Source organism: Phyllopteryx taeniolatus, chromosome 6 (assembly GCF_024500385.1).
Source record: "Phyllopteryx taeniolatus isolate TA_2022b chromosome 6, UOR_Ptae_1.2, whole genome shotgun sequence".
NCBI lineage: Eukaryota > Metazoa > Chordata > Actinopteri > Syngnathiformes > Syngnathidae > Phyllopteryx > Phyllopteryx taeniolatus.
Genome location: NC_084507.1, coordinates 16,368,343 through 16,656,700, shown reverse-complemented (window position 1 = coordinate 16,656,700; position 288,358 = coordinate 16,368,343). Strand labels below are relative to the sequence as shown.

Here is a 288,358-nt window from a genome sequence, read left to right as displayed (position 1 = left end):
AACACATGCAGGATTTGAACCCTGGTCCTCAGAACTGCGAGGCAGATGTGCTTGCCAGTCTTTCACCACGCTTCCTCAATAGTTTATCATTATTATTATTATATTATTATTATTTAAATATGTAATTATTTAATTGCGCATTCATTTCACAATGCATTCATTTTGTTTTTATAATTTAAGAAATAAAAATTTCATGATATAATACTGGCGTGAAACAAATCAGATACATACGTAGGTTCAACACAATTATGTCATAAATAAATATGTCAATTTATCCATCCATTCATTTTCCATACCGCTTTTCCTCACTAGGGTTATTTCAATTAAACAATGCACAATTTAATTTAAAAAACGTACATTTTTATGCATTTTAATTTTATGGATTAATTTTATTGAGCATATTTTTCCTTATTTAAATTTGGCCCCTTAATTGAGTATGTTAACGTGTGTCATAGTGGTTGTAATTTAGTACACGAATGACTACAAAAATAAACAGTATTGTTAAAGTAATACTCATCTACCATTGTAATAAATGGACTTTTATTGGAGTGTGTTTGTGTACGTAATGCTGTGTCGTTATGGGAGGAAGAAAATAAGAGCTGAAGTGCTGCAGACGCGTTTTTTTTTTTTTTTTTGTTCAAACAAACTTTATTAGAGCTGCCTTGAGCTACGCAAATATGACGCAAGGTGACGTCACGACGCTACGAGCGTAAACAAAACATGTCGCTAAGACCGACCCAAGGAAGAGGTACGGATAGCAACAGTCTTACGAATATCTTAAGATGTTTCTTGAATGTACGCTTGCGTATCTAAAAAAAAACAAAACGCTGGGTATGGTGCAGTTTTTTTTATATTACTTACCTGGGTGTATTTTACGTCGTCTGCTAACGTGTTTGCTAGCTTCAGTTTAGTTTACCCTGCACTGTGTGTCTTAGATGCTAACGTAGCACTACTCAATTGATGCTCGTTGTTTATGTGATATTGAATGCATGTAAAGCGCATACGCAGTGGTTACGTGGATTCAGGTTTCGTTGTTAATGTAAATGGTGTATTTCAGAAATGAACGGCCAAGCGGACGCCGAAGTCGACTACAAGCGAAAGTACAAGAATCTCAAACGAAAACTGAAATTTCTGGTTTATGTAAGTATTAAACAGAGATGGCAAAAGTACTCACACTCTATGCTTAAGTATAATTGCACAAACTCTGAAAAAATACCGGTAAAAATAAAAAAATGGATTGAGCTCTTCAAGTAAAAGTTAAAAAGTACACACGCTGAAATTGAGCCACACAAAACTAAAGTAGGCTACCTCATTTTTTTTCATTATTAAGTCCTCTGCAGAAAATGCAACTCTTTTAAAAACAAATATCCAGAAAAAGTAATCGTCATATATATCACCACCATATAAATTGCCCAATTTTATTGTAGCCATAAAACTTTAAATCCCTCTCCAGGAAATTGACAAAAATTTAGTTATCCCACACTAGATCTTAGAGTTAGCCCACACTGGATCTTTGTCACCCAAATGTGTTTAGATACAGTACAAAAGTAAAAATGATTTTTTAAATTGTATATATATATATATATTTTTTTTTACCGTGTTCATAATAACTCCCCGTTACATATGCCTATATGTATGCTAGCAGCTGAGACGCTAAAGCGCACGGAGATGGAGTAGTTGGCGTCAAATTGGCTGAGGCGACAGAGACAAGCATGAAAATGTGGTTAACGAAGAAGAACCCAGAAAAAAAAACCAGTACGTCTCATATTTGGAAATACTTTGGTGAGAGGTGACAGGTTACAAACACAGGTGCAAGTCATGCCGAAAGCACCAGAGGAAACACAGCCACCTTCAATACAACCACAAAGAGTTATATGAAGAATTCCAAAAATCTAGCATTTGCAAAAGCAGCGCGCGCACACACACCCACACACCCCTAAATCTGGGTCGACACTCGCTGTTTGTTCACCAACACTTTACTTAAATTTAAGTATATTGCTGTAGATTGTTCCTCATGCAAGTCCATTCATCCATCCATTTTCCGTACCTCTTATCCTCACTAGGGTCGCGGGCGTGCTGGAGCCAAGCCCAGTTGATTCTGGGTGAGAGGCGGAGTACACTCTGAACTGGTTTCCAGCCAATCGCAGGGCACATATAAACAAACAACCATTCGCACTCACATTCACACCTAGGCAGGTGTACTAACCATTTGGTGCCGTGCCGCCCACTTACATTTTTATTATTTATTGAATTGTTTTATGTTTTGTACATTTCACATTAAATATATTTATTATACATTGGACCCCCACTATTCTTGGGGTAAGGGACCGAGCCGACCGCAAATAGGGAAATTTCTGTGAATAATTGACCGCCATTACAATTGCCATGTTTTTTATTTTATTTTATTTTTGACAAACCTCGAATAAGTGAGGGATTTGTCTAAAAAAAAAAAAACATGAGCGGGCGAAGTTTCTGTGAAAAATTGGGGATAGGTTAAAATATGCAGGGGTCCTATATTTGAAATTTTTACAAACCCCATTAGAGACAACCTGAATTCTTTTAATTTATTGCTTTTCCAAACCCCATCTTTGATAACATTTTGTTTCCATTTTATTCATCTACTTTTGCACATTTCACCACTTCATCATTTTTCAAACCCTATCTCAGATCACATGATTTTGTGCAGCCTTAGTTACTTCCCACCACTTGTTAGGTGTTTTTGACACTAATACTCTTTTTGTTTTTCTTTTCTAGGAACACGAATGCTTCCAAGAGGAGCTGAGGAGGGCACAGAGAAAACTGCTCAAAGTGTCCCGGGACAAAAGGTGTGTCAAAGTCGCTTTCACCCAGCATTCACCCCAGTTTGTTGTGTGGGCCGGTTGGCTGACGACATGGCTCCTGTGGGGTGTTTTGTGTGTGTGTGTGTGTGGGGGGGGGGTGTGCAAGAAATGTATGTTTACAGGACGTGTTGGATAAAGGGAGGAGTGGATGACCAAATTAAAAAGAAACCTACCAATATCTACTCTTTAACAGATTTGTATTAACTTTATAATGAACGTGTTAAATTGTAAAGAGACTTTATGGGCACCCATAATACCCATTTCTTTGACATATTCATTGGCGTATTTCAGCTTCCTTCTGGACCGACTGCTGCCGTATGAGAGGGTGGATGAAGACTCCTCAGGTAGTTAATGCCTTGATAAGACTACAGGAATTTAGCCCGATTAGGTATCGAAGGTGATTTCCCAGATCGGGCCCGACATATTTTGTCAGGAACGACAAAACTTCTAGTAGTGTGACATAATTCACGACCAACGATTTGACCCTATGATAGCACTACCACGCCAAAATGAAAAGTGTAGCATGTTTTTTTTGGGGGGGATATCGTATGTGTAGGGTGACATATGAACGACAACTCGCCGACAGCGCACCTCAACGTTGACCAATAGGATTGCGTATTGTGACCAGCGCTTCGTCTCCCGTACTTGCCGTTGTCATCATACTTGGTCCCTGTTGTCAACATTTATTCACACGCATGAACCAATGTTTACCGAAGCTTTAGAGCATTATTCGACAGAACGTCTGCTTGTTTACATAAAAACGTTAGTGCTAGCACTAGCTTGCTAGGCTACAGAACATTATGTTGTCTGCTTGCGAGCCATATTGTACTAAAAGTACGTGAACATACCTGAAGCGCTTCTTGAATGGACAGCCCACTCCACAGCACCGGTGACGACACCACGCTTTTCTGCTTTTTGTACTTTTTTTTCCCCCAATACAACACAATACAATAAATTGCAGTGCTCCATTGTTGTTATCGGCGCCATAGTAATAGCTGTATCGGGTCGCGTTGACAGGTGACACGTTTTCTGGTTCCGCCTCTCGACAGTGTTTGATTTGATAAGACAGGATATGGTGCTCTCGGAATAAATGTCGTGTAGTGTTGCCACTGTCTCCCCGAGATACGGCAAGATTTTATGGCAATAGTCTGACATAGTGCAATTGGGAAAGACGAAATCTGTCTTGTGGTCTGATCCAGGCTTAACTTGAAACACATTGTTAATGCGGAAATCTAGGTGGTTTTTTTTGCTAACATTTTCGTGTTGTGGGTTTTAGATTCCGACGCGACTGTGTCCTCGGACAACAGCGAGGGAGAAGTACTTCGGGAGAGGGAACGAGAACGGGAAGGAGCAAAGAAGTATGTTACATAATTTAGCGGTGTCATGCTATTGTTCACACACTAAAGATTTAACTAGACTCATTTGATACCTTTTGCTAACCAAAACAGCAGCATCTGCCAAAGCACAAACACTGTGTTTCAGATGAATTAAAGTGTGGGGACGTACTGCATGATGTAAACGAGTTCCCAACATAGTATTAAAGCCGATCTTACGTTATGTGGAGATGTTCCAGGAGACTTGACACGTTCTTGCTCCACAACGTTGTGTGACAAGATGGGCAACTGCAAATAATCGTGTTGTTTTGTGTGTTTTCCAGGCGAAGGAGTAACCCCGGCACGTGTCTACCGCCATCACCCTCACCTCACCTCTCCCTGCTGTCCCGTCCAGGCGTACACCCGCTGCAGTCCTCCGCCTCCGGAACTTACCTCAACACTGTGAGTCTACACCCCCCCAAAATCTTTTCTCGTATCCCACCGCTGCCACCGCCTCATCATCATCATCATCATCATCATCAAGCCTTATTACTATAAGTTAATTTAACATCCTTTGTTGCATTTTTCATTTTAGTGTTCATTTGTTTTTTGTTTTCTGTCTCGTGGGCCCCTTCCATTTATGTGTGTATAACCCATACTGCGGGCAGATGCCCTTCCCACCTGAGTATTTGGCTCCCCCTGCTGAACGAGTGAAGAAAGGGACGAAAACAAGGGCGCCCAAAAACAAGAGAGACGCAACTGGGAAGGTGAGAGAGGGGAAAAAAAGGGGAAACACGATGCACTACTGTGCAAAAGTCTTGGGCCACTATTAGATTTGTTGTTTTAGCATTTAGCTAAGACCCAGCATTTATCTGCTATTGCCTTTTTACACAGAAGTCTATAAAGGAGGGATATTTAAATGTTACATATACAGCGATGCCAAATGTTCCAATTTCTCTGTATTTTGTTACGAGCGGTTGCAATGTGTTCCACTGTTAAGGAGATGTTATTAGCTGACAAGAACTGGACTCTACCAACCAATCGTGATAATGTTTGTTGATGATGTCATCACATCTTCCTCAGTGTAAAACTGTCTTTAAGCACGTTTGACTACCGTGCGGGCACTCCAGGCAGCTCGGGCAGCAACTTCAGCCCCATAGTTGCGGCTGGATAGCTAGTGTGGCTCAACACGATGCGCAGCCACTCTTCTAAAAGTCACTAATCATCGCCTCCATGGCGGCGATTAAGTTACAATTGTAACTTAACTTTTAACAACAGTGCCTAATTCTGGAACTAACAGACTTTGTCAGTGACGGTGGAAGTGACACCTGGAAACCATTTTTGGACACATGTACTGTCCAGACGGTCTGTTATTTTGATAGCCATTAAATCGGGGTCCGTTCAGTTGAAGTTCCACTGTGTATCCTTTTAATCATAATCAACTCATTCACTGCCATGGACGGTTCTATTTGTCAACTGGAATTGTAGAAAGTTTGTGTCACGATCTTAAAAGGTGACGCAGTTCATGAAGTGAATGAAGAATGGCATGTAAAAAAAAAAAAGGCATTGAAGTTCAACTCGAGCCATGCGGTGAGTAAGAGTCGGTAACGCATTCCTTAGTTGTTAATCTGTAAAGAAATTCTTACTTGGCCATCAAAAGGTCTAGTGTCAAAGTCATTCTTGACGTTTCTTTGCTTTTTGTTCAGAAAGCATGTTTTTGGTGAAAGTAACCCATGTTCTACTGCTGATTTACTAAAGAATGGAAGAAGCTAGAAATGTTTTTTTTCTGATGAAAGAAGGGGAAAAAAACTTTCATTTGGTAGGTCTGGTGCTTAAATTGTCACAGAACACAACAGTCTGTGGGTCTTGAAAGATCAGTGAGGATAATCCAAAACTGCTGGCAATATTGGAAAATGGCTATAAGGAAATCAACAATATATATTTATTTTGAGATCGACTGTAAATGCTAGAGCTACTGTTGTGGTTTTCATGCAGCAGTTTTTCAGAACCGCTGCTTGTGAGAGGCAAGATGTGTTTACAACTCAGCCACTGTTTTCATTTCAGTTTGATTGACTGTTCTGATTCATTCTGTATTGCATTCATTCATCCCCTCCTTCAAGCTCCATGTGTCAATCCGCTTTTCCTGTCTTCACATTTTTTTTCGTCTGTCTACCCCCCTGCCAGGTGGTCTCGCCCCTGACGGCCAGTTACCCATCAGGCCCGGCGGCGGCTTCGGGTGCTGGCGGGCCCTTCAGCTGGGTCCCTCGACAGATGCTCAGCGGAGACGCCGCTGAGGAGGACGGCGAGAGCGACGTGGACAGCGACAGAGGAGACGAAGACAGAGGCGAGGGGGATGAGGCCGAGCTTGTCATTGACATACCTAACGAGTGAGCCTAACAAGTGGGTGTGTGCCTGAATATACAGTATGTGTGTAAATATACAGTAATCCCCAGCGATTCGACCGATGAGGACCGAGCCAAAATGTTTAGAATTTGTGCATCTAACTCATCTTATAACGTTAATCTTAAAAATGAATGTCTCTCAGAAGATTTGATTTTGGGGAAAAAACACCATAAGTATGTGTAAATGCAGGTGTTATTGACACTATAACAACACAGGCTTTGACTTCCTGGGCAAAAATTTGAGATAACAGCCCTGTTTGGTGGCAGAGAATAACTACTCACTTCACAACAAGCAGCAGTTGAGTGAACAAAGATAGTGAACTATTCGTCATAAAAGAGCCTACAAGCCCTTTATTGCCGCTCCCAGTTGAAATTTTTCTTTCAAACCAAACTTAAAACAAATAATTACAAGTGTATTTAACAACCAGACAGCTTTTTTACTGCGGCTAACTGAGTGACTGCATAGACGTGTATCCATATGTGTGTATTATGCTGCCCCCTGTGGCCAAGGCATGCACACCAGTAGGAGCAGCGCAATGTCCATTGAACTGAAGCAAAAACTGTTCAATTCTTTACATTGTTTCTCATTCACTGCCATTGATGGCTGTTGAATTCAAATATCTATGTTAACATGGAGGACAAGCAGTGAATGAGTTATTTAATGTCATTGCAGTATGTTTTTATCAACTACAATAATATAAAATGCACTCTTAAAAAAAAATTTTAGTGGGAGGCTGGAATTGATTTAAAAGCATTTCCATTCATTTCAATGGGAAAAGATGATTTGAGACAAATTTGAGGCACGAGCGTGGTCATGGAAGGAATTGAACTTGTATCCCAAGGCATCGCTGCACTTTGACCATTTTCTGTACAGTAATGTACTACTGTCCAATTTAGATCAATTAATTAATTTAGAATGCTAACAGTTCACCACGAATGTGTGGGGGATTACTGTATGTCAGTATGTGAGATGTGCCCCACTAATTTAGTCCATAAACTGTATCAAACAGCCATTTTCAAAGTTCAGTTACAAGGGCTCCCCCTTGTGGACTTCTGTCAATTTGCAGCATTACTTTTTAAACAACCTCTTACAGAAAGAAACAAGGCTGTGAACTTTTTATTTTGATATTTTATGTGCACCGAAAGCTGTTAAGACAGCGACAAGTTGACATTGATCGAATTGTTTACAACACTTCAGACATGGTTTAATAAATAGCCTTTGGGCCTCTATTAAAATAAGTGTGTCAGCTTCAAATGTCTTTGTTCTTGTTAACAGAGCAAACTATATGTGGGAATCTATTTTTGCAGCTCTCAAAGCAGGTGTGTCACTTTTGATTCAAAGTGTATCATTGATTTTTTTTTTTTTGCACCGCACCCTGCGACTCATTCTCTACTCACACACTGCAAACATTAACTGTGATTTAGATGTGAACTTCATGTTTTACTGTGGAGTATAAAAAAAGGAAACTTGATGTTGAAGCCCAGGGGTGTATTTGCTGTAGCTCTTAACCAACACGAAAGCAGTCTGGCTGGATTCCACTTGGAAGAGAACAGTGAGCAGGCTGTTAATCTGACACCAGTAGACTGTGTCATGCAGCATTTGCAAAAATGTCTAAACATTGTCTCACTGTGATTTTTTAAAATACAGTATTCATAAAGATTAGTTTTGTCTTATGAGTCAGATTTGAACATCAGGTGCAGTCTGGATGAGACAGCAACAGCAATACAAGTTTTAAGGAGGGCCATTTTTTGTTAGACATGGAAGCACCTGTTTTACTTGACTTTCAAGAATGTGACTCAAAGACATGGGAGACAAGTGACAGTGTGGGACGTTGTGATCGTCCATGTATTTCTAGTTGCATACTGTAAGTGGACCTTTGGACGTTTTCTCATAGATATAATGCCATTTATTTAGATTTTTCAATTTAAAATTTGAATCACTAATGAACAGCGTCGCATCGTTAGTTGTAATAGCCAATCAAAAATGTGCAAGCTTTCAAGAAAGATGCACCAATACAGTAAATATATTGTCTTTTACAATAATACTCAACTATTTCTATAATTTCATATGTACCTGTGGCTCGAAAGCAGTCTGTTGCGAAAATGCATGGGTGGAATCAGTAGGGCGGGGGTGGTGGGGGGTGGGGATCAATCATTGATAACAGCTTCTCAAAATATCTACACTTTGTCCCCTAGTATCACGCACTTCATCTCTTTTTGGCTCTCCGCTTCTTTGACAATGTGACATTTTTATGGTTCAATTAAAAAAATAAAAAAAAAAAAGTATATTGTATGAGAAGACCTGATAATGGGTTTTTCCATTGCAGTATGCCAGTAGATATGCAGTGAAGAGTGGCCAACTGTAATTTTTTTTGCAATGGTACACTTCAGTTGAATTCAGCTGCTTCGCTTGGTATGGGATCATTGGGGGGTCTTAAATAGTTTTAAGAAAAAAAAAAAAAAAAACTTCCAGAAGTGTTACCCAAAGATATGGGGTGTGCTCACGCTAGGCCACTACCACCTTGATTTTTTTTTTTAAATAAACACTAGAAATATTACACGCAAATTTCCCTGTAAGCTCAGTCCCACACATAATGTACGTGTTATATATTGAATGCCATCTCTCCTCTTGCCATATTATTCATGATAGCCACCGCTGTGCGCAATAGAAAAACAGAACTACTGTGAATAATACACAGCACGGGCAGACCACGCTGGGCCACGTGTGATGTCACTTGATTACTGTCAGCATGTGTTTGGGAATGTTGACTTCCAGGTAACCGGCAGGTTGTGTTGGGTGTGAGCTGGGCTCGTGTGGTAGAGTAAAAGGTGTCACCACGGAGACCATAAAAAGGGGAGGGGCCTAGGGTGGAGCCGACAGTCGAGTGGGGGGAATGCAAGCAAGATTGAGCCTGCAGTAGTGGTTCATTTGCTGACTTGCAACATGGTTTTAGGAGCAAGTAGCCAGTGAGGAATACAAGAAGACACTAGATATTTGTAACCCTCTCACACACTGTATGGCTTTGTGAGAGAGATTTGCTGAGCTCATCAACCACCCACCCCCCCACCACCGCCACCGACATGCTGACTGCTGGTGTGTGGCTGATGGCCCTGCTAGGCCCAGTGCAAGGCTGGGGCCTGTCACCGGCAGCTGACGACAATGCTGCGCCAGACCTCCAGTGCAGCCGCTGCTTCCACGGGCAGACATTTCCTCAGTGGGAAGGCTTGGCGCCAAGCCCTATGTGTCACAGGACGCCCGGCGGCCACGACTTCGCCACCCTGCGCAGGCTCGACTGTGAAACGGCTGTCGCCTCGGCCCTCCGTCTAGGCCCTGGATGGATGCAGGGACAAGAGGGAGAGGAGCTTGTGGTAAGGGCACGTCTGTCACATTGGTGCAATTTACATTTCAAATTAGAGTTGCAACTGATTATTTTAATAATCAATTCTGTTGATTTTTTTTTTCAATTAATCGGTGAATCATGTTAAAAAAATAATAATTTCCATCCTTTATACAAAAACAGGACATTATTTCAAATTTAATATAAACATAAACTGATTATGATTCAGTTACTAATTTAGTCCGTAAATGTTGATTTTTATTTTTTCCCCAAAGTAAAACAATCGTTTATAACAAATTATTAATTTGGTAATCAGTTGTTCGTTGCACCTCTATTTCAAGTACTGCATATGCTGTTTGGAAATGCTGTGGTCCTGTGATTTTCAAACTTATAACACCAATTGGTACCTTTTTTTTTTTTTTTTAACTATCATGACCGACAGTAAACTACAGCAGCACAGTAGTAGCAAGTGTTCGGCAGGTTTTATTTATAACAAGTATATTTAATATTGTAGGCCACTGGGGTGGCACGGTGGCGACCAGGTTAGCACATCTGCCTCACAGTTCTGAGGACCGGGGTTCAAATTACGGCCTCGCCTGTGTGGAGTTTGCATGTTCTCCCCATGCCTGCATGGGTTTTCTCCGGGTACACCGGTTTCCTCCCACATCCCAAAAACATGCATGTTAGATTAATTGAAAACTCTTAAATTGTCTGTAGGTGTGGATGTGACTACGAATGGTTGTTTGTTTATATGTGCCCTGCGATTGGCTGGCAACCAGTTCAGGGTGTACCCTGTCTCTTGCTCAGAGTCAGCTAGTGAAGATAAGCGGTACGGAAAATGGATGTAAGCCACTGTAACATTATTCACTGTGTTGGAATATAGGGGGGGAAAAACTAGTTAAGTTGTTATTCAATTGAAATGCATTGCACAAAAATAAAATTGTACCTAAATAAATGCTACCAAATAAACAGTTTTTAAAAACTTCATGCAAATGTTAAAAGTTAAATACAACTGAACTGTAGGTAGTGATGATTTAGTGTACCACTAGAGGGAGCCCTCGTACCATAGCAAATCGATATCACTGCAGTGTAGTGTATTCTTTCATTGAAAGTCCTACTCATTAATGAAATCCGATACAAGAGTGAATCCCTTACAAAGGTAATCCCAGTTATTTACAATGACAGATTATTAACAATGTCCTTATCTGCAAATCTGACCGATATCTGTGGGGTCTTTTCCAGAATAAGTCAGACCCCTATGGAGATCAGGCATTTTTGATCCGTGTAATTACAAGGGACAGAAAGTTGGTCAAAGAAATATGGCACAAAAAAAGTAGAACGACAAACTTAGTGAGGATAACGTGAATCTATCAAACCATTGTCTCTAGTTATCTCTGCGAGATGAGCGCTTTTCAATATCCGGTCACTGGGTAATAAATCAATGTTGATTAATGACATCGTTACAACCTATGCTCTCGACTTTTTGTTACTAAATGAAACGTGTTTAACAGAAAGTAGCTGTAATACCATTTTAAATGAGGCGACACCAGCAAATTGGAATTTTATGAACAAGTGTCGAATAGGGATAAAAGGCGGTGGTATTGCTGTTATTTTGAAGTCATTATTTCAGTGTAAAGAAATTATACTGGGTGATGGATGGATTTGAGCTCTTTTGAATATCTCTGTTTTTTTAGTTAAAGGTGACCCAAAGGTTATTGTTTTAATAATTTATAGGCCTCCAAGATACAATAGAAAATTTATGGAGGACTTTTCAGAACTGCTGTCAGTTATTTGTACTGACTACAACTATTTTGTCGTAACAGGAAAGTTTTAACATTCATGTTGACAATAACATGGAAAAAAAATCGAAAGAACTCTCTGCTATACTCGACACATTTGACCTCTCGCAACATATTAAGAGTCCAACCCACACTCAAGGTCACATCTTCGACCTGGTCATCATTTCTGACCATTTTTGTGTATTCTTTGAATTACAGATTCTTCCAAACGTTCAGACAACCTCTTTCTATTCAGAAAAGGTACATAAATGAGAGTGCCGCCACTAAGTTTATGGAGACCATTGCTGTGCCACAAACTGAATGCTGAGACAGTTGATGAACTTTTGGATAATTTCACCTGTAAAATCTCAAATGTCATGAATGCTGTCGCTCCTATTAAAACTAAGACAATCTTGAGGCGACCAAGAACACCGTGGAGGAGCACAATGATGGTAAAGGCCTCTAAATCAAAGTGTAGGAAAGCAGAACGTAAGTGGAGAAATACTAAGCTCCAAATTAGAGTTAGTCAGGGCTAGACAGCAACACTTTTCTGAAATCATCAGTAAGAACTTCAACAATACTCGCACTCTGTTTGCCCCAATAAAGGTTTTTTCACAGTAAAAAAATTTTTTGATCTGCAACCCAATCCCCGACACCATCAACAATTGGTTTTGGCCACCACACAAAAGGAATTGACCAGCCCTCGGCCACCCCACCCAAAAATTTCTGGCTGCGCCATTGCACAATAGTAATGTATTACTGTGTGCAAATCGCTAGTCGACGTTGGCTGTAACAACTTTTGCTCCTACCAACCAACCAGAGGATGGAAAATTGCTGACGTAATGAATCTGATTGGTTAAAGAATCAGTCCTATTGTTAATCTAGTCATAGTTATAGGTACATGACATGGCACCAAATGGAAGGAAAAAAATATCCAAAATTCCACAATACTGGAAGCATTGCAACCAAGAGAAACACTATGAAATGAAGAGAAATATACTTAATTAAAGAAAATATATATAATACAACAAATATTAGAATTTGATAGTGTTAAAAGTTTAAATTCACTTTTTGGTTGTGTCACACAGGAAATAGAAGCGGATGGAGTCAAAGTGTCCATTCCAGCTCTTCTCAGAGGAGGCGAGCATGCGTCTCCAGCTACAGACTCCCCCCTCCAACGGTGGGACTGGGCCGTCTCCACTCTGGTTCGATCCAGCGTTGCCCCCGAGTGCAGCGCTCTGGGTGGGGAGCTCTACGTCCTAACAGGGGCGGGAGCACCCGGGGACGAGGGGTGTCAGGCGGGGCCGCTGCTGTGGTCCGCGGCGTGCTGCTCGGTCCCGGAGGCCGAGGGCGACTTCAGTGTGGGCTTGATCAGCGAGACGGGAAATGACGATGTCAACGAGAAACGAGTGAGCGTCAAGGAGCTGCAGGAGAGGCTGGGAGTGGAGGAGCTGTTCTCTGGAGGCTGCGCGGGGGCGGACGGGGAGTCGACCGGTGTCGCGCTGAGTCTTCACACCGGGGACCGCACACGAGAGTTGGCTGCAGATGAAATCGCTTTGGACAGCAAAATCGATGATGAAAGCGACTCTGATTCGAGCGAAGCGGATGCAAGTGATGCAGATGAAAGCGACCCAGATGAAAGCGAAGCGTTTGCAAGGGATGCGGAAGCGGATGTGACAGAGGAGTCTGCAGTGAAGACTGAGAGCAGCAGTGCAGAGGAGGCTGATGAGACGCGTTCTGTTGAAACTGTGCCTGAACAGGAGGACGAGGCAGACGCCAATTCCAGCAGCATTGTGGTCTCTATCTTCTCCACCACGTTGTCCATCCTCAAAGCTCCACTCAGGCCTATCTTCTCCAGAATCACTCAGTTCCCCGGACAGGTGAAAGATTTTCTTGTCTTCACTGTGTCCCAAAAGGGCCACTTTAATTTCCATCCTTCCATTTTCCATTCACACCTATGGGCAATTTAGAGTCTTTAATTAACCTACCATGCATGTTTTTGGGATGTGGGGGGGAAACTGGAGTACCCGGAGAAAACCCACGCAGGCACGGGGAGAACATGCAAACTCCACACAGGGGAGGCTGGACTTGAACCCAGATCCTCAGAACTGTGAGGCAGATGGGCTAAGCAGTTGGTCCCCGTGCCGCCCACTTAAATTTTTATTATTTATTGAATTGTTTTATGTTTTGTACATTTCACATCTGTTAAATATATTTATTAAACAGTGGACCCCCACAATTCTTGGGGGTAAGGGACCAAGCCTGACCGCGAATAGGCACATTTCTGTGAATAATTGACCGCCATTACAATTGGCATGTTTTTTTTTTTTTTTGTTTTGTTTTTTGACAAAGTGAGGGATTTGGTTAAAAAAAAAAAAAAAACATGAGCGGGTGAAGTTTCTGTAAAGAATGGGGGATAGGTTAAAATATGCGGGGGTCCTATATTTGACATTTTTACCAACCCCATTAGAGACAACCTGAATTATTTTAATTTATTGCTTTTCCAAACCCCATCTTTGATAACCTTTTGTTTCAATTTGATTTATGTACTTTTGCACATTTCACCACTTCATCAATTTTCCAAACCCTATCTCAGATAATAGGATTTTTTTCTTTTCATTTTAACACCCATACTTTTTCTGAATCTCAACTGAGGTAACTTTTTTTGTTTCGTCTTTTTTGCCTATGTATTTCAACATAATTCACAATTTTTCCAAACATCATCTTGGATATGATGGTTTTCTAAAATACATTTACATTTTTTTGTTTTCTATTATTAATCATTCCATGTTTTATGTTTATTAGTCTCTGACCTTTTAACTGAATTTATCCATTGAACCTTTTCTGAACCCCATCTGAGAACTTTTTTGAATTGTATTTTATTTAGGAAATTTCCTCTCAATTTAACATTTGTCATGTTTCTGAAGCCTATCTGACATAACCTTTTAATTTTTAATGTTGTTTTGTTTTGAAATCTTTTTTTTAATTCTTGGACATTTTTGTTCAATTTAACATCCGTACGTTCGATGTCTGAAATAACCTTTTTTTCCCCCCCCACATTTCGGCCGAATTGGTTTATGCTTGCACATTTTCAGATGACTTCAACATTACCACTTCTGTCTCCATAGCCCACCTGAATGTAAGCTATACAAGTCTCAGAGTTGTTTTGTGAGGCTTTTAAAAGATACATACAGTTTCTGAAGACATTGTCTGATTAGATATCAGTCCTTCATTCCTGTGACTCCTCCCAGAGTCAGGAATGAGGTTTGGCCGAGTTTCTGGCATCAGCGCAAACCACCCTCAGGTCTTCCGCTCTCAAATTGTGGCGTGTCCCTTTAACCAACGCCTTACTCCAATTAGTCGACAGGCGCGTCATCATCCTCAAAGAGACACCACACTTTCATCGTTAGATTATTATTATTTTTTTTACAAAATTGGTTAATTGAAATGTATTAATTCATTACATTTTTAATTTATCTAATTAAATAACTAGCAATTAACAGGTGCTATACATAAAGGGAGGCTGGAAACAGCCGCTGGTGCGGTTTCAATCGCTTTATTAGAAAAAAAAAAACTAACAAAATACAGTAATCAAAAGCACATTTTCAGCACATCTGCTGGGAGCGTCACTGTACATCACAGTGGCTAGTGCTAATCTAGCCAACAGTCCATTCTCATACATCCACTTACACGTAACTCAACAGAGTCGACCCATCTTTAAAGGCCACACACACAGATTCTCAGTCATTGTTACTATGGTAAAGAACCCACGTGGACAAAAATAATACCTGAACCTCATATGCCTATACTGTATTGTTCATGGGTGATGAAGAGTATGCATGAAACTTAAAAACATCTACATTATGGATTTCGTTTATTGCGGGGATAGTCTGGAACGTAGCCTTGGCGATAAATGAAGGATTACTGTACGTCGCAGGCATACAGTTGATATAAAGTCTACACATCCTGGTTTGAATGCCAGGTTTTTGTGATGTAAAAAAAAAAAAAATGAGACCTAGGTGAATCATTTTAAAACTTTTTCTGCCATTAATGTGACTGATTACCTGGACCATAACACATTTTTCCCACGTGTTTTGGAGATTTTTGTCACTGTCCGATGAAACCAAGGTTGAACGTTTTGGCCGTTATTCTGAAATGTATTTTGGCGCAAACACAACACTGCTCATCACCAAAAGAAAACCGTAACAATAGTAGCATGATGCTTTGGGCCTGTTTTTCTTCAGCCGGAACTGGGGCCTTAGACAAAGTGGAGGGAATTATGAACAGTTCCAAATAGCTGTCAGTGGCAGCACCAAACCTCAGGCCTCTGCTAGAAAGAAAAAAAATGTCAGGAAAAACCTTCAGGAGCCTAGCAGAATAGATGAACTTTGTTTTTGATATATTTTTTTTAACTACATCTAAAAATGACAGGCCCACCCCTGGTAGAAGGTAATGTGAATAATGCTTAAAAGTTTTTTTTCTCTTTTAAGTGATGATGTGTCTCTTGATGCAGGTGACATATGTTCTCCGGGAAGAACTCGCCGTCCTCGCTGCTCTTCCAGGAGACTCCTTTTCCCTCTTCTACCTCTTGACGTCGGACCTGTTATCGTGGATGCGCTGGGCAGCCGAAACGCTGCTGGACATCCTGATGAACTGTGTCTATAGCCTTTACTACTGCGTCTCCTCCATGCTGGCAGAACTGCTAAACAGTTGCTTCACAGGTGTCACTGGCGTGGGGACGCTAGCCGGCGACACGGTCTGGATATTCGGGGACGCCCTGGGCAACACCTGGTGGGTAAGCAAGTTCTTCGGAGGGCGTCTTCTGAAGCAGAGCGGGGACTACGCCGGGACGGTGGCGATGGAGATGGGGGATCAGGCGCTAGCCCTGGGCGGAGGGACGGGCTGGCTGGCGTGGAGAAGCGTAGCCGGGGTGTTCAATATGTTCATCATTGGGGGGAATATCCTCATCGGGGTGGTGGATGTGGTGTTTGGGGCTTTCAAGGAAGGTTTTGGACAGGAGAAGGAAATGAAACCGGTCCACACTGTTTTGTCTGAGACTGAGTAGGAACATTTTGGAGTGGTTGTGTTTTTTCTTGCACTGGAATCTTATTTTCCCAACGTTTTTAAAGGCTTAACAATGAACATAAATTATTGTTTTGTTCTATTTAAAGAGGACATATTGTGGAAAATTTACTTCTAAATGGCTTCTATCTAAATAGTCGGGTCTTCGAGGACCAATTATGAAATTAAACTAAGTAAATATTTTACCTGCCTATTTCTGAAAATGTGTGTGAGCAAGCCGTTCTCTGCTTCCGGTACTTTTACATAACTGTGTGAATAATTTACATAATAGCCTCGGGACCTTGAGTTTGACACTTGTGGATGTAGAGGCACTATTATACAGACACACCCACATCTCCTGCTTGTGTGACGCCCCTGTCATCATGTTAAAGCCGAAAGGTAAGCTGAGCTGCATGGAGTTTTGTTTGATACACAGATTAGCATTAGCTTCTGATGAGTGGCATATACTCGATTGTGCGGTGAAGTTGGTGGCAGTGGGGGTGTATTTGTGTTTGGTGATGTGTCAATGTGCCATATACATACTGCAGTGTATGAAGTACTGCCTCCTTCAGTGAAAATGCTTTCATTGTCTTTTCAAGGATTCAAGAACTTTAATCTTCATACCAACACACATTTACACACGAAATTTGTTACCCAATGTCCCAGATTAGCCCAATAAGTCTCAAGGCTTGTGAAATATACATAGAGTAAGAAATAAGATAAAATAAGACAGGATAAAAAAAGATAAAAACACTTATTTGAACATTTGTTTACTTTTATGGGCACTTGTGTTATTAAAACATCTGGGAACTGTTTAAATTGTGGGGGAAAACATGTTTCCTTTAAATCAATGTTAACCAGTTCAACATTTTTTTTGGTGAAAATTACCTCTTAAGTGTGATAAAGGGAAGAACTGCTTGATGACACTGAATGTTCCTTTGTTTTATAATAATTGTAATAATGATGATTGGATGTGTTTGGGTTGTATGTTTGAATAAAAGAGAATTGCGGCTTATGTCTTCTTGTTCCAGCTATGAATCAACAAGGCCAGCCATTCGTTTTCTACAGCGCTTGTCCTCATTTGGGTCGCAGGTAACTGTCGTCCCTGCTGACCTAGGGCAAGAAGCGGGGTACACCCTGGACTGTCAACCACAGGGCACATATAGACCTGGACATCATGGACAATTTAGAGTCGTCAATGACCCTAACATGCATGTTTTTGGAATGTGCGACAGAGCCCTCGCAAGCGTGGGAAGCGCATGCAAATTCCACACAGAAGCTGCGATTCGACCCTCAACTGAAGCTCAAGCAGACGTTATGTGTCATACACAGTATATGTTTTGGCTACTCTTTCGTTCTCATCCTCTGCATGCACCCATTCCCATAAGGATCCTTATGGGTTTGAGTGCAGCTGGACGCAACTAATTGTGGGAGAATGTTGTGGGAATGAGAGGGGTGGTTATCTTTTTTTCCCCCCCTGTCTCTCTCCTGTATAATGTAGGTGATTTTTTTTTTTTAGCTTCAGTAAGGGGTAACAACTCGTGGCGACTTGTACTTTTTCCTCTCTTTGCAAAGATTTCTTTCTTTCTTGTAATAAAAAGCCACAAAGACAAAATTGCTTCCTTACTTATTCTGTCAGAAAAGATTTCCCAAAACAAAGGTTTAAACTGTAAAAATACCACAGACTATGATCCCAAAACAAAATAACATTTTAAACTCATCATACATTAGCCTTTGAAATAAAGAGTGATTTAATTTAAAATAAAAGCGCGGGAAGCGTGCATGTATGTGCGGCGACACTCCATAACTTCCACTAACAACCCAGGCTAAACTTAGCTCCTCCCCGACATAGAAAGATGTACGTCTCTCCGTTGAGATGTATTACTTTAGCTACTTCCTTGACACCGATCAATACTTTGAGGTGTAGGGTGCCATCTTATACTGTGAAAGAAAGCACAAAAACTCACTTCTTAAATAGATGAAACTACTACCAGTTTGATACACACTCATAAAATAACAAATTTGCTCAAATTACATTGTTTTTATTAAGAATCATTTACATTCATCTACACTACCAGGCAAAGGTTTGGACACAGTTTCTCATTCAATAGCCCTAGAAAGTGTCCAAATTGATAGTGTATGTGAAGACACTGATCATTTTGATGATTTCTCACAATAATTATCAAAATGATTTAACAAGGTTACGTTTTCAAATGATTACTTCTAAAACATTCCGGGGAAATCACAATGTTCGTTGTTCATTATTTTTAGAACAGGGTTAATCATGTGGTCCTTGGGGGCTATTTTATTTGTTTTGTAATGCCCTCGTATGTGGTGAAGGATGACACGGTCACTGATGCACTACAGTCACTTTATTACCACAAGCGGTAACAGAACAGCACATACAAGAGCTGCTATCGGTTATAACTAACACCCAAGCACTCCACATCCACACAGACTCCCTGACTTGGGGCACCTTTCAAGTTTAAACGTCCCTTTGATATTTCATCTTTGCTGATGTCACAACTGACCAACACGCCCACCCTAAACGGGCCACACTCAAAGTTGCAGATATTACATTACGGTGGAGCCTTGTTAATGACAGAAGAGAAAAAGAGAAAATTCACGCATAATTTATGGCCATTATAATTGGATTGAAAAAAAACTTTTTTTTTTCTTTTTTTTTTACCCCCAAAAAATTATTCAATAAGCAGGAATAAACCACCAACAATAATAATCTTCAAAGCAATCTAAAGTAAACTTCAAACAAGAAAAAAATGAAAAAAATAACTGATTGCAGTGTTATAATTGAATAACAACGATTCATTTTCTACAAAATCATGGTGAATATAAGTTATTTATTGTTATTATTATTATTTTTATTTTTACCAACAATAACTGCACTGTTCAAAAACTTTTTTTTTTTATAAGACTTATTTGGAAACTTCCGTTCTGGGACGGAAGCGGTGGCTGAAACCCGGAAGTGTTGTCCCATTGCGTCAGACTGTGCGAGTGCGGCGTGCCGTGAGTGAGTTCATGCGGCGAGCAGTTTTTGGACCAGCTGACGTTATTAATTGTTTCTTTCAAAGGTAGGAGCAACACACACGTCGACACATGCAAACTAACCACGGAAGCGCTTTTAGCCAACGTCCTACCTCGCGAGTAAAGCACGTAATTGTGGCTCAAACTTGAGGTTGACTTAGCATTGAGGTTGGTCCGCTTTTGACAGGTGGTGACAATCAAGCGTTACCGGCTAACTAACTAGATGATGCTCCCCCCCCCTTTCTTTCTCTCCTCGCTTAGAAAAGCAGCTCATCTAATTTTGTGTATAAAGTATTATGACTATTATTCTTGTACTGTATTTGGACATAAGAAGAAGAATCACCTTTATTGTCATGAACATGCATTCATGCACACGAAATTTGTTCTTTGCATTTTACCCATCACAGTGAACACATACACATGTTAGTAGAACACACTGTAGCAAGGGGGCAACTAACTTTTATGTCTCAAAAATGGGTGTCTCACTTGTGGATGAGCCACTCACGCGGGCACACCACAGCCCCTCCCCTCTCTCATGCACACTCCCTTTTCAAACGCTTAGAACTTTCTTTATAAATAATACTTTTTTAACATGGTTACATTTTATTGATGAAAACCCCCAGACAGATTTGCACACACTCACGTGCACACATAAAACAAAGGGGCGCCTTAAGGGCGAAAGGATGTGTTCTAAGAATTGCCACAACAAAACTAACACTAGACTTTGATGCACTGGGAAAAAAAGGTGATCAACAAAACAACACTGTTCCCATTAAAAGTAAATCTAAGTATTAACACTACAGTGCCTTTTTTTTGTTTTGTTTATTTTTTATATGTAAGCGTCTGGTTCTGGCTTGGCCCGCCTGTCAAATTTTAAGTCAATGTGGCACCTAAGCCAAAAAGGTTGCCCACCCCTGAGCTAAGAGAGTGAGAACAGGTGTCAAGGAATAAATGTATTTTAAGTTTAAATGTGTTTAAAGTGTATGTGAGAGGTAAAATTCTTCTTAAATTGTTTTATTTTTTTTAAATGGCCTCTCTATATCGCAGATTTTTTCACCTATCGTGGGTGGGTCTGGAGTGTACCCCCCCACCAGAAATGGGGGTTTACTGTATATGTTGTAATGCATCATGTTCCATCTAATACTTAAGGTCACAAGATCATGTTAGATAATAATAATGAGTATTCTCACCAGTTTTGGTTTTTAGTAGTCGAAATACTACATGGCATTATTACCACCCCATTTACTTAAATATGTGTCTCCAGCAGGGATGGCCACTCTTTATGTGTCCCCCCACCCTGACGACTTCCGAAGCCTCCTGGCTCTCTTGGCTGCCGAGGCGTCGCCGTCCTCTGGCGTCAAGACAGTCAGCGAGGACCCACCCGCTGGCCTCTGTGCCCGCTCCACACCCAGTTTGGTGCTTGGTGCTGGGGAAGGCACAGACGTGCTGAGCGGGGCCAACGCTGTGGCCTGGTACCTGGCCATGCAGGGAAAGAGAGCCGGCGCGGACGTCAAGCAGCAGAGCGAGGTGTGGCAGTGGCTCAGCTTCGCCGACAACGAGCTCATCCCGTTGTCCTGCGCCGTTGTCTTCCCCCTCATGGGGGCGATGCTGGATAAGAAGGTGAGTGTTTTTCATTTAGTTAACAGGGTGTCAAACTTTTTCATTGCGGGCCACATTGTAGTTACAGCTACCCGGGGGGAACAACAGTGAAACACCATAAATGTATAATTGCTAGGGGTGTCACAACAGCATGGCAAAATTGACGGTTTGGTACGTACGTTATTTTCATTTTTATTAGTTTATGGTTCAGTTCATATTTGGTACGATAAGGGAACAAAATGCAAAACAAACTGAATGTTGAATGACAGCTAAAATGAAACCAACAGCTTAAATATTTTTTTTTTCATTTTTTAAGGAAAGTGCAGCATCAATACTTTTTAAGGAATTGAACAATGCAGACAAGTACACAATTGTTATAAAAACATTAATGGAAATAATATAGTATTTGTATGCTTTATTGTCAATCCTCAGTATGTGTAGAATATGCAGAGGGCTGAAATTTCTTTCTCAACGTCCAGTCACAAAAAAAAACAAAAAAACAATAATAATGCAATGCTTTCTTCTCAATGCCAACATAGTCTTTTGTTGTTAGAAGCGGTTATAGATAAAAGGAAATCTGAAGCTTCCCTTCACAGCATGCCCCCAGTCGCCACAAGTTCAAAGTAAAAAAGCAACTGTAGTGTCCATTGTCGAGTAACACACGTACACATACAGAAAAAATGTCTCCATTCTCCAGTCCCATCTAGAGCCAACTCACTCTCAAGCTCCGTTTCGCTCTCCTCTCCCCATATCCACGTTGCCGATGCAGCGCTCCTCAATCAGCTGCCCCCCCCGCCATACATCCAGTTGTCGGGCATCATCGCAGGCAGTCCACAAAACGGACTGTTGCAAAACAATGCTGTCCCATCCTGGCGCAAAAACATGTACCCCGCAGCTGTTAAGCAGCGAGAGACGTTTGTTTGGGTCTGATAACCGCCTCGTAAGTGTTCACTTGCAGATTTGCTGTTTGTGAATTAGTTTGTTTGTGCTCAGACCAAAGCCCTGTCTAGTATAAAAGTATTGCTGTGATGTCATCTTGTGGCATCTTGGAGGCAAGGAACTATGTTGAAGTGAGGGGAGGAGCTTCATGTCAACAGGCCATCGCCCTGTCTAATATACAAGTGGTGCTTTGCAGCCTTTTTAGGGGGCATCAACTACTTGATCCCTCGCTCCCTAACCCCTGCGATTAGCAAGGTAATACTAAAACATTTAATCTGTTTATGTCCAATTTTGCATGGAGCTCAAAACGAAAGGGCCACATAAAATGATGTGGAGGGCCTGATCTTGCCCGCGGGCCGCGTTTTGTCATCTGTGACCCATTGTGTTTATTGAGTGTTATTGACGTGGTGTTATGCACCAGCTCCAGCAGACTTCCCGTGTTGAGCTGTTGCGCGTGCTGAAGGTTTTGGATAAGATGTTGGAGCCAAGAACGTACCTCGTGGGGGAGAGCCTCACACTTGCTGACATGGCCGTGGCCTCGGCTCTTCTTCTACCCTTCAGATATGTGAGTATTCATATGTCTTTCACTTTTCTCTGTTTGTTGGAGCCCTTCTAAAAAGAGATGATTCATCTCAAGGGGTAATTCCTTAATAAAGGTATATTTCTGCTGAATCACTGTTCTACGTATACTCGTATAGGCTTTGGAACCATCCGACAGGACTGCATTGACCAACGTGACCAGATGGTTCACAACCTGCATCAACCAGCCACACTTCATCAAGGTGCTGGGGAAGGTGACGTTGTGTGAGAAGATGGTGTCAGTGAAGACAGACACTGAGGCCAAAACTTGTCCTCCTGCTGCTGCTAATGATGCTGCTAGTGACATGGCAGGAGCTACACTTAACGGTCTGCAAATAACTTGTGTACATTGGTTATTGTTGTTTTTGGCCAAAATGTAGACATTTAGACTCTTTCAGGGCCACCAAAGACAGAGGCCCAGCTGAAGAAGGAGGCAAAGAAGAGGGAAAAGCTGGAGAAATTCCAACAGAAGAAGGAGATGGAGGCAAAGAAGAAGACACAGCCAGCCGCAGAGGTAAAACTTCTCGAAAGTCACTTTTAGTTATTTTTGTGCTCAAGGGCCACATTTGAATTTTAAAACAGACAGATAGGCCTGGTCATTCATAGATGACGGGGAAAATATTTAAATGTGTAATGCAAAATATGTAATCATCTTATTTTAATAGTTTATTGGAATAAAATAATTGTCATTCTCATTTCTTTTAAATATTTGTAATTATGTAATTATTTCATAAAGCTGTGATGTAAATTTTTTTACCAATGTTTTTTAGTTATTAACAATAAACCAGTTAACTAATTATTTACTGATATAAATGTGAAAAAACTAAAAAGTACATTTAAATTAAACAATTTTAGAAAAAATTTCTAAATTAATGCAACCAAATATTACAATATTACTTGATAATGAAAATGCTTGATGGGCTGGATTAAAGAACAATGTGGGCAGCTTGTGTTGTGGTGATTGTTAAAAAAATATGATTTATTCTGGTCTTTTTAATTTTTATTTCTTTTTTTTTTTTTTTTTTTAAAGAAAAAGACCAAACCTGAGAAGAAAGAGTTGGGGGTCATCTCATACAACATTCCTACTCCCTCTGGGGAGAAAAAAGGTGAGTTTAAAAATTTGTTTTTGTTCTTGGTGTCATTAAATTTTATGGGCAGGGGTTGAAGATAATGCATAATAGTCTACAATAACAGGGTAGTTCAGTCATAATTACGTAAATATTTGTATGAAAACTACTTTTAGGCAATGAATATAAATCAATCAAATGAAAAGCAATAAGTACGACGGTAACCTTGTCGTGCTCACCATTATTGGCTCCCATGAAGTTTAACTACGAAATGTGTACTATCTCCTGAAGAAAATGAATCAAGTGAAACCACATTTTTCTATGGAGAACTTGTTTGACACAAAAGAGCAAATGATAAACAATATTTAATGGACAGGTGAAACAAAAAATAGATCTTTGATGAAACAAAAATAGAGCTTTTTGGCAATGCACACAAACTGTATTTGACCAGACGGCGCAATGAAGCCTTCAAGGAAAAGCCCACCCTGCCAGCAGTCAAGCATGGTGGAGGATCCATAATGCTGTGGGGCTGCTTTGCGCTCCATCTGGTACTGGAGGCCTTGACTGTATCACAGTTATCATGAAATAAGAAAATTATCCAAAGATCTTAGTACTCAGTGTAAGAAAACTTGGTTTGAGGTGAAGCTCATGGGTCCTCCAATAAGACAAAGACCCAAAGCACACATCCAACAGCGCACAGGAATGGTTGAAAAGGAAACAATGGACTGTTTTAAAATGGCCAGCAATGAGTCTTGATCTCAATCTAATTCTAACTGCCACTGAGGAAAAGAACCCTTCAAATGGTCAAGCGCTTGAACAACTCGGAAAGGAAGAGTGGGAGAAAAGCTTCTAGATGGATAAAATATCAACGAATATTGAGGGGTGCCAATATTGCTGCACATGCTGTTTTATTATGATTTTTTTTTAAATTTGAAATTACAATATCGGTGGTGAAGACTGGTTAGCACAGCTGCCTCACAGTTCTGAGGACCCCGGTTCCAATCCGACCTCGCCTGTGTGGAGTTTGGATGTTCTCCCCGTGCCTGCGGAAAATGAATGAATTACAATATCTAAGTTCATTTATTCATTTTCCGTACAGCTTATCCTTACTACGGTCGGGAGCGTGCTGGAGCCTATGCCCGCTAACTGTGGGTGAGAGGCGGGGTACACCCTGGACTGGTCGCCAGCCAATCACAGGGCACGTATAGACAAACAACCATTCACATTCACACTTACGGGCAATTTAGAGTCTTCAATTAACCTACCATGCATGTTTTTGGGATGCAGGGTAGGTTGTGGTAATTATTAGTAAAGGTGCAACAATTGATCGATTAATCGACAATCAATTGGTTATTTACTTTAATTAATTGTTAATTGATTTTGATAATTAATCGTTTAGACCTTGTTCAACTTCAAATTGTCGAAATCCTGGGAATTTCAGCCTCAGTACAGTACTTACAGTAAATACACTCATGAAAGCAGACTGATTATCTTTGTGTTTAATCAAAATAAGACATTTGCAAACATCTGCTTTTAACTCGGAAAATAATGATCAACATTTTTGTCCATTTTCTGACGTGTTAAGGACCAAACGAGTCACTGGCACAACCATGGGGTTGTCTTTAACCTCTTTGAAGTGCCCTCTCTTTGTGTTTGTGGGGCTGGAACGGATTAGTGGCATTTACATTCATTTCAATCGGGAAAGATGATTTTAGATAACAGTGTATAAGCCTCCATTATCCTGCTGGTAAAGAGGCTGTGTGACATAAATAATAATAATAATAATAATAATAACAACTACATTTAGCCTCAACTGAATATTTCAATCTTTTTTTTTCTGCTGTTAGATGTCATCAGTCCGCTCCCTGACTCGTACAGTCCTCAGTATGTGGAGGCTGCTTGGTACCCGTGGTGGGAGAAGCAGGGATTTTTCAAGCCAGAATACGGGGTAAGGACGTTGCATGTTCTCAAATAGTGGCTTTCACGCTAATAAATGCAGTGTCTCAATTTATCGCTGGGTGCGTCTTTCTCAGTTACGGGCAGTAACTGTAATTTAATCGTTCATAGACATCAAAGAGTTAACTGATGAACCCACTTAAACTCGGTTGCTAACCGAAGAATAAAAGCAATGCAATAATGTAAAAAAAAAAAAAAAAGTCACTGAGACATTTTCCAATACATTATGACGTGATTGTTCCACAATGTTCGGTGTGTCCATGTTTATGTTCCAGGGAGCTACACAACAGTCAGCCTTTTTCATTTTACTTCATATCATTTTTTTACTTCCAATTTTTTATTTTCATTTTTTAAACTCCATTTTCAGTTGTCATGAATTGTCAAATATTATTTTAACTCTTTTGTTGTGACCTGCTCTACATTTATTATTCCCCACAAAACTAACAGTGCAAATTCTGGTTTTTAAACTATTTTTTAAATAACATTTTTAGATTTTGAAATAGGTCTACAAGGGTTAACAATGTTTTTTTTTTTTAAATAAAATATTCTTTAATGTTAAGAAATATTTGTACCATATTATATAATGTAATAATAATTATAATGCATTCAGAGCTGCCAACCTATAAAAATTCACTTCCCGGACAATTTGTCCAAATTAGTTTAAATTTCTATATTTTCAATATTTTTTTCAAGAACATTACCTCGCGACAGTCATAATCGTGAATAAATTATGGCTTCAGTGTTTTCAATTTGAATGTTTTATGACATCAACCTTGTAATGGTGGACGCAGTTGCAGCCTGAATCAAAGTGCGAGTATATGAGATTTCGACTTGCCATCATCAAATATATCGGTGTCTATGGATTAATTCACCTTTGCCAATTCTGTTTTCAACCCTGGTAACAAAAAAAGAAAAAGAAAAATGCAAGTCTATTAAATCACATTAATCAGATCTCAAACATCAAAATTAAAACTCACCACTCTATTTTGCAAACAAACAAATAACATTGCTGATAGATTGAATTGGATAGTTTATGCATGGACAATAATATTGGATTCTATTTTGTGCAGTGTGCTTCTTGTATACGTCTTCTCTTGCATGCTATTTATATTACCTATATCCACAATTGCTGTTGAAATGATGCAAATTTTCCCATGGTGGGACGGATAAAGGTTATCTTGTATTAACAAATATTTAGTAATCACTGCCATTGACGGCTGTTGAATTTGAGTATCCATGCTAACATGGAGGACTGGCAGTGAAAGAGTTAATAATAATAATATACTTTTAATCTGCCCACATTCTGAAGTAATGTGTACAAAAATGAAAAAACACATTAATTCGCCTGTTATTTTTTTGTGCAAAGTTGGTTACTCCCCGCGAAAACACGGTTAAAGCCAAACCTACGGTATGTGATGAGTGTATTGTTTCACCAAATCACTTATTTCGATGTTTTGCTACTGCTTGTAATGATAGCTTAGCATTTAGCGTGGCTATGACATTGTCTTCGCCGATCCACTCCTCGTCCTCCCTTCGTGACACTTTTGTAAGCAGCATGGTAAGTAGTGTAGCTTATTCGCTACATTAAAGGTCTCCCACCTAATTATTAGGGGAGATAAATTTCCTTGGCCATAATATGATAATATATGTTATATAATCACATCACTGACTGTCATATTTTCAACAGAGGCAAAGTATAAGTTGTCCAAACCCCAAAGGCATCTTCATGATGTGCATCCCTCCGCCCAATGTGACCGGATCACTCCACCTGGGTCACGCCCTCACCAACGCCATCCAGGATTGCTTGACCAGATGGTAACAATGCTTACAGTTCAAACTACATTGAAGCTCAGAATTGTCGGATGTTGATCCACTTCCCGTCTGCGTCTAGGCACAGAATGCGCGGCGAGACCACGCTGTGGAACCCGGGCTGCGACCACGCCGGCATCGCCACCCAGGTGGTGGTGGAGAAGAAGCTGATGAGGGACAGGGGCATGAGCCGCCACGACCTGGGCAGGGAAAAGTTCATTGAGGAAGTGTGGAAGTGGAAGAACGAGTGAGCGGACAACACGCCGGATGAGATCTTTTATGTGAAGAAACGTTTGTTATACTGCCACTGTGTGTGCCACAGGAAAGGAGACCGTATCTACCACCAGCTGAAGAAGCTGGGCTCCTCTCTGGACTGGGACAGAGCGTGCTTCACAATGGACCCCGTGAGGATTTCCCAACTCATTTCAACATAAGCTTGCAAAACACCCTACTCAAACTCCCTTTTTTTATTTTTTATTTTTTTTTATTTTTTATTTTTTTGGTTCACAGAAACTTTCCTACGCAGTGCAGGAGGCTTTCATCCGCATGCATGACGAGGGGGTGATCTATAGGAGCAAGAGGCTGGTCAACTGGTCTTGCTCGCTCAACTCCGCCATCTCAGACATCGAGGCAAGTCGCAAAGGATGCTGGGATCGTATTCAGGGGTCAAACACTTGTATTGTTAAAGGACTTGGGTATTTTCCGGCCAAATATTAATGTTACACAAAACCGCAATTAATGGTGAGGCCTGCACTAACTCAATTAAACCATAACTAAAATACAAGCACTTTAAAGAGGTCCAGTCTAGGACTAGTTTTATATATATATATATATATATATATATATATACACACACACAGTATATATACATAATCATAATTTAACACTCAATGTATTTAATATTTTGAATATATTGTCACTGTCCAAAACAAGAATGTGCAGCATTTATTTTTAAAATAAATAAAATATATTTTATTGCATGCATCAATTAGTTGTTGGTAAAATAAATACTCTTAAAATAAATGAATATTGCAAAAATACTTGTGTAAAGTAAATAAAGAATTAAAGGCCTCCGCTAATAAATATCTGGCCAGTAATGGGTATATGGTCACCTCTGCAGTTGAATCAGTAAATATTGAATTAAATTAATAAATTGCTAATACATGAGGTAGACTTGAGTAAAGTCGATTTTGCATCATAAATACTACAAACCCTGCACAAGTTAAAAATTAGACAACAGTAAATTGTTGGAAAAGCATATTAAATTACTATTAATTAGTTATACATGTCAAGTCTAGGTTTCTATAGGAAGGCGTGGTGGTGTTGAAATTCCAAAGTTTACAATGACCGGCACAAATATCGGTGGCGTTTGCATTCCAAGTGCTGCTTGCTTTCCAGGTGGACAAGAAGGAGCTAACGGGCAGAACGCTGCTGCCTGTTCCAGGCTACAAAGACAAAGTGGAGTTTGGAGTCTTGGTGTCGTTTGCCTACAAGGTGGACGGTTCAGGTACTTGAGCAGAACAATTCCCATCAAGCCGAACTCATTTGCATGTTCACGCGGTAACTATTGCCACCATTGTCAGACGAGGAGGTGATCGTGGCGACCACTCGTATCGAGACCATGCTGGGCGACACAGCTGTGGCCGTGCACCCCGATGACCCCAGATACCAACACCTGAAAGGGAAGATGGTGTTGCACCCCTTTTGCGACCGCAAGATGCCTGTTGTTTTTGACGACTTTGTGGACATGAGCTTTGGAACAGGTAAGAGCAGGGTTCTCCAGCTTACGCACATATTTATATTTGATTTGTCACATTTTAACCAGCTTTATAAATGTGAGAGACACCTCCATATGACGAGGGAAAAAATTGGCAAGTGAGATGCTGACTGTTCTTATATTTTGTAGTGTACAAATGGGATTTTATATCATTTATTTTGCAGATTTTCACCTATTTCGGATGGATCTAGAATGTATTCTTCCCTGTATTCTTATGTTCCTCTGCACCGTTTGCCCTTCAGGTGCTGTGAAAATCACGCCGGCTCACGACCATAACGACCACGATGTCGGCATGCGACACAGCCTGCCCTTCATCAACATCCTGGACGAGAACGGCCTGCTCATTAACGTGCCCCCTCCCTTCCTGGTACAGTAGCGCGCCTCTCACATAACAATGTTCCCTGCGTTCCCTGCTGTGACACCACTGTGGTTGCTCAGGCACTTTTTCATGCCTTAATTTTTCTTCTCAAGGGCATGAAGCGTTTCGAGGCCAGGAAAGCAGTGTTGGAGGCGCTCAAGGAGAGAGGGCACTTCAAAGAGGTTAAAGACAACCCCATGGTTGTGCCAGTCTGCAGGTGACACTGACCACATACAAACTTTGTGCTCTCATTCAATTCGACATTCTCTTTTCATGAATACCTGTGTAATTTTGACTGGGTCTTTTTTGTTGTATTTGTTTTTTTGTGTTTTTGTGTGTGAATTTTTTTGTTTCATGCGTGTTATTTATTATTATTGTTTGTTTGTGTGTGTGTGTGTGTGTGTGCGCGCGTGTAGTCGTTCCAAGGACATTGTGGAGCCCCTGCTGAAGCCCCAGTGGTACGTCAACTGCACAGACATGGGCAAACAGGCAGCTGACGCCGTCCGAGAGGGACGCCTCAAAATCATCCCTGACCACCACCTCAAGACCTGGTTCAACTGGATGGACAACATAAGGTCAGAAGTGTTACTAAAGACTACCTGGCATTTTTGCGGCAACAGCAAGTGAGCCCAGAGTATGGGAGGAAAAAAGCGAGCGCCTGTACAAACAATAACATATTTTTTACTTGTGGAGGCAGCACTTCAGAAAGGCTTGCTCACACACATTTTCAGAAATGGGTAGAACACAAAATATTTACGAAGGTGATTCATTTCACATTAGAAGGGTGGGCAAGCCATTAAAGTTAGTTTTCTATAATTTTCGATATCTCAGGGATTGGTGCATTTCCCGGCAACTGTGGTGGGGTCATCGCATTCCCGCTTACTTCATCACTGTCAACAATCCCGCCGTGAAACCAGGAGAGGTAAGATGACCGATAGTCATTAATTTGCAGCGTTATTATTAGGATTTATTAGGCCTTTCTTATGTCTGTCCTTCTAGGATATAGATGGTCATTACTGGGTGAGCGGGAGAACAGTTGAGGAGGCCAGAGAGAAGGCGGCAAAGCGCTTCAATGTGACTCCTGACAAAGTTACACTCAGACAAGGTCACTTTTTAATGACTAGCAAAAATACAGTGGAACCTCTTTTTTTGGATGATCCAATGAGAGACGCTGGGTTTGAATCTCGGCTCAGGCCTTCCTCTTTGTCCATAGGTGGGAGAGTGAATGGTTGTTTGTGTGTATGTGCTGTGTGATTGGCTGGCAACCAGTCCAGAGTGTATCCCGCCTGTTTCCCAAACTCAGCTGAAATGGGCTCCAGCTCACCCACGATCCTAATGAGGACATGTGCTACAGAAAACTATGGATAGATGTGCTGCTTAAATCCTCTTTAATATTTAATAAACTGCTGCTGCTGTTGTATTTCAGACGAGGATGTTCTGGACACTTGGTTCTCATCTGGCATTTTCCCCTTCTCCATCTTCGGGTGGCCTAATGAGGTGCAAACAAAAACACAGCACTGCGGGAAAAAGCTTAAAGACTCATTTTAGCTACAAAACTAAGTAGAAATGTCATTTTAATGTGCATTGAAACAAATTTTCTTGTTAATGACTCAGGACCTGAGCAGTGTTCTTCCCCGACACCTTTCTGGTCAGAGATCCTCGCATATCCAAAATCACTCCTTTTCAGGGGGGGAAAAAAGCTATTATTTTGCTTGCATTATCAAACATCACATCGTTGAAGTTAGTATTATACCTTTTAATTAGACTTTACACCGATCTGATCGGTTTGATCGGTATCGGCCGATAATTAGCATTTTATACTGATCAGCCGATCTGCTTTCATGTCATAATTCGCCGATCTGATCAATGACGTCATCTATGGGCTCTGCAAAAGACATTTACTCCGCGTCGCCGTTACGTATGAACCCAAAAGCTAGTTTCTTTTTAGCCTTGTCACGTGTCTTGTGGCGTAGTACTGTTAACTATTTGTCGGCCAATAAAGGTGAACTTGGTGATCGGTCCCAAAAATCATATACTGTTGCACACCAACAGCAATACAACACAACCGACGACTGTGGCAACGTCATCTTCCCAAACTCCTCCTAAGAGACATGAGTGATGCAATAAATAAAATGATGAGTTGACTAAGCAGTTTAATGGGCAGAAATGAATGTGCTCACACTTACCTTTGTGGCTGACCAGTTCCTTCTGGACTGAAACATTAGAGCGATCCATTTTTAACATTACAAGTGTATTCAAATGTATTTAACTTAACTATTTTTACACGTTATTGTCTAAAAACATGAAGACTTTATTTTGTCGTGACACATTGCCAGAAGACGAAGAGTTTCACAACCCTTTTCTGACAGTTGAGTGTTTAAGAGTGTTAATAGATTTTGTTCTCAAGCTATTTTCAACACTGTAAATTGGTTAATCATGTGTAAAAATAACAGATGACGCGGGGACAATTTATATTAACGATTTATGTAAAAAAGGTGAAATTAACCATAATGTATTTGTACATATGAGGTTTCTGCCCAACAGCGGTTTTGACGCAACATATCTAGGCTTCGACTAGATGCAGAAAATAACTTTCCTTCGACCAACATCGTACCTTTCCTTTGACAAACCGTATTAAGTTACACTATCCCATTTCGAATTAAAACAGGAAAATATATTAATATATTGGTCAATTCATGACTCAAACTACAATTTTACCGTTGAGCTTCTTGTTAGAGAAGAGCAAGTTGTACAAAAGGTACTGAAACACTGAACAGTTGGACATGTGTGTTCAAAAGTTTAGAGAAGGTCAAATTAAGTTCACCTTCAAAGGTTATAATTCATTTCTTGTTCGTTCTGAAATTTTGTCCCAAAAGCTGAATATACCAAACTTTATGTAAGCAGTGTATACTGTACTCTGTCATAAAGCCCTTGGTGGCTGCTTTCCAAATCTGTAGTTATTAAGTCATACTAACCACTAACTCAACTTATAAATCAGCACAAAAAACACCTGATACACATCGAAGATTTTAGAAATATCTTCTTAAATCCCAGTATCCTTTCCTATTTGTAAAGACTCAGGACCTGAGTGTGTTCTACCCCGGCACCTTGCTGGAGACTGGTCACGACATCCTGTTCTTCTGGGTGGCTCGCATGGTGATGATGGGCATCAAACTGACCGGCAAGCTCCCCTTTAAAGAGGTGAGATCCATCACGGCGACGAAACACTACAGGGGGGTTGTGAGGGTGACTCTTGTTAGTGTAATGTAATTAGGACAACAACAACAACGAGTAGTGATGTATTTGTTCACAGGTTTATCTACACGCCGTCGTGAGGGACGCCCACGGAAGGAAAATGAGCAAATCTCTGGGCAACGTCATCGACCCTCTTGATGTTATTACTGGGATCTCCCTGGAGGTGAAGCCTAATCGCTCCTTGATGCATGCAACACACACACACACACACGGTCTTTTGTTCTTTACATTGCCCCCTCCCCCGAGAACCATCCTCTTCTGCAAGCTTTATTAAGCAGCCAAAGAGCTTTTATTGAAGCCATCCGTCATGAATTTACTAGCCGTGAGGACTGGTGTTGATGGAGAAAGCCACCAGAGGGCACTGGAGCACTTCTTGCAATTGCTGTGTGCCTGCTTGTTGTATTGATGAGCCCACTTTACTCCTCCCAACCTCCCCCCAGGGTCTGCATGCACAGCTTACGTACAGCAACTTGGATCCAGTGGAGGTGGAGCGTGCCAAGCAGGGCCAGATGTCAGACTACCCCAACGGCATTCCAGAATGTGGCACAGACGCCCTCCGATTCGCCCTGTGTGCATATACTAGCCAAGGTGAACGAGTGACACACATATTTTGCCTCTGACCAGACGTGGCAATGAATCTTGTCTTTTGGCAAGACACCGCAACATATCTTGCCTTCTGAGAAATGCACCAAGATAATTTGCTTTTAACCCATGCACTGCCACGAAACTATATATTCGTCAATTGGAATCCAACCATTTCCTACCATCGACCGAAGTACGTTTTTCAACGGGCAGGCGTGAAAGAGTGGAGCCCGTGTGTATTTGTTTGTTTGTTTATTTGAGTGGGACAATGCACATTAAGCTACACATCTGCAAAAAAGCATTCATCTAAATGCACTGTGGCTTAACTTCATCAATTGTCCTAAAGTGGAGATCATAAAACGCATACAGTAAAAAGACAATACACTATGACAAATGGAGGGAACATAAAAAATATTACATAAAAATAGGTCACGGTTCACATAAAAGGTTAAAATTCATACATAAAACAGAGGAGGAGGAGAGTTTAGCCATGAGAGCACATCTGCTTTGTTTTTAACCACTGTTGTTTGAAGGTGGTGTAATTGTCACATTCGTTTGTGAAATTCAGGTTTGTGAACCACTGTAATGACAAAGACATCCCTGTAGATGGCGGCATTGCTTCGCTTTGGATTTGAGATCAGCACAGCTTTTGAGTAGATGATGAAGATTAGGCAGTGAATCTCTGCTTGTCACCACAATTAGGTTTTGGAAGTCGGACAAGTTTAGGGCCCTCACAATCGTACATATATTTATATGTATTAGTGGTGTAACCTTTCATTCATTATATCAATGTATTGATTTATAGTCCTACGATCTAACTGGATCGATCTGTGCTCGGCAAGTTACCCTTCTGGACATAAATCATACATGCAAATCAGTCGTTTTGAACTCAAAATCGGCCATTTCCGTGAATCGTACAGATTCCGTTTTTCTGAGGGCGGGGTGGGTCACTGTCATCGCCTGTGCGCTCGGAACCGGCTTTGGATAAATCACAGGATTTGACGAGCCCAGAAAAAAACACTTCCGGCGCTTCTGCTATTAAGAAGTAACGGTACTTTTACTCCATTACAATGATCTAAATGTCGGTCGCTACTTTTATTCATTAATTATTTCTTATCAACTTTTTTCTTGAGCGAGACTACGATTTAGACTTCCGCATTGGCGCTGTTTGCTCCAATCCGGTTTAAGCACTAGTGACATTTAAGTCTAAAGGACTCTTTATACTCCCACAGTCGTGCGGCCGACAACGCCCGCATTACATCACGTGACTGACGAATTGGCCCACGCGGCCCCTCTGCGTTGCTTGACGCGCACACGGCAAAAATTGTTGCTGCGCGTAGAATGCCGCGGAGATATCTCTCGTGATTGGTCCGTTTTAGTCACATGCTGTGATGATGTAATCAGCGTTCCTCCTAGTTCCACATAGCACCTACACCGCCGCCCTCTGTACGATTTTGCAGCATAATTGAACGTATCATCTGGTCATCTCGGTCCATTTGTTCTAGCAGACACTGTTACACGGTCGCCATTGTTGTTGCCTTGTTCGTTGTTACTGAAAGGAAAGTAAAAACGGCTACCGGAAATGGGTACAAAATGCAGAGGAAACTTTCCTTTGAGAATCGGCACAAGCATATCTTGTCTTTGACCAAACATGGCAACATATTTTGCCTTTCAGAGATGCAGCAGCAAGTCTTGCGATTGCCCAAACGTGGTAAAATATCTAACCTTTGACCAGAAGCGGCAACATACAGTATCTTACCTATGACATCCGCAGTATGTTCCACATACATACATACATTGACAATAAAATGCTAGCATACCGGACCATGTCTTCCCTTCGACAAATATTTTGCCTTTGAAAGACACATCAACAAGTCTTGCAGTTGGCCAGATGAGGTGACATTATCTTGCCTTCAACCAGACGCAGCAACATATCTTATTTTTGAGGCGACATAGCAGCATATTTCGCCTTCAACAAAACCGCATTATATTAAAGTCCCCAACGTGTGCTTTCCCGATATGTAGTCGTTCTGTCATATTTACCACTAGTCAGTGCAAAAACACCTGATATACTCAAGGTTTTTTTAGTGTAGCTTTTTTTACAGCTCCAAATTGTCACACTGTGTGTGTATTTTTCAGGCAGGGACATCAACCTGGACGTCAATCGCATCCTGGGCTACCGGCACTTCTGCAACAAGCTGTGGAATGCCGTCAAGTTTGCCATGAAGACACTGGGGAACAACTTTGTCCCATTGGAGAAAGCCCAAGTGAGAGTCCAGCTGACATGTAGTGTCTTCCAATGAATTTGTCCATATAGACCTTTTTTCCATGATGTCACATGTATTTCTGGGGGCAGTAGCTCAGTTGGCGTCACTTGTAGGCAAACCCTTCTGTGGCATTTGACCAAGGCAGAACAATTGGGAAAACGACACGGTAAATGGCCTAAATGATGATTTTTAGCCTTCTTCTCTACTGCCGTAGTTTGAATGTGAAGTGTCAGTCGAAAAGATGACGTCATTTGCATGTCAACAGGTAAGTTGATTCAAAATTTGAAGTTGGGACGTTGTGTTAAACATAAATAAAAACAGAATACAATGATTTGCAAATCATGTTCAACCTAGATTTCATTGAATTGGCGGTGTTGTTGATAAATGGCTTTTGCTTTGCATAGTAGAGTTTCAATTTGCACTTACGGATGTAGCGCCGAACTGTATTTACTGACATTGGTTTTCTGAAGTTTTCTTGAGCCCAGGTGGTGATATCCTTAACACATTGATGTCGGTCTTTGATGCAGTGGCGCCTGAGGGATCGAAGGTCACGGGCATTCAATGTTGGTTTTGGGCCTTGCCGCTTACATGCAGTGATTTCTCCAGATTCTCTGAACCTTTGAATGATATTATGGACCGTAAATGATGAAATCCCTAAATTCCTTGCAATTGTACTTTGAGGAACATTGTCCTTAAACTGTTCGATTATTTTCTCGCGCACTTGTTCACAAAGAGGTGAACCTCGCCCCATCTTTGCCTGTGAATGACTGAGCAATTCAGGGAAGCTCCTTTTATACCCAATCATGGCACCCGCCTGTTCCCAATTAGCCTGTAGGGTGTTCCAAACAGGTGTTTGATGAGCATTCCTCAACTTTCTCAGTCTTTTTTGCCACCTGTCGCATCTTTTCTGGAACGTGTTGCAGCCATAAAATTCCAAGTTAATGATTATTTGCTAAAAACAAAGTTTATCAGTTTGAACATTAAATATCTTGTCTTTGTAGTGTGTTCAATTAAATATTGAACATGATTTGAAAATCAATGTATTCGGTTTTTATTTGTTTAACACGACGTCCTAACTTCATTGGAATTGGGGTTGAATACCGTGGTCCTTCGAGATATGAATGACCAAACTTAGGAGGTTTTTGAGATGCAAGGTATTGTTTGGAGGATTTTTTTGCATTGACTTGCGGGCAAAAAATTGTGACACGAGTGCTGTATTGTGCTTGTGAACTCAACTCCCTTCACAACAAGCAGTAATATTGATAGTGAACAGTTCTTCAAAAAAGAGGCTCCAAGTTGTTTTTCGCCAATCCCAGTTGAAGTTCACTGTCAAACTAAACAGAAAACAATGAGAATTGTATATTTAAAAAAACAACAACAAAAAAACTCATAACTTTGAAGTCCGCTACCTTAATAATGTTAACACATATGTAACACCATTAGACTAACGAATAGCATCAGTGTCATGGCGTTATAAAAGCCATGACAGCCAAACATAAAGCAATTGACATTTGAACACTAATGGTGGAGCAACACATGTAGATAGCTAATATAACAATAGTCACAGGTGTATTTTCTTTATTCCCTGCGAAGAACAACTCCTATTACTGCGGCTTACTGAGGAGCCGAGACCATGTAGAGTATATCCGTATGTCTGTAATATATTGCCCCAGGTGGCCAAGGTGTGCGCACAAAAGGAGCAGCACAAATGTCTGTTGAATTGAAATATAAACTGTGGCAAAAACAGTTTAATTTTCGTATTCTATCTATCTATCATAGGACTGCAACTAACGATTATTTTCATAATCGATGAATCTTTCATTATTTTTTCGATGACTTGGATACATTTAAAAAAATAATAAAAATAAAAATCCATTCCTTTATTCAAAACCAAGATATTATTTCAAATGGTCAATGCAGAAAATGCACAAACATAAATTTATTATAATTCAGTTTTTGGTTTGGTCCGTAACATGTCAGAAAATTGTTTTCCAAAGTAAAAGAGAATATTGGCAAATGTCTTTTGATGAAACACAAAGATAATCAGTCATCTTTATTAATATAATAAATATATTTATAATATTATTTTTTATTTATATAATAATATTTACTGCTTCATTATTGTATTAAATATAATTATCAATATTTACTGTTGAGAGGCTGAAAGGATTTGGACATTTATTCATCTTCCGTTGCGCTTCTCCTCACTCGGGTCGCGAGCGTGCTGGAGCCTCTTCGGGCAAGAGGCGGGGTACACCCTGAACTGGCCGCCAGCCAATCGCAGGGCACATAGAAACAAACAACCATTCGCACTCACATTCACACCTACAGGCAATTTAGAGTCTTCAATCAACCTACCATGCATGTTTTTGGGATGTGGGAGGAACCCGGCGTGCCCGGAAAAAACCCACGCAGGCACGGGGACGGGATTTGAACCCCGGTCCTCAGAACTGTGAGGCGGGCGTGCTAACCAGTCGCTTCACCGTGCTGCCGGATTTGGGCAATTTTAAGTTCAACAAGATCTCTCTCAACTACTAATTTATAATAAAAAATGATTGATTCATTTGATAATTGATTAAAAGTTGTCGATTAATTGTTGCACCTGTAGTCAACAGAGTACAACTATACAGCAATAGAATGAAATGAAAATCTGGATATATCTTTTTTTTCTGGTAGCTGTGTGGCGAGGAGAGCGTTACCGACCGCTGGATTCTGTCCCGGCTGAGCGCGGCGGTCTCTCTGTGCGACGCCGGCTTCAAGGCGTACGACTTCCCCGCCATCACCACCGCCATCTACAACTTCTGGCTGTACGAGCTATGCGACGTCTACCTGGTACGAGCGTTTAACCTTTTCGTCGCCTTAACGACCACGTTGACGTCACTTTTCTGCCGCCGCAGGAGAGCGTGAAGCCCGTGTTCAGCAATGCGGGAGAAGAGAAACAAGCCGGCGTGTGCAGACAGACCCTGTACACGTGCTTGGACGTGGGCCTGCGCCTGCTCTCTCCCATCATGCCCTTTGTCACCGAGGAGCTCTACCAGAGGTTGCCGCGTCGACGGCCTCAGCTCGACGCCCCCAGCGTATCGGTCACGGCGTACCCCGACGCGGAAGAGGTGAGCCAGACTGCCCTGCTGCTTCCATCCCAATAATATGAATACAGTAAGCCTTTACAGTAGTAGTGTGGTACCCTGACTTATGAGTTTCATTTTTTCTGTGACCAACCTTGGAACTCAATTTACTCATGTAGTATATCAAACCGAAATGCCATTAATCCGTTCCAGCACCCTCACAACATGTTTTTAACTCCTTCACTGCTACGGACGTTTATATTCTGGAATCTAACCGATACTGCCATAGATGTGTATTTTCATCAGGTACGGTTTTCAACGTGTAGACTTGCAAGAGGTTCTCGCTTAGCTTGTCTGTGAAATTCAGCAAATTGTAAACCACTGTAATGGCTGACTGGTGATGCATTACTTTGGATTTGATATCAGCATAGCTTTTTAGTTGAAGAAAAACATTAGGTGGTTAATCTCGGCTTATGTATGCAGGAAGCGTAGAGACACCATCGATTAATGCCCACCCAAGCCCATTTGGGTGCACCCCCCCAAGTTGAGCTGTATCACTTCAATTTACTTCCTTGACACCATTTAATAATTACAGATTCGTCATGGCTTTGGTAGCTGTTGTTGCAGTTAAACAGAAGACAACATAAATTGGTGAATAGGCAAGGGTTCACTTCTTAATGTTTTCTGTTTGCAGTTCTGCTGGAACAGCGACGAGGTGGACCGCAACATGGAGCTCGTCATGAACGTGGTCAAAACCATCCGCTCGCTCAGGTCTGACTATAACCTGACCAAGACCAGGGCGGACTGTGAGTGGGAACGCACGCGCACATATTTATACATGAGCACATCTGAGTGGTGATTTATGCAAAGGGAAAGTATATATGACACACGGTGACCGACTGGTTAGAGCGTCTGCCTCACAGTTCTGAGGACCGGGGTTCAATATCTGGCCCCGTCTGTGTGGAGTTTGCATGTTTTCCCCGGGCACTCCGGTTTCCTCCCACATCCCAGAAACATGCATGGTAGGTGAATTGAAGACTCTAAATTGCCTGTAGGTGTGAATGGTTGTTTGTTTGTATGTGCCCTGCGATTGGCTGGCAACCGGTTCAGGGTGTACTCCGCCTCCTGCCCGATGATAGCTGGGATAGGCTCTGGCACTCCCGCGACCCTTGTAAGGAGAAGCGGCTCAGAAAATGGATTGGATATGTGACACCCATAGAACAGGAAGTGCAACTTGGCGCAGAAAGCAGATATTGAGATCTCGAGCCCATCTAAAGGATCAACTCAAAGTGATGTTTGGCTTTTTCTTTTTTTACCACCACAGAAAGGTAGCAGTGATATCAAGGGGCAGAAATGTGACGTTAACATACAACAGGGAATTAAAGTTTTGTGTGTCAGTGAGTTTTCAGTCTGCAAATGTAGTAGTTGTGCTGTAGGTGGTGTATTGTGCCCACTAACAAGCAGTGATAAGTGTCTATTCAATCTTTTCTCTGTGTGTGTGTGTGTGGTAGGTTACCTCCAGTGTGCGGACTCTGCCACAGTGTCGCTGGTGCAGACTTCCAACGTTCAGATCCAGACTCTATCGTACTGTCAGGCCGTGATCCCCCTGAGCGCCGAGCAGGTCGTACCGGCGGGCTGCGCTGTGGCCATTGCGTCCGACCGCTGTACCGTCAACCTCATGATCAAGGTGACACACTGCACAGGCATCGCTACCAACGCTGTGTTTGTGTGTGTCTTTACATGCATGCCTGGGTGGGTATGTTTGTGGGACACAGAGCAGGAACTGGATTTTATTTTATTTTTTTTGTATCAATGTGCAGACCAGTCCAAATCTTGTGAGAGGAGCTAATGAACAGGTGTGTTTTGCTTTTTCTCTGTCATAATGTCAGGGTCTAATTGACGTGGACAAAGAGTTGTCCAAGTTGCAGGCGAAGAAAGGCGAGCTGGACAAGCTGATGGAGAAGCTGCACGACAAAATGGCCAACAGCGACTACAGAGACAAGGTGCCGCTCAAGGTGCAGCAGCAGGACGCCGACAAGGTGATGACAGAATGACCAACTGCCCCCACTCTTTCACGTGTGAGCTGCTAACAAGCTCTTGTTACATGTCTTTGTTTCAGCTGCGACAGAGTCAGACGGAGCTGGAGAAAGTCGAAGAAGCTATGGACAACTTTAGCAAGATGATCTAACTCGTCGTCATTATCATCGTCAGATGGATTTTTATTCATGTTGCAAGTGGATTATCATGTCAAAATAATTGGATAAAAAAATTGAAAGGCCAATGTCAAGCCTCATTTTTTTTTTACTTACCCCCCTTACAAAGGAGTACTAGGCTCCCACTGAAAAGAAAAAAAAGACAGTTCCATTAGTCGTAAATTGTGTGTATATATATATATATATATGTTTTTTTTATCAAGGATTTTTCAGATTTAGAGAGGGTTTTAATTTTGTAGACACACTTTTGCATTTTAGCAAGTTGTATATTTTTCAGGTTAAAATAATTTTAGCCATTTTTTTTAGATAAATCATGCATATTTTAGAAAAAAACATTTCAAGATAAAGTCACAGCTTTTCGGTGACTGCGAAGGAAATATATTACAGCAATCGGGCTAGGAGTTAAACCGAGCTAATTTCCATTTTGTCTTCTGGTTATCATTTTTATTTACCATATTTGTGGTAGAATTACACAAAGTCCCAAAAGTCAAAGAAAAAGAAAACAGCTGAGTCCCTCATTGAAGCACTTTATTCAGCATATTTAATCGGACATACAGGATATAAGACTGGAGGAAATAATGGGCTTTTTTTTTTGTGAGATTATAAAAATGTGCATTTCTTAAAAATGCCTCCCTGTTTTTGGTATTAATGTAGTTGTTTGTGGGCTGCCAGGATAGCACTAGACTTAAAAGAACATGAACAAAAAAAACATACATCAAGACATGCCGAGGGTGCAGCCATTTTGATTGACCCTGGTCTAGAGCTTCCACGGGGAGTGAAATTCAGAGGCGGGCAGCGGCGTGCAGTGCGTCGTCTCGAAGTTCCTCATGTGCTTGCGAGCCTTCCGGCACGGGGAAAAAGAGAACACATTATTTTTCATTTCTTGTTCTATTCTTTGCTTTCCTTCCCCCACAGGAGGTGAACGGAAGGAAGGGAAGCGTAGCATGAAGCGTAATTGATGGCACGCCTCGCCTTTCATGTTAAATGACTTCAATAAGATGGGGCGGCTGCGGAGGAAATATATTACAGCAGTCGGGCTTGGAGCACAGGTAAGGTGGTTGCCATGGCGACTGAGCGCGAGAGGCGCGGGGGAAAAAAATGGAAGAAGTGTCCTTCAGTTGTAACCATGTGGAACTGTCAACTCGAGATGCAACACTAGACAGACACTTTACTAGGTACACCTGCTCCATTGCAACCACACTGACACCATGACTTACGAGCTTTTTGCTTCGTGCCGTGAGGCAAAATTTGAGGTATGAGCGGACTTCAGAAATGAGTGAAGTAGAAAAAAAAAATGGAGCAATTAAGCAACTAAAAAGTACATTTTTGCAAATAAAGATGTATATTTGGAGAAAAAGTATATATATATTTTTTAAAAAGGGATAGTTTGCATAATATTTTTTCGATTTATATCAAAAAAGGTCAAATCTTGGGTATTTTTAATTTTTAAAATCATATTTGCAGGAAGAATTACATAGTTTTTCAAGATAAAAACTTATAGTTTCGTGAGGAAAAAAAAAAGTATATTTTCAAGATGTCTTAACTTTAAAGATTATTATTTTTTTTTTTAAGATACAAAGCTCCAAAAAGTTTGTTTTTGGGGAACGGGGTATATTTAAGTGGTACAACAACTAATTGATCATTAATCAACAATTATTTTGATAATTGACACATTAACTAAAAATTGTCCAAATCCTCCGATTTCAGCCTCTCGCCGTTTTCTGTAGTCCTCCATGAAAGCAGACTGATTATCTTTGTGTTTACTCAAAATAAAACATTTGTGCTTTTATTTTGGAAAACAATGATAATCATTTTTGCCCAACAAACATTCAAACACAAAATGAGAACGTGCGCAAGGAGCAGAGGCTCACATTGAATTAAAACCCAACCAGACTCCACCTCCTGATGCCACTCGCTCGGGCACGCCCCTTAATGGCACACCGACACACAGATACTACAGCGTGTGCATGATTTCCTTACCAGGAAAAGAGCCAAGTGTTGTTTCTCTTTGATAATCATGCCCTCACCTAGGAAGACAGATAAAGAGAGTGTCACTGACTGTGGTGATGACGACGACGACGACATTCTTACCAACATTCCAGGGAAACTTCGTGTCCGTGTCCATCTCGTACGACTCCAGCACAGATGCGCACCAGTCCTCGTCCACCTGGTAGCTGCTGTACACGGATGCTGCACACACGCATCGGCCAATACAGTAATCACTCGCTATATCACGGTTCACTTATTGCGGATTCAGTGCGTCGCAGGCTTTTTTATTTTTTTATTTGATCAATGTCATGCAGTTACTGTACTCACATGCACTCTCTGGTTCAGTTAGAAAGATTGGCTATTTGACTATAATGTGGCAGTAATGACTCACATAAGAACAAATGAGCTCTTTTACTTGGCAGCAAAAAAAACCCCAAAAAAACTTACTCGGCAATTACAGCTCAACATTTAGTAAGTCACCAATTTGCTTAGCGATTCAGTGACCATTACCGGAATGCCACTGTTTAACATTCAAGCCACAGTCAGAGCTTCAAGAGAAACCTTTAGATTGATTTTCTTCAACTACGGTGCTGTAGTTACAAAATAGCACCGCAAAGAATGACTGGAAGCAGCAGGGTTTGCTGGCCCTACTTCCCGTAAAACTTTGCACTGCCTACGTACTGGGACTGTCTCTGTGGAGCACAGTGCCTAATCCTTTAGGCAGGAAATTACCCGTTTACACCATGTCCATGGGTTGTTGTTTTCAGAGGCTATTTTTAAACAAAAACAATTCTTTGTTGTTCTTAACTTCAATGAAAGTGGGTTGCAACTCTGCAACAATAGGAAAATGCAGGTTCCAGGAAGACAATTGAGAACCACTTTGTTAGAACCGCTTGCATCTCTCTAAAGTATCACTTATTAACATTGCAATATGGAACTTCAAATTTATATAAATAGCACAAGAAATAATTGGCCGCTACTTCGCAGATTTCTTCTATTGTGGAGGGGTTTCTGGAACGTAACCCCGCGATACATGAAAACAAACCATTCTTAAAGGTCACATACAAACATATTGAACTTCAAAGTTAAATACAACTGAATTGAACCACTAGTGAGAATCACCGAACTAGTTTCATTACCTTCTGCTACTTGAGTCGAGGCACCCAGCCAGTGTTGGACCGCATTGACCCCGTCCGTCGTCATTATTTTGGGATACCTGAGCAGCTCACACACATTAGTCACAAATCTAATAAATACATTACTACATTGGCACCTTGATTTACGAGTTTAATTTGTTGTCAAGCCCGTAACTCAATTTATGTGTACAGCTATTTGCGACCGAGCCATGTCTCGAATAACGAAAATACGTGAGTCATTGATGCCCCGCCAAAAGGCTTTTAATTGCCTATAAAAGCCATAAGATGAAAGCACTACTAATGTCAAAATGAAACTCCTCAACTCACTTCAACAAACTTCCTTGAGATGGCGTCAAAGCAATACTGTTATCTGTATAGGCCCCCGCAAAACATTTGTGAATGCTGAAATGCAAATATGTGGGGTTCCCAAAAAGGAATTTTTTGGGCACGTTTTTAATAAAACAGTATTGTATAAAAACAATAAAATAAAAGACAATTGAAAGAAATAAACTGGTTTTATAAAGTATAATCAAGACAAAGGTCACACGCACACTTACTGTAGTATTTGTAGGTTGACGTGTGCCTGTACGTTGGAACAAGCCGAAAGTCGCAACACGGAACAACTGTGCGTTACACTATTGTTTCTTATGGACTATGTCTACTCTCCTGTATTGCTGGTAATTTACTGGCTACTTTCCACCTGTAAAATTCAATTTAAAAATGTTTGCTGGGAAGTAAAAAAATAAACAAATGAGATAATGTGGTTGCACAAGCACCTTTTTACAACTTGGCATGTGGCTGAGTTCACATTGAACACATTGAAGACAGCAGGGTCCAGCTGCCCATTCGCCACCTTGCCAATGACTAATTAAAACGGGAAAAAACAAACAAACCAAAAAACACAACAACAAAGCCAATATTGCTCACGTTAGCCACGCTGGCAAATCCAAATCACCTGCGTCAAAATCCCTTCCTGATAAAAGTTAAAGTGAGCGTCCTCATTCTGCCCTGTGTGAATGGTTTCGTTTTCCCCCCTTGCTTCGTGAAATGCTTCCAGCCACCATCCAGCCACTGCTGGCTAAGGAGTCAGGTTCATCTTCAACTAAAAAGCTTAAGTTTGAGAAAATTCTCCTATTTCCGGAGTAAGATAAAGTCCTTAAGATCATTTTTGAGGGTTATCAAATAAGTGAATCATCTCAACACTTTTACTGTAATTAATAAGAACATTCATTAACATTTAATATAGTTTACCATTTCGCAGATCCTGGTGATAAAAAGTGTCACTCCTCGCTTTATCTCTACACTTGGCTGACACTGACAGCAGTACTACTGGTACTGGCAAGGTCTGATGGGAAGGTTTTTCTTTTTTACAATTCAATAGTAAAATAAGGATTTGTTATTCATATCAATTCATCATAACATTTAGGCCTGGCTAACAGGAAATAGTTATTTGTTGGCTGTATTCAATGTTGTGTTGGTCATACTATAGAATAATATATTTCTTGTGTTTAGTGAATAATGCTGACGATAAACTTCCCTCCCCCAAAAAAATCGCATGCTACATTGCAATCATACTATTTGTAAAAATAAATAAATAAATACAAAACTATTCCTATTTTCTCAAATCACTCAGCCCTAGTCCTGATTGATGACAAGGTTTAATTGGGCCGTATCGTTAAAAGCTTATCGGCTTCCCAGTGACGAGGACTGGCCAAGTGTGGCAAAAAGTTTAGCCACATAAACACACGTGATGTTGTGGCTAACTACACACAAGTGTGCCGAGGAGATTTTTATACTGTTTAGCCACACTGGCTAAGAGGTTTCATGACCCATTGGCAACCCTGAAACAGTCAAGAAAACTGGTCACGTAGGCTGCCAAGAGGCCGACAGCAACATTTAAGAAGCTGCAAGGAATTTCTGGCAAGTACTGGCTGCTTAAATGTGACAACAATCTCCCATCGCCTTCATATGTCTGCTTCAAATAGCGGTTAGCGTCAGCAAAAAAATGTCAGGAAAAGCCTATTAGAACATCAGAACTTTATTTGAGGGGACGCTTGACTCGAGTGCCAGCGTATTTGAAGCAAAATATGGACCAAGCGATGGGTCGCAACTTGAAAAACTCTCAAGTTGGGGCACTCGTAAGTCCAGGTACCGCTGTGTATATATCAGTACTGACCTGAACTGAAGCAGCTTGAGCAGGAGGTCATTCCCTCGGTTGGACATGACGTGCACTGGACTCCTGCACGGCACCAATCCACAAGTTAGTAACCAACCCCAAGTGCACTGGCATTTTTGCATTGCCAACAACAGCCAAAAATAGGGTAATTAATCAATATATTCCATTTTATGTATTATTTTACAAAATAATATTGCAATATTATAGTTTGTTTTTTTATTTATTTAAACTAACGCTGACCTTAATGAGGAAAAGTATGACAGAAAATGGATGTCTGGATATTGTGAAGGTTGCAATATTTAAAAAAAGGATGTGAATAACATAAAATTTTATCTTAATACATTATTATAATTACAATTGTTTGAAATTACATTAATATTATACGTTAGTATATTAAAATGGCCTATTTAATTTGAATATTTATAATGATTGAGCAAACAACGAAAATACTGCTATTATTTTAACAGCAATTCATTATTTTTGTAAAAAAATATTTAATATTATTAATAAAACAAATATATAGTCTATGACTATTTAAGTGAATTTAAAATTATTATTTAACAAACAAGGATTGTAAATATAGAAATATATTCGTTTTCTATTATTTACTTGTCTACTACTTTTCAACTGTATTCAAATTAATTAATGTAATATTGTAAACATTGCAATACATTATATTGTAAATATATTTTACTATCTGTTATATTTATTTCATTTGATTATTTTATTTAAGTTTACGCAAATTCAATAAATAATCAAATAAATATTGCTAACTAAAATTTAAAGACACTATAAATTAGTATTAAAAATGTAACAAAAACGAAAAAATTTGCAAGCAGGCAGTATTCCCTGATATCAAAACCCTGAAGAAAGTCACTTCTTGAAAGAGGCGCAACGACGACAACCGGACATTATAGAAGGCAACGTGAAACTCACGCTGTGGTGATGATTTCGTCCCTGGTTCTCCTCACCAGCAGGACGGGTCCCTGGTATCTGACCAGATGCAAAGACACAATGTCACACCAGATGAACAGATAACGTTCCCCATCTCCATCAGAGTGAAAACTCACTTGAGCAGCTGCTCGGAAACGTTGAGGTTTAGGTACTGTCGCACTGTGTACTGAACCAGCGGCCCTGAGAGAGAAAACACCAATGTGTTAGCAGATGCTCATGCTAAAAGAGAACAGCAAAAGCCTGCAAGCACTCACTCCAGCTATCAGGCATAACCTTGAGGGCCAACGGGAGTAGGTCATCGAAGGAGGCGTCCAACACCACTGATTGGATCTCTGGGTATGACATCACCGCCCAACTGGCTACAGAGGGAGGGAGGAGGAATGCATTTGTAGACCGTAAAGTGTTCCCCTGGTATATTGCGGTTCATTGTTTGAAGCCCCACAAGTCGCAAAATTTGTAAGCGATCTTTTTTGGGGGTTTTACAGTATATCATGTTCGTTGACGTCCAAGTGCCTGTATTTTTACCGGTCACGACGTTGCTTGGTTGATTGCTTTTTTTAAGTCTACTGTTTTTGGAATGTGAATTGTAAAATTGTAGCCCGGGTGTTCTGAATAAGCCGACGTCGGAAGTGTTGAATCTGTTGAAAAATGTAAATGGAAGTTTTTGAAAGTCCAAAAAGTGAACGGTTTAATAAAAACTCAGCATTCACTGAGTGACCCTAACTCATAATGATAAGTCCATGAACTGTATTGCGGTACCTGTGAATCCGCCTATGGACCACGCGTATATGACAATGTTGTTGAGGGTGAAGTGGAGCTTGTGCACGGCAAACTGGATGACCACGTCCATGGCGTTGGCCTCATTCTGTGGAAAGGGCACCCCCTGGAAGAAAAGACAAAAAATACATCTATTATTTGTATTTTAACAGCAGATAACATCTCTCTTGGTTCATTTCATTCCCTTTGTTGATCCTAGCTACTGAAATCCCAACACCTCGGTGGTGTTTGTTTGGATAAAACAACAGAAGTTTACCGTACTGCCTCCGAAACCCGGATGGTTCCAGCCCAGGACAGAGTAGCCGCCTGCAGAGCGCATCAAACGCAACACGGCTCAATAGGGCTCAAAATAGGGATCGTGAATCATTGACGCTTGGGAAGACGAGCGCTCACCCTCCAGTGGGGTGTTCATGCACCCCACCTCATAGAAGCCGGCGTTGCCCTCGCAGCAGATGACCTGTGGGAGGAAGACACACAAACGTGACTCACTTGGCGCACGCACACGCACCCGCACCCGCGCTCACCCACACAGATTTACCAGAGTGCGGCCCTTTCCTCCGCCTCCTCCCCTGCGGTCCACAAACATGGTGTCAATCTCGTTGCCGTCGCAGGCCACCAGCTTGTTCCTCTGGCCGTCAAACTGTGAAGAGTATAGATATATATGCACCGGTGTATATATATAGTTTTCACTTTATTTTAGTTTTATCATTAAGCGGATAGCATCCCTTTATACAATACAAGAGGTGAGGGATTTTGTAAAGATTTTATTTCTTTTATTAGACAGTGGTTTGCTTCTCTTCATACTCGTTAAAAGTATTTTTGTTTTGTTTTATTATACAGTAGTTTATCCTCTATATAACTGTATGAGTTAATTTTACATTTATACTATATTTTACATATTTTACTATATTTTACATTTATACTATATTTTAGTTTTATTATTTTAGTATTTTTATTAGTTTAGTATTTTGCATCATATTTTTACTTTATTAGTTTTATTATACAGTGGTTAAATATTTTACATTTTACTTTATTTTAGTTTTATTATATAGTGGTTAAGTATTGGTTAATTTATCTTGCATCATATTTTTTTTTTACTTAATTTAGCTTTATTATACAGTGATAAGTATATGGCAACATTTAATTTTATTACAGAGTGGTAAATTATTTTGCAGCATATTTTAGTTGCACTATACTGTGGTTAGAAAATTGCTTTAAGTATTTTGCATCACATTTTTAACTTCTAGTTTTATATTAAGACTTTTTATTTTATTTCCCATCATGCTTTGAGGACAGGAGTTAGTTATGTTTAAAAGTCACTTTAAAATATTACTAATATTATTAGTAATATTACTGATAATGTATTACTATGGTGACAGTTTAAGTCTGGAATCGATCAATTCACTTTTATTCATTATTTCCTGAAACGAGAACAACTCGGAAGTCAACCAGCGTGACCGTGTTCAACTTGTGTGTGCGCGTTACCTCCTCGATGAGCTTGGCATTGCCTTGCTGCAGCACGGGCCTCATGGCTTTCTGCAGCAGTCCCACCGAGCCCGGATACAGCATCCTCCTCCCGAACGAGTGCACGATGAGGAAACTGGAATAAAACCAATGATGACTCGGCGTGTGAAGCGCCGCCACGGTGAAACACGAGCGGCAGCCCGGCCTGCGAAAAGCGAGGGAGTGAAGCTGGAGGAGCAAAACCACCTGATGACGTGGCACGGCAGAGTGCGGACGGAGCGCAACGCGGCGTCTGCTCCTCCCCTCGATTTGGCCTCGTGCTTCAGCAGGGAGACGCCGGCCTTAGTCGACTTCCTGTCAAACACAGTTCACGTCGTGAAAATCAAAAATACAGTTTTTGATTACAATTGATGACATAAGCACGTTGTGCACGTGCGTCTGCTCCGTTGAGCTTCACAAATATCTCATTCCTGCCAGTGGTATCAAACTAGTAGGACTGGCAGTGAATGAGTTAAATAAGCGGATCCCCGAGGCAGAGAAAATTCATTAATCGTTTATTTGTAGGACTCAAAAGACTCGAAAAACCTCGAATACTGTTTTTTAATAAGGAAAATAGCACTATATAATATCGTACATTATATACCCATATGGTAATAACATAAGCAATAGTGATGTCACGATACAACTTCTTCACTTCCAATACGATGCCAATATTGCAGCCTTGAGTATTGGCCGATACCGATATTGATCCGATATCAGCTTTATATGTACTTTTCCTTATTTTACTATGCAATGTTAGAAACGGCCCCAATCAAGTGATATTACTCAAACAGAGAACAATAGTCGGCAACAGTAGGGATGAGGAAAAACCCATGAGGAAAGACACATTTACTGTTTGGGTTACATAAAGTTTTATCTTAAACGTAACAATATGCTACAATTGAATCAAATTACGAATTAAATTGGAAAATTCAGAAAAATCAAAATAAAAAACAAAAAATATATAAACACATTCTACAATTGAATAGATTAAATAAAATAAATTAGAAGACCATGAAAAATAACCAATGAATACAATAAACCTAACCTAACAAATTATACTTTTAAAGTGCAAAATAACAATTCCATTTCACTTCTCTTATTTTTTCTGTTATTGTAAGTATACGGTGGGAACAGCATTCACTTTCTCCATGTGCAGCAATACGTGTGGCGAGTTTGATGCTAATTTTCGTTAGCTCCTCAAAGGTGTTTTTCATTGTGCGTTACCTTTGCGCTGGCAATTTTTGTGAACAAAAAAAAAACAAGTCTGTGATGTATTTGAACATACAATCAGTGTAATTATTTTGTCATGTCTGCTTGTTAGCACCTTAGCAAGCTGCTGTTGTGATCACGTGGGCTCTGCATGCTGTCAGGGCGCTGCTGGATAGAAGTGCTGGATCGGAGCCTGGAATCGACTATTTGCATAAGAGTGGTTATATTGGAGATTTTAGATCCAGTCCAATATAACTCCATAATCGTTTTTTTTGCTGATATCGGCCCAATATCTGATATCAAATACTGGATCGAGACACCAATAATAATTAAATAGAATGCAAGAATTAAAACAGTTTGTGCATCATGAAGTCATTGTGGAGCTCCTCTCTGGAATGCGCACACGCTGGCCACCAGGGGGAGGTGATGTACATATGGATATAAAGACGGTGACAATTGCTCAGTGAGCTACAATAAAATTGGTCATTTTTTTGCGGAGGATAATGAATATGTGACTGAGTATTGTTATATTCTCTATCAACATGTGTTGCTGCACCATTTATGTTGAAGGGTTAGAACACTCTGACACTGACTTCGGATACGCCGTGGGGGAAAAAATAGAGCAATTAAGGTTCTGTAATGCTCTCCCATGTTCAGCTGTCTGCTCAGCGGGACAAACAAGTCTACCGTTGTGCCCACCTTAACATCCATTAAAAAACAAACAAATGAACAACAACAAAAAAAACATTCTGAAATTGTTTCGACTCATGATCACACAAAGTAACGAATCAGCCACCGGTGGTAGTAAAATACCCCATTAATTTAATATAAATATGATGACGGTGAAATAACAATAAAATCTTACGGATTGCTGACTTCGGTCCAGCTGAAATCTGCAGGCCAGTGAGAGAAGTCAAAGTTGAAGCATCTCAATTTCTTCTACAAGAAACGCAAACAAGAACGTGAGTCACTTTTCTTCTCAATCCCTTCACCAAACCGCAGCTGAAAATGACACGAGCTCACCTTGTTGTCTGGCGAGGGATTCTTCTTCGCCTCCTCCAAAATGGAAATAAACTCAAGATACTGTGTGTTCTTCCATCTTCCCCAGCCTTGTGGGAAGAAACGAAAAACAGAGTAAGTTTCAAAGTGTGTGTGCTTGCAGAAGATTCACTGTTAGTTCAGTATATTCTATTCTGTTTTATAAAGTACAATACTATAGAGTTCTATTTTACGGATTTAAAAAAGGGGTTTGCTTTTGTGGGGGGAAGGGGGGGGGCTGGAATTGATTAATAGCTTTTACATTCATTACAATAGGGAAAGATGATTTGGCATACGACTGTCAGGGCTTGAGACCTCGACCAAATTGGTTCCATATGCAACCTTATTTATTTATTTTTTTTTTTTTACAGCTAATGCGATTAAAAATGTAATCTTGTCACATTTGCACGAATGCATGTTTTAATGGTTGAAAGTCGCCTTTTTCCCACTGCAATCTCCTCCTGCACGAAAGAGAGGCAGAGAGCGAGAGACCGCTGTGACGCTGTGTCAATCATTGTTATGAATTCCATTTGAGGGCAAACCAGTCCGCTGCAATATGACTGGCTGTCTGCTGCAAGATAATTGACTGCTTCTTCCAGATAGAACACGCTATTACCCACAGCATCTTTGCATACACGCACCCCATATATGCGCGTCACAGACGGGCCAGTACGCCGTCTTGGCTGGCTAGTGGCCACCACTTACCTATATTGATGCTGGCCCACTACTTATTCATTTTAAATGACAAGTGTGAGCTGTCAACTTATCTGGACTACTAATGAGCAAGATCGCTAACTCGCACCTACCTTCTAAGTCCGGTAAGCCAGTAAACGCCTCCCAATTCAAGTCACCTACAGCTTTTCTTTTTACACATAACATTTTCAATCAATTATCATTATAAAACCAAAAGTTGTTTCCTCAAGTAACGTCATGTATGAATGTCTAAAAATTGTGAGGGTGTGTGTGTATTGGGGGGGGGGGGGGGGGGTATGAAGCTAGCAAAGCTAACAAATCTGTATCTATCTGTCTGTCTGTCTGTCTAAACCCTGTTTACAGCATTGCCATATGAAGATACTGTATGTGCATAGTTAAAAAGCCCAGACTCCTTTAAAGAGGATTGTATAGGAAAAAATACCATCATTAAAATAAAGTGCAATAATTGCAGTAGTAATGTTTTATCCAAGTTCTGCTCGGGCTTATGATTTTAAATAAATAAATTGGTTTGTTTTGCTAGTAAATAATTTGCAAAATAGTGTAAATAATCATAAACAATACTTTTATATAGTGGTGGTACACTTATGCAATCATTTTTAAATGTACTTAATCATATGTTGTGGTAATGCTCAAAATTAAGTGGTTTCCCCAGGCGAAGGGTTAGGAGCTCTCATTATAAGAAATGTCCCCTCTGAGTTGTACAAATGATCATCCATCCATTTTCTTTACCGCTTATCCTCACTAGGGTCGCGGGCTGCTGGAGCCTATCCCAGCTATCTTCAGGCGGGAGGCGGGGTACACCCTGAACCAGTCGCCAGCCAATCGCAGGGCACATAGAAACAAACAACCATTCGCGCACACATTCACTCATTTGTTGCGGTCAAACTTCTTGTTCACAGTAACATACTTTCCAAATATCATATCTCAAGTCACTGTCAGTCGAAACTATGGTATGCCATGGTCATGCTGTATGTCCTCAAAAAATCGTGACACCAAATCATTCTTGCCAGTGAGGTATCGCTGTACTTATGGAGCATTTCTATATCGTGCAACTCTACCCCAGTGTCTACTGTTTGCAAACATGAGGAAAAGTTCTATTGGCATCGGCGTTATACATTTGTGTGGCCTCACCTCGGAGACAGGCCAATCCGAAAAGACACAGCAGCGTCGTCGCCACGTACTGACTCATTGCCGCCAACTTACTGCTGCATAAGTAGCCTAAAACACACACACGACAAGCATCAATCGATATCACCAGCAATTCATTCAGTGAATCTGTCAGTGAGTTTATGTATCTGCTTCTCTTGCGGTGCAGCTACTAACAGCCCGTGTAGTCTACTTTGTCGTTACAATTTGTCTGTATTCCTTAACATCATTGTGAGTGAGGTGAGTTTAATGACATAGCGTTTGCGTAAAGTGCTAGTGGGCATATTTGTTTGCCGCCATTTGGTGGCATCTGTACACAATTATAAACCCGTTTTAGGGGTTACGTCAATTATTCACAGATTTTTGCTATTCGCGGCAGGGCTTGGTCCCGATCAGCTGCAATTAGTGGGGGTTCACTTGTGTTTAGGGACTCACCTCGAAGGCATCTTGACTACATGTTATTGTATATTAGGCCTACCATTAACAATGGACAACTTATTTTTACACTTTTTAGTGACAGTTTAGAATATTAAAATGTTACTTTAAAACATTGCCTATACACTTAATAAAGGGTTAAGGGTGGCCACAGTTTGACCCTGAAACTGAACTTTGCTTTTTCCATTATTTAATTTGGGAAATTCAAATACCGTACATACAAGATAAATTTATGTAACTTCTAGAACACGTGTTTTTTTTCCTTACCTTTTCCATACAAATAGCTTAGCAGGAGAGGAGAGCTGCAGTAGGACAGATACCACAGAGCTGAAGCCTTGAGAAACGACATATAAATGCATGAAGCATCATAATCTTTTACCACCATCACCTTCATCACATTACCACAGAGTATTAGGGCCGTGCCGGAAAAATGTATCAATTACGCTATGAGATTAAAGTAATAATTTTACGAGAATAAATTAATAACAACAATAAAACTTTAACTGTGTATTTGAGGTAAAAAGAGTTAAAATATAAAATTTTAAACTCGGAACTTTATGAATTACATTTTTTTTTTTAATAAACCACTAACTTCTTTCTCAAAAACAGACAACTTTATTCTTGCAATATTAAGACCAGTGGTTCTTAACCTTGTTGGAGGTACGGAACCCCGGCAGTTTCAGATGGAGTTCACTGAACCCTTCCAAATTTGAAAAATAATAAATATAAATAAATAATAATAATAATATATAACTAAATAATAATATAATATATTATACTAATCATATTATATAAAAAAATAATAATAAATTGTTTATTTCAAACTCAAAACAGGTAAATATTTTATTGTCTGTGTAGATTCTCAGTCATCCAGATCATGCACATAATGAACCACACACCAGTTGCACACAAAATCTTTGTGTTAAAAGAACAAAACCAACCAAACTTGATTTTCACACACACACACAAAAAAAAAAATTAAATTCAATGAAAATGTATTGTAAGTGAATGTGAATTTTGCTGTTGTCATTCCCCTTGGTAAGTGCCACTCTCATGTCAGAGGAACGCACTTCGTTGTGAAAATTCACAACAAAATCTGTTCCTTTTCTTTATTTCTACAATCCTCGAAAAGGGTTCATAGGTAAGAGTAAATTTTTTGGGCTGTTTTTTATTATTGATGCGCTCTCTGCGCCACAGCAATGCTACTCAACTCAGGTGTGTTGTTGAAATGTTATAGAAAGATAGTTTATAAAAAAAATTAAATAATTTTATTTATTTTTTTTAAACATTTCAGCTCAAGTCGCAGCGCCGCAATGGTAAACGCCCACCTTGACGCAGCGTTGCATTGTGAACGGCATGAACACGGCATTCAAAATGAAGTGTAAAAAGACTTTTATGGATACATGCAAGCATGCACACACGGCGTGTCGAGTCCTCCGTTGAACCCCAGCGACTGCCTCACCGAACCGCTGGGTTCCATCGAACCCAGGTTAAGAACCACTGATTAAGACTGATCTAAAAAATAATTTATAACCCAAAAAATGACTTTTTCTCAAATATACACCTTTTTCAAAAATATATTTTTTTTAAAGTTTGATTTCTTGAAAATATGTTTTTTTTAAACCCCCCCCCCCAAAAAAAAGAAAAAAAAGTAAACTCCAAAATATACAACTTTATTCTGGGCTCGGTCTCTTCCCTCTGAATTCCGATTCACTATTCATACTGACAGTAACAAATGGCTTCCGAATCAGAATCAAATCGTTACTCCTTGAACTATTCCGAAATAATAGTCAAACAAATGAAAAATCCAATTTGATGATTGGAAAACTACCTATTGAACCGGAAAAAAGAGTATGTTTTGGCTCTCGCTTCCTCCCTCCAAATTTTTTTCTTATTAGTTTAAAATGACTAACATTAACCAGGATCACTTGGCTAAAGGTAGACCCAAGGTTGGTTTTGCGCCTGTTGGTGCTGTGAATCCTCGCTGCTTGGAAGTAGCTGCCTCCTTTCTAGCTAGCCGGCAGGCTACCTAGCTTGTTGGCTACCTAGCCAGGGCTGGTATGCTGTGCTGGATCAACTTTATCCCATTCATTTTAATCGAGAGAATCTAAAACATTAATCTTGAAAGTATTCAACTTTATTTTCATTAAGTTATGACTTTCAGCTTGTTGTGTCATTTTTTTCAGGGTGGCCTGTATACTCCATTACAAATCATTGCCTCTGACAAAACACTGAATACTAACCCAACTGAGAATGCTGTCCGTGTATTTCTCCAAACTCCCTGGCTGGTAGTTCCATCCCTGTCCAAATGTAAGAAATAGGTTACAATGTTGTATGATGGAGATGAAAAACTAAAGGTGATAGAGCCTTGCAGTCTGTTGCCCCCAAACTGTGGAATTCACTTCATTTTAAGATAAGAGCTGCCTCTTTAACTGACATTTTTAAAAACTAGTTAAAAACACATTTGCATAAGCGGGGATTGTTTCTTACTTGGAAAATGTTATTCTGTATTTAATAAATGTATGACTGTGTATTTTAACTATATGAAACATTATTTTAAATCCTCTCGCTAAATACTGTTACATAAAAAGTGCACTTACTGTACCGTGGTACTTAACATAACACCAGTCATGATCAATTCAAATGAATAAATGAATGATTCAGTACTGCACTGTACATTATGCTAACGTTAGCATTAATGGTGGTTGTCATTGAGAACTCTGAGCGAATCTAAGGTTGATTAAGCGTTGAAGAACAGTAAAACATCACAATGAATGTACGGATATTCCTTTAGGTCTTTCATTTCATTAACTATTTTAATGTTAAGCCACAAGCGCTCATAAACACTTGACACTTCCGGATGAAGCCCCCCGAAGCTACATGTACAGCTAACAGCCACCAAAACGACTCTTTATGGATCCAGCCGCGTCGAAATGAACGATAAAAGATGTACATGCGCCTACCACCAGTCGTCCATCGGGCCAAAACGGGAGCGGGTGGCGGTGAATTCTTTGCAGATGAGGACCGAAAACACAACGAAGCCACATCCAGCCGGCCATACTTCCTGGACAAGGACGGAAGCCTAAAGGGATGAAGGCGGCTTGCGATGGACGAAACTACCCAAACGCGAATTCGTTCAATAGTTTTCTTTAATTAGAGATGAAACATAAAACATGCAGCTTTTCAATACCATAACATTGTCACGCAGTACAAAACACACACCGTTTCCAAACCTATATGCACACATTGTAGAAAATAGACTTTTAATTGGTTTGGTGTCACGCTAGCCAATGTCTTCGTTAGGCCTAAAAACTTCTCAATTGAATTCTTATTTATTGGCGCTCAACGCAACATGAGACTTGATCCCTTATTTTAGTTCCTTATTATTTATTTATTTTTAAATTTTGCTACTGTTTTTTTTTTTTTTTTTTTTTTTTTAATTATGCTGACTTCATTTATCTTGTGTTTTATGTTTAATTTTTATTCATGATCCACTTTTTCTTTTCCAGTTGTTTTAAAAGTGCTCAATAATAATAAGACACTGATTTTGCATAACAACCGCCCCGACACTGAGTTTCTCCGTGCATGAAATGATCAGATAAGCTTGGGGAAAATCCACAGCTACTTTCAAGTAATGGCAGCCAGAATACACTGTTTTAAAAACGATCCTGCAGAGGCACAATCAATGTAGAAAAATCACTTCGCCCACGTGTGCGACGCCGCTGCTATCATCAAAAGGTAAGCAGAGCTGCATTGAGTTTTGCTGGATGCACAGATTAGCGTTAGCTTCTAATAAAGTATCATTACTATACGTACTGTACTATCTGTGTGTGGGATGTGTGCCTTTAAGGGGCATGGTGAGTGAAATCAGGAACTGGAGTCAGGTCGGCGTGAGCATCTGGGCATGAGTTGTGGCCTACAGCAGCAGCTCCTTGTGAGTGTTCTCATTTTGTATTTGTATGTTTGACTTTTAGTTCAATAAACGGCTGAAATTTCTCCTTGCCACATGCGAGGGCATTACAGTGCCTAAATTGCTCCATTTTTTTCACTTCACTCGAGTGGTGTCATATCTAAAGCTCACTCATAACTCAAAATTTGTCTCTCAACACAAAGAAAACATCAACCAAGCGACGTCTTGTCACTCTAAAATCTTTAGTTGGGGTTGTACCACAATTAGAGTGGGCCAGCCCCTAAAAAAAAGTGTAAGGTCTTGTGAAATTCTTGATCCTTAGGGTATTTTGACAAAAAAAAAAAAAAAAACGTGTCACATACATACAAACATATGTTCAGACATGGGAACTATTTCAAATAGTGGAAAAACATCCAGTTAACATCCAATATATAATATATCCTGCTTAAATGAACCACTTTTTTGACACTGCATTTGTAATTCCGTAATGACATACAAACAAATAAGCATTCTTCTTGAGACCATTTTCACACTTGAGTGCCATTTCCAAGTCTATTCAAGAGCCTATTATACATCCAATTGCTGTGCTCCTCATAAAAGCCCCCCGCTGCAGCACACAGGCGAGCTGTGACAGCAACATGAGGTCGATACGTGCATGTAAGTGATCACTTCTGGCATTAAAAAGACCCACTCAACACACATACACACACAAAGGGTGTTATTCATCTTTCAACACACACAAACACACACGTTGAGACAGCCCACGCAACTCAAACAACAACACAAGGCGGCGGAGCGTTGCCTGTCAGCGCGTGACGCGATGTCGTGCCACGGTGTCGCAGTGATGTGCAGGCTGTGTAAAGAAAATGCCAGGAAGCCGCCACACACACTCATTCAACATACAGAGACACCCAGACACACACACACACACACACACACACACAGGTGATGTAATGCTTCTCTGTGCTTAGCACTCCAGCTCCTTGTAGACATCATCTTGTCTTGGCTTTAAATCCTGGAAGACAAAAAACGTGGGGAAGGGATGCCATTATAAAAACTTTGATTAACTGTACCGACAATGTTTTAGGTAGAAGTGGCAAAGTACTCACACGCTACTTACGTAGAAGTACAGATACTTGTGTACAAAAGGTACTTCATTCGATTGTAAGTCAAAGCATAAAAGTACAAACTGAAATGCACTTAAAGCTGAATCCACAACTGTTTATTTATTTATTTTATTTTTTTTAAATATATATTTTCACTGCGATTGGCTGGCAACAAGTTCAGGGTGTACCCCGCCTTCTGCCCGATGATAGCTGGGATAGGCTCCAGGACGCCCACGACCCTTGTGGGGATAAGCGGCTCTAATAATGGATGGATGGATATATATTTTCACCCAAGCCAATAATAGAGGAGATGACAAAATGCTGATTAAGCCTGTCAGCTCCTCTAACATCTTGCTGTATTCTTCAATAGTTTCTTTTTTTATATATTTAGTGAATGCTCAATTCATTTGCCGCGCTGGCCCAGTTGGTGCTGCACCGAAAATGATGGCAGGGAAATAAAGCATTTTGCACATTTTGCTTTGAGCGTCGTAAAACTGCTGCCGCTCCATCACCTGTCATGACCTGGAGAGGTTCTCCCAGCCGCCTGCCACGTCTTCCTAAATCTCCCTACGGACATCAATTGCTGGTGACATACAGCTGAGCTCCAGAGTTGTGATACAAAAAGCATGATTGCGATGGGAAAAGAGGAAGAAGAGCAGGACGACAGGCGTCTTCCACGTCCGCATGTGTTTTAATAAGTTTAAGTGTGTGTTAAGAAATTTAGGGATGTCCGATACCACTTCTTTTTACTGATACCACTAGTACTTTTGGTACATAACATTTCAATTAACACAATAACAGATAATTGTGAACAAAGACTTTTCTTTTTCTTTATGATGCACATGATGATTAGCCGATGTGTCAAACCAAGAGACTTGACTTTGACTTGAACTACATGACTTGACAAGTCATCCCATTTAAAAAAAGAACATTTTATTTTTTTGGGGGGGGCGCGGGGGGGTCATTCACGCCAAACTGGCCACACAGTCTGCATTGTTTCGCACTCGCCAGTGTGACGTAGACACATGCATGAACAATGATGGAAGGAGCTCCAAAGATAATAAAATTTGGATTCAATGATTATGTTGTCGATGAAGCAAAAAGATGATGGCAACCTGCATGGTTTGCAACTTGCACATTAAAGACAAAACAACAACCACGTCAAACTTCGTCCGTCACTGCAAAACTCACAAAGACAGGTAAGCTAACAGTTTCGCTAGCTGGTCAACCATTACGTTTCATTGGCTGTTTTGGGACAATTAAAAGTAAAAAGGTTGTTGTGGACATTTTAGTAAAGCTAAGTAACGTGACTAGGGCTGGGATGGTTTATGATAATTGTCGGAACCTTTCGTTTCGGTTCATAGGCATGCAAAACCTTTTTTTTTTTTTTCCCATTCTTATTATTTCTCTCTCTCATTTACTAATCGGGTAAGGCGGTGTTGCACTCTAGAGCAGAAAGTAACGCCTAAAATATAATGCCAAGCACTGAAGGCAGAAGAAGTGAAGCGGTGTTGCTTGCGGTCAGTTGTGGAGATTTAAAAAAAAAAAAAAAAAAAAAAAAAAAAGAAGAAGCTAGATGCTAGGTGTGTTATAGGTCTGCTGCATCGGATCATTGGTGATAAAAAAAAAAAAAAAAAAGAGTCATTGACAAAAATGTGTTCCACCATTAGTAAGTATTTTACAAATGGTGAGTAGCTAGATGTGACAAAATTTTCATATTACTAAATGGGTTTCTCAAAATGTCACCATTAAAATGTCATCTGTTGTGTCGGCTCTGTCCTAAAGCTTTCTGCACTATGTTTTAAAATTGAGAGCACATTATATGAAACAAAACCTTTAATCATAACAATTGTCAATTGCCCAGAGTCTTCTAAATGAGATTCATTCTGAACATAGCCACATCCCTAGTTGTGAGAGTATGTCCACACATAAGCAACCACATTATCTCTGTTTGTTTTTACTTATCTTGAAAAGATTTCCATTTTTTCCCCTAAATGAGTTGTACAGGTTATATGTCACATTAAAGGTGAAAAAAGTTATGAAAATGGTTTTTATATATAGCTTTCGTTTAATGGTGTTCTCTTAAGAACCGTAGGAGTTACAAGGCTATCACAAGTAAACAGCATAGTTTGTTCAGAAATAAAGTTGAGTTAAATTGAGTTTGAAATACAACTTTAAAAAAATTCAGTGCAATAAATTCAATCAATTATAATCTCAGTTGCTGTTCATTTAATCTTTATAAGGTTTGAATATTTGTTTTAGTGTTATGATTTGTGAAAACATTTTCTTACCACTCCAGTATATGTTTCGACTGGAGCAAGATTTTATGACTTTGACTTGCAACTTGCTTAAACCAAGTAATGACTTGACTCGACGTGCTTGAAATTTAGTGGCGACTCGACTTTTGAATTGCTTGATTTTTTTGAAGGTTATGACTTTGACACTTGCGTGTGACTTGGACATATGTGACTTGCTCCCACCTCTGGAGGAGGACTTACTTGATGTTAGATTTTTTTTTTTTTTGCCTTAAGTCGGTGGCTGGTATCGGCTGCCTTCATGAGTACCCGATACCTTGAAATAAGGCTGGTATCTCTATATTGCAGATTTTCACCTATTACGGGTGGGTCTTGAATGTATTCACCACCATATATATGTGTGTGTGTGTGTGTGTCATAACTTACCATATAGACCGAACCTGGCGGAAGAGCCTGTCGGAGAGGAGAGCAAAACAACTTTAATGAGCAACAAGCGAGGGAGGCTGGGAAGTATCTAGTATAGGAAAAAAGGAGTAAATAAAAAAAAAATGGAGGCGAGGCAATAAGAAAAAAAAAGAGACGAGAGGACAATTCATCAGGTGGGAAAATGCCTAACTTTTATCACCTGTCTGACATCTTCGGGATTCTCGTAGATGTTCTCCGTCTCGCCTGAATGGAAGGACAAAGACTGCTCAATACCTGTACACATACACACGCACGCACACGCACGCACGCACACACACACACGCACACAAACACACGCACATAGGAGAAGATAGGGTCAGATTCATTACAACCCCAGAGGATGTTCCGGGCCGCATCCGTCACAGGAAAAAAAAAATTAAAATGGCAATAGCTTCACCTCGCAGGGAGATGCGCTTCTGTCGCCATAACAACACAGCCATGCTGGCGGCAACCAGGGGCACCAGAAGTAATAAAACCAGAAGGAGGAGGTGGTGGAAAGAAGAGTGCGGCGAGGGTGTAGGGACGCTCTCTGCCAGTGAGAGAAAAATGAGAGAAAAACTTCAATTTCTTGGAGTTGACAAGTTCCTCTGCAAAGGGGCGGGAATGTAGTGTGAGACAAGCATTTTTGAACTCTATATAAAAGACCCTGAGTCCCCACCCGCCCTCCAGGCACGTTACATGTATTTTCATCATGCAGCTGTCAGTCACGCGCACAGTGGGCGCACTGGAGGAAAAAAGCGCTGTCAGACATGGATCTGACACACACGCACACACACACACACACACACACACACACACAGAAAAACACCCACATGCACTCTTGGAGATGTCAACATAAATAATCAACACTATCAAAGAGTTAGCATCACGGCAAACTTTAGCCAGGCCTCCCTTTACTCCAGTTAAACCTGGAGTATGTAACTGCCGCCCCACTAAACATAGTATTTTGCATTTCTGTAGCAGAAAACAATCATACTAATATAATAATAATAATAATAATTACTGTGTAAACAAAACCAATAGTAATAATAGGCATGAACGAACAAAACCTCTTTTTGAGGACCCTTAGCCGCCCAACAAAGTGTCTGATGTTAAATATATGCATCGAACAATGCATGCACGAAAGCAGCAATAATAGAGATTGACTCAATCTGTTTGCATTGTACTGCCTGGGATATTTCTGTCTGATATCTTCATCACAAATGCAGACATGCGTTGATGATCAATAAAACAATAAATGTTATCTGCCGCGACTTCTGAGGAATCCATCTTTTTTTCCCACTGGCTGTCCTTCAAAACAGAATAAAAATGTTGTTGAATGTTGTAGAATCATCACATACAAACAAGGATCCTCTTTTGTCATATCAAGCGACAGTTACTGTTGTTGTAAGACTGAATTCCAGGCTAGGGGGCGACAGAACTTACAGGTACATATTACAGCTTTAATGGGAAGTTATGAACTACAGTAATGTGTTGAGATACTGTATGAGTGACCTGACTTATAAGCTTCTTGAGATATGAGCTGTCGTTTGGCCAATTTTTTGCTTTGACTAGTGAGCACAAACTGGAGATAAAAGAGCTATACGATGTCAAGAGAACTTGACATAACTCACTTCACACCCAGCAATAGTTTGGCAGATAGCAAACACCTATTTAAAAAATAGGTTTCAAGTTGTTTAATGCCACTCCCAGTAGAGGTTTACTATCAAATGAAACATAAAACAAAGAGAATTATACATTTGTGTATTTAAAAAATAATAATTTTGCCTTAAGAATATCCCGGCTAAATTAATGCTAACATATAATGAAAAACACAGCTGACAGGCTGAAACGGAATGAATTAAACTGAAGTTAAACTTCAACTTTTACATGAGAAATATTTTATTACTATTTCTACCTCTGGATTTTTATATATATGTATGTATATTGCCACAGTGTACGACTGGTTAGAGCGTCTGCCTCACAGTTCTGAGGACCGGGGTTCGATCCCCGGCCCCGCCTGTGTGGAGTTTGCATGTTCTCCCCGTGCCTGCGTGGTTTTTCTCCGGGCACTCCGGTTTCCTCCCACATCCCAAAAACATGCATGTAGTTTGTTTGAAGACTCTAAATTGCCTCTAGGTGTGAATGTGAGCGCGAATGGTTGTTTGTTTATATGTGCCCTGCGATTGGCTGGCAACCAATTCAGGGTGTACCCCGCCTCTCGCCCGAAGATAGCTGGGATAGGCTCCAGCACGTCCTAGTGAGGAGAAGCGGAACAGAAAATTGATGGATGGATGGATATATATATATATATACTATATATACTTCAATACAATTTATACATAATTAAGGTCATGAATACGTAATTCATGCTGCAGGTCAGTTACCTGGCACAAGTGTGGCCCACTCAAGAGCTTCTGACAGATTTTGTTTGTAGAAGAAGTGACCCGCCTGCGCCACCTTCGCCTTCGGTGTCACGGCCATTAGCCGCCCCTCAAAGCCATCAATCGTCACGTGTGCCGCGTGAGCTCTAATTGATGGGCGAGTATGTGCCGAGGCGTTGCTAATGGAATGTGGTGGTGACCCGCACTGTTCCCCATGCCAGATTTTACACATGAATTATGGTTAGTAAGTGCAGAGTGAAGTCAGGCATAAAGGCTTTAACCCCTCATCTTCTCACCTTTTCTTTACCTCCATCGACACTTCATCTCACTGTTTCCATCTCAAATGAGGAGGCGGCGGGATGGGGGTTAGGGGTGGGAATGGGGTGGGGGGGGAGTTATATCGTGCAAATGAGGTGGGTGGCACACCAAAAGAAGTTCTACTTCACACAAACTTAAACCATATGGTTTCCAAGGGAAATTATGCACATGGATAAAAAAACAACAGTTGCGGGAAAAATCTAATCTATAATGCTGTTGGAAAAAAGTGTTGTTTTCTGCAACGAGAATACCATTATTTGATTTAGAGGATTAACTGCAACATTGAAAGCCCTTGTACTGCAGTTGTACAATTTTGATTCCAACCGACATCCAGTTTCCACAGCTGATTTAGGGCGAGAGGCAACGTAAACCCTGGCCTGGTCGGCAGGACACAGAAAGACAAATAACCGTTCATACTCACATTCACACTTCTAATTTCTATGCTGGTCGAAACACTCAAAAGCACTGGCCTACAGTCAGAACCTAAATTCTATTGTTCCCATAAATTTGCTCAATTTATTTCTAACAGTCAATTCTCTTGGCTCTGGTACATGTTTTTTTGACCAATTACATTTCGCTCTCTGTTTGTTGCCAGGTCAATGTAATCCGCCCAGGCCTTTCAGAATCAGTAGTACAGGCCCATGTAACTCAAACTATATTAGCAATGGGACTGTTCTGCTTCCAATCAGATTTCAAATTCATCCTCACAGGCCCACCTCACTTGTAGTTGATGATGTCAGCATTTTTCCATTATCTGATTGGTTGGTCAGAGCAAAATTTGTTACAGCTAATATGGACTAGCAAATCACATTTGTATTGATCTGCATATATTATTATTATTAATTTAATAATTAACATCTATAGTGACCCCTCCTTCAGCTGTCACCTTATCGTGGTGGACGGGTTTTGTGTGTCCCAATGATCCTAGGCGCGAAGTTGTCTGGGGTTTATGCCCATGGCAGGGTCACCCATGGCACCCTATGGACCATTTTCCACGCCTCCATTGCCGAGGCGGCCGACCGGAGCTGTGGCCGTAAGGTAGTTAGTGCCTGTCGTGGCGGCAATCCCCGAACCCGTTGGTGGACACCAATAGTGACGGATGCCGTCAAGCTGAAGAAGGAGTTCTATCGGGCCTTTTTGGACTGTGGGACTCCTGAGGCAGCTGATGGGTACTGGCTGGCCAAGCGGAAGAGCTGGATGAAGTGGCTAGGGAGAGAGAAATCTGGGCTTTCCTGCGAAAGCTACTGCCCCCCGCGACCCGACCTCGGATAAACGGAAGAAAATGGATGGAAGGATCTTTATTTTTACTTCCCCTCTTGAAAAGAATGTTTTCAACTGAGTTGTACAGGTTATATGTCACATTACATTAATATCACAAAAATGTGACCTTTAAACACAGGTGTGAAGGTTTTTAACATACACTGTATCTACAAGAAGTTTTTGCCTTATCCTCCTAACAAACAAACAAAATCCTTTTGGCGGATGTAATCAAAAAATGTTGTTTTCCCATAAAAGCCACAAAAATCTCACCGTTAGCCCGCCCTCCATCTCTGGATGTCTCCCCTCCGAAAAGACTAAGCATCGCGCTTCCTCGTCTTCATCGCACTCTGTGAGTGTCCATTACTCCCATAGCTGCAGTAGTGGCGCCGTGCATTATGATGAGCCCTGGGCCCTGTGGTCCAAGTGATGCATTGGACTTATCTCCACCAGGCGGGATCCATTTACCTGTCACATCCTTCTGCTCTCCACCACCAACACAATAAGCCTGAATTATTTAGTTATTGTTGGAGGATCTGTCCTCCTGTTTTGTCTCCTAATATTCGTGTGTCAGCTAAGGCAAGCGTGATAAGAAAAAACGCTGACCTTTATGTCTCATGAAAGAGGACGTTAAGCGTTTTGAATATTTGAGATTTTTATGGGAAAAAGGGCGCGTTAGCGGGGTTAGAAAGTGAGAATCCTGAGGGGCTCTGTTTTGATCACCGTTAGTTATTTAGTTTTCCTTAAAGCTTTGTAGAGGTGTGGCGCATGTGCCAAGGGAGATCCTGCTTCATTCTATTCCAGGATACTTGTCTTACTTGTTCATCCATCCATCCATCCATCCATCCATTCATCTTCTGTACCACTTTATCCTCACAAGGGTCGCGGGCGTGCTGGAGCCTATCCCAGCCATCTTCGGGCAAGAGGCGGGGTACACAGTGAACCGGTCGCCAGCCAATCGCAGGGCACATATAAACAAACAACAATTCACACTCACATTCACACCTAAGGGCAATTTATTTGTTCATATTTAGAAGAAATTGTTGCACAGTATTCCGCTGCTATAACGCAGTTCATCCTTCATGCCCCTACTAATGTATATCGCTGTTTTTAACGTGAATTTACTGTAACGCCCTCGCATGTCGGAAAGGAGGACCCCGGTTCTCAATGCACTTTTCCGCCATTTTTAGAATGCTGAGTGAACAGTAGAATACATAATAAACAAAGAACAATCACAAAAAGCCACAGAAAGTACAATGGTCAACACCACATTTTTCCTCTAAGCCACCAGTGATACGCTTGGGCGGTTGGTGGCATCACCGAAAAGCCGATCAACCGATCAACGAAAGAATACAAAAAGTAGAAGTAAAAAAAAGCCAAAGAAAAATCACAAAAAGTCACAGAAAGTACGATAGTCGACATCAAAGTTTATGGTTGACACTACAATTGTCCTTTTAACTTAATAAGAAAGCTTAAAAAGAACTGAAAAATGATACCTTGTTGCTTGACGGCGTACGTGGCACTGATAGTCTGGCCGTTTTTTAGCTGTAAGGTGCACGTGTAGTTGCCGGCCCTATCTGAGGTGACGGGCAACGTCAGAGCGGTTGTGACGCTGCCGGGCCCGCTGCTCGACATCCAGAGTCGCTGACTCTTATTCTGGAATTCCCACGTGGCATCTTGGACCTGGGAAACCTCGCTGTACAGGCACTCCAGCTGCAGCTTGGAATCCGCACGCCGACTCATCACTGCATGGCCGCAAAGGAGAGAAAAAGGCAAAGGAGGAATTGAACAAGAGGCGGGCAGTACAATAAACTAGTGGTTGGCACGTCTGCCTCACAGTCAAAAGGTTCTGGGTTTGGACCTCGAGTGTGTAAGTTTTCCCCGTGCTTGCGTGGATTATCTCCAAGTACTCCGAGCTTTCAAAAACATGTATATTGTGTCTGTGTACATGCATGTGCCTTTATGAGGTGGAGCCTGGTACATTATGGGCACAGTTATTACATTTGGAAGGAATTTATTTATTTATTTTTATCAGGCTAGAAATGTAATAATCAGCCAATAACATAATAAGTTATTATGGTATTGGCTAAAACTTATTACAGTATAGGTTCAGGACTTTTAATGTTATTGGCTAGTTATTACGTTATGGGTCTCTTACATTTTAAAAAGGGTAAACCATGCATGTTTTTGGGATGTGGGAGGAAACCGGAGTGACAGACAGAACGGGCGAATCAGCCCTTCGTTGCGTGGCTGCACGGGTTATACTTGTCTGATATTTACATTTGTTTGATGATCTTAAACATTAAAGTGGGGAAACTATGCAAAAATATAATCATTTGAGTAGTGGGCCAATACTTTTACTGTTTAAATGTGTTGCTCCACTATTTCTATTTTCAAATTTCCGTTGCATAAAGTTATAACACTGCAACACGGTATTTTCATTAAACTAGGAGACGTTAAGAAAGGTTATGTGGTTGTTTTTAATACACAACTTGTAATTCTATTTATTTTATGTTTAGTTCAAACCCAGTTGAAGTTTACTGTCAAGTTGAAGAATTGTTCACTGTCTGCCAAACTGCTGCTTGTTGTGAAGTGAGTTGAGTTCAGTGCCACCATCTAGCGCTCCTATCGCAAATTTTTGCTCTTAAATCATAGCAAAAAAATCAGCTTGTATCTCGAAAGTTGGGTTACTCATATCTCAGGGCAGCACATTATCGCTTTCTGTGAAACCTGTCCACAGTCCGAAAAAGGGTTGGGGAACGCTGGTGTATAAAATGGACGGATAAACGGATGAATAAATGAATGGAAATCGGTAGACGAGATGAGTCGCTGAGAATGTCAGATGCGGAGGAGGGACTAAAGAGGCTGGAGGAGAAAGTGACTTAATGGCTGGCATGATTGCAGAAAAGGCCAAGGACAGATAAGGAGTAATGGAATAAAGGGAACGGCTATGTGAGAGGGGAACAACCCCCCCCCCCCCCCCCCCAAAAAAAAAAAAAACTACGCCATGGAGAGGTCACAATAATATATATTCATTAAAGTGATTTGCTGCAAATGCATCACTTGACTGTGACTGATGCTTAGTGTCTCATCAAAGTGAGATGAGAATCCATCTGGGTGTAATCAAGCTCCGCAGACCCCCCTGCTGCACCACATAAAAACACATACATTTCAGCCTTGATTAGTGTGATCAGCGTGGGACACCTAAAGCTTCCGTGGGAGGCCGACAGGTATAATCATACACAATGATACTCATAATGAGGTGGGGTAAAAATATATGCGTCACATGATTGCTGTGTGGGTGTGTGTGTCTGTGTGTGTCTGTGTGTGTGTGTGTGTGTGTGTGTGTGTGTGTGTGTGTATGGAGGGGCTGCAAGTTTGTGACAGTGACTGATCGGCTCGTCATGTCTGGGCAGCTGTGATGAATGCCACAAGGGACTGTGATTAGTAAACTCTTCCATGGTCGCCATTACAGGGATTTATGCCTTTGGTTTTTCTGTTTACGCTTGTGAAGAGATCCTATTGTGTGGGTGTTGTAAAGCGAGAAATAAGGCCAATTCATGGAAATCAAGCGATTTGGGGCCACATTAAATAGAGCAAAAAGAATTGTACTAGTCTTAATTTTTCAAGAAACGAAGTACTGTCGTATTTAAAAAAAAAAAAAAAAAAAAGCCTTTTTTTCTTTTAATAAGTGCACATTTTTTAAAAGTAGGAATCTTCCAACAATAAAGTTGCATCATTTTTTTCTTTTACCGAAAAGTTACATAATTTAAGGAACAAAGTCAGAATGTTTACAGAAAAAAAACTAAATTTAGAGCCAAAATGTAGTAATTCTACAAAAATAGTCTGCTTGTTGATGCTGTTGTAAAGTTTTTTAATCTTACAAGAATAAAGTTGGATATTTTTCAAAGTAAAAAAATAGTAGTAGTCTTATAAGAATAATGTCAACTAAAAAAATTTCCTCAGAAAAAAAGAAGCAATGTTCCAAGAATAAAATATTTTTTTCAACAAAAACATGGTATTTAACAAAGCAATAATCTAAGAATAAAGATATTTTTCAATAAATTGTTATAGTTTTAAAAGAAAAAAAAAATCCAAGAATAAAATCAAATTTATTTCAGAAAAGAAGTTTACATTTCTACAGCAACAAAAGTAATCTTACAAGATACATTCTGATTCTTTCATATTTAAATTTTTATAATCAAGTCATATTTTAAGATTTGTTGTTGTAATCTTGGTGTAATCTTTGTTGTAATCACGGTGCCGACTGGTTAGAGCGTCTGCCTCACAGTTCTGAGGACCGGGGTTCAATCCCGGCGGCCCCGCCTGTGTGGAGTTTGCATGTTCTCCCCGTGCCTGCGTGGGTTTTCTCCGGGCACTCCGGTTTCCTCCCACATCCCAAAAACATGCATGAATTGGAGACTCTAAGTTGCCCGTAGGTGTGACCGTGAGTGCGAATGGTTGTTTGTTTGTATGTGCCCTGCGATTGGCTGGCAACCAGTTCAGGGTGTACCCCGCCTCCTGCCCGATGACAGCTGGGATAGGCTCCAGCACGCCCGCGACCCTTGTGAGGAGAAGCGGCTCAGAAAATGGATGGATGGATGGATGTTGTAATCTTTCAAGAATTAAATCTGACTGTTTCAAAGAAAAAAGGTAGAAATCTTACAAGAATAATGTCAATAAAGTCCTATCCTCCATGTGCTTAAGGCCTGCGCAGTTAAGCTGGCAGATCAAATCAAATCAAATTACACATTATTTGTAGAGCACTTTTCATACAATGACATGCATTGCAAAGTGCTTTACATAGTTAAAATCAATCCCCTCCCGCCACTCATCCACTTAGATACATACATGCGTGCATACACATGCGCAGTTAAAAAGAAAAGAAATAATAATGTAATAATGTAATGACCTATTGCTGGGCACAGCGAAACCAAGTGGGAAACATCAAGTCAGGGAGCCGTCTGCACCAAGAGCACAGCACAGACCACAAGACACCAGCATGGAGCCGACAATCTTAAATAATGAATGTGTTCAATATTTACGACCAAAACTCTTCATGTGTGTGAATAAGGCCGACATCACCCGAGTCATGATGTTGAGAATTGTGACGTGGAATAGAATGTAGCCCATCAAACAAGCACCCAATACTGACGAACACGGAAGAAACCGTAAACGAAAACAAAAATGTCTTTGTTTTACGTATAAAAGTGGTTTGTTCAAACAGCAAGTCGTTTTTTTGAGAACATCGGCATTTTTACAAGACTCTCGGTTCCGGCAACCTTCCGGAACATTCGGGAAACATTGGCACAAAAGTGTTTCCTCTTCTTCAGTTTCATTCATTCATTTTAATGGGACAAAAAGTTTTGAGTTACTAGCATGGTGAAGGAATAGATTAGGCTCGTATCTCAAGGCGCCAGTGTATTTTCTTTCGAAAAAAATAGTAATTTTTGAGAATGAACTCAAAATTTGTTTCAGTAAAAGAAGGCATATTTTCTCAAGTAAACAAGGTGTCGTCTTTTGAGAAAAAGCTAAGTAAACCTAGTCAGTGTAGAATCGAGAATAAAGTCCCATTTTACAGGAAAAGGTTATGTGAATATGAATAATATCTTGGAATAAAACAACTTTTTATTCTTGAAAAAAAAAACCTCACCTCTCTCTTATAACGTTACTTAGAAACATAACTTTGACCTAAAAAAGGACCATATTGTCATCAGATGAATACTTTATTTTCTTGAAAAAAAAATAAAAAATAACTCAGTATAGGACAAGTCATACTGATATTGAACATCATATGAGAGTACAGTTAGTTACAGTTAGTAACTCTAGTCTTGTTTTTTTTTTTTTTTTTTTTTGGGTGGATGTAAAATGCACCAGTGGAGCTTGTAGTTGTCGCCATGTCCCGGAAACACAAAATCTGATATTATCCCGATCGATTTAGCCGTCCCTTGGAAGTGATGTGTCACAATTGTTTCTCGGGTTTAATGTGCTTTTCAATATGAGAGTGTCTAAGCATACCTGTTGTTTTTCTCACCCTTACAGTTCATGCTACTAACAAGGTGTATGAATATAGCAAATATCGCTGAAACACGCTTCGACACTTCCTGCAGTCCTTATTTTTTCTACCTGCTTCCTCTTAATGAAATTCTTCAGCACTTGCGATTATATTCCTATTCAATTTCCTTCCAGGAGTTACGAGTGGGGGAGGAAAAAAAATCTTTTCAACGTCATTTTTGTGCGATAATGAGCAAGCCGGTTGTCTCGGGCCCAGCGTAAAACCCGAAATTGGAGGGAAACACAGCTCGACAGGAACACTGCCAAAAACAACTTGAAGAGCTCGTCATGTAAAACTTTTTTATTTCACGTGAGAGTGTTCAAACAGAATGAGAAAGCAACATGTTCTGCTTTTACTTCATTTTATTTTTGGTACCCACTCACTCCGACCAGGTGCTGTGCTGATGTTGCCGAGCAACCGCTCCATTTGCAGCAGAGCGGAGAGGTGCAGTGCTTAAAGCGGCAATAATAATTTGGCCTTTGAAATACAAAAAGCTTCAAATTCATTTTGATGGCACACTGAGTTCTGCTCTTGTCAGAGCTGTTGAAATTTGTTGTTGTTCGCGATGGCAAGGTAACAAAGGACAAATACTTTGTTACTTTACTAAAGTAGTTTTTTTTCAGGTACCTGTACTTTACTTGAGTATTTCTTTTTTTCACAGCTTTCTAGTTTTACTCCCTACTAGGGCTGCACTATATTTTGTTTGAGCATCGTCATCGCTATGTATTGTATGTGCGCAATAGTCATATCGCAGGGTCTGCTGTGTGCTGTAATATACAGTACAGTTAATCAACTGTAATATTAAAAGTGACCAGTTTAAAAAAACTGTTTAATTCTTTATATTCGCCATAATTATGTTATTACTCTGTTCTCAAGCGGGTACCCAGAATGCTCGCATATGTCACGTCTGTCTCCATTTTTTGGTCGAGGGTGGTCACTGCTTTTGTAGTTAAGTTATTGTCACTTGGCACTTTCTGGGTTGTTTATTACTTCTGGTTTTATTTTGATGAGTCACGTTCAGTTTGTATTATCTCTAGTTTTGTTTCCTTTGCCACGTGTCACTTCAGGTGTTTCTAATTTGGTATCGTTAGTAATCATATTTAAGCACTGGGTTTTCACTCTTTTAGTTGCCAGAACGTCGCACCTAGTTAGTCTTCGTATTCAGCATTGCTATCTGTTGTTTTGACCTTGCTTGTTTTTGCACCTTGTCCCTGCCTCACGTCTTTTTGGATAATCTTGCCTTACTGGATTGACTACCTGTGTGCCGAACCCTGCTCGTAATTAACTGCCTGATTTTGCCTCCTACTGACTGTGTCTTGGCCTTTGTGTCAGGAATCGTTTTAGCATACTTGCTGACCTAAATCATCTTGGAGGGTCCAAAAGTGTTTCTTCCTCTTCTCTGGTCCATTCTCCTCACATAACAATAATTGAACAGAACTAGCATTACCCGGTGAGGACAGGCAACAACTAACCAACAGGACAAGATAAAAGAGGACAGAAAAGGGCAGGGCAGGGCTGGGTGTGGGAAATGAGCAAGGCAGTGCTGCTCATGAGTGGCGCGGTGGGATGCATTTATAGTGTCTAAAACCTACGTGTTGATATCTTAATATAACCTTATTGTTTTTGTTATTGTGAGTTATCCCAGCATTAGCAATTCAAGCCTATAGCTTGTCTATGGAACTTATTAGTGAATGATTACCATATCACATGCATGTTAGTCAACTGGTGCCCCCCCCCCACCTCATCCGCAAGGGGGGGGGGGGGCCGAGCCAGCGAGCCCTTGCTTTTTATTGGGGAAAAAAGTATCAGAGGTTTGGGAGGATAACAACTACTTGGCGTATAGAATATGAAGTTAGATGTCTCCCTCTAAAGGTGACTAAATCCTCTCATCTAACTCTCAGCGAGAACGTAATGAGGTCCAAAATGTCAGACCATTCTACTGAACAAGCTTTAGACAAGCAACAAACAACAGGGGGAAAACAATTGGATGAAACGGGATTGCTTGAAACATAATGAACACACGCAAGCTTTCATTCTGGCCCTGCTTCCCAGCGGAGCACGGAAATGAGTCATGAAATGTGACCTTCACACTCATTGGCTCTCAACCCAGCTCAACACCTAAGCGGGGGACTTGGAGATTTGTGCCACCACCCCCACTTGCATCAATCATCTTTCACTCTTGAAAGAATGATGCTGATCAGACCAGTGGAGCCAACTGTGGTAGCCTGACATCATTAGGGCCCGAGCAGTAGCACCAGGAGATGCAAAGGCCATCTTGGAATCGCTGCATTTTTTTCCCTCCAAATTCTTCTGGTTTATGAACCACCTTTTTTTTTAAATCTCATCATGCCCGTCAACTCACCAATTTCTGCAAGCATGTGTATCGTTGTACGTTCTGATCAATACCCGCCCAATAGACACTCAGAAGCTTACCCCGGAAAGTTAGAAAAATTAGCCCCTGACACCAGTATCATCTAGCAACAAGATATTGGTTGGAGATGTCTATCATACCACAAAGCACAAAAAAGTCTCAAGGACCCACACCTGAAATTGAACAGGAAGTAGACCATTTTGGGTTGAAGGAGAAATTTGGGGAAAAGGACCCTAATAGCGACAGTTAAATCCAAATTTGTATCTAGTTCTGTTCCTGTGCCTTTGTTTTTGTTGTTGTAGTTATTATTGTTGTTTTTGCAGTGAGCATTGGTGGGTGGAGCCTCCTGCGTCGGACCTCCCGGATTTGCAATCTATGCGTTTAACACATAAATTCGGTAATGGAGATGTTGGATTACCACGCCCACTGTCATTGTCACTTTGTGTAGTAATTGCCGCTGTATACTGTATTCCTATAATTTCTTGTTATCTCGGCGGTACTTGTTGAGGTTTCTGGCTATCTGTTACCATAAGTACCTCAGTGTTTCCCATGTGTTTATTCGTTCTTTGTGAAGAATTGATTCTGTTGTTCGATAGTCTTGTTATTCTTTCTTTCTTTTCATCATAACCTACCTAGGTTATAGTTTAGATTTTTTTTTTTAAATCTTTTCAATTCCGTCTTTTTGTCGACGTTTTTTTTTGTTTTTTTGTTTCCTCAATATCTTACTACGCACATATTTCATGCTCTTTGTGTTTTGAATAACAAATTACATTTTTGTTCTATTAGGATCCTTTATTCGGCTATCACCGCGCCTTGACAAAAATTGTCGGTCGACTCATAATTGACATGAATACCAAAATACAACATAGACGGGGTTCAAATTTGGTAGTAGTCTTACAAAACCTCTAGGACAAGTCCGTTATTGAAGGAGAACTGGAAAATGACCTCAATTTAAACCAGAATTGCAGACTTTCTGTGAGTTGTCGGGCACGGGTTCTTGACTTTTTGGTGGGCCTACTCATGATAGACATGAATACCAAATTTAATGTTGGCGTGCTTAAACTTTGGTAGCAATCGTACAAAATCTCTAGGACAGGTCCGTCATTGAAGGTCTCCGAGAAAATGACCTTAATTGCAGACTTCCTGTGTGTTGTCGGGCATGGATTCTAAGACGTTTTTTTTCCGTCGAATCAAGATATACATGAATACCAAAATGAATGTCCTGTGTATATCCATTACACACTGGTTTGGTGCTGCCACCAAAAAGGGCAAACTCCGACTGCAACGGTCAATTGTTTTTGAAATACTATTCTGATTCTGATTCTGATGAAGGACCCCTAGAAAATGACCACAATATACAGTCGATGGTTTAAATCAAAGTTGCAGACTTCCTGTGTGTTGTCAGGCATGGGTTCTTGAGACCTTTTTGAAGCTCGAATCATGATATACATGCCATCCAAATTACATGTTCCTAAGCGAAACTGGCTTGAAGGGTTGAATTTTCTAAAGCCTACTATTGACCAATAGAGCACAAACAAAAGAGCCCCATGAATTATGTCATTGTCTTCTCTCAGCCAACCTAGTTACAATATTAATTATATTTCCATCCATCCATCCATCCATTTTCTGTACCGCTTATCCTCACGAGGGTCGCGGGCACGCTGCAGCCCACCCCAACTATCTTCGGGCGAGAGGCGGGGTACACCCTGAACTGGTTGCCAGCCAAACGCAGTATTAACTATATTTGTATTTAAGAATTGAAATAGAAAAGTCTTTTTTCTGTCTATAAAAAGCACCACTGTAAAAAGTTGTCATTAAAGTGACAGCACTTGCTCCATGGAAACCAACCCCTGACATTTTTACGTTTTTCTTAATTTACACCTGGTCCATGTCTCCCATTCCCGTTCCTGACTGTGATGCGTACCTTTCAAGACACTCAGCAGGGTTCTCTGGCTGAAAACATGGTCGTTGACAATCACGTCACAGATGTAGAGGCCGCCGTCTTTGAGGCCCGGTATGTGGATGAAGGAAAAGCTGCCGGTGTCGGCATTGTAGGGTGTGCCAGCCAGCTGGAGCTTGAAGTTTTCGTCGGTGTTCAACGTCTTGCCCCTCCAACGATCGTGTCCGTACACCAGCTTGCTCTGGTTCAATTTGGGGCCTTGCCAATAGAGGAAGACGCAGTCCCCTCGGACACTGGGACAGGTCAGGGGGAAGGCCGTCCTGGCCTGAGTGGCCGTGAAGATGGGTGGACCTGCGGGGTTTACAATTGTTGATGCATTTGATCAGATAACAATGTCCTTGCATTACCCTTTAATTAAGATGATGTCTTTTACATAAATGTTTGGAATCATACATGTGCTTAAATTAAAATAATCTTACCGTTTAATCTATTTTCACACTGTGAATGCCAGTTAAAAGGTATGTTACTAAATCCTAGAAAAACGGCCACCATTTTCTTTCCAATTTTCGGTGACAGACTTTGGGCACGTAAATTTAGCAGAGGTCCGTTAAAATCGTGTCTTTTTTCATTGTTTCGCGCAGGGTAATCTTTGTTCATTTCAGATTACATTGTTGGGAAATCCCTTCACCACTTCGTCTTTGAAATTCTTAATTCAGATGAGATTTTCTGCACATTGTCATAGGATTTGACCTAAATTGAGGTTTGAATTAATTCTGACGGTGCGCTTGCTCTCAGTTTGACCTGGAAAATGAAATGGCTTGAGCGGAGGCCGTCATTGAAAATTCGGAAAATGGCCTTTTTAAACATCCTATTTCTACTAATAAGACTAACATATGGGCATTTTTCTACAAGAGAGTCAAGGTTTTGGTCACAAATGATTTAGTCTAATTTGTCTATTTTGTTATCCAGGTATTTTAAACATTTTAATAACATACCTACAGTTCACAAAGTTAAAATGCTCTTCAAACATGTCTTTACAGGGGGTCCATAACTGTAATTAGGATTTTATCAATACATTAGCGTAGGTTAGTGATGGACTACGTACAAATTCAGGTTATGTTGCCGCTGTAAAACGGGAACTCCATCTTAAACTGAGGACACCTTGTATTATTTCCATAATTTCCCATGGGAAAGTTTGATTCAAAATCTAAAGAAGTGGCCTTCGAACAACGTTCCGTAACAGATTGTGTTCAAACTTAGAGGTTCCAGTGTACACGGAGGACAGATGAAGCACAAATGGGGGTTCAGATGGGGTAAAACATCCCCACAACAATAGGGATTATGTCCTATTGCGTTCTGCTCGGTCTGATTAGCCAAATGCTGACACAAGACTTCCTGCAGGCGTCACTCACTGTGCTGCACCCTGGTGAATTTGGCCTGGCTGACAGCTGCGGAGAGGGAGGAAAAAGGCAGGAGGGTGTTAGCCAAATAATAAATAATACATACAGCGAGAGTAATACCCACAGGAGTGGCAGACTTTTCTGTGTAGATCTACAGTGAAGTTTGGAATCTTAAAATTTGCTCCATAAAATAAATACACTGAAGAGCAATATAGCCAGAGGAGTCTTTAATAAAGAATGCCGATGATGGGCTTTCAGGCTCACTTATCATCTTCACCGCCGTCATGTTTGGTTTCTCTCCTCACCATCAACGATGATGTTCACGGCAAATGTGAACACGGTGTCGTTCTTGCTTCCCGGTGGATGAACCATGCACTCGTAGGAGCCGGCATCGCTGTACGTGACCTGAGGAAGTTTGGTCACGATTCCCGCGATGGGCTTCAACACGGTCTTTAAGGAGGTGCCGTCCGGAGAGTGCCAGGAGATCCAGTCACAGGCAAACTCTGGAGTGACCTTGGCAATCAGACGCAGGGTGCTGTTCTGAGGGATAGGTGATGCTGGGATGCTGGTGACTAAAGAGAGGGAACCAGAAAGTTTCTTTAGAATTCCATCCATCCATTTTCTGAGCCGCTTCTCCTCACTAGGGTCGCGGGAGTGCTGGAGCCTATCGCAGCTATCATCGGGCAGGAGGCGGGGTACACCCTGAACTGGTTGCCAGCCAATCACAGGGCAGTTTCTTTAGACTTGAGTTTGTAAACTTGTAACTTTCTCCCGTTGCAGCAAATAAGGAGGAATTATTGCAAATGAATATTGCTGTACAGTTCCAGACCTACCCGCGATAGTGATGTGATGTGATCAATACTGAAATATCGATACCTCTGATACCCGATCTTTATGCTCTAAAATCTCTTTTGAAACTTGAGTCATTCCAGCAGTAATGTAAAGTATATCATTAACAGGAATACAGTGGAAAGAATCTTGTCTATAGAATCCGCGGTCTGTGGAAATGATTTTTTTTTATTTGGCTTGAGTGGATAATGCATAAGCACAGTGGCATGACACGCTGCTCAGTCAGACAGTCAGTCACTCAGTCTGATTCTGTACAATGGCATTATGCCAGCGCATAAGGAGGAGTCGTGTGGAGCTATTTCAGCTCCAAATACCTAAGATGCCGTTTCAATCAATCAATTAATCAAACTTATTTTATAGAGCGCTTTTCATCCAATGACATGCAACTCAAAGTGCTTTAAAATCAATCCCCACCCACCACTCATCCACGCTGACACACACCTGCGCTCACACAAATAAAAAATAAAAAATCTTAATAATAATGTAATGACCTATGGCTGGGCACAGAGAATCCAAGTGAGGAAACACCATTATGTGATGTTTGTGGAAAAAACAATAAGGAGTTGTGGCAACACAACAAAGTTGTGAAAGCCCTCAGGTTAAACCACAACACAGATTACGAAGCATTTAAGATGAGGCGGCGTCACGGACAGAAGAGGAGAGAGCACAGTGTCAAAAAGTACAATTTCTATAATATATCTATAAAATATATCAGTTATTATTTAAAATCAATATCATTTGCTTTCACTTTTAAATGAATATTTTAAAATACAGCTATTGACAATTATTGTGACATTTATTTAATTAAATAATTACTGGCAATTTCAATTTGAGTCACCCAGAATTATAAAATAAGAGGGTATGACTGCGACTTTAATATACTTCCATCCATTTGTCCATCCATTCATTTTCTATACCTTCATCGTCTTCAGGTGAGCTGGAGCCTATCCAATATACAGTACTTCTGAGTTTAAAATAAACAAATACATTACTCTGCTGTCTTGTATTTATGAAGCTATGATTTGGTATACATTGTTTATTTTTTAGAAATGTAAACCTAGTACGAGACAGACTTATTAAAAAACACTTTTTAAACACACTGTCATGTATATGAACACACACAAATGCAAGCATAAAATGTAAAGAACAAATTTTACGTATTATAGGGACTGTGTACTTGCGTGTGCCTTTAAGAGTTCGAGCCTAGTAGATGGCATGTGACACTGGAGAGAATGTCAATATTATTATTCAACAATTTTGAATAATGTCATTACTTTTTCTATTGGCTAAAGGGAAAAAAATACAGGTGAAATTGGAAAGCTGATTTTCATTAAAAAAATAAAATAAATCTTATGATCAAGTCCTTGCATTGCTCCCCTCTAGACCTCATTACAGTACGTTACTTTGTAAAGATTGCATAGTATTGTCCTACCAGTGATGATGGCTAAAAGGATGATCTTCTCCTTGATTTTGTTCTGTAGCTGCTCTATCAAGCACACGTAGAGGCCTGCATCCTGAATGGCAGGTTGAAGAAGCAGTGAGAAATTGCCCGTGTGTCGGTAGTTGTTGTCAGCCAGGCGCATAGAAGGCTTAGAGACACTGCCAGAGAATTCCTGGAGCTCACTGGCCGATAGCACAAGTTTCCAGTCGCGCGCACCGAGGGGCTTGGCCTTCCAGTTGACGTTCACGCCGGCCCTCATTTCTGTATGGATGCACTCCAAGGTGATGGCTCGGTGCTCTCTTTCCACCACAATTTCATGCCAGTTGCCTGCGAACAGCCAGTGTCAGGTAACACCCCACAATTTCTCCAACTGAGATATGCGGTCCGACAGTTAACATCACAACATTCACAGAATTTCTCGGGAAACCTTGACTACCTGTGGCGTCGACACAATAGGAACGCAGAAACATGGAGGGAATGAGAAGAAAGGTGATGAAAACACACTCCATTGCACATTTGAGGCAAAGAAAAACTTAAGCATTTTTTTTGGCTTCCCACCCAACAGGATACGAGCAGCACGTGGTCCTACAGGAAACAGAGTGTGGGCAAGCCTGATAGCCTTAACGCAAAACAAGGCGTCTCAGCTTCTTCATGGACATTTAGACAGCAACGAGGAACCATGCAACTTATTGCCCACGTAGGGAAAGTGGTACACTTGTCTTTGTTCTGATTCCTCAGTACAATAGAGCTAAAATGACATCACATTAGGCCAAGGCTGTCAAAGTTGTTTCCATTGCAAGCCACATCAAAGTTATGGTGCCCTCAGCGAGGCATTTATAACGATGAAACCACATAAATGTATAATTGCTAGGGGGGTAACGTCACGCACAAAATCCTGACTGTGTTATGTTCCTGTGTTTGTGACTTTGTTTACTGCTGTGGTTTGTGTTTTTCCATCTCCATGGTGTGCATGGTGGGCGGAAACTCCGGTGCCGCACCTGCTCTTCATTACTGTAGAAGAAGAAGAAGAAGAGTCACCTTTTATTGTCATGAACATGCATGCATGCACACGAAATTTGTTCTCTGCATTTAACCCATCACAGTGAACACATACATATGTTAGTGGAACACACTGGAGCAAGGGGCAGCTGAAGCGCCCGGGGAACATTTCGGGGTATCAGTGTCTTGCTCAAGGACACCACAGCCGTGAGTCCGGGGGATGTTGGCGGATGGTCCAGTCGGGGTCTTGAACCTAGGTCCCCCACGGTGGCAGGCTGTAGCTGTGTATGTAAGAACAGCCGGAGTCGCAGGACAGGGCCGGATTAATTTCTCTCGACTTGCTCATTGTTTATGAGACATCTTTTTTGCCATTAGTTCCCTAGTTTGTAGTGTATCTTCCACTAGTGTATTTGCCATTTGTTCAACTTTTGTTGCCATTTGTTTGTGTTTTCGTGGTTATCCTGGTTTTAATAGTTTTGTTTGACTTCGCCAATCATTACAGATTTGGTGTGTATCTTGGTTGTAAGTTCACAATTCAGTTCATATTCTGTAAAGTAAGTGAAGACAATGGAAAGCAAACATTTTGTTTCAACAAAAACAGATTTAATGACTTAATTTTGAAGGAAACAGCCTATTTTTTTTACTTTTGAGAAAAGTGCAACATCAATCATTTATCTTATTTTTAGGATATGAGGATGCAGACAACTGCAACAGTATCGGTCAAATTAATATGCTATAAAAACAACAACTATTGTATTGTATTGAATGCTGCCAGAAGTTGCGTTTGTATTTAAGAACAAAACAAAAAACACATTTTTAGCCATGACATCCGAAAACCAGAAGCTGATCTGCACTTTATTTGTTTATGAACTTAGCATGTGGCTAGAGCACGAGGCTGTTTGATTTCTTGTCCCTTATCTAATATGTTTTGCATGGCAATCCCAATAATCACCCCACCTTAATACATAATTGCCCCTGCATTCGGTTATCATTTTTGGGTTGCTTTTGAAAAATTCTGTTAATCTCTCACTGGCCACCAAAGGCGGCATGGAGGGCCAGATCTGATCCTCGAGCCTTGGGTTTAACACCTGTGCACTAGGCCATTCGAACCATGCCGGACTTGGATGAGATCCCCCCCCTCTCCCTCCTGTACCCCTGTTGGGCCCGTTTAGGTGTGCCTTTTCTGACTCAGTGGGTTCTGTAAGGAGTTATTATCCCTCGATCCATTTTCTGTGCCGCTTATCTTCACTAGGGTCGCGGGCGTGCTGGAGCCTATCCCAGCAGAGGCGAGGTACACCCTGAACTGGTTGCCAGGCAATCGCAGGGCACATATAAACAAACAACCATTCGCACTCACATTCACACTTACTGGCAATTTAGGGTCTTCATTTAACCTACCACGCATGTTTTGGGGAGGTGGGGGGGGAAACCAGTGGGTCAAGATGGGCATAGACCCTACCCTCCCCTGCCCCGTTTACAATTGTTTTTTAAGGCCGAAAAACCCAGCCCCATACCCCTATGACAATTGTTTTTTTTGAGGGCAAAAAACCATTGATCTCTTCACCTCGGGCAGCACCAGAGCTTTGCACACTGGTGCTTTTCGACTTTCTCTTTTTTTTTCATTTAGTTACATTGCTACAACCTTGAGGACCATTGCCCCAAAATGGAGCCGGCCAGTGTTCCGTCACCAAGGAATGCAAGCCGGAGGAGATATGGAGGAACAGAGAGAAAAAGAAACGCCGCTCTTTTGAGGACACAAATGTTCATATTCTGGACAGGGAAGACAGATGGTTTGAAAGAGGGGTGAGAGAGGCCTTCTACGTGAAGGTGGAAAGACCATCCCTTCACAGAGGAGGTGGCTTACAAAACCACCTATCTCCCACTTACAATGGCGTCCTTTCGTCCATTCCAAAGAAACTCAATTATTCTGCTTCCAACAAATAACACAAAAACACGGCTTGCTTGGCCGTTAGGCAGCTCAACTAAAACTTTACAATTGAATGGAATATTAATGAGGGATTTTCCACCTAATGACTCTTATGGATGGACAGTGGCCTCTTGCCAGGCATCCTAAGGACTGTCCTTTTTTGCATTCTAAAAGAATGATACCATCCTTGGTCTTGGGGTGGGCCTCCAACTTGGAGCATAAATAGTTGAGTTTCTCCACACTCCGGCTCGTACTCTACTCTGTCCTAACTAAGCCTTGTGCATTAACTGATGAAGCCTGCTTGGATGAGAGGTCTTCAAAGACAACCAGAACAGTCCAGTTGCGATCAATTCAATGCCCTAAGAATGAAATGACCTGGATGAATGAGAATATTCCCTGATAGATATGGAGGTGGACGACAGACAGTGTTAAGATTTGGTTCGGTTGGTCCTCCCATTGATCATTATGGGGAACGTGGGGTTGCTCACCAATTAACAAACTAACGGCTGTTAGAAAACGGCAGTTGTTTGTTTATGTTCACATATCAGCTCCTGCATTGCAAGTGACATTATGCACGCTGTGATCGCACAATTGCAATTTCAGCATCCCGGCGCCCTCATACTGGTCAGTGGAGACTTCTTTCATGATCAACGTACAACTAAACACAACAGCTTGTGGACTCCACATCATTTGCACAATTGCCATTAAATCAGTGTCACCACACTACCCATCCATTCATTTTGTGTACCGCTTATCCTCACTAGGGTCGCGGGCATGCTGGAGCCTACCCCAGCTATCTTCGGGCCAGAGGCGGGGTACACCCTGAACTGGTTGACAACCAATCGCAGGTCACCACACTAGTGGTACACTTTCATTGTTCAATGACTCTCCACACTTGTGTTTTTTTATGTGCTAATTGTATATTTTGTCATAATGGCTGTTTGTTGTCATACAAGAGTGACTCCAACTACTGGAGATAAATTCCTTGTGTGTCTTGTAACATACTTGGGCAATAAAGCTGATTCTGATTCTGAACTTGTAGACTTCGAAACGAGATGTTGCTGTGTTATGTTTTATGTTCCATCTTATGTAGAATACTTTGTTACAGCTGTGGTTGTTTTAGTGCGCTCTATAAATAATTTAGAGTTGAGTTCAGTTTTTCTATTGTGCGACGTGGTGTTTATTATATGAATAACTGGTGAAAGGAACTATGGCATTAATTGTGTCATGTACATCGCACGTGTGCATGACGGCAGTGAATTCTTTGGGGGGTACAAAGGATTATTTCTAGTTGTTCTGTTTATTTCTCTAGTGCAAAGTGGTGGTTATTATGAATAACTGGCAAGATGAGGGATCGCACTAATTAAATGACATACACATTGCACATGCCCCCACGATTGAGAGCGCGTGACATTGACTTTCTTTTCACTTTTTGGATTATTTCTGGTAATTTTGTTTATTTCTGTTTTGCAGGATGACATTTATCATGAATGACTGGCAAGCAAGCAAACAGGGATGTCTATTGTTCTTTGGGTGTCAAGTGGGCTCAAAAGTAGTTTGAACGACCGAATCTGAGTATGCCCTAGTTTTGACATAAAGCAGATTTCTTTTTACACTTGTACTTAGGCTATTTATGTTAAATCTCCTGACCCCAGCAAAGGGAATATGTGGGAAACTTGGAACATGAAAGACGGGGATTGAGAAAGATGAAATGAAAGAGTTTTGGGTGAGTGTGGGTGCACATCAACTACCCCCCCCCACACACACACACACACACCCACCGGGCAACATGTCTTTTACATCCCATAAATGTCTTTAATTAACTTAAAGGCATTATCACCTCCCCTGATCAATTATTTTTCCATAATTACCATTAGGCGGTAGAGGGAGGCTCGTAGGCGAGAAGGAAGGAAGGAGCGGGAGAATGTTATTGTGGGAGTCTGATGACAGGGAAAGAGAAAGGAGATGGGCCCGGATGGAATGATGAGAGGAGAAATGTGAGAAGAAGACGTGTGAGGGTAAATAATCACCATAAGCCTCTAATGAATCCACCGCCAGTGAGTTGTATCTGCTAACTATGGCTCTCATTATCAGCGACACGGGGGCACCCAGAGAGCCCGGGGACGGCCTGAATGGCAGAGAGGCGCGAAGGATGAGTGGACAAAGTGATCCGAGGAAGAAAGAAAGGGAAAGTACTAGAGGGATGAACGGGGGGACGGAAATTGCGGCGTAAAGTGCAAACGATCAGAGGGAGTGAAGGGTGTGAGATGGCCAGAAAAGAAATAGATAGGCTTTGACTGAAGTGGGTGCCTGCAGGAAAAAAAGAGTGTGAAAGGTGGAAGACGTAAACAGTTTTTGTCACACTTTGCATCAATTCTATGGCCATTGTGCTGCTCCTTCTGGTGTGCCCGCCGTGGCCACTTGGGGGTAATATAAAACAGACAGATGGATATGCTGTACATGGAGACGTTCTCTCACCGTCAGTACGGCACTAATATTAGTTGTTCTTCGCAGCACATAAAGAATATATGACTGTGCCTAGTGTTATGTCTGTCTACATGTGTTGCTCAATTGGTTGTGTTCAAATACCAGTTGTCTAAAGGGTTACAACAGAGATACTATCCATTAGCCCGTCAACAGAGTTTACCATTATGCATTAATCTAGCAGTCTTTAAGGCCAAGTAAGTTATGTTGGTATTTTAGCACAGCGTGTAATTCTCTTAGTTTTATAAAATGAAGAGAATGAATAAACATGGTTAGTTTGACAGTAAACTTCAAGTGGGAGTGGGAATAAACAGCTTGAAGCCTCTTTTTTGAAGAAATGTTCACTATCTGCCAAAAGCGCTGCTTATTGTGAAGTGAGTTGAGTCACTGCCACCATAAAGCGCTCGTATCTTAAGTCTGCACTACAAATCAAATATTAGCCAAACAATGGCTCGTATCTCAAAACACTCGTAAGTCGATTCACTCATATCTCAAGCGTCACAGTAATAAAAGGATGTCCCGTTTGTCAAACCATCTAAACACAATCCTTAATAAATGAGCATTTGAAACGTTCAACAATTTAACATACAGTAATATCATGAACTGTCAAACTGCATGGCTCAGCTGGTCCGTATGTCTATTGCCAGCTCTCTCATGCTATTATCTCATATCACGTTGTACCAATGAGGCAAGGTGACCTTGGCAAAATATTTATGGCTTGGAAGCAGTTTCCAACAAGATGATAAATCACTGCTTTTTGCAATGTATAAATGGGCACAACATCTTTGGCAATGTGCGGTGTGATTGACTCAGTGATTGCCTTTCTTGTCACACTGAAAACAATGTGAAAATGATTCTGCTGATGTTGTCTGTTTCTTAGCAGCTGGTCGCTCTCTGGTCGCTTTCCATTTTTATTTTGTATTTATTTATTTAACCATCGCTCAGAATCTCTAAGTTGGCATCACCGACTACCTTTTTGTAAACTTGCTCATCTCAGTTTGTAGCCAAATAAATTCAAATTCATTGATAAAATCAATTCATCACCTTGCCCTACCTTCAGTGTGTTTTGCATGTCCTTTTCCTTTTTGTGATTTTTTTTGGGGGGGTGTGACACCACCACAGAAGTGATGACGAAAAACAAAAAATGTGGTGACCACCATAAAATAGGAAATGGAGCGTACAGCGACTTTGGAAAGCCGTACACACACCGCTGTCCTGGCTGCACAGTACAGTATGGCTAAAACGACATAATAACTCTATTACCCTATAATAACAACAAAAGAACAGAATGAACACTGGAAAGTCCGTTTTTTAAATCTTTATGTGAAGAGACTCACCTCCCAGGCCCTTTCGTAACCACTGTCATCACAAGCCAGCATAGCTTGGTACCTTGGTGGCAAAGCAGCAAAAAAAGTGAAGCACACAACCATGACCCTAGTGAGGACAAGCGCAATAAAAAAAATGGATGAATGGATGATGGTGACAGTTTGACGATGGAACAGAGTCCCGGATTATTTTTTTACTCTGGAGTATTAGAGTGGCTCTTATCCATCCATTTTCTGTACCGCTTATCCTCACAAGGGTCGCGGGCACGCTGGAGCCTATCCCAGCTATCTTCAGGCGAGAGGCAGGGTAAAACCCTGGCCTGGTCGCCAGCCAATCGCAGGGCACATAGAAACAAACCACCATTTGCACTCACATTCACACCTACGGGCAATTTAGAGTCTTCAGTCAACCTGTCACTCATGTTTTTAGGATGTGAAAGGAAACCGGAGTGCCCGGAGAAAACCCACGAAGGCACGGGGAGAAAATGCAAAGCCCGCACACGGCGGGGCTGGGATTTGAACCCTGGTCCTCCGAACTGTGAGGCAGACTTGCTAACCAGTTGTCCACAGTGCCGCCAGAATGGCTCTTATCCAAGGGAGTATAGTATACATATGCATATTAATAGCAGTGTTTTGTGTTTGTGTGTGTGTGTGGGTGGGGGGTCTTTGCCATGTGGGGAAACCTTCACCGAGCAGGATGGCGCTCCACACATAAAGGGGATTGCGCAAATGATAATAATAAAGCCAAAGAAAACTCTGTTGACATTTAAAATCCGCAGCGGCTCTCTTTGCTTGGTCAAGCAACTGAGGGAAAATGAAATCTCTCTGTAAAAGAAAAAGAAAGGGCATGATATGGTATAATTTGTTTTTGTGGCGCGCACGCCATTGCCTGACCTATGACAGTTATCACAGGCTTCACAATTCGCACCCCGCCAAATTCACTAAATAAGATGGTGACACTTGTGAAAATGTAGACGAGAGGAAGAAAGCTCGCTTTGAACCGCGTGACTTCCGAAGATGTAATTACGCTGGCTGCCAGACACTTGGGTTTAGGGATTAGACCTAAACTAGATAATGCCTTGGCTGTTCTAATGTGATCTTGCATTCAGAACAAAATAGAACAAAATCTAAGGTTGTTCTGGAAGAGAGAGAAAGAGCAGGGGAGACTCATGACCTGCAAAAAATGGATTGTTTATTGGTTTTATCATCAGGTTTACAAACTACTGTACACACTGTACAGTATGTGGACTCAGTTCTATAATTAGATTGTTTTAAAGAATGCATGTAATTTAAGCAGTGAAACGTTTGTGGGATTTACAGTTATTTCAACTTGCGTAGCTGTTCCAAAAACCACAGCGTGTGGAGTGAGTCGATGTGCACGAGGCTGGCAAGGAAGAAAGTTCAGGGTAAACCGAAAATAAATAAAAATGTGTTTATTCTGATCAGCCTTTACGAGTTGAGAGTCGGTGTCTGAAAGCTAGGATGGCAAATGGTGAGGAAGCCGAAACGGGAAATGTCATATTTTAAAACAAAGAAACAGTAAACATTTTTTTAAATTCAGATCAGCTTTATAAGTGGAACAAGTGGGTGTGTGCAGGGAAGTGGTGAAGAGAGATGTCTAACGAAGAAAGTTTAGTGTAAACAGAAAATGTTGTGCTTTGATAAAACATTGAAGAAGTATCGTTTGTGAATTCAGGGCAGCGTTGAGAGAGGAGCACGTCAGTGTGTGTGAGGCTGGCAAGCGGTCACGAGGGAAGTCCAAGGAAGGAATTTCAGGCCAAACAAATAAAGCTATGTGCTTGAAACCAAGAAAACAGTAAATATCTTTTTATTTTTTTAAATCAGACGTGCACAATGATCAGGAAGAATTATGGACCTCTGAAAGTATTGATGTTCATCAGGCCACAGTTAGACAAATTGTCTTTAAGTGGAAAGTTCAGCACTGTTGCTTTTCTTCCAAGAAGTGGCCGTCCTGTAAAGATGACTGCAAGAGCACAGCGCAGAATGCTCAATGAGGTCAAAAGAAGCTTAGACATGGGAAAACACCAAAGAGGAAGCTGTTGCTGTCAAAAATCTATATATATATATATATATATATATAAAAAAAACTAACAAACATAACTGCACGTTTGAAATTTGCATGGTGGACGACCATCATGGTACGGGCATGCTTTGCTGCTTGTGCAGAAAATGGACAAAGATAAATTGATAATGATGTAGTTACTGGTTTGGTCTTTAACATGTCAGAAAATAGGCAAAACCTTTTGATCATTTTTTCCAAAGTAAAAGCAGATGTTTGTAAATGTCTTATTTTGATTAAACATAATCAGTCTGCTTTCATGGAGGACTACAGAAACCAGAAAATATTTACTGAGAGGCTGACATTCCAAAGATTTGGATAATTTTTAGTTCAACAAGGTCTCTAAAAAATGCACTGATTATCAAAATAGTTGTGGGTTAAGTTGATAATCGATTCGTTTTTGATTAATCGATTACTTCTTGCACCGGTACATTAATTACTCATGACAACATAATTCAAGGTAATTTGATGAAATGTTATTGTAGAAGTGTGTATCAAACTGGTAGCCCTTCACATTGAGTACCCAAGAAGTGGGTGGGAAGAACTCTTTTTGTCCTATAAAGACGAGATCATTATTTCAATACACTGTATATATTTTTTTGTGACATTTTGGTTTGGTGGTGTGGTGTGAGATGTTTCGTATTTAAAATATGTGGCACTGTTAAAGTTTGGAAAAACTACTACTGTCTGATTTCATCCTGATGCAAACGCACCAGAGGGCGCTAGAAGCCTCTACACTGACTCACAGCCATTGTGCAATCACTGATACTTTCTGGATTGTCTCTTGGATTATTGCATACATTCAATACGAATCTGCTAAGTATTTTTTTTTAATCTTATATCTGGATACATTGAGTGACTCATCCGTGCAAGTGTAGCAAATATACTCTGTAAAGTGCGTGTGTGTGTGCGTGTATTCCCCCCCCCCCAACCCCAGAGGATTAAACTGCTTTGGGCTATTGCAACAAGTTGCACACAAAACACTCCCACCTAACTCAAGTGAAGCTCAACCCGGTGCAGCCGAGCCCGCTCTCCCTGGGAGGTGAGGTTGGGGGGGGGGGGGGGGTACAGGACTGTTACGCCTTTTCCGCCGGATGACGTCACCCCGCTTGCTCGGACAGACGCCTCGCGCTCGGGAGTGAAGGAAGGGGGACTATTTGTCGGAGCGCAAGCAGCGCGGCAACACGCACACTCACACACATAGTCAAGAGTGAATCGGCCCGCCGGGAGTAAAGCAGGGGAATCATTACCTGTGTCTGCGGTCACGGAATTAAACAGAACACACTCCAGCCCGGAGGCGACTTTTCAAAGCGAGAATATACCTCACGTCGGACTTTTTTTTTTCTCTCTCTCTCTCCGTCTCGCTTGCCAGCGAAGTGAACCTGCTGCCCCCCACCCCTTCCCTCCATCTATTCCCCGGCACATTTCGGAGCGACCATGGCCGGACAAGATCCTCTCCCAAGTCGACAAGACTGCTTTAAAGTGGTACTTTTGCTCCTCGGCTCGACACTTTTACCACACGGTAAGATCATTTCCAAATTAGTTTTTGTGTAATACCAGTTTCGATACCACCTTGACCACCTGACGCGGAAGCCCGACCAGGTGCTTCTCAAACAGCCGTTTTGGGATATAAACCTCCCCTTGGGGTTGAATGTACCCCACTTTGCTAAGCCCGGTACGTGAATTGTATCATGTAGTCGCGTTTTCAGCCTCGTTTCGGTCCTTTGACCCCAGTTTCGGTGAGTGACGTAGCGCCTGTTTTAAGGTGTGGCTCCGCGGGGCTCTCAGGTGATTGACAGCTGCGGCCTCCCCAACAAACACAAACGCACACTACACACACCACGCAGACGTCTTTTGTGTCCTTAGTGCTTTGTCCCAAAACCACCCAGTTTCCCTTGCCACGCTCGCTTTCTTCCACACATCAACCTCCATTAGTTACACTTGACTTGCAGGGCCTGCAAACTTGCTCTTAATGTACTGTAGAGACCAGCGAAGTGGGAACCAGAACAATTTGTTGTTTGTTTACTTAAGTACAACTTTTTATTATGATTATTATTTTATTTTTTTTGTCAGCCATAACCCTGCACTGAGCCTCAACCACTGAGCAATCGATTTGACAGCATTTTCCACTGCGTCTATGGTAAACCCTCACCTACTCCTGAATATTGTAGTAGACCGTAACTATAGCTATTCGCTGATTAAAATGCACCTATTCGCGTCGGTCCGCATTTTAAATTTAATTAATGTATTTATTTTGCTGTGTAACTGACCAAGTTACGGCCCAGACAGCGAACATCAGTGTGATAGACGGGTGAACTTGGACGCTGCAGAAAGCATGTTGTTAAACTTCTCAAGGTGATGTAAAGAAACGTTGCAGTGGTGATCAATTTGTAACGGCGACCTGCTCAACATAATGAACAGTGAACCCGTTTATCGTAGAGGATACGTTCCAGATCCACCGACGCGAGGGGAAATACCACGATAGAGAGACCATAATTTATATATATATATATATATATATATATATATATATATATATGTTTAAATTGATTTACCCTTCTGAAAACACTTTATAAATAAATGCAAATATATTTGAACACAAAAACTAATTTCAAGCATAAAATGTATACTGCAAGTATTATAGTGTCTGTAGGCCTATTAGTTAGGGTGGCATGTGACGTTGCTGATGTGTGCGTGTCTGGGCGTAAGCTGTGGCTGACAGCAGCTCCTACGTGAGTATGCTCACTGTGTCTTCCTGTGCTGGAGCCTGCTTTGGCATCTGGCTTTCCTTTCCCACATACAAGGGCATTACAGTAAATGTACTGTAAAAATCCGTAAAACGTAGCGTGTGCGGGCGATAGGGACTGAGCCCTCCTGTGAATACCGAAAATCAGCAGATAATTGACGCCCCTCCTAAAAGGGGTTTGTAATTGCCTAAAGATGCCACAGGATGTCAACAAAGCAGTAAAGCACGAACGCCATACATTTAGCATGTACACGATCACGACCTCATGTTACATAAACGCATGTATTCAGTCGGTACATTTATTCAACACAAACAAGTCACCTTCGCATGAAGCCCAGCAGTAGTATAACAGGACAAACTGCCTTGACATCACACATGGGCAAACAAATAAATGTTGGCACTAGACTTTACGCAAATGGTATCAAGTCGTTAAACTTAACTTTTGGCTTTTACACAAAATAAATGTTAGGGAACAGGCAGATTAGCAAAATTGACGGATTATAGAGACGCAGAAACCTTTTTTTTTTCACTTTTGACGGTGCACAAGGTGCATTAAAAGAACGCTAACAATACAGGACATCTCAAACGCAGTTGAAAAAACACGATCAATGAGTTAAACCTAACAACAACACCAAGATTTCACTAGATGGCGCCAAAGTAATACTTTTATTCCATTGGCCTATCACAAAAACGGCAAATAGACAAGAATTTCAGCGAATTTCCTCAAAAAAACCCTGCAAATTTGCAAATGCTGAATCGTGACTTTGCTGGGGATCACTTGGAAAAGGTTTCGACAGACAGGCCATGCTCCTTTGTGGGGTTTGACGTCTGAGAAAGCAGGGTGGTAAACCTCTCAAGTTGATGCAGAGAAATCGGCTGTGGTGATCAGATAGTTGTAACCAATATGTATGACTGAGTCAAATGTAATAATGAGTAGCAACTGATATTTTTACAGGTCCTGAATTGTTGACAGTTTTTAAAAAATATATTTTTTTTACATTTTTTAAAAAATATTTCCAATTTTCACAAAAAAATCATCTGTAAGCCATGCATTCTTAAGGGTATTGTTGTAAGATAAGTTTGAAATTGAAATTAGTGTTTTGGGTTACATTTAGGTTTTAAACCATCAATTTAGACAATTATGTTTTTTTAGAAGGGGTGTCAGTTATTAACAAATGTTTACCATTTTTACTTCAGAGCTTGGTCCCTCATCTCCCTGCAAGGTTTCACTGTATACGAATACTTCCTCCACGCAAATCTGATATGCTTGTTTCTCTGCATGATTATGCAAAAACACCCCTGCCAGATTTTCATGCCACTCACTTGAAAGGGTGGAGCACAAGCGTAAACCTTCTGCATTCTTCCCACAGACGGCGTTTAACACGACGTTAAAATCAGAATATGCATATTTTTCCTATGGAGTCTGGTGAGAGCAGAATACAGGTGATAGACCACTGGGAGTGATGCAGTCAGAGCAAGCATCCATGGCATGCAGCTAATTTATTAACATATGAATGCAAGTGCCGTGAAAACCAGTTGAACATTTTCTCAGCTTCCTCTGCGCCTCGGTTGTTTGTTTTGTGCAGTAATTAGGGCAAGTATGTAGGGCTGCTGCATCCAGCATTCTTGGAGCTGACGGTCTATTCTAAATGTTCACGATTGACCGTGCATGCTTGCTGGTGACTTATTCTTGCAGCGGACCTTTTTATGTTCACTTTGATTGTGCGGAATTTGGAGTACTCTGGTTGTGGTGGTGGAGTAGGGGAGGCACAAAACAAAAGCTTTTCCATATTTATGAGTCTAGAGCAATGCAAAGCTTAACCAGTACCGGCAGAAACAGTCCTTTTTGAGTTTTCTTGCATTTAAATCATTTTATTTGTGCAATTTAGGACTATGCAACGGCTGCGTGTTTGTGCGCTTCTCATACCTGTTGTGCTTTGACGGCAACCACTTAGTCCATGAGCCTCCCTTTCCACTTGTCTGAGTAAAGGGAATGATTGAATTTTTACCCACTTTTAAAAAGTTTTGTGGTGAATTCAATGTGAGCGGATGCATTTTTAATGAAGGTTGGCCTCCGTGGTTAAACAGACTGCATACAGTATAATGAAATAAAATACAGTGGTTTCTTAACTTGCATGTTCAAACTTACGAGTTTTTCAATCTATGAGTGATTGCTTGGTTGTTTTTTGTTGTTTTTTTTTTTGTGAACCACTGTGATTTGAAATGTAGCATGCTTTGGATACACAACTGCTTGAGTGAATAAAAAAAAAAAAAAAAAGGATTAATTAAGGGACTGTAGTGGCCTTGCATATGGGCAAGGAGCACCACAGTCGCCGATGCGCTTATTGAACGCGGCACACAGTTAACCACACAAATATAAAATGAGGACATTTTTCAAGGAGCGACTCATACTACAGCTCCTGTCACTCACTAGGCCACACTCCTTAAAGGCACACATCCCAAACATTAATGCTACAGTACATTCAATAATTACGCTTTATAAAACAAGTTTATTTATTTACATTCATTTTCCCATCCATTTTCTAGACCCCTTATATTCTTTAGAATAGCGGTAATATGTTTGACGATACAAATAGTCAGAAATGAAAAATAATTTTACAACATAAACATACGCTACACTTTGTGTAGCATTTGAAGTTTATATTTGTTGTAGAGATGAAGTCCAAACACTGGTGTCGGATGCTAACTTAAGCTGCTAATATTATCCATAGCCTGGCTAACTCCTCTTTACATGTCACCTTCATCAAAGGTATCAATTTTACAGTGGCCTCACACTTGTGCAACATTAAAGAATGTTAAAAGGAAGTCCAGGAAGTGGGCTCGAGTAATTTTAGCTGGTTGTGCTGGCCAATATCAGAATCAGAATCATCTTTATTTTGCCAAGTACCATATTTTCACGACCATAAGGCGCACTTAAAAGTCGTATAGTTTCTCCAAAATGGACGGAGCGCCTTATAATGTGGCGTGCCTTATGTGTGCACAGAGTTCCAAAATCTATAAATGTTGTTGTATGATGAGCGCTCCGCTTAACTGACTGGGAGCATTTCCTGCCGACACGGTGCTTATACAGAGGAAAAGCGGACGTGGCTGAGGACAGCATGCGGACGTAAAGGGGGAAGGGTGCGCGTGAATGAGGACGCTAAATGCACGCTCCCAGTAGGTATGTTGCGCCGGTCAAGCCTTATGTTGGGGTGGCTTTGGCTCAGTAGGTAGAACAGGTTCGAATCCCTGCTACGTCTGTCCGCATGTCGAAGTGCTCTTGGGAAAGACACTGAACCCTAATTGTGGAGCCTCGCATGGCAGCAGTCGCCCATTGGTTTATGAATGTGTGTGTGAATGTGAGGCTTTTTAAAGCACTTTGGGCACTGTGATGATGTTGATAAAGTATTATATAAGTGCAGTCAATTTACCATTTATTTTTCCTAAGATACCAAATAGACTACATTTTTTAATGTATCTCATGATTCAAATTAACTTTGCTGGTTGCATTCCTTAACCGAAGAGCACTGACGTCCGTATTATTGGAAAGCTTTTATTTTGAAGGTGGCTTTCGCCACGAGTTGGCGACCTATTACAGTTATGCCTAGTATGAACAAAATTAGGGGTGGCTGGCTTGACTGCTACTTTACGAGTGGAGGCTGGCTTGACCGCAGTCGAAAACTGCACCTACGAAGAGACACGGCGTGCATGCATGCTACCGTATGTTCTAAGATAGCGTGTGTTTTACCATGCCTGCACCCAATAATACGGTGCGCCTTATGTATGTGTTAAATACAGAAATAGACCCCGTAACTGAGACTGCGCCTTTTAATACGGTGCGACCTATGGTTGTGAAAATACGGTATGTCCAAAAAACACACAAGGAATTTGTCTGCGGTAGTTGGAGCCGCTCTAATATGACAACAGACAGTCAATTGACAGAGAACACTTTTGAGACATAAAGACATTGAGGAAAACAGTCACTGAGCAATAAAGGGTTGCTAGGTTTCTGGTAATGCCTGTACTATTTTATTTTTTTTTTACATTTTTTTTTTGTGACAATTGTGCAAAAAGTTGCAGTCCTCTAGCACTTAGAGCAGTTTGAATGACTAATATAGGAATAGTCCGGTGCAATGACCATTGTGCAAAGGGCGCCGAGACTTCAAGGAATGTATGCAGTTTAAAGTGACTAGTAGTGTGATAATATGGGACAATGTCGATTGTGCCAATGTTGCAGATAGTCCTCAGTCAGTGTGCAAGTGGTGCAGATGCTACTCTGGCATGAGTGGCCAGTATTGGTCAACAACATATATGCAAATAGAGCAGCGTGGCGAGACTACTACAGTGAGTGCACGAGTAATGTAGAATTGGCCCGACAGAAATGTGACAACAAACTAAAAAATTTGGCAGCATGTTGCAAGGGTGTTTTTTATTTATTAAAAATTTTTATTTTTTTTTACAGTTGTATGACATTAAAGCTTCAGAATAGCTGGAGCTTGGTTTATGCTTGATGGATCTGCAAGGTCCATCTGGGGAAATTACGTAATTTCAGCAACCACGCTGCTCCGCGCGGCGTCCGTATGGCCCAAATTTTCCGTATTGCGCACCGACATAAATTTCTAACTACATAGATGGTCCCGCATGGAAAAACATGGTGGATGAGCAACAGCTCCTACTGGTGGCGGAAACAACGCTTTATTAGGATTCCCACATAGTTTCCAGGCAGGACACGCCCTACTACAACATTACTGGCTCCAGGATGCACTCTGTTGCTCAATGACTGCTATGACTGATTGGGTGCTGTATCCCGATAAAACACATCCTACTGCTTCCAGATGTGAAAAAAGTATGTGACTTAAGTGTGGCGGCGTTGTTTCCCACCCTAATCCTAACCTTAACCCGTCCTGTACCACCTTAAGCCCCAACCCTTGCCCTAAACCTAACCACAACAAACTTTTGTTTTTATTTCGTACAAATCTGATACAGCCAGCTCGTTACATCTGCGTAGCCTGCCCCTTCTGCGACGCAAGAGCCAGTCATCTTGTAGCGGGGCGCGTCCTGCCTGTAAACTATGTGGGAATCCTAATAACGCGGAAACGAGTTTTTTCTACTTCTATTGTGGTGTAGTGTTGTTCATATGCTGTCGACGCGCTACACTGCCACCTACAGTCTGGGAGAATATTGTCTAACAGAAGCGACAAGCCGAACAGAAAAGGCTGCAAAGCTTGTCCGCCTGATTCCGCGCCGAACATACGTGTATCAAGCATGAACAAAACTTAAGTTCAAGTAGTGGCATTGACTGCCAACTTTAGCTGCTAGTGCTATCCGCTAGCTAGCACCGATTGGCTAGCTGATAAATTTGTCGTCACTTGCTATCAAAGGTACTGTTTTATCACTTAAAGGAAGGAAGGTATGTTTTATGGTGGTCGTTTTACACTTGTGATATTTGAGACAGTAAAAATATACATTGTTAATGAACAATTTAAAGATAACGATGGTGACTGCTAACTTAGGCTCCTCATGCTAGGTGCAAGGCTCATCACTTATCAAAGGTTGAATGTATGATCAATTGTACATTTTACGATGGTCTTTTTACACTTGTGACATTTAAGACTAAAAAAGATGAAGTCTGAGTAGTGATGGCCAAATATAGCTGCTCATGCTAGCTTCCAGCTTGGGCTTGCTTGCTAGAAACCTTGTGTTTTGTCACTCGTTATTAAAGGTCAACTGTTTTATTCATGTTGTGTTTTACATTGGCCGTTTTATACTTGTGTGACATACAAGAATGTAAAAAAACCAAAAAAACAATAGTATGGTCCCCTGCTAATTTTAGCTGCTCTTGCTAGCCGTTAGCAAGCGAATATATGGGTTGTAACTCTTTATCGTAACTCTAGTTTTTTTTTTTTTTTTTTTCCCCCCTGTGACACGACTAGGGATGGGCATTTGACTAAATTTCCCTGATGGACTATGAGGAAAATTTACATTAATGAACAATTTAAGCAATTATGCCAGTCCTACTGTTTTACTGTAGTAATATTAAAGTGGTTATTTTCATTTCAAGTCAGAAAAAAAACTTGAACCCACCCCACACACACAAACACCCTTCCCATTGCAAAGTTTTGTGGCATGTGGGTCAGAAAGGTTTGGCCTTTTACCATGGTGATGTTTTTATTGAAGAGCGCTTGGCTTATGTGGAGGGGAGTTTTGGGGTGGGGTGGGGTATTGTCTTTATGGCCGAGTAAGCTGCATGCGTGCAGGGGGTGGCTGGCTGGCTGGCTGAGAAACTGGTGGACAAGCAGGGTCATGCGCGGGGGAGGAGGCCGCCTCACTGCCTGCTCTTAAATGAATCACAGCTAGTTTGTTTCACCTTAGAGGAGACTGCTAAAAAACAATGGGGATGCAAAGTTATGCTGAATGGGTTTCGGTGATCTTCGTTTCAGTGATTGAATTTTATTATTATTATTTTTTAAGCAAGCTGGCAGCAAACGATTAAGATGGACGAAGCCCCATCCACCTCCCCTCTTTCCCACCCGGCCACTCCAAACCTTCCGCCAATCTACATCCCACCCTGCACCTCCCCTATACTCTGCTGTCTAGTACACACAGACAGGGGCCTTGTTCTCATCTTTTTATTCCCTCCTATCTTTGACCCCCCCACCCCCGTCCAGTGCTTTTGTTCGAGTGACAGTATTGGTGTATTCAAATCCTTGCCCTGCCCCCGCTGGACTCCAGGCCTTGCTGTTTATGGCAGGAACAACATGGTGGCTAGCGAGAAAAAAATAGCCTGACGTGGTCTGTCAACATGGCTGCAGCTGAGCTCATGCACTGCTGAAATGCCTGGATTTCATCTGAATGTTGTACACTAAGGAAGACCCAAAATACCCACTTTAGGAACGCAATGCCTCACTGGGACTCGAGCTTAGTGTCGAAATCTGGTACAAATCATTTGATGGGTTTGTAAAGTTGGTCTGTTTCTCACCTGGTTTGGTTTCAGTTAATCTAATATAACCAGAATATGTTGTAACAAATCGCTTGAGACCGCTCTTCTTTTTATTTGTTGTAACGATGTCAATGGGACTAAGGTTCAGCTTTGGGAGTAGTGAGTGAAACAGCGCTGAGGAGGACAAAATGTACCGAAGTTGGCCTTTTTTTGTAATTTAATTATATGGGCACTCTACCAGGCTACAATACCCCACTGCTGATTTCTTCAGCAAATCATCCTCTGCCATAAATTTGAGAAGACAAAACGCTAACGCTACATGCTAAAGCTGGCCGTATATGCCATGTCAATCGAGCTTTGATTGATTCGGCCGAATAATTTTTTTAATTTCAAATCATTTTGGACTTTGTTACTGGTGCTGATGTCCCTGCTGATACGATCTCTGGTCCAATACCTCTGGAATGCATAAAAAAAGAACATCCAAATTGTCTCAACGGTCATAATTTTTATTTATATAAAGGTATCCCATCATGATACCTTTTGATGTGGCTATAATCTAGTGCAGCAATAGTTTAAACCGAATGGATAAAATCTTTGTAGAGCATGCCAGTGGTGCAGCACAAACAAATTCCACTTAAATATCCCATCTTAAAAGTCCCATATTTTGATTATTTAGACTTCCATAGAGGGGCTCTCATAGTCTTAGTATAAAATTGCCAATTTCATTTTAAAAAACACCTTGGTTCTGTCATAGGAGTGTTCAGAAAAGGCTCCTCTCACAGCTACTTCTGTTTGACCCAGTTTTGTATCCGCTTTGTCCATATTTGGCTAAGACTGCCCCCTTTCCTCTTATTGGTTGCCTGCGTGTATATATTCTGTCATAGGATATATATATATATATATATATATATATATATATATATATATATATATATATATATATATATATATAGGTGGCACGGTGGGCGACTGGTTAGAGCATCAGCCTCACAGTTCTGAGGACCCGGGTTCAATCCCCGGCCCCGCCTGTGTGGAGTTTGCATGTTCTCTCCGGGCACTCCGCATATACATGTATATATACGTGTGTATATATACGTATATATATACATGTGTATATATACGTGTATATATATATACATGTGTATATATACGTGTATATATATATACATGTGTATATATACGTGTATATATATACATGTGTATATATACGTGTATATATATACGTATGTGTATATATATACGTATGTGTATATATATACGTATGTGTATATATATACACGTGTGTATATATACACGTGTGTATATATATATACGTATATATACACGTGTGTGCGCGCGTGTGTGCGCGCGCGCGTGTATATATACGCGTGTGTATATACGCGTGTGTGTATATACGCGTGTATATATACGCGTGTGTGTATATACGCGTGTGTGTATATACGCGTGTATATATACGCGTGTGTGTATATACGTGTGTATATATACGCGTGTGTGTATACGTGTGTATATATACGCGTGTGTGTATACGTGTGTATATATACGCGTGTGTGTATACGTATGTATATCTACGCGTGTGTGTATACGTATGTATATCTACGCGTGTGTGTATACGTATATATACGCGTGTGTGTATACACGTATATATACGCGTGTGTGTATACACGTATATATACGCGTGTGTGTATACACGTATATATACGCGTGTGTATACACGTATATATACGCGTGTGTGTATACACGTATATATACGCGTGTGTGTATACACGTATGTATATATACGCGTGTGTGTATACACGTATATATACGCGTGTGTGTATACACGTGTATATACGCGTGTGTGTATACACGTGTATATACGCGTGTGTGTGTATACACGTGTATATACGCGTGTGTGTATACACGTGTATATACGCGTGTGTGTATACACGTGTATATACGCGTGTGTGTATACACGTGTATATACGCGTGTGTGTATACACGTGTATATACGCGTGTGTGTATACACGTATATATACGCGTGTGTGTATACACGTATATATACGCGTGTGTGTATACACGTATATATACGCGTGTGTGTATACACGTATATATACGCGTGTGTGTATACACGTATATATACGCGTGTGTGTATACACGTATATATACGCGTGTGTGTATACACGTATATATACGCGTGTGTGTATACACGTATGTATATATACGCGTGTGTATACACGTATGTATATATACGCGTGTGTATACACGTATGTATATATACGCGTGTGTATACGCGTATGTATATATACACGCGTGTGTATACGCGTATGTATATATACGCGCGTGTACACGCGCGTGTACGCGCGCGTGTATATACGCGCGTGTACGCGCGCGTGTATATACGCGCGTGTACGCGCGCGTGTATATACGCGCGTGTATACACGCGCGTGTATATACGCGCGTGTATACGCGCGTGTGTGTACGCGCGTGTGTGTACGCGCGTGTGTGTACGCGCGTGTGTGTACGCGCGTGTGTGTACGCGCGTGTGTGTACGCGCGTGTGTGTACGCGCGTGTGTGTGTACGCGCGTGTGTGTACGCGCGTGTGTGTACGCGCGTGTGTATATACGCGCGTGTATATACGCGCGTGTGTATATACGCGCGTGTATATACGCGCGTGTGTGTATACGCGCGTGTGTGTATACGCGCGTGTGTATACGCGCGTGTGTATACGCGCGTGTATACGCGCGTGTGCATACGCGCGTGTGCATACGCGCGTGTGCATACGCGCGTGTACACGCGTGTGTATACGCGTATGTATATGTACGCGCGTGTATATACGCGTATGTATATGTACGCGTGTGTATATACGCGTATGTATATGTACGCGTGTGTATATGTACGCGTGTGTATATACGCGTATGTATATGTACGCGTGTGTATATACGCGTATGTGTATGTACGCGTGTGTATGTACGCGTGTGTATACGCGCGTGTATACGCGTGTGTGTGTATACGCGCGTGTGTATACGCGTGTGTGTGTATACGCGTGTGTGTATACATGCGTGTGTATATACGCACGCGTGTGTGTATACATGCGTGTGTATATACGCACGCGTGTGTATACATGCGTGTGTATATACGCACGGGTGTGTGTATACGCACACGTGTGTGTATATACGCACGCGTGTGTGTATACATGCGTGTGTATATACGCACGGGTGTGTGTATACGCACGGGTGTGTGTATACGCACGCGTGTGTGTATACGCACGCGTGTGTGTATACACGCGTGTGTGTATACACGCGCGTGTGTATACACGCGCGTGTGTATACACGCGCGTGTGTATACACGCGCGTGTGTATACGCGCGCGTGTGTATACGCGCGTGTGTGTATACGCGCGTGTGTATACGCGTGTGTGTGTATACGCGCGTGTGTGTATATACGCGTGTGTGTGTATATACGCGTGTGTGTATATACGTGTGTATATATACGTATGTATATATACGTGTGTATATATACGTGTGTTTATATATTTTTATTGGAATGCTGGAATGGATGATTGGCATTTCCATTCATTTCAGTGGGGAAAGATGATTTGAGATCCAAGTCTGGCCTTGCCAGTGGTCTTCAATCTCTCTTGTTTTTATTGTGGCCATTATTTCTTAGAATTCTCCAACCTTTTTCTGAAATTGCATGAATAGCTTTTGTAGTTCTGTTGTTTGTATCCTTGATGCTGTTGTGCTTGCATTATGAACTGTAACCATCTCCTTGCACGCTGAGCAATTCTGTGCGAATACTGTCACCCTGCCAAGCCTGCCGCCATTTATCATCACCGCAGCCCAGAATGAGCATTACGCTGGCTCTATTAAGAGGAATGTAATTGATGGATCACGATGAGTTTATCCTTTTTCCTGCCTAATAAAAGAAGGAACAGGCAAGCGCTTAGTATCTCATTAGCACACAGCTCGGCGAAGGATTTTAAATTTGTTTTAGTGCTAATGATTACGGTGGTTAGGCCTTATCATTTGGCCAGTCTAAATAAGCTGTCCTCCCCCATTCAGCTCTGGCCTGATAAATGTCAGTATTTTTGAAAAGGTCATGTGTGTGTTTGTGTATTTGCTGTTCTGGGTTAGGTTTTACTTGCAAATACCTTCAAAGAAATTAGCAGTTTTCTTTATTTTTTTTTAACCATACAATGGCTCAACTCTGGATGAAAAGCTGTTTTAATTACATGCATTGAAAGCATTTCAACAGCAGACACTTTTCGTTTTTTTATCCCCCCTTCTCTAATATGGATGGTTCACTGGCTGCAATGATGTACATGCTGGACGTCGTTCAGGCTTTTTGTACTCTTATATCTTGATAAACGAGCTGTCGTGAAAAGACTGCTTTGAGAACTTTTCATTACCAGTAACCTGAAACACAGAGAAAACATCAGACTTATTGTTGACTTGGGGAATATTATGAGACAGGAGATACAAAGCTGAAGAACAGGAGGGAAGGGCGTGAGGCGGACGGGGGTATCAATGAGCTTGTTGCGTTTTAGGTTGTGATGATGAAGCATGTTAGCGTGTTCTTCACTAAGTGGTGTGTGTGTGTGTGTGTGTGTGTTTGTGTGTGTGTGTGGGTTGGGGGTACTGTGTATCATAACCATCAGCAACCGTTATCTTGAACAGACATCACATCTGAGGAAGTCCTGTTTTAATCGCTTCCTCATAATGGAGTCCCTTTTAAGGATGCCATTCCCGTCACTTTCCTGTGACAAAGGGTTAACGTTTACATAAGAATGACTCGAAACCCTTGTCCTTGCTTGAAATTTGGTAGGCCAACTTCAAGGCCTAAAAACCCTACTTTGAAACCGGAACCCTAGTTTGAAACTATAGTTTGAAATCCTTATCCTAGTTTGAAACTCAGAAACTTAGTGTTGAAACCTTACTTTGAAACTAGGGATGCCTGATACCTGTGATACTTGTAACAATTATCCGACACCACCAGTCTGACAGTCCTTCCGGGTAGCAAGTGTGTGTGTGTGTGTGTGTGTGTGTGTGTGTGTGTGTCTGTGTCTGTGTCTGTGTCTGTGGTGTGCGTGTGGAGATCCTTTAAGGACACAGATGACAACACTTTTAGGCCATTGCACATTATGCTCTGCAAAATGCATGATGCACTCCTCGGACGGAGGCAGCTGCCGACCGCTGAGCATAGTTGATAATTCGGTGTTCATATTGGGATTTGTAATTTAACGTGTAATATGCTCATAATGGCTTTTGTTAATTGTTATGAGCCATAACTGTGATCTCTGTCACTTTTAAAATGACATTTTTCTTATTCCCCATTGTACTAATTTGCAGGTGCTTCATGTGTGGAGCTCATGAAACTGTTGTCTGTAACTCCAGGTGTCTCTGTGTCAGGTTCATTGTATTTTTGTTTACAATAGCAGTCACATAATAGCTGCATGAGGTGTGTTCAGGTACACTTTTTAAATGAAAGAGAATGCGTTTCCTTTTTTCTGTACAGTATTATAAAATGAATCACTAGGGGAATTAGCATTTGTAATGGAATGATTTAGTTAACACACAGGATACGATCACAGTCGTAATGATTAATTTAGTTTTGATTATAAAATACATTTTCATTATTGCTGGACATAACGGCGTTATCAAGTATCAGTACTCTGTATCAGCGAGTAATCAAAAGAAAAAAGTGATAATGTTGCAAGCCTAGCTAAGCCAGGCTTGAAACACTAATTTGTTCCCTAAAATTGAAACCCTCACCCTGGAATCAAATCCTTATTTGAAAACTCAACTGAGGCTTACAACCCTAACTTGAAACCTCAACCCTGTCCGTTTTTAGTAGGAATAGGCCTTTGACTAAATTTCCTTGATTTATGGTGAAAAGCCTCTGGAATTTTTTGAAAATTCAGCCCCCAAAGCCAGTTTGAATTAGCAGCATGAAATTTGGTGGGCATATCTATCATGAATAGACACACAACAAAATCTCAAGAACTCTCTGAAAAGACGCAAGAAGTCTGAAATTTTGTTTTGAAACAGCCGGTTTAAGGTCATTTGACCAGTTCTTTTGGTCCTTCAAACGTGAACTTATCCTAGAGATTTTGTACTATTGCTACCAAATTTGACCACATGTATTAGATGGGTAACGCAAAATTGTCGTCATTGCATGTGGGGTCGAAGCCTGGCAGCGAAGCTTGATGAATTGCCATAAAACACAAACTCCAATATCTCTGCTCCACAAGCCTGACAAAAAGTCTGAGATTCATTGGTGGATGAAAGTCTGTTTTTTCCCTTCATTGCTGCAAGACTTGATTAATTAGCAAACCATTCCACATAATTGACAACTGTGAGCGATCAGTTAATTGATTATGGTGCCTATCGTTAATTTTTAGTTAAAACGATCTCGTGTAAATAGTGAAACTGAACGGATAACGCAGCTCCATGTCGGAACACCCACCCTACTGCTTTGCTGCTGACTCGCTGAGGTCATACTGAGAGCCCACGACCGGGATGGTTGTGTCTGGGTCAAAGGGGGTATCCAGACTGCTGGAGTTGTTCCCGTCTGATCCAAAATAAAATAAGCCAAAAGCCGGCCCTAACAAGTAGTGCCAAAAGTCTTTGAGAATTGGCCGGTTGAGGTATTTCCAATAACACAACTCTGCAATGTTTTTGGAAGAGCTTCATTATATCAGTATGCATGAGAGTCTTTCTTAATGTACCCGAACCAGCCTCGATTCGTCATAATCAATGGTTTTAAGACTGTACTATTAGCTTGAGTAGTATGTCAGCAGCTTATCTTGCACGAAAATGTTAAGGCTTTTTTTTTTTTTTTTTTTTTTTGTCCCACACACATTTCCACACCATTAGCTGAGACACCCTCTGCCAAATGTGCAATTCCTTATGTCGAACCGACCTCACAGTCCCGAATAAAGTGAAGAACAAGCTTTAATTTCCATTGGAAAAACAGCCAACCCCCCTTTTAATGAATTAGACCTCAGGGACGCGTTTCCCTGTGACCCTGCAGGAGTAAAAGCGTCAGAGAAGTGGGGGTTGAGGATGTCGACATTTTAAAATCCCCCACTGCAGCATCTTGGCAGAGGGGATGAAGTAGGATTTGGAACACCGGTGCGAGTGAGCCAAGCGAGGAGGCTGCGAATGATCAGCTCATTTGTAATTTAGTCGCACCTCCCCTCTGCACGTCTCACCCTTAAAGCATGAGACTCATATTTAATAGTTCAAGAACCATCCATTGTCAACTGTGTGAAGGACTGCGAGCGTTAACCTTTCTCCCTTTTATTACTGCCTGCAGCCTGGTCAGTTCTCTCATGCTCTGTTCCCTCCCTCCATCCCAACGTCTGTCTTTGTCACATTCTTTCATTTCACAAATCTCCTCCATGGAGCTCGCTGCACAACTGTATGGAATTAAGCACCAAGGCCGTTGACATTGTCCTCAATATACCCCCCTGCTTTTTATTTTTTATGCACCCATATGCCCATATGTCCTGCTTCTCATTAGCAGTCACCTTTAATGTGTCTAAATGTAGTCGGCGTGGTGGAAGATGGTTTGCGTTATTGATCTGGTATTGAATGGTGGATGATGCAGTGCCCTTATGTGATATTGAAAACATTTAAAGGCAGCGCCATGGAACATCTTTCCATCACCTTCCCTAGGACCTCTTTGCACAAAACATGTTTTTGATACTGTATGCATTCTCTTGGCATGGGAATAACAATCACTTCATTTGACTGCTAAGAATCCTGTCGAGTTTGTGGAATTGCCCCAATACCTGATTCATCAACATCAGGTATTGAGGTAAAATAGAGTCCACTGCTGAATCATACATCCATTTTCTATCGTGCTTGTCCTCATTAGTATTGCGGCTGTCTTAAGGTGAAAGACTGGGTACACCCTGGACAGGTTGCCAGTCAATTGCAGGGCTCATACAGACAAACAACCATTCACACACCCTATCACACACTATCACACCAATGGACATAATCTTCAATTAACCCCACTTAGAAATTCTGGATAGGGAAGACTGCTGGTTTGAAAGAGGTGTAAGAGAAGCCATCTATGTCCAATGAAAAAAGCCATCTCTAAACAGAGCAGGAGGTTTGAGACATCACCTATCATCTGCATATAACTGTCCTGACATTGCTCCCTCCAAAGGTCGTCCCATTCAACGCGAAGAATGGCCCGAGAACGAACTGATTTGCAACGAGAGACGTATGGATGGCCAACCACACGGGCAACAAAAATAACCTATTGTTGACAGCCCCTAAGGAACACACCCTCAAGGCATAAATGTGGAGACTCCATGCCTAAAATTGAACTGAAGTAGCCCTTTCAGGGCTATACACTAACTTTTGCACCAGCTCATGATTTCGTCACAGCCGTTTATGGTCATACATGATGAAACTTGTCTGGAATGCTTAGCACGCAGCAAAACATCGTGCCAATTGCAAAATGTTTTATTTGAACATTTGTATAACATTTGTGTATGAACCGTAGTTCAAACAACAACACCTTTACATTAATAATAATAATAATCTAAACTGTACATGAAATTCACTTTTTAAATGGGGATATCCTAATAATACCACTTATCGCGCATCCACCATAACGTTTTTTATATATAAAAAAAACAAAAACAAAAACGCTGCAATTGTTTTTTGTTTCTCATTTTTTTCTGAACAATACATACATACTGTTTTTAAAGACCTTAGCCACTGGCCACATGCTGTTAAAAAAGTAGTTGTTAGCTCAAAGTTAAAAAAAGAAAATATTTTTTTGAAGGTATTTCAATTCAGCTAGTGTTGAGTACATGGCACAAGATTGTTACTTTGTTTTAAGTTAATCAAACGCATCTTTTACAGTGTGGGTAGTGAGACTCGGGACGCGACGCGATGGGGTGACTGTGTGTCCAATTTCCACTGAGAGTAGGAATTTATAAAGCTTGTGACATGTAAGGCCAGAGTTGCATGCTCCCAGCGCTTCTCAGCCTTACAAATGTACAACAAAACGTGTAATTATACAGGTAGTGTTTATATAGTTCCGTGTCAGCCTTGTAATATTTGTCTGCCTTGCCGAGTTGGAGATCTGACTTCAGGAAGAGCGGCTGATTTAAAAACAAATAAATAAATAAATAAATAAATAAAAAATAAATAAAGAAAAAAAAAGAAAAAAAAATAATAAAAAATAATATTAAAAAAAATGGGGTGGACGGATCGATGTCATGAACTGTGAGTACCAGTACTATCTGCGCCCTTTTAAGCGGCACAGGAGACTGCGAGGCTCGTTCTCGCCGTGGTGAGGGGGGCTGAACACAGATCCCTGATTTTGGATTAAAGGTGAAACATCTTCAACACACAAGCACAGTCCAGTTGCCCTGATTCAACCTTTGCAGTTTACCAGGACCTGGATGACAGAGAATCTACACAGACAAAGCACTTGGATCTTTATGAAATGTGGTAGCAAGCCAGATTAGTAGGGATGAAATGATTAGTCGAATAACTTATATATATATATATATTATAATAATTCAACTACAAAAAAAGTAAATGCGAAATCTCTGCCTTGAAGCTTTGCAGGGATATTTTTTTACGTGGCCTAATGTTACTGCAGACCACTTCGTGTAGAAAAAAGTTGGGGCGATGGGGCTGAGCCAGAAGGAAACAGTCTGTAAAAGGTAGAGAATTTCTGAACTTTAGGATTACATGGTACAAGGTGCTTTTATTGTCAATTCTTCAATATGCGTAACATATTGGAGGGTTGAAATTACGGTACTCAAGGGCCCGCGGTGCTACAAAGACGTTAGAAAAATAAACATCAATATGAAAAGTTAAATAAAACTATGGTATATACAGAATAAAAAGTATTAATTGAATGGGCAAATATCAAAGATCAGTTGACGTGTGCAACATAGGGTCAGAGAACCAAGGCAAATAAGACGTATATAAATTAGATGACAAAACCCCAATGCTGCTAAAGTGTCTGGTGCGACCCTGAGTCGTGTGTGTGTGCGTGTGTGTGTGTGCCTTTTTCACATAAAAAGTGTCTATACAATAGCTACGGCAAAGCACAATTTGCTTATACAACAGCATGTCTACGCTCTCCGACATAAGCTAACGTAATCATCGTTGGATAATTTAATGTACTGTAGCCTAACACCCCTAATTAGGGCATATTGTAATGTCTCCGCAGATGTTTGTGTGTTGAGTGCTCCCAGTGCTTCCCAGCCTTACAAACGTACAACAAACCGTAACTATACAAGTTGTTTTACGTAAGAAGCAGATAGCATGAATTCCATGTAGGCCTTGTGAGATTCATCTTCCTTGGGAAGTTGCAGGTCAGACTTCAGGAAGAGGGGGTGATTAAAAAGTGAAGGGGATGGATCGGTGTCATGAATCTGAGGGGGTACCAGTACCATCTACACCAGAGGTGCTCAATGCGTCAATCGCGATCGACCAGTCGACCGCGAAGGTAGTATTGGTAGATCGCATGACATCGCGTGACATTAAAAAAAAAAAAGACATCAGCCTATCATCCATCCCGTTGCTTGATTGATATACATATATAATCGATGATATCTGAATTTTTCTGACACTGAGGTCACGCCGCTAAAAGGGAACTGCAGATGCACAAACAATGGCGCCAAGTGTGTCAAAACTAACAAGCTAGTCAGTGAGTTACCTCCAATTTTTATCTCTCTGTGTTTTCTCTTAAACTTAAGAAAGGGTATAAAAATGAGTGGGGGAGCTGGACCAAGTAAGGAGACAAAAACTTACCACGGAATGGGACGAGGAGCATTATTTCACAATGACATTTTCGAAATGCGTATGCCTCATCTGCCAGTCTGCCATCGCATTACCAAAGAACGGAAATGTGGCATTTTAGGACTGTGCATGGAAAATACGACACTGACTACGCATCCCTGGCTGATTCACTTCAGTGCAAGTCATCGGAGTCCATCCATCCATTTCAACACCGCTTATCCTGGTTAGGGGACGCTGGAGCCTATCCTGAACTGGTCGCCAGTCAGTCGGAGGGCATATATAGACACGGACAACCATTCACACTCATATTCACATTCACACCGTCACTGAGTGGGAACTGAACCCACGCTGCCCGCACCAAAGTCAGGCGAGTGTACCACTACACCATCAGTGACTCAGTCATCGGAGTAAACTCAGGTAATGACAAAAAAATTTACATTGTTAATTATGTTGTGCAAGTTTGGCTCGTGCGGTGATGCAAGGTACATCAATATACATTGGTGCTGATCTGTGTCGGCGGCCCAGAATTTTAGCTCAGAATCAGAATCATCTTTTTTTTCCAAGTATGTCCAAAACACACATGGAATTTGTCTCCGGTAGTTGGAGCCGCTCTAGTACAACAGACAGTCAATTTACAGAACACTTTGGAGACATAAAGACATTGACAAAAAACAACAACAAACAATAATTGTGCAAAAAGATGCAGAGTCCTCTAGCACTTAGAGCAGTTCCAATGGCTAATATCGCAATAGTCCGGTGCAATGACCATTGTGCAAAGGGTACTGAGACTTCAAGGAGTGTATGCGGTTTAAAGTGACGAGTAGTGCGATAATCTGGGACAATGGTTGTGCAAATGTGACAGATACTCCTCAATCAGTGTGCAAATGGAGCAGATGCTACTCTGGCATGAGTGGCCACTATATGCAAATAGTGCAGCACGGCGAGACAACTACAGTGAGTGCACGAGTAATACATAAATGGCCCCACAGAAATGTGACAACGAACTCGAGTCAAAAAATTGCCAGCTTGTTGTAATGGAATTATAAATGAGCTGTTTAAGAAGTTGATTGCAAGAGGGAAGAAGCTGTTGGAATGTCTACTAGTTCTAGTTTGCATTGATCGGTAGCGCCTACCTGAGGGAAGGAGCTGGAAGAGCCGGTGACCGGGGTGGGGAGGGTCCGAGAGGATTTTACACGCACTTGTCTTAGTTCTGGCAGCGTGCAAGTCCTCAAGGGTGGGTAGGGGGGTACCGACAATCCTTTCAGCAGTCCGTTGCAGTCGGAGTTTGTCCTTTTTTGTAGCAGCACCAAACCAGACTGTGATGGAAGAACGCAGGACTGATTCGATGACCGCTGTGTAGAACTGTCTCAGCAGCTCCGGTGGCAGGCCGTGCTTTCTCAGAAGCCGCAGGAAGTACATCCTCTGCTGGGCCTTTTTGAGGACGGAGTTGATGTTGGTCGCCCACTTCAGGTCCTGGGAGCGCTCTGCACTCTCAAACTGGCGACTTGGTCGCGGCCCCCACCCTCCAAAAAAAAAGGTAGGTCGCGGGAGGTTGGCTGCTTGAAAAGTAGATCTTGGGGCAAAAAAGTTTGGGCATTCCTGACCTACACCCTTGTCAGCGACGCCTCCTCTCCCGACGACTGAGTGGGCCGCTCCGTGAGCACAGTTTCTCCAGCCCACGCAAGGCTCGCTCTCAGCGGTTGTGAATGCGCACGCCTGTTTGCCGTTCATTTAATGAGACGGCACCCTCTCTACAAAAGAGGAGAGCATGCAGGTGGAGGAGATTGACTAATACAGTAAAAAAAGACCACGTCTTTTAACCACGTCTTATATAGTGAGCCCGTGTTATAGGGAGCATTAATACATGCACTTGTGCAAGTGCGACCAGATGAAATTTTTAATCGCGCACACTGAAAAAAGGGTCACATATACGACCATTTTGGTCGCAGTCTCGAGCCCTGACACCAAGCCAGGCCCTGCCTTTTAAAGCCACAGACACTCAGTCACAAATAATAGTGTAGGATGTGAGGATGGTTACCCTAAGTGGACAAAAATAAACTTCACTTCTCACATGCACGTTATTGTTTTGTATGTTGGTATTGTTGTTTGATAATGCAAAATATTTTTTGCATCCCATTAATCAATGGAATAATCGGTAGAATTTAGTTTTTCTAAAAAGAATCAATAGCTTGGAGCCCTTTCTACTTCTCTGCTTAATATGTAGCATGGAAACAGGACTTCAGAACATTCACAGAAACCCTCCCACGAAGAATTAATCTGTTAATTGATAGTTTCCCCCAATAATCAATGGAGGAAATTCTGTCAAATACCTATCCCTTGTTCTAGCACAACACTAATATATTGTTGCTTCCCACTGTGGACATATATTTTCATTTTTCTTCTTCAGGGTAAACTCTTCTAGCAAAATATTACATTTCAAACACCCCATGCACGTTTTATTTTTTTAATTTTTATTTTTTGTGTGTCAGCTTCAGCACTGGAGACGTAAATCTTTTTTTTGTCCCATCCTTTTGGTGTGCATTGATGATTATTAAATGTTTTTAAAACGTTGAAGTGGACAGAACTCTGTCTAAACAAGGACTTGTAATTGTTCGTTTCAGCTTGTAACAATTTCTATCATGGTAAAATGACACAAAGCTGACTATATCCTCAAAGCATCACGGAGTCTGCATAATTCATGGTCTATTGGCGACATGGTTTTCTTGCATTAAGCTGACTTGGTTCAGCAAAAATCTACCTTTCATGTTACCCGTACTTTTAAACTTTACATTGATTATCTTTTGGCTGTCAGCACTTGGTTTGCAAAAAGAAAAGAAAAACTGTGATCATCTTTCATTGTTCAGCATTGTTCTTCAAAAGAAAGAAGTACAAGTTTTGATGGAGATACTCTATAAGATGCTTTGATAAAACAAAGTTGCATTTATTGAGAACACAGAGAGTCATTGTTCAGTCACAAAGTGGACTTGCAAGGTTTTCTTCACACAGTGACAGTTGCAAACTTTGAAACTTAAAGAACCAGTTTGACCAGTTGGTTTGCTCTCCTGATATTTTATCAGCATTGGTACTTTTCAGCCACAACCTAACCTGGTTTAGCAACCACGAGAAACACTTGACTTGTGACTGGTCTATTCATGTTATACCATTTGGGGCCAATCAAGCCATCAACTAGAAGTAAAGTGAAGAAGTGAGTATACAGAGCTGGCTTGATCAGCAGTCTGGTTGCTGAAAGCCATTTGAGAGGTGATTTAAAACATCCTCACAGTACAGAAAAAGACGTGTGCTTCTTTTTATGAAGGAGCAAGACTGATCTCTTCAGGGGCCGCTGTTTTCGATGTCTTATCTGGTGAAAGGATGCAGACACTGTCCAGCCTTTCACAGTCTTATCACTCTGAAGCCTGGCAAGATCTCATACCTGCATTCTTCCCAATCGAGCCGCCTCGCAAGGTTACAGCAAATAATTTATGGAACACATAAAACGATCTGACTTTGGCACTGAGCTCTATTTTAGTTGGCATATTTTGTCCCTTTTTTCTCCCCTCTTGTGAACATGTCAACAGCATCACAGCAGCCAGACTAAGCTCAACTAATAATACACACATGTGCAGCATCTTCATCACATCAGTCGTTGACAAGGTCATGTCAGAATTCACGCTCACCGGGGGCTGGAGGGCATGCTGGCTGTGGAGCAGGAAATGGATTTTGGTGTGAGTGGGGGCTCGTCCAGGTCTCTGGATGTTGTCATGCACGCTAAAAAAAACTTCCCTACGCGACCTACTGCTTCCAATACACGCTTGCCCCGGCAGTGATCCCTGGAGATGGCGAATGTAAAACTACACCCAGTCTTAAAAAAGAAAACATGGTTTCCTTCAACAATGTGAAACCTCAACAATCACACACAATCTGTTCTGAAGTTGGTCTAATTTCCCAAAATGTTTTCCCATTGGCAATGATGTACAGTAACATGAATTCACAACACATTTATCAATGTTTAGGCAATGTAACCACTGTAACATTAAAATAGTGAAACTATTCACCCTTTATTCACTGCAATACAGTGATTGCTGTTTATCGCGGGATATACGTTCCAGACCCTTGGCATTTAATAATGTTAAAAATGTTAGTGCCGAGGGACCGGTGTTAGCTCCGTCCAATACTCCACAGCCTTGCTCCATGCGCAGCACGGAGCGGACAACAGAGACACTTAAGGGAAAGTAAAATTTATGTTCGCGAACTGAGGATCTCAACGGCTCGCTCCACAACAGTGACGTCATTTAAGACATCAGTGCCTTGCTCAGAGTTGTTCTGTGTGTGTGTGTGTGTTAGTCCCCACATAAAACACCCATGTGAAAGTTAACTGTTTAAGCGTAACCTCAGCGGCACACGTTATTCACCCAGTAGTTGATTACAGCGAACGTATTTGATTGACAAGTGAAGGGCACGTCTCCAGCGCCTTCAGTGGACCAACTGCACAGGCCTGCAGCTCGAGGGTGGGCCTTATTTTTCATGATTTCTGAGGCATAAATAAGCCAATGATTTTATCGTTTATTATGATAGTTTTTGGGAAAATATATCCATCCAGCCATCCATTTTCTTTCGCTTATCCAAGGTCGGGGCAGTAGCTTTAGGAGGGAAGCCCAGACTTCCCTCTCCCCAGCCACTTCATGCAGCTCTTCCGGGGGTATCCCGAGGCCTTCGCAGGCAGGCCGTGAGACATAGTCTCTCCAGCGTGTCCTGGATCGTCCCCGGTGGTGTCTCCTCCTGGTGGGACACGCCCCGGAACACCTCACCAGGGAGGCGTCCAGGAGGCATCCTAATCAGATGCCCCAGCCACGTCATCTGGCTCCTCTCAATGCGAAGGAGCAGTGGCTTGACTCTGAGCCCTCGCTAACAAGACCCCGAGATACTTGAACTCCTCCACTTGGATCTCATTCCCGACCTGGAGAGGGCACTCCACCCTTTTCTGACTTTCCTTTACTGTATATACTTGTGTCCTGTATACTGAGTGTCTTCAAAAGTATTCTCTATTCAGGTCATGTATTCTAATCAGTCAAGTCAAACCAACATTACAGAAATAATGGGCGCTAACTTACGACATAACGCTGGCATGTTTCCGTACAACTGTTAGTGCTCGCACTAGCTTGCTAGGCTACATAACATTTTGTTCCACCCCCAAGGCCCGCAGTTACCGAGTCGTGTGCCTGAACCAAGAAAGGGGAGGGGTAGGGGTGGCTGTAGCTCGGGAGCCAACGGCAAGCTCAAAGAACCAAGAGGAGTGGAACCAAGAGAGCAGGCTGGCAGCGGGATTCAGGGGTTAAATACCCCGGGGGCGTGTCGAAGAGGATCGAGGACCAGACAAGACCACACCCATCAGCTTGAATCTAGTTTACAATTTGGACCCATAAAATGGTTTTGAAGTCATAGTGTTCCCTCGTTTTTCACTGTTAATGGGGACCAGAACCCCCCGCAAAAGGTGAAAAACCGCAAAGTAGGATTTGCTTAACTAATCAAAAAAATTATCGCTTAAACAAAAAAGGTTATTGCGAACACAACAGCGTGGATGAGACTGGCGAGACACAACAATGGAAGATGCTGGGTGAGGCTGCAATGATGCGCAGCCAATCAGCTTACGGGATAAATCCACTCGTGCTCTCATTGGTCGATGTCACGCCGGGAACCAATCACGCGCCTTGTATGAGTGCCCTTACAGTACAGTTCAGTTCAGTTTATTTTTGAAAGGGGACAATGCAATTTCATAAAACACATGAAGTACACATGGTTAAAAAAGCCAGAATTAGCCAGAAGGCTAGTTTTCATCTGTAGTCCCCTGGCCATGATGTAAAAAAGCAGTAAAATACATCTACAAGACAATATAATACAGGATACATAATCAAACTATACTATTAAGAGAGAATAAAACCATAATTTTTTTGATCATAACAAAAAGACAACATAACAAACTTGTCTTTTAGTGTTGGGAGCTATAGGTGTTAACTAGCCACATTTTCAGTTTTTTTGTGTAAAGGCATGTAAAGGCATGTACAAAACCTCTCAGTCAACTTATCTCTTTGTTTGGCATGCAGGGAAACCTTCTCTCGCGTGCATCAACATGAAAGAACGCGTCTTTCCGCAATATGGCTGCATATATGACTGTATTTTTAATTTTTTAAAATTTTCAAATTTTTTTTATGAATATTTTGGAAAAACCAGCAAAGCACTGAAGCCGCAAAACGTGACGTGCGAAGTGGTGAGGGAACATTGTATAGTAATATAAAATACTCCCAACTTTCTACTCTTTACTCACAGGTCAAGCATATAGAATGATGGTTTAAACTTTAGTCTTTGCAAATCAACTGGTTATGGTTCAAAACACTTTTCATAGTGCTTGGAGTTTCAAATCAGGACAAAGAGTTCTCAAAATCTGTTGTCAGTTCAAACGAAGCAAAGGACTCTTTTATGACTGTAAACCAAGATTTCGAGGGGACCTGATAATTAATTTAGGGTCCAGCAGGCGTCTTCTAGTGACTGTCGCAAACAGCAGGGCCGCAGGGAAGAATGCAGTTTATCAAGCTGTGGGGGAGTCACTATGACACACCAGGTTGTGGGAAGCATGTCTGCTTCACCACCAGCAAACGTTTCCCCCATTTTGTTCTTATAATACACACGACTCGATCCATTGTTGTTGTCGTCGCCATGGTGGTAACGAGTGTAGCCGCTCGCGTTTGAGTTGACAAGCTAAAGTCTAGTGATCGTAAAGATCAGATATTTACAGTACTATGTCGAAAACACATAACAAGGCTAAAAATAAACTAGCTTTTGGATTCAAATATACTGTACACGATGGTGACGCGGAGTAAATGTCTTTTGCCCACGCAGGCACAGGGAGAACAGGCAAACTCCACACAGGCGGGGCCGGGATTTGAACCCTGCTCCTCAGAACTGTGAGGCAGATGTGCTAAGCAGTCCACTACCGTGCCGCCGGACAATATATCGTCCTAAAAAATGTATTGTGACAGGCCTACTTGTGATGTTTTTATAGGCATAGATCATTTTCCACTTCAAACTATGTGAGTGCCAGAATGCATGTCATGGAAACAATGAGTCCCAACCCGGCAACAATGACCCCCTGCAACTTATCACGGAATATAGATACATCCTACGCGATATCATGGTCCTTTCTTCGCAGTCCTGCCTTTTTATTACAGGTGTTACTTTTTTTTTTCCCATTTTCTTTTTTTTCTTTTTTTTTTATACTGTTTGTAGAATATTTTTTGTTATTGATTGCTCTTGTTCTCTCTCAGTATATTATGTGTTTAAGCCTGTCATGATAGCAAATGTTTTTAGGACAATATATTTTCCCAAAATTATCACAACAAATGATGGTATCGTTGTTTATTATGCCACTGATGTTAGCGCATAATAATTCAAGTACATGCTTTTAAGAACAATTCACTTTTAATTCTAATTGTAAGAATAATGAACATTGACATTGTTATGTAGAACAATAAAATATCTTGGATTAAAAAAAATGTAAATAAAACAGTTCACAAAAATTGCACCTCAACAAATATTAAAATTTGGCACAGAGGTGTGAACGGTCATTATTGCCTTAACAGGCAATATACTACCAATCAGGTTTCCAGTTGGTTAAGAAAAAGTGCCAAGTAGCAACATTAATGTCAACACAAGTAGATCAAGGCAACCTGTTTTTATTCAAGATTTGTACTACTTTTTATGTCTGCAGCCTTACTTTAAACGCTGCTTTGTCAACATGTTCAATGGCTACAGCTCTTATAATAGTAACACTACACTGTATATAATGTGAGCATACGTGCGCCATATTCATGTTTGTATTTGCATTGTCGGGCAGAGGGTTCCATAATTGCAAGCTGATGGGAAATGGGAGATGTCCCACTGTGTTTTTCGTTCCCAGCTGAAGAAATTGGGTGGGATGGTTGTGTTTAAAATTGATTTTGTCACGTTGAGGTTTTAAGTTGTTTTCTTTGTTGCGACGTCATACAAATTCGACATACCAGCTCGTTGGTATTAGCGGGATGGCCACGTTCATCTGGCTTGAATCCAAAATGTTCCCACATCGTTGCGGTGGCGTTAGGCTTTGGAACTAATATCATTTATGCCGCTCAATTTTCTGTAACTGCAGCTGCCGGCTCCACGTCAGAAAACTTAGCTTCGTGCCCACATAATAAACGTGTGCCTGCGCGCACACACTCATGCAGACACGGTACACGGCCAATCAGACGGAGTGTCCCCGCTCTTCAAAATCTCTAATTGGTTTAGAGACAACAATGAAACCCATCGTGTGTCTTCTTTCAAATGACTGGGCACCTCTACACACCAGACTTTACACCCATCTGATTGGGCTGATCGGTATCTGCCAATAATTTTCATTTTATGGTGATTGGCTTTGTCATAAATCGCCGATCCGATCAATGAGGTCATTGATCTGCGCCGCAACATTCCGCGTCGCCATCGTTCACAGTATAGTTGAACCCAAAAGCTAGTTTATTTTTAGCCTTGTCGCGTGTCTTTTGACGTAGTACTATAAATATCTGACCGCCAATAAAGGTTTTTTTTTAAATTATTTTTATTTTTTGTATTTTTTTTTTTTTTTATGTCGGCGGTGTGGGACAGACAACACGTCTGAGACAGACAACATGTAATGCCCGGATCAGACTACAAGACACATTTGCTCTTTCACGATTGCACGATGTCAGACTACTGCAATAAAATCTTGTATTCCGATACCACCGCATTCCGTTTTTTTACGATCACTGGGCTTTAGCTTGTCAACTCAACTCAGTGGAAGAGCATTTAATGTCTGCCTATCACTGTACGTCGCTTGCATAGATATAGCGGCTGCAATAAGTATTTAACACGTCACAATTTTTCTCATTAAATATATTTCAAAATTTGCTATTGACATGAAAATTTCACCAGCTGTTGGGAATAGCCCAAATAATCCATACATGGAAAGAAAGTAGAAGAAATAAGCTCAGTAATTAAGTTGTGTGTAATAATGTGAAATGACACAGGGAAAAAGTCTTAAACGCCAACTGGTATTTATTTTATACATTGTACAAAATCCTTTGTTTGCAATGACAGCTTCAAGACGCCTCCTGTATGGAGAAACTAGTCTCATGCATTGCTCTGGTGTGATTTTGGCCCATTCCTCCACACAAGCAGTCTTCAAATCTTAAAGGTTGCAGTTCTTTCCATAGATTTTTGATTGGATTCAAGTCAGGTGATTGACTGGGCCATTCTCGCAGCTTTATTTTTTTTCTTTGAAACCAATTGAGACTTTCCTTGGCAGCATGTTTTGGATGATTATCCTGCTGAAATGTCCATATGTTTTCATTATCCTCGTAGATGGCAGCAGATTTTTGTCAAGAATGTCTCAGTACATTTGCCTGTTCATCCTTCCTTCAATAATGTGAAGTTTACCAGTACCATTTGTTGAAAATCAGCCCCACACCATCATGTTCCCATGACACACATCACTGTTATGGTGTTTTTTGGGTGATTTGCAGTGCCATTTCTCCTCCAAACGTGGTGTGCATTATGGCATCCAAACAGTTAAATTTTTCTCCCCAGTATTTAACTGGCTAGTCCAAATGTTGTTCAGCAAACTTTAAACAACACTTTTTGAAGCTCTCCACAGGTGGTCCTTGGCACTTGGACAACTCTTCTGATTATTATTTGCACTCCTCTGTCAGAAATCTTGCGAGGAGCACCTGATCGAGGCAAATTTATGGTGGTATGATTGGCTTTCCACTTGCGTATTATGGCCCCAACCGTGCTCACTGGAATGTTCAGAAGCCTGTAACCAATGCCATTGTTATGTCTTGCAACAATTAGTTTGTGATGGTCTTGAGACAGCTCTCTGCTCTCCCCCATCATGAGATGTGTCTTGACTCACACCTTGACACCTTGAGATGTGTCTTGACTCACACCTTGACAATGAGACATCGTTGTAGGCCATCAACTAGGACAGAACCAACTGATATTCATTTGCACTGACAAAGGGCTGGTTTGCTGTTTGATTATTGATAGTTTAGGTGTTGTCTTGGCTTTCCATGCCTATTTGGACCTCTCCATGTGTTCAATACTTTTTCCCTGTCATTTCACACAACTTAATTTCTGATCTTATTTGTTCTACTTTCTTTCTATGTATTGATTACTTGGGTTGTTCCCAACATCTGGCGAAATTTTCAGGTCTATAGCACCTTTGGAAGTGTATTTAGTGAGGAAAAAAGGTCACGTGTTAAATACTTACTTCAGCCGATGTATATAAACAAATATATTTTGAAGTAAATAAACCAGTGACATTTCCTGCGGCACACCTGACTGATCCTCCTCATTTTTGTTTGATTATTGAGTCATAATTTTCCACTTTGGAGTATAGGAAAGGTTTTTAGTAGCATTTAAACATGTCATACAAGTGTAAAATCCAAGTTAACCGCTGTAGGTAAAAGCAATGAGGAGCAGGGTGCTCCGCTGTACATCATCCGCTCCGAAACGTGAGATAATGAAGCAGAATGTTCCGTGGCTGAGATGCGGCGCCTTAATTTTTCATGACTGCACATAGAGTGCGACACTTGTTGGTTTTAACGACGTGGGCGCCGCGTGACGCTGACAAGCGAGCAGCATCGCAGTCATTGGCCCCCCGAGCCAGTAAATGGCATTTAAATCCTCCCCTGAAGTTGCTGCATTAAGGTCAAATGGATGCAGCAGGTTTATGCCTTTATCTGCTCTGTTTTCTTACCGAGGGGGCCCGTGTCGGACGTGTTCTCAGAGGAGACAGCTGGCCTGGCTTTGTTTGGAGCGATTTGTCTCCTATCTGCTCTGTTGATTGGCTGTCCTGCAATTAGGCCCCACTGTTTACCTCCAATTCCTCCCCCTCCTGATTCATTCTTTCTGCGTCCTCCTGCCGTCTTTGCCTGTTTACGTCTATTTCCCTAATGCTCCAAACTTCCTCTGGCTGTAATTTGGGCCTGCATAATTGATCCATCTGCTTGCTAAAGCGCTGTGTCTTGTGCTGTATTGCCTCGTGCTGGTTCGCCTCGTTTCTTGCTCCCTCTCTCCTTGTGAGTCATCAATCCCTCATCGAGGCTCCGGCTAATTGGAATGTCTGTTGCTTCCCTGCATCCTCTTGTCGCATTTTAGACCCCCTCAAGCGCTCTTTCTCTCCACCGCGGTGTCACACACAGCTTTCCTCTCCTCCCGCTACCTGTGCCAGCCCTGAAGTTTGTCTTTAAGATGATCCAGATTGCAACCTGCCCCTGCCCTCCCTGTGGACATTTGTTTTTCTCCTCCAGAACTTAACAAGGTCCTCTGTTTCCTATTTCTCCTCCTCCTCTTCCTCATTCTCTCTCTTCTGGCAACAACGCATCCTCCCCACTCTATCACAGATAGGCATTTTATTTTATTTTTTTATGGTTAAGCTGCTGAGACACTCTGCTTCTTTGCTTGGTGTTTTTCCTGTTTATCTCACTCTCTCTCTGAAGAATGACATTCGACGCCATGTGGCGGGTGAAACTGCACCTGCAGCGATGCGATCGGGCTGCATTTGATAGTTAGATCAGGTCGTTAGGCGGGCGAAAAGTGAGAGCGGCTGCACGCTGAGCAAACCTGTCGTGCGGCTTAGGCGGGATCAGGCTGACTGGGCCTCGCTTCGACGCTGTCACACACTCATCTACCCTGCAGGCAGCCACGAGGCCACCAACATAGCCTGACTCATCCAACAAGAATCTCACACTGATGTTGAAATCGGATTATATTTGAAGAGTTAATTCCCAAAGTACAATGTTGTACAACTCTATACGCTTCGCGGGACTTAAAAGTTGTTTTTATTTTGTAGAGACTGACAGACGACACAAACGGTAATCTGCATGGACGGCTGGCAAGTGTTCCTCCCAAATGCACTTTCATGGTGCGTTTACACGCCAGCAACTGAATAGAAACAGAAATGTATCTTTCTTTGTTTGTTTTCAGCTAATAGACATTCTTTGACCTGCAAAAATGACTAAAAATAATGTAATGTGCATGCCAGGTCAGTAGTTGGTGACGTTACAAAGCATCCGCATAATGACATGGGCAGCAGCAATTGAATATTTTTAGAATTAATTATTCTACCAATTATGATATCAAATAATTGCCTAATCGTAGATTAGATTGATTTTGCATTTTTAAACAATAAAATGTGCATGTAGGGTGCAAGTAATATTACTGTCCACTTGGTGTAGCCAGCCTCATATTCCACACTACAATGTTTGTGACCTTGAGTGTGTGTGGTTTTAAAAGATGGGGCCTGGCATGGTGGCTGACATGAGAACCCGAATTTGTTAGTGAGAAAGCACCGTAGCCTACACCTACACTACCGCAGTAGTAAAGTCAAAATTACAATTGATATTTCTAATAACAAAAAAATAACCGACCACACACAAAATAAAACAATCAATAAAAGAATAAAACTATAATGGATGGAAAAACAGTCGGGCTGCAACTAACGATTACTTTAATAGATAATTTTTTCGATGATTCGGATAAAACATTTTTGGATTTCCATCCCTTTATTCAATAATAGGACATTATTTCAAATTGACAGTGCAGAAAATGCACAAACATAAATTGATTATGATTCAGTTAGTGGTTTGTTCCATAACGTCAGAAAATAGGGAAACATGTTGATCACTGTTTTCCAACATAAAAGCAGATGTTTGCAAATGTCTTATTTTAAACACAAAGATAATCGGTCTCCTTTCATGTAAGACTACAGAAATCTGAGAATATTTACTGTTGAGAGTCAGAAATTCCAAGGATTTGGACAAGTTTGTGTTAAACAAGGTCTCCAAATGATTAATCGATTATCAAAATGGTTGTCTTAATTTGATAAGCAATTAGCTGTCCATTAATCGATTACTTGTTGCACCTTTTAAAAACAGTAAGTACAGTGGTAACGGAACGGGGCTTCTCGTGTTCGTCACAACATATTGTTACGCTGCTACACATAAGCTCATTGCGCAGAGTTTGTAACCTCGAATGTTGAGATGGTCGTAAACAGGAATGGGTAGACTGCTGAGTCAGCAGCCACCATCTTTTCTGGGATATATATATTTTTTATCAAATAATCGAACCATTTCTTTTAAAATTTCTGCACCTTTTTTCTCCTTTTATCTCAATGTCTGATATCTCTGCTATTCCATTTGGTCATCTGTACACTTAACAAAAAGTCTTGTAATGTTTGTAATCGTCAGTTGATCTTGGTGATTTGGTGTCCTTGCAGAATTACCTTAACGGGCATGAAGTTTGCCTTTTAGGAACCTTTGAAATGGACAAAGGGTAATAAAAAGACCACAAGGGGTTAGACACACTCAGTTATAGCTAGTTAATGACATCATCGGTGTCCAATAACAACCGTATGTCATGTGTGTTTTGTTTCTTTTTTCTAGGAGCAAAAAATAAAATCTGTGTACATGTTTCATAAAAACACGACTGCTCTGAGTCAGATAATAGTAGAAGATTACATTGCTTTCACAGCTGTGTATTATGCATACATTAAATGGTTGGTTGACATTCATAACGTCCATGCAGTAAAAAAAATAACGATATTTATGGTCAGCGACTGTGGCTCTCCTTTCCCGCATGTGAGAGCATTACAGTAAGTACCTTTATACTTTCAAAACCTATAAGAAAAGCAGGGAACACTGCATAGTTACATCGACAGAATGATGCACTAGATGTCACAGAATACAGAGAGACTATTGTTTTCAGATCCTCGCATCCCTCCTCTCTACTTGCCTTCATTCAGGTGGGGGGGGGGGTGCTTTGAAAAGGCCATCTTTTGTCAGAGTCTCCATCCTCCTCGCCACACCTGTATGAAATGTACAGGCCTACCATTGAGTATTTCCCCTACAGAGGAAAGTGGCTCAGCAGAAGCAGATGATTGGATCATCTAACCCCAAATTGCAGCTCATGTAGGTTCTCTCTGGTAGGACCAGGTTTTCCTTCCACATGTGCCTGAAAGTGCACTTATGTATACAAAAGTGCACTTTTTCCAGCTCCTGGGGGAATTGCATGCTTACCCCACGCACACCTGTTAGTTGCCTGCTTGCTCTTGTGAATTTCTGCCTTGGCTGCCTGAGGAATGTAAAGAGGAGATGGGAGGGAAATGGTGTATTTGGAAACGGGGGAGGTGGGTGTCTAGTCTTCTGACTAGACCTTGTCAATGTGGCCCCGCGGCTCCGCGCTTATTTTCTTCACGTAGGTTGCTGGGAGCCATCTCCCCATCCCGCCATCTTTTTAAGAGCTTTTAAAGTGAATCACTTGAACCGCTTACTCCTGTCCTTTCCATCCCCTCCCACTTTGCTTATCTCTCAACAAGCTCGCGGCTGATTTGTGCACCAGTGATTCATGAATTTATCTCTGACACCGCACAGTCACGCTGGGTGCACGCATCAGTGTGTCTGGTCAAAGAGACAGCAGAAGCCTGAAATGATTTGGAGGGAGAGGGTTGCTGTGATGCCAGCCGCTATTAGGGATATAACTCTCTCCTTGAAAACACATTTAAAATAGACACTGCTGGGAGATTTGGGCGGGCTTTTTAGGATGCATTTGTGTAAACTAAAAGGAGTGTTCACAATTGCTCTGGATTTAAATAGAAATCCCTCAGGCTCCATCGACCAACTTTTGCCTTCTCGTTGGTTTATCTCCTCCTTTCGTTTGCAAGCCCCCCGCCCCCCGCTCTACTTACTCTTAACACATGGATTATTTCTCTTATCCATTCCGAAATTCTTACTTCCCTCCCAGCCACTCCCCCTCCTCCCTGTTCTTCCCAAATTACTCTTCTCTTATTTTAACCTGTTCTGTTTGGCAGCTTAGTCATACAGTACTGGCCTGTATGCCTTATGGTGGCTGAGTAGATTTGCTGTGGAACAGGTCATCCCAGAATACACCGGCTGTCTTTTATTTCCATCCATTTTCCTCCGCTTATCCAAGGTCGGGTTGCGGGGAAGTAGCTTTAACAGGGAAGCCCAGACTTCCCTCTCCCCAGCCACTTCAACCATCTCTTCCGGGGGGATCCCGAGGCCTTCGCAGGCAGGCCAGGAGACATAGTCTCTCCAGCGTCCCCTGGTGTCTCTTCCTGGTGGGACCTGGCTGGAACACCTCACCAGGGAGGCGTCCAGGAGGCATCCTAATCAGATGCCCGAGCCACCTCATCTGGCTCCTCTCAATGCGGAGGAGTAGCGGCACTCCTCCGGGAGGGGGCACTCTACCCTTCTCCAACTGAGGACCAAGATGTCAGATTTGGAGGTGCTGATTTTCATACCAACTGCTTCACACTTGGCTACGAACCGCTACAGTGAGAGTTGGAGATCAGTTTGTTGAAGCCAACAGAACCACATCGTCTGCAAAAAGCAGAGATGCAATAGTGAGGCCACTAAACTGAACCCCCTCTGCACCTAGAGATTCTGTCCATAAATGTTATGAACAGAGTCGGTGACAAAGAGCAGCCTTGGCGGAGTCCAAACCTCACTGGAAACGAATCCGACTCACTGCCGGCAATGCGAACCAAACTCTGACACCGGTTGTTCAAGGACCGAACAGCCCGTATCAGTGGGTTTGGCACCCCATACTCCCGTAGCACCACCCACAGGACTCTCCGAGGGACACGGTCGGACGCCTTCTCCAAGTCCACAAAACACATGTAGACTCGTTGGGCGAACTCCCATGCACCCTCGAGGACCCTGCCAAGGGTGTAGAGCTGGTCCACTGTTCCACAGCCAGGATAAAAACCACACTGCTCCTCCTGAATCCGAGATTCGACTTCCTGATGGAGCCTCCTCTACCCCTAAATAGACCTTACCAGGGAGGCTGAGGAGTCTGATTCCCCCTGCAGTTGGAACACACCCTCTGGGGACCACTACCCCAGTCTGCCAATCCAGAGGCACTGTCCCCGATGTCCATGTGATATTGCAGAGGTGTGTCAACCAGGACAGCCCCACAACATCCAGAGCCTTTAGGAACTCTGGGCGGATCTCTGGGCCTTGCCACTGAGGAGCATTTTAACCACATCGGTGACCTCAACCCCAGTGATAGGAGAACCCGCCTCTGAGATCCCAGATTCTGCTTCCTCATGCGAAGGTGTGTCAGTGGAATTGAGGTCTTCGATCTCCCCACCGACTCACAACGTCTCAAGTCGAGGTCAGCAGCGCCCGATCCCCACTTTACAGTGTTGATGGTGCACTGCTTCCCCCTCCTGTGACGCCAGATGGTAGACCAGAATTTCCTTGACACCGTCAGGAAGTCTTTTTCCATGACCTCAATGAACTCCTCTCATGCTCGAGTTTTTGCCTCAGCGACCACCAAAGCTGCATTCCGCTTGTACAGCCGGTAACCATCATCTACCTCAGGAGTCCCACAGGTCAAAAAGGCCCGATAGGACTCTTTCTTCAGCTTGACGGCATCCCTCACCGCTGGTGTCCACCAGCGGGTTTGGGGATTGCCGCCACGACAGGCACCGACCACCTTACGGCCACAGCTCCAGTCAGCCGACTCAGCAATGGAGGCGCGAACATGGTCCACTCGGACTCAATTTACCCCACCTCCCTCACGGCGTGGGTGAACTTCTGCCAGAGGTGGGAGTTGTAACTCCTTCTGACAGGGGATTCTGCCGGACATTCCCAGCAGACCCTCACAATACGTTTGGGTCTACCAGGTCGGACTGGCATCTTCCCCCACATCGGATCCAACACACCACCACGTGGTGATGAGTTGACAGCTCCGCCCCTCTCTTCACCCGAATGTCCAAGACATGCGGCCACAAGTCCGATGACACGACCACAAAGTCGATCATCAAACTGCGGCCTACGGTGTTCTGGTGCCAAGTGCACATATGGACACCCTTATGCTTGAAGATGGTGTTCGTTATGGACAATCCGTGATGAGCACAAAAGTCCAATAACAGAACACTACTCGGGTTCTGATCGGAGGGGCCGTTCCTCCCAATCACACCCTTCCAGGTCTCACTGTCATTGCCCACGTGAGCATTGAAGTCCCCTCACAGAACGATGGAGTCCCCAGCGGGAGCGCTCTCCAGTACCCCCTCCAAGGACTCCAAAGAGGGTGGGTATTCTGAATTGCTTTTTGGTGCATACACACAAACAACAGTCAGGACTCGTCACCTCTCACCCGAAGGTGGAGGGAGGGTACTCTCTCGTCCAACGGGGTGAACCCCAATGTACAGCTGTTGAGCCGGGGGGGCAATAAGTATACCCACACCTGCTCAGTGCCTCTCACCGTGGGCAACTCGAGTGGAAGAGAGTCCAACCCCTCTCGATAGGACTGGTACCAGAGCCCAAGCTTTGTGTGGATGAGAGCCCGACTATATCTAGTTGGAACTTCTCGACCTCGCACATCAGCTCCTTCCCTGCCAGAGAGGTGAGGTTCCACATCCCTAGAGCCAGCTTCTGTAGCAGAGGATCGGATCGCCAAGGTCCCTGCCTTCGGCCACCGACCAGCTCACACTGCAAGTGACCCCTCCCACAGGTGGTGAGCCCATGGGAAGCGGGACCCACATTACCCTTTCGGGATGTGCCTGGCCAGGCCCATGGGTGCAGGCCCGGCCACCAGGCTCTCGCCTTCGAGCAGCACCTCTAGGCCTGGCTCCAGAGGGGGGCCCCAGTGACCCGCGTCCGGGCAAAGGAAAAATGAGTCAGCATCATAAGGGGTTTTTGAGTCGTACTTTGCCTGGTCCTTCACCTAGGACCTGTTTGACACTAGTGACATGCGTGCGTGAGCGCCAGTTACGTGTGTGTCAAAGTGATTGACATGCGTCCGTCAGTGTCAGTAACATGAACGTGTGACCGCCAGTGACATGAGTGCCAGTGACATGTTCGTAGGAGCGCGTTTGAATAGTGTTTATGAGAGCATTTGACAAGTGTTCATGAGCTTGTTTGACTTGTATTTATGAGAGCCTTTCAGTAGTGTATGCGTGTGTGTGTGTGTATGAGTGAGTGAGTGCATTTAAATAGTAGGTGTTAGCGCTAATCCTGAATAATGTCCCTAACGCCCCCTTATACAAAACAGTCACCGCTTACTCTTTTCCACCGTGTCGGTTTTAATCTGGCCACTTTTGTGAAGCCCACCATGGCCACTTTCCAAGATCACTTCCCCACCGACTAGAAACTTTGTCCGGTTGGTCTCCCAATATCGTGGCTAAGAATAATGTCATGCTGGCCCATTTACAACATATTGTGACAACATATCCACTTGCGGTGCTAATGCTAGACAAGGTTCCACTGCTTGCTAGCTTGAAAGCGCCCGTGAGCTCAAGTAATCAAACGTTTTCTCCCTGCATTAAAGTTGGAATCCTGTGAAACTAATTGTTTTTCATAAATATACCTGTAATCTGATCATGTTTCCTATTTTTGTATCCGAATTACTAATGATTATTATAATAGATTAATCTGTTGATTACATTTTAATTTCCATCCCTTTATTAACTGGTTGGTTGATTTTTCTCTTTTTTTGGGATGACATAATTTTACATATTTAACATTTTTAAAAAACTTTTAAAAAATCATTATACATAAACTAATGATAAATAACATTTTAAAATGAGAAACTATTTTCTCATTAAAATAAAGCCTTTTACACCCTGCCCTTGCCCATATGTCCGTTTTAAAAATCAAATATGGCCCTAATCTAAACTATCACTATGCACAAACATTTACCCACCCCTGATGTAGGCCATCACTGACACCATGTTGTCCTGCAGAAAGCAAACTGGTTGGGACTGAATCAACAGCGCCTCTACTGCAGTACACAATTCCACTTGATCGACATAATTCTTAATCAATGCCCATCCTTATGAAGACTATATGAATGAAAGCATTGAGATAGACCTCTTAATAAATGAATCAGTTAATGTTTAACAACACCACACCTTGACTCTTAATTCTTCTTTATAATCTTGGATTGGGATGAACGCCATATTCTCATCACCTGCTGTCATGACCACGTCTCTATACTTTTGTCCACGTAGACTATCTGCTCTCACAGGAAGCCCAGACAATTCTTTACTAGCGCGTCCATCAAGCAAACCGGATCTCCTCTCTCCCCTGGCCCTGCCGTCCATCAGGCTGCAGCTGACAGCCCCGCCTAAACCTCACCCCCATCTTTAAATAAACAACAGCAAGGAGGGGAGCGAGAGGCAGGGAGTAGGAAGCGGAGGAGGAAATCAAAGTAGGACACACATACACAAACCTGAGACGAGGCGGCCATGTCTGTCTCAGGGAAAGGAAGCCCTATTTAACAATGTAAAGGAAGACTTGCCTATGTGGCTGTTGGGGGTTGGATAGAAATGAAGTCAAGGAAGGAAGAGCGTCACAATGGAGTGAGTTGAAGAGGGTCATGTCTGACGAAGAATTGCTGTTATTGCTTTATGTGCTCACATTTATTCCCCGGTTTCAATGGGTGGTGGTGCCGTCTTATTGAGTTCTCTTTTTTTGCTTCTTGTTCATTACAAGGTTCCAATAGGTGTTGGTGCCATCTTTTGTTATTGTGCTCACTTTTCTATTTGTTTTAGATCGAGCCAGGCTTGGGAAAGTTACGGAACACACAAAAACTTAACGTAATTAGTTGAGGTGCAACAATTAATGAAACTACTTGATTATATAATTACGAGAAAACAATTTTTTTTTAATCGATTAATGGTTTAGACATTATCTTGTCCACATCTTTGGAATTTCAGCCTCTCAACATTAACTACTCAGATTTTTGTAGTCCTCTATGAAGCAGACTGTTTATCTTTGTGTCTAATCAAAATAAGGCATTTGCAAACATCTGCTTTTATTTTGGAAAACAGCAATCAAGATTTTTGCGTATTTTCTGACATGTTACTATTTGTTTGTCCATTTTTCAGTCAGTTTACTATAATGTCCTGTTTTTTAGTTGAATCCCTTCACTGTAACGTTGTATATCGCCATACTGTATAAACTTAGGTATAAAAAAAATATAATGGAAGTATTTCTGAATGGGTTGTATGGTCCGCTAGCTATAATAAATACATTAAAAAAGACAAAAAAAACACAAAGATATAATGTAATTTTGAGAAGATTTATTGTGCAGACCAAAGTCAAAATTAAAATTAGCACTCCAACAAATACAAATAACATTGCTAAGAATATGAATATTTAACTGAAATTCACTGCCAGCCTGCAATTCACTGCCAGTCCTCCCAGTTAACATTGATATGGTGTCAGCCATTTTCAAAGCAGTTCCCCACATTGCCAGCCGTTTTAGAGCATTTTGACTGATCTTTCAGACCCACAGAATAGGCCTGTCACTATCGAATCTTTTGAGAATCGATTTTTCTATCAATTATTTCATTGAATAATCAAATAATTGCAAACTAGTTAACAATTGTGATTAGCATTAGTGTGCGAGCCACTACCATTTTAGGTCACCAAATGCTAACTAATATTCAGCTCACGTTGAACAGGTATGTACATTACACATGTAAGAGTGTCTTAAAATCATTTTTAGACTATGTTTCAACAAGAATAAGCCATAAGAAAATGTAGAGTGGAGCTTCCTGTTAGCTACAATGAAGTCACTGAACTTCTTATTCCTTCTTCTTGATTTCTGGCAGACTGGGCACGTTCAGTCCATTGCTGCCCCCCATTAGTTAAGTGAAGAACACCTAAAACCGAGCCAAACCACCTGTATAATGTGGTGCTCGTGTATATAGTCTTGGATGATACAGACTGCTGCTTCTTAGGAAGTTTAAACTTACTTTCCTCTCTCTTTTGGGTAAGCTACATATCTTAATATTGTCTTTAATAAAAACAGTATGATTCCACCCTCAGTGAGTGCACACAAACATATCAGCCATTCAGCCAACAAAAGAAATAACGATCAGATGCAAACCATGAACACAACAAATGCAGAATAAATTTGTATTCGATAAATGTTTATTAACATTATTGTTGTTTATTTGGTATTGTTTAATACCAAATAAACAACTTCCTAAATTCTGTCATTCTGGGTGGACTTTTTCACTGGGCGGCCCCATGTGGAAAACATGGACAATGGTGCAAACATGGTTCCAGCGGAGCTTCGAGGAAGAAACTTTGTCAACCTAATTTTGTAGTGAACTTATAAGTTATTTTTTTTCCTCCCCAACCCAATCACAGAATATTGTTCTGTGACAACATAATCACAGAACCTAAAACAAAGAGTAGACTCTCTTCTTTCATTAGGAAAAAAATGTTTCTAGCCTTTTCAGTTCTTTAGTAATCATCGGTAGAGCATGAGTTGGTATTACCAAAAAGCGGAGTCAAGAGGAACAGTGACTTTGACACTGTTTAGCTTTTGTGACACCTCAAACAATAAATAAACAAAAACAAGACTGAGAAAAAGCTTTTGATGCCAAAATATTTTTCTTACAGATGTACAACTATTACGCACTGTGAGTGACACTGACTCATGGCATGGTTTAATTTGAGGGTCAGTGGCTTTTTACATGGTGTTCCTCATTCACTCCGTGAACTTTTCTCATTATCGCAACACATACTCTCTACTACCTACTGTGACACACATGACTGTTAGGTCCTTAAACTTGTCTGATTTCCAGCATGTTGGCATTTCTCTCCCACAAAATCATGACAAACTGAGATTCACCGCCTAATCTTTGTCTTCTTTTACACACCTCAATTTCATAGACAAGCTGGGCAAGGCCCTCATCCACGCCTACCCGTTGAAAAATGTACAAATATATACGTCAGTGGCAGTAAATGGTTAGAGTCCAGTTGACAAATTAATGTGGCAGTGAATTAGTTAATCAGAAATTAACGAATGAATAAAAAAAAAAAAAATCACCTGATTTTAGGGGGGAAAAAATTGTAAAATTTGCAACAAAAATTACAAGTATCTTCTAAATACTCTGGGGGGCCGGGTTAAGAAAGCAGCCATACTTTGCCCACCCCTGGCCTATATCCATGCAAACTCCCACTATGCCACAAAGCATTAGTCTGGCTTTGAAATAGGAGTTCAGAACATTCAGATAGATTCTCCCATCACAAGAAATATACAAAATACTAACAATTTGAATTTCTCCCTATTGTAGCTCAAGAAAATGTAGTAAAGCAATATTTCTTCCCTCATGTCCTTTCAACACTGGCAAATCCGATGTAATTCCCATTATTAGCGCACAGTAACACAATTTTCCACATGTACTGACATCTCAGATCATGGAACGACACTGGCTATTCGCTGCGCATCTGCCCTTTTCAAAATCTCGTCCAGAACAGATGACATAGTTATGCAGCGTCTGCCTGCGACAAGCTGACTTTGGCCGCATTAAAATAATTATGCGGCGTACAGCCTGACCGCTATGTTCTCATGCCTATATAGCCACTCGCCGTCGGCTCATCCCCAACAGGTTATCTGTGAAGCCATCAAGGCTAATGTTGGGGGGAGTCTTCTCCCCCTTGTGACTGTGTTTTAGCACTCTTATACATGCATTCATTTGTCAGGTAGAGTGGACACACTCTACTTTCACTTGCTCCTTTAATGCTGACCCAGAGGTTAATTGGCCATAAAATAGTCTGATCGTAGCTATGATATAATAGTTAAGCCACTCTGATTACATATATAATGCATAATTCAGCATTTCATCGTATCAATAAAAGGCCCACGTTGATTGTAGCAAGCATTTGACGAAATTCGCCATCACAGGGGATTCATTCTGCTCCCACTCTATCTTCCTGCATTTCATCTTCGGCCACATTAAGGTTGAGTTATGTGCCGAGTCAGGTCAGTTTTACTTGTCTAGCACCAGGAGCAGCTACAGATGGATGTCCTTTGAAACTCAGTATATCAATGAGCACCGGCAACAGTTTCATATTTGGCACTGGCATTCATCTCCAGAAGGTGGAGTTCAATCTTTTTAACACTCACAAGATGGTAATTACAGCCAGGTCTGCTAGTCTTGGGTACCTCACTAAAGTGATAGTTTGATGCCATTGGCTTACTAACACATTTGGATTTAGCACACCATCACTGTAAAAAGCAGTGCAGACTGCTTGCACATTTTGCTCAGCAAAAAGCCGACATCTAATATTTAGGGATAGAAAACTGACTACAATCCTATGAGACTTCTACGCAGGCAAATAGTCATATTTGCTACACGCTATATAATTCAAGAGCACTAAAATTAGTGTGCCATTTCATTACATTTGATTACCTTTGTTTTTTTTTTAAAGGCAATAATGGTTAATTTAAAAATGCATAAATGCTTTTGTTCATTAATGAACTTGAACAGATTAAGTTTTGAAGTCAGCGGTGGTTACGCTTTGCCAACCCATGGGCATTTGATGTCTTTCTCTTTGTGAGTGCAATTATTGTGGTGAGTCAAGTCATTTTTTTAAATTTTCAAGGAAATCGGTGAAAATAAAATAAAACTCTAGTAACAGTACAGTAGCTGCGACATGTCATCTGTGTCGTTGTGTTTTTCGTAGCAAAGTGGAATATAGCCACAACTGTGTGCGCTTTCACACAGCAACACGACATCATGCAATAAGGTAAGGCTATGGTTGCACTATGTTCCTGGCAGCTACAGCAGCCCCACAAAATGGGATGCTCACAAGACAACATGGGGGGAAGAGATGGGCAGACATGAGAGGCCGTGATTGCCATGGATGCCCAGGGATATTTTGAAATTGTCAAAAAAGTTGCCATAGCAGTTACGGTCCAGAAGGGAACCCTAGTCTCACCCGTAGTAAAACTGGATGAACGCAACAAAATGTGACGGTATGTAATAGTGCATAGCAACACTTGAAGGGGGTGTATGTTAGCCATTCGTCACGTTCAATCAGATCCCTCCCGACGTGCGACTGTTAACGGGCCCGGTCAAAGGAGCTTCATTCGCCCCTGCCGGGGCCACAAATGTGTTCCAAATCTGCGCAGCGTCCAAATTTCATCCATTAAAAAGCCTTGGCAAAACATGAAATGTGAGAGACACGGCATCCATGGTAAACTGCAGACCAAACCATAGTACGCCTTTTAGCCTCAGGGACTCAGCAGCCTCATCCCTCCATGGACACAGCGTGAGAAAACCTAGCAAGACTTCAATACGTGGGAAAATATTTGCCAGAATCCATATTGTAAAGGGAGATGAACTGGATGATGTCAGTGGCATACAAAATACCTGTCGGACACCGACAATAGCTTTCAACACAACACGGCAGAAGCAGTGAGTGCCAGGTGTTAAACTTTACAGCACAATCCCGGCTTTCTTCCAATTCCTTTCAGACAGCTGCTGTCGAAACTACGTTGCGAAGTTGCCAAATTTGCAGGTCAATGGCGATTCAGTGTTGCTACTTTTTAACGGAAAAGCAATGTAAAAGGTTCAGCATTTATCTGCTTATGCCTTCTGTACATAACTCAACGAAGCGGGATTTTATCACTGTGTGTGCTTTCACACTGCAGCACTCCATCTCCAATCAGATAATTAGATGTGTGACTGTCTTCCCCATTGTCTGATGTGACTTACTGTATGAAACAACTATCTGTCTGGGAAAATTGTATGGTGCAAATTTGAAGGATAACTTAAGATCGTCATTCCATTTTGGTACCTTTCTCACAGAACAGCGATATTTTACAGAACCAAATGAAGCAGGATAAGAAGCTGGTCCCGGCTTTACGCCATTACCTTTCACACAGCCGCCCACCTCTATTACATATCTGTTATTACCCCATGAGCTGCCAAATTTGCTGGCTGACTTTGTGTTGGTAGCTTTCACACAGCAGAGTCACAAATACTTTATGATAGTGTGAAAGTGGTCATTGTCACTGTACTATGGTTAATTGTAGAGCTTTCGTACCATGTTTGAGTCTTCAAGAAGAAAGACAAAATTGTAACTTCAGCATTACTCAAGCATTTTGGGATCATAATGGCTTATTTCAGCATATCCATTGGGAGATAAAAACACCACCTGTGAATTGCCCACTATAGCTAAGAATGTGGCGGGTTGTGTGTTTTTAAAGCGCCTTTAGGTTGTTGAGGCTTAAATAGAGAAGCTGAAACAAGCAGCTGTAAACAGCGGCTGCTCGAACACGATGCTGACAAATTGGAAGACTGTGTCGTTCTGGCAGAAAATCATTAGATTACCTGACGGTTGACAAAGCTGATTTGCGGGCGAGTGTGTAATGGCAGAATTGATGGGGGTACAGGGGAAGGGAAAAGGCATGTGTTGGACGGGTTGCAATAGGGCGAGGCGGACGGCGGCCATGCTGTTGGAGGTAAATGGATGTTGGCAGTAGCCAAAGGGAGGTGGAAGCCCGTTACCATCAGTGGTGGTAATGAGGCACAGGTGCAATGTGTGGATAGAGAGGGGGGTGATGGAAAATAAGCATCGTCCAAAATGTGGAGAAATGACTTCAGCATTAATAGAACAGGATTTCTTCACATCGCCACTCGATAGGAGTTCATGAACAACCACCCAAAAACAGTTGGCACCCTGGGGATGAATCTCAGGGTGCTTTCTGTGTGTGTGTCTCTCTCTCTCTCTCTCTCTCTCTCTCTCTTCATTTGCATCTATTATTTTGAGCACCTAGTTAAAGAGTCATGAGTGAAAGACATCCAAAACAAGAGTGACATTGAGTGGGAGCACAAGTACTAATTCTGCATTTGTAGATCAGCATAGTCAGTGATCATTTAATTTGCTTGCTTGTCAAACACATGCTCATGACCGAGCAGACAAAAAAGCTAACTATGCAAAGCTCTGGCGACCTGTGTTCGGAGAACTTCATCGTTCCCCTTTTTTTTTTTTTTTTTTTTAATTTAAAATTAAAAAATGTTGGATCACCCTGCTCTGAAAATTAGCAGAGCAGGCGACGACGAAAGTGATTAAGGAAGACCGAGGGGGGTAATGTAAGGTGCGAGATTGAGATAGGGGAAAGGTGAAGTGGGAGGCAAAGGGAGAAGGTGTTAAGTCAACGTCGAGGGAATTGAATCAAACGTGCGCCCTGGATGGCGGCAGCAGATAAATGCTCACCACCGCTGGCAACATGGAGGGGGGAGGTGTTCTGCTCTTGCTGTACTTTTTTTACTTAATGTGTATTTGGAGTTGGATAAAATGTAATTGCTGGATTAGTTTGACTGAAACTGTTAAGGCACATGTTAACACCTCAGTCCGTATAGTCATGTATGATAATTTTTTTTTATCATTAGGTTCAATAGTGTGGAATCAATTGTCAGGAAAGGAGTGCACAACTCATGTGGCATAGAAACAGAGAAGAGATTCTTTCATCACACATTACACGAAGATGAATGCCAGTGCCAAATATGTAAGACAATTTCAAAAGTTTGGGATCATTTCATGTTCATGTTTCATAAAAATAAGAGTGCAATGGGTCTACTGCAAAGCGGAACAAACTAAGGTACCGCAACAGCATGTCTTCGGTCTGCGACACAAGGTATCAATGTTAGCTAATAGAGCCTACCACTGCTAGTTAAAATGTATTATAATGCCCCCACAAGTGGTCAAGGATTGACAATGCCACTGATGTTCTTTCAATCACTTTATTACACAAATTGTAACAAAATAAACACGAAGGAAGCACATTCATATACTAGTTGCAACAGCCGCAACTGGACGCCCAGAGACCCTGAGCTAACAAGACTCAACCACTCTCATTCTCTGACAGATGTGTCATTCACTAGGCTAGGCCCCGCCTTTTAAAGCCACATACATTCAAAGTCACAGATACTACAGTGGAGAACATGAGGATAGGGATGTAACGATATCTCTTTTTTTAAAACTATTTGTATCTTTTTCATTTTAAATTGTCCTGTTTGGCTGTTAGGTCAAGCAGAAAGGAAGATATGTATCCCTTTTATGCCAGAACAGTTTTAATGTGTTACAGTGGACTTTGTAAGCTGCCACTGTGGTTTCTTTATGTTCTGATGGATGTTCAGTCGAAAAGAACGTTTTTAAAGGGGAGTGACAGAAAAAACAAAGGAGAGACAGTGAAAAGGTAACTAAACAATATTGGAAAAGACAAGACAAAGTACTAGCTGTAAACAAGATGACGAAAGTAAAGCATTATATACTTTGTTGCAGTACATTATAACTAGTACAATGACACAATAGATTCGATTGTTCTATGGGTCAGTAGTGCTACTCCCTGTGAGGGAAGGACAGGACAATATAGGACTGGATTGGACAGGAGGGGAAGCATGTAGGACAGGGGTCATGGACCCGGCTGTACAACTGAAGTGAGATGGGACTGGCTATGTAATTTATAAACATCTGTATGACCAGAGTGGAAGTGAGGGGATTCGCATAGTTCTTTTATTTCTCGTAATTAGTGAATGGCCCCACACCCAGCGAATAATTCCCAGGGGTGTGTGTCTGCAGACAGTGAATTGACACCGTTTCGCATGCACAATAACAGTCAGAAGTGTCCTGTAATTGCTGTGCCTGCGGCCTGAGGACCCCAGCCTACCCAATCGAGAGGCGGGGTTGGGCCCAGGAGTCCACCCGAGAGCGACCCGGTGGACGGTGGAGACTATACGTTCAGGAATCATTTGTATAGTTCTTGACAATATCTATATCTCACGGTTTGGTATTATCACAGCATTAATCTCACGGTAGGATAATTATTGAGATATTGTGGGAAAGCTCATGGTATTGCAAGAAGACTCATGGTATTGCAGGAATGTTAATGGTACAGGTGGGGGAAAAGAGGCGAAAGCCAGAGAACCGAAAATCATCTTTTCTTGCTGGCCGAGTCCTTCTCAATAGGTTTTAGTAGTTTCTGTATGTTTTTACAAAGGTTTTTATGAAAAAGAATCAAATCAAATATTAATTTATAAATATTAATCAAATCGTATATTATCGTGCACTTCTATCCCCGTCCATCCAATGTTTACATTCGTCTCCTGTACTTCCAAAACAGTGTTATTACTGCAGCAATAATATAAACTCACAATAAAGTAAAAGCATGAATAACACTCTCAAAGGAAAGGTTTAACTTTGGATAAAATTCTCAATGGACTCGTAAGTCAAGGTACTACTGTGCAATTAAACCATTCCCATAGATGGCCAAGGAAAATTCTCCCCAAGCTAGTAAGGAACATGGCAAAAGCAGTACAACAGTGGCCTGAAAACATGAGTTCAGAACATTTAGAAAATAACGTTGGAGAATTGATTATCGCCATAGTTGACCAGGAAATTGTAGTCAAATACCCATCCCTAATGTAAGCACTCAAGATGGGTTCAGGGCATTGTGTAGTTTGTAAAGATGTAAAACAAAGTGTTTGCACTTTGAATGTAAAACATTGGCCTTTTGTATCGTTGACTAAATATCTTACAAAGACATACTGCGTTGTTCGAGGCAGCAGGAATGGATGAGGGCCAGATAAGACCTGAGGTGACGGTGAACTACAGGGAGACCGCGAAAACCGCCGCCTTACAGTATCCAGTTTCGCCGAGACGCAAGCACAATCTAAGCTTTGTCCCTTCGCTAACTTAGCGCCCGCTGCGAGAGGCTAGTATCAACTGCTCTGATTCTTTCGCCTTCTTTTACTGCCAAATGACCACGGGGTCGGCTGATGCTGCACTCGGTGATCAGTGGGCGATCTTCTAGGTCCACGCACCTCTCCTTGGGTGCATGAGGTGTACAAACCGGTGACGCGGGGGGTGAATCATCTCATACCTCTTGCTTGATACCTACACAGATGAGTAAACACAGGAGAACCACGCCGGCTGCTGCGTGACCCCCCGCCCCCCACCGACTGCCCCTGTAGTTTTGTTGTTGTTGCCATTGTACTTGGCCAGGACAGCCCTAGTTGGGGATGAGGGATAGAGTGCTCATTCATTCATTGCAAACACGCACACCTCCCCTCAGTGGTCTTTCATCTTTACACTCACAGGCTTCTCTTGTTCTGCCAGTGTGGCTGTGGAGAAAGAAGGCGAGTGAGTTGAGCCTGATAGAGGAAGGATGTAAGGCAAGGCAAGAGAGAAGGGCAGCTGAAAGGGAAGAAGGGACAGCATTTGAGTTATGTGCAGCAAAAAAAAAAAAAAAGGCCACACCTTTTACCGTGTGCATGTATAGGGGCCCTCGGTTAATGACGGTCCCGACGTGAAAGGTTTTGGGTTTACGAAGGGCTTGCAATGATAGTTTACGTATACGTCACCAGTGTTGTAACGCTTGAGACCAGTCTCGAGACCACATTTTGAAGGTCTTGGTCCTGTCTCGGACTCAACTCCCAAAAGCCTCTGTCTAGACTGCCCGGACTCGGGCTTTTCTGTCGAGACCGGTCACTGTTGTTGTTAAACAACAAATACCTTCAATTCATGTGTTTCTAACCCCTTACCACTCCCGTAATGACTGCAACAATTGCTCTGTTGTGACTGACTGACACCCTTGCTTCCTTTTTGAATTACATACAAGGATTTATTTTTTGCAAGAATTTAGTTTAAAAAATTAAGAAGGTTTGGTCCGTATCATATCAGTAAATAGGCAAAAACGTTCACCATTGTTTTCCAAAGTAAAAGCAGAGGTTTGCAAGTGCCTTATTTTGATTAAACACAAAGATAATCAAGCGGCATGGTGTACGACTGGTTAGGACATCCGCCTCACAGTTCTGGGTTCAAATCTGGCCTCGCCTGTGTGGAGTTAGCATGTTATCCCCGTGCCTGCGTGGGTTTTCTCCGGGTACTCCAGTTTCCTCCCACATCCCAAAAACATGCATTGTAGGTTAATTGGAAACTCTAAATTGTCCGTAGGTGTGAATTTGAGTACGAGTGGTTGCTTGTTTATGTGCCCAGCAATTGGCTGGTGATCAGTCTAGGGTATACCTCTCCTCGCCCAGAGTCAGCTAGGATAGGCTCCAGCACCCCCGTGACCCTAGTGAGGATAAACGATACGGAAAATGGATGAATGGACAAAGATGATCAGTCTGCTGTCATGGACGACTAAAGAAATCAGATAATTTTTACAGTTGAGAGGCTGACATCAGAGGACAATTTAAAGTTAGCTGTAAGTGATTACTTCCATCCAATTTCTGTACAGCTTATCCTCACTAGGGTTGCGGGCGTGCTGGAGCCTATCCCAGCTATCTTCGGACGAGAGGTGGGGTACACCCTGAACTGGTCCCCAGCCAATCACAGGGCACATATAAACAAACAACCATTCGCACTCACATTCACACATACGGGCAATTTAGAGTATTCCGTTAACCTACCACGGATGTTTTGGGGATGTAGGAGGAAACCGGAGTACCCAGAGAAAACCCACGCAGGCACGGGGAGAACATGCAAACTCCGCACAGGCGAGCCCGGGATTTGAACCCCGGTCCTCAGAACTGTGAGGCAGATGTGCTAACCAGTCACCTGCCGTATATGATTACTTAATTATCAAAATAGGTGTTGATTAATTTGATAATCGATTAGTTGTCGATTAATCGATTAAATGTTGCACCTCTAGTAGGGGCGTAACGGTTCACATAATTCACGGTTCGGTATGTACCTCGGTTTGGGGGTCACTGTTCAGTACAAGTTTGGTACAACAGGAAAAAGCAGCAACAAGTTCCAAAAGCATAATTCAAGGTTTTTAATGTTTTCAGAAGATAGTGTAACTAGTAGTAGTAGAACATTGAGAACTACCTGAGATAACTTGGTATAAGCTATAGTCTTTATGCACCACTTAAAGGTAGGCTTAATTTTATTTATGTATTTGTATATTGATTTATTTAATCAGGTAAGGCAATTGAGAAAAGTTTCTCATTTACAATGCTGACATGACTGCAGCCAGCAGGTCAAAACAAGGGAAAATAAAAGCATAAAAAGTAAATGCACAAATAAATATGATAAAAGCAAATTAATATATATACAACAAACTGTACAATGTGATAGATATAGTTACATATTTACATAAAACATTTTATCACAGCATATGATGAATAAAAAATTCAGTAACAGGCTGAAACAGGTGCTGCGATGATGTACAAGTCTCACTAAGTTTTAAAGCAACGATATTGGGATGAATGAGGTGAGTTCATGTTCTCAACTTTTGTCTACATTGTCAGTAGTCAGGGCAGGCGACTATATCACATCCTCTTGAGAAAACCCTTTTGTTGGGGGCTGAAGTGGCAATTACAGCCAGGTAAAAGCTGGTAAAATTGTGAATAAAAACAAAGCTTGTTTTACTCTGTGTGTCAGGTCAACAATGCATAAAAGAATGTTCTTAATTGCTTTACCTGGATAAAGTTAAATAAATAAATTCAATAAGGATAAAGTGCCAACTAGGGCTTGACGATATGGCCCAAAACCAGTACCTTGTATTTTTAGCCTATATTGCGATACATGAAAAATATCTCGATGTTTTAATTTGTCCTGTAAATCACTATATCAATATTAAAATCAACCCTTTGATTCATAAAATGACACCAATATAATGAATCAAGCAACCACTCCAGTTTTTAAGCAGATCTAAAAACACGCATGCGCACAAGATTTTTTCTGGATGGGCGTGGAGTGTGCTGCTTACTGTGAGAGGTGCACTAGCAGAGAGTTATAACTATTGGTATGAAAAACACTTCAAGGCCACGAATATAATGAAGTGAAATGAACAACAATACGTTACAGTGGTAACTGATCATGCCTTTTTGTAACGTGCTTACAAACTAATTAATCCTGCACTGTTCGGAACTTGGAAACCTCATATGTCGGTATAGTCAGGCAGAGAGTACGATTCCAACAACAGCATTAGCTGTAATATATGTGCCGTTTTTGGAGTACCATCATCAGCTACTGTTGATGTATTTAGTAAGAAAAATGGTGACGTGTTAAATACTTCAGGCGCCACATATGAAATTACACAACCGCGTGTTAGAACACATTTAAAGAATGAAATTATTGTTCCAGTAGCATGAAACAAACGGACACGGAAAACTCATACGCCGCCTAATCCTTCCATCGGAAATGGTTACTGTATTTCCATGCATATGGTCCATTGTTAATTATTTTCTCTACTGCTGCTTATTTTAAATTTTGTTTAATTGAGTTAACTGCTACCATGAAGCACTTGCATATCAAGTCTGTGCAAGCCAAAGCAAAATTTCGTTCAAACGACGGCTAGTATCTCAAGAAACTCGTGAGTCCTGTCACTCGTATCGCAAGGCACCACTGTTTGTACTGTTTGTACTATATTAGAGCATTCATGTAGGCTTATTCTCATTCCCTTTAATTGCTTCGTCCTCATCACCATGCCTGTTCTACCACTCTTCCTCCCTGCATCCCTCCATTTTCCTTCTTCCTTCCTTGGAGCCTGCCTCTGTGGGTAGGTTCCAGTCTGTCTGTTTTCTGATGACTCCACTTGGACCAGATGTGATGCTCAGCAGCTGTTGCTTTCCACTGCACACAACAGCCCACCCCCTCTTCCATATCTCACTCTGAACTCCCATCCAATATGTTCTTATTTATCTGCACGCCGCTTTGTTCCTCCCGCCATGCGCTTGCTCGAGCGTAAACTGGTGAGTTTAAATTTTATTCCCAAATCTGGTATTTTGTTATCTCCGAATAGCCGCACCAATTCGTTTCCACTTGCTGAGCCTCCTGATGCCACAGTTAAAATTCGTTAGAATATCAGAATCTTTTTTGCGAGCACGGTTGTGAAAATAAGTCTGGGATACATTTGTCTACTTCATGAAAGCCAACTCTGGCGTTATAATCCTGTGAAACAAAACGCTGACTGGTGGATAGCAGGTTTTCAATGGGTATTGTTTCTCTGTGAATCTTTTATTATGAATAATGCTTGTTTGTCTGTTTTGGTAGTCTTTATCCCTCCATTGACTGGCACTGTGCTGTAATTAGAACATCAGTGGCCTATACTCCATTCATCCAGCCATCTGTCAAAATTTATCTGCTCAGGTTTGCTTATGAAGTATCTAATTACACCTTGGTCCCCTGGATCCTGTCTGGATCTGGATTTCTGGCTTTTCAGCTATTAAGATCTTGTATTGAAGCTGGCCACTTAACAGGTGTCAAATGTTTAAGCTGTGAGTGTTGTTCTGGTCTTTCACTGGCACTCTGTTTTTATATGCCTGCCTCTAACTTTGTGAGGTTAACTAGTGAACTGAGTCTCCTCCTGACAGGTGCCTCTCGACTGAGATTAGACAAGCGAGTGTTCGGTGAAGGAGGATGTGTGAGAGTGCATGTCACTTTGATGGCTTCAGCTTGAGGAACAGCGTTCGTGGACAGGCAGCACCTCTCTAATTGGTTGCCTCCGCCACCACCGCCTGTGCTCAAAACCGCGGCCTCTGATCTCGTGGAAATCTGGGATCAGCGTGGCAGATCCAAGCGTTAATCAGCAGCTGCACGCTGCACTCCGGAACGTCAACCTTGCTTGGCGCTCCGGAGGCGGGAATGTCTGTGCTCTTGGGATTTTAACTGCTCCAGAAATCCCTTAATGGGAAAACTCAACATTGCAGTCTAATTTGCGAAGGGCGAGATTAAAAGTCAGTGCTGGTATTTGTGCATTCCCGGCACATGACTGAAACTCCGATAACAGATATCGAGCGGCACTTTGCCCCCTTGCTGCTCTCTAGTGATAAGATGGTGGCTCTCGCTGCACTTTACTCCCTCCGCTGTCCTGAATTGGGACTATTTGTGGTGGCATACGACACAGCGTCGTTGGGAAATTCATAAGGGGTAATCAGTACTCATTCCTGGTTCCCCTTTGAGGGCTGCGCTAATTAGCCGGCGTCTGTGATTAGTTGGCTTGTGTTTGATCTGCTTCACTCGTCTCCCTCTCTTTATAAAGGCTGCCTGCCGGTGCTGTGATTTGCCTGTGAGGTACACTGAACATACACACACACAGACTCAAAAGCTTGCACTCTGCAGACAGATATTTGCTGCCTTTGGAGACTCTCTAGGTGGCCTCAGACATGCGCTAACATACTGTATATCAGGGCACAAACTTGCCGGCTTGATGCTCCAAAACATGAGGCCCTTGAGCACTCAAAGAAGTGTGCACCTGTTAATATTTCACGATTAAGAACCCCCCCCCCCCCTTTACTTTTTAGCCTGTCAGTAAAATTATTGGGTAAAGCATGACAGACTGATTTAGAGATGATTTTTAATGTCGTCTGATGTAGTTGGTCAACGGTTTGTGCTAGGACCTGTCGGGAGCAACTAATCGGTAGTTGCTCCCGACAGGTCATACCACAAACGAGTGAATGTTCTATCGTGTTAAAAACTTTTGTTGCGAAAGTTTAAGTTTTACTTTTTAGCCTGTTAGTGAATGTTCTCAGAAAAGGAGTTAAGACTAATTCAGAGGTGATTTTGATGTCGTTAGTCTAGGAACAATAGGTTGCTCCTGCCCGGTCATTACATGAATGGATAAAGTTGCTGCCATGTCAAAAATTTGGTCTACCGAGACAGTCTACTCTCAGTTCCCATTGGCCAAGCCTTTTTCATCACTACCCAAAGTGGATGAACAGCTTGTTAATGAAGGGTGTTGTTGTTTATTTCGAAACATTTGGGTAAATAACTTTTCGACTGAATGCAATCAATGTTATTTACAAACACCATATGGAATATTTGGTATATTGGTAAACATAAAAAGAAAATGGTAGGCTTTACATGATCAGGATTTTTGGGGCCGATCAGCGAGTTAAAAAAAAAAAAAAAAAGAAAATATAACTGTTCAGCGAGCTGATCAAAAGATAGAGCAATGTGTGTATTTCAATGACTTGTTCATTTACTGTATACACTTGTGTACTGTATACTGAGTATCTTAAAGTATTTTCTATTCAAGACATGTATTCTAATCAGTCAGGTCAAACCAACATTACAACATGACAGAAATAATGGGTGCTAACTTACTGTAAATGACTTTATTGTAATTAAATTACTTCACACACCAAAACCTTAGAGCATGATTTGACAGAACACCGGCATATGTACGTACAACCGTTAGTGCTAGCACTAGCTTGCTAGGCTACATAATGTTTTGTTGCCTGCTTGCGGGCCGTATCATATTAAAAGTATGTGAACAAACCTCAACAAATCCTTTAATTAAAGTCCTCTCCAGAGCACCGGTGACCAACAGCACACGTTTTTCTTATAATACACGACTCGATCCATTGTTGTCGTCGTCGCCATGCTAACAAGTGTGTCTGGTCGCGTTTGAGTTGACAAGATAAAGCCCAGTGATCGTAAAAGACGGGATGCGGTGGTATCGGAATACAAGATTTTATTGCAGTAGTCTGACATAATGCAATCGTGAAAGGTCAAATGTGTCTTGTAGTCTGATTCAGGCATTACGTTTTGTCTGTCCCACACCGCCGCCATGTTATTTTTATTTTTTATTTTTTTTAAATAACTAAATAGATATATAGATCAGATATTTATAGTACCACGTCAAGACCCGCAACAAGCCTAAAAATAAACTACCTTTTGGATTAAAATATACTGTATACAATGGCGCACCTAGTAAATGTCTTTTGCGGAGCCGATCAATGACGTCATTGATTGGATCGGCGAATTATGACATTAAAGCCGATCAGCATAAAATGGTAATTATCGCCCGATACCGATCAAGCCGATTAGATCGGTGTAAAGTCAAAGAAAGAGAAGAAAATGTAATTTTTCTAAATAAAATCAGAATCAAACGGTAAAAGTACTTATTTCTCAAAAAATGAGTATCTACTTTTCTACTCTCCATTTTGTGAAGTAATGTCAGAGCAGAAATTAGCTCATGTTACCCATGCTAGTTAGTCATGGTATTTGAATTTGTAGCAAGTCTATAGGATTTTGTTTTTTTCATCAATAGTAGACACGCTAACTCTGGTAGCTGTTTGGAAACAAGACAGTGTTAAATTAGTATATAAACGTTACCTTGAATTTGTCAGTCGTAGGTGGCGTATATTAATAAAAAAAATATATAGGCAATTCTAGGCACTTCAAAGACGCTTTACAATTTCATGCATTATTCGTTCACTCCTCAGTCACACCCTGGTGGTGGTAAGCTACTACTGTAGCCACAGCTGCCCTGAGGCAGTCTGACAGAAGTGTAGCTGCTATTCCTCCGACCACCACTAAACACCCAACCACATTCATTCATAGGCATTGTGGGTTAAGCGCCTTTTCCTAGGTACACAACGCTGTTTTTGGCATTCAGATGCCACAGAAGGCAGAAATGTAATCTTGATTTGTTTGAAACACATGGTACCGACATTGACACCTACAATCTTGAAACAAACCTAAATGTGCAGTGTGAGTACTTCAGTGTTTCGATTTGTTGATTAAATCATACAGGGTGAGTTAATATTTAGGACTAACACTTATAAAGTCGTACAGTGTATGCCTAGCTCAAGGCAACAAAAGGGCGTGGGTGGCTCGCGTAGTAGGGGGATTTACTTAACCCCAACCAAAAGCGATTACAACTGAAGATGTCAGAATCATGAACGTAATTAAATCTGTACAAATCCCCCTTTTTTTGTCAGGTCTCCAAGGGAAAAAGCACCGGCGTAGGGAGTGGGGATATCCCTGCAGCGTTTTAATGTGACACCAATAGAAGGATTTGTTTGCTGTGTGTTTGTCAGAGCGCTGTCTAATTACACAGAGGCTCTGTTATTGAATGGCCCTTGAAGCTGGCCAGTCGAGCATGGCGAGGGTTGGGGGGGCTTCTCTCACCTTCTAGCCATCGTTCACCTCACAATCCTTTTTCTGTCATGTTGCCTCAAGGGGCTCGATGGTAAACAAAAGCCCTGGCAGCGCACTTTAATTATGTCCTGACTGAGGATTCTTCAGAACATGTGACTCGTCATGAAGATAGGTTAGATGGTGTTTGCTTAGCCTTAGCCACATAAAACCCATGTTAGAGAGGAGGGATTTTATCATCAGTGCCAACATTGAAAAACGTCCTATGTCAGGTAACCACTTGTCTATTCCTCATTATTGGCATAATAATAGATTCATTGATTAAGAATTCTGCCAATTGTGTGGAATTAATTGTTGAATAATCGTGTCTTGAAGTCACTGAGGGAAAAGGTGATACCTTGGTTTACGAATGGAATTTGTTCCATGACCAAGCTAGTAACTCAATTTACTTGGATATCAAATACATTTTCCCACTAAAAATGAATAGAAATGTCATTATGTTCCAGGACCCGCAAAAAGCACAATTTAACGTTAAATAGTTTTATGAAGTGTTATCAAGCCGAAAGACACACACACACACACTATAGTGTTTGTGTGTTAATGTGTACCGTTCAAGGGCGTGGCCTCGTGAATGACATCGGGAGTTCACTCCACTCCGGCTGTCCATTTCCTACGTGGTTAGTTCACGATTAGGTTCTTCTCCATGGTCCTTGCGAGTGTCATTCTATAAAAGGCTGAAAGTGTATCCGTCGCTGTCCTTTTTTTTCCACTTCACTTGAGCGATGGTATTTCTGAGGCTTGCGCGTAATTTAAATTTTGTCTCGAAACACAATGGCGTGTAACTCATAACTTCCTTGTGATATAGACACCAACATGAGGTCAGCTCTGGGAAGATGAGCAACATCGACGCAGCTATTCAAAACTGGCCTCGAAACGGAGGTTCGTTCAGAGCATTCACGGATTCGTCCATCCAATTAAAAAATGTACTGGTAGTAATTTAATTTTCTCCCCCCCCCCCCCCCCCTCGTAGACCGCAAGGGCTTTCCTACTTTTTTCATCTCTCAGGAGTATTGAGTCATATACTGTAGACCACAGGCCCTTTTAATAAATGGCATCAGACTTTCTGACCTTTTAATTCTTCATCACTGACGCTGACTGAAGATCTGGCGATGTCTTTGATCAATACTGGATCCTCCTCCTCACAGTTCACACAGGGGCCACGGTTGTTATTGTTTCCATCCGTAGGGCAATGACTAACCCTAATTGCTCCACTACTTCTTCAAAATTGTGCAGTTTGAGTGATCTAGGTTGTCTAAAGCACATTTTGTAATGAACCTAAAGAAACTGTGATTCAGTAGCCCATATGTTAATAGATATGAATGTAGCAGTGTTCAACATCCATGTTTAATGAAGCCACAATTGGTAGTAATTTTTCTTCAAAAGAGCCCATTGAGCTTCTTTGTCCATGCTATTATCACCTATTTTTTGTTGTTTTACAGGGTTTTTTTTTTGTCAGTTGAACAGTGGGAAGATTGAATTGACCAGTTCTTTGTCCATCTTCGTTTACCTTCTAGACCCATAGTCGTGTGACCATCAGCAAAAATGTAACTCTTTCCTTTTCCCTACAAACCTTTTCATTTGCTAAAAAAAACAATGGACACTTTATCGAAGACATGTCATATTAACATTATGTGGAAAACTGGAAATCCATTGTTTCTATTAACTTTTGCGTTATCCTTCATAACGTAGTGCTAGCTAGAGTTAATGCTACCGTATCCAACATTATCCAACAACTTTAGTGTCTACTTAGCAGCCAGTTAAAGGCTACCATTGTAACTAAAAACTGAGAAAAACATACTTGTGGTTAACACGTCAACAGTGTTTCGAGAGTAAAAATGCTAACCTTGGGAAACGAGTCTCAAAGTGGAGTTATTTTTCGCATCTAGAAATTCAATTAGCTTGTCCGCAACAAAGCAATTGGTTCTCCTGTACTTCCGCTTTCATTCAGTCAGCTTGTCTTCAGTTTGTACTTTTGCTTTCATTTCTTCAATGTGTTTAAGCTCCATACCCTGTATTAACATAGTGTCAACTTTGCGGCCGTTAAAACTCTAGCATTGCTATCTAAAAACATAATTGTTGTGACAACATTGTGTAAAGCAAGTACAGTGGAACCTCTATAGAACGGACTAATAGGGGCAGGTGGTCGGCCGATATAACCGATCGTCTGTTACATTGAAGCACTTTTTTTAGGCCATATGCATCCATATTACAGTACAGTGCAAAATTATTAGGAGAGTTTCTTTAATGAGCTGCGAGGAATTTGTGTGCTTCCAAGATCTAAATCAGTTGCCAAAGGTGAACGGCTTGACAAAAAAAAATGTTCCTGTACCAAAAATGGTGTTTTGTACTCCTCAGAGTTAACGCCGCATCTATGCTGCTCCCTCTCTGCTCTATGCACAATAGATAATAGAGTATAACCATCATGACATGGAAACCACGTTAATGCCCCACATTCTACATGGCCGCCCCGTAGGCACAGGAGGCTCTAGTATTGTTGTATATCTGTGAGCCAGAAATACATCAGTGTCATTCTCTGCCTGCATTACGCCACAGCGCCAGTAAACACAACAGCGGCAAATTCTAGAACTAACAGATTTATCAATGGCATTTTAAGTGACAAATGGAGACCATTTTTGGACACATTCTTCAGTCCTGATGGTCCGTTTTATCCGCTATCCTTTATATCGGGGTGCGTTTTATCGAAGTTCCACTGTACAGTACTTTTCCAAATGCACCTCAAAGTGGCTTCATTGTTAATGTAATTGAAAAACGACCAGCTGATTGGACGTTGCGGATTAAAGAAATCATCCAATTAAAACAATCCCTTCTTCCGTAGGTTTGTTTTCATATCTTACATATAATTAACTCACTCACTGCCAGCCTTCCCAGTTTGACTTCTAAAGCCGTCAATGGCAGTGAATGTGTTAAGCTACGTTACACAAGAGTTTAGTGTTAACTTAGCCAACGTTTCCGTTGTACCATTTAAATATGATGCCAACTAACAACTGACAAGTTATCGTACCTGACCCAAAATTTTAAAACTTGCCTCCGAAAACCAATCCACAAAAATGTATGCCGAGTAATGATGGTTTTTTTCATGTTTTCAGTCAATTTTACAGCTACGTGCAAACACAATTATTATTTTTTTTTTATCGACGTGGTTATCTGTAAGAAATAATAACTACAGTCTTTAATAGTTCCTGAATGGGCACCTTCCACAGCACTGTCCAAATTAATTGCCGTTTGTCTGTCCATCCATCCGTTTTCCGAATAACTTATTTCAGTCAAGTATGTGATGCTCAATTAAGGAGCTAGCACAGTTATTCTTGGCCTTTTTCATTAAAGGTGAGCTACAACAATCTCTTTGACGTTTTAGTGAAATTAAACAAAAGGAGAACCTTGTTTCTCTGACCAATCAATTATAAGGTGAATAAGTGATGGCACAACTCTGTTACTTTAAGGACAATCCAGTGACTTTGTGTGTTGTTTTTATTTATAGCCTGTAACTACGTCTTAGCATTTTTTATTAGCACTTTTATATGGTAGTTGCAGTCTTAGTGTCACGACTGGTTGCCTTGTTTTATCATTTAATTTATTTGGTTGTATTCTACGAGACAGACGGGTGATAAGATAAGATGACTCCGTTTACTGATGTCTCCTCTGCAGGAACGCATCAAAGTTGATGTTAATAGTCAGTGCAAAGAGATGAGCTTTATCAAACACTCTTGCACTCAATCACTCTTCTCTACTGTAGCAGATTAAGAGGCACAGAAAAAACACAGTCCTTTGCCTGTTCTTTCTCATTCATTAATCCCTTCACCACCCTTCCTCCAGCAAGGTATCACATTTCCCCTCTTTTACTGGAACTGATAGCAAAGTGTTGCAGTTTCATCTTACCTGAGCGCTATGGAGTCTCCGGACAATGGTCCGTTCTCCTCAGGCCCATGCCTGGCTCCCTGTGGACTGGCGTGGCGGAAACTACACAGATACAATGCGGTAGCTCAAATAAACACAACTTGTTCTGCTCATGTTGCTGCTACTTTGCTTATTTATTGTGCTACGTTACAGTCGTCTGTGCCTTCTTCCTTCAGTCTAATTGTTGGCAGCTTCTGAACTCGCAGCAACTTCCATTATCAAGATGACAACATGCGAAGGTTAAACTGATGAGCTAGTGTTGGTAGAAATAAATATATATGTTATGTTGGCTTGTACATAAGTCCATTAATGCAATCCTTAGGTACAATACAAATAGCTTTGGTGACACAAACATGGCATATTAGGTTGGATGCTTAATATATGCAATATTAAGTTAGGGGCATAATTATTATCCCAAAAATAGTATTAAACCTAAACTGAAAAAAATTGTTTAAAAAAGGCACATCTCAAGCATTTGACTGTAATTTTGCGACAATTTGTCTCGGTTGACAAATTTTAGTAGTGGTAGTATTACGACTTCAGTCTTTTAAAAAGTACATTAGTATATTACAACTTTGTTCATGTAAAATAAAACTTAATTTGAAAAAAGATTTTCCCAAATATTATAAAAAAAAATCATTTTGAGAAATAACGTATATTTTTTAGTGTCATATGAAATAGGCTACTATGACTATCCTCTGAAAACTCTTGAAAAAGTATTTTCTTCACCCTTATATTCTTTTTGCATTTAAATTTTTTTTTTAACTGAATTATTTTAACTTTATTCTTAATAAATTACAATATTATCAATGTTTTGGCTTAATTTTATGCCTTTTTTCCTCATAATCCGATATTTTGTGAAATTGCCCCTTTACTATCCTTTATTTGGATTAAGAGATGACTTAATGCACAGTGAGTGGCATAAGTTTAAGGTCTCTGAATGGACACGGTGAAGGTTTGTCCATACATGCGCAATAACTTAATGAAGAGCAGAGGTAGCAGTTGTTTGAAACGTAATTTAACCTCGCATCCTCAAATATTCCCTGCTTCACCTTCTTTCTCCGAGCCAACGCACACGCGAAAAGACTCATCACTAATTCACTCCAGCTGGTCGTGGCTGGATGTTGTGACAGACACGATCATCAGTTTATGACAATATTTCCGCATTGCTTGTGTGTTTATTTACATGTTGTGCCTGACCTTCTGTCTCCCATATGGCCGCCATTGATTTTGCTAGCCTGCTGTGTGATCCCCCTTATAGACTGACAACACTGAATGGCCGCGTCTCTGTTTTATACGACAGGACTGCTGTTTGTTTTTAATCCTTTATTGTCTGTCTATGAATGAGTGACGAGTTGACAGTTGACCAGTGGGGGTGGGTGGAGGTGGGTCTTCTGTCTGCCCGACTCTTCCGGGGGGAGAGCAGCTGGGAAATGAAGCACACTCCCCCAAGGTGAAGCAAAGGTGACCAAAAAAACAACAGAACCCTGGAAACACAGCTGTGTTTAGATCCCGAGGCGGCGTTGTCTTGGAATTCCTCTTGCCTAAAGGGGACTTACCACTTTAATTCTCCGAATGGATTGCTCTGTGGGCCATTCCGAAATATCCGCTGACGCCTCGCCAGACTCTCACACCCACCCACGAAAATAGGGACGTATACTCACATTATGCTAACACACCGCCAGGATGGATGTCCACACAAATACACAGTGATGAATTAAAACACGCACACTGTGAGTGGGACATTTGTTGAATTACCTGGCATGGTTCTCACATTGTGTACTTGTGACATTGCCTTTAATTCATGGCTGCGTATGACTTCCAACTTTGTGTGTGGCGTGTGTGTGCATAAACCCACTCCCCGTTGTGATGTGTGTGAAAGATCTTTTGGCAAGCTCCCCACCAGACCTGATAAAAAGGTGCAAAGCCTCCGCATGAGTAATGGCAGCTTGATGGAGATACTTCTTAGGTGCTGACCCCAGACCGCTGTGAACAATGCTTGAACTGTTCTTGTACAAAGCCTCACATTGATTTTTACATTTCATTCTCCAAAGTTTGGGATCATACTTTACTTTGTGTTTGCGATCGTAGACATTAGCTAATTTAATATAGCCTACAATCTCCAGTTAGAATGTATTGTAATGCCCCCGCAAGTGGTCAAGGATAGATACAGATGCTGGTGCACTTTCAATCACTTTACTGTATTTGTAATGATAATTCACTTTATTTCCAGTATAGGTGCCTTTCAAGCCACTCATTCATCATACAAACATAGCTACAAGAAATCAAGTAATACAATAAACAGAACATAAAACAATTAAAATGAAAAATTATATAGGAAATTTTAAAGTGAATAGGCAGTCCGGAATAGGTGTGTCTTGAGTTTGGATTTGAAGAGGGTTAATGAGTCGTTCCATACATGAGCTGCCAATGGCCACAACTGATGCCAGGTCATTCAACACGCAGACTGGCTAGCAGGTTAGCCACTTAACAGTCAGCCAACTCGCTGACACCCAAGTCACTCACCGGGTCAGGCCCTGCCTTTAAAGCATTTTACACTCAGTCGCAGACACTACAGTAGAACACAATTTCTACCCCAAATGGACAAAAATAGTACCTGTACTTCACATACATGTTATACTGTTAATGACGCAATCTAATTATTTTATCACATGAATTGGTTGGTGATGGATAATCGGTAGAATACCTGATTCCAAAAATATTAGATAGCTGCTGCCCTAGTCTAATGTGCAACACCGTCTGCTCCGGGACAGCCTATTTATTACAACTAGGTGTACTTCTTATATTATTATAACTTATTATAGTTATTTTGAGTGGTTTCCCGTACTGGAAAAACACACCAGTTGTAGGTTCATCCTGGTGAAAATTAAAGGGAGTGTTTTCAAAATGCTAGCAAGATTTCTAGCCTCCCTCCACATCATGTCGCGCCGTACCCAGTTGTAAAATAATAATTAAAATTAGAGGCATAAGATTGCGCCAGAGTGATGAACTTTAAAAAAAAATCATTTTATTATTATTCTACTATCAAGTTATACCAGTGTTTGTGTTTTTATTTGAAAAATGCAAACGCTCCCTTTGTCCCGGAGTCGCAGGTGTAACAGTAAAAAAAACAAAATTGCTCGGTAGCGCTCCAACGGAAATCTTTTTGAAAATTCAGCCCCTGCGGCCAGTTTCACTTAAGGTAGCATCATGAAATTTGGTACACGTCTATTATAAGTAGACTCACAAACAAAGAAACAAGAAGCCATAATTGTCCTACGTTGCTTCACACATGTACAGTACTTGACCTAGAGATTTTTTCTGATTGCTTCCAAATTTGAAGCACGCTTACAGGAATTTAGATCGGCATTTCTATCATGGGTAGACCCCCGCAAAAAGTCCCAAGAAGCCATACCCAAAAAGTTTTTGAAGTGACCATTTAAGTCATTTTCCTGGGATGCTTCAAAGATGTACTTGACGTAGAGATTTGGTCCAATTTCTTCCACGATTGAACAACGCCTACCTGAATTTTAGTTGGCACATACACACAAAAAAAAAAAAAGTCTCAAGAAGGCATGCCCGAAAAGACACATGGAGTCTGCCAATTTGTTTCGAAGTGACCATTTAAGGGTCATTTTCCAGACCTACAGATTTCTTACATTAAATTGAATTATGACTTTAGTACTGCGTTAGTGCTGGGGTTACGTTTCTGCCATAGTAATGGAACTCAAAAAGAGAGGATCTCCTGTATTCTTAATATTAAAATGAGACTTAGTACTTACCATGCATCATTATTATTAGAATTAAGTGTTGAATAGTTGCTTAGAAATGCCAACATTAGTTAAAACATTGCCTGTGCAGATAATCAAAGTTTAATGACAGCAGATTAATTGCAAATCCAAACAAAAATGGAGGCAAGCCTTTTAAGGAGATTCTGCGCTACTGTATTTTGTAAAAAGTAAAACAAACAAACAAAAAAACCTCGTGGCCAGTCCAATTACCATGAAGAGCGTTGGCACACAGGTCTTGTATGAAGAAGCCGGACAGAAAATGAATAAGCCGCTTCAAAAACGAAAGGAGAGCAGAATGAGCCAGAGGGATAAAACTGATTTGTTCCAAAATGAAAAGACAGGACGTGTCTATATCACAGAGGTGTGTGTGTGCGCGTGCGTTTGTGCGCGTGTGTGTTTGTGTATATATTATATATATATATATATATATATATATATATATATATATATATAATAATAAAGTAAATAGTGGAACGAAAGAAGTGATACGGTGGAGGTAGATTGACATGAAGGGATCCAGAGGCCAGTTGTCTGTCAGCCGTCCAGCCTCAAACTTATTCAGACACTTATTCAGTACTGTGTTTGTCCGTCTCGGGAGGGCTCTGTCTTTTTCTCGACACACTAAACTCCCGTCTGTAAGACTTTCATGGACCCTAAAACAGCCAGAGCCAGCCTGTTAAACTCTCCTCTTGTCATACAGCCCTCTGTTTTTTCCCTTGTTCTAGTTGAAACTGCATTTCATTCCAGCCAGTTATTCTTTATTGCAGTATTTTTTATTGAATCTTTTTAATTTTTTTTTTCTTCCCCCACCCTGCCCCCTACCCCTGTCCTTTGTCTTTCTGCGCTGTCTCTCCTGGGTCAGGTACAGTGTAGATGTTTCTGTTTATCAATAATGAAGAGATGAGCGCAGGAGGAGGAGAGCACAGCGCTTTGGTTCCAACCCGGAGATGAATTATTCACCCAGTGGAGAAGAGTGCCTTTATAAACACCCCCCGTGTGTGTGTAACATGCGTGGTTGTGCTCTGGCTATCATGTATATGTGGATTTTGTTTCAGTTCTACCTCACGCAGATTATTTTGCGCCTACACCTTATCTCTCATGCAGGGTTTTTCCTGAGCTTGAGTGTTAAGTTTGTTGTAGTAACGTGGAGCAAAGTGGTGTTTTTTGTTTTTTTTGTTTTGTTTTTTATACAGTGATGCATCCAAGGTTTACTATACTCCATTTAGTCAAACCTAAAAACAGCCATTGAGATCAGTTATATTTGGAGTACAATAATTTATCATGTAGAATACTCTCAAGTATATTACACAACCCAAAAATCAGGAACATCCGTTCCCGTTCTATTTGCTGTCCACATTTTTTCATGCTTCTTGAAGATTTTTGTGCACTCCTATTTTTATTTTATTATTTTCTTTACTTAGGAACGTTGAGACCTGGTGTTTCCCTTCCAGTCAGACATGCATGCATTGGGATCACCTCAAATCATAACCCAGTGTAGTTCACCAACACCACATTGTACAGCCATTAAAATGACAGTTAATATAAATCAGCGCCTGTGTGAAACCGATCCAATAAAAATGCAATGTCATAGTCCCCATAAAGGCTGGCAATTAATTGTGGGACTGTTGCATTATAGTGCTTTTTTTTCCTCTGTGAGATCCATCCATCCATCCATTTTCTACCACTTATCCGAGGTCAGGTCGTGGGAGCAGTAGCTTTAGTAGGGACGCCCAGACTTCCCTCTCCCCAGCCACTTCATCCAGCTCTTCCGGGGGGATCCCGTGGCGTTCCCAGGCCAGCCAAAAGATGTAGTCTCTCCAGCGTGTCCTGGGTCGTCCCTGGGGTCTCCTCCCGGTGGGACGTGCCCGGAACACCTCACCAGGGAGGCGTCCGGGAGGTATCCGAATCAGCTGCCCCAGCCACCTCATCTGGCTCCTCTACTCTGAGATCCTCCCGGATGACCGAGCTTCTCACCCTATCTCTAAGGGAGAGCCCGAACACCTCGCGGAGGAAACTCATTTCGGCCGCTTGTATCCTGGATCTTGTTCTTTCGGTCACGACCCACAGTTTGTGACCATTGGTGAGGGTAGGAACATAGATCGACTGGTAAATCGAGAGCTTCGCCTTTCGGCTTAGCTTCTTCTTTACCACAACGGATCGATACAAAGTCCGCATCACTGCAGACGCCACGACAGGCACCAACCACCTTACGGCCACAGCTCCGGTCGGCCGCCTCAGCAATGGAGGCGCGGAACATGGTCCACACGGACTGGATGTCCCCCGCCTCCCCCGGAACATGAGCAAAGTTCTGTCGGAGGTGGGAGTTGAAACTCCTTCTGACAGGGGATTCCGCCAGATGTTCCCAGCAGACCCTCACAATACGTTTGGACCTGCCACGTCGGACCGGCATCTTCACCCACCATCGGAGCCAACTCACCACCAGGTGCTGATCAGTTGACAGCTCCGTCTCTCTCTTCACCCGAGTGTCCAAGACATGCGGCCGCAAGTCCGATGACACGACCACAAAGTCGAACTGCGACCTAGGGTGTCCTGGTGCCAAGTGCACGTGTGGACACCCTTATGAACATGGTATTCGTTATGGACAATCTGTGATGAGCACAGAAGTCCAATAACAGAACACCCCTCGAGTTCTGATCGGGGGGGCCGTTCCGCCCAATCACGCCCTTCCAGGTCTCACTGTCATTGCCCACGTGAGCATTGAAGTCCCCCAGCAGAACGATGGAGTCCCCAGCGGGAGCGCTCTCCAGCACCCCTCCAAGGACTCCAAAAAGGGTGGGTACTCGGAACTGTTGTTTGCTGCATAGGCACAAACAACAGTCAGGACCCGTCCCACCGCCCGAAGGCGGAGGGAGGCTACCCTCTCGTCCACCGGGGTGAACCCATACGTACAAGCGCCGAGCCGGGGAGCAATAAGTATACACACACCTGCTCGACGCCTCTCACCGTGGGCAACTCCAGAGTGGGAGAGAGTCCAACCCCTCTCGAGAGGACTGGTACCAGAGCCCAAGCTGTGCGTTGAGGCGAGTCCGACTATATCTAGTCGGAACTTCTTGACCTCACACACCAGCTCGGGCTCCTGCCCTGCCACAGAGGTGACATTCCACGTCCCTAGAGCCAGCTTCTGTAGCCGGGGATCGGATCGCCAAGATCCACCGCCCAGCTCGCACTGCACCCGACCCTTATGGCCCCTCCCACAGGTGGTGAGCCCATGGGAAGGGGGACCCACGTTACCCTTTCGGGCTGTGGCCACCAGGCTTGGCTCCAGAGGGGGGCCCCGGTGACCTGCGTCTGGGCAAGGGAAAACCAAGTCCATCGCCTTCGAGCCCCACCTCCAGGCCTGGCTCCAGAGGGGGGCATCTCTCTGAGATGTGCCTAATTAATTGATGAGTGAGAGTATTTCATTCACACACCCATCATTCATGTTACAGGCCCCATTTGACAGGACAATTTGTTTGTGGTCACAGTATGTATGTTGTCATATTCTGATATTTTTCTATTTTGACACATTGTTCCCATAGGAGTAGAAATGATCTGTCACCACCTTTAAGCCTTTATGAACTGTACACGCACTGTTATAAGTGAACATTTTAAGATTTGCAGACGTCTTGCGTGATGTTTAAAAAAAAAAAAAAAAAATTACACTTTTTTTTTACTTTTGATATTTTCCTGAAAATTTGTGTAATTCAGATGTTCTTCTGTATTGTATATTAACTACTGTACATCCCATACATTTTTTAAGGTTTCCTTATAAACAAAACACAGCTCACTCTCCAGTGTACATTCAACTATTTTTTAAAAATGTATTTTTGTCAACATATCGGTGATGCTACCTGACAACTAATAATAATTCAGTTTCCAGTTGTACGATTATCATCACAGAGCTAAACACATGCAGAAAAGTCTCACAGGATTTGCCGATTTCTCCATATTTTTGTGACTTTGGAGACCTTTCACTGCATTACATACAAACTATGCCCCCATAGCCAGGTTTCAAGGCCCGCTCCACCTCGTGCACCGAAGAGGGTTTTTAGCATTTCGAGGTAAAGTTCATGTGCTTTTTATGAGCCAGAATTTCCAAATATCCCTCCTACGGCATTCTTATTAATACGATGCACTAAATTGAATTGGTAAATGCTTATTTTTGCAAATATCCTCTCTTTTTCTCGGGGCATGTTTGTATAAACAGGCAACTTAATAGGAATATGCAATAGTGTACGGATGCTTGCTCTCTCCCTGGCGCGCGTGCCCACGCACACACACACGCACACACACACACACACACACACGCACACACACACACCTCTCCCAGTGCAGGTTTCTCCTCCAGCTGTTCGTTTCTCCTTGATGCTTTGAAGCTTTTTCGTGTCTCCCCGTGTCCCCACCCTCCACGTCTCTTCCACTTCGCTCATCTTGCATGATATTTTCCTCATGCACCCCCTGTCCTCACTGTATATGTTCACTAATCAAATATTTCATCATATCACTTCGAACAAAGTGAAAATGAAGGCCTTCCTCTGGTTGCGTCAGAGCTGGCTCATGTTTCAATGCTTGGTACAGTGAACTCCCCATTATCATGGGGATACATTCCACACCCACCGCATTGTCAAATTCTGCGATATAGAGAAGATGTCGTTTTTTTTATTTTACCCCTCCTACATACTTTAAAAACACTTAAACATATGAAAACACACCTTTTAAACACGTTGCAAACATATTTGTACACACACACACAAAAATTGCAAGCATAAACTATATAGAAAATACTGTTGTAGTGTCTGTGTACAGGCAGGTGCCTTTCAGAGGCTGGGCCTGGTGTGGTGCCATGTGACGTTTACGTGTGAATGTGTTTGTGAGAGCTGTGGCTGACAGCAACTTGGGCATGTGTTGTGCTCACTATTCTACTGTTCTTTCGGCGTTGCAGCTCTCCTTTCCCACATGCGAGGGATATAGTAAATATATAGTGAGCCCTCGCTGTTCGCGAATAGGGAGCGAGCCCTGCCTCTAAGAGCTAGTAGTTGACGCTTACCCAAAGGGTTGGCATATAGAAGCCACATGGTAGCAACAGTGTTGGGAAAGTTCGTTTTCTACGCAAACTAGTTCTGTTCCGTTCGCTGTTCCAAAAAGGAACTACTTCCAAATGGTTAGGCCCCCTTGAGAGCTGTCAAGTCTTTTTTTGTTCAACACCCATGGTCACTGGAGCTGTCCCTCTAACTGCCTAACACGCTCTAACTAAACTCTCACCCCCTTCATGTGAATACTCGCAAGGGGTTTTTACATGTACCTAAGCCCAGTAAGGTAATCGTAAAACGGTGACCCACCTGGGAATTCACAGTGCTTCACCTGCTTTCTTCATTGCAGGGGTGTTATCCCCCCCCCCCAGTCAAATACTAAGGGGAAACACTTATGTGCCTACCAGGGATGAGCAAACGGTAACTTACCTTACTATTTGTCACCAACCAATGCAGATTTCCCTCCCGGCACAGATCGCGTTTTGATGACTCATGCCGCTGTACAACTGTTGGTAGCTGGGTTTCCAAATAAGGCATTTTCCCCGACACCGAAGGCCCGTTAACTGGGTTTAGCAGGATTTTCTGCTGGAAACCTAAGACACCTGGCATGCGAATGAATAAAAATGAACTGCCATTCAAAAACTGTTCACAGACGCCGAGTGAGCATGTTTGCAATAACGTTCAGCAAGCATAAATACACTTCACGTTCGTCCAAAATATGAACAAGTTCATGAACTTTCATTCGTTGAACTAGTTCAGGTACAACACTGGGTGTTTGTCTCCCCCCCGAATAGACAAGGCTTTGGCTAAATGCACCTGCCTTCTATTCAACATAGTTGATTGGGCCCAAGATTGCCACATGATCAGTATTTGTTTGTCCACTAAGTTGGCGGTTGAGATGGGGACACTCAATAAGTACCAGAACAAAACAATACCTCCAACATGGCGGTGCGTAACGTCACTGAAATACTATCTATAGGCAGTTTTCAGTGAATAATGGTGGGAGCTCACTGTATGGTCAAAACCCATAAAACATTTTTTTTTTTTAAAAACACCAGAAACGATATACTGCATTATAACGGGGGAACACTATTTCAATGTACTCATTGATCAAACCCAGCTTCTCTGTAGCCTACAGCACGGATGGATTATACAAGGAACGTCATCGTAGACGTCCAGAAATGTCCAGGCGGCTGCTTGTAAAACCCGATCGCGTGCTATTGATTGGAGAGTCCACCGGGAAAGGTCAATAAGGAGATGACACGCGTGGCTCAAGTCTTCATTTCCGAGTTTTATTCTTGGCTTGTCAAAGAGCCTTGCCTGTCAAAGCTAAGCTGGCTTCCCCGCTCTGCTCTCTGGATACCAAAGTGTATCCAAGGGTGTTCGTGTGGCTGTGCTCGCACATCTGCGTGTTGATGTGAAGGTCAGAGGAACCAGTGCTGTCCAACTTGGTGGGTTAGTGGCAGCTGGTTGTTCTGTTCTCAAGGGCAGAAGTTTAGGTTTAATTCAGGAGGTGGTGTATTTTATATTTAATAAAGTGCAAAAGATATCAGTCGAGTCCTGCAACGGATGGCTTGAGCTTTGCAACTACAGAGGCTTGTCCTCTCGCCGGCAAGTGTATGGGTTACAGTGTACTGGATCTTGCCAGTGAGAGAGTGTCTTTTTGACTGTCTCCTCCTTGAAAATGTCCCTGGATCTTCGCCCAGCCTAGCTGATCATGTCATGGGCAGGGGTTCTTGGTGTGTGGGTGTTTTTCTTTATGTAAAAGCACAGTATGCCTGTATTTTTGGCTCAGAGTAACTGATTGACCAAGAACCAGGATGTGAGCCATGTGTGGGTGTAGCATCAGGAACAAATCATTTTGAATTCTGCCGAGCAACAAGTGGTCACAAAAAACAATTACTTTTGCTAGGGAATGGCCATTTCACTACATTTCTTTAATTTATAATGGGGGAAATTAACTGTCCATTAATAAAATATAATCAATATTTATAAAGGACGTCTCTAAATATTCTGAACTCTTGTTGATGCTTCCTGTTCATGTTGACTTCTTGAGATGGTAAACTAATTGAAAATGAATCAACAGTGTATCTGCTTGTTACCCAAGTAGTGTACGCCATCTTGCCTCACCTGCTTCAAGGCACCAATCAATTTCATTTCAAGCACTGAGTACCATAGTATTCATAGTATTTAGCCTAAATAAGTGGTTGACCCAGTCCCCAAAATTTTATTTTCATACAAAAATGCCAGGAAGTAGTCTCATAGGTCAGTGTCATAAATGTCATAAATTATTTTGTTTGGCACTTGAGTGCCACTGAAGCGGCTAACATTTAGCAAAGCAAATGAGCGTGTGTGTGCGTGTGTGTGTGTTTGGGCTTTTGTGCACTGGTCCAAATGAGTCAATGAATTTCTAAATTTGGAGTGTGTTGGAGTGAGAAAAATGTCACCGCTAAGACATTGCCGGGGGATTTATATATTTAAGAAGGTGCATTTTGGACCTGTTCAAAAATACACTTTGTTTTACGATAAAAGCTCTGTATTTTTTGGGTAGAGTTTGCATGTTCTCCCTGTGCCTGCGTGGCTTTTTGCCAGGTACTCCGGTTTTCTCCCACATTCTAAAAACATGCATGGTAGGGATAAGCTCCAGCACACCTGTGAGGATAAGTGGTGTAGAAAATTAAATAAAATGTTAAAACCACACAGACATTTACATTTGCTAGTCATAATTACAGTAAATATTTGTAGGAGAAATATTTCTAGGCCATAAATCTGAAACCATCACATGCAAAACATGCGTGCCGCCTTGTGCCGTGTGCCGATGTATTCTTACGCCACTGTGCAAACAGGTTCATTCATTCATAACCTTGAAACGTCGTACGTCGGGACTGCTGTAAACTGGGGACCCCCAAATCCTTTTAGTCATCATAGAATAAAATCAAGGACTTGCACAATTAAAAAAAAAACATTGCTAATCAGACTATTTGGAAAAAAAAAACTGGTATTTGGCACGTCACTTGTTTGAAGGTTATAGGAAGCTTGTATTCAAGGCTGAAGCACAAACCACCTGACCCACTCTTCCTGGGGCGGGGGAGGGGGGGGGGGATAGAAGGGAGAAGGGATGAAACATTGTTTAGCATTTTAATCATATTTATGGATGTTTGCGACGCTGTGGTCACTGGCAGGCAATCATTAAGCTGCCGACATTGGCATTCATTGTTTTCCTGCCAAAATGGCTCTGGCGGTATCGAAAAACCTCATTTCATTACATAGGTGCCGCCTTCGGGTGCAAAAATGGAGCTTGTCAAGTCATCAGCTTCGATAGGTTGGCCAGTGAAGCCATCTTGTTCCACTATAATAAAACTCCTCGCTTGAGGGAGGAAGTAACCAGGCAGAAACTAGATTCCATCAGGGCAGAGCAGTGACTGCCCACTCTGCCACCTCCTATGTCAAAGCTATTAATGTTCACCAGTGGAGTGGGTGGGCACAACAACTAGATTAATAGAAAGCAAGAATTTTGCACTGACCTGCAGAAATGAGTGCGTACAGTAATTAGTTGTTGAGAAATTAGTGAGCAAGAAAGGCCAAAGGATAACACCCCTACATCCTTCTTCTCAGGGTGGGCGATATGGCCTCTGATTCAGGAGATATCTCTCTTATGAAATATATATATAAAAAAAATAAAAAATGGACATTGCACTACGCTAACAGGACCAGGAGGCAGATATCGGTACAACTTGCGTCCATTATGCATGTTGATACATTTGTTCTCTTGCAACTGAGAGTACAGAAAGTTGTCGGTATGTGACAGTCCTGACATGATTTTGAGGTCACTAACAATGCGCAATCAACTAGTTTGCACAGTGGCGTAAGAATACGCGATCATGCGGTAAGAGAAGGCACGCTCAGTAACCGTCATACTTGTTTGTCGTTCGATTGTTTTATATTTATGGCCTAGAAGTGTTTGTCATAAAAAATACTTTCTGACGGTAAAAGTAAATACTTACTGTAATTATGACTTTACTACAGCGTCGCCATAGCTTCGTGGTAGACTACAGGGCATTTCAATTCATGTACAATTTTGGCTTACATCTCTCCCGTAGAAACGGAACTCCTTGATAAACCGAGGATTGTCCATCTCAGTGCTTGCTTAAATTGTGAAGTAAGGCTGATTTAGGCTAGATACAGCACAGAGCTGTCTGCCGGAAACTTGTGGATTTGAGTCAAACGGTGCACTACCACTGGAAACCATTACGAGAATTGGCGAGTGGAGAGGTACCAGTGGTGTTTCTACGCTGCTTTTGACTTTTGCCTTCTTTTACTTAAGCAAGTTAGAGTAATGTTGTTTACACTGTTTAAAATGCTTATTATATTTGTATAAAAGTCCATAAATATAAAACAATCCAATGTGTGAAACATTAAGTCTAGCAGTAACTGTGTGTGTCGTCTTGTGCCTCTTGACCAAGTATTTTTACGCTGCGCAAAATAGTTTGTGCACCGTTCGTAACCTCGAAACATCATACGTTGGGACCATCGTAAACTCTAAGGAGCCCATGTAATGAGATGTTTGTAATGTCGGGAGTTGGGACAATTTTTTTACGAAACAATTTCCATCCTATTCACTTTGTTGCCCTTTTCAGCACAAAATCATCAGAGTTGCTGGCAGACATGTCCTGCACTGTATCACAGTATAACATTTTTGTATCCTGTAAAAAAAACTTTACACTGGTATATTACGACATGACACAGCAGAGTAGAAGCAATCTGGAGGAGCACGGACAATGCTGGCGCTCTGCTGGCAGCCCACCTGTCACTCCGCAGCCACTTGCCTGATGAAGTGGCAGAGTGTGTTAGCTGTGAAGGCCGTTGGATATTTTAGGTGATGGCCTCCACTCGCTCTCCCCATTCGGATGAGGCGCTTCTTCTCCACTATAGTGGGGATCACGCGCAGGGCACGGATGCCATTAGGCGTCAAAGTCAGCCTCGGAGGGAATGAGGGAAGCAGAGGCAGGCTCAAGAATGTGTGTGTGTGTGTGTGTGCACGTGTGCGTGTGCATGTGTGCGTGTGCACGTGCGTGCATTGCTTTTTATGCAGACAAGCTGTCCCAGATAGGCAGAAGATAAATGTTTTATTTTTTTATTTATTACGTTGTGGGGTTTTCATCGTTGTTATTTTGCGGGATTATGCAAACACGACTCAACACCAAACTTCTTGTATTGTAGGAGAGGGCATTTTTGGACGTTTTCTTTCAATTCTCTGTGAATTATACATGGCATTTAATTGCATGAAAAAGGAGTTTGTTGCATCTGTTAGAGCCTGATCAAAATTAGAGTTCTGGTCTCTGCAGAAAAAAAACAACTATGTGGTCCATTAAATTTTCTGTAACAGTAGGGCAAGAACCAAGGAAGAAACTGTTGAAATTCAGTGCATGTGTGGATCCAACAAAACCCCTGAAAACATTACGAGAGACTTCATGTTTCACTAAATAATCCAGAAATCCTAAAGACAAAATTCAGGCCTATGCAGGAGTTGGGTACCTGTGAAGCTGTCCAATTGATCCAAATTAGGAATCTAGCCTCTATTGAATGCCATTTAACCCTGGCTAATTTCTTGTTGGTTGGTTTGTGGGATTACTGGTGGTCATCAGTTTCGAGTTCCGTTTCTGTGGCAACGTAACACGAATTCTTATGAAAGTCAGAATGTCAGTTAATATTTGTGCGAAGAACACTTCAAGGCCATAACTATTAAACAATCATGGAAAACAGTAAGTACAACAGTAACTGAGCATGACTTTTATGCGGAGTGGCCATGTATTCTTACTCTGCTGCAGAATCTAGTTCATTGCGTGCCATTTGTAACCTCAAAACCGCATATAATGGTACCATGGTTAACTGAAACCCCTGTATCCATTAAACCTGTAGAGGGGTGGGCATCAGCTTAAAAAAAAAAAAAAAAAAGCACATTTGGTTTTGCAGCAGATCCAGTTATCTATCCAGGATTTTGTACATTTTCCTTAATTCCTCATTAAATAATTAAAGCATTCACCTGAAAGACCTATTTCTAAATACATTATACGTGTTTGAAGATACTTGCCAAAAATGTGTCCAAAGACATAACTATCTAGCTAACTATATGCCTTCAATTTGAAAAAAAAACACCTCTAAACTCTTTAAAGCGCCTCGTTGTCAGCCCTGAGTGCATGCATGTCACGCAGAAAAAACTGGAAGGAGACCCGGGGTTAAGTCAAACTTGACAGCCAGCGTGTGGACTGGAGCTTCGGGCGGGCATGGTTGTTTAGGGTGCCTCTTTGTCGTGAGTGCATGCAAGTCACAGAGAAAAGGCAAAAAAAGGGGGCGGGGGCGAGTCCAATGTTACGGACAGCGTGCAGACAGGGCCTTCACACTGCCGTGGCCACTTTAGAGCGCCTTGTTGTCGTGGCATGGAAAAGTCCCTGTATACTCCAGCGACCAGATACTTTAAATGGATATACAGGTTGGAGCAGAAAGGACAGATGTTTTAGAAAAGCTAAAAAAATAATAAATTGTAACTGCAAACAAATTTTATTGACATCAGTGTGTTTATATTGAAAGAGCATTAGACGCAATAAAGTGTGGAAAACAACACTCATCCTGTGGTATCTGTTTTCATTGATTAATTTCTGAAGACATTGATGGAAGTTTGATTCCACTCTCTCCAACATTGCTCTGTTGATTTGGGTGACTTCCAGGTGAATAACTTCCTTCAACTGGTTCAGTTTGCATACACTTGTGGCTTGAGGTGTCCCCACATACAAATAATCACACATGGACAAATTAGGTGACCAAGGGGCCCAAGGAGTGTCAGCAAACCTGGAAATGAGGTGATCACCGGCCACTGAGTAATTGACGGTCTGGCTGTGTGGGCTGTCAACGCATCCTGCTGAAACCACACACGTCCGATATGCATGGTCTTCGTCGCAATTTAGGCACAAAGAAATTATTTATCATCTCAATGTAACGCTCAGAGGTCACAGTAACACAGATCAAGCAAGACAAAAGACCACAGACCAAATAAATGGAGCAATGTTGGAGAGAGTGGCAGCCAACTTCCATCAACGCCTTTAGAAATGCATCAATGAAAACGGACCCCACATGATGGATGTTTTCCACACTTGATTGTGTCAAATGCTATTTCAATACGAACACATGGATGTCAATCAAATTTGTTTGCCGCTACCATTAATTATTTTGAGTTTTTCAAAAAACATCTGTCGTTTCTGCTTCACCCTGTATTTTCGCAGATTAAACATGTAGTGGAAGGAAGCCAGAGTACCTACTCGAGCCTTTTCTTGGATTACTCTGTGGCATTGATGCACTTTTACAGGCGTCTTCTCTCGCGTGTGTGCGCGCATGCATGCATGCGTGCGCGCGCATTTCCAACAAGGTCAGTTGTGCAGTCGCTTTGCTCTGTTTCTTTCTTCCCGTGCCATCTCTTTCCATTCGGCATCCTGACGAGGTCCATTTTTCACCCACTCTTTTCTCTTCCTCACCGCCTTATTTGTCGCTCTTTTGTCCCTTCGGCCATCTCCCGTTAACCTTGTTTATCACAGTCTCTCCCGGTCCATGTCCTTCTCCTCCTCTGCCGCCTCTTCCCTTGTTCATTCCCTATTCCTGGCACAGTGTTCTCTTCGCACCCGTTCATCCACACCTTCCCCCTCTCCTCCTCCTCCTCCCCTCCATGTTCATTTTCCTCTTCACACACCAGTGGTGGGAAATATGGAAATGTAAATGTGACGCCAGAGGATCAGGGAAGCCGGTTAATGGTTGTGTGTGTTTGGCCAGTTGCCATGAGACATAACCATAGATGACAGAACTTGACGACTTAAAGATGTTTGGGGCATTCGTCGGTGTCTGGAGCGTCACTCGTAGGCGACACACGTCTTTGGCGCGCTCCTCCCCTCCAACCCTTCCTCCCTCTCTCCCACTCTTTTTTTCCCCTCTTACCCTTGAACTGCCTTTTTTTATCCTCCAATTCCCTCAGTTCTGCCACTAGACTCATCTCCTTCCCTTTCTCTTTTTATGACTGCCGCTCTCTAAATATTTATACTTGCAATTATTCTTTCCAAATGCCTTCTCCCTCGCCTAAGAGCGTCCCCGCTACTTGAATGACAGAGTCTCGAGGGTTCAGGGACCATCGACGAAAAGGCCCTTTGTGTGTCTTCCTGCATGTGTAATTTTAATTTCCCCTAGGCAGTGTAGCGTCTCATAAGGCCAGCCTGTCTCTCCTTGGCACTCCGGCAAGAGTTGACCTACGTTGGCTCTCCTCTTATTGCCTCGGAATGACAGACAGACGGCTCTGGTTGAGCTTCGCCCTTGCGTGATGTGCAGTCGCCACGTCCTGGTGCAAGTACATGAAGTAGCATTAGGCAGTGTAGGTTAAAGGCCAAAGTGGCCAACAGACTCACGATCTAGTCCAGTCTTTGAAAATGGTGACTCCCAACTGGTGTGTCAAAAATAAATAAGAAACGTAGACTTTACATTTTATGCTGATCGGCTTTCATGTCATCATTCGCCGATCCGGTTAATGACGTCATCGATCGGCTCCGCGCAAGACATTTAACTCCATGTCGCCGTTGGGTATGAATCCAAAAGCTAGTTTATTTTTAGCCTTGTCACGTGTCTTGTGGCGCAGTACAGTAACTATCTGACAGTCAAGAAATTGTTTTTCAATCTTGTCGCTGAAAAAACATGTCGTCGGTTTGGGACTATTTTGCGGCGTCTCAGACAAACCACACGTAAGTTATTTGCAGCCTGTGCACAACTGAACTAATTTAATTACAGTAAGTTAGCACCAATTATTTCTGTCATGTTGTAATGTTGATTTGAACTAAAGTTATGTCAGTGGCCAATCCTTGAATGCCCCCTAGAGGTCATTGATGTTTTAACTTTTGTCTAAAATGCAAGAGAATAAATTTGAAGATACAGTACTCAGTATACAGTACACAAGTATACACAATAAATGAACAAGTCATACATTACACAAGTATATACATGTCAATGTGTCATGTAAATGGACACATTGCTCCATCTTGTGATCGGATCGGTGATCAGTTATCGGTATTTTAAACTTGATCGGTGATCGGCCCCAAAAATCCTGATCGTAAAGCCTAAAGAAAAGATTTGTCTTAAAAAAGCATTTCGTTTGAAATCAAACACAAATTCAAAATGAGAACACTCACCATAGGCTACTCATGCCCAGACGCTCACAATGAAATAACCAGCCAACCAGACTTTAGCTCCTCATGTCACTCACCAGGCCACAACCTTTATAGGTACTAGATCCAATACATACTCAAAACAAACCAAGATGACAATGTTTCACCCATCTGGGAATCTTGAATTCCAACTGTGAATTGTTTATACTTTTCAACCACTTTTGACAGGATCTGAAAAAATCGAACTTGGAAAATGTAGTCATATTGTCCAAAGTCACTGTTGTCGAGTCGCTAACGTAATCTTTGGCGTGAAATTTCAGAGAATAGCTGCTTCAGTGTCAATTTTTTTCTTTTAAATGACATTTGGTGTCAATGAAGCAGTCCAGCTCCCCCCCTCACGGCTGCTGCTGCTTCTCGCTTCTGTGGCAACTTAAGTCCAACTCCCGTTCCCAGAGCTAATCTTGGGCGAGTCAGCCTAGTTCAGGTTGAAAAACGCTACAGTAAAATGCAAAAATCACAATGAAGCCATCGCGGGGCCTTCATGCGTAGGAATTTCTCGCGGTCATCAGGGAGAGGAAAAAAATAATTTGAGCTGGCCCGAGCCTCTGCGGGCCACTGCCTGGTGGTTGTCCAAAGGGTCCTCTGTGGCTTACAAGGGTGTTGTTTTGTGGTTTCAAATTGGGCTGGTCCTGGGAGAGCTGCTGTTATTCTAGGAAAGGCCTTGTTTTCTTCCTTCTCACTCTTTTCTTTTACTCAGTCCTCGCTGCTCGTATTTATCTCACATCTCCCCGGAGAAGAAAAGGTGTGGAGTTTATTGTTTGTCTAAAAGAAAGACAGCGCTGGCCTTTTCCTTTTATCTCCCAGCCTATGGCTTTTCACTCTTGTGCGTGCGTGCGTGTGTGTGTGTGTGTGTGTGTGTGTGTGTGCTGCATGCGTACGTGCGTGCGTCAGTCCTCCTGATACTAGTTTCAACTCAACAGTTTAGACTCGACATAAACTAGTTGACCTAGATCTTCTGGTAATTGTTTATGTGAAGGTGAAATTAGCTTTCTTTGGTGTACAAGAAATTAGCTTTCTTTGGGGTGTGTACAAGTATCTAAAGGTGGACATACCCAATTCTGAGGTGGCAACTTTTGAATAGGGTCTGTTGTCTTTTACAGTGAGGATAATGCAAGACAACAAACTTTTCTCTGGGTTCTAGTCTGCACTCGACTAGCATTCATGACCAGCTGGAGCATCTTCACAGAAAAAAGTACCATGATCTAAAAGTTGCTGTCTCTTCCAGTGAGGCTGATACAAGACTACAAAGGACTTTTTTCTGGGTTCTCGTTGGCACTTGAGTAGCATTCTGGACCAGCTGGAGCATCTTTTTAGAAAAGTACCCTGAACTAAATGTTGCTGTCTTTTACGATGAGGGTAATAAAACACACAAAAAATACTTTTCTCTGGCTTCTAGTCAGCACTTGAGTAGCATTCTGGACCAGTTCAAGCATCTTTACAATAAAACAGTACCATTAACTAAATGTTGCTGTATTTTACAGTGACTCTTAAAACAGGAAGCTGCTTCTGTGCAAAGTCAATAAACAACTGGATAAAATTAGGCTCTGAAACTGATGTTTTTTTTTCTTCTTTTTTTCCCAGGGCAACACCAATTAGTGGTAGAGGAGGCCAATAACCGATATTTGGGGATAATATTCATTTGCACTAGAAGTGAAAATATTGGCATCAAAACTTGGAATCATGTTTAGTAAACTGCTTTTTTTCACCCAATTATCTTACATAAGTTGTAAGAACAAACAAAAACAAAACATGCAGGGAGTTCCCAGCGTCAGCAGCATCTCTTATAAAGTTAAGTGAAAATGTAAATACATAAATAAAGTTTACCCAGTTTTAAATTGATCTCTTATCAGCAGTTGGATTTAAAATATATTAATAATGTGGGGGGGGGGGCCGATGCCGATATGCATAAACATGATGAATGTCGGCCCGGTCGATAATCTGTCCATTTCTAGTTTTATTGTCCTCTGATAAATAAAAATAGTAATACATAAATATCCCTGAATGTGTGTCTGTGTCTCTTTCTTTGAGTTTTAGACTCAAATCAAGGCACAACTGATAAGGGAAGCTTTGTTTGGTAGCATTAGCATTCGACAACATTTTGAAAGATTTACCAACACCTACAGGACTCAAGTGGAACAGCAGGAACTCTGGCAGTGTACAGCGTGTGAGCACTTAAATCGTCAGCTTTGACTTTCTGTCGCAGGCGATTAACTTGTATAATAGTGGGAGTTGGGATTTAAAAACAACACTTCTAACATCTTACAGTGTCATGTGGACATTGTGAACACACACACACACTGGCACACGCGCACACCCGAGCTGCAGAAATGTGAAGTTGGGTATTTGCAGGTAATCCACTTTTACTTGAAACAGGTGCCATCTTACTGACATATACTTAATGCCAGCTTACTCATAACAGTAATTACATTTTCACAGAGACCTGGATTACACACACACACACACATAAGGACATTTGCAGATTGTCGTTCTAAAGCGCCAGCGCTCAGTTTCTCGTTCGGCAACAAAACCATATTTATTTTGACTCCTCGCTGCTGCACAGGAATGTGTTGGTATCGGCAAGTGGGAGGTGATAGAGAAGCAACACCGTCTGGATGATTTATAACTGCTTTCCTTTTGTGCCCCCTCCCCTCCCATCTTTCACGTTTGTTGTTTTCATTTTTTTATTTCGTCTGATCTGTCCAGTCAGGCACTGTCAGACAGGGACTGCAGACTCTTGGCCTACTTGCCTGGGTTCATATGTTTCAGCAGACACTTCTGCGGTGTTCCTATTTATCACCAGAAGGGTTTATTATATGCTTCCCTTTTTCTCATCTCCCCTCTCTGACAGCAGAAATTTCTCTCTTCTTTGTGTTTTAGGGGCATCTGGTCAGCGAGTGAAAGTGGAGCCGGAGGTGTTGTCATACCCCGGGCAGACGGTCAACCTGCATTGTGCCTTTACAGACACCACTGGGATTCAGCTTACCATGGTCAGATATGATCCTGCTGGTGACCTTTTGATGATATTTGGTGCAGAAAATCTAAATCAAATCAAAGCAGTGATAAGTGGGCCCTCGAAAATCATATCATAAAACTTTGCCATGCTCCGACCACATTAAATGGCGTAGGTAAAAAATAACAAAAAAACTTTGCAATTTCATCTGTCTAGTTCAGTGATTCTCAACTTGTGGGTTAGGACCCCAAAATGGGTCATGCACCCATTATTAGTGGGTTGCGGACAAGTTGTAAAAAATGACAGGGGGTCCTCAAGTTTATGACTGTACCTCCAGGTTACAATGGACTCTGCACTTAATCTAACATGTTGCTGAAATATGGCTTTCCTGTTTTCAAAAATGATTGTACACACGTTTACAGGATTTGCTCAAATTAACTATCACAGACGTAAATACTCCTCCAAAATACCGAGCAGCAATTTAATGAAAGGGCTTTAAGATGTTGCCTCTGACATCCACTGATATGAAGGTATAAGTCAGTATTCTTTCTAAAGTTGTGGTCACGTTGGATATAGGTTATCAATATGCTAATAATGTTGGTTAGTGATAGAATATGCATGTGGTAATGTATTAAGTTAGTATGAACATTTGTAGTTGTTTAACCAGATTTTTCTAACGCTGTGTTCTGTGTGCAAAATTGAAATTTAAATTTTGTGTTGTTTTGTATTATTAGTGAAAAACAAAGACAAACCGGGGAAGTGGCTGGCAGTGGCGGCTGTGGCTCAGTTGGTAGAGCGGGTCGTCCAGTGACCAAAGGGTCGCTGGTTTGAATCCCGGCTCCAACTGTCCGCATGTCGAAGTGTCCTTCTCTTTTCTCCTTCTAATTTGTTTTCAAGCAGGTTCTATGACAGCAATTCAAGTAATCATGAGTAACTTGTATCATTGAATTACAATGACGACGTGCAACTGGAACACAACAAAGTTCATATTTGTTGCTTTTGGAGGGCATTTGATCCTTTTAAAGACTCATACTCTGCTGTTTACTCAGGACGCCGAATACACGGTTGTCATATTGCAAAACCGAAAAAAGGGTAGGCTGTATATTCTGCTGCCTAACGTTACGGCATTATGTGTAAAAAGAGCCCATTGTGATATTTAATTTTGCTATATTAATTTGAGCCGTCACTTTGGTGGAGGGGTTTGTGTGTCCCAATGATCCTAGGAGCTAAGTTGTCTGGGGCTTCCCGCCCCTGGTAGGGTCACCCATGGCAAATAGGTCCTAGGTGAGGGACCAGACAAAGCATGGGTCCAGAAACCCCAATGATGATTAAAGCAAATGGATGTAGATTTCCCTTGCACGGACAAGGGTCACCGGGGCCACCCTCTGGAGCTAGGCCTGGAGGTGGGGCTCAACGGCGAGCGCCTGGTGGCCGGGCCTGCACCCATGGGGCCCAGCCGGGCACAGCCCGAAAGGGTAACGTGGGTCCCCCTTCCCATGGGCTCACCACCTGCGGGAGGGGCCATAGTGGAGGAGTTCAAGTATCTTGAGGTCTTGTTCACGAGTGAGGGAAGAATGGAACGGGATATCGACAGGCCGATCTGTCCAGCGTCTGCAGCGATGCGGACTTTGTATCGGTCTGTTGTGGTGAAGAAGGATCTACGCCGAAAGGCAAAGCTCTCAATTTACCGGTCGATCTACGTTCCTACCGTCACCTATGGTCATGAGCCATGGGTCGTGACCGAAACAACAAGATCCCGGATACGGATACGGCTCTCCCTTAGAGAGAGAGTGAGAAGCTCAGTCATCTGGGAGGGGCTCAGAGTAGAGCCGTTGCTCCTCCGCATTGAGAGGAGCCAGATGAGGTGGCTCAGCCATCTGATTAGGATGCCTCCTGGACGCCTCCCTGGTGAGGTGTTCCGGGCACGTCCCTCCGGGAGGAGACCCCGGGGACAACCCAGGACACGCTGAAGAGACTAAGTCTCTCGGCTGGCCTGGGAACACCTCTGGATCCCCTCAGAAGAGCTAGAGGAAGTGGCTGAGGATAGAGAAGTCTGGGCTTCCCTGCTAAAGCTACTGCCCCCGCAACCCGACCTCGGATAAGCGGAATAAGATGGAGAGAGAATTTTTGTAAATGCAGTTCTCATGTTCATTCTTAGTTTAAGTTGCTCTGAAAAATGCTTTGCACAGGTACACTAAGCATGTGTGGTTATATTTAAAAATATGATGCACTTTCTCTAATAGGAGTATCAACCCTGGAATTTGTCCAAAATTGCTGCTTTAAACCCAAATGGCTGACTTTCTGTTCAGTTTCGGGCATGGGTTGTTGAGACTTTTTCCATTTGTCCTGTTATGATGGACCTGTCCACCCAATTTCCAGAAGGTGCTACCGATTGAGTTTTGATGCCTAAAAAGGCTATTTCATTGCTCCCTGGTGTTTGGTCCCTAAAAATTAGCTTTATGCCAAAATTGTCTCTCATTGTGGTAATAATTAGTTGAAATTTATTTTCTTCTGTCACAATTGTCAATTGGAAGATAGTTGTGGGATTCGAGCCATGATTTGACTGCAGCATTAAATTTTAATCTAACAAATCATGGCTCACGGAAATAATCCTAAAGCTAGTAATAGGTTTTTTTTATCACATTTAGGCTTAACGTTTTATTATGCCAAACAATGCAAAGCTTCATTTTGCTTTAGGGGATTGAGTATGGTCATTGGAACACTCGTTAGTTGCATCTCAATGAAGTGGAAAGTCTCTGGGAGCAGCTGAGGAAGGGGAAGGGAAGGGGTGTTTGGATGGCGTGTTGTTCCTGAAAATGAGCATCCATATTCATACCTGCTCCACTTACATTTTTTTTGGGTGCTCTCTATGCATCCGGGTGGAGTTTACAAGAAAATGGAGACACAAGGTGTGTGTGTGTGTGTGTGAGAGAGAGAGAGAGAGAGAGAGAGGGAGAGAGGGAACACTGAGCCACAGGGCTTCCTGACTGCCGGAAAATACAAAGGAGAAGAGCGTAGTAGTCAAACAAACTACCTATGAGCTGATAAGGTAACTGCATTTCAGTTGTAAGATCTTCTCCTAGTCTTTTTTTATTGTGGTGAAAGACTTATGAGACATGTTATGCAAACACATGGCCACAATTATGGAGTCTAAACACATTAGAAGGAATACAATACTGTGCAGTAGTACTGTGCATTGTTGTATGTTTAAAAGTTTGAAGGGTATTTAAGAGCATAGAAAGTGTGTATGGTAAAGGTTAAAAGAGTGTGAGAAAGATTAATAAGAGTCTGGGGAGGTTCATAAAACTTTAAAATGTATACATTTAAAAAATGTGTGTTCGCTATTACGGAAGTGGTACGGAACCTAACCCCCGTGATAAACAATGGATTGCTGTATTAAAAACGAGTGCAAAATCCCTTTTTGTCAAAACGTGACACATACCTCGTGTCATAAGTTTCCAACGTGGATGAATCCCTGCATTCATAGTATACTGTATAAATGGGCCCCCTGCCATTGTAAATTTGCAGGGCAACTGACTCCAAGGTTGCCCTCCACTGGGCTCCTTTCTTATTACATGCAAAACAACGTCAAAATAATTGCCACGTCTGTTTCTGAGCTGGAAATAAAGTCGATACCATTTTTCATTTTTTGTTTTTTAAACTGTCCACAGAGGGGCTCAAAAAAGTCACTAACTAACAACGAAGACTGATTTTGTAAACTAGCTCCTCTATTTGCAGCCATGCTGTCAGTGCAAGCAGGCCACTAACAACTACAGAAGTCGGGAAAAAAAAAAAAAAATCAACTTACATTAATCGATAAAATTGACTAATTGCCCAGCCCAGTATTGAACAGATTTATCATTTGCAATTGTTGGCCGGCCCCAATTGTTTACATAGCAGATAGAGGAGGGGGAAAAAATCACTCTTAACACACCACAGGGTAATCTTTGAGACATTGCTAGCCAGGTTTACATGGATCGTTGTATTCCGATTAGAATTGGGTTAGAAGCCCAAACCTAATAAATATGTGCCATATAAACACCTCAGTCTGACTAAACAAGCTGAAACTGAATGGAATTTAATTCTGTTTCACAGGGGTAGAATTATTCCTTTCCCCAAACCGATCAAAAGTCATAAATGGTTCAATCGGAATAGTCAGCGCAGCGTTCTGTCTGTGGATGCTCTGTCTTGACGTAAATGCGCAGTGATGTCGTTTACACACACATGGTGACTTCCAAAACTAGTTTGCGACAGAGAACTTGTTTTTAACTACTTGTAGCTTGTTTTTATCAAGCTGTTGCTTGAATAAAAGTGTAAAAACAATCGCAACTACGATGTTAAATAGACGGACCTCGATCTTGATGAATCAAGTGATGTTTACATAGATTTGTGCATGTCACACATCTGGAAAACAACTGACCTGAGATCTTCAATGGGAATAATTTGTCGGAATGAAAAAAGGTCTGCATGTAAACTTGGCTAATCATGCCTTTGCTGACTTTAATGGCAAGAGAGGGAAAATGCTCAAATGTGGCTCAATTGTCATTATATGTGAACCCATCCTAACTAGCGCTTAACTTGCAGGTCACCTGGATCTACCAGCCAAAGGAGGGAAAGAGGATGAACATAGCCGTATTGCACCCCAGCTTCGAACCAAACTACCCTGACTCGCCGCTAAAGGGCAGAGTCAGCTTCATGCAGAGCCCCCCCAATGTGGACGGCCCCTCCATCCAGATCAGCAATGTTCGCATGATGGACGAGGGGAATTACATCTGCGAGTTTGCTTCCTACCCCAGTGGACACGAGCAGGGAATCACCCAACTGGTCATGCTCAGTAGGTCTCCATAGGAACTCTTTACCGTTACAGCTTGTCCGCATGTGTAACAATTTACAACCCCAATTCCAATGAAGTAGGGATGTTGTGTTACACATAAATAAAAACAGAATACAATGATTTGCAAATCATGTTCACTCTATAGTTAATTGAATACACTACAAAGACAAGCTATTTAATGTTCAAACTGATAAACTTTGTTTTTAGGAAATAATCATTAATTTAGAATTTTATGGCTACAACACATTCCAAAAAAGCTGGCACAGGGTCATGTTTACCACTGTGTTACATCACCTTTTCTTTTAACAACATTCAATAAACATTTGGGAACTGAGGACAGTAATTGTTGAAGCTTTGTAGGTGGAATTCTTTCCCATTCTTGCTTGATGTACAGCTTCAGCTGTTCAACAGTCCGGGGTCTCCGTTGTCATATTTTACGCCTCATAATGCGCCACTGATTTTCAATGGGAGACAGATCTGGACTGCAGGCAGGGCAGTCTAGTACCCGCACCCTTTTCCTACGAAGCCACGCTGTCGTAACGTGCAGAATGTGGTTTGGCATTGTCTTGCTGAAATAAGCAGGGGCGTCCATGAAAAAGAGGTTGCTTAGATGGCAGCATATGTTTCTCCAAAACCTGTATGTACCTTTCAGCATTAATGGTGGCTTCACAGATGTGTAAGTTACCCATGCCATTGACACTAACACAGTCCCATACCATCACAGATGCTGGCTATTGAACTTTGCGTCCATAACAGTCCGGATGGTTCTTTTCCTCCTTGGCCCGGAGGACACGAGGTCCACAATTTCCAAAAATAATTTGAAATGTGGACTCGTCGGACCACAGAACACTTTTTCACTTTTCATCAGTCCATCTTAGATGAGCTCCGGCCCAGAGAAGCCTGTGGCGTTTCTTGGGGTTGTTGATAAATGGCTTTTGCTTTGCATAGTAGAGTTTCAAGTTGCACTTACGGATGTAGTGCCGAACTGTATTTACTGACATTGGTTTTCTGAAGTGTTCCTGAGCCCATGTGGTGATATCCTTTACATATCGATGTCGGTTTTTGATGCAGTGCTGCCTGAGGGATCGAAGGTCACGGGCATTCAATGTTGGTTTTCGGCCTTGCCGCTTACATGCAGTGATTTCTCCAGATTCTCTAAACCTTTTGATGATATTATGGACAGTAGATGATGAAATCCCTAAATTCCTTGCAATTGTACGTTGAGGAACATTGTCCTAAAACTGTTCGACTATTTTCTCACGCACTTGTTCACAAAGAGGTGAACCTCGCCCCATCTTTGCTTGTGAATGACTGAGCAATTCAGGGAAGCTCCTTTTATACCCAATTATGGCACCCGCCTGTTCCCAATTAGCCTGTTCACCTGTGGGATGTTCCAAACAGGTTTTTGATAAGCATTCCTCAACTTTCTCAGTCTTTTTTGCCACCTGTCCCAGCTTTTTTGGAACGTGTTGCAGCGATCAAATTCTAGTTCATGATTATTTGCTAAAAACAATAGTTTATCAGTTTGAACATTAAATATCTTGTCTTTGTATTGTATTCAATTAAAGATAGGTTGAACATGATTTGCAAATCATTGTATTCTGTTTTTATTTATGTTTAACAAAACATCCCAACTTCATTGGAATTGGGGTTGTAGTTTCACGACCACTTAACCATGATTAAATAACTAAATCCATCCGTCCATTTTCCGTACCGCTTTATCCTCACGGGGGTCATGGGCGCGCTGCCTATCCCAGCCATCTTCGGGCGAGAGGTGGGGTACGCCCTGAAATGGTTGCCAGCCAATCGCAGGGCACATAGAAACAAACAACCATTCGCGCACACATTCACACCTAAGGACAATTTAGAGTCTTCAATCAACCTACCATGCATGTTTTTGGGATGTGGGAGGAAACCGGAGTGCCCGGAGAAAACCCACGCAGGCATGGGGAGAACATGCAAACTCCACACAGGCTACTGGGTCGTCAAAGGGCTTTTCCACGCTGCAACAATGCGGCTTTCTGAATTAGTCACGCCAGTACGAAGCCCAGCCCACACGCTGGATGTCAAGTCCCAAAAAATGTTCCCCCTCCTCACTATTGTTCGTTTTTTGCATGACATCTGCGCACTCGTGGCTGACAACGAAGTGCTCTAAAGCGACCATGCTAGTCTAAACCCCGGTCCACAAACTGGCTGTCAAGTCTACAGTTTTTAAAAAAAATTACGCTCTCCTCGTTCTTTCGTCTTTCTTCTAGTGACGTGCGCACACTCATGGCTGAGAATGAGGTGCTCTGAAACGGCCACTCCAGCTGACTATCTGAAAGGAATATTTTCGGTGTGTAGGCATAGCTAGCTAGTTAACTGCACGTCCCAATTGCGCTAGATAACCGCTGATGCAGGAGAAGCAGCTCAAATTCAAAGGTACACTGGGCCCTGTTTTAGCCACGACCAGAAAATCTGGAAAACTGAAATGCTGAAAAGCTGTTTAATGCTACATCTCCACAATTCAGCACTAATTACAGTAGTTCTCAGTCTTTGCATATTTTCTGTAATTAACTTCATACATCTATGTAATTAGAAACAAATCTCTGAATTCACTTTACAGGGTCTTTAGTGTTTGGGTCAGGATAGGGGGGTGCAAGAGGCTAAGCAATGCATCATGCCAGTTACGGTAGCTGATGTCATGGCTTATACTGCTTTGGAGACTGAAATATCTAATATTTAGAGCTGATGAGGTCTGACCTCAAAGCCTTTAAGTCAAACGTAAACAGAAAACATTTCTGACAACCGTGATAAGCAAATTTGCTTACTTAGTATGGGAAGTCAGTCCTTCACATCCAAACTGTTTTGGCAGTCTTTACCATATTTTACTGGACATTTTACAGCAACTGCATGCAGAGAAGGATATATCTACATACCAATTTACATTCAGAACTAGTAGTTTGAAATGTCGGCATCTAGTGTAGGCAATAAATATAGTGAATGAAGTCCTTTATAATGTTTGCGTGCTTCTCTAAGGGAATTCTCAGATTACTGCATCTCAGTGAAGTCAACCCAAGTTAGCAAATAGAAACTCTGATTTTGAGTGGATTTCTATTCAAAGATAGGACATTTCTGACTTCCCAGTTTTCTGGACTACTGCAATGTCGCACAAACCACACCACAGAAACATCAACACATACCAAAGGGTTCCAGTGGGTGCGGTTTGCTGTCTAATCATAGCCTCGTGGGACTTAAGTCAATTTTGAGATTTTGGATCGGTTAAAAAGGCCACCCCACCATCGCACTAAAACACTTTTGTGGACAAATCTCGAGCTAGTGACAACGAAATATCACATGAATGTCCAAAGAGAGCATGATTGAGCATTGACATTTTATACTCTCAAAACGTAATTATTTTTTACGACTATTGATCATCAGGTGATTGACATTGCACCTCTGCAGTTTACTATAAGAAGGATTTAAAGTCTTCTCACTAAAAATAATTAGTTTTTCTGTCTGCTGGAGTGGTTTGCAGAGCCATACAACCATAAGGCTGTAATTATAGTTTAGTGTGGCTTTGTGATTCAGATATGCAACATCTTTATTCTCTACTAATCCTAGTGGCGGAGTCGCCTCAAATAGGGATGGACATAATTAATTGATTGATCATGAAGAATTTGGTTGATTTTGTTGAATTGACTGTTGGTGAAGTAATTGAGACAAAATCTAGTGTACTTTGTACTCTGCAACCAGAGGCACTGCTGATTCAGTCTTGGTGATAGCCAAAACTGGGGTACATACGTCCATACCAATTATTATTATTATTTTTTTTTAATTATGTTTTTAACATGATGAGGGGGGAAAAAATCTCCATCTGTTTTCTTACTGCTCTTATTGCATGGTGTACTTACATTTTTATTTCTTAAACAAATGTTTGGGCCTTAAAACAGGTTTTGACAATATTAACAATAATAATAAGTACAACAACAATAATAATAATAATAATGTACTTTTTTTTTTATTACAAAGGTTTTGTTTGAGTGTGTTTAAACATGAGAGAAATGTGAGAAAATGTTAATGGTGAGGTTTACAGCCTTAAAACACACAGTATAATAATTGGAAAAAATAAAGTGCTCATCACGGATTGTCCATAACTAACACCATGTTCAATTATAAGGGTGTCTACACGTGCACTTGGCACCAGGAAACCCTAGGTCGCAGTTCGATGAGCGACTTTGTGGTCATGTCATCGGCCTTGCAGCCGCATGTCTTAAACACTCGGGCGAAGAGAGGGGCGGAGCTGTCAACTGATCACCACCTGGTGATGAGTTGGCGGCGGGGGACATCGAGTCAGAGTGGACCATGTTCCGCGCTTCCATTGCTGAGGCGGCCGACCGGAGCTGTGGCCGTAAGGTGGTCGGTGCCTGTCGTGGCGGCAATCCCCGAACCCGTTGGTGGACACCAACGGTGAGGGATGCCGTCAAGCTGAAGAAGGAGTCCTATCGGGCCTTTTTGGCCTGTGGGACTCCTGAGGCAGCTGATGGGTACTGGCTGGCCAAGCGGAATGCAGCTTTGGTGGTCGCTGAAGCAAAAACTTGGGTATGGGAGGAGTGCGGTGAGGCCATGGAAAAAGACTTCCGGACGGCTTCGTGGAAATTCTGGTCCACCATCCGGCGTCTCAGGAGGGGGAAGCAGTGCACCATCAACACTGTGTATAGTGGGGATCTGGTGCTGCTGACCTCGACTCGGGACGTTGTGAGTCGGTGCGGAGAATACTTCGAAGACCTCCTCAATTCCACCGACACGCCTTCCCATGAGGAAGCAGAGTGTGGGTTCTCTGAGGCGGACTCTCCTATCTCTGGGGTTGAGGTCACCGAGGTGGTTAAAAACCTCCTCGGTGGCAAGGCCCCGGGGGTGGATGAGATTCGCCCGAAGTTCCTAAAGACTCTGGATGTTGTGGGGCTGTCCTGGTTGACACGCCTCTGCAACATCGCATGGACATCGGGGACAGCCCTTTTGGGCTATGCCTGTCTGGGCCACATGGGTGCAGGCCCTGCCACCAGGCGCTCTCCTTCGAGCCCCACCTCCAGGCCTGGCTGCAGAGGGACGCCCCGGTGACCCGCGTCTGGGCAAGGGAAACCTACATCCATTTATTTTATTCGTCATAGGGGGTCTTTTGGCCCTGCTTTGTCTGGTCCCTCACCTAGGACCGGTTTGCCATGGGTGACCCTGCCAGGGGCATAATGCCCTAGACAACTTAGCTCCTAGGATCACTGGGACACACAAACCCTTCCACCACGACAAGGTTGACTGCTCAGGGAATAATAACAATAATAATAATAATGCATTACACTTATAGCGCTTTTCTAGGCACTCAAAGACGTTTTACAATTTCATGCATTTATTCACTCCTCTGTCACACCCTGGTGGTGGTGAGCTACTTGTGTAGCCACAGCGACCCTGGGGCAGTCTGACAGAAGTGTGGCTGCCTTTCTGTGCCGACAGCCCCTCTGACCAACACCAAACATCCAACCACATTCATTCATAGGCAATGTGCGTTAAGTGTCTTGCCCAGGGATACGACGACGACTTGCATTCGGGCGGCGGGGATAATTACCTTACCAACTGCGCCACGCCGCCCACTTGTTAAACACTGGTTGAAGCCACCCGGTTTTGTAATACAAAAATTGGGGGGAAACATTTTATTGTTTTTTTTATTGTTGTTTATTGTTCAAAATGACACCTATTTAATTTTGTCTGCCTTGGACATCATATTACTCAGATATTTATATTTCAAATGAAACATTTTCACTCAAGTGTTTATTGTTCAAAATGACACCTATTTAATTTTGTCTGCCTTGGACATCTAATTACTCAGATATTCATATTTCAAATGATGTAATTTTTTGTGTGACACCTTGATTTCAATGGGACATTTAGTTTTGAAAATTGACCCAATCCAAGTTCCACAATTGATCATGGATTTAATCTTTCCCCATCAGCAAAGCCCCAAAACTCTGCCTCCCCCTTAACCGTGGAAGTGGGCAAGCTCATGGTGGTGGCACGCTGCGAGTCCCTCAACGGAAGGCCCGCCGCACAGATCCGCTGGGTGACCACCGCCCACGGAAACTCCACCACGTCATCCAAGCTGGGCCAGGACAACACTGTGTCGGTCACCAGCGAGTACCACATGGCTCCCACAGCGACAGACAATGGGAAAGACATCAGCTGCGTGGTGTCGCACCGGACGCAGACCACGCCCGAGAGCTTCCAGATGAAACTCAAAGTTCTATGTATGAGTCAGAACTTCATTCATTTGCTCATTTTTGCTTCTTTCAAGCTTGAAATGATTAATGGAATGAATTGTACTGTGCTATTTTCCCTCCTTCCTCTCTGTCATTTCTTTTGCTCAGACGCCCCACAGGTGACAATAGTGGGTTACGACAATAATTGGTACGTGGGCCGTACAAATGTGCTGCTCACCTGCCAGGCTGCTGGCAACCCGGTACCGACAACGGTCCTATGGAAGTCGTGAGTACTGGAATTTTTTTTTAGCCCTTTCTATAACTTTTTTTCTCCCAATCTCCCATTTGTTCCCTCTCCCCTAACCGTTCCTCTCCAAGCCTGCAATCATGCAGGCGAGCTATAATCAGCACTTTTTTATTATTACCACTGCAGCTCTGTGCTGCGATTATGGAAAATAGCCACTTAATTTCTCATAATGGACTCTGACTTGAGGTTTAACCCTTCTCCAGTGAGAGAAACAATACGACTTGCTCTGTTCCTGGACAAGCATTTTTCTTCCATTGCCATAACTGTGCCTTTATTTGAAAAACTAATCATAAGAAAGTGAGGAACTTGGAAATGAAAGTGATGAGATCTTGAACTCAGATCCTGGCAATTCTGTTGTATTTTTATATTTGATTTTGAGGAAAGGAGAAAAATTGCTTTAGTGATAAGACTAGCAGAGTTACATGACAACACGCTGTACATTGTGCAAATGAAAAACTTGTAAGGTGTTCAAATGTAGTGACTATATCCGACTGTCAATTTGTACAGTAATGTTCAGCGAGCCATACACTATAGAGTACATCTTTGTGTTCACATTTAAAAGTATTCTAAATTGCACAAAACATGAGTAAACAAGCATTAACATGGACAAATTTTGGCTGCTGTCTGCAATTTTATCATCACAGTTGCACACGCACCCTGTCCAACGTCAAACTTTCCGTCAAACATGATCAAGTAGATTTAAAAATGACATTTTATTGAAGAAATTGATTTAGTGGAAATAAAATGACTTGGTAAACGAAACAAAAAAAAAAAGCTAAATCGACCATTACGCTTCATTCATGCAACCTCGGGCGTGCGCACACAACATTTCGGGAAGCCCTTGTCCTTGCTTTTGCTTCAGTTTCAATTTAAACCATTGCTAATTCCTAATTACACCAGATCACAATTATAATTTTAATCTCACAAATCTATGGGTTAGGCACACCACAGTTTAGGAATCCCTTGTGTATGCTTTTGCTGTAGTTTTGATTTCACCCAATGTAAAAGGGGAGGTTTGCAGTTTTGCCCATGTCTGCTACGTTGGTCGCATAACTTACACGAAATAGTCTTAAAAAAATCATGAAATGTTATTGGTTTAAAGTTGAATTTTTTGGGAATGTGCAATCACTTAAAAATCTAAAAGACGTGATAAATGTATCTGTCAGGCTGAAATGTTGCTAATTCCACGACACTTCTGAATCCTCTCAGCTGCCTGTTGTCCCTCCACCTTTTTTAACGTTGCTAACAGGAGGTGGATATTCTGTTATAGTTTCAGCAAAGCCCCAGAAGCCCAAGGGAACAAGACAGCGTGAGGCTGCAGGGGTATGCCCGCATGGGCAGGGCAAACGATTGACACCTCGTCGATCACGCCTCCTTTTCTCACCGGTTCTTATTGACAAGTTTAACAAATATGACGAGGATTTTATTTTAATTTTTTTATTTTTTTTAAATGTAAAGTCCCATTTACTAGGGATGTACATACCAGTATTGTGTAAAAATACTCTGATACTGTACACAGTGATGCCACATCATTCACCAGCCTGACATACACCTTCCGGGTAGCACACAGAGACAACACTTTTTAGGTGACTGCAAATTCTGAAGTGCAAAATGGATGATCAACTGACCGAGGCGATGGTGGCCACTGACCGCCAACCGTCAAGCACTGAGTTTTGAGAGTCCTTTGGCTGTTTATATTTTTATTTTTATTTTACCATGTGAATGTGCTCAGAAGAGCTTTCGTTATTTCTTATGAGTCCCAACTGTGATCTGTGTTGGCTTTAAAGTGACATTTTGCAGTGCAGCCGACATTCATGTTTACACGAGCAGTCATGTAACGGCTGGGTGAGCTGCGTTCAGGTACAATTGGTAAATGAAAGTGAATGTGTTAATTTCTTTCTGTACAATATTACAAAACGGATTACTAGGGGAATTAACGTTGGAATTGAAATGCTTTCGGTAACACATACTATACGATCACAGTTGTAACGATTAATTTTTTCGTGTTATAGGATTTATTCTGTTGTTACTCTAAATCAGCAGTCACTAACTGGCGGACCGCAGTGCAAGTCTGGACCCAGAAGCAGTCCCATATGGACCCACACCATAGCCCAAAGACATACGGGGCGCTTCTATTTCGGGCAGCGCAGTATTACAGGCTTTATGGTAGTGATAAACTACTGACCAATCAAATGTGAGCACAGCCACGCCCTTCAGCCAAACAAATCGGATCACAAGCGTAAATCACTAATTGCGAGCAGCCCAGACAGACGAGGAGAAACGTAGCAGGGGATGCAAATCACACTTTTTTTTTTTTATATATTCACTGTAGCTGTGTGTGGGTGCGCTTCTGTGTACTCCATCAATCAGGGCGTATTGTGATGATGTCAGGCTCACATTGCCAGGTTAGAACCATCAGCTGTCCGATTCATATCCCATTTTTAGACCTGATTACGATATGTGAGGATCTGATTCTGTGTATTTTATTGTTTTCTTGCACATTGCTGTTACCCACATACAAAAAGGGGTGAAAAGAAATTGTGTGACTTGAACCGTGTATTGTATATTAAGCCTAATTCAGCCATTTTCCTCCAGTATGACAGGAGAGATTCCCGACACAGTGCAAATCAAAGACAACCAGCTGAGGGTTCTGAAGGTGGATGAGGCGGTGAATACCACTTTCGTCTGCGAGGTCAAGAACCGCGTCGGGACCGGCAGAGATCAGGTCACGGTCTTGGTCAGAGGTCAGTCAAATTACATGCAAACACACATACCCACTTAAAGAGAAGTGTATGTAGGCTGGATGATGTTGGGGAAAAAAAGACTGTCGTTTGTCACCAGAGACAATTATTGCAATTGTAGATAATGATGCAAAAGTTGTTGGGGTTTTTTTTTTTTTTTGCACTCTGTGATGATTCAGAGGAGTTCTTTTCATCATCCTCTATTTGGCAATACTAGCTGGTAGTATAACACAGTTTCAAGTCAAGGAATCAAATCACACTTTCCACAAATAAAATCACACAGCTTTATCCTGAAAAAAACAACAACACTTAATCGGACTTTCATCACACAGGCAACACATTCTTGGTGTAGTCAGCTTTTATGTTTTCCCCAGGGATTGCCACACACATACTTTCTGTAATGTAGTGAAGAGTTAGAAGGCCCAGCTACTCTGTCCATGGTTTGTGTGTGTGTGTTTTGTCACCTCTTCTCCTGTGTCCAACTTTTAATTCCATGATGCTCCCTCCTTGGCGAATGCTCCATTACGGTGTTCTCCCCGATTGTTTCCACGCCGACTATTCCCCCTCGCCAACACTTTGCCTTTCCGCTATTTTTATAATGAGCCAAATTTCACCCCGTGAACACCATGATCCCAAAAAAATAAAAAATAGATAGCTGCTCCGTTTATCCTTGGCCATCAGTGATTACAGGAGAGACTTGGGTAAAGCAAATGAGCAGCATTCATTAGTGGCAAGGCTGCAATCGTTGGTAGAGTTTCACTCGGATGGAAAATGACTTTTGCATCAAGTGGGCTTTTATGGTGCCTTATGTGCGTACCTGCTCCATTAGTCCTTTTGATTGTTGAGAATTCCAACTTTTGTGTAGAATTCATTCTTAAAGCAACTGCGGCAAGCTGGAGTGTAGGACTTCGCTAATTCAGTGTCAACAAGTTTGCGGTGTAAAAAAGAAAATGACAGCACAGGCTTAAATCCACGTCGACCTTCTCCAGGCAGCGTTATTCTTCCCAGGAAAACACTGGCATAGTTCAGAGCATTTCCAGAGAGATTCTAATGGGAATTGATAAGAATTTAGTGAATCTGATTCAATTATCCAAACTGCGATTCGATTGACTATTTATTACCATTTCCTTATCGATTCTCATTGGGTGAGGGACTGAAATAATACAAGTGCATTTGTTTGCTTTAACTCTTATACCCAGTATAACAATCTAATGTATCCTTGGGGTTGTTATTAAAAATAATAATAATAATTTGTAGATTTTGTCAAGAGACCAAAAAGCTTAAGCAGTTTTTTGCATAGCTTACAAGAGTGGTCCAGAGAAAATGAAGTATTTGGGTTTTTAGACCGAACTGATAAGACTTAAAACATTGAGACCAGTTAAAGAAGAGCTTTAACTCCTGCCAGGATATCAGCGCTCTTTTAATCCACCTAGTATATATACTGTATATTTTTTGTTGTTCCCAATATATGACACTCTGGCTACAAACATTTGGGAATATTTACAGTGCTCCTTTTGCATTCAACTTGATCCAAAACTAATTCAGCTATAAATCAAGGAATTGTTATGTAAAAATGAACATATTTGACCTGTTTTTGCAAAATACCTTCTGGACGACTATAGAAACCCACTTTTTTTTTTTTTTTTTAAACTGCCACCTCCATAGAGAATTGGGGGCCCAACCTCAGTCGAAGGTCTCCCCCCCCCCCCCCTCCCCTTCCTTTTTTATCTTCCATCTCCCTGCTCTCCCGGTCAGAGTGCAACTTTTTTGTTTTCTAGGAGGACTCAATAAGCAGAATCGTCAGGCAAGCAAACAAACGAATCAAATTACTATTTACCAGTTCTCAAAGAAAAAATGTCTGTCGGATGCCTACTTGGAGGCAGGAATGTATTGTAGTAGGCAAAGAGAGACCCCACTTAACAGGAAGTTATTTTCTGCTGACATGGGGGGGAGATGCCAGTGGTGGCGGTGTTGGGGGGTGCTTATCCCTCTAATACTGGATCCATGTTCTTCTTTGGTGGCAAGAGTCATCCTTGTTCCTGCATGTTGCCCTCCTTATTAGTCCTTTCCCTGTCTTTCTTCCATTCCCTGGGCTCCCCATATGGTGCCACAGCATGCGTCACTCCTCCTGTGGGACCCTTCTGTTCTGGCTGGGGAGCCAAGTGTGGGCGTCCCGTGTCGCACAAGTGATCACACCACGTCCCCGCCGTGGTTTTACAGGCGAGTAGCATAGCCGGGGTGTAAATAAAGTAAAAGTACAGGCAGGCAGGCAAGGAGGAAGATTGAGGCTTTTTATGGGCTAAGAAGTCACAGCGTGTGCAGCAGGATGAATCGGTGCCAGCGTGCAATCCACCCAAAGCACGATGGGATGGAGAGAGAAAGAGAGAGAGAGTGAGAGAGGATGCTGAAGGCATTTAAAACTCCCATGGGAGTCTGGTGCCACTGCATCCTATCTGCAGAGCTATTGGCCTGCACTATCTGTGGCTATATAGCGTGTGTCTGTCTTGTCTCGAAGCCTTTCAGAGCGGATCAGTCACCCTTTGCTGCTTGAGCTGCTCACTGCTTCTTTTGGCATTTCACCATCCGCTCCCCTTTATATATACTGTATTTTTTAGTCTTTATTTTTATTTATTGTATGAATGTGTTATGTACTGTAGAATTTCTGCTGCCTGTGTAATTTTTGCTGCCTCTTGGCTTTTGAAAAATAGATTTGATCTCTCAGTAAGCTTTTACCTAGTTAAATAAAGGATAAATAAAATGTAAAACAACCAATAAAAATGTGTGATAGTTTGAACTAGAGAAGGATGTGGGATGACTCCAGATGGATTGGTAACCTGTGGATACTAACAAGGAAGTATGTAGCCCAACAGGGCTAAGAGGGGCCAACTGGCGTGAAACAGCCAGCACCTCTGCTACATAGCAGGTCCTCCATTCCCCCAACCTTACTTTACGGCCCACAGGTGCATGACATACACACATAAGCTTACACACCATTGTGGTTGTGTGGGCATTTGCCTCTGTGTCCTACTCCTTGTCCCGCATACCTGCAGTCAGGTTCACACAAAAATATCCATCCCACCTTGTCTCACTAGTTTGCTGACGTTTGCTCTCTTTCATTGCGTCCTCTTATCTTTAGTCTTTCAGCCTCCGCGAGTCTCCTTCTGTTCTCCCCCACAGCTCAGAGAAGAGACTTCTGCACCCCCGCCCTCCCCCTTACATACCAGTATAGCTCTTCCTTAATCAGAGTTTAGTAGTCTCCATCCCTTCATCCACCCCTCTGATGTGCACGTCCCCGGAGGGTGCTTGTGCGCCTCCATCCGTCCTCCGTCTTAGGCCGGACAATAGTGACTCAAAAAAGTTAAGATGACCTCGTCCGAATCTGCACACATGGTCTGAGGGGCTTTGAGCTCTGCTGGAAATAGACATCCTCGATGCTTGTGACTCCTCTGAGAAGACAGTGCAAGGGCAAAAGGGGGCCAGAGCATCTTCGTCCTCCGGGTGGGTTCTGGTCTCTATGAATTGGTGCGTCTCCGGCCATGCGAGAGTTAGCCAGAGAACAGGTCCGGTGGAGCCAAGTCTGCCCGCAGAATCAAACTGGCCTGCTGCCCACCGCTTATTAGCACACATGCACACGCGCCCCTCGTTCGATATCTTAACATGCTTGACAGTGAATGCTTCCCAGCTATGCCGGAGGTGCAGCCCGGCACTGTGGTGTACGTCTTTTTTGGGAAAGCTGCAGCCGAGTTTACTTCCACTCCATCTCTCTAATTACTTTCGGTCACTTGGAGCTTATGATCACACTGGACAAGGCTTCAAAAGATGTATGCTGCTTTTTGGCTTTCTCAGTTTACTATTTATATATACTGTTGGAAGAAAAAGTATTCGAATTGTTGGGATTTTTTTATAAATTAGTCATACAATGTGATCTGATCTTTATACAAGCCTCAACAATAGACATAAATACTTAGCTTACACTAAAACTACACAAGCAATTATGTTTTCATGTTTTCATTGGCCACTTCATGTAACATTCTCACTGCAAGGTGGAAAAATTATGTGAACCCCTGGGCTTGAAGTCAGCCAACCAAGGGTCCAATCAATATAAGGTCCTTATAAAATGAAAGTAAATGTCTTTTAAATTTGGCACAATTGCCGTGGTCCAAGTGTGTCACTGGTTCCTCTTTTAGCCACACCCTAATAAATGAAAAAAATTTAAATGGTGAAAAAGTTTAACATCCCCAAAATTCTAAGTTCTCAGTCTTTGCACACGTTTTCAGCAATTATCTTCCAACATGTATAGTGTATTTAGTAAGGTTGGGAACGATAAACTGATGCGACCGGATATATAAAATCTCACGGCACACCAACCAACAAAAATGTCACAAAAGGTGGATTAATTACTGTATGTACTTCCTGCCATCTAATAGAAGAGCATTTATTTGTTCTGTCTGTCACTTTGCCTCACTGGCATAAATATTATTTCTTGGAAATAATTTTTGGAGCAAGCAAGTAAAATGTATATAATATTTCCCACGGCACACCTGAAGAGCACTCACGGCACACTAATGTGCCCCAGCACACTGGTTGGGAATCACTTGACTAGACTATCGATACAAAATCCACCAGGAATCCTTGGATACATCCCTTGTAGGACTGTGGACCGGATATCGCGAGGGTAGGAATCGGTTGCCTGGGCCTTTATGGCAGGGGTGTCAAACTCATTTTTGTCGCGGGCCACATGGTCGTTATGGCTTCCCGTTATGACTGTGAACCCATATAAATTATTGTCTCATATAATGACATATACACAACAAATTGATGGATAACTACCGTATTTTCGTAGCCATAAGGCGCACCGTATTAAAAGCTGCAGTCTCAGTTACGGGGTCTATTTCTGTATTTAACACATACATAAGGCTCACCGTATTACTGGGCGCAGGGATGGTAAAACATACGCCAGCTTAAAACGTACGGTGCAGCATGCATGTACGCTAAAACATACGCCCTGTTGGGCGTATCGCTACGGTGCTGGTCCCCTTCTCTACTGTGTGGTTCACCGGGATGTCAAAAGTGAGCGGCACCTCGTCCATGTTGGTGATATGGTTGGGCTGGATGTGTTTGTCGGCAATCTTTTTACTGCAGTAGGAGCGGAAGATGACCAGCTTTTCCTTGTAATCCGCCGGAGGTTGCTGCACCATGGTAGTCCTTGCCCGGATGGATCGATGGTGCCGTTTCATAAAACGAAAGCAGCAAGACGGACCTCCTTGAAAATGTTCGATTTTAATTTCTTCTGCAAGCGTTATTGCCCTCAGTCGAATGGTGACAATAGAGACGCTTCTCCCGGCTGTTCTTTCATTATTAATCCATTGCTCGAGTTAGTCTTCCAACTCGGGCCACCTCGCCTTGTTTCCGCGGAAACTCACCTTCGTCTTCTTGACTTAACGAAGCTCGTTTTCCTGCTTCCTCCACTTTCGAACCATGGAGTCGTTGATCTTGAATTCTCTCACGTCTGCTCGATTCCCATGTTCCTCCGCGTAACTGATAGCTTGCAGTTTAAACTGTGATTCGTGTCTCTTCGTAGGTGCCATTTTCGGGGGTCCTTAACCAAACCGATGTTGTTTTGCACAATGCACATACCGGCACTATATACCTACTGGGGGGGTGCCTTTAGCGTCCTCTATCACGCGCACCCTTCCCCCTTTAACGTCTGCATGCTGTCCTCATTCACGTCCGCCTTTCCTCTATATAATCAGCGTGTCGGCAGGAAATGCTCCCAGTCAATCAAGCGTAGCGCTCATCAGAGTCACGCAACAACATTTACAGATTTTGGAACTCTGTACACACATAAGGCGCGCCGCATTATAAGGCGCCCCGTCCATTTTGGAGAAAATTTAAGACTTTTAAGTGCGCCTTATCGTCGTGAAAATACGATACTTTTGAAATCAGGAGCCAATAAAAAATGTTTGTTCAACTAGCATTACATTTATTTTAAAAGGGGGATTGGTAACATAAAATGCGTGCAATATCTCAACATTATACAAGCAAAGACAGCAATTTTGGTATTTTCACAAAAAAACATTAAGTCGACACACATGATTTCCTTTCGCGGGCCACATAAAATGATCTTGTGGGCTGGTTCTGGCCCCCGGGCCACTAGTTTGACACCTGTGCTTTATGGTTTTCATCTCGTACAACAAGCACGAGAGGTCTCACGCTGTGCTCCGCAGGTAACGTTATGTTTACAACTAAACACACCAGTGGTGGGTACTAGCGACACTACTAGTTTAACTACATTTCTCCTATAGCGTCACTATTTCAACATATAATAGCTTTTCAGTAGTTAAGCTGCTTTCGTGGTCACAGCGATAGCAAAGTAGCATTCCCCCAGGAGTTAGAAACATTGAATGCAACATCACGTTATGTATCTTATCTCAAGTCTGCCGTCGACAGTGGGGCCGGTGGCAAAATGTGCGCCGCAGATTTGCAAACATGCGGACTATATGGCAAAGAGAGGTACATCTTGGTAATTCCCATGGGCTATAACTCAGCAAAGTAATACTTCTTCTCGAGTCCTCGCGGTCCACTTATACGTTCATGTTGGTACTGTGCGACCCTAAAAAGAAACTTCCGAGAGGACACATAGCCAGGTGTATCCCAGAGCTGACAACAATCGCCAGTTGAACTGAGCTCGTCATCACGACTTAAAAGTCCCAAAAGTCAGTCAGCACTCAGGAAGCAGCAAAAAAAAAAAAGAAAAAAAAAAAAGCAGTACGTGTGCAGGGGCGGTCCTAGCTAGAATGGCACAGTGTCCGAGACCCCCCATGGCTCTTTAAATATTGTCTGTGCAGAGTTTGTGAAGAGAAAATCTTCCAAATTAATTGTTTCATTGTTATGGTCTATTTAAATAATTACTACTTTAAAGGATATATGTGTATTTTTTACAGTGCCATAAAGCAACAATGCTCAGGGTTAAGTGCTCTTTTACATGTTTAAAAATAGGGTTAGACAAATGTCATTTTATAGAATTGGGTTGAGTCAAGTCAAGGTTCTTTATGATTAGCACATGTGCAAATGTTAATCACATTATTTCTGCACCGAATCGAATAGAGAATCGTATCGTTCCCATACTGAATCGAATTGTTCCGCTCATAAAGAGTTTTTAAATCAAATCGCTACTTGTGTATCTAGATATGTATCGAATCGGCCTCATGCCAGAGATTCCCAACCGTAGTATTTAGAAACAAATCTCTGAATTTACTTTATAGGGTCTATAATGAAATTGGCTGTGTTGGTTTAAGCCTCCCTACCCTATTGAAAACACACCAGTTTTGAGTTTTCCATTCTCAAGAAGCATGGCTGATGTGAACCGTGCCTCGTGCATTAGAGCTCTTAGAAGACCTAACATTAAGAATCATCAACTTGCATGAAGCTAGAAAGGGTTACAAAAATATCTCTAAAAGCCTTGATGTTCATCAGTCCAGAAAGTTCAGCAGTCTTGCTACGCTCCCGAGGAATAGCCGTCTGGACTGGAAAGATGACATACTATGTTCACAAACAACATGGAAACATAATTGTGTGGTGTTATTTTAAGAAAATATTGACTTAAATTAAGATCAGATCATATTTTATGACCAAGTTAAGCAGAAATCCAGGATGCCAAAGAGTTCACATACTTTGTCTTGCTACTATATGTATGTGTTTTCTCTCCATCCCACCTCCTCATTAACACTGCATACATATAGTGCCGTTTCTTCTGGTTCACGCAAGAGGCCTGTGTTTCGAGGATGTCCTCTCTTCCTAACCCACTTATTTTAAATCCATCGCCGCCTTGTTAGAATGTGTCCACAGAGGGCCTGCATGGGGACCCCCTGACGACTCCATTACATCACGCTGTTAAATCTTTAAAGTGTTGTCTCAAAAAGACATCCACTAAAGGATTTGCAACAAGACTTTGGAGAGAGAGAGAGTGAGATAGACATAGCACTGACAGGAGCGACACCCTGAAAACTTGAAATGAAGCCAGACCTCCATGGAGTCAGAACACTGCAGTTATGTTTTGCCATTGTAGAATATATTGACTTGAAACAAATATCAACACTGAAAAAGATTGCATTTAAAAAATAAATCTGTCGGTTAATTTTTCAATGAATCGATGAATTGTAAAAACAAAATAATAATTTCCATCCCTTTATTCAAATATTATTTCAAATTGACAGTGCAGAAATATCTAAATATAAAATTATGATTTAGTTACTGGTTTGGCCCCTAACATGTCAGAAAATTGGCAAAAATGTGGATTATTGTTTTCCAAAGTAAAAGCAGATAATTGCAAATGTCTTTTTTGATTAAGTCTGCTTTCATTGAGGACTACAAAAAACTGAGAATATTGTTGAAAGGCAGAAATTACAAGAATTTGGACAATTTTAAGTTAACGATAAAACGATAAAGTCAAAATAGGTGTCGATTAATTAAGCAATCGGTTAACTGACAATTAATTATTGTAGTTCTAGTATCCTTTGCAAAGTATTTTTGGTGTCCTTTGTAAAGTATTGTATCAATGATATTGTATTGTGAGGGACTGCTCTATACTTTGGTGCATGGGCTAATGGCCATATTGCAAAATCTGTAAAAAGATGCCAAAATAATTCAAACAGCACACAAATTTACGTGAAGTTGTGCTTTATATCCTGTGTTAGCCTGTGAACACTTCCATTGATGTGAGAAAATTAACCCTTATATGTCATTTCTTTTACTCTGTGTACCAAAATTTCAAGGGCTCTTGCCACCTATCGCAAAGTTTCATGGGAATTAGTGGTGGAGTTTTCATAGACTACTAACTAACTAACAAACACAAGCCAACTAATGGAATTTAGCGAGGATTGGTGTTTGACTTGGATTACTTCCCAATTGATGCGAGTGCAGTATCTGGTTGCAGAGCGATTACTGTCACGTTTCATGTCGCAGCACTCCTCGGAGCCTGAGGTGATAATGCATTTCTTGTGTTCTTTTCTGGAGCAGACCCTGAGGGGCTAACCGTCGCTTTCGTGTGTGTGAATCGCAAGGTTTAGCGCTGCCCAGGAAGAAAAATATAGATATATAGTGTATATATATATATATATATATTTACATACATATATTTACATACATATGCGTTTTCCATCTTTGGTTTGGCCATTTTCATCTTTGCTTTGGCCATTTTCACTTCCCCTTCCCATTTGAAGTGTAAATTGGCCAATAGCCCATCAGTCTAGACCGGCGAGTGCCCCTTCCCTTTCTGTTGCAGCATAGGATACTGTTAGCATAGCAAGAACTATGCTACCAGTATCCTCGAGCAAATTTACACTTCCCCTTCCCAAAAATGGCCAAACAAAAGATGGAAAACGGTTAACATCTGTTTTGGTAGATGTTTTTTGGGTTAGCAACTGATAGGGCGTAATAAGTTGTGTAGTTACCTGTAACATAAACACAGGCAGGAGAGTGTGATTTGGAGAGCTTAAGTGAATATTGAAATACATGTAAGATATAGCCACATGACATGATTAATTTTCTTCCCAGGGCTTACGTCAAGAGCTGAGCGCAGCGTAAGGGAGAGCGAGGAGACGTAACATGACAGAAACGCAGGTGTAAATTGTAGATGGCAGGGAACATGGGTTTATAGGAGACGTGGTCGAGTGCAAGCAAAGATGTAGAAAATAGGATATGGAGGAGTGTAAAGAGCGCAGGTGTGAGATGGCAGCGCGCTAAGCAATTTGTTTCTTGAAAATAATCGGTGTTACAAGAATAATTTAGTCTGCTTTCTCCTCGCATTCATCGAGAGGGCTTGTGTCGTGTTTCCTCACAAAATGGGGAATTGACAACAAGAGGACGACAGGGTTGATTCATTTCTGTCAAATGTTTCAACAGCAGTGTCTGCCGGAAAAGCGAAAGCTGGAGCAACAGAGGGTCATGAACTTTATAGTAAAGGGGTTTTGATCACTTTGTAAACTGGGAATACGTTTGAAACATGTCACCCGGAGTTATTTGCTTTTCATTGTGTAGCATAATTTCAAAGATGAAGTGGCGGCTCTTTTGTCTGTTATTCTTAAAAGAGACCACGTTCTGTCATTTGATGTGTTGCTAATGTTTGGAATTCCAAGCGAGACCCGGGAGTTGCCCAGCCGGCCTCGCAAGGAAATAGTCCTTAATGGAATTCCTTACTTCCTGGTTCTTTTAGTGACCGGTGGTGATCTTGCTTCCAAATAAGAATCCTGATACACTAAACTTCTCTTTTGAGTATTTAATACAACAAAATCAAGTATACAGATATACAAAGCTTGGTTGAGTGACAGGCAGCGCGCTGGAGTCTCTTCCCTCTCTCGTGGGATCCGGAAGCCGAGTGTTCCCCCTCTTCAGATAAGTCCGTTCCTTCAGTGGCCTCTTATCAAACCAGTTCTCGCTTGCTCTCAGTCTGAATGTTGTCAGTCTGTCTGTGGTGTGTGTGTGTGTGTGTGTGAGAGAGTAATTTAATTACAGTAAGTTAGCACCCAGTATTTCTGTAATGTTGGTTTGACCTGACTGATTAGAATACATGACCTGAGTAGAGAATACTGATACTCAGAAGATGAAGATACTCAGTATAAAATTACACAAGTATAGACGACAAATGAACAAGTCATTTAAATAGACACATTGCTCCATCTTGTGATCGGTTACCGTTTTTTTAAAACTTGCTGATCGGTGATCGCCCCATCAGGATATATATATATATATATATAATATATATACATACAAACACACACATACAAGATTACCTTACTAGTCACCTAGCTAATCTTATATTCTTATATTTATAGGGTGTGATAATTGTGAAACTACCATTAAAGATTGAATAACAGAAAGCATAGCTATATTTTAATATTTTTATGTAAAAAGCCACATATAACGTTACCCTCTGTAGCATTAGCGGAACAAAATTAGCCACCTAGATGTTATATTATAGGGTGAACGCATTGTTAACCAACCTCCATTAACAAGCATGACTGAAAGCAGTTTTAAAATTGTATATTTATTTAGCCTTTTTGATCTAAAAAAATAAAGCTACAAGTAGCATTACCTTTACTAGCCATGTTATGATATGTTTATAGGGTGAATTGTTAATTATCCATAATTAACAATGCAAAGATAATATGCTCACAAGTATAAATATTTTATTATTAGTCACACTTATCGAGCTAACAAGTAATGTAAGATTATGTAACGGGTGCTTGCTAACCCTTGTTGGATTGGTCTACTATTAACCTAATGTTCAGCCAGTTGTAGTCAAGAACTCGCTACATATGTAATCCTGTTGTAACCTTTTTTGTAATGTTGCCGTAAATATGACCCATTTACAGTCAGTGGAGAACTGATTCAAAATGCATCTTTGTGATTTCATTGCTTTTTTCTTCAATGATTACATTTTTTTATTGCACTATAACCCATTTTGTTTGTAGGACATGTTTAATCCGCTGCTTCACAGTGGAGGAATTCCAGACAGGCCAGGGTCAGCGTTAGCCCCCACTGATAACCGCGAGTGGACAATGGTCGGAGGGTTGCATGCTGGGCATCTGGCTGGCTTACTAAAAAGCACAGAGTCCTGAACCCTTGGCACACGAAAGTCTGCGCCTGTGCCAAACCATCTCCTTCTCGCTTCTGTGCTGTGCTGTGATTCCGGTGGCTTTACTAGCTTTCTAGCACTCTGTAGTAAATCTCCTCCTTTATAGTACCAATTGAAACGCGTCTGTGGTGCCAGATACTGCTAAACACAGAGCAGCGGCTGCTCGCTCGGATCTCCTGACCTAAATCATCCAACATGCTTACGGGGAGCTGAAGATTACAGCGCAGCTCCACTGTTGACTTTTCCAATGACAAAAGTGCTACTGGGTACAGGAAACAGTATTTGGTCAGTAGGGTTCAACGAGCATGCCGAGATGATACCTTTCAGTCGCTCATTTGTCAAGCTGATTTGTCAATGTTCCATCATTATACCCCACAGTCTCCACTTTGATGCAGTGTTTTCTTGCTGCCTCAATCTCCTCTCAGATAAAATGTCTCCTTACTGTATATAGAGTAGCAAAGGCCCTTATTCTGCAGTATTTGGTCACATATATCTGACTAATGTCTTCAATAAAACGTGCACTTTGTTGGTACTTCATCTTAGAGACTGCTTTCATGCTCCTCCTCATGCTCAGTGCTCCTGCTTTAGTAAGCAAAAAGCTCAAATGGGATCATCTGATAATGCTTCTCTGTGTGTGTGTGTGTGTGAACAGTTGAATTGATACGAACTGAGATAGTGATCCCCACTATTCACTGGGTATTGGGATCGAATAGTGAAAATCGAAAAAAGGAATCGTCACCTAACTAATATAGATGTCACAAGATGGTGGGAAAGCCTACTTTTCTATCAGACAGTGCTACGGCTTACTAACAAAGCTCCTTCAACCACTCAAATAGTTCCTTTGCACAAAGATGCCACAAGATGGCGCCAAAATAATACTTTTATATTAGACAGGGCTTTGGTCTAGGCACAAAAATAGTGAATTGGTGGGGTTTTCAGTGAAAAAGGGAGGATAAGTTCCCAAAATATGCGGGGGATCACTCTAATTACAGTTACTGCTTTGTTTCTGCTAGGGGGAAAGGGAGGAGTCTTTAATAGGGATGGGCAAGTACCAATATCAGGTATCGGTATCGAGCCGATACCTTATTTCAAGGTATCATGTACTTGTGACGATACCAGCCCACCAGTACTTAAGGCAAAAAATCTGACATTAAGTCCTGCTCACCAGTAGTTGGCACTACACTCCAGCAGTTTGACACAGTGAATCATCATGTGCATCAGAAAGAGGGGTCTTTGTTAACAATTATCTGTGATTGTTAAATGAAATATTCTGTATCAAAAGTACTCGTGGTATCTGTACTTTTTATCGGTGAGTTCTCTAGTGTAAATACTCTTACTCGTATCTGTGCAGGGGGAAAAAAGTGTTATCTGAACATCACTAGTCTTTAATAGTATCTGGTCATACCATATGGAGATGGAAGTGGATGACACGCCTGGCGACGACCTACGGCTCGCTGTCTGTTAGAAAGAAGGTCACTATTTGAGTAAATATGGTAATATAATGGCTTCAGTTTTGTATAGAGATAAAACAATTCAAGTTCACACTGAGGCTGACTCTTGTGTTTAGTCTTTTAGCTGTCAAACTATCTTTTTCAAAAAATATTGCGTCGCACATGAGAGAGGGAAATGTGAGTTGAGAGAGAGTGAGCGCGCGCAGTATATGACTGACGAGTCATACGGGAGCTCTGATTTAGACGACGGCATTTCTTCTCTGCAGTGTCCACGCGCCGGAAGAAATACGGCGGAGTGAATGTCAGCCTGTTGGGACTCCAAACAAGTCCAAATAGAATTTAAGAGGCTTCTCTTTCGTGATACTACCAATCAAATGGGTGCTTGTGTTGGGAGGGGAGAGAGTCGAGAGAAGTGAGATGGGCTGCTGATGGTGGTGGTGGGGAGGCGATCTATGCCGTGCTTTTCCTTCATGCCTTTCAGGAGGGGCTGTCATTCCGCTGCATCGCTTTGTCACTCACTCACCCTCTTCCTTCACCTCCTCCTCCTCTTCTTCATCCAATTCCCACCCTCCACTGCTCCATTCATCATTATCAACTCCCGCATGGCATCCAACTGTTCTTCCGCGCACACACACAAACACACACCAGTCCCCGCTCATTCGCCGAAGAGTGTGCGTGGCTTGCGACGAGCACCCCCCTCGTTCGCTCTCCTCCACCGCAACCGCTTAAGCTTTGTGATTTGTGGCGAGCTGCAGCAGCCTTGGACGGAAGCTTAGTGGTTGAAGGGCAAAGTGTCTGAGACCTTTTTGTGGGATGGTGGTAGGAATGGGGATGAGCAATTGTGAGGACGCAGGGGAAATGTCAGCGTATCGGGAGGCTACCTGGACACGTGCCACTTCACCTGAGTAGGCTGACTGCGTTCTCTCGCTTGAAGACACACAAAATACTCACTTTTCCTCCATCTGAGTAGCTGTCTGACCTATTTGAGCCCATGCAGATGTTAATATACAGTAGTTGAGTCTTATTTGGCTTGTACTTAGAGGACTGTGCGAAAGTCAACATTTTCTACATTCTATTCCAAAATAATCATCAAAGCTCCCAACACCCAAGCTAACTGGTCAGTGCTCGGCTGCCAATATGTACCGTAACCTGAGTGTGCAAGAGAGCTCAAATGATAAACACCTTGCCAGTCACGCCTTCTGTCTCTGATAGGTTGATCTGACTCTGGCGTAGTGGTTTCTTAAAAAAAAAAAAAAAAAAACCTGCAACCGTTGCCTTGAAGACTAAATACAATGGCTCCCTCACATAGAGGCCTCCTCCAAGTAGTGATTATTACTTCAGCTCATAAATGCTGTCGTTCATCCAGGGACATTCAGCGCTAATCACTGATCCCATTTGAACTCAGTTGCTAACCAAAGCAAGCAGCACCCACTAAGTTACATAAACGTTATATTACATGTCTTACATTGTGCGGACACAGCATTTCCAGTTAACATTGAGTGATAGCTTCACAATGTTGAGGCCCCCCATTGGCCACCATGAGGATATGCAGTAGATTGCTACTCTATTCAAGTGAACACTTTTTTTGGCTTTGATTTGGAAAAAAATGTAATGGAAAAACAGAATAATTGTTTAAGGGCAAAATCCTGTGTTCTCTAGGTATGTTGAATGTTTTAGGGACACACAATCTCATAGGCACTACACTGACACACTGAGTTTTACACCAGCAATAGATCACCCAACTCGTTCCTTCTTCTCTGGTCCTCTTTCTTTCCTGCTTTCTCTTTTGGTGTCTGGTGACTTTCCTTTCTTGGCACAATTCACACACTTCTTCTCCCGCCCTTCCTCCTCTCCCTCTTACAGAGCCTTCAGTGAACCCATCCAATGCCGGCGTGGTGGCGGGGGCTGTGATCGGCTCCCTGCTGGCCCTGCTTTTGGTCGCCGCCCTGGTCGCCGTGCTGGTCACTCGTAGCCGCCGTCAGCAGCAGGGCTACCGTGCCAATGGCGGCAGCGACATGAAGGCGCGCATATTCGGCGGAGGCAAGAAAGCCAGCAAGAACGGCACGGGTGGCGTCGGTAGCGCCATGGGCAACAACAACGGCCCCATCTACGTGTATGATGATGGCTCGTCCCACCAGGGGGAGAAAAACAACCACGGGCCCCTCCCCATCGGGGGGCGGCCCGAGGTGGTCGCCGGCACGCCCACCGCCCAGGACATCCTACTCAGCAGTGAGCTGGACGATGCCGAGAGGAGGAAGTTCGATGAACTGGAGCAAGAGGAGCGGTACGACCACTTCTCTGGTGGCGCCCCTATCCTGCAGCTGCGCCAGCCCAACGAGCAGGGCGATATGATTGGAGACTACCTGGACGACGACATGGAATCCCAGCGGGATGGCTCCGTCATATCTCGGACTGCTGTTTACGTCTAAAGCAAGAAGGAAGGAGGAAGCATCGAGGAGGAGACCCAGAGATTTTTGTGCCTCCGTCAGATAGAGAAGATAGAATGAAACCACTTTTATTTAAAAAATTAAATCAAACATTATTTTCCATATATGCCATTATTAAACACAGTGTAGCCCCATTACTGACTGGAGGAGGACGTTGTAGGAATCTTGAGTGGAGTATTTCTGTTTGTTTCGCGGTCTATGAAGGACGCTGACAAAATGGTAGAGATGGAATCATGTTGAGGCCAAACGGCATAGCAGCGAGAGAGGATTACCTCTTAAGTGCTCCATAATGCATTGCACTTGTCACACTTTTCGCCCACCGTTTTTTTTTTGTTGCTTTTGGTAGTCCATCATGCTATGACGAGCACCGGGTGGGTTAGTCACGCGTGATGCGGTCTGAAGGTGTGAAACCGACAAGTCATTGCGAGAGGATTTGTTTGCTGACATGTATTGTCTTTGTTTTTTGTTTTTTTACCCTGACTTTCCCATCAAACTCCTAAATCACTACCTCCTAGTCTGCAGCCGTCAGATTGATTGATTTTAATTGAAAGTAGGGCTGTAGCCAAGGCAGAAATGTTTTTTCTGAGGTCCAATGGAATAACTAGAGAGGGTTGTCTCCTTTGAGTCTGTGGAAATTTATTTTATTTTTTTTAAGTAAAGTTACTTTGAACAAATCTACTGAAGGGGGTGCTCGGTTTATGGTTTCGAGTTTACGAACGGCACGTAACAAACTAGCGTCACTTAATTTTACGCAAGAAGCTGTATTTACTATCTTTCATTGGTTTGTGTAATATTTATAGCCTAGACGTGTCCATCCATTTTCTATAGCGCTTGTCCTCATTCGTGTCGTAGGTGAGCAATAGCCTATCCCAGGTGACTTTGGGTGAGAGACAGACTACACCCTGGCCAGCCAAACGCAGGGCCTGAATATGTTTTTATACAAATATTTACTGTAATTATGACTTTACTACTGTGTGAGCCTAGGTTAGTAATAGATTATGGAGCCTTATGAATGATTTTGCTATGCTAAGAAACTGTTATTCAATTACATTTCTAAACTTAGTACTTTGACTGACAGTCTTGTAAGCGTTCACCACGACAACTTAACAAAATTCTGCCAAACAAGTGTGGCGTTGACATAAGTATACATGCATACAAGTATAAGTCCGTAATAAATCACACAAACTAAAGTGCAAATTTCAACAATAATGTTAACAAATGTTACTTTACCACTTCAAAATGTCCAACTTTTCGTGTTCATGAAACATATGTAGACATGTGGCCTGCACTTCTCAGACAGTCAACTAACTAGACAGTCAATAAATAAGTGTTCAACATTAAAGGATGGCTCGATGGCCAGGAGCCTGTATGCAGCTGTGTTGGGCCACCACCTACTTATACAATAGACGCTGGCCCGGCCACGCCAGTACAAATATCGAGTCACCGACAATTTTCGGGCGCCGTAAATGGCCCAAAAGTGCTTATTCGATTTCAGACTGAAAGACGTATCATAGAAGCAAGGATGGGACGTTATGATGAAATAAGGGAAAACTGTGACCGGAACATGCTTAATTGGATAAAGCAGGACAAATCGGGGTTAACCTCAAGTCACTAGCCGAAGGTAATGCCGCCAGCCTTAGAGATTCAAGGACAGCGACACAAAGTCAAGCTCCATTGCCAGTTTATTATGTTCAATAATGCGCAGACAACAACTGCGTGCTAACGAGAACTTTATTCATCATAGAAATAAGACACCAGCACCAACACCATGACACTTTACAGCACTGTGTCAATTACTGTCGTAACACTTTTTTTTTACCTCGCAAAGTGAAATATACCACAAATGTTAGATATAGTCGCCTACCAAAATGTATGTGCACCCAGCACGGCAGTGTGCGGCAGACTTTAAGTGCAGCTTTGACTCAGCCATCTCTGCTCCGCTCCACTCCCAATGACCATCACAGCCTTTGCAAGAGGAAAATGGCATTTTAACATATCACTATAGTAATAATGCAATTAATCGTGCAACCTTTGTTCCGTCCCCCTGTAGTTGAAACTGAAAATGAAAAATTCTTAACCACCTGGTTGCTAGTAGCACTACTAGATCACTAACAAGTTTATGATGTAGCGCTTTTTTTTTTCGTCCCGCCAAGGCCCTCCATTTTGTCACTGTCAAAGTTGAAAGTGAGCCAAACAAAACCATGGTAGCGTGTGTAACAGCTGAGCTTTTATTCCAAGTCCTGATACCCCCACATGACATGTTGGTCACATCACGGATCTGTCTCTCCAGTCACATAAATGTCTAACACAGTCTTGGGGGGGGTAGATGGGGGGTGGGGGGTGGAGAGAGAGAAATACAACTGAGCCTCACAGCCACTGGTATTTGTGCTGCATAAACCGAAGCGCTTTTTGGGTTTGCAGTGCTGACATAGTGTTGACATGCAAAACCATCAAGCCATTCCCCGCTAGCTAAAAGGTAGATGGTAAACAAGAGAGTAACTGGAGTGAAGTGTAGCCGAGCTGACAGGGTCAAGGGGACTGAGGGAGTCTGCGGGACGGTGGAGGGGAGCGTCTCGTCACGAGCGCTCCTGACAGGAGGAGGTTAATTGCTAATGAAGCGTGAAGTCGCTTAGCTGGGACCAACAGATTGTTCCCACTGACGTAGCCTCCGCTTCCACTAACTCTCAATCATCCCTTCACCCACCCTTTCTTTTGTGTTTATGGCAACTATGTGATTTAAACCAGAGCAGTGTCGAGGTCAGGGCCACTTTTTGTTTTTTTGTTTTTTTTGTCTTGTTTTTTTCTTCCTTCCTGCTCCTGATGTGTCAAGCAGCCCACTTATAGCATTTCCGCCTGACGCGGCCTGACATGGCAGCACTACCGAATTCACCTGGGGTGTCTGTGGTGAGCGGCCACCCTCCGCCGCCTGTCGGCCGGTTGACGGATGGACCGAAGCATCACCGCATTAGCATCTATAGATTTTCCTCTGAGATCATGCAATATTTTTCTCCATTAGCTGATGCCGTTAAGTGTGGAGAATTGATTGGGGGACATAAAAGTTTTGCCTCAGCCAGTGGAGTTATATTGACTAACGGGCAACACGCGGCAAAATGGCCCTTTATGATGCAGCTGCGGGCCTGATTGTCTCCTGACTGTTAATTCATCTCGCTAACGAGCCACCGGAGGCCTTCTTGAACGCTCCCCCGCTTCGTCTGTAGTTGCCGTTTAGTCACCATATCAGCCTGATCATGAATTTTCCTGACCTGATCAGCCTTTTTTTTTTGTTTTTAACACCACTGGCAAATGGCTGTGCAAGGCCCTCCTGCACAGCCATTGCCATTCACCAGGTCAAACGCTGGCTAAAGTGCTGCCTAAGGCAGCGATGACTTTCCTCACGTTTTTAACCTTGAATGACCTTGAAAGCTTGCGTTCTCAGATCTTGGTTCGACTTGGGGACCACTAACCTTCTTGAAGCATAGAGAGGACGGGGGGGAATACCAGAGCTGCAAAGTCCTGGCTATTTTCCTCCGTTACCTGGGCTAGCAGAGAAGTTAACTGAACTTGCCTGCTAACCAGGCTAACAACACAGTGTCTTCTCCTAGCTCATTTCCTGGCTATTATCATGGATTTAACGCTGTAACTCCAAATCAGTGAAACACCCGACAATATAGACATTTAATAGATCCGTCTGATTTCAAAATGCGTAACTTTAAAATTTGAAGGATTATTATTATTATTTTTTTTTTTTATATATATAAACATCCTTTATTCCCGGAAATCGGAGGGTTGGGATCTCTGAAAGACATAGTTGACCAAAATTTGGGGAAACACTCATTAGTAGGCACGGGCTGGCTACCGGGTTTAACCGCAATTCTAAATAGTCACGTTTTGAAAGCCACTAAAACTTTACATCAGCTGTATGAGCTGTTTTTAGGGAACTGCGGCCTGGTAGACGAAGGCTATCACATTTACGAGACCGCCACCCATCACTTTGGCAAATTTTAGGTAACATTACTATAAAACTGCCATGAAATGAACTTTTGGAATAAGCTACGAGAGTTAGCTAGTTAGTTAGCATGGCTAACATCAGTTCCTCTTCACGCTGAGATTCCTTCAAAAAGCGGAGAAGAGTAGGGAAAGCTAATACTTTTCTGATAAGTACTTTTACTGTTGTACTACATTTTAATCATATTTAGAAAAAAAAACTATTATTTTCATTTGGTGTGTACTTATGTACTTTACAGAGCATGTTCAATGGAAACGTTATTTACCCAAACATTTCAAAGTAATATATTTCAAAGTTGTAATTGCAGTAACATGAAACTGCAATACTTTTGCTCACGGTTATCATGCCGTCAGAATCTAATACGGGTCCATGCCTCGTCATTAGTATTTTAGCATGGCCTTAGGCCAGGTATACATTGTATGATTTTAGCGCAATGTTGGGAAAACTTTGGTTTATGGGCAGATTATAGGTGTACAACATAGTTGCATTCCTGCTCCTGGAATGTTACTCAAATTTGTGCGTAATTCGTAATGTGCCACACACCTAATCAACCAAGGAAAGTTCTACCGATGCTGGTAGATCAGGAAAACAAGTACGGCAAAAGCAGTACATGGGGTCCCCGGTGTACGACTGAGTTCAGTTCCTACAGTGGCCTTGTAACTCGAATTTGTACTTAAGTTGAATCCGCAATAACACTTAACAGACAAACGCTGTAGTAAAGTCATAATTACAGTAAATAATTGTATAAAAAGAAAGACTAGGCCATGAATACTGTACTATACAATTCAATGAAAAACCGTAAGTATGGCGGTAACTAAGCGTGCCTTATTGTACTTTGTGAGCATGTATTCTCGCATCGCTGCACATTATGCGCTATGTGTAACCTCGAAACCTTGTCTGTCGGGGAACCTTGTAAACCGAGGACTCCCTGTATCGTAGCACAAAAACAGTTGTACAGTAAATCTCTCAGTGAGACGGGAACAAAGACGAAAGCTATAACCATCTGGCTGTGACAGATATGGAGCAGTGACGCGATTTCCATCAGTGACCAATAGCAAGACACTGTGCCAGCCTGAATTTCACACAGTGTGAACATTCAGTAAATTTCACAGTAACGAACAGACTGGCTACATAAAGCAAATATAATCCCTATCAACTGACAATGCAACCAATTCTCTCCTTAACACACAAGATTAACCACAACTACCCAAAAATAAAAAAATCAAGATGTTATTTTTGCATGCGCGTGTGTGTGTGTGTGTGTGGGTGTGGGTGTGTGTGTGTGTGTGTGTGTGTGTGTGTGTGTCTGTCACTGCTACCAAGAGAAATGTGTGTTTAATGTTTGGTGTTAGGGGATATAAATGGCAACAACGGGGGGGGAAGACAAACACAAACTCTGTACATTTTTTTGGGATGTCGAGGTGTCTGTGGATACTATAAATGTAAGCATCTTTATTTTTACTGTGGAAAAAAAAAAAAAACTGTGGATATTTATGGAAATGTAAATATCAGCCTAGTGGAGCCCATGTGGCGCGATGTAAAGGAAATGTCATTGTGAATGTAAACAATTTTACCGAAATGAATAGCACGGCAGGTTTTGTTGTTTGCTTAATTTTTGCGCCTGTAATTTTTTTGATTTTATTTCCTTTTTGGCAATTCTACACAATAAGCACACTGTTGTTTTGCACAATTGGCTCTCTGAGGGACACTCTGTGCACCACGCGGAAAAAAGTCACACAGTAGTCATAATTTATCACCTAGCGACGTGAGGTGTGGGAAAACTTTTCCGATCAAGTAGGAGAGTTGTTTCTATTGGCCAACCTTTACTGCTTTGTGAAAAGAGGGCAAAGCGAGCTTGTTGTTACTCTGCTGGCGTAGCATCAACTCCGAGAAGCATTCGCCCACTCGAGAACGCCCCACAGCCGCTCTCATTATGCTCAATTCCTACAGCCAAACTGCACTCAAGCCGCCTCATACCTGCCATCGCCTGACACTAGCCCACACACAGACATAAACATACAAAAAAAACACTTCTCCTTCCTCCTACTTTACTCGGTGGTTCTGTCAAGACGTGTATTCCATATATACACGCTGGAAAGAGTCCGATTTGTGTCCTGCGCCCCGTTGCTTTCCATCACCGAAGCAATGCAGCCATTGGCCAAATTGATGTAGACGCCTGCGCACACCTTTTCACACCCGCTCTTTTTTTGAGAAATAGTTTGGCGAGTTTGCTGTACTTCTACATTAAAATTATAGCTTTTGACATCCCATCGAATGGCTACTTCCTACTCTTAAGCGGGATCCACACATACCAATTATTGTCATCCTTCCAGATTTTTAGAATGTCAGGGACCCCACACATAAAGGGGAAAATAACTGGCTCTTATAGTGTGTGTGGTGTACCCAAGACGACCAACACAGCACACTTAACAATGTCGTGTTGTAGTACCAAGACTGACATGTGAGAGACTGCACGGTGCCACAGGGTATCCAGACAGCCAGAAAATAGGAAGATGGAAGAGAAGAGAAGCGGCGAGGTTAACATTTAGCTTATCTGGTAACTGCATTGTTTCATTTCACAATAACAGACTTTGGTTCGGCCCAACTTGGTTTTGACCACGCACACATAAGGATTTCCAATCGTGAATATTGAACAGGTTTAACTTTTATATTTTTCGGCCCCAAAATCCCTTTTAACACATCCCACACTGTGGCATAATTGCTCAGGATAATCTTGTACAGACATCTAGTTATCCTGCATTTGCTGACTTGGATCGGAAGGGTGGGGGGAAAAAAAATAATTCTGCATGATTAGCTTTGTGTAACACACTTTACCATTGTCAGCATCAACCATTTTCTGAGCAGATCTGGGAGGCAAGATCACACTTATCACACTCCACACCACAGGATAATCTTTTAGACACCTCCGATAATCAGGTCTTTGCTGACTTAGATCGGAAGGGGGGGGGGGGTTCAAATTCAGCACGATTATCGTCATGCGTTCCCCACTTTTAGATTGACAGCATCAGTGTTTTTTTGTTTGTTTATTTGTTTTAGTCACTCGGGGAGGAAAAATCACTCCAAACACACCCCACACCATAGGATAATCACTAAGGAGACTGACAATTGGGCCTTTGCTGACTTTGATGGGAAGGTTGGAATAAAAAATGCTCAAAATGTAGCCCGGTTTTCGTTGCGTGTACCCCACTTTATGATTTCCTCTCTTGGCTGTTTCCCAAGCCATTTGGGAAGGAAAAAACACTTGTAACAGAGTCCACACCATAGGATAATCACTGCACACTGCTTTCGTAAAAGTTAATTTCAAAATTCTACCACTTTGCAACAAGCTACGAGCTACAATCAGCATGCAAACAAGGAGTAGCCACCCACCTCCAGCCTCAACTACCATGATATGTATTACAAAATGTCTCTAGAAGGGTCCACATTAGATCCTTACGCTACCGCAATTCAGAATACTGTTATGTAATAATACCTAAAACGGCGTTGAAATACACTGTCTATATCACTATAATAATGAGCAGTCCAAATCCGGTCCAGGTGTTTCATCTGAGGGTTCCGACAGTAGCGGTTCTGTCAAAACGAAAGCGGACAACAGCAGGAAAACACACTCAAAGAGGCTGAAGAGGTGCTCGCGAACTGGCTTGCTAACTAGGCTAGGGCTAACAACAAGGTCAGCTCTAGCTAACTCTTGTGCTATTCATGGAGTCAGTATTTGATATTGACACTGGACTCACAGATATAATTATATGATAAATTACAATATTGATATTTTGTCCTACCGATTATCCACTAGTAACTCTTATGCCATTCATGGAATTATATTTGACGATGTAACACTTGTGTACTGTGAGAGAGAGCGACACAAACCACCACTATATCTACATTTTAGCCCACTCCTTGTAAATACTAAGGGTATGTTCAGGACTTCACTCCACGTCCCCTATATACACAGAAACTCAGGGCGTTCAATTATTGAGCGCGCCACACTCTGGGAATGCTGGAGCCGCAGTCCCGCCGCTCTGACTGAGGAGACAGAGCGACCCGCGCGTCAGGCAGGACGAGATGTTTAAAGGCAGAACTGACCCATTAAATATGGCACTATCCCTGCCAATGGTTAACATGCCCGTTTGTAAATGTATAGAAAATGGAGCGCGCTTTGCCTCTCTGAACATTGCCTTTTCAGAGCGCAGCGAGAGCGCCAGATTGAATTTCCGAACGTACCCTGACTTAGTCCGGTTAGCGAGTGGAACAGCTAGCAACTCTTCTGCCATTCATGGAATTAGTGTTTGATCTTGGTATGTTGCTCCTGTAATCTTGTAGATACAGATATGGTACATCAATATCAATGTTCTGTCCTCCCCCTCTTAAATACTAACTTAGCCTGGTTAGCAATTGGGTCCGCTACCAACTCTTCTCTGCCTGCTAGCATCTTTCTACCGTTCAGTCGATGTTTTCCTGCTCTTGTTTGGTCTAGGTGTTTCTAACAGTGCTTTAATTTTCGATTGAAACATTTTTGTCATATACTTCGGTTAAAGTAAAACCGCTAATTTTTACCATTTGTGGTTTTTTTCCCTTTTTTTAACGTAGTCTTACATATAAGAGAGGTGTTCACACCGTCGTATGAAATTGTTTCTATTGTCCGCAAACATCAGCCTAGTCAAAGCCTTAACATCCTCCATCTCACCTGTAATCATTCCTTTGTAAATAGTATAAATATATAAATAGGTAGCAGAGGAGAGGGGAAACAAAATGAAGTACTAATTTATGGTGTCACGTTTTGTGTATCGCTCAGTGACTGCAAAGCATGAAGGATTTATTTTCATTTTGTTCTTTTGCAGTGCTGTATAATTTAAACTTGTTTCCTTTGCGAGTGCTTTATTCACTACTGCCGCGCTGCGCTTGTTGCCAAAAACGCTGGCAAATGTGCTTTGTCGTCTATACAATTTAAAATGTACATGCGCAGCCGAACAACATTCTTACTCCGAAATGTGCTTTTTATCGACTGCTCTGTGGAAGTTGTTTTTCTTTTCTCTTGTTCTCACGCTTTTATTTTTTTCTTTTGTAATAATTGATTTTCAAGCAGCAAAAGAATTGGCGGGGTCGGGTGAATTAGACTGGTTCCGGCTTCTTTTGTCATGTCTTTTTTTTTTGTACTTGGTTGTTATTAAAGATTAGATTATTTTTCTTTTTGAAGCATTTGAGCTTTTTGTGTCTTTTTACCACCAGAGCTAAAGCGGACCGAGAAGAAGACGTGCCACTTATTGTTTTTCTCTGATTAGATTTATAGAATGACAGAGATATGAAGTACAGCCTCTCGTCACCCATCCTTTACACGATGGGCTTTCACCCTCATTTTTTTTTTTATTTACTCCCTCCTTTCATAATTTGAAAAAACGAAACTCTTCCCTCAAATAAACTTCTACCGCATGTCTGTGTAATCAACACACAAAAATAGACACCCGTCTCAAATACATGCCTCCCTCCAGGATGAGTGTCTCTTTGTCAATCGCTATGTACGTAATCTACTTGATAAAAAGTAACCACCTCCCTGAAATTGACGTTTCTCTTGTGCGTGTGTCAGTTAATCAGCAGGTGCGTCATCAACTTGAAAGAATAGACTCTCCCCTCAAATAGACGCATCACTTTTGCGTGTGTGTCTTTACCGATCCGCAGGCGCATCATCCACTTGATAAAAAGTAAAAGCATCCCTCAAATACATATCTCTTGTGGGTGAGTTAATCATTGAGTGCATCATCCAATTTCAAAAATGTAACGCCTCCCTCAAATAGATGTTTTCCTTGTGCGTGTGAGTCTTCACCACTGAGCAGGCCCATTATCCACTTAATTAAAAAAAAAAAAAAGTAAAGAGCTCCCTCAAATAGACATTTCTCGTAAGTGTTAATCATTGGGTGTCTCATATAAATAAATACCTCTCTTAAATAGATGCTTCCCTTGTGCATGTGTTGGTTTTTACTAATCGGCGAGCACATCATCCACTTGACAAAAACTGAACGCCTCCCTCAAATAGAACCTTCCCTTGTGCATGCGTGTCTTTATGAATCGGCAGGCACGTCATCCACTTAATAATAAGTAAAAGCCTCCTTCAAATAGACATGTCTTGTGCCTGTGTCTCATCCACTTGAAATAATAGACCCCTCCCTTTTGTTGGGTGTCTGTTAATCGTTGGGTGGATTATTCACTTTTTTAAAAACACCTCCCTATAATAATTAATTTCCTTATGCATGCATGTTTTTACAATGCGGTGGGGCACATTATTCACTCGAGAAAAAGCACACACCTCCCTCAAATAGAAATCTCTTGTCAGTGTGTCAAGTTAACAGTGGGTGTGTTATCGACACGTCCTTTTTGCGTGTGTGTGTCTCAATTCATTGGTTAGTGTGTCATTCACTTAAAAAAAATAGATGCCCCCCTATATGTGCATGTTAATCATGGAGTGTGTTGCCCATTTTAAACAAAAATAAATGCCTCTCTCAAATGAATGGTTCCCTTATGCATGCATGTGTCAATCGGTGGGCATGTCATTCGTTTGAAAGAATAGACACCTCTCTTTGAATGCGTGTGTGCTAATCATTGTGTGCGTCATCTACTTTTAGAAATAAATGCAACTCACTGAGAGAGCGCTCACCAAGACTGTCAACGAATTGCTGCCCTCGTCCGCTATTTATTTGAAGCAAAGCAGCATGCAACACAGTGGAACTTTACCGAAATGCGCAGGTTCACCGGAAAAAATGCTTAGATAACAGTTTCTAACAGACAGCATAGTTACACATCTGCTTGAGTAAGTGAAACTGACAGCTTGAGGAAGTGTAAACCAGACAGCTTCCTTGTCTCGTCCACTAATCTGCGTGGGCGAATTTCTACAAAATGTGAATATGCTTTAAACATGATAACTATAATAGTAATGCATTCTTTCACACTCCCTCAAATAGACCTTATGGACGCATGTCTTTACCAAACGGTGGGCATGTCATCCACTTAAAGAAAAGCGAACACCTCCCTCAAATCGACGTCTGTCGTGCATGTGTCACATCCACTTGAAAGAATAGACCCCTCCCTTTTGTGGGGCGTGTGTTAATCATTGGGTGCATCTACTTTTAAAAATAAACGCCTCCCTCAAATAGACACTTCCCTTGTGTTTGTGTCTTTACCAATCGGCAGGTACTTCATCCACTTGATTAAAAGTAAGCGCCTCCCTCAAATTGAAGTCTCTCTTGTATGTGTGTATGTAAATATTTGGGTGTGTCATCCACTTTTAAAATAAACGCCTGCCTTAAATAGTAGCTTCCCTTATGCGTGAGTCTTGACCGTTCGGTAGCACGCCATCCACTTGATAAAAATGAAACGCCTCCCGCAAACAGATAGCGCTCTTGTCCATGTGTCAAGTAATCATGAATGTGTCGTCCACCTAGGTAAAAAATGAACGCCTCCCTCAAATAGGTGCTTCTTTTGTACCTGTGCGTGTCCATTCATTGGTGAGTGTGTGATTAAAAATAGACACAGCCCCTTTTGTGCATGTGTTAATAATGATAGACGTCCTGCTTGTGCGTGCATCTTCATCAATCAAAGGGCGCGTCATCCACTTGATAAAAAATGAACATCTCCCTTTCCCATCAGGAAAAAAAAATCTATTTACTTACTCATTTTATTTACCCCTTCCTCCTTTGCCCCACTCTCATTTCCTGCTGTTTGTCCACTTTAACCATGATAAATTTGTTTGTGCATCAACTCTGTAGTGATAACGCTCTTGTGGGAAAGGTAGCGTGGCAACAGGAGGAGCCATTTTGAAGATTGCCACCTTTCTCTCATTTGCCGACGTCGCCCCAGTTTGGCTGTAAAATCCACGCACAGCCTTCGATAATGTATGAAGTGATGACAGGATATTCCCCGTCAAGTACGTGGGGGTGCGATTGGTGTTGTCAATTGTGGCACTGTGGATTCCCAACCGCTGCACTGCGGCGTATTAATGTGTCGTGACATTTGGTGGTGTGCTGTGGGATTTTTCTCATGTAAAATATTTGTCTAGTCTCAATAAAGGTTGGGAAACACTGCAGTGTTTGAATGGCCTCGACATAGAAAGGCCATATTGTTTGGACCTTGACTCAATGTAGACTTGTTTGGTCAAACTTTAACAAGTTGACTTTTTTTTCCCCGGTGTTTTTTTTTCTTTCCACCCCGTGCATGGAATGTTGTCCGGACAGTTGGTTTATGGCGATGACGATGCGGCGTCCTCGTTGTTTGCCTGCTGCTCTGATGGCCTCATGTACCCGTGATATGTATCATCAGCGGCTCCTCTTTTTTTTTTTTCCTGTGTCAGGCGTCTTCTGTCAATGCACAGCTATTTACTGTGAGTCCAGGGCTGCCATCTGGACACTCTAATTGCTTTGGATTGGAGGCTGGTGACTTCTAAAAACGCTTCCAAATACACACACACACACACACATCTCACAGGCTATACCCTCTGGTTTGCCAGCGGAATGCATGGAATAAAAGGCTCCGAGCATTTTTGTGTGTTTGCCGCAGACAAAGGTGTATATCTGATGTGAACGGCGTGACCTCTATAGTATACAGTAGAACCCTGACTCCCTCCACCCCCATGTTAGCCTACGGCCATTAACCTGGATTTGAAGCCAAAGTGACAGCAGCACCACCACCGCCTTCTTCAACAGTAGCTTACAGTGATGAGGCATGCTGGTGCACTGACCACCGGGCCGTTCAGCTTGCTGTTAATCCCGGAATATACGTGTTTGTGTGTCAGTTAATGGGCAGGCGTGTCATTCATTTGAGGAAAACAAAACCCACCCTCTATTAGAGTGTGTGTGCACATATGTGTGTGGCATTTAAATCAATAGTAGTTTTCTCCACTTGAAAAAAAACTCAAGGCCTTTTTTGGTTGGTATGTCATGCACTTAGAAAGAATAGGCACTTCCTTCAAATATGACACCTTACATGTGTGTCACTCGGTGGTTGTCATCTATTTGAGAAAATAAAATGCCTCTCTCAAATAAGGTGTGTGGGTGTCAATTAATCCATTGCCGTCCCCTTGAAAAATAATTCTCCAGTAGACGCTTCCTATGCGTCGGTCGGTGCATTACAGATGGGAAAAAAAATAGACGCCTACCTGAAATAGGTGCGTAGGTGTCATCCATGTGAAAAAAGGCAGTCTCCCTCAAAAATGGTTAATGGAGATTACAGTACATGATAATTGGTAAAATGGTTGATGGGTTAATGGAGATTACAGTACATGATAATTGAAGGAGTTAAGTTTTGAAATGTATTTTGAATGAGTGAGTCAGAGGCACGGCTGTGTCGGGGGAGAGCGTTCCAGAGGCTGGGGCGGCGCTGGCGGAGGCCATGTCCCCCAAGGTACGGTGCTCAGATTTAGCGGTGGGAGTGAGGAGTTTGCGCCTCCGTCATGCAGGCATCAATCTCTAAGGTGTGCGTGTAGGTGAGAATCGGTAGGAGCGTCACGCACTTGATTGAAGTAAACGTCTGCCTCAAATAGACTCCTCCCTTTTATCATCAGGACGAAATTGAGTTGAACCGCTGCATTTCTCCATAAAAGTTTCGAATTTTAGAAACTCCACATTCACTTGACATTAACTGTCATATAAATAAACGCCTCCTCCGACTAGACACCTCTCCCCATCTGCAATTGAATAAATAAGCGCCGCCGGCCACTATTGGCAGAAATACATATCTGGCAGCTGCGAGCAGAATGTTGATTAAACACATTGTTGTGTGTGTGTGTCCTCAACCACTTTAGGCTGTGTGTTGATAACAGCTAAGACAAAGCCTCCTCGCTTAACCTCTGGCCCCACCCTGTCTCCAGACCTGACGAATGAATCCCAGAGTGAGTGACGAACGGTCTGGTCTGTTTACTTCGATGTGATGGATGTGACTGGCCCTGCTCATTCCTGCAGGGATACAAAAAAATATTTGCTTTGACCTCATTTATGAAAGTAGACTAGAGCATATTTCCTTGTGAGCATTAAAGATGCTTTCACACTCACCTTTCTCGCCTGAGGCAGTGAATCATCAAATATTAAGACCGGTTTGTCTGACACTTATGTACAAACGTGGTGGTTTGTATTTAGCCAACACACTTCCATAGTTTTGCCTGTTTATCCCTTTCAATAGATCTGATATGAAACTGTTAATGCAGTGTTTTCCAACCGTTTTTGAGCCAAGGCACATACGGTGATACCTTGACTTAAGTTTTTTTTCGTTGATCTCACTCATAACTCAAATCACTCGTATCTCAACTCAACATGGCATGAGATGAAATGGCATTAATCCTTCCCAACCCCCCACAAAAAAATGTGTAAGATTTTTAAATAAGAAAAATAGCACTCTACAGTACTACTCTACTTATTAAAACAAGCAATACTAACATAATTCAATCAAACCTAAAAAAATTTTGAATCATGGTTTTATGCTTCAATGTAATAGACATCGTGCTGCTCCTCATGTGATGTGTGCATTGGGCTTTAAAGACCCAGTAAACTCTTTTTCTATTTTAAAGACATTAAATAAGTTTAAAGATAAGTGCTGAAAACGTGCAAAGACTGAGAACAATTTAGTACTGAATTGCAGAGAATTGCAGCAGTTGACCAGATTTTTTGGGGGGGCGTGGCTAAAACAAGGTCAGTTGAGTCGTCCCTCCCCCACGATATAACTACCGAGTGCCCTTATTCCACGCAATGGCATTTACACTGCACAATTGCCACTTCCTTATTGATGATAACGTGGGCCATTTCTACCAGCACAGCATGCAGTTGGCCATCAAGCTACTGTATGCCTACAACCCAGTCCGCTGCCCCGCGTCTGCCCACCAGCGGGTACAGTAGCTGTTCGCAGTCAGGCGCACCGGTGCTCTGGCCCGTCCCAACTCGTCACAGCCGTGCCCTCCACAGGACCTCACAACGGAGACACTTCAGCAAAAGATAACTGCTTATGTGCGCTATCTCGTGAGCTAACGAGTCAGCGAGCTTGCCAGTACAGCATCGGCTCGTCTTGGTTTTGTTTCGCGTGTGCGTCCACATAACAGCGACTCATCAGGGAAAGTCAACTGTTCAATGGACACGGCGACAGTCAGTTTGTGGTTGCTTATTCTTGTTCTTCTTCTTTTCCTTTCGGCTTGTCCCTTTAGGGGTCGCCACAGCGCGTCATCCTTTTCCATGTGAGCCTATCTCCTGCATCCTCCTCTCGAACACCAACTGCCATCATGTCTTCCCTCACGACATCCATCAACCTTCTCTTTGGTCTTCCTCTAGCTCTCTATCCTGGCAGGTCCATCTTCATCATCCTTCTACCAATATACTCACTATTTCTCCTCTGGACGTGTCCAAACCAACGAAGTCTGCTCTCTCTAACTTTGTCTCCCAAACATCGAACCTTGGCTGTCCCTCTGATGAGCTCATTTCAAATTTTATCCAACCTGGTCACTCTGAGAGCGAACCTCAACATCTTCATTTCCGCCACCTCCAACTCTGCTTCCTGATGTCTCTTCAGTGCCACTGTCTCTAATCCGTACATCATGGCTGGCCTCACCACTGTTTTATAAACTTTGGCCTTTATCCTGGCAGAGACTCTTCTGTCACATAACACACCTGACACCTTCCTCCACCCGTTCCAACCTGCTTGGACCCGTTTCTTCACTTCCTGACCGCACTCACCATTGCTCTGGACGGTTGACCCCAAGTATTTAAAGTCCTCCACCCTTGCTATCGCTTCTCCCTGTAGCCTCACTCTTCCCCCACCACCCCTCTCATTCATGCACATATATTCTGTCTTACTTCGGCTAATCTTCATTCCTCTGCTTTCCAGTGCATGCCTCCATCTCTCTAACTGTTCCTCCACCTGCTCCCTGCTTTCACTGCAGATCACAATGTCATCTGCAAACATCATGTTCCACGGGGATTCCAGTCTAACCTCATCTGTCAGCCTATCCATCACCACTGCAAACAGGAAGGGGCTCAGGGCTGATCCCTGATGCAGTCCCACCTCCACCTTAAATTCGTCTGTCACACCTACAGGACACCTCACCGCTGTTCTGCTGCCCTCGTACATTTCCTGTATTATTCTAACATACTTTCTGCCACTCCAGACTTCCGCATGCAGTACCACAGTACCTCTCTGGATACTCTGTCATAGGCTTTCTCTAGATCTACAAAGACACAATGTAGCTCCTTCTGACCTTCTCTGTACTTTTCCATCAACATCCTCAAGTCAAATAATGCATCTGTGGTACTCTTTCTAGGCATGAAACCATACTGCTGCTCGCAAGTACTCACTTCTGTCCTGAGTCTAGCCTCCACTACTCTTTCCCATAATGTCATTGTGTGACTCATCAACTTTATTCCTCTATAGTTCCCACAGCTCTGCACATCACCTTTGTTCTTAAAAATGGGCACCAGTACACTTTTCCTCCATTCCTCAGGCATCTTCTCACACACTAGAATTCTATTGAACAAGCTGGACAAAAACTCCACAGCCACCTCTCCTAGATGCTTCCATACCTCCACAGGAATGTCATCAGGACCAACTGCCTTTCCATTTTTCATCCTCTTAAATGCCTTTCTAACTTCCCCCTTACTAATCATTGCCACTTCCTGGTCCACCACACTTGCCACTTTTACTCTCCCTTCTCTCTCATTTTCCCTATTCATCAAATCCTCGAAGTATTCTTTCGACCTAGCTAGCACACTGCTGGCACCAGTCAACATATTTCCATCTCTATCCTTAATCACCCTAACCTGCTACACATCCTTCCCATCTCTATCCCTCTGTCTGGCCAGCCTGTATAGATCATTTTCTCCTTCTTTAGTGTCCAACCTGCCATACACGTCATCATATGCCTCTTGTTTGGCCTTTGCCACCTCTACCTCTGCCCTGTGTCGCATCTCAATGTATTCCTTTCGCCTCTCCTCGGTCCTCTCAGTGTCCCACTTCTTCTTAGCTAACCTTTTTCCTTGTATGATTTCCTGTACTGTGAGGTTCCACCACCAAGTCTCCTTCTTTCCTTTCCTGCCAGAAGATACACCAAGTACTCTCCTGCCTGCCTCTCTGATCACCTTGGCTGCGGTGGTCCTGTCTTCTGGAAGTCCGAGAGCCTGTCTCACCTCTTCCCAAAAAGCTGCACAACACTCGTCCTGTCTCAGCTTCCACCAATGGTTCTCTGCTCTGGCTTTGTCTTCCTAATCTTCCTCCCCACCACCAGAGTCATCTTACACACCACCATCCTATGTGGCTAGCCACACTCTCCCCTACCACTACCTTACAGTTGGTAACCTCCTTCAGATTACATCGTCTGCACAAGATGTAATCCACCTGCGTGCTTCTACCTCAGCTCTTGTAGGACACCCTATGTTTCTACCTCTTCTGGAAAAAAGTGTTCACTACAGCCATTGCATCCTTTTTGCAAAGTCTACCACCATCTGTCCCTCCAAGTTCCTTTTCTGGATGCCGTACTTACCCATCACTTCTTCATCACCCCTATTTCCTTCACCAACATGTGCATTACAATCTGCACCAATCACGACTCTCTCTCTGTCTGGGATGCTCAGAACTACTTCGTCTAGCTCCTTCCAGAATGTATCTTTCACCTCTAGGTCACATCCTACCTGTGGGGCATAGCCACTAATCACATTGTACATAACACCCTCAATTTCAAGTTTCAGCCTCATCACTCAATCTGATACTCTTTTCACCTCCAAGACATCCTTAGCCAACACTTCTTTTAAAATAAGCCTGACTCCATTTCTCTTCCCATCTACACCATGGTAAAATAATTTAAACCCTGCCCCTAAACTTCTAGCCTTACTGCCTTACAATATATCAACGTTTCTCCTAATCATCATGTCAACCAACTCCTGAGATTTTCCTGTCATAGTCCCAACATTCAAAGTCCCCACATTCAGTTCTAGGCCCTGTGCTTTCCTCTTCTCTTTCTGCCAAAGAACCCGCTTTCCACCCCTTCTTCGACTTCGACCCACAGTAGCTGAATTTCCAACGGCGCCCTGCAGGTTGACGGCGCCGCTTATAATGCTTATATACGCATTCAAAGAAAGGCCTTTATTGGCTCATTTTTAGCAGTTAGACAATTTGTCACATGAAAATTGTGTTTAAGATAAAATAAGAAGCACTATTGGTGAAATGCAGAGAAATGGCAAGAACGAAGTTTCTTCCACACTAAACTTATCCAACCATGCATTTAATAGGCCTTTCCCCAAGTTTTCTCGCAAATTTAGGAATGTAATATCGTCCCAAAATGCAAATTAGGATTGAGGAGGAACTAAAGTGACTAGCACAACCCCGATTGATTATTTGTTCACTCCAACAGATTCTTCTTAAATGTGCACCCAGATGGCATTTAATTAAATGTTTTGCTTTGTGTAATTCCTGTGTTTCAGTAAAGATGAAAAATGCGGGTCTCCTCTCGGAACAAGTTGTCTCGCTGCAGCGAGCGATGAATATGATGAATGTGTCAGCGTTCTTATCATCAGGCGCCTGTCGTCAGCGCACTTTCCCCTGTTGCAACACAAATGCACACACCAATCTTTTTCTACTTTATGCGTATTTTCATTACTTCAAAAGAGTACCGTATTTCCGCAACCATAAGGCGCACCGTATTAAAAGGCACAATCTCCGTTACGGGGTCTATATCTGTATTTAACACATACACAAGGCGCACTGTATTATTTGGCACAGGCATGGTAAAACATACGCTAGCTTAAAACATACGGTAACAAGCATGCTAGCGTATGTTTTTTAAAAGGCAGCGGTAGCAAAACTGAGTTTGGTTGTACTTTATTGAAGTATTTAAGTATTTGTACTCATGTTGTTGTTTTTTTTTTTTTAATCAATCCTCATCCACAAATCCATCAAAGTCCTCATCTTCTGTATCCGAAATGAACAGCTGGGCAATTTCGCCATCAATCATGCCGGGTTCTCTCTCATCATTGTCGGAGTCAGTCTCGTTGCCGGAGGGGCTGTTCAGCAATGATGCCGAATTTCGCGAAAGCTCGGACAACAGTCAAAGCAGATACCTTGGCCCAGGCATCCACTTGCGAACCATGGATTCGTTGACCTTGAAGTCTCTCGCGGCTGCTCAATTCCCATGTTCCTCCGCGTAACCGATAGCTTGCAGTTTAAACTGTGCTTCGTAAGCGTGTCTCTTCGTAGGTGCCATTTTTGGGTGTCCTTAGCTAATATATACCTCTTTCACGCGCACCCTTCCCCCTTTAACATCCGCATGCTGTCCTCAGTCACGTCCGCCTTTCCCCTATATAAGCAGCGTGTCGGCAGGAAATGCTCCCAGTCAGTCAAGCGGAGCGCTCATCAAAGTCACACAACAACATTTACAGATTTTGGAACTCTGTGCACACGAGGCGCGCCGCATTATAAGGCGCCCCGTTCATTTTGGAGGAAAATGTAAGACTTTTAAGTGCACCTTATGGTCGTGAAAATACGGTAGTTGTTTTTCCTCAAAGTGTTTGTTGGTAGAATAATTAGATTTTTGTGTGATTGCAGCCATTGTATTCTCTGCACCTTGTTTTTTGCAACACAATTGAAGTATTGAGCCTATAATGATCAAAGCTGCAGGCAGTGATGAACGGGAACACTCTCACCCTGTTTTTCATAGCGATTACTCCAAATGATCATCAAACTTTGACATCATGCCCCACTAACATTAATACAAGTGCATCATCAAGTGATTTAATGCGGATTTTCATTTTTGTCAATTTGATGTTTTAATCAAGAAATAGTTTGAGACTGCCACACCCACATGAAATGGCATGGTCAAAAACGTGCATCGTCAAGTGCTTTAATGTGGATGCTATCAATTTTAGTCAATTTGACATTTTAATCAAGAAATATAAATATTTTGGGATTCCTAAGTTTGATAATTGATGGATAACAATAAGAATTAAAGCTGTGAGCCTTTGCAGCCCCATTTTAATGGCAATCCTCCAAATAATTGGAATGGCCTGGTCAAAAACATCCATCGTCAAGTGGTTTAATGCAGATGCTTTAGTAAATAACTTGTTGCGGTTTACTTATGTAAAACAGTAAATTTGAAAAATAAATACGCCTCCTTTTTCATGGTAAATCTTCCAAATGATCAAACTTTGATGCCGTGCCAGTCAAAAAGCATCAAGTAGTTTAATGCAGATTCTTTCACTTTCAGTAAATAATTGTTTACTTTTGTAAAACAGTAAGTTTGAAAATTCATAACAGTAACCAAAGCTGCTGGGTCTCCCCACCCCTTTTTTAATGTCAAACCCTCCAAATGATCATCAAACTTAGACGCCATGTGACACTCACATCTGTTTTGAACAGTGATTGTGTGGTACGAACGCAGACTCCATCGAGTCGTATAAGAAGGAAGACAGAATTAAATGTTCAAATTGTACATAATGTTACAGTGGCTTCAGCTTTTTTTTTTGTTCTAGTACTGTACATTTGTCAAGTACAGTTCAGTTGTAGTTGGGTGTTGCTGCAAATGAAGTATTTTTATTTTTAATTTTTTTTTAACCTTGAAGTGCCTAGTGGTAGGTGTTGTAATGGGTGGTGAGGAATGTGAAAATCCCATGCCGCCTTCCTAAGTGGTTGGCGAAACGGCAAGCGTTAGAACCTTTCCACAGAGTGGACCATGATGATAATGGTGCCTTGATAATTTCTCGCTCGCCGGCTTCTCATCGGCCTTCGGCATGTTAGGTTTTGTTGTCTGCCGGCCGGCGGCGTCGCTTGAGGCGATGACATCATTGACAGGACACTTAATCGAGTAACGCTTAACATATTTAAAAGTGGTATTAAAAAAAAAAAAAAACACACACGCATCCATATGAAGTCTGCTGTGCTTAAATCCAATGTATTTCCTTGTATCGATACAATCGATTAATTTCATTTTTAAATGATTTTAAAGTAATGCATGTCAGAGGCCAACTTGCCAAGCACAGGTAGATGCAGTTAGAGTGTAGGGATATAAATTGATACATCGATGTAGTGAACAGCAACATTATTCAATGTACTTTTTGGGGGAATTATTATAATGAACACTTGGGCCTACTTTACTATAGCTTACGTTGGTCATTATAGAGGTACTTGGAGAGCTTAATTTTTTTGTGGCGGCACTCTGTGTAAAATGTTTGAAAACCAGTGGTTGAGGATAGCTACTTCTGACTGGGACTCATTCCCTAGTATGAGCCCTGAAATTTGCCCAAAATGGCTGCTTCAAAGCAAAAAGGACAACTTCTTTTAATTTCAGGTGCTCAAGACTTCTTTGTGCGTCCTGTTATAATTGACACCAGCTCCATTAGATCGCATGCCACTTTTATTCCCACAACCGTTACCAGCCACTGTGGAATTCCCTCAGCGATAGCGTTCGGTGAAAAGTCGCCTCCCCTGAGGGGGGCTCCCTAGAGGGGGCAAAATCCACTACTGAAACTTCAGTCATTCCAAATGACACTCTAGAGGCGAAAATAGTAAAACAAACTTGTTGTTGTTCTGTGCTGGCCCCAGAGCGCCCCATCAATCAGGCTCACTGAGGCGAGCGTTCCAAGCAGCTGAGAATTCCGTCCTCTTTACCTGCTTCCTGCAGTGGTTTTTTTTCTCTTTCTCTAAATTACCCATGTCACTTGTTGCTAGGCAGACTTCAGAGGGCTCAATCGTGGGCTATTCTATTTGTATGACAAACGAGGAACAGAAATTTGAATGGATTTAATTATTCAAAAAAAAAAAAAAGCGCTATAAGCATTAGGAGACGGGATTATCAACTTTGCATTAAATACAAATATATAAAATTTTAAGATGCAACAGCTCGTCCACATTCCTACACACTGCATAAGAAATAGTAACATAACATAACATCAAATACAATTTATTTAAAAAAGATACATGAAAATGATAAGAAAATAGAATAACACACTGTTTTATTTGTGTTCTCACTGCCTAGTTAAAATGTTTTAAATACAACTGATAGTTGACAGTACTTCACATTACTTAAAACATAACACGTGATGTCCATATCAAATCAAAGAATTCAACATTAATAATAATACATGCATTAAAAAATATAAATTCAAATATACAATAAAATTCCTGAAGCCTCAGTTTATTCTTTATTTTTTGTCAATTCCCAGTTCGAAAGGCTGCAAAAAGTCACTTCCTGGAAAAGGTGAAAATAGCAACAGTGAAGAAGTGAGGAAAGGGGGATTATTAAAAAGTTAACAGGGAATTATCAACAAACTGAAATAATTTTTAAAAATGTGAAAACAAACATTTGTTTTTTTGGCGCCATTTGACTACATTTTCTTGATCAGCAGTGAGGAGAAAATTGACAATCAATTAATCGATGAATTAAAAATAAATAATCTTTTTAAAGGGACCGGAGAATCTCTGAAGGTTCTGAACTCCTTTCATGTTGGGCTTCTTTAGACAGCACACTCATCACGACACAATTAACTGCGCGCCCCCCCCCCCCCCAAAAAAAAAAATCCTTCATGATGAATCACCAATCACTTTCCCACGACTGAGCGATTAAAATAAGACAGAAAGGTGTTCTTTTTTTGTGCTTGAATGCTTGTTTGCGTTTCCCCCATCTTGGACTTTTGTTGAACTCTGTCCGCAGATGTAAGAACTTGCAGGAAATTGGAAATGCTATCATGCCTGCTGTCTCGCAGTAAACGAGAACATCCGATCCTCCGGTTTTCTGCTCGCACGCACGCACGCACACACACACACACACAGAGTATTTAAATACATAGGCTGGACGTTGCGAGAGAAAAGGGGGGAGTGGATGCTCCTGTTTCCCCTGGAGGCGCCTGCTAGTTTACCTCTTCCTGTCCACTGATGATGATGATGATGATGATGATGATGATGAGGCATGTCTTCCTCACAACAGCACTGAAGGGCAAGCAGTATGTCACATATTATTATATATTATTCGTGGCTTTTAAAGGGGACGTATTACAGAAAATTGACTTTTTAATGCTTGAATACAAATAGGGGGGTCTTTGGAGGGCCTGCACACCCATCAAGTGTTCGGTCCACCCACCCCAAAAAAACTTTTAATTTTTTAATTTTTTCACAAACAAAATAGTGTTCTACAATATTGTACTTTACAAAAACATGCAGTAGTGATATGGTTGAATAGAATGTAAAGAATTCAACTTTTTATTTATTTTTTGGGGGCTTCAGTTCGGTGCACATTGAGCTGCTTCTACTGGTGTGTGCGCCTTGAACACCTGGGAGCAGTATAATAGCTGGTCAAAATTCCTCATTAAGCTGCAGGAAAATGTGTCGTTCTTTACAGAGGATAAGGAATATATGCCTGTCAGCATTCTTGCGTCTGTCTACATGTCGCTCCGTTTGTTTAAATATGTTACTTGAAAGTTTGTAACACTGCAACACCGATGCTGTTTGGTGGTGTTTTACATTGTTTGCAAGCATTAGGCTAAACTATATTAAGGCGAAGCTCTGTGGTTATTCGAAATGCACAAGATGTAATTGTTTGTGGTAATTTCACTGCCACCATACAGCACTCATAACTCCCAAAACCCATAAATCAGGTCACTCATATCTCAAGGCACTCCTTTAAATCATGTATCTGCCTGAAAAAGTCGGTGTATGGTTAAATTAGCCAGTACTGTTATTTAGTACTGCCAGTGTTCCTGCAATATCGGGGGTCATCGTTCACAGTCCCACTATATCGTTTTGTTGTTGTTTGTCTGTTTTTTTTTTTTATTTTTTTTTTTGGTTTTAACAGTAATACAGTGAGTGGAACCTCAGTTTTAGTATGTTCCAGTTTTCGTATGATTTGGTTTCACTGAAATTTGATCCCGTTTTTTGTTCATCAGTTTCGTTGCAGATTTTCACCTGTTGCAGATGGGTCTGGAATCTATCCCCTGCGATAAATGTATAGTAAATCCCACTGATCCGTGGGAGATGAGGATCAAACAGTGCCATGAGTAGGGCTTGGGAACAGTTTGGCAACCGTGTTGCATTGTGGGATGTATTGGCAATGGTTGAAGCTACCGAGAACTTAAATAAAAGGTTTCGTGGTCGCCGTGTCGTCACTGTGTGGTGAAAGACGTTAAAATGCAAGGAAGGGAATTTAACAAGAAAAATTAGATCACCAAGCCAGAGACTGATATCTAGGAAAAATAAACTATCAATGGTTTGGATCCATAAGGTCATGACGCCAGCACTCCAGTTGATTGTAAAACTCCATATTACAGCTTGGATGGTACAAATAAATACATAAATTGATATGATGTACTGAATTTACTGTATACTGAATGAGCATAATATTTAAACAATCATGTACAATGTTACAGCTAGTAATGAGCACCTGTGTGTGTGGGTGGCTTGACTAAAGAAGAGAAAACAAAAGGATCCAAAAGTTATAATTTTTTTACACACCGGAATAGAAATGCAAGGTGCACACTCATTGTTGTCGGAATATTGTCAAAGGTGAGATTTGTTCGTCTTGCAGCTGACGTCCAAGGCAAGGGAGCTCTGGAACTTTGCTTTCCCTTTTCTTCCGCCAAGCAGGAAATCAGCAAAAACGTGGTCGACTTTTGACCTGTGAGGGGGCGCTGCACCCCATAACACAGCAACATCTCACCATACTTAAACATTTGCTGACAAAATACAAAGTTAACAGCAAGGAAACGCTGAGACAGGGCACGTCGTAGTTGTAGAGGTTTAAGGACTATTTATTTATTTTTTGTAAGACAAGAAATCATAGCCAGGCTCCAAAAATATTCATCATTTGTGTTTCCCCAGTTTCTATTTCACTTGTGCTTTTACTATATTTAAGAGAGTGACTATACTACCACTCTCATATTTGGTAAAATATTTCTATATGCTTGTCGCATCAGTAGGGTGCATTTGCAATCCATACAAGTGTTGTGTTGTTGGTGGGTATCATACGACTTTAATGCTGAATAAAGTTCTCGTTAGCTCGCGATGAAGATGGACTTTCACTTTGCGCTACTCCCCTCGTTGCTCGCCGCCAGTCCCGTGGTCCCACTGCCGCTGGTACGAATATTTTAAGACTAGCGGCGATCGGAATAGTCAAAGCTAGCGAGGCTCATCCATAGCCAGCTTGTTTTTGTACTCTGACCCGCGCGGATGTTTGAAGACCGTGTCGCCTCGTTGGCCGTCCATTTCGCTGCTCCACAGAGCGTTACACCCCCGGCAATGTCAACAGATGGGCAAGGAAATTCCACTATAAATCGGATTGGAAGACGAGATGCCAAATATTTGATGAGCGATTAGTCGACTTCATGCTTCAAATGTCGATGCGGAGTGGTAAAGTCAACTAGTCGACTAATTGGTTCAACCCTGACCAAGTAGTAAACAAAAGACCAGTAGCTTCCAAAATGGCCATTAAATTGTTGCAACGCGGCATGACGACCCATTCCCAAGCCCGACAGTGAAAAATCGTGCAGAATTGACACCCCCCAACAAAAAAAAGTTCATATTTACCTCGTGTTGGTCTAAAACCCTAAAACATGATATTCCAGGTGGCACATATGAAAACATTGTACTGTAATTCTGTAATACCTGAGAACTTTAAAAAAAAAAAAAAAAAAAAAAAAAAGCATGATTGTCAAGTTAAACCCAGTTAAATAATTTTAGCTCGTTTTAGATGTGCATGGCAAGCCAAATCAAATGCTCACGCAGGCTCTGACATATACAGTAGGCTCCCCGCCCCTGGCTCTTAGCCAAAGACAGAGGCAGACATAATGATCAAAATGCATGTATAAATATTCAAGATGTCATGTGGATTGAAGAAGAAGAGAGGACAGAGATGCAGGGCCAAAGGGCAAAGTGGAGAGCAGGGAACGCGGGCAGAAGGCTGATTAACTTGAGCGGAGATGACTGGGAGACGAGTGAAGAGCGAAAATGAAAGCCACAAGAGCTGAGTTGTTGCAGCTGTGTTGATTTAGCCTCTCACTGATCCGATTGTGTGAGTGTGTGTGTGCCCGCGTGTGTATGTGAGGTGGGTAAATAAGTCGAGTCAGGAGCTATCTGATGACACAAAATGGCGTTGCGGCGTCATGTGCGATGTTTGTGATTTTTGATGACAAAATATTCCTTGGACACATTTACTGTGGTCACAAGAGGTCCTGGACAACATGGTGCCCGTGACATACAGTTCTGTGCCTTAACAAACGTATTACACCAGAATCAAATGGAAGCTTTATAGCACTTTGTGTACTGTAAGAGAATTACATGTTGTGTATTTAAAGCAACCACACAACTTTGCCTTCTTCTGGCACTCAATGCAAAACGCCATAGATGGGCTCACAAATAGCATCGATAGGCGCAGTCTTTTTAACCCTTTAAGTCACGACTTTGACCACAAAAAAACACAAATTCACAGCTTTCTGGCAATGTATATATGATATGCCAAAGTTTAAAAAAGTTACATGAAAATGTCTGTCATAATATGACCCATGCCTGCATTGAACAGGAAGTCACCCTTTTTGAGGAACACTTGAAAGATAACACCGGGGAACAATTTCAAAAAACAATTCTGTTGAGTTAGATTTTTAAGCTGATTCCAACTAAAATTGGCATGCTGATTCCAAAATCGCAGTCAGTTTTTTTTCTAGCACATTAAGTTTTTTTTCTCCACAGCTTACCCTCCAGATAGGCAAAATTCCACTGATTAGCTGTAGTAAGACTTGCCAGCTGATTACGGTAGGACTCATCTACAGCTACGTGGCAACTTGTTTGTGCAGTCACAATTGAGACAGTGCGGTGAGAGGTGTGTGCAGCTCCCAATAAGTAAAGCAAATTTATTTATATAGCGCATTTCATACACAACGCAATGCGCTTTACATGATTAAAAGCATTTAAAAACAAAGAAAAAGACAGCTCGTAAACATTTAAAACAAAGAGGAAAATGAAAACATTTAAAACAGCGTACAGTGCAAGAAATTTTTTCAAGTGGAAATGCTCTAAACAGCATGGGGGAAAAAGAGGAGTTGTTAACCTGGACTTAAAAACATGCACACTTGGTGCTGACGTCACTTCTGTTGGCAACTTATTCCATTTGTGTGCAGCATAATAGCTAAATGCCGCTTCACCAGGTTTGCTTTGGACTCTGTGCTCCACTATTTGACCTGAGTCTGTCGATCTCAGAGCCCTACTGGGTTTATATTCCATTAGCATTTTATTCATGTATTCAGGACCTAAAACATTTAGTGATTCATAGACCAGTAGCAGAACTTTAAAATATATTCTCAAGCTGACTGGAAGCCAGTGTAAAGACCTTAGAATTGGAGTCATATGCTCTGACTTCTTTGTTCTGGTCAGAACCTGAGCTGTAGCATTCTGAATGAGCTGCAGCTGTTTAATGCTCTTTTTAGGGAGTCCAGTCAGAAGACCATTACAATAGTCAAATCTACTTGAGATAAAAGCATGGATGAGCTTCTCCTGGTCTGCTTGACACATGCAAGCCTTCACTCTGGATATGTTCCTCAGATGGTAGAAGGCAGTTTTAGTAATTGATTTGATATGACTGTTGAAACTCAGGTCAGAATCTATCAGAACACCAAGGTTTCGGACTTGGTCTTTGGTTTTTAAAGAGAGTGACTCCAGGTATTTACTAACAGCAATTCTCTTTATTGCCAAAAACAATTATCTCAGTTTTGTTGTAGTTTAATTGAAGAAAATGTTTACTCAGTGACACAACACCTCAATTGAACTGTAGTCCTCTGGAGGTTCGTACTATCAATATCTACCAACAGAAAGCTAGGATAGTAGGAATTAAGAGGATTTGTGCCATATCCTTTGTAAAACATGTTAAATAAACATTGCAGTCATATTTCATTGCATGTCAATATTTTAAGTTTTATAAAGCAATCACATATCTGTTAAGTACAGTATTTTTCATATTTTGTAACGGGATTTATAGTTGAAAAACGTGACGTGATAGAGAACAACTTCAAAGATCAGTTTTGGATTACGCACCCAAAAATTAGTTTAAAACCGCTGCCAGACCTAACTCAACAAAAATTGTGTTCCCCAGTGTAATTCCCCCTAATAAGTCTCAATCGGAAGAACGTTTGCTAGAAAGATGGCCGATGCTAAATTGCAAAGCTTTTTTTTTTGGGATACACCATCTAATGGATCCCTGGAAGTCACTCAATAGCGCCCCCTGGAAAGTTAGAAAAATTAGCCTCAGACAGCAGTTTCACCCATCAACGTGTAATTGGGTAGACATGTTTATCATAAGAGGATGCACGAAAAAGTTTAAAAGAGTGATGCCCAAAGTTGAACAGGAAATCCGCCATTTTGGTTTGAAGCAGACATTTTGGGCAAATTCCAGGGCTCCTACTTTGACGAACTCCTATTGGGGAATTCGCCCAAATGAGGTCCAATCAAAAGCAGGTATCCTAGACAGATGGGTGAGGTTATTGTGGGTGTAGCATGGTGTCGAAAGTATGACGTCAAAGTTTTCTCGCCATGGAAAACTACAAAATAAAACATTTTTTAAAAAGACCTCATCCCCAAACACCAGGAGAAGTAATTGGGTGGCATCCAGTAGCAGGATAGACCATTTTAGGCCAATTCCATGGCTTTACCAAACTCCTACATGGGACTTCACCCAAACAGTCCCAATTGGAAGCAGGTGTCATTTGACAGATGGACGATGCGAGATTGCAAACCTTGTTTTGCCTTCGCCATTTAATGTGGGCAAAGCCAGGCGTCAACGTTTTGGTCATTTTGAGGTTTTAATTATCCATGAACTTCCAAAGGAGCTTTTTTTGAAAAAGGGAACGAATAGTTGTTTGTTTATGTGTGACCTGCGATTGGCTGAAACTGAAATTGTCTGCATTAAATCACTTGACGGTCCCTTCCTGTTTTTATGACAGGCGGTCTGAGAACTTTGTCAAGCACTGTTTCAAACACGTTTAGTCTCTGTAAATGGAGAGTGAACGTGACCGAACACATTGCTTCAACATCTTGAAGTGACAACACAGAAGTAAACAACAATACATAAAGACAGTGCTCCCTTGACTTATGAATTCAATTGGTTTCGTGACCGAGCTCCTAACTCAATTTACTTACAAATCCATTTTCGCCAGTGAAATTAATTGAAATGTCATTCATCCGTTCGTTACGTGTCTTTAAGACCAATGACACTGTATTTTGTAAAAACATAAAGATAATAAAAGTGAATGTAAAGAAATAACCAGTTTCAAAAAGAGTAATTACTGTACATTGTTTTGTTTGAGCAGATGCAGGCTTGTTCATGCTTCACCAATGGGTGTACAGTACTTCGATGACGTAAATCCGATCTGTGCGTTTGATGTCGGACGCGTAATCGGATTTTTCCCCCACATTTAGAAGCAGCCTGATTCCGATCTGAAGATATCCGATAACATGTGCTCCCCCCCCCCCCCACCCATATATCCCAATTGTGCCACTTGAGAATAATCATAAAAAAAATAATAATCACAATTGTGTCACTTGAACCATGCAGTGAGCATCCAGCGTTTAGAGTTTGCGAGTTTCTAACAGTCTGACCTTTATTGGATTCATCTTAGAACTTGAGTTTTTCGTGTATAAGCAGCCTCTGATGCAAGTCTCTGGACTTTTTACACACACATAAACAGTTTCTTAACAGCTGAGGAAACTTGCTTGCATATTATTATTATAGTGGTGTGTGCGTGGCGAGCATCTGCAGCACACTTTTACGCACACATGAACACCATCACGACACACTTGACACTCCGCAGCTGACGACACAGACGTGCCTCAGACCAAATATTTAAAGAATCTTCATCTCCATCTTCCATCTCTGACTCTCCGTGTTTGTTTCTCTATACATGTGTGTCTGTATGTATGTGTGTGTGTGTGTGTGTGCGCGCGTGTGTGTGTGTGCGCGTGAGCGTGTACGTGTAGCCGTGTACGCACCACTGAGTACGTGCGCTCTGTAAGAGCTGCCTGATGAGACGGTGAATTAAACGGCAAGTGCATTTGATCTGCAAAGCACTTCGGGGCAAATACACACGAAATGAGACAAATTTTGCGCATGTACACACACAACACACGCACACAGTGGCTTGCACACAGCATCAAAATCATTTCCGTCACAGATTATATTCTTAGGAGCTGCAACAAACCATTATTTGCCTGATATAAATCTCTTTTCTCCCCAGAAAACTTCCGGAATGCTTCCGATGAACGCTCAGTGTCGCTCTCACTCAACACTATCGCACCATACTTAAATTCGGTTGACAAAATATGAAGTTGACAAAAATACTTTTGTTCTGAAAGTGTAGAGTTCCCACTCTTACAACAACTGTAGTCCTCCCAATTGTAAGTTATATCTATAGACTTTATTTGTTGTCAAAATACTGTATATCTACGTTAATGTGACTTGCCCGGTCTGTGGTGCAAGGAAGGTCGGGCACCGCTGATCTATCCCTTTTTTTTATCGATTGACCTCCAAACATCCGTTAAGTCATAATCACAGTATTCTGATTAAATTACTTGTTGGATTTGTTTCTTACAGAATAAAAAACATGCTCTATTTTAAAGTGTAGTGTGTTCGATGGAGTTGTGCACACGTCCCAACTGGCTAACGACATATCTGCTACACAAGGTATTTTCCTATTTAAAGTGTACAATATTTTTCAAATGGATTTCAATGACATTCACAAGTCTCAGAAAAATCCACGCTCCATGATTTACAACCAGCCATAGACTTCAGTGAATCACGCCTCAACTTCCAGGTTAAGTTTCAGACGTTCTCATGGGAGGATCCGCATAGGTGAAAAGTGGGCAATCCAATCAGCGTTAAAAAAAACCCCCCAAAAAAACCAAAAAAAAAACTTGTGTGAGTATAGCCCTAAACGAGGTTCACTGTACCTGTATTTCATCCTGATCAGGGGCAAAAAAAAAGGTGTCTATTTGAGGGAGGTGTATATTTATCTTAAGTGGATGATGCAACGGGTGACTGTTAGACAAAGATACGTGTGAATTTCCAGTGAGACTCCACTTGAATTCCCCCCCCCCCCCCCCCTCCCCCCTCCCCCCACCCTTGAGGAACATCGCTTGAGGGGGAGACTGGATGGTTGATGTTTAATGGAGAGTTATAGCCCACGCGGTATGTAGGGTATAGATATGCTATATGCATGCAAATCTTTATACAGAAAGCTCTGTGTGTGTGTGTGTGTGTGTGTGCGTGTGTGTGTGTGTGGGGGTGTGTGTGTTGGTGCAATGAGCCAGTCCTTGAATTAGGCAGGTTGAGCTGCAGGGTGAATTTTGTAACACTTGACCTGTTTTACTAAGTCATTTGTGTGGATGGAGTGAGCGAGAGAGAGAGAGAGAGAGAGCGGCGGAGGGAGGGAAATAAGAGGCGGCAGAGCGCATTGGAGGGATGGGGGGTGAGGCGGTAGGGGTGTCGGTTGGGGCGGGGGGGCGGGTTGAGTGACGATGAGACGTGATGAAGAGAGAAGAACAGCTCCCTTTTTCATATTTCTCCCCTTTATATTCCGTCTTGTCTTGGGTAGCTGTCACTCGTCTGTCTTTTCACCGTTTCTGACTTTCAGTTCGCCACTTCATGAACCTTAAAGGTCACCAGCAGCAAACACACACACACTCCACTCTCGCTGTATGTGTACTCAAGCTCTCCACATACACTGTATATTAATACTATCTTTTCTTTTTCATTGGTGGAGGCTAGCTTGTGGTCTGATGGCCTGGAGGAAGTGTTGAAGCCTCATATCTGCATCCCAGGCTACTTTTTCCCTTGACGTTCATTATTTGTCCTTCCCTCACGCCCCCCAGCCCTCTCTGTGTTAAAAGGACTTTTATTATTGACATGTTGTTTTGACAGTGTTGGGTGTTACTTTTGTACCATACTGTAGCAACGTGACAAGATCTCCCAAAAATAACAGTCTGTCAAAATGCTGAGTCTGGTTGGCATGTGCCATTTCCCTCCCCCACTATTTAAGGACAAACTCATTTCGTTTGGCTGCTCAGTTGTGAGTTAGCTGTGCTTAGCATCCATAACAAGGCCCATTGACCCCTCCAGCGTACAGTTAGCAAGCTAACGATGGCTACACCCCGAAAATGCGTCTTCGCTGGATGCTTCAATATCCAGAACAGCTCAGTGACCTTTTTCTAAGCTCCCAAAAAAGGAGGAAATAACAAAGTGATGGCTTGACTTAAATAAAGTTGGTGGAATCCATGCACCACAGATGTGAAGCAGATCTCAGAAACAGTGGAAGTAAAAGTTATTTTTGTGATTAGATTTTTTTAAGCTTGTTGCTATTCTTGTGAACAGAACTAAAGGACTAAATCCATGCAAATTCTACACAACAGTGGGGTGGGAAGCTCCTATTAGGACTACCATTTTTAAACACACTCATTATTGCATATGGGTCATTCCACTGAGGTGGTACACAATTTGTGACATGTAAGAAAAATGTAAGAACTTGAATCATTTTGTTGAAAATATGTTAGTAAAATTTCTTTTAAGTATACCTGTTACATTTAGGGGTTCATGGGATAAAAACATACATAGTTCACTTAATATGACCATTATTTGACCAGTGGTCGCTTGTACCACTGACTCGAGATATGAACATGGAAAGCTGTTTATTGTATGAAAACCTTGGGGGGTTTTCACACAAATATTAGGGTTAGAGTAGGTTCACAAACCAATTTACGTCCAACTTGTTAATGCACCGCAAAGTATCGAGTACAAAATGTACTTAGGGCAAATATAGATGTGTGTAACTGACTAAAAATACAACATGGAAAATGAGGGACCTGAACACTAACCGGTATAAGTGAATGAATTCAGTGGATATCAGAACTTAATAGGACTAATGCATTTTTCAAAATCAGTTTCCTTACTTGGTATAAACCCTTCGCAGTTGAAGCTTGACATGTTCCATTACTTGCCATTTTTAACTTCCAATTCAATCATTTGACCAACTATGTTTATCTAATTGTTTGTACATGATAAACAATGTAAACTCAACATTTTAGATCCTAGGGAACATTAAGGTTGTTTATATTTTAATTTTAATTCAGGTTTAACTATTGTCATTTTTTACTGCTAAAACCCTAGATGTATCTTTTCAGTGTTATGATTTGTCAGTTGGAAGTACATACAAAATTGTTTATGAAGAACACAGCATGTACGGAACGTTGACTGGGCTTTCTGCCAGTCAAACATATTTCCAGTCACACACACCATGGAATTCCAGAGTTTCAACATGTATTCCAAATACCAATCCTTGACTGACCAATACTATGATTTCAAAACGTTAACACACAGTTCTGAACAGAATGTCTCTACAGAAGTCAGTGTTAGTAAACGATAATACAGCCATTTCGACCTGCGCGTAATTGTGACACCGGCGGTCTTTGCCAGTGCCGATGTCATGTTACAAGCACCAGTAACGAGCCACAGTGCACCACACAACCTCGACGTTTTAATCAACAAAGTGCGTCATATGTTTTGATCAAAGATAGTTACAAACGTTTGACAGGAGGCCTTTATCATTGGAACTGAATCCAAGTTTAATAATAAGGATTAAAACTCGCTTTTCATCATTGCTAGTAACTTGACCGTTTGAGATCGAAGCTTGTAACATTTTGACATCATTTTCTTGAAAACACTTACCGGGGTCTACCGGCCCCTCCACATTCCCATCAAGCTCAAACGTATGTAAGCCGAAAATGGTTCCGGGTGCTCGATGTCGCAAAATAGTCCACCGTTTTTTGTTATTTTGTCCAAGTCGCTCGAACGAAAATATGACCGACACTTAAAAATGTGAGTCAATATTGTCTCCTACTCCTTCTGAAGGAATTGATTGATCCTTCTATGATTATTTTGGGAGATTATTGCATCAATTCCAAACAGCTGTCATAAAATGGTCCTTGTTTGTTTACAGTTATGAAATCGAGTGGCCGCTTGCTCGTAACGCGTTTTGAGCGACAAAGTTACGAGCGCGATGCCTATTTCTAATAAGTGCCTCTAAGAAATCTCGCCGTGGAACGTCATCAACTTCTGTTGAGTGGTAGGCGCACCCTTTTAGCAGATTTTGGCCAAGTGGTTGCACGATTTTGCCGATATTTTTCACACTGTGCCTATTTCCGTTGATGACTGCTAAAATGTCACACTTCGGCGCTGGTCAAAAACCACAAAAATGCATTTAACATGGTTTATTGCGAAATAACTGGAGGTGGAAAATTCTTGATACAATAATATTTGATATGTACATGTTGATGCCTGATTACTGACGATAGTGTTGTGTGTTAATATTTGATGGCTTTTAATGTATTTTGCCGTTAATAATCGCTCGTAACATTTCACCACATCCACATATGGATGAGCGGTACAGAAAATGGATGGATGGATGTAGAACTGTTTAAGTCAGTGAAGTTGTCAGATGGTCATTGTGTGCTGAATGGTGTGAATGTCAAAATGTCATTGTCATCCATTAGCACATTTTTCTCTCTATCTCACTCACCTCCATTAAGGTGACTTTCCTCAAAGACTCTATGAGGCTGATGGATTTTCTTTCCCCCTCCACGTTTTCCCTTCCTAATTCAGGTGAGCCGAGCGCTGAATGGCTAATGCCGCACAGTCATTCATTACGAACGCACGGCGTGACGCTTAACACTTGTCCGCCGTCCCAAAACATGGCAAACATAAAAGGAGGACTTGAATACCGCTGGCATTTTGATCAAAGGGATGTGTGCAACTGCATTTAGATTTGATGGGAATGTGCAGTGTGATGCACAAGCGGATAAAAGGTCTGCCTCACTGCTCTAAGGTTCTGGGTTCAAATCTCAGTTTTCTCCAGGTACTACCCATTCCAAAAACATGCATGTTGGTTTCATTGGAGACTCAAATTGACCATAAGTGTGGATGCTTCTTTGTCTATGTCTGACTGACTGGTCACCAGTCCAGGTTGTACCCCACCTCTTGCCCAAAATCAGCAGGGATCGGCTCCAGCTCACCCGAGACCCTAATAAGGACCAGCACGACAGAAATTGGATGGATGGGTGAATGTGAGAGTGAAATCAACAGCGGTGATTGGCTTTTCTGTCCGCAATAAAAGGCCACTCTAAAATGCTCACTGCAGGAAAGCCCACCCGAGCTGTTGCCCGCCAATTAGGTTTGGGCGATTGAAAAGGGAATCCCTTCACGGTACTGGTATATATTGCGATATATTCAAAATTAGAATGGAAGTCTTTCTGAATGGTTTCTCGAATCCTTTAGCAAAACTGAAGTGAACAAACAGATATGTCATTGTGTTGTCTTTATTGTGCTGACCTTAAATTTAGAAGTGAGCACTTTATGGTGCAAACAAAATAAATATCATTGCTGATATTCAAAATATTGAATATACTAGAAAAGAAGTATTTTCCAAAGCAAGTCTTTATTGACATCGCCATTTTACAACACGTCGGGACCGGTCCCTTCGGCAGCACTCAGGTGGCATCGGCCCAAGTGTTTCTTTCTTGGTTTTGGTTAGAGCACGTTTGATCATGTGAGATTTCTGTCTTGGAGGACTGGGTTCGAGATCAGCGGTGGAACAGAATCTTTGCGTGTGGTGTTCGGAGTTGAGATTATCAGAGCACACCACACACAGTACGATCCAAATTATGAAATGCCTGATTTTTCTTCTTCTTCTTCATGCGTGGGGTCCTTGTGTGGTCGAGGCTCATCAGTCCAATGATCATGCTGTCAACTCTTGCATCTTGATATGGCCCACCTGAGACATTAATGGATTATTTTGGCAAAGGAGACGTGCTCACTAACACGGATTTAGAGCGATTTGTGAACAACACTTGAGAGAGAGATTTCTTTTGTGCACGTAGAAGTTTATGCTCCTTTGAGTTTAGCTCTTGAAAAATGGGAGCAAAGACAAAAGTGTTGCATTTATATTTTTGTTCAGTATATATGTGACGCTTTATGTACACATTTGAAAGTCTTCATTATAAATTCTGGGAGAAGACTCCGGTCTCTCCGCCACTCTTCTTCACTTTCATCATTGTTGGCAGATTAATTCAGCAACAGCGCCTTTTTTTTTTTTTTTTGTGAACAATTGTCATTTTAAATGTCTGCAGTCGAGCAAGGCCTCCGCCGCCTCTTATCTGCCGCGCCTCGCGCCTGTTTCGCTCTTTGCATGAGACAATAGCTGCTCTCTATGGTTGCTCTCCAGTAAGCAGCCTGGCAGGTTTTGTCAGCATTTAAAGGCAGAGGCAAACGACTGGAGGATGTGCAGATAATAGGTTTCCGTGGTGATTAACATTCCGGGTCGTAAAGAGAAATGCTTCATTTGTGTGTGTTTTGTGCATCTTTCCATTTTAGGATAATGTAAGGAACACATTACTATTCTAAATATAGTTGTCCATAAATACAAGTGGCCCAGCTAAGAGCTGTCATTTGGCAAAAAGTTTTGCTTTGGTTTGCAAGCAAATATTTGAGATACAAGTGCGTCATGGTGGCAGTGAACTCAACTTACGTCACAACAAGCAGCAGTTTGGAAGATTGTGAACAATTCTTTGAAAAAGAGGCCTCAAGCTGTTTGTGGCCACTCACAGTTCAGTTTAGTGTCAAACTAAACATGAAACAAAGAGAATTACAGTACGTGTTGTTAAAACAAACGCATAGCTTTGCCTTTAGAAAATGTCCGCTTAGTTTAATGCTAACAATGCAAAATGCCTTAGACAGGCTAACAAATGGCATCTATGTGGTGGTTTTAGAATGCCTTAGGCAACAGATATTTGAACACACATATTGCAGCAACACTTGTAGACAGACAATGTAACAATACTCACAGGCGTATATTCTTTAATCTTTGCAAAAAGTGAATCATATTACTGCAGCTGACCGAGTGTGTGAAACTCTTCTTTGTATGTGTCTCCGTATTATACTGCCCCCAGGTGATAATAATTGAATCATGATGCACAAACTGTTGAATTCTTTACATTCTCTTTAATTATGCTATAACCACGTTTTTATAAAGTACATTATTGGAGAATACCATTTTACCTATTAAGAAAACCTTACAAAAAAGTTGTTGGGTTTTTGGTGAGGCTGGAACAGATTAATGGCGTTTTCATTCATTTGAATGGGGAAAGGTGAATTGAGATACACGGGTTTTGAGTTACAAGTGTGGTCACGGAATGAATTAAACTTGTATCTTAAGGCACCACTGTAAAGGTACAATTCAAGCACTTTTAAGGTTTGTTTTTAAGCACCTTAGAGTTGTAGAAGGAACAGCCTCAACAATACGTATAAAGAGACGGAAAGTCTGAACAAATCGAAAGTCTGTTAGTGTTTCAGAATTGATTTTGTTGGACTACACAGTGCTGAAAACTGCTTGTCTCCTTTTAAAAATGCACATGAACCAGAAAAAAATAGACGGCAAAAAAGCATGCAGAAGTCAACCGACGCAAACAAAAAAAAAGCGCATCTATGTTTTAACCCTCACGTGTCAGTGCTTATCACGCCACTTGTACGCACACATCAAACGGCGTCACACACCGTTAGTAGAACCCCGGCGGCGTCAATAATGAATACATCGGATCCTATGAAGTGTCTTCATGCGCTGGGGCCACTGATCTCATTTCTCCGCATACTGCAATAGCACCTTCATGCATTTTACAATATTGCCAAATCTTCTCCACCTCTCCAGCAACATGCTGCATGTCTGGAGGTTGGGCAGGGGCTTTAACACACGTGCTTAGTCTTGGTAAATGCATTGGGGGCAATCGATACCGTTTTCACTGAAGGACACTTGTGACAAGATTGGAGCCAAATTCTGAGCTGGAATGAAAGGCGTCATGACAGGAACACCTTGCTACTCAAGCTGAAAGGGCTCGGTGGGACAGACTCACAAACACACCTGCACACAAATACATGTACACACAAAGCCAAGTCAAAAGTGAAATACAATGCCAAAATGTATCTTCAAAGGCGAGCTTAGCTGTTGTCTTAAGTGATGCTGGCTAAATTGAGCTCTGCACGGGGGGAAATGAGTCTCAAAACAAGTTGGTTTTTTAAAAAAATATTAAAAACAAGACATTTATAGAATAAGTGAAAACATCTGCCAATGGAACTAGTATGAATTGACTTGATCAGATTCTTAAACTACGACCCTTAAAACAAGTTTTTTTTGTCTTGCTGAAAATTTAGAAAAAGGCAAGAAAATTCTTTAAAATGAGTACAGTAAGATGTTTTCACTGGAAATAAATTCACTGTGTACGATTTAGCAATTTTTTTTCTGTGCAGTAACGTATGGCTAATGTCTGGTGATGTTATCTATGCCAATGGTCCTTTTTTCTTTCTTTCTTTATTTTTGTCGATAAAGCAAAACACACTGTGAGAAGGTATTCCATGACACATGCTGAAGTGCTGTCTTAAGTGATGTAGGCCAAATTGAGCTCTAGTCCCCTATGGCTTAGGTCTGGTAACGTCATTTATGCCAGGGGTCGAAAAAGCAAAATACTGCTAGAAAGTATCCTATGTGAGCTGAGTTCCTGGATTAAGTGAAAATGAATGTCTTGTAAATTTGACACACCACAAAGAAGTGTTGGAAAAATCCTGCCGAATTTGAATGATTACAAATATATATATATATATATATATATATTAAATGAGGCTTCAAAATTGTGAAAAATCAAGTAGTTTTCTCAAAGACTTTGGGCATGGCCACAAAATGTGCTGTGCTGAAACCACTCCACCGCTCCACTGTCTACTCTAAATCAAATACAGTACCTCTACTACATCTGGGGAAAATGGATGGCACCTCGTTGAGCATCTTTCCGATGCCTAAACAAATGTTAGCTACAAAAATATATCCGCTTAAAGCCTCCGGTGGCTGGAATACATCCCTTCTCCATGCGCCAGCCAGAAGCCCTAGTCACCCCCCCCCCCCCCCCCCACCCCCACCCTCATTCTTGCACCTTCTCTCCGTGACGTGCAGGCACCCACAGCAAACAACGAGGCGTTCTAAAGTGGCCACGACAGTCGACTATCCGAAGGATAGATGCATTTTTAGGGTGTTGGTGCGGCTGGCTAACTTCACCTTGTAATTGTTCTGGACAACCGCTGGTGGGAATGAAGGGGCAGTTTGTTATATAGTGGGGGACGGGCGACTTGCTTAGGGCCCTTTTAAATCACGCACACACAAAAAACAAATAGAAAACTGAAATGGTGAAAAGGTTTAACGCACAAATGAGTACCACATAGTCCTCAGTCTTTGCACATTTTCAGCGATTATCTTCAAGCATCCATCCATTTTCTGTACCGCTTTATCCTCACAAGGGTCGCGGGCATGCTGGAGCCTATCCCAGCTATCTTCGGGCGAGAGGCAGGGTACACCCTGTACTGGACGCCAGCCAATCGCAGGCCACATATAAACAAACAACCATTTGCGCACACATTCACACCTAAGGGCAATTCAGAGTTTCCAGTCAACCTACCACGCATGTTTTTGGGATGTGGGAGGAAACCGGAGTGCCTGGAGAAAACCCGCGCATGCACGCGGAGAACAGGCAAACTCCACACAGGGATTTGAACCCCGGTCCTCAGAACTGTGAGGCAGATGTGCTAACCAGTCGCCCACCGAGCCGCTTATCTTCAAACGTATCATGTATTTAGAAACAAATCTCTGAATTCACATCAAAGGGTTAAGTGATGCTGGCTAAATTGAGCGCTCATTACTTAGACCAAATACACTGCCTCACATGGACTATATATCAGTGTTGATATTAAATGCTGGGATACTATGACAGATAAACATACGTCATGATATTGCCATATTTTTCTCCACTGCTAATAAACATGCACACGATAAACGTGCGGACTCTCCCTACTGTTGCGTGTGTGTACACAAGTCATTATTAGAGGTTTAGCGTGCACCCAGCAGTCAGTCAGGCTCCACTCAGAGGAGTCAGCTTAAGGGCTCATTGCAGCTCCACGAGGAGATGCTAAACACCGGCGGCTGCTTAAATCCACCCGCCGAGCCTTTTTAAATATGCAACACATACTCACTTCCATTTTTAATAAGGCTGGAAGCGAAACACAGGGCAGGGTAGGGAGAAAGAAAGACAAAAAAAAAAGCGAAAGAGGGCTTGGCAACAAGAAGAAGGCAGGATTTGGAGAGCAAGCGAAAGGAGGAGAAAACAAGTCTGTTGCATTGATTTCTTGGCATTTTGGCACCGGCCCTGATTCGCCTGGAAAAGGCACAGATATGTCAGAGACGGTTAGGCACGCCACTGCAGAGCGCGCACGCAGGCACGCACACGCACACACACACACACATACAGTCGCAATGATATGTGGACAAAGAAAAAGCATTTGTTGATTGTAAAAAGAGCAAAAGGTGGAAGGCAGGCATGATGATGATGATGATGCCTTTTTTCCATGAGCCAAACCAAGAACAGTGGTGCCTTGAGATACGAGTAACACTCAAAACACTCGTATCCCGAATCATATTGAAATGAATGGAAATGCAATTAATCAGTTTCAGTCGCCCATAAGAAGCCAGCAAGAATTTTTTTAACGAGAAAATAACCCAGTATAATATTGTACTTCATAAAAACATACAGTAACAATATAATTAAGTAGAATGTAAAGAATTAGCCACATCTTTTGCTTCAATTCAATGGACATTGTGCTGCTCCTTCTGCTGTGCATGCCTTGGCGAGGTGGGGACAGTAAAACACCGATAAACATGAAGACGGGTCAGTCTTCTCAGAAGTCATTCTTTGCAGAGGATAACTCATAAAGTATGCCTGTGAATATTATGTCTACATGTGTTCCTCCACCATTTTGTGTTCAAATATCTGACACTTACTGTATCTGGATGATGAACATGGGTTCCTGGAGCTTTGAATTCCTGACTATGCCGTGTGAGGCCCAGCTGGGGGAGGATGTAAGCCCTCACTTGGGCATCAAAGAGGCCAACTGAGCGGCGGGAGAATCCACTGATGTTGTCTACGAGAGCACACGGGGAAACCTGATTAGACAAACATTTGCGGCCCCCATCTGGCATTAAAAAAAGGTTTTGGGATTATTGATGGCGTAGCCAAAGGCAGGACTTGTGTATCCTGGCCCTCCAACAGCCCTAAATGGTAGATATTAATGCCAGCTTTAAGAGTTGGATTCTCGCCGCAGTTATTTAATCAACTCTAATGAACTCCAACACGCGCTTCCCAGCTACTCCTTCTAATGACATCCAATACAAGATGCTAAACTCCCCAAACAGAAACAAATACAACCACAACAATAAACATATCGTCTTTGTAAGGCAGCTCCTGCTTTGTCAGGGAAAGGGCAGCACGGTACAATACAACTGACAAGATATGGCACGTTTGACACCTGATTACCTTAAGATTGCTTGACCTTTGAAAGCCGTCGGTGCTGCGCTCAAGCGCGGTCATAAAATTGTGATCGTCCTACAAAGTCAAGAAGGTTGCTGTGATGTAGTGTTATATTATGACTTGATGGCATATGTAAATGTACTCGGGCACAAATGACCGCGTCCAGGGATCTTTAAAAAGTCTTATTTTTCAAATATAAATCCTTGACACCTAACTTCCTCGAGCGTCTTCGACTAGTGTAAGTTTAGTTGTGGAAATTAAGTTCCTATGGTTGGCGGTGAATTTGGTACCTGGGTTCTCAGTGAGGACTTACCTGACTTAATCCACTGTGAAGTGAATTTGTTTCTAAATACATTACAAACGTTTGAAGATAATTGCTGAAAATGTGTGCAAAGTCTGAGAAATACGTAATACTCAAATTGGGGAAATGTACAGCAGCATTTAACTGTTTTGCACCATTTCAATTTTCAGGATTTTTTTTTTTTTTGGGGGGGGGGGGGGGCTAAAACGGCGCCCAGTGATGCATTTGTGCATCTGGCATGAGTTTTCCCTCACCCACTATACAAAAACTTGAGCGGTATAATACAGACGTTCACACAGTCACTTCTCAATAAGCCGTAGTAATATTGATATTTTTTGCACAGGATAAATTTATGCCTGTGAGTTTTGTTATATTGTCTATCTACGTGTTTCTTTTTCACTGTGTTGACACATTCACTGCCATTGATGGCTTCAGAAGTCAAATATCCATGTTAACTGGGGAGGCTGGGAGTAAATGAGTTAAATATCAGTAGCTTAAACAGTTATAACAACGTGACATCAATGCTATTCGTTAGCCCATCTATGGTGTTTGTTAGCATTAGGCCGCTAAATGGACTTTCTAAGGAAAAGCTATCTGGTTGTTTTGAATACACGTCTAAGTCTCTTTGTTTTATGTTTAGTTTTACAATAAAATTCAACTGGAAGTGGCAAAAAAACAGCTTGAGGCCTTTTTTTGTTATATGAAAATTGTTTGCTAGCTGCTTGACTGCTGCTTGTTGTGAAGTCGAGAGTCGAGTTCACTGCCATAATACAGAGCTTCTGTCTCAAATTTTTCCCCTCAAATAAAAGCAAAACTATGAGTCCAAAAATTGCTCGTATCTCAAATGTCAGAAGTCGGGTCACTCATATCTCAAGGCACAACTGTATCTTTTTCCGCTAATGAGTATTAAATCACATTTGCAAGTGCATAACTCGCATCAGATCCGAGCAGGCAGCCAATCAGTGACACTCACGTGCAAGAGAAAAGCATCGTACATCGCTACGCCGATACAGTGTGAGCGTCTCCCCTGTGTTCTATTGTGACTGCATCTGCCCACGCACTGCCGCGCCACTTAATGGCAATGAAGGAAAACATCTGTTATAATGAGCGTTTGAACGCGGCCCCGTTTTGCCACGTCTCCCAATGCTGCCTGGAGAAACCAATGTGGTGGGCGCGTCCATTACGGCTTGGCCCGTCGTTAATCATACGCCTGATGAAAGCGAGTGGGAAGGGGGTAGACGAGGGCCTATTTCCCACTGTGCCCCACTTGGACTCTCAGCGTGGTCACAGGTAGAAAGAAAGAGGATAAACACACAACAACACAGCAAAATAAAAAGTACTTGCGCTATGTACATAAGTAGAAGTCCGGATAATTGTGTAAAAAAAAGAAAAAAGATGCCTCAAAATGGCACCAAAGGAATACTTTTATATTGGACTGGGCTTTTGCCTGAGCACAAAAACAGAGAATAAATGCATTTTTTTTTTAGCAATTAATGAGAATAGGTTCCCCCCCCCAAAAATCATGAATTTGTGAATAGCAAATCATGAAATGCAAGGAACACTGTACTCAATCAAATATTTTAAGTAAAAGAAAGTAAAGACTTTCAAATATACTAAAGTACAAAAATAAAATAAAAGTGAAATACATTTTTACTGTCAATTATGTACATTACCAATACACGAGGAAGAAAAAAAATATTACGTCGCATGTAGTCGAGCTAGCTACAATTGACTGGATTTTAAAGCTATTAAAACAATGTGCTCCTTCCCTTTGCTAACATTAACGTGAACTGAGATAGCAAAAAGTGAAAAATTGGCTAATGATAACAAACAACTGAAATCATACATCCTACTTGGTTTTTTTCTGATTAGACAGAGAAATTTTTTACTTTTACCTTTTTGTAATAGAATTACTGTACAGTACCAAAAGAGAGTAAAACAATGTTTTTTCAGGTTTAAAAAAAAAAATCACACTAGTATGTAAATCTGTCAGTAGCGAATATGCGAGAAACCACTACACTGTAAATTATGTACAATAACCATTTTAATAACTTGGCACAAGTATAGAGTACACTACAAAAGTACGGATCCGTTATAAAATGTATGGAGTAAAAATAAAGTTGTCCAAAAAAATGAATACATGGATAAAATACAGATAGTGAAAAATCTTTTCAAGAGTAACCAAGTATTTGTACAGTACATCCCACCACTGAATGAGCTCATTAGTTGATGCTGTCAAGAGACTTCACCATGCACTTTTTATTTCTTCTTCCATTGCTTTGCCTCCCACACATTTTTCTCACGTCCTCGTCTCCTCTCCAGCTTCTTCCTCAGACGCAATGACTAGCTGTTGATGCATTCCACAAAACTGAGTACTCTGATACCTCAGAAAAAAATGCAGCAGAATGCGTCATGCACGCCACACTGCACTAAAGTCAAAGGATTCAAAGTTTAAGTGTCAGTACCCAGTGCTGTGCGCGAGAGTAGTTCTAAAATTTTCTGATTCTGATTCGGGGGGAAATTGATGTGGCCGATTGCCCCTCCAATTATTAACCTTGTGTTTTCGAAATAAGAAAAAAGCCACTGTCAGGATGATTGCATTAATTTTCACTATTATGACATGATGGCAGGTAAACGTGCTTAGGGACGAATGACAGAATGTCAGTACAGCCGTTAAAAAAAATTTGATTTTTATTTTTTTCAAATTTAAGCTCTTGATGCTTGTCTGCTGAATTCCTGAAGATTCTTCGCCTACTGTAAGCGCTCTGTGCTGCGCTCAAGCGCAATCATCTAATAGATGCGATTGTGCTGAGGCATGGTGCAGTACAGCTGTCATGTTTGGCCATAATTGACACCAAAATATCTTTTTTTTTTTTTGCAATAAGCGCGAGCAAGGAGGAAAGAGTGATTTAAAGATGAGAGTGTCATAAGTTTGGGATCATTTCACACTTGATAAAAGAAGCTAAAGTGTCGTGTGCCCCAGAGTACAACTGGCTTAATTTACTCAACTGCACATTTAGGTAAACATCATGAGCTAATTTAATATAGCCTACCACCGCTAGTTAGAACAAAATGTAATCCATAACAGGTGGTTTGGATAGAGGAGGGATGGAAATAGCCACTGGAGCTCTTTCAATCGGTTTATTGAACAAATGGTAACAAAAAATAAAAATAAAAAATACAGTAAACAGGCACGTAAACATGCAGAGGCACGAACGACAAGGATGTCTGTGAAGCCTTCCAAAGTCTGAAAGCATGCACACTCACTCTAGGCCATCCATACTGTGCTTGGACACACTTGACAGTGAATATCTGGATTGTGTTACTAGTGTGTAGACTTCTCTGGCCCCAGCACGGTCATAAGTGGTGGACGATTGCTCATTTATGGGCACAGAATGTAGACATTACTAATGATAACCACCACTTTAGGAGGGCTAACTGTGCTGAAGCGTGATATGATAGAACTGTTGGAAAACTGCAAGAGGACATGTCCACCTCCTAATTGGCCATTACATGATTATGCCGGTGAATAGACCGCGGCTCTCTTACGGCACAGCATGCCGCCATTGAGGCAGGCGATGCGAGGAAGGACAGTGGCGTTTGTGCTCGGCTGAGTGCCGCCGGCTAATGAGGTGAGAGTTCCTTCTAGCCAGAGGTGGGAGGGCAGGTAAACGCAGCAGCTGCTCCTCACTGGCTACATGGTGCGGTGGGGGTGGGGGTGGGGGAGGTTGCAAAGTGGTTTAAGTTGCAATGTCTGTAAAAGAGTCATCACGACATCACAAGGTCAAGTAGTTGGTGCGGTTTTAGCAGGCTGAGCTAACAAGGCTAGCCACGTGCTCTGATTGCAATATTTATATCAGCCTATTGGTAAAATGCTAATATTACAAGGCCTCGTTACTAGCTGTGGTTGTAGTGAGCTAAGCTAATGAGGTTAGTTACTTACTCCTGGTTGCAACATTTGTATCAGCTTGTTTGTAAAATGCTAACATTACAAGGCCTCATTATTAGCTCCAGCGTGAGCAAACTGAGCTAATGACAGCTATGTGGTGCTGGTTGCAACATTTGTATCTCCCTATTGCTAAAATTTTAACTTTGTGTGACCTAGTTACTATCAATGATTGTAGCAAGCTATGCTAACAAGGTTGACTATTGCACCCTTTGTAAAGGCTCAATGCTAAAATGATAACGTTACGCGGCTTAGTTACCTGCTGTGGTTCTAGTAAGCTAAAATAATGAGGTGTCTCCTGTTACTAATGTTTGTGTAGGCCTGTTCCCAAAATGCTATGTTGATGAGTTGTTTTTCATGGCGCCAAAAAGAATAGCTACGTGGTCCTGGTTGTTCTGCATGATTTCCTTGTCAATTTGATTTGTAACGTTAAGAAACACGGCAGAAATTGGTGTTTTGAAGCTTTTGTCTTAGCCTAATGCTGTTTGATCTCACACAGAAAAAACAAGGAAAGATTGGTGACAGACAAATGGTTTTAAACTGGATGCAATCTCTGACTCAACACAATTGAACGCAGCAATCCCTGATCCTGATGTTTTGTGGGTTTTTTTAGGGGGGGGGGGGGGGGCTTAGTCCAAAAATACATAAACACAGCTGTTTGGATTACTTCTACCCTTGGGCCATTATGACAGTGTAGATTTCCTTTAGTTTTTTCTTGTGTGCACTAAACTCCTCCTGAGTTTGCGTCTTGAAGAATATATCAATCTTCTCTCATCTTTTCTCCTTAAGGCTGTACAGAGAAGTTCTGTCTTGTTGTTGTCAGTCAAATCCTATTGCGTACGTATTCCATCATCTGTACTGCTTTTCATAATGTTTTACCAAGCCTAGTGCTGCCATGAAACATTTAAATTCCACAGAAATAATGTTTTAAGTAACATTTTAGCAAAGGGCTTGTCTTTTAAGCGCAAAAATAACATAATGCAAAGTTCTGTCAGAGGTGCGAGTTGAAACTCCTTCTGACAGGGGATTCTGCAAGACGTTCCCAGCAGACCCTCACAATACGTTTGAGCCTGCGACGTCGGACCGGCATCTTCTCCCACCATCGGAGCCAACTCACCACCAGGTGGTGATCAGTTGACAGCTCCGCCCCTCTCTTCACCCGAGTGTCCAAGACATGCGGCCGCAAGTCTGATGACACGACCACAAAGTCGATCATCGCACTGCGACCTAGGGTGTCCTGGTGCCCAGTGCACGTGTGGACACTCTTATGCTTGAACTTGGTGTTCGTTATAGACAATCCGTGATGAGCACAGAAGTCCAAGAACAGAACACCGCTGGGGTTTTGATCGGGTGGGCCGTTCCTCCCAATCACGCCCTTCCAGGTCTCACTGTCATTGCCCACGTGAGCATTGAAGTCCCCCAGCATAACGATGGAGTCCTCAGCGGGAGCGCTCTCCAGCACCCCTCCAAGGACTCCAAAAAGGGTGGGTACTCTGAACTACTGTTTGGTGCATAAGCACAAACAACAGTCAGGACCCGTCCCCCAACCCGAAGGCGGAGGGAGGCCACCCTCTCGTCCACCGGGGTGAACCCCAATGTACAGGCGCCGAGCCGGGGGGTAATAAGTATACCCACACCTGCTCGGCGCCTCTCACCGTGGGCAACTCCAGAGTGGAAGCGAGTCCAACCCCTCTCGAGAGGACTGGTACCAGAGCCCAAACTGTGTGTGGAGGAGACCCCGACAATATGTAGTCGGAACGTCTCGACCTCACACACCAGCTCGGGCTCCTTCCCTGCCAGAGAGGTGTCCTAATTTAATTAAATCATTCAGTCGGGTTTGTTAATTTATTTAGAAGCACTGACTCTGGACAATTAACAATTGTCATTACAATTAAAGGTTATATTTCATATGCTGTGGTCTCAATTTTAAAAACAGTGCATACATCTTTATTACAGAGCCGACACAACAGATGACATTTTGATGGTGACACTTCAATAAACGCGTTCATTAGTATGAAAATTATATTCACATTTAGCTACTCACAATTTGTACCATGCAGGTTGCCATGCTCTTATTGCAGACTTCAACGACAACATATTTCTTGAATCCAAATTGTATTATCTTTGGAGCTACTTCCATCGTTATTCATGCAGGTGACATTATTGCACACTGGCAAGTGCGCAGTAATGCAGACTGTGTTGCCAGGTTGGTGCGAATGACCCCACCCCCCATGCCCCCAAAATGTTTACTTGCAAAAAAAGGCAAACTGTCTTAATTAAAATGCAGCTATCCAACGCTAAGCAAGATGACTTTTCTAGTCATGCAGTTCAAGCCAAAGACAAGTCTTTCTGAGCTATTTTGCAAGCAAGTCATAAAACTGGCACCTCGAGTCAACTCGAGTCGAGTCATTTCACTTTAATCCCCGCCATCTCTAACTCATCGTGTTTCACTGTATTCAATAAAAGCTTGTAAAGTGCATCGGCGTCTTTCCCACATACGATGGAATTGCAGTAAATATACTGTAAAAACCTGAACACAACTCTAGCACTAGAATCCAGGATAGAGGTAATTTATTGCTCCATTGACGGGAGGACAGTTCTCGCTGCTTTGGTGAGCAGACTTCGTGAGTGCTAACCTTGCACTGCGACGCATCCTTCGTGTCCTTCGGTGGCTACAGTTGGCTAATGCAACTGCTCTCACACATTTTTTTCTCTTTTTCTTACTCTCGCTTTGCGTTTATGGCCGTGTAAAGTGGACTGTAAATATCGACAGGCAGACGGCGACAGAGGTACTCGACGACCTTGTCAGAGAAAGAGAGAGAGTTCTTGCCTTCTCCCAAGGCAACCAAGTGTGCTTTGATGCACTGTGGCAGGCAACACACTGTCTCCCCAGCGACACACACACACAAACATGCTGAGACAACACACCACACAGAGTGTTTCTCTCCCATTACCACCACGCGGCTTTTAAAAAAAAAATGTCACAACTTTGCCGTTCACCCGCGCATCCCTGTAACGCAGGCAGGCCCGGCCGGGCACAGCAATGTGGTTGGCTGAATGAATGGAAAGCTCAAATGCTTGTAATCACAGCTGATAAGGAATTAGTGGGGTGACTGAGCTCACACATTCATACACAAACACACACACTTTAAATGAGTCTGGACACGTGCTGCTGTTTGAGGCGAATCATTTTTGGGGGGTTTATTTTGCATTGAATCATAATGACATAAAGAGTTTGTTTGGATAATAATAACATTCAGTGGAACCCCACAAGTTGAACACCCGTTAAGTGCTACAATTGGTACAGCAGCCCAGCCAGCGTAAGCCCCAGTCCCCAAATTTTACCTTGCTCTTCCGCCTTCTCTCCATGACGTGCGCGCACACACGCCTGACAACGAGGCACTCTAGAGCGGCCACGCCAGCCCTCAGCCCCGGTCCATATGCTGGCTGTCAAGTCGAACTTAAAAAAAAGAAAACAATCTCTCCCTCCTCACTCTTCTTTCGCTGCATGACATGCGCACACTCACTGACAACTACGAGGCACTCTGTTGTGGCCACGCCAGCAGACTATCTGAAGGAAAGATGTCTTTTTGTATCTAGCCATAGCTAGCTAGTTAACTACATGTCGCAGTTACGCCGGATAACCACTGATGGAACCACTGATGGAAACGAAAGCGCTCAGGTTTTTACATCGTGGGGGAGGGGCAACTCATGCGAGACTCCAAAGTGCATCACTGGATGCTATTTTAGCTACACACAAAAATCTGCAAAATGCAATGGTGAAAAACATCCATCCATCCATCAGGCGAGAGGCAGGGTACACCCTGAACTGGTCGCCAGCCAATCGCAGGGCGCATATAAACAAACAACCATTCGCGCACACATTCACACCTAGGGCAATTTAGAGTCTTCAATCAACCCACCACGTATGTTTTTGGGCTATGGGAGGAAACCGGAGTACCCGGAGAAAACCCACACAGGCACAGGGAGAATATGCAAACTCCACACAGGCAGGGCTGGGATTTGAACCCCGGTCCTCAGAACTGTGAGGCAGATGTGCTAACCAGTCGTCCACCGTGCCACCTGGTGGAAAAACTGTTTAACACTATAGTGCCACAATTGAGTACTACATAGTGCACTCAGCATTTACCTTCAAACATATAATGTATTGAGAAACAAATCTCTGGATTCACTTTAGAGGGTATTTAAGTCTGTGTGTTTGGGGGGCTTTCTGTGGCTTTTTTCAACACGTGTTCTGCAAGATGGCATTGTCATGCAAATCTTTCATGTCCTCGAGAGAGCTCATTTTATCTCACAAGATCAATTTAGTCAGCATCAATAGATTAACATTGTTTTGTCTTTTCTTTGGATTTTTGTGGCTTTTCAACAAGATGGACCACTGGCATAGACTTGTCGTGATACCTTAGTGTTATCTCACTCGTGTTCAATTTAGCCAGCGTCAAACACTGGCTTAAACGATGTCCTGAGACCTCAGTGTACCTCACTTGATGTCTTTTTAGCAAGCATGAATGATTAACTCTGTGTGTTTTGCTTTTTGTTTGGCTTTTGTGGCTTTCTCTGGCAACAGTTCCTGCAACAAAAAAAAAAGACCACTGACATAGAATATTTTATGAGACTTCAGCGTAACTCATGTGGTTCAATTTTTTTTTTTTTTTTTTTTTTTGTACTTAAGTTTCATCAAAAAAATGGACCACCCTGTTTTTTGCGTCTTTTTCAGCTTTTTGTACAGGGCTAACTTACAGTATACAAAATTTTGTGTTGCAGTTTAACGACCAACATGCATGGCGTCAGCCTACTTTATCGGAGTATCCTTTGAGATACGAATGACCCGACTTAGTTTTTGTAGATACGAGCTGTCATTCAGCTGATTTATTATTATTGTTGTTTTATTTTTTGACTTGCTAAAAGAAAAATTGAGATACAGATGCTGCATGGTGGCAGTGACTCAATTCACTTCACAACAAAGTTCTTCTTTAGCTTGCCTGCGACACTCTCAACTAAGACGAGAAGCAGACTCGCATTCAAAGCAGTCCGACTTCATCAGTGTGCCTATACTTTTAGTCAAAGTAACAATGTAGAAACAAAGTGAGGTGAGTGAGGCTATCTGCACTGCAGCACATGAATTGATTGTGAATAATTTGTAGTCACGTGCGCTGTTGTCGATGCAGTAGCTCGTGTATGTCCTCCGCTTGCTTTTTTAAAAATTGTTCTATATGCTCAACACACTGTGCTGCTTTTTTATGCGTACAGGAGGCCTCGGCATCAATTGATTTGCAAAGGGTTGTGCCCAGTTAACCTCCCAATCCAAAGGCTAGGTTTTCTTTTCGTGTGCAATGAGATTACACACGCTGTTCTTTGACTTAATCTCCTTCAGAGGCCATCAATTTATTCTGTCCTAATCTCATCTCATCTCCAGGCACTGTGCTGGTCGCGTGCACGCCTGTCTCTCAATGTGGGGGAAGGAAAAAAAAAAAAGATCCTACATACATGAATTTAGGCTAAATTAGTCGGAGGATATTAATTTTAAAAGAAGATGAGAATTGAAATGTGTTTCTTAAATTAGCCGAAAATGGCAAAGCTACAGCAAAACAGACACATTTATTCCTACCGACAAAAAGTCCCAATGGAAATCCAATTTTTGATCCCACATTGACCTTAACATCAACGAATACAATCCTTTAAGATAAAAGCTTTCAACATTGTACTTTTATATATGTCCACCAGATGGCGCTACTTCCCACCATTCAACGCATGTAGCAACATTTCAAACCTTTTACTGTTTTCTGAACTTGCCTCGCTACTGAATATGATAAGTGTGCGTTGCTATTGACATTGGATTTATTTTTCAATCAGATCGTGCTAGTTTTCCGCCATTCAAAAGTATGCAGTAACCTTTCATACCGTTAACTGTTTTCTGCACATTCGTCTTGCTACCGATTGAACTGTGTGCATCGCTATTAATGCTGGATAATGGAGTGTATCCATCCATCAATTTCCTACACCGCTTATCCTCAGGGTCGCAGGTATGCTGTCAAAACCAAATGTCTGTCTCTGTCATGTCCAACTTCTCTTCAACTTCCAAGTCCACTCACTAATCAGTAACAGCGGTGCCTTGAGATACGAGTTCATTCGGTCTGAGACCATGCTCGTAACTCAGTCATATCTCAAATCGTTCAATATCCCCATTGAAATGACTTGTAATGCCATTAATCCGTTCCAGTCTCCTCGCAAAATACAGCAAAAATGTCTTTTTAATAAGAAAAATAGAACTCTTTTAATATTGTTCTCTAATACACACAGTAATGACATAATTAAATGGAATGTAAAGAAATTAAACTGTTTTTGCCACCTTTTTTGATTCCCTGAACATTGTGCTGCTCCTGGTGTGAGCTTCTGGTGAGGAGGTCACAATTGCTCAGTAAGACGCGGTAATATTGGTCATTCTAAATGTATTCCACTGTTTGTGTCCAAATATCCCTTGTATAAACTGCTATAACACCACCACGTAGATGCTATTCGTGAGCTTGTCTATGGCAGGTACCATTAAGTGTTAGCATTAAGCTAGCGGGCTTCAAGGCAAAGTTATTTGGATGTTTTGAATACACATGTAATTCTCATTGTTTTATGTTTAATTTGACAGTAAACCTTAACCGGAAGTGGCAATAAACAACTTGAAGCCTCTTTTTTGAGAAATTGTTCACAATCTTACAAACCGCTGCTTGTTGTGAAGTGAGTTGAGCGACTGCCACTGCGCCTGTATCTCAAATTTTTACTAGCAAATCTGAGCCAAAAAAAAATGGTCCTAACAATGGTTCGTATCTCGAAAAAATTGTAAAAGATGTCACTCATATCTCAAGGCACCACTGTACAGCATTTAAAACCCCGGAGTACAACTTTGTCACCAGATGGTGCTACTTTCCATAGTCAAAGCATGAAGCAACATCTCACACCTTGTACCATATTCTGCAAAGGTGTCTCGCTACTGAAATAATAAGTACGAGTTCCTATTGATGTTTGATAATGGTGTGTATGCATTTAAAAAAAATGTCCAACTTCCCAAGTCTTTCCTCTTTGATGTTCACACACTAATTGAATTTGATATGTATATTTTAGGGTGAAATACTTTTAAAAGATGAACAGTTTTTTTGCCGCAGTTTTGGAAGATAACAGTTATCATCTTGAGGGGTATTTAAATGACTTAAGGGTTAAAAACAAAAAAATAGAACTCAGTCATGTCTCTTTGAGAAAAGTTTGCTTGGATGTACATTTCTGAAGAAAAAGGAGGAGATTTTTGAAAGAGAATACGAAATCATCCAAATGTTTGCTTCGTCTTGCACATTAATGGTGTTGGTGATGATCAAACGCAGCTGGTCTATATAATTAAACAGACGCTCATCGTGTTACTGACTAGCACGCTGCGTGGAGGAAGACTCATGGAAGGGATTTACACGAGGCCGAACAATCCTACAGTGTCACCGCCACATGGCCGCATCGGCTTGGCCTCGTCCGGCCCGATCCCATAGGTCACCAGAGGCTTTTGGGGATGTTTTTTTGCCCGACTGTCTCTCTTAAAAAGTCAAGCCAACCCATTAGGAATTGATCTTGGCTACAGTGGGATTGTTTTTTTCCCCCCCATCAAGCACCTAATCCCTTCAGCCAAAAGCAGCCACATTATCTATTTGAAAGTTTTCTGCGATGGATGTGCAGTGAGTGTGGAAGGAATGACAATTTTAGAGCGCTAACTTTTTTGTATATGTGGAGGAGGTCGGGCAGGGTAATAAAAACAGGCTTATCTCCATTCGTTAGGCACTGCAGATAAGAGATACACGGAGAGACTGCACAGATTTTTGCCGTTGTATTAACCCGCCGAACAAGCGGAATCCCAAATTACAGCGGGATGATGACGGGACGGTCGGGGATAACGAAAGCCCGTCCTGTACAGGCTAGTTGGGCGTGTTTACCGTAATCCTGCTGAGTAGTCATGGGAAGTGAGGGTTTGAGCAGGAATGGGAGATCTTTGTCTTGCCACTTCCTGATTTTCCTGCCTTGGGGTGTGTGAGCAGTCAAAGGGGGGCGAAATCCCTCTGTGCTTATCTGGAGCCAGCCTCTTAATCACAGTCTTCATCTGGCTTGCCTCTGCATCACCCTCCACTCCCCCAAACACACACACACACACACACGTCATTCTCCAGAACTCCACTTTCCAGACCCCCGACGGCTCTGCTTGACTCGTCTATCAATGAGTACCTCTCGGCCTGAGTGTTCCATCCTCGCTCCAACTTTGAGGTCATCCAACAAATCTGTCCACTCTCATACTGTCGTTTATGAATAGAGTGCAAGTAAAGTACGAAATAATATAGAAATAAAGTTAACGCTCATGGAAAAAGCCAGACTCATCTCGTAGTAATCCATATCTCATTTTACCAGCAACTCTAAATTGCTTGTAGGTGTGAATGTCCCCTGCAATTGGCTGGCGACTTGTTAAACTGGGATAGGCTCAGTTACCCCCGCGACCCAAGTGAGGATAAACGCTATGGAAAATGGATAGATTTTACCAGCGATCTTCAGAGATCGAGTCTGTGTAGGATTTTAGTCATCCAGGTCATGGTGAGCCACAAATGTTGAATTGAAGGCAACTGGACATCTTTCCTCAGACAATAAGTTGGTTAATTTGTCAATTGTTTGCTTGGTTTGAGGTTTTATCAATCAGTCAATTTGATTTTCAGTTGGTTGTTTTGTTGGTTAGTTGGTCAACTGGCTGATCATTCATTCAGTTAATTATCTGGTCGACTCGTTGATCAAGCGGTTGGTTTTTCATCCGGTCAGTTCGTTTGTCGATCGGTCAGTTGGTTGATCGATCACTCGGTTGTTCATTTGGTGTGTCGTTCATCCGGTTGGTTAGTTGGATGCGCAATCGGTTAGTTGGCTAGTTAGTATTTGTGTTGGTTGGTCAGTTAACAACTATTTACAAAATGCCGCTAGGCATGGTGGGGAATCCAGCTGCCAGCTAGTTTGTGCTACCAAAGGTACACAGTATTCAAGCCGCATGTAGACGAAGCTATGGAACGATCGCGGGTAGCCTTTCGTTTGGTAAGGCAGCTATTGCACCAGGATCTGTAGTTTGTGTGTCATCAACGCTTCACTTCGTGCCATTAAAAACGTTATTGTGGCGTAGAGAATCAGAGAAGGAGGTGGTTCCTAGAATGCTTTGCTGTAGTTAAAATTATCACGTTTGTCAGTGTCATACCTTTTTATTGTATTAATTTGTACAGGCATGGTGTAATAGTGACAGTGTTGTTGTTTCTAGTCATGTACAGTTTATCGCTGCTTTTGTTCGAGGTAAATCTGGTACCTTGAGTTCAAATGTTAGTGCAACTAATGACACTGGTCCCCTGCAGCATTATGCTACCTCGTGTACATGTTTAAAACATAAAGAAAGTGTTACCAATATGCTTGCTTTGTGAGCTAGTTCTACCGTATTTATCAAATGGTTCTGCAGACCAGATATAATTTGCGTGCAAGGGCAGATTTAGCTTGTGGGCAGGAAGTTTAAATTATATAGGCTGGTTGCATGGTTGCTCAGTTGGTTTGTCAGAAGGTCAATCATGTTGTTGGTTTGACATCCCGTCAGTTGTTTTCTGGGTTTATACATTGCTTGTTGGTTAGGTACTGTGTCATTCAGTAAGTCAGTTGGTTTGGTCGTTTGGTTTGTTGGTCGAATGGTTGATTCATCAGTTGGTCAATTGATTGGATGATAAGGCTGGTTTGATGGTCTGTTGTTTTTTTTTCATTCGGTCATTTTTTTTTTTTTTTGAGTCGGATGCTTGATTCATCAGTCAGTCAGTTGGATGGATGGATTTTGGAGGGTCTGGTTAGTTGGCCTGTCAGTCAGCTTGCTATCTGATTGAGGATTTTCTTTTCCCTGTTTTGCTGTTACAGTACGCTTGAATCGGGCACAAGCGTGGCATGGCACTGACCCACCTGATCCAGCAAATGGATTTGTGGTGGGGGGGGGGGAAACACATTGTGTTATGTTCATTACCAAAGTCCACATGACTGGAGTGAAAGAGTACATCCGGCCATGTCAAATTAACCCGACGGTAGTCAACCCAAATCTCACAGAAATCCCTTGTGTTATATCTGTATTATAGATTTACTGTGAAACCAGTTATTGGATCGAGAGATCCTGAGAGAGAAAAAAAATGAACATGACCTCATCTAATGCTGGAGGTTATAAAAGTTTAAGTATTCCTTGACATCAATGCATCAAATAGCCTGGCACCATTTTCAACTTGCTCAAGTGGATCTGCTATCATTTCTGACACTTGCAGCCAAGCATCCAGCCTCATCTCCGCCTCCTCTACTTCTTCCCAACATCACTCCCATCAGAATCAGAATCATCTGATTCATCACCACCTCCTCTGGGCCCCATGAGAAAGCGCTGGTGTATGTTTGAGTGACGGGTCAGGGCGTAGAGGACGGATAGGAAGGTATACATGTGTAACTAACAGGCCGCTCCTCACATTGATCCGCCCAAAGGAGCATCAGTGACCTTTTCACTTCCACAAACACCACTTGATTCAGTCAGAGTGCTGCTGCCTTCTCCTTCTTCGCTGGGATGCACTTCATTTTCTTTCTACCTATTAAATATGCATATGCGCATGCATGTTGGGAGGGTGAGTTGGGTTTTTTGTTTGCCGGGGCAGGAACAATAGAGTGTCAAAGGGCTCTCGTCTGCGCTGCGTGTTTGTGTAAATATGTCGGAGCCAGTGGCCATGATCCAATACAACACAGGAGCTCCCTATTATGCAGTGACAGCTGGTGGAGTTTTCTCCAGGGGATATGGACACACACACACACACACACACACACATATATGTATATATATTTATTTATTTATAGAGAGAGTCACGATATGTAATCGTATAGTATTGGACTGGACCCAAAAGCAGACAGAGGGAGTAGAGGAGAATGGTTTATTAAAGAACTTGCTCCGGGTTAGTATTTCCAATGCGTGAGGGTGGTCCGAAGGAGCGAGGAACTGACAGGAGGCGGAAGCGTGAGCGGCGTGGTTGGAGCGGGCAGTGAAGCGAGAGACACGGAAGGAATACTGGAACACAAGAGGATAAGTACAAGTCCGGATAGCCAGGTAATCAACTTACAAACACGAGTAGGTTTGAGAGTCGGCCTGTTTGTGTACCACAAACAAGTGCGAATACTCTACCGCTGAGTTCCTGGATCAGGCAGACTTGTGTGCAGGGAGTGATGAGTGCTGATTGAGAACAGGTGCACGGGCGAGTAGGTGATTGCTGAAGAGAGAGAGGGCAAGGCGAGGCACAAAGCTCCACCCAAGCTCCAAAAGGGAACTAACTGCATGGCACAGATCATGATATACAAACAGAAGAAAATGAATTAGAAATATATATGTACAGTATATTCAATTGAATTGAATACACTACAAACACAAGATATTGAATGTTTAAAAGTGATACATTTTGGAGTTTAAAAAAAAAAAATATTTATTAGTATTATTATTTTTGCAAATATTCACTCATTTTGAATTTGATGTCTGCAGCATTTTCCAAACAACTGAGACAGGGGCATGTTTACCAATGGTTTACCATCACATTAATAATAATGTGATGGTAACTTAATAAGCGTTTGGCAATTGAGGATACAAATTGTTGAAGCTTTGTGGGGTGGAATTCTTTCCCATTCTTTTTTTTATGTACAACTTCAGTTGTTGAACAGTCCGGGGTCTCCGTTGTCTTGTTTTACTCTTCATAATGTGCCAAACATTTTCAATGGGCCAATCTAGTACTCTAACTCTTTTACTATGTGACACGTGCAGAATGTGGCTTGGCATTGTCTTGCTGAAATTAGCAGGGACTTCCCTGAAAAGACTTTGCTTGGATGGCAGCAAATGTTGCTCCAAAACCTGTATGTACCGCTCAGCATTCATGTTGCCTCCACAGATGTGAAAGTTACCCATGCCATGAGAACTCACACACCCTCATAGCATCACAGATGCTGACTTTTGAACTTTGCACTGATAACAATCTGGATGGTCCTTTTCCTCTTTGCCCCAGAGCACACGACATGCATGATTTTGAAATGTGGACTCGTCAGATTACAGCACACTTTTACACTTTCCAAGTCAGATGAGCTCTGGCCCAGAGAAGCCAGTGGTATTTGTAGGTGTTGTTGATACACAGTATATGGCTTTCACTTTGCATAGTAGAGTTTTAACTTGTATTTATAGATGTAGCGACAAATTGTGTTAATTGACTGTGGTTTTCTGAAATGTTCCTGAGCCCACGTGGAAGTATCCTTTATGCTGGTTTTTAATGCAGTGCCGCCTGAGGGATCAAAGGTCACAGGCATCCTTGCCGCTTACGTGCATAGATTTCTCCAGATTCGCGGAATCTTTTAATGATATCATGGACCGTAGATAATGAAATCACTCCTTGCAATTGTACGTAGGACTATTAGCAATGCATGATAACTATTGGTACCGATATTGGGGGGAAAAAACAGGCAAAACACACGATAGGTCCGATATAAAAATTTTAAAACTGAACCGATAACAAGAGCCAGCTCATGCAGCAAGGTGCTGGTCGGCAGCAGCTGCTTATGACAGTCATGGATATTCTTACCAAAATTCTTCGCCTATGACACCAAAAATAGTCAATATCCACAATAAATTAGCATATGCTCGCCAGCACTTGCTGAAATCACGACCATTCAGAGACTTTGAGTTCATAACTACGACACTCCCGAGTATTTACATATCTTCGGAGCGCAGTGGTCTGCAAGCCCCCCTGGACTACGAAGTAGCTGTCTTAGCCCAGTAAGCAGACAGAGCAGCAAGTGGAGGTGTGGTAATTGGAGTCGTAATTTACAGCTAATCTAAAAAGCTAGCCCCAACAGAATGCTGCGTCCATTCATCTTCCTCTCCAACGTTTGCTGACTGGACAATAAATTAGATCGACAAATGGAATTTATTAAGCAAAAAACACAATGCCCACGCGCATCCACTAATGATGTGCATCGGGCGGCAAAAACTATTTTCTTTACGTTCTAGTTAATTTGATCATTACTCTCTTTCTTACAGTAGAATATTACAGAGTGCTATTTTTATTAATAAAAAAACACTACATGAAAGTGTTTTTTTTGGGGGGGGGGCTGGCACGGATTGATGGCATTTCTATTCATTCCAGTGGGGAAAGATGATTTATAATTTGTGTGTTTTGAGTTGCGACCGTTGTCACGGAACAAATTCAACTCTTATCACAAGGCACAACAGTAATTATAATAATTTGCATTTTATAAGTGTTGACAAAAAACCCAAAGAAAAATTTAAATGCACACCGCGGTCTTGTGACATCGTCATCCAAGCCGCCGAAGTTTTCTAGTATTTCGTGGGAGAATTCCGAATAGCGGAATTCTGCTTTAGAGGTATGCAGATTGTGATATTTTGTGATGGAAAAATCGAGATTTATAGTCATGAATTCATTTTGGCTCGGTCGGTAGCATCTCCTAGAATTTACAGATACATTATTCCATAAAGTATTTCTGAGGGAAATTGCATTTTGTAGTTATCGTGCAGTGAAGTTGCGTGTGTGTGTGTGGGTGTGGGTGTGGGTGAGAGTGAGAGAGAGAGAGAGAGAGAGAGAGAGATCATAGTGTATGTGTGCCAGTGCATTGTGTGGTTATTCCATTATGGAATAGAGTGGGGGGCGCGCTCGGGTCACGTTGACGTGCTGCACCTGCATGCTTTAAATTGGCCTCCCTCTCCTCGGTCTCGTTCCCCTCCCTCCAGGATTCCCTGGCAGAGGTTCTCAAAGAGGCGGGAGTGTGTCGGCCTCCTTGTCGCTGAGTCACAATGGCCACTGGGGGCCATATAATGATGCCTGTTGAGATAAAGGGGCGGCCGCGAAATGGGACCTTTTTTTGCAGTGGGTTCAAAATGGAGGACGATGAGTGTCCTGATGAAAAAGACAATTCTTGCAATGAGGAGCGGTCACACTGACATAACAAATACTGCACAGTGAGGCAAAGTGCGCGTTTGGGGTGTGTTTGAGGAGGCACAGCGCCACCATGTGGATGACGGTTGCCATTACAGATGATTACGTCAGGAGACGTGAAAGCTCGCATGCAAATTGTTGAGGGCGAAAAAAATCTAAATGCTAAGCAAATATCTTTACTTAATATAAATGATACTTTCCCAATAGGACTTTTGCCTTTAGAAGGGGAAAAAAAACTTAAGTTAAAGCAGCGAGTGAGAGCAAATTAGGATAGATTATATTTTTTAAATGTAATATTTGATCTTCATCATTTTCATTTTGTATACCAACACAAGTGATGATCTGATGCGGTATTATTAGGTTTCAAAATTCCATACTACCGTTATAAAAATAAAGAAAATTCAACACATAAATGTAAATTGCCATTTTCATAATACACTTTATTTTGTCTTTAGTGGTTTTGTTTTTATTATTAGATAGAGTGTTGTTGTTTTTGGGATGTGGGAGGAAACCGGAGAGCCCGGAGAAAACCCACGCAGGCACGGGGAGAACATGCAAACGCCACACAGGCGGAGCCGGGATTTGAACCCCGGTCCCCCGAACTGTGAGGCGGATGTGCTAACCAGTCGTCAACCGTGCCGGCGCATAGCGTGTAAAAAAAAAAAAAAAACATAACGTATGAAGTTTAAAATGATTATTTCATTATTTTTGTCATTTCATCTTCACAAATGATCGTCAGATCCATAGTAATACATTTATATAATTAGCTTATCTACTTGTTCAGTTACTTATTTTTCATGTTATTTTTAATTAATCAAATAGTTATACCAGCAAATGTTTTTATAGTTGTATTTTTTTGTACAGATTGTTGTAAAATAAATATTGTACGTCATCATCAGCTTCAGTTCACCCACCACAACCCCTATGAGGAGAAACAATAAACGATGGATGTATATTATTTTATATATTACAATAGTTAGTTTACCACCTCCTTGACCTGTCACCTTATCGTGGTGGAGGAGTTTGTGTGTCCCAATGATCCTAGGAGCTAAGTTGTCTGGGACTTTATGCCCCTGGCAGGGTCACCCATGGCAAACAGGTCCTAGGTGAGGGATTGGACGGCTCCAAAGACCCTTAGGGATCAGATGGCTCCAAAGACCCTTATGGTGACAAACAATTCAGGAAGACGTTTTCCCTTCCCCGGACGCGGGTCACCGGGGCCCCCCTCTGGAGCCAGGCCTGGAGGTGGGGCTCGAAGGCGAGCGGCTTGTGACCGGGCCTGCACCCATGGGGCCCGGCCGGGCACAGCCCGAAAGGGTAACGTGGGTGCCCCTTCCCATGGGCTCACCACCTGTGGGACGGGCCACAGGGGTCGGGTGCAGTGCGAGCTGGGCGGTGGCCGAAGGCGGGGACCTTGGCGATCCCATCCCCGGCTACAGAAGCTGGCTCTAGGGACGTGGAATGTCACCTCTCTGGCAGGGAAGGAGCCCGTGTGAGGTCGAGACGTTCCGACTAGATATAGTCGGGCTCTCCTCCACACACAGCTTGGGCTCTGGTACCAGTCCTCTCGAGAGGGGTTGGACTCGCTTCCACTCTGGAGTTGCCCACAGTGAGAGGTGCCGAGCAGGTGTGGGTATACTTATTCCCCCCCGACTCAGCGCTTGTACGTTGGGGTTTACCCCGGTGGACGAGAGGGTAGCCTCGCTCCGCTTTCGGGTGGGGGGACAGGTCCTGACTGTTGTTTGTGCCTATGCACCAAACAGCAGTTCAGAGTACCCACCCTTTTTGGAGTCCTTGGAAGGGATGCTGGAGAGCGCTCCCACTGGGGAGTCCATCGTTCTGCTGGGGGACTTCAATGCTCACGTGGGCAATGACAGTGAGACCTGGAAAGCTGTGATTGGGAGGAACCCGAGCGCAGTTCTGTTATTGGACTTCTGTGCTCATCACGGCTTGTCCATAACGAACACCATGTTCAAGCATAAGGGTTTTCACACGGGCACTTGGCACCAGGACAACCTAGGTTGCAGTTCGATGATCGACTTTGTGGTCGTGTCATCGGAATTGCGGCCGCATGTCTTGGACACTTGGGTGAAGAGAGGGGCGGAGCTGTCAACTGATCACCACCTGGTGGGGAGTTGGCTCAGATGGTGGGGGAAGATGCCGGTCCGACCTGGCAAACTTATTGTGAGGGTCTGCTGGGAACGTCTGGCAGAATCCCCTGTCAGAAGGAGTTTCAACTCCCACCTCCGGCAGAACTTCACCCACGTCTCGGGGGAGGCGGGGGACATTGACATTGAGTCCGAGTGTGTTCCGAGTGTGTTCTGCGCCTCTATTGCCGATGGCGGCCGACCGGAGCTGTGGCCGTAAGGTGATCGGTGCCTGTCGTGGCGGAAATCCCCGAACCCGTTGGTGGACACCAACGGTGAGGGATGCCGTCAAGCTGAAGGAGGAGTCCTATCGGGCCTTTTTGGCCCGTGGGACTCCTGAGGCGGTGGGGCGAATACTTCAAAGACCTCCTCAACTACACCTAAAGGCTCTGGATGTTGTGGGGCTGTCCTGGTTGACACGCCTCTGCAACATCGCGTGGACATCGGGGACAGTGCCTCTGGATTGGCAGACTGGTTTGGTGGTCCCCCTTTTTAAGAAGGGGGACCGGAGAGTGTGTTCCAACAACAGGGTGATCACACTCCTCAGCCTCCCTGGTAAGGTCTATTCAGGGGTGCTGGAGAGGAGGGTCCGTCGGGAAGTCGAATCTCAGGTTCAGGAGGAGCAGTGTGGTTTTCGTCCTGGCCATGGAACAGTGGACCAGCTCTACACCCTCGGCAGGGTCCTTGAGGGTGCATGGGAGTTCGCCCAACCAGTCTACATGTGTTTTGTGGACTTGGAGAAGGCATTCGACCGTGTCCCTCGGGGAGTCCCTGATACGGGCTGTTCGGTCCCTGTATGACCGGTGTCAGAGTTTGGTCTGCATTGCCGGCAGTAAGTCGGACTCGTTTCCGGTGAGGGTTGGACTCCGCCAAGGCTGCCCTTTGTCACCGATTCTGTTCATAACTTTTATGGACAGAATTTCTAGGCGCAGCTGAGGCGTAGAGGGGGTCCGGTTTGGTGGCCTCAGAATTGCATCTCTGCTTTTTGCAGATGATGTGGTTCTGTTCTCTTCATCAATCCGTGATCTCCAATTCTCACTGGAGCGGTTCGCAGCCGAGTGTGAAGCGGCTGGGATGAGATCCTGCCCTAAGTGGAGGAGTTCAAGTATCTTGGGGTCTTGTTCACGAGCGAGGGAAGAATGGAACGGGAGATCGACAGGCGGATCGGTCCAGCGTCTCCAGTGATGTATCGGTCCGTTCTGGTAAAGAAGGAGTTTAGCCAAAAGGCGAAGCTCTCGACAGTGAAGACTAATAGAAGAGAATAAGCCTTTATTTGTCTCACAATGAGGACTTTTATGATATGATACGATGGTATGAGCACACCATGTGATGTTGTTTTCCCCCAGAAAGTTATGTAAATATATTTTGCATGACAGTAAATGAGATCATGCAAAATGTGTTCTTCTCATACTTATTGAGGTCCATAAATATATGTTAAGAGCACAGCATGTGAAGACACTTTTGAATGTGCGACACAGGAAACACGCTTTTAGTAGGAGATGTGTATTGTTTGAAGAGAAATGTAATTAGACGGGCACAAAAACACTAAATCATGACCTGTCCAATTAGCTGGAACACGGTTTGTTCTCATCAAGTCATCTTCACATCTTCTCTGCCCTTTAACCACCTCATTAGCATAATCCTCCTGGGAAGACTACAGTATAATGACATCACTATATTGCTATATACTGGGCATGTCTGTATGAGTGAGAACACTTGTATGTGTGTGTCATGATGTCGTAGTTTTAGTGCAACCTAATGCATGCTTAGTCCTAATCATCGACTTTAAAATAAGGTTACTCTTATGAAATGCTTATAACACATTTGTAACTAGGCTAGTAATGACATTTAATATTTTATATACACGTGTAAATGCTTGGCAAATGTGTCAACAACAAGCACAGGACTAACTATATAATTCTTCCAATATAAAATATTAATTTAAATACTATTGTTGCACCGAGTGAGCCAATTGGGAATTTTGGGAACTTTGACTTTGTAAATAGTATTTAAGTTTTTAGAATGACATGGGTGACGAGTGCTTCAATTAACTTACTTACGATTAGTCTACAGCTAATCGGTTTTCAAATTAATCCACAAGTAATTTTGTTTAACTTCAGATCCGTGATAAACGGAACGTCATGTGACCAATGCAGACAACGGGTTAGCTGACTTCCTGTATATGCTAAAGAGCGTGACTAAGATTGATGGTGTGATTATTATAAATTTTGTTTTCTTTATGACAAGTGTCTTCGGACAAAAGTTAAATACATGTACAGTATATCATGTATTTATACAAATATGATATAGGTAAACATGAACAACAGTTAATCGATTATTAGAATAGTTGCACCCCTTCATTTGAGTTTTCAGCATTGCATGTGAGCAGAGCTTGGTAGAGAAGTTTGAGGACTTGGTGACACTAAACTTCTATAAGTTGAGTTTCAAAATTCAGCTCCCGAATACGGTTTAACTTTGTAACATGGAAATTGCCAGACATGTCTATCATGAGTAGACGCACAAAAAAAGACAAAAAAACTATGACTGAAAAGGCAGTCAGTCGACGGCTAAAAAGTACATCCATTCTTTTCCCATTCCTCAGGCACGCGTCTTCCCGAGAAAGGCGCCACCACAGGCAGCATCATCGGCGCCATTATCGGCGTCATCCTCATCGTGGCCATCATCGGCACGGCGGTCGCCATGTACCGCAAACATCGCGCCAACAAGCTCAACGGAGAGTGAGTGCTTTGCGTAGTACGTCACGTAGCCGACCTTGTGTTTTGGGGACTCGCTTAGAAAACGTGGTGTTGTTTTCCAGAGGCCCCCCCAAGCACAAGCCCCCGCCGCCCAACAAGAACAACACTGCCGTGAAGCCGGTGAGTCTCTGGCAGGAACTAGTTGAATTGTGTCTTGAGGGATTACAATCAGTGTAGTACATTCAAATTGAATTAAACGAAACTTAGATGGAGGAACATTGTTTAAAAAATGTTTGTGTGTGCGGCAGGTGACCAATAACGCCCCCGCGGCCGAAGAACGCCTCATCGATAGCCAGTACTACAGAACCCAGGATGCAGAGCCAGTCACAGTGAGAATAACACTCTAATAAATCTAATACAGGACTTGTAGAACTACAGGGGGAGAAATGTTACCAAGGATCCCTTCATAATCCTAACACCGTTTGAAGAAAAAAAAACAACAAAAAAAAAGTAGTCATTTTACATTAGGGGTTGAACGATTAAAGATTTAGTGTTTCACCTCGTGGGCCAATTTGGAATTTTCAAAAGTTGGACTTTGTAAATAGCAATTAGGTTTTTAAAATAACATGGGTGACTAATGTTTCAATTAAGGTGTTTTAGAGGTGCAGCAAATAATTGATTATCAAATTAACCGACAAGTAATTTTGATAATCGATTAATTGTTTAGAGACCTTGTTTAACTTAAAATTGTCTAAATCCCCGGAATCACCGAACGACCATTCACTTTAACACTTGGGGAGAGTTTAGTCTTCAATGAAATGAACCAAACATGCATGTTTTGCATGGAGTACCCGGGGGAAACCCATACAAGCATGTGGAGAACACACAAACCCCACACAGGAAGGCCATGGCTGAGATTCAAACCCAGAACTTAAAACTGTGAGACAGATCTGCAAACTGTTCCACTGCTTAATTACATTCTTCTTCTTTTTTTTTTTTTTTTTAAATCAAGTCTCCAACACAAGTTCTTGTTCCATAATGACAGCTTTACCTCCCCCTTGCAGGACCTGGATGCTTATGATGACGACGGTGACAACAACGGCGGCGAGGGGCCACGGGTGCACTACTACGCCGCCGCGCCCACTGGGTGGGACGACCCCGGCAACAACGAAGCGCCGCCGTTCTACGAGCACAGCAGGAACAAGTCCCATGAGAATGGTCAGGGTACCGACGTCGGCCGCGGGGACAGCTTTGTTTCTCCCGCCATGTTCGTGTAAGCGGACATGCTCCACTGTACAGAAGTTTGTGTGTGTGTGCGTGTGTGTGTGTGTGTGCGCGCGCGTGTGGCGTGAGTTGAGAATGTGAAATTTGCCATCTTTTTTGGTCAATTTTTCCACTTTGAGCCAGCAAAAGTACAAAATCTTCATTTTTCGGGGGGCGTTCGAGGATATTTTAACTGTACATGTCGTAAATAACTTGTTACATCATATTGAATGAAACCAATTGAGTTGACCATTTTATTTCACAATGGTATCTGTTACTTTTATTTCTAGGACATAACTATTTAGCTTTTAGTATTATGATGACATGGATTACACGGTAATTCTGGATTACCAAATTAAATCTGATACAATTTCTGCCTCTGCAGTGAAGGATTAATTTTTTTTGAAGTCAGAGCCTGCTACTGCACTCATTAAACAGGTCAATTATTTAAAGGATTGTTTTCCTTCTCTCTCGAGTGCTTTCGTGCCAATGTTGACCATGTTGTGAAATCATATTTTTAAAGAAAAAAATGACTATTGATTGCTACTCATTCAGTTTTTGTTGATTCAATAAATAGTTTTTAAAAGTTTGCCATGCTTTTTTTGTGCAGAAATATTCTTTCACCCTGATGGATTTAAAATGAAAGATAAAGAAGTGAACAATTTCAACTTGTAAATTTAGAGGTTTCACAAATGTCATTTACAATTGACGAATGACAGTCATAATATGCAAAATACCACATTTATTTAATAGAATAGTAAATATAACATTCTGTATTAATGGACATTTACCAGTGCATGCTGCTATGTGTGTGCAGATAATGATGTGTTGATGAAGCAGCATGTGGCTAGTTACCCAAGGTTATTTTTTACGACCTGTTCCAAATTCTGCATTTCCTTCTTGGAAATGCTTTGCCACTTCTTCACTTACTGCCTGTTTGTAGCTCTTGCTGCTACGTGCTCTGTGGGGTTGATATCAGGGGACTGAGATGGCCATTGAAGATTCCTTTAGTTTGCCTTCAAAAAGTCTTGAGTTACTCTCTGCAGTATGTTTAACGTCAAAATTCATGTTTGTAGTCTTGTTTGTGCCTTTTTCTTGCCTCCATGTGCTGCATGCATGTGCTGCATACTCTATTGGGTTAATATCAGTTGAGCCATTGCCGAATATTGAAAATGTTATGAACTGTGATTTCTATCACATTTTCCAAATATTTTTGATACTCTGCATGAAATGACTGTAATTCCTAAATATTAAATGCCATATTTTTTTAAACCGAAAGTATTAACTTCAATTATACTTTGGTTGTTGTATTTCAAATCTGTCGTGGTGGTTTGTAAAGGCTAAATCACTAAGAGGCTTGTCATGGTCCAAATCCTTTTGGACCTAGCTGTAATTCCAGCATTTCTCCAGCCGATGGCAGTGTGGATTTAAAACTAAGGCGGTTTTGGAGCTTTGTTTTAGGAAGAAAACCTAACACTGAACAAATAATGTTCCGCCTTTTCAATATTTATGAACAGTGCCATTTTGAAATGTGAGTTAAGACATCAAACACAGAAGGACCGCAGATGTCTTTCCTTTTCTATCATGGGGTCTCTGCTCCAAAGCTGAAAATGGTTGCTGTCCAATGAAAAGCACCTAAATCTCGTCTGACTCATCTATTTCTATCTTAAGCTGCACATCCTCCAGTGACAGGAAAAAAACTGCCAATTTTAGACCAGCGTGATTCATTTTCTGCCTGGAGACTGAGTGCGCCAAATAGGCTTATCTTGCAAAGGCTCTTGGTCACGTCACGTGTACCTACGGGAAAAAAAATAAAAGGACAAAAGATAGATGTTTAGTAGATCTCTCAGTATAGTAGTGATACATGAGCATCCAATATTAATATTGCTGAGTCCAGTCCAATGGAATTCAAGTTCGATATTTAATTTCAAAGTCTGCGCATCTTCAGTTAGGGGCGCGGCTAAATTAGTGACATCAAGGTCGAGAGTCAGGTTGGCCGCTTGGTTCAAGGGTGAGCGTCTGGGTGTGAGTTGTGGCCTACAGCAGCTCCTTGCGAGTGTTTTTGATGAAAGTGCATTGGCGACTGTGGCGCTCCTTCCTCACATGCAAGGGCATTACAGTACAGCACAGGGAGAACACACAGGGGAGGCTGGGATTTGAACGCCGGTCCTCAGAACTGTGAGGCAGATGTGCTCACCAGTCGTCCGCCGGTCACAACACACAGCAGCAGCAAAAAAAAATGTAATTAAAAAAATCGACCCAGTGACGGCTCGTAACTCAAAAAACTAGTAAGTTGTGGCATTCGGAAGTCTGTATGTTGATTATCACTGCATCAATCATTATTATCTCTGGGAATCAGTTTCCCCGGTCAATATAAAATGCAAGAGGCACCATCAATCCTAAGACGCATGAAAATATCTCGAGAAGCCATGCCGGAAAGCAAAAAGGACATTGGACATTTTGCATTGAAGTGGCGATTTTTTTCAATTCATTTCACATGTTAGGGGTGGGGAAAAATATCGATATCAGGATGTATAATATTATTTTCTCTCACAGTTAATATGTGATGAAGCAACATTTGGTATAGATCAGATACCAAAGTAACTACAGGGCCAGTATCGCAAATATCGATATAAATAACAATGCAGATACTGATACTTTTTTAATAGCTAAGGTACATGCATCATCAAAATGCTTAATCTGAATGAATTTTCATTGCCTTGAAGTATTTAGATTTTTTTCTTCTTCCTCTTTGGAATATTAATGAGTTAAAACCTATATGGAGAGTTTATAAGTGAATGTAAAATACAACTACAGTAATCTCCCGCTACTTTAGCAGGATAGGGACCGAACGCCACTGCACACCCGGCATAAGATCAACCTAATTCTGCATTTGGCAAAACCGGTCTAACCACTTCCTCGGGTGAATGGCGAAGGAAACCGGCTCGAAGCAACCGTAAGAACTTTAGACTGCTTGCAGCCGTATGTTTTGCGTTTCTCCAGAAAAATCCAGGCAATTACATTGTGCGGCATGATGAGATTAACTGACTGTGAATCGCGAGGCAGGTAACCGGCGAAGGCCGAGAATAAACGTCGGCTCGCTTCTGCGCTTCTAAGCCGGTTAAAAATAGAGGCAGAAGAGAAGAAGGCGAGGATTGAGAGAACCCGGCTGAACACGGGGGAGGGTGGAAAGACTTCCTGGAAAGGTGGTGGTTGGAGAATTAGTGGGTGAACTCCACCAGTGTGAATGGACAAACAAAGAAACAACAATGTGGAAGCACACCTGATGGAACCATCATGTGTATGACCATGATGAGCATGTTTGGCTGCGTGCTGCTGGCTTGGTTGGTGAGTACACACACACACGCACACGTGTACCCGTTTATAAGTACAGGCCTACTTGAGGTGATAAAGCCTGGGACCCTGCCAATGACCTTGGACATCTATTTTAAGAGCTACAAAGTTGTCATTGGTTAAGAAGCAGTTTTATCAGAACCTAGTGGAATGTTTAAGGGCGACTACTCAATATGGCCTTGCTATGTCAGATACAGTGGTACCTTGATTTACGAGTATAAGTCATTCCACGACCGAGCTCGAAAACTCACTTTACTTGTATCTCAAATTGTGAGTGAGATGCACAGATGTCGTGAGGTCCGCTGCAGCCATCTAGCGGCAAAAAAAAAAAATAATAATCGACAGAGCAACAGATCGTTACTCGGAGAAGTTGTAAGTCGGTGCACTCGAAAGTCAAAGAAACTCTGCAACAGATTAGAAGTGAGAGAAATTGATTAAAAGTTACTCAGAGATAGCAAAAAAAAAAAACAATGGTATGGTCAGGGAAGGGAACCTGCTCTGGGTGTAACGTGAAAAAGTAGCGTACCACAAGCTGGCCCCGAGCTTACTGGCGGTAATAGCCGCTTTTAACTGCAACAACTTCCTGCTGAAACAAAAGTATATTACTCTGCTAAAATAAAGAATTTTGGAAATCATATTTAAAACAAGCCATTACATTATTAAACATGAGTTTTAGCAGGTTTTAGCTAACGTTAGCTAGCCTACTCACATCAATTCTCTCCCCCTCTTGGTGTTAAAAGAGCAGTTGTCGCTTTAAATTTGTCCTTTTTTAAAATGTTATCTTATATTACTTTGTATTGCCTTTAGTAGTGTTTTGGGGTGCTTTAGCTCTATACCAGCCGACGGTTGTTCTATGTGTAATCAAAGTAGGCCGAAGTGAAGAGCCACCTGCCCATAGTGTAACGAAGTGAACAACAGGCCAAAGGTAGGCTAACTGTGATGATAACTGCTCTTTAGCTTAACACGAAACAAACAATATTACACAGGAAATGCCAAACTGACAACCTTTTCAATATAATATAAGTTGGACAAATACAGTAGGCTGTGTTTCTGGATATATGAAGTTAGCTGAGGCGATATCAAATCAGTCTTCCTTAGCCCGTGCCTTAGCGTTCCATGCATTTCCATGGAAATTAGCATAAGTGGCTGAGTAAGTCATACACAGCCAAATACCTGCTTCGCATTTGTGCTTTGTGGAGGTAAAAACGCCTTGAGGTTAGTCTCCTTTTACCTTGAGTTTTCAGCTGTTAGCGACAGTATTGTTAGTCAGCTAGCGCCTAAGGTTTTAAAGTGCATACAGTGAGTAGCTGTCAATGCTATTCATTTAGTTCCATCTTTATTATTCCCTTATACTCGAAAACCAGCTGATTTACGAATCATCCTTTGCAAAGTCATCTACACGTGAATTTTTACGTACAACATACAGCGGCTGAAATAAATATTTAACACGTCACCATTTTTCTCACTAAATATATTTCCAAAGGTACTATTATTTAATACTTTGTAAAAAAATCTTTGTTTGCAATGACAGCTTCAAGACGCCTCCTGTATGGAGAAACTAGTCGCATGCATTGCTCTGGTGTGATTTTGGCCCATTCCTCCACACAAGCAGTCTTCAAAAGATTCCGTGGGCTTCTTTTATGGACCTTGAGTTTCAGTTATTTCCATAGATTTTCGATTGGATTCAAGTCAGGTGATTGGTTGGGCCATTCTAGCAGCTTTATTTTTTTTTCTTTGAAACAAATTGAGAGTTTCCTTGGCAGTATGATTTGGATCATTATCCTGCTGAAATGTCCACCCAGATTTTTCTCAAGAATGTCTCGATATATTTGCCCATTCATCATCCTTCCTTCAATAATGTGACGTTTACCTGTAACATTTGCTGAAAAGCAGCCCCACACCATCATCTTCCCACCTCCAAGCTTCACTGTTGGTAATGTGTTTTTAAGGCGATGTGCAGTGCCGTTTTTCCTCCAAACATGGTGTGTATTATGGAAACCAAACCGTTAAATTTTGCTCTCATCCGACCAGACTATATTCTCCCAGTATTTAACGAGCTTGTGTAAATGTTGTACAGCAAACTTTAAACGAGCTTTGACATGCTTTTTTTTCCAGCAATGGGGCCTTGCGTGATGAGCGTGCATACAGGCCATGGCGGTGGAGTGCATTACTGTTTTCCTTGTGACAACAGTAAATGCTAATTCCAGGTCTTTTTGAAACTCCGATTATTGATCGATTGATTTTAGGTGTTGTCTTGGCTTTCCATGCCTTTTTGCACCTCCCTTTCTTCATGTGTTCAATACTTTTTCCCTGTGCTAACAGTGGTATGTCTAAACATTGTGTTCTGCTATAAATGTGATAACCTAAAAAAATATATATATCAAACCTCTTTTTCCCTTTTTTTTCCACTCCCTGGTTCATCACGTCTCAACTATTTGTGCAAACACCAGGCCAGAAGGATGCAATGTGTGAGAGGAGAACAAGAGGACGGCAGACGGACGAGCGCCAGCAACGTGGTGAGTGATGCTGTCAAGACGATCCCCTCGCACTGGGGCGTGGGAGAGTGTGAGTCAGGAGAGGAGTGAAAAGAGGGATCAGCTGATCAAATAAAAAGAGGGCGCAGCAAACTACTGCAAACCACAACCCCAATAATGAGCATATTGTAAATGAGTACCTGTCTGACAGTGTCACTCAAACTTGAGCGTTATTGTCATGAAGCAGGAGATCATTAAGAAGAGAAGACACAGCACAAATAGTGATTCGATCATGTTACCACCGTGTTATTCAATATTAGGCCTACAGGATTTTACATGGCCCAAGGCAGTACAAAAACATCTTTTGTCCAGGAGCGCCAGGGAACCTTACAGGTATGCACCCACACCAAGAGCCATGGGAGGACCTGAAAATGGGAAGAAAAAAAACAATCAGATGGAGGTTTTTTGGCAAAAGTCACTTATTGTTCACATGCTTAAAAAAATACTTTTAGGTGTAGGAGTGCCAGAAATCACACACACAAACCATGGGGCCGAGGCGGACCCAGAAATGGAAATGAAAGCACTCTTCCAGAGGGTCAATTTTCTGAAATTTCGTCACTTCTGCAGCTCTCGCAAAAAGCAAACATTTTTCAAGTTTCTAAAACAAAGCAAAAACTAAAAAAAAAAATAGGATCGGAAATGCAAAGAAATCTTTCACACAGAAAAAATGGCCAAAAACGGGTCTTTCCGGGGATTGGGGTTTGGTGGCGATTTTCCTGTCTGCGGCTGTTCCAAAATCACACATTTTACAAGTTGCAGTTCGCATTAGTATATTTTTATATAGATTTAAAATATTTTTTAAGATAAGTCATCCAACATTTTTTTTTAAATCAAATTTCAGAGATTTGATCCCGGACAAGAAAGTATATATTATTAAATGTAGTATATAGATAATACTGTATGATGTGTACTGTGTTCATAATATAATTTTGAATTTTGAACTTGTTTGTAAGTATTTTTTGTTTATCAGATTAAAAAAAATAATATAGGTCTATATAGAGTGTCACTGTCCAACAAAAACCTGTATCTCAATTTTCTTTACATAATTGTATTAAGCATTTTAGTATTGTGTAGTAGTATAATATAGTATAGTGTCTGTAACACTTTCTTCAATATATCAACTTTCCATACATTTTGTAGCTATGTACGGTATGCGTGTTTACCCTTTTTTTCCCAGTACTTATGTTTGCTGAGAGCAGTAACATTGACGGAGGGTTTGAAATGATGAATATTTGATGAGAAAAGCTCCAGTTGCCTCGTTTCATACCTGCCTTGTGGTTCCCTTTGAGTGTTGAGTTCCTCGCTCAGCCAAAACACATTAAAGCAGTCATCAAGATGTTTATTGGCAGTGAACCCTTCCTCAACTTGATATCTATATTTATTTGGCACGTTATGTCATTGTTATTTTTTTCTTGGCTTGCTCCTTCATCATCATCATCATCATCATCGTCATTGTCACACCTTTCATTTGAATCCTGTATCACATTTCTGGGCACAAGTGCAAACGTGTCGAATCACCCTTACACACACACACACACACACACACACGCACGAATACGTTCCACTGGCTGCCAGGAAATGCTTGACTAACAACACAGTGAAAGGGGAAGAAGAAAAAACAGATTAATGGTGTCAGCCCTCTTACTAGAGCACACAAGCCTTGATTTCTTTTCTTTTTTTTAACTTGTTTGCACTTATTTTTGCCATTCAGCTACTCACTTTCATGAGGTAATTCTGCTTGTACACCCACGATTGGTTAGAAGACTCGTTACAGCTGTAAAATCCACATTGACTCCAGCTAAATGAAAGGCCTTTAAATGACTTGGGCTATATACGCAAAGGCCACAACAGGATTTCTCACGTTACTTACCTCTTTTAGCGACATCACACGAAACTTAGCTGTCAGTATGATGCAGTGCACTTCTACAAGCACAGTGTAATGACTACAGGTAGGTAAGTAAGAAGGCCGATAGTTGTTTAGCTAGGTAGGAAGGTAGTTGTTCAGCTAGATAGTTTGGTGGGTAGATGAGTAAAAGGGTAGTTAGTAATTGTGTAGGTAAATAAAGAGGAATATGGCTTGGCTGTTTGGTACTGTAGTTGGTTAGTTGTTTGGGTATATACTGTAGTTATTTTGTTTTGGTAGGAAAATAGGTAGGTGTTTTGTTGGTTAGGTAGGTATTTAGGTAGGATGGTGGGTAGCTAGGTAGGTAGGTTGGTCAGTCGGTCGGTCGGAAGGTAGGTAGGTGTGGGTAACTTGGTAGGTAGGTAGGTCAGTCGGTCGGTAGGATTGTAGTAGGTTGGTAGGTAGGTAGCATTACCAGTACCATTACATGGTTGTTTTTGACAATTTTGCCATTGCATTTGGTCGGTAGGTAGGTTGTGTTACCAGGACCATTACATGGTTGTTTTTGACAAATTTGCCAATACATTTGATAGGTAGTTGGTTGGTTCAGTAGGTATTTAGACAGGTAGGTCATTGCTGGAGAAAGTAGTTAGGTAAGTAGGACGTAAGTAGGAAGTTGTGTATTTAGTTTGTTATTCTTTAAGTAAATTGTAGTTTAGTTGTTTAGCTAATTAGTTAGGAGGGATTGTCATATTTCCATTTAAAGTGCTACACACAAGTAGGAAGTAGGCAGGTAGATACAGTAAGTAGATTAGTATTTGGTTGATTTGATAGGTAGGTGATTGTTTGGTTGGTTGGTTGGGTAGGTATTTATATAGATATATATCGAGGTAGTCATTTGGTTGGTTAAGTAGATAGGCACGTGAGCTGTTTTGGTAGGTAATAAAATAAGTAGGGACTGTCGGTAGTTGTTTGTGAAGTAGTTAGATCGGCAGTTTGTCGTTTAAGTAGTTTGAGTAGTTCGTTTGACGTAGTTTTCTACGTAATAAATTAGTTACCGGCAGATAAGTACATAAAAGGGTAGTTGTAGGGAGGTGGCAAGTAGTTTTTTAGTTGTTCGGTTGGTATGTTAGTTAGTAGGTGAATTCTTTTCCACTTATTTTAAGACAGGAAAGGCTTAATTTCTGTATTCCTGTGGCTCACATTGGATTATTATTAGAAGTCCACATGTCCACACAGGAAATGGTCCAAGGACAAAATAGCATCCCTCGTAATTATAAAACTCCTCCTGATTCCGTGTCACGCAGATTGAGATTAACCTTTTGACGTGGGCGGACTCCACAGGTCTATTTTAATATGCCACAACTTAATCCTAATTGAGCTCAGCCACTGTGCATGTCCCCGGGCAGTATGATGTGGCTAATACAGCGGCCGTGAGCAGCTGGACGCCGCAGTCTTGTACTGCTGCATTGTGGGTTATCTGGGGAGCCGACATGCAATTACAGTATGTGCTGCTTTACTCTCCAATATGGCAAAAAAAGGAAAGGTCAGGGAAAGTTGGGGAAAATTGCATAGCAAAAAGCGTGGTAATTAATAGTATTGCAAATAGTATTTTGAAACATTACTTATTTTAATATTGCAGTATGTATTCACTATATTGATTATTATTACTATTTTCTGATCAGAAAATGCAATTAAATGTTTGTAAATAGAATGATGTGCAAGTAATCTGTCCAAAGACTATATAATAATAAAATAGATATAAAATCATTCAATGCAGTGTATTACATTAAAATGTTTTCATTTAAATACAGTAAGAATAATAATTTAAATACCTTTTTTGAGTCCACCGTGATATGTAAACAAATAATCTTATGTCATTTTTAATGCTAAGCAGTTCTAATTCTGGAAAAATAATGAATAAAATCATCAAAAATTACATTCACATTCCAACTACATTATTTCAAAATAAAAAAAAGAAACTTTAATAAAAAAGTAAATCATTTTAGTGCTTCTCCATTCAGCTTAAGTGCTTAAGCAAGTAATCAAAACATAACATCTAAAACATTAAAAAAATCTATAGATAATCAATATCTATAAAATAAATATTAAAAATAGAAATAAATACATCAAATATTTAAAAGTACATACGGTTTTAAGGGTTGGGATACCTGTAAATACAAATTTTAAAAAGTCATTAAAAATAAATAGTAAAAAATAAAAATTTGCATTTTATAATATATACTGGGAAATGATCAAATAGAAATAAATTAACTAATTCGTCACATCAGTTGTGCGTGATGTGTTTGGGGCCATGTGATGTGTCCTTGCGTGTCAGTCACCTCGCTCCTGTGACGCTACCAGATGACCTCTTATGTAGTGCTGTAGCATGTATGTCACACTTAAAATGGAAATGTGACAATCTCCTCCTCCCCAGGCTTTGTAGAGGAGAAATCTGTGTATGTGCACATTGCTTGTCAACCCTCCCATCCATGTCTAGGCATATATAACCTTGGGAGCTCTCCTTCCTCTGAGCATCATGGGATGGCTCAGAGGACAGCGGTGGTCGGTGTGGATTAGCTAATCAGCCGTTAGTCTCAGGGCTCATCATCGCCTCCACCTTACTCATCAGAGCACAAGATGTGCGTTGTGCATGTAAGGAATACGCTTATATGTGGGCCGAAAGACGTCGAGTGCGAGCTAAAAATAGAGTCTTAAGGAAAGGAGAGGAAAGAGGAAAGGAACCAAGAGAGGACACAAGCTCGAGTGATACTCGAAAAAGTGCCAAGTCACAAGACTTCATAGACTGTATGACAGCATTGGGCATTTATTACAGTGAACCGAATTTATGGTGGAGGATATGTTCCAAACCCACCCACAATAGGTGAAAATCCACGCTATAGAGAGACAATATCGCTGGTTTTTAGTTTTACCCCTCCCAAACGCTTTAAAATCATTTAGACACACACAAACATATTGAGTATTCCTTCCCACAGCTCTTGTTCGTACAGCTCTCCAAATAAGAGGCAAGCGTGCGTGCTTCAAGCTGTTATTTGTCTCTCCCAGGGGAAGTTTACTGTAAAAGTGACGCATAAAAAGAATGAAATATTGTGTATCCATCCATTCTCTGAACCGCTTATCTTCACTAGGGTCACGGCTGTGTCAGTCTATCCCAGGTGACTTTGGGCGAGTGGCGGGGTACACCCTAAACTGGTCGCCAATCATAGGGCACAACCACACAATCATTCACACCGACAGGCAATTTAGAGTGTTCACTTAACCTACCATGCATGTTTTTGGAATGTGGGAGGAAACCGGAGTACTCTGAGAAAACCCAGGCAGGCATGGGGAGAACATACAAACTCCACACAGGAAGGCCAGATTTGAACCCGGGACCTGAGAACTGTGAGGCAAATGTTCTAACCTGTCGGCCACCATGCTGTCAACACTATATATAAGCACCGAAATGTTCAACCAAACCATATAATTTCATCTAACACTAGTCCACTAGCTTAATGCTACCATATGATGTGAAACACCATAGACAGGCTAATGGCAATTACCATAGATGTTATGCTACAGTCAAACCTCAGTTTTCATAAGACTAGTTTTTGTACGATTATTTTTTTGGATGATTATTTTCATCAAAGTTTTATTCCAGTTTTGTAAATCAGCTCCATTTCCGTACAAATGAAAGTGGTCCGTACCAAACTCGTCTACCTGCCCGCATGACTCGGCCACTGATTTCCTCAGACTCGAGCGTCCACACAAAGCATCACATACATTTGTGACTCAATCTGGTTTTGTGATTGTTGAATAAGCATCACCCTGGGAATGCATTCATGTTACCTCTGTGTGCTAAGCTACAAATACTGTGAGGGAAAAAAAAATTACAATACAATTACAATGCTTCTTGAGAATACCACGTACGGGGGCCAAAGAAAGTTCCGAATACCAGTCCTACACGTCAGAATTCAGGCAAGAACTTTTTGCAAATTTGAAAACAGGCTCCTCCGTCACCATCTCCCGTATGCCAACAATTCTGTGAGGGTAAAAATAATGTTAAAAGTTCATTTATCCATTCCATTTGTAATCTATATTAATTTATAATTGTTTCCTGTACGTAAAACTATATGTATTCTCTATAAAATGTGGATTTTGTTCATTTTTAATGATGTCTGGAAGCGATTAATTGGATTTACATGATTTCTCGAGGGCAATTTTGCTTTAGTTTTTCTTACAATTCGGATTTTTTTGAAACAGATAAATCACGAAAACTGAGGTATCACTATAATTATGAACCTTCAAGCAACTGCTACTTTTTACCACGCATGGAGCAGCAACATACACAAACAGAGCCTACGAAAAAACTCAGAGGCATATAGGAACGACGGAACCTTTCTGCCTCTTCTTGCTGCTCTTGATTATGCTGCATCTCTTCCAGTAAACCTCAGTGCTGTCTGGCATGTTGCAGCACAACATTGATACTACACTGAAGGCACGCTACTCTAAATTTGGACTTCCCTGTAAACAGTACTGTGCAAACCCATAAAGAATGATCACTTAAAAATCAGTGTTTGTTGCTGCTGGCTTTGTGTTAAAGTAGCAGTTGTTTGAAGGTTTATAATTACTGTGACCTCGATGCTAATTTCCATTAGCCCGTCTATTGCGTTTCACATTATATGTGAGCATTAAGATAGTAGACGTTCGTAAAATGAAATTTTATGGTTTGCTTGAACCTGTTGGTGTTTAAATATACAATATCTAATGCTCTTTGGTCTGTCAGTTTTACTGTAAACTTCAAATGTGACAAAGAAACAGTTTGAAGCAAGCACATTCATTTCTTGTTTTAGTCGTTATTGATGTTTTACGAGTAAGCACTTTTACGCCAGATGCATTTGTGTGCACTTGTTAGCAGTAAGAAGAAACTGGAGCAGACATGCGGTGGGCGGCCTAATTTGTGGCCGACATTCAAGATGTAAACGTACTCCCACTTGTTGGGCTTCTGGAAATAATCCAATGAATATTAAAAAAGAAAAGCCCAGCCTTGACAAGACAAATGGACTGGCTTCACTTATAAATACGAAATAGTAGTGTTTAGTCATACTTTGTTTTTATCAACTATTTTGGGCCAGCCATTTGTGGCCATAAACACTCATTGGACGCTTCATTAGGTACACGTACACGGACTATTACGGGCTGTATTAAAAATTGCTTTACGACGATAACAATGCTCCATCGAATTGTTTATTATTACAACTGTAATAATTACAGTAATAATTACGTCTGCCCGACATCTTACTGAGAAAGGTACTTTTAATTTTTTGCCCCTTTCATGTAGACAAAATGTTAGAACACCTTCCAGTGTAATGCAGTGCAATTCTACACTATTTCACCAACAAAAATAAGACAGTAAAATGCAATCGAAATTAAATTTAAAAGAAATAAAAATAAAAAATGAAAAAAATACAATAGTAAACAAATACATTCATATACATTTAAATAAAATACTATCCAAGTAAAAAATAAATAAATACATAAATCCAGTTCCCTTTAATAAATGTGTGTACCTGATGTAAAGCCCCCTACCAAGGTAAGCAGAATATAAGAAACACTTTCCTGTATAATACAGTCCAATTTTTTTTCCCAATTAAACAGCTCTCACATTGAATGTTATGAGATGTGCAGTTGTGTACCTAATGTAGTGATTGGTGTGTGTCCATACTGTACTTATACATGGTGTGTGTGTGTGTGTGAGTGTGTGTGTGTGTTTGTTCTGATGTGTAACACGAGTAATGTGTTGAGGAGTGAACTGAATAGGGAGCAGGTGAAAGGGTCTTGTCGTCGACATGGCGACCTTCACTCTCCAGGGTCTTTTGATATGCGTGGCCATGACGAGGCAGCGCCCTCCATATTTGCCCAAGGATAAATGTTTCCTTGATGGAGATGACCTTATAACTCATCCAACATATACATCCAATGTAGCAATATGGATTCATATTTAGCACAGAATAGTCATTAAATGGTGAAAATGTATTGGTACAAATACACAGTTTCTTTTCCTCATCAGTGGTTTAGTTTAATTGAGCCCTGCAAATTCTTCCCGGCAACAGGTGACCACCAATAATCTGACTTGAGCAGCAAAAAGAATTCGAGCAACACTACTGAGCTATGTTGCTACAGCTGCACATTTATGCTTGTAATTTTATTCCAGTGACAAATGTATCAGCATCGATGGTGATCATGTTGTGTGTAAAAAGAAAAGCTGTTGGTGACTTGCGGCAGGAGGAGTTTACCGGTTTTCCGGACTTTACAATATACGTAGGTGGGAGCAAGCCAGCTTGCTCACCAGTAGTCCAGATGAATTGATAGCTCACACTTGTCATTTAAAATGAATAAATAGCAGGCCAGTGTCAATATAGGGACAGTATGCGGTGGCCACTGGCCAGACACAACGGCGTACGTTGTGGCGGCATATGTGCTGCGCATCTACGCGACGTTGCTGTTGATAATAGCGTGTTCTATCTGGAAAAAGCTGTCAATTATCTTGCAGCAGGCAGCCAGTCATAATGCAGCGGGTTGCTTTTAACTCAAATGGCATTCATAACAATGATTGATCGGTAGCAGCACTCTCTCTCTCTCTCTCTCTCTCTCTCTCTCTCTCTCTCGATCTTTCTCTCTCTCTCTCTCTCTCTGTCGACCTCTCTCTCTTGTCGTGACATTCAACCATTAAAACATGCACTCTCGCAAATGCTACAAGATGACATTTTTTTTCGCACAAGCTGAAAAAAGGTCACATATGCAAATACACAATTTGGTCTCAGTCCTGAGCCCTGATTTTTCTTGTAATATGGCTTTTTTTCTGAATTTGCGGCAAGTGGAACAGTGCCCACAACATCCAGGAAATTGGTGCTATTTTCCTTTCAAGTATTTCTATTAAAAACAGAGTAACACAGAACTCAAATTAGCCGTTTAGCCATAAAGAGCATTGTTACGCTAGGAGGAAAAAGAAGGATGCTTGCAAACCTGAGAACACACTCCCAACTTTGAAATACAGGGTTTGCAGGATCATGTTGTGAGGTTCATTTGCTACAGTAGGAGACTTGGTACACTTCACAAAATAGATGGCATCATAGCAACAAGAACATTATGTGGAACTACTGAAATATCATCTCAAGACATCAGTGAGGAAGTTAAAGCTGGGCCGTAAATGGGTATTCCGAATGGATAATGACCGAAGCATACTGCCCAACTGGTTACAAAGTGGCTTAAGCATAACAAAATCGATGTTTTGGAGTGGCCATCACAAAGCCCTCATCTAAATCCTATTGATAATGTATGGGCAGACCTGAAAAGTAATGTGCGAGCAAGGCTGCATACGACACAAGGCAGTCACATGGCCGCGTACGTAGCCTTCGCGAGCCAATCAAAATGACTCATTTTGGGGGGGACAGCCGCACGACTGTGTTTATTTTACAGACTCCAAAAAACAACAGCTTTGTCATGCAGCTCTTAAATTGTGACCGCCCGAACTTGGATATTTCAGCCGACTTCTAACTTGAGAAAACACCTTGCGGTAAGTTGCAGATGTTTCTATTGTTGTTTCGGCAGCGGATATTGCCAAATTATCCCTATGGTGTCACACACGCACACACAATCACTAAGTCTGTTCTGCAAACAGCTACTTCATGAAGTCATTTCAGCGAATAAAGCAAATAATGTTTCTGTAGGACCCAATGTATGTGGTGTTGGTTTTTGGGCAGTTAAAAATTGAAATGGTGGCAGGTGTGTGTCGACTCCCATATATTGTTTTTATTTTATTTGTTTATTTGATGTTCGTGCTCTGATTTTAAAAAAAAATAAATAAATAAATAATAAAATTAAAAAAAAGAACATCAGAAGTTACTCACATGTTACTCTTGAGTAGTTTTTTCATTATTTTCTTTCTCTTAAGTAAATATTTGGATGACTACTTTTTACTTTTACTTGAGTCATATTATTCTAATGTAACAGTACTCTTACTTTAGTACAATATTTGGCTACTCTACCCACCTCTTCATTTCAGTTAGGAAAACTTGATTTGCTGTAGAAAACCTTAGCGCTATTTATTTAAGTTTTCATTTACTTTATAAAACATTCGGTTGACCTTTGTAGCTCCATGCACTATTTGTTTGAATTTTAAAACAAAGATGTCTATTGTCTGAGATTAAAAAAATAATACATGTTGCAAATCTGAAAAGCTGATTAATAAACATATGCAATAGACATTTAAATGAAGTGCTGGCGTTTGTATTGTATTCCAAATTTGTACACCAAAATTTTCCCTTTTACTGCAAATGAATATCGGCTCCAAATATTGGTACTTATCAGCCTCCATGACTTCAAATAATCGATATTGGCCCTGGAAAAACATACCCGTCTAGCTCTACATTTTCTAGCTTAGTAGCATTCAAACTGTATTGCCTTGTTATTTAGACTTTTTTTTTTATTTTTTTTTTTAAACTATATACCATTTTCTCCAAAAAAAATCACAAATTTAAGCGTGTAACATTGTCACTGTTGTTCTTGCTTCATATCTGTGACAGGTGTGGAATGCAACATTGCGACTCCCATATGGCAAATGAATCAAAAATATATCATTATTTGGATTGACTTTGTGCTACATTATAGCCCTAATCTCATTTTGGTGACTGACAAATGTTTCTGCAGTGTTTGAAAGAGTGAGTGCTTTAATCTGTATGCAATGACGTCTGCAACGGCAGAGGGAACAGACAGTGAGGTGCGGTGAAGCCCAATGATGCGGCTGAATTTGAAATCCTCTTAGCATCAACAACTATCTCGCTCTCATTCACGCGTCGCTTGCATCTGAGCCGCCTGTCTGCTATACGTGACTTTGTATCAATTACACGACTTTTTTTTAACCTCTTTGTTGTTCTCTTTTGTTATCCCTGCCACCCTCTCTCCTCTCCATCCCCTAGGCCCTCCCTCCTTCCCTGCAAGGTTATTCCCAAGGACAGCCAGCTCCCAGCATCCCCCCGTTGCGTGATTGGATGACAGGTATTAAAGGGCCGCTTCCTCGCACGCATTAGCATTGAGCACATGGCCAGCACTGCACCAGCACAGCCGTCACTCCTCCAGCAGTAGCTACTGCACACACACTTGTGTAGTGTTATAAACTGGTAACAAAATCAGTTTGGGGGCTTTTCATCAAAAGAAATAGTGTGCAGGTGACAGCGATGTTTTTATACTGTATTTGATATTTTTGTCTAATAGATTTTTTTCATCACTTTTGAATTTTGCTAATATTTTCTGTCATAATTTTATGTGTTTCTATCATTTGTCTATTTTTCATGTTCACTATTTTTAACTAGTATTCTTATGTTATTTTCCCCACAATATTTTTTGGGCTTATATGTGGTATTTATTATATATATATATTGCTTTTGTTCCTTTTCATACATTTCTTGTCCATCCATCCATTTTCAACACCGCTTATCCTGGTTAGGGTCGCGGGGCGCTGGAGCCTATCCCAGCTGACTTCAGGCGAAAAGCGGACTACACCCTGAGCTGGTCGCCAGTCAGTCGCAGGGCACATATAGACACGAACAAGCATTCGCACTCACATTCGCACTGTCTCGGAGTGGGAACTGAACCCACGCTGCCCGCACCAAAGTCAGGCGAGTGTACCACTACACCATCAGTGACCTACATTTTTTTGTAATATGATTATTGTTTTAGTTACATGGAGACGATTCTTGGTGTTTGGACCCCTAGCTGCACTCTGCATGGCAAGCTCACTTACCACCTTGACAAAAGATGCTTGCATTTGCAGGGAGGAAAGGGGTGAAAGAAACTCTGGAGACATGCTTCCAGACAGGCTGCAGTGTCATTTTGTTTCGTGATAAGTGATCATGACACACTACAAGCGCAGCAGACCTGCAAAGCAAACAGCCTCAAAGCAGCTCAGGCACACAATGAACCCTCAACTCCAAATGTACCCACCTGCTACTACACAAGAAGAAGAGAGGATTGACATTCACACCAGACAAAAAAAAAAAGGGTTGGTCTAATGCTCCCCTAATAGGTTTGAAGTGCACCAGTGCTAATCTGCTGAGTAATAATAGCAGTGGAAAGTTATTTTGCCCTCATCCTAGTAACCTCATTTACAGAGCAGCGGGAGAGTCAGCTTCAGTGACTTTGAAAAGTAACAACGTTTTGTCCCAAATCCAATAAAATCTCAGAGTTGAGCTGGAATTCTCACCGCTTAAATTAGTTGTGGGTTTTGCTTTAACAAATTACCCATATTTACTTCAGGGTTTACTGACTTGGGAAAGTATTACGTGAGGAGTATAAATGAGAGGGAAAAGAGTCAAAGTATGAGAAAAATAAAGGTGTGATTTTTCAACAATAGTCATAAAATGTGCGCAAAAGTGAGTTGATTCTCGTAAAATCACAAATTTGTTTTCATATCGCAATTATTTTATGACTTTAGTCAAATATGTTGTCGTATTTCTTTTTAAAATAGTAGTTTCCTAATACTTTTTCTTTTTTCCTATTTTTAGATTTGTATCTAATATGTTTTAAATAACATTGTACAGTTTTTTTTCATATTTTTTTTTCTTATTATTTATTGGATTTTTTAAATACTTTTGTATTTTTTGTAACATTTTTGTATGCCTTTATCAAATTTTTATTTTTTAACACTTTCTTATATTTTGTCTAATCATTTTGTATTATTGGCGCCACGGTGGGCGACTGGTTACAGCGTCAGCCTCACAGTTCTGAGGACCCGGGTTCAATCCCCGGCCCCGCCTGTGTGGAGTTTGCATGTTCTCCCCGTGCCTGCGTGGGTTTTCTCCGGGCACTCCGGTTTCCTCCCACATCCCAAAAACATGCATGAATTGGAGACTCTAAATTGCCCGTAGGCATGACTGTGAGTGCGAATGGTTGTTTGTTCCTATGTGCCCTGCGATTGGCTGGCAACCAGTTCAGGGTGTACCCCGCCTCCTGCCCGATGACAGCTGGGATAGGCTCCAGCACGCCCGCGACCCTAGTGAGGAGAAGCGGCTCAGAAAATGGATGGATGGATTTTGTCTTATTTTCAAATGTATTTGTATTTTTAAAACTTTAAATAATGTAATTTAAAAACTGAACTTTTAAATTAAGTTATTTTTTCTGATATTTGCATTTGATTATTGTGCTTTCTTTCATAAAAGTATTTTGTCTCATTCTTCCAATTTTGTACACATATTTGTGATTTAACTTTTTTCCTTATACATGTTTTGTGTTTTTTCTATGATTTGTGTATTTCTTGTTGAATCTCTGTGTATTTTTTAGACATTTTTGATCGGATCGGTTTTCTTTTGGTCACTATAATCGTGACATGAAATTATCATTCTGTTTCTCCTCAACTGGAACTCTGCTTTTAATACAGCTCGTGTATCGAAAGCCATTAGACAGTCCCGGTGTACCTCATGCTGTAGATGCAGATTTTCTGATGACACAGTAAAAAAAAAAAATTGCACCTTTTGTGCTGATTCAAGGTGTCCTCTTTCCAGCTCCCTTGTTTTGTAATATGTATATATGCGACATGGTCCATTTCAAGTCTGGATTCCATTGGCCTGATCATACTTACATGACTGTAAGCACTGTCACAGTCATATCCTGCTTTCTTATCTTTCCTCCATGCTAACACCCAAAGGAATTTTCCATCACCACCCAATTGACTCACTCCTTCATCTGTCATTTTTCCATCCCTCCCTCTTCCTCTTTACACCAATCCTCCTTAACATCTGCCTCTCCATCATTCATTCCCAGTGATCCTGAGTCCATGTTTTCCCCTCTCTCCCGCCCCCCCCCCCCCTTTTCCTCCTCCCTTCTCCCCGCTGCCGACCCTGTGAGTGGGGCACAGATTATGTCAGACTTTTCTAAAAGCGGATTAGCCAACTGCACACAGATGACTCCTGCATACAAACGCCTATTTCCAATCAAAAGTATTCCACGTGCAAGTGTGGACAAGCTTCTTTTTTGGCATGTTGGTGCTGGTTTGTTTTGAAATGAATGGCAAACCAGTAGTACTGTTTGTAGTATGGCATTTAGCTTCTTACATAGGTCCAATGCAGGAAATGTATCAAAAGAATTGCCTGTACTAGGGGGTGAGAGGTTCTGGGATTCAGGGTTCGAATCTCGGCTCAAGCCTACTGTATGGTGTGGGGGTCTGCATGTTCTCCCCATGGTTATGTGGGTTTTCTCCCGCATTCCGAAAACATCCATGTTAGGTTCATTGAAGAATCTAAATGCAAGTTCAAGCGTAAAAACCTACAACTTCTATTTAGACATAAATTTGGTTGTGGTGGAGTGTAGACAAGAGCTGGACCCAGAAGCAAGAGTAATATCATAAATAGGTATTTATTTACAAAAGCGCAAAAAAAGGCAAATGGAAAACTCAAAATACACAATGAACAAAGTAAACAGAAAAATGATTTCAAGTAACAAACAAACAGGGAATAAATTTGCCATGACAGGAAACATGACATCACTCGGGGAGCGTGATTTGTGACAACAACAATGAATCAACAGACTGAAACAAACATCCATCCATCCATCAATTTTCTGAGCCGCTTCTCCTCACTAGGGTCGCAGGCGTGCTGGAGCCTATCCCAGCTATCATCGGGCAGGAGGCGGGGTACACCCTGAACTGGTTGCAGGCCAATCGCAGGGCACATAGAAACAAACAGCATTCGCACTCACATTCACACCTACGGGCAATTTAGAGTCCCCAATTAATGCATGTTTTTGGGATGTGGGAGGAAACCGGAGTGCCCGGAGAAAACCCACGCAGGCACGGGGAGAACATGCAAACTCCACACAGGCGAGACCGGGGATTGAACCCCGGTCCTCAGAACTGTGAGGCTGACGCTCTAACCAGTCGGCCACCGTGCCGCCTGAAACAAACATGGGAACCTAATACAAGCAAACTGATGAGACAAAGAGGCACACCTGGAAAAGACATGAGTGGCTGGAGGAAGCTGATTGGTAGACACAAGGAGTAAGGCTGACGAAAACAGGTGGGAACGAAAACCTAACAAGTAGAGATGAAATGAAAAGGGGACGCAGGGAAAACATGACCTAACATGAAAAAAAAAAACTATCCTCAGTCAAAAAAAAGTCGACAAAAACACAGATCAAGACATAAATAGAGCCACGCCTACTAGCAGAATGCCAATCACACCATCATTCTATGTTGCATTTCCCTGCAAAACCAAACAACTGGTATGAAAAACTTGACTGGCTGGGCAAACGTGACAGGCCACGATTGGCACGGATGCCAAGCCAGATTTTGAAACTATCAAATAATTTGCTACGGCACTCACCGTGCTGATGAGAAACTTAGTAAAACTGGGTGAGCGCAACAAAATGGGAGAGTACGTAATATGATGTATCAAAACTTGGAGGCGGTCTGTAGTGGGACAGGAAACACATACTTTCTTCATCCTTTCACGTTTTCTCACGTTCTGCCACATTTGGTGCGCGTTTTCTGCTGCTTTGTAAACTGGGAATACTAGTTGGAAGATTACTGTAATGTGATGGGTGGGGGGGGGGGGGGGGGGGGGAATTCCTTTTTGTGAAAATATTTATGGAAATACATTCTAAGGAAAAACAACGGCTAAATTCCTGCAACAAATATTGTGGGGCTCTTGATCATATAAATGCTGGATTTAAGAACGGTCATATTTTGTACAGCCCTGCTGTAGAGCATACTCATTGTCTTTGTTTCTAAATACAGCACTCACTACGATCCTGTGGTGGATGACACTGAGACCTTATGACATTTTGGCATTCATCCACAGCTGACTCATACCTCACGTCACATACGTTCCCAAAAATGCTCCATGGCTTTCTTTTTTCTCAGCGTGTGCGTGTCGTGTGGATACAGGTAAATTTGTCACACCTACTGTACATTGGAAAACATTCTCCTCCTTACTGTGTAAAAATACCTTTGTTACATTTTTCAACCTCCGTGGATGACGACATTATTAACCGATTAAAAAAGTTGAAAATTACATGAGAATAAATCTATTACCTCTCTTGAACACTTGAATCATCTGAGATGTGTCATAAAACTCGTGCGACATTACGTTGGCTCAAGATTGAAAGTCTGGAT

General features: G+C 41.9%; 8 protein-coding genes and 1 long non-coding RNA gene across 17 annotated transcripts in view; 4 read left to right on the top strand and 5 right to left on the bottom strand.

Annotated features, from left to right (window-relative positions):
* The window catches only part of LOC133479609 (E3 ubiquitin-protein ligase TRIM39-like), a 5,811-nt gene extending 5,229 nt beyond the window's left edge, over positions 1-582 (bottom strand). For all 3 annotated transcript variants that reach the window (XM_061776808.1, XM_061776810.1, XM_061776809.1), the window contains exon 1: positions 1-582. This exon is cut by the window's left edge and continues 2,377 nt beyond it. The gene's annotated coding sequence lies outside the window, so the exon portion shown is untranslated.
* Positions 583-656: 74 nt separating this feature from the next.
* ino80e (INO80 complex subunit E) lies at positions 657-7,794 on the top strand. Of its 3 annotated transcripts, none has more exons than XM_061776805.1 (8): positions 657-748; positions 1,058-1,140; positions 2,755-2,825; positions 3,132-3,184; positions 4,117-4,198; positions 4,498-4,615; positions 4,822-4,920; positions 6,338-7,794. In XM_061776805.1, exons 1-8 carry the CDS (start codon positions 721-723, stop codon positions 6,542-6,544), a joined length of 741 nt encoding a protein of 246 aa, XP_061632789.1. In that variant the 5' UTR covers positions 657-720; the 3' UTR covers positions 6,545-7,794. The 3 variants fall into 3 exon arrangements, with proteins under 3 accessions (XP_061632789.1, XP_061632788.1, XP_061632790.1); XM_061776804.1 differs by having other exon boundaries at positions 709-831; XM_061776806.1 differs by lacking the exon at positions 4,822-4,920 and having other exon boundaries at positions 709-831.
* Positions 7,795-9,437: 1,643 nt separating this feature from the next.
* Positions 9,438-17,747, top strand: LOC133479780 (uncharacterized). The gene is made up of 3 exons (XM_061777169.1): positions 9,438-9,924; positions 12,760-13,551; positions 16,185-17,747. The coding sequence occupies exons 1-3, from the start codon at positions 9,637-9,639 to the stop codon at positions 16,734-16,736; spliced, it is 1,632 nt and encodes a 543-aa protein (XP_061633153.1). The 5' UTR covers positions 9,438-9,636; the 3' UTR covers positions 16,737-17,747.
* A 1,945-nt stretch (positions 17,748-19,692) lies between these two features.
* On the top strand, positions 19,693-41,308 carry vars1 (valyl-tRNA synthetase 1). Of its 3 annotated transcripts, none has more exons than XM_061776136.1 (29): positions 19,693-19,821; positions 21,039-21,394; positions 22,734-22,877; positions 23,011-23,218; positions 23,290-23,405; positions 23,922-23,997; positions 25,806-25,906; positions 27,602-27,729; positions 27,806-27,970; positions 28,046-28,127; positions 28,234-28,353; positions 29,122-29,230; positions 29,307-29,486; positions 29,743-29,867; positions 29,972-30,075; positions 30,275-30,433; positions 30,690-30,780; positions 30,858-30,963; positions 31,285-31,355; positions 32,934-33,059; positions 33,172-33,276; positions 33,554-33,701; positions 35,835-35,962; positions 38,639-38,794; positions 38,860-39,072; positions 39,722-39,833; positions 40,539-40,714; positions 40,917-41,066; positions 41,147-41,308. In XM_061776136.1, exons 2-29 carry the CDS (start codon positions 21,044-21,046, stop codon positions 41,213-41,215), a joined length of 3,819 nt encoding a protein of 1,272 aa, XP_061632120.1. In that variant the 5' UTR covers positions 19,693-19,821; positions 21,039-21,043; the 3' UTR covers positions 41,216-41,308. The 3 variants fall into 3 exon arrangements, with proteins under 3 accessions (XP_061632120.1, XP_061632119.1, XP_061632122.1); XM_061776135.1 differs by having other exon boundaries at positions 19,700-19,821; positions 21,042-21,394; XM_061776138.1 differs by lacking the exons at positions 19,693-19,821; positions 21,039-21,394; positions 22,734-22,877; positions 23,011-23,218 and having other exon boundaries at positions 23,338-23,405; positions 23,922-23,996; positions 25,804-25,906.
* On the bottom strand, positions 41,225-57,438 carry abhd16a (abhydrolase domain containing 16A, phospholipase). Of its 2 annotated transcripts, XM_061776140.1 has the most exons (21): positions 57,284-57,438; positions 56,564-56,620; positions 54,588-54,654; positions 53,871-53,957; positions 52,011-52,096; positions 51,853-51,926; positions 49,983-50,090; positions 49,758-49,872; positions 48,811-48,912; positions 48,666-48,729; positions 48,529-48,578; positions 48,255-48,378; positions 47,750-47,854; positions 47,612-47,675; positions 47,478-47,534; positions 46,542-46,604; positions 44,369-44,445; positions 43,332-43,430; positions 43,221-43,267; positions 41,955-42,081; positions 41,225-41,365 (listed from the first exon to the last, which is right to left on the bottom strand). In XM_061776140.1, exons 1-20 carry the CDS (start codon positions 57,377-57,379, stop codon positions 41,998-42,000), a joined length of 1,626 nt encoding a protein of 541 aa, XP_061632124.1. In that variant the 5' UTR covers positions 57,380-57,438; the 3' UTR covers positions 41,225-41,365; positions 41,955-41,997. The 2 variants fall into 2 exon arrangements, with proteins under 2 accessions (XP_061632124.1, XP_061632123.1); XM_061776139.1 differs by lacking the exon at positions 41,225-41,365 and having other exon boundaries at positions 41,752-42,081.
* Positions 57,439-58,499: 1,061 nt separating this feature from the next.
* Positions 58,500-81,015, bottom strand: g6fl (g6f-like). Its single transcript, XM_061776141.1, has 10 exons — positions 80,447-81,015; positions 80,002-80,337; positions 78,026-78,292; positions 77,733-77,768; positions 76,345-76,671; positions 67,491-67,739; positions 62,454-62,585; positions 62,217-62,290; positions 62,018-62,044; positions 58,500-59,245 (listed from the first exon to the last, which is right to left on the bottom strand). Exons 1-10 carry the CDS (start codon positions 80,517-80,519, stop codon positions 59,198-59,200), a joined length of 1,569 nt encoding a protein of 522 aa, XP_061632125.1. The 5' UTR covers positions 80,520-81,015; the 3' UTR covers positions 58,500-59,197.
* An 8,875-nt stretch (positions 81,016-89,890) lies between these two features.
* On the top strand, positions 89,891-267,052 carry si:ch73-22o12.1 (nectin-2). 2 transcript variants are annotated; one of them, XM_061776111.1, is made up of 10 exons: positions 89,916-90,347; positions 170,911-171,020; positions 175,568-175,817; positions 181,802-182,092; positions 182,213-182,330; positions 184,947-185,095; positions 265,107-265,242; positions 265,323-265,380; positions 265,509-265,589; positions 266,265-267,052. In XM_061776111.1, exons 1-10 carry the CDS (start codon positions 90,263-90,265, stop codon positions 266,475-266,477), a joined length of 1,491 nt encoding a protein of 496 aa, XP_061632095.1. In that variant the 5' UTR covers positions 89,916-90,262; the 3' UTR covers positions 266,478-267,052. The 2 variants fall into 2 exon arrangements, with proteins under 2 accessions (XP_061632094.1, XP_061632095.1); XM_061776110.1 differs by lacking the exons at positions 265,107-265,242; positions 265,323-265,380; positions 265,509-265,589; positions 266,265-267,052 and adding an exon at positions 200,042-209,848 and having other exon boundaries at positions 89,891-90,347.
* Positions 99,733-101,929, bottom strand: LOC133479398 (putative uncharacterized protein FLJ46204; the record flags this gene model as incomplete). Its single annotated transcript, XM_061776370.1, has 2 exons — positions 99,733-99,933; positions 101,885-101,929. Coding segments are annotated over 2 exons (246 nt in total), but the record flags the coding sequence as incomplete, so codon positions are not given.
* Positions 267,053-272,581: 5,529 nt separating the features above from the next.
* On the bottom strand, positions 272,582-273,974 carry LOC133480194 (uncharacterized). Its single transcript, XR_009789214.1, has 2 exons — positions 273,619-273,974; positions 272,582-272,716 (listed from the first exon to the last, which is right to left on the bottom strand). It is a non-coding gene; the product is annotated as an uncharacterized LOC133480194 (long non-coding RNA).
* Positions 273,975-288,358: the final 14,384 nt, after the last annotated feature.

What these genes read in the sequence shown, in the direction of transcription:
- ino80e (XM_061776804.1), top strand. Translation starts at nt 783, where the DNA reads ATGTTTCTTGAATGTACGCTTGCGTATCTAAAAAAAAACAAAACGCTG. An exon ending in AAAGTGTCCCGGGACAAAAG is followed by an intron (nt 2,826 to 3,131) that starts GTGTGTCAAAGT and finishes GGCGTATTTCAG; the next exon opens with CTTCCTTCTGGACCGACTGC. An exon ending in AGAGAGACGCAACTGGGAAG is followed by an intron (nt 4,921 to 6,337) that starts GTGAGAGAGGGG and finishes CCCCCCTGCCAG; the next exon opens with GTGGTCTCGCCCCTGACGGC.
- LOC133479780 (XM_061777169.1), top strand. Translation starts at nt 9,637, where the DNA reads ATGCTGACTGCTGGTGTGTGGCTGATGGCCCTGCTAGGCCCAGTGCAA. An exon ending in AAGAGGGAGAGGAGCTTGTG is followed by an intron (nt 9,925 to 12,759) that starts GTAAGGGCACGT and finishes TGTGTCACACAG; the next exon opens with GAAATAGAAGCGGATGGAGT. An exon ending in TCACTCAGTTCCCCGGACAG is followed by an intron (nt 13,552 to 16,184) that starts GTGAAAGATTTT and finishes CTCTTGATGCAG; the next exon opens with GTGACATATGTTCTCCGGGA.
- vars1 (XM_061776136.1), top strand. Translation starts at nt 21,044, where the DNA reads ATGGCCACTCTTTATGTGTCCCCCCACCCTGACGACTTCCGAAGCCTC. An exon ending in CAGGATTGCTTGACCAGATG is followed by an intron (nt 27,730 to 27,805) that starts GTAACAATGCTT and finishes GTCTGCGTCTAG; the next exon opens with GCACAGAATGCGCGGCGAGA. An exon ending in AACTGGATGGACAACATAAG is followed by an intron (nt 30,434 to 30,689) that starts GTCAGAAGTGTT and finishes TCGATATCTCAG; the next exon opens with GGATTGGTGCATTTCCCGGC.
- abhd16a (XM_061776140.1), bottom strand. Translation starts at nt 57,379, where the DNA reads ATGGCCGGCTGGATGTGGCTTCGTTGTGTTTTCGGTCCTCATCTGCAA. An exon ending in ATCCCTCGCCAGACAACAAG is followed by an intron (nt 51,927 to 52,010) that starts GTGAGCTCGTGT and finishes CGTTTCTTGTAG; the next exon opens with AAGAAATTGAGATGCTTCAA. An exon ending in ATGCCAAGCTCATCGAGGAG is followed by an intron (nt 48,913 to 49,757) that starts GTAACGCGCACA and finishes TACTCTTCACAG; the next exon opens with TTTGACGGCCAGAGGAACAA.
- g6fl (XM_061776141.1), bottom strand. Translation starts at nt 80,519, where the DNA reads ATGGAGTGTGTTTTCATCACCTTTCTTCTCATTCCCTCCATGTTTCTG. An exon ending in CGTGAACATCATCGTTGATG is followed by an intron (nt 77,769 to 78,025) that starts GTGAGGAGAGAA and finishes CCCTCTCCGCAG; the next exon opens with CTGTCAGCCAGGCCAAATTC. An exon ending in ATTCACCAGGGTGCAGCACA is followed by an intron (nt 76,672 to 77,732) that starts GTGAGTGACGCC and finishes TAAACCCCGCAG; the next exon opens with GTCCACCCATCTTCACGGCC.
- si:ch73-22o12.1 (XM_061776110.1), top strand. Translation starts at nt 90,263, where the DNA reads ATGGCCGGACAAGATCCTCTCCCAAGTCGACAAGACTGCTTTAAAGTG. An exon ending in CACCCAACTGGTCATGCTCA is followed by an intron (nt 175,818 to 181,801) that starts GTAGGTCTCCAT and finishes TTTCCCCATCAG; the next exon opens with CAAAGCCCCAAAACTCTGCC. An exon ending in GATGAAACTCAAAGTTCTAT is followed by an intron (nt 182,093 to 182,212) that starts GTATGAGTCAGA and finishes TCTTTTGCTCAG; the next exon opens with ACGCCCCACAGGTGACAATA.